Below are 288,358 nucleotides of genomic sequence, written 5' to 3'. Positions count from 1 at the left end.
TTAAGGCCACCTGATCTAATGTTTCATTTAAGCTTAGTGTTTCCTTATTGATTTTCTGTATGGTTGATCTGTCCATTGAGGTAAGTGTGGTGTTAAAGTCCTGTACTATTATTATGTTACTGTCAGTTTCTTTCTTTATGTTCGTTAATATATGCTTTATGTATTTAGATGGTCCTATGTTGTGTGCCTAGATATTTTCAATTGTTATATCTTATTACTAGGTTGATCACTTAATCATTATACAATGTCCTTCTTTGTTTCTTGTTACAGTCTTTGTTTTATTGTCTATTTTATCTGATACAAGTATTGCTACTCCAGATTTCTTTTGTTTCCATTTGCATTGAATACATTTTTTCATTCCTCATTTTCAGTCTGTATGTATCTTTAGATGTGAAATGAGTCTCTTGTAGGCAGCATATATATGGGTCTTTTTTTGTATCTACTCAGTGCCATTCTATGTCTTTTGAGTGGAACATTCAGTCTATTACAATTAAAGTAATTATTGATAGTTATGAACTTATTGCCACTTTGTTAATTGTTTCCTGGTTGTTTTGTGGGTTTTTTTATCCTATGGTTTCTATATGAACACATATATTCTGTGGCTAGGGAATACAGATCTATTGGATAAAAGGAGTATCACATTGTATACTTTGCATACTTTAATAATCTTTTAAGTGATATTACCCAAGTTCACAGTTAACTACTGTTTCTTTGTTTCTATCATACTGGATAAATATATCAGCATTGAAAATTGCCCCAGTGCAATATCACTTCATGTATCATTCTAGACAGAAGAATACTGGGAAGCTTCCCGAGTTGCCATTATAACCAGTGTTACTAAAATCAAGTCAAATGTCTACCTGTGCCATTTTCCACTATAAGTTGGATGAAAGTGGTAAATTGTCAAGAGCATTAGTGTGTGTAAGGAATGCTTATTTGTTGGTAGTTTTCCTGTCTGGATCAAGGATGAGCATAAGTATCAAGGTTACTGAGATCCTGCTGAGTGGCCTTCTAATAAGACAACACTCTCAGAACTGGCTTAATTTTTAACCTCCTCAATAATCGCACAATACTCTTACCATGTGTCTTGCATTTTTAAATCAGAGGTACTTTTACATTATAAGATATTTATAAAGTCTTTATTGGATGGAATACAACTTTAGAATTTTCCATTTGAGATAACTGCTGTGTCACTTATTTGCATAGTTCAGTACAGAGGATTATAGGCAATTTGCAAAAAGTAAAAAACTCAGAGAGGAAACAAGTGGATAAATGAAATGGCAAGGGTGACAATGGATGAAGCAACTGTGATGTTTGTGGCAAGGAAAGCCTATATGATTAATTAAAATGGAACCAATGTTATGCTTTATTTTTAATTAATTTAATTCATTGTATGATCTGATCTATTTTCTTTGTGATGTTTTGCTGCAGGTCAAAAACTAGAACAAGTTACTGTTCTTTCAAGTGAACAAGTTATTTTCAGGGAAGAAAAGTGAGCAGCTACTCTGGTACATTTGAAATTCTTATGTGTTTTATGACTAGTGATGTCAGTAGTCAATGTGAGATCGTTCAGAGACTCAAGGAAGAATATTTTTATGATAGATATAGTTTTTCTTGTGAATGTCTCTACATGGTTCAAGGAATTCTCATTATTGTTTCTTCCCTTTTTAAAACGTTTTTTAAAAGTAACCTGAATAATTTTGGAGAATCATTGCTGTAATTCCTTTTTTCACTATTTTGTATTGAATGACAATAATCTTGTAGTTAAATACAAGTGTGCTAAACATTGATATTTTTAATCTATATCTGGAACATTCAGAACATAGATGCTTCTACTTATATTTGTACTGTAATTATACTACATATAATTTTGCTACACTAATTACTCTTCAAATTTTTAGTTGATTAAGTTTTTTCTGTGTTTTCCCAATAGATTTTATCTAATTTGATTAGAACAATCCAGGGTCACTTTTTTCCAGTTATATATGTAAGAATTCCATTATTCAGGTACTAAATAGAATGTCTACTCTACCATGTACTGTTCTTTATTCATAGTGCAGTAGATAAGCCTGAAGGAAATAAGCCTGGCTGTGGAAATGCTTATTTGTTGGGAGGTTGCTTATCTGGATCAATGATGAGCACAACTGTCTGAGGATGCTGAAGGACTCATTCCAGATGTCAATCTGAGGTCCATATGAATGCCCCTCTAATAAGACAAATAAGACTCTCAGAGCCTGGCTCTATTTGGTGACCCCTGAGTAACAACATAATGCCACTGTTAGCATGCTTTTTTCTTTTTCACAGAAAAGGGCATTAGTGTCCTATCTTATAAGGCAGTATGTACCTTTATGATCAGTGATCCATTTTGCTTTATTTTGGTCACTTTGAACAGAGTCATAAATATGACTATATATACATGTATATGGGAAATATGTTCTTGTGTAATGAATTAGAAAATGAAAAGGATTGAATTAAGACGGGGACAAGCAACTGTGATGGGTACTGAACGTCTCAGTAATGTTGAACTAAAAGAAGGGAACACTGCATGTGTACAGTAAATAATGGTAATGGTACCAAATTTTAGTTCTTTGTTATATTTACTACTGAATATTTTCTAAGACTCTACTTTTCTTTTTGTTATGTTTTGCTGAAATAGAAGGACTGGAATCAGGTCTTCCAATTCAGAGGACAGGGGTGAGTAGCTATTTGAAATTCATATTTCATATGCTCTGTGCCAGGTCCTGAGGTCTCTCTGTTTATCTTTTTAGAGACTTATTTGAGAATATTTTGATGATGTGTGCTTTTTCTCTTTGAGACCCTCACTAAAGTCACTTACATTATTGAATCTTTATAATTTCTTCTTTCATTTTAACTCTTTTCTGCTTTGATGGAAAAATGTAGAATTTTAATTTTTGGTAATTTCATAGTGGATCAAAAAATTATTGTAGTAAAATCAGAATCTTCCAAAATATTATCAGATTTTCCTCATCTGTTTTATTGTTGGGATTTCAGGACACAGACTCAATTATTCATAGGCATTTGTGGTCACACTGCATTACATTTTTGTTTCTACTTTAATCTTTGTGGATTGGCATAAATTCGTTGTTTCTCATTTTTGCAACATGGAAAGTTGTATGTGAAATTTTGTTAGATCTCTTTAAGACCATGAAGTTCTTATACAATAAACATTGCCATATTCTTTTGAAACCCAAAATAGTTCAGTTTTCAATACTGTGTTGGGCTAAAAAGAAAAGGTATTATGTTAGAGATATCAAATGGAGAAATATGAAATATCATATATGGCATCATTATTTCTGAAAGTTGAAATATGCATCACTAAAAAGAGTGGTCTATATATTTCCTGGCAAGCTATGTTGAAGATTTTGTGTTACCTGGTACTTTGAGATTAATGCCCTAAGGACAGGTAAACATTTTTCTTGACAAAGTTCTGTCACAGATTCTATCAAGAAGTACTTATGTTTGTATTTATTATGTATTGTTTATTTATATTTATTCTATAGAACCATAGAAGATAATTCTAAAGAGTTGATAATAACTAAAAAAAATAGTCATAGATCAAAAAAGGAAATTGGTTTAGCCAGATATTGAAATGAACTCTAGAACCTCGATCATTAACAAACTTTTGAGCAAGCATATGAATAGCAGGAAAAATGGGACATGTTTTTACTTTTAAAAATGTCTTCTCGCAAACCCTTATTTGCATATTTGTTACTATTAGTAGATTCACAGAGCCATGAAGTCAGGGATACTGTCTCAATCCAAAGAGTATAACACTATATTGATGCACAATATATATTCAGTAAATTGCCCATATTATTACTCTACAATAGTACAGGATTCAGACACAGAAGCAGAATAGGACTGGCATAATAGAACCCTTCCTTATGACCAGCTTCAACCTCTTCTCCCCAAATGCTGCTCCTTCTGAAAAATGTACTTTATTTTTATGTTTTTTTTAAGTTTATAAAAATGAACTGTATAATTTTTTTCTCTTTGTGACTACATATTTGCACAAGATTCTTACTAATCAGATGAACATTTTATTTGAAACATCAAATTCATTGCTGTGTGTTAGTAATATGTCCTTATTTTGTAAGTCTTTATTTTTTAGGTATTTTATTTTTAAAATAGCAGTATGTCTTTTAGATTTAGCATTTTGTGTTATCTCTAATTCTTGATTAATCTTGCCAGGAGGGTTTCAATAATACTAACTATTTCAAATTACTAATATTTGTTAATATTTCCTATTGCCTGTCTGCTTTCTATTTTGGTGTTTTTCTGCCCTTAATCTCATTAATTTTTCTTTACTCTTCTGGAGCTTGATTCAATCTCCTTGATCTAGCTCTTGTGATATATAATCTATTGATTTTCAGCCTTCTTCAATTCTCATATATTGCTTTTTACTCTAAACTTCTTTATAAGTCACAAGAGCATAAGTTTGGCATTCTTCATCCTTCTTATTACTCACATAAATGTATTTTCTAATTTCATATTGATTTATTTTTGAATTATGGATTATTTAGAAGGACATTGCTTAATTTCCAAACAGCTGGACTTTTTCTATCAATTTTTATTACTGATTTCTAACTTGATTCCATATGATAAAAAATACTTTGAATATATTTTATTACTTTGGAATAATTTTGTATCTCTGTAATGGCCCAGAGGGTGGCAGAATTTAGTGAATATTCCATTTTCACTGATTATTACATTAGCATGTAATTATATCATTGTGGATGCAGTGTTCTATCTTGCCAGTTATTTCCATTTTGAAATTGCCACATCCATATCTGATGTGTATTTACTAACCTATGATCTGAAAATGAGTTAGTCATTGAAAGTCATGTAGGAGATTGTCATGGAAATAAGGCACCTGGGTTGTTTTTGGAATGCTTGTAATATTTGTATTACAACCTGTGTGTGTGTTGATTAGTTGCTGTGTTGTTTGGATGGCAAATTAATTAAGCTGTACAATTATACTGCATGCTCTTTTCTACACATATATTTTAGTAGAAAGTTTAAAATATCCCATCAAAATAGACCAAATCTTAGCTAATAAATTTCCTAGAAATATTGTCTACCAAATAATGTGTTATTTGGGGACTAACAATTGATGTCTTTAGGATAAGTCAAGAAGTTCTCTTTTAAACACAGATATTTCAGTAAATCAAACATTGCAGTAACGTTAAATACTCACAGCCATGCCATGACAGCCTTTCAATTCCAATCACTTGAATACTATTATTAATTTCAAAACAAAATTTGTATACTAAGGTTCAGATGTTCTGAAAAAGCTATTGTTTAGATAAATCATACAAGATTTTATTTATAATAATAAATTCTGATAATTAATTTAAGATGACAATGAGAGGGCAAAATTGATTACACTGTATTTAAAAGAGTGTTAACATGAAGAAATTACTCAGGATAGCTTCCTAGTAGGAATTTTTAAGATTCTGATACTATATGTGTCTCTTTCCAGAGAACTTGAGAAGATTTATATTTGATATATGGATTTTTCTTTTCATTTCTTTGTCCTTTGTGCTGGCAATTCATGCTTGAGAATGAATAAATAAGAAAATAAATATAAAGCTATAAGTTATGGTGTCATGTTAAAGTAGTAGATTAATGATACAGAATACAAAGAATTTTAATCTAGTGGTAAATCTTGAAAATTATTATCATTTCATTGAAAGTCTAATAACTACTGAAACACTCTTATTTTGCACCAACCACCCTATAAACATTGTGTGGTTTATTCAGATGAGAGCCTAGATGTATGTTAATGTATGTATGAGTGTGTTTGTGAACTTGACACAGAGAAACAAGAACATATGGTTGCCAGTGTGCTTTGTATATATAAGGTTAGGGTCATGTCAACTCAAACTTACATATCAAACATGGCTTACCTAACTCTGGGGTGTGCCCACAAATCAAGAATTTCCAATAAACATAGGTTAAAGTCTCCTTGCCCTCAATATTCACAGGTTATCTTGTCAGTATTTTCTAAGTATACTATTTGTGTGAAGATAAATCCAAGGTCATTTCTCCAGGCCAGCTTTAGTTATGTGTTAAACTTATTATTTACTTACAAAAAATGCTAATTAGATTGAGAGACTGTGGCAAAGTGGGCATGATTGAATAGAGATTGGAGTGTAAGTTAGTGACACTCTTGGTATGGCTAAGCAGGTCTAACAAAAATGGAAAAGCACATATGGCAGGAAAGCATTAATATGATTCCATCTAGAGAGTTTGGCTAAATTTTTGCAGATTAGAAATATGGGTGTTGTCCCTAAATAGAAAAAGTAAAAGTTTTAAAAAAATATTACTGGAGAGAGAAAATTAATGAAAAAATTGTAAGTGCAGATCAAGTAAAAATATAGTTAGATCGAGTGATACAATCAGTAGATCAGCACTTGGCAATAACAGTATTGTTCCAATGTGAACCAATATTGCTTAGGAGAGTGAGAAAAGATAAAGTTGCTAACAGCAAGCTTATATGGGATGTTGTTGTGGTGTTGATTGCCTTTTGCTCCAATAATCTAAGTGATAAATATTTAAAATTGATTTCTGCCACATTATTTATTCTGTTCTAATTTTTGCATGTGTCAACATTACCGTATTCCAAACTGTGCTATCCCCATAGAGAGAAGTGGTTCTGCAGAAGTTTATGCAGTTTCCAAATTGCTAGCTTCAATAAACTAAAGCTGAAACATTTACTAAAGCTGAAGCATTTACTGTCTTGTTAATACAAATAATAACTCTGTAGGAATGTAACCCAGTTATAGAAATGCTAATTTGTCAAGAGCTACCTTACCAAGATCAATGGCAAGCACACTTGTCTGGGAATTCTAGATTATTTCCAGACATTAATCAGAGGTTCCAGCTGGATGTCTATTCATAGGAAGAGAACACTTTAAAAATTGGACCAATATGGTGACCTCCTCAGTAATTTTACGATGCCTCTATGCACGTGCTTTTCCATTCTCTTATCAAATTGCACTGTCATAATACCTTCATTAGGCAGACTTCATGCTTAGAGTTTCACATTAAACAGAGGTCTGGTGTTTCATATATTTTAAACTATTTGTTGTTAACTGTGAACAAATATTGAAATAAAAGTTTAAATATAGAAACATATAAATAACTTAAAAAGTGGTCGTGACTATAGATTATGAGTGTTATCAGTAATATTGGGAAATCATAAGGGAATATAGAACATTTAGATGTTACATAATGGCAATGAGACCAAATTTTATTTTATTATGATTATCATTTATACATTTTCTCAATTAATATTTAGTTTTTCTGACTTTTTTTTTTTTGCATAGAATTGCTACAACTAGTATCAGCACATAAGAGAATAGAAATAAGCAGCTCCATCCATGTGCCTTTTGGAATTCTTCATGTGCTGGGAGGACCATAAATTGTGTCTTAATAAAGTTAAAACAATTAAATTAATATAAACCATGTTAATTTAATTCCACAATGTGATGGAATTAGAAATCAATAAAGAATATCTCTTGAAAATCCTCCAAATAATTAGAAATTGAAATTAGCATTTCTAACATATTCATTTTTCAAAGAAAATTATACAGCATTTTGAAATGGAAAAGATTAAAACATAGCATATCAAAATGTGTGGGATGCACCTAAAGCTGTATTTAGGGGGAAATTTATAGCACTAAAATGCCTATATTAGAAAAGAAGAAAGATCTCAAACCAATGACTTTATTTTCCACCTTAAGACATTTTAAAAATAGCAAACTAAATCCAGAGAAAGAGAAAGAAAGGCAATCATACAGATAAGAGCAAAATCAATAAAATAGAAAATAAATATATATATAAAGAAAAATAAATGAAATTGAAAACTGGTCAATTGAGAAGAAGAATAACATTGACAAAATTATACCCAGATTAAGGGGGGGTGGGGGAAGACGCAAATACCATTATCTGGAAATGTGAGAAAGGGGCATCATTAGAGATTCTATGGATTACTAAAATGTTAATAAGTGGAATTTATGAAAAACGTATGCCAATAAATTTGACAAACCCAAGTTCATGTACCCAATTCACAGTGAGGATAAACAAATCAAAATATCGGAGCTTGGAGCAGAGAAAATTTTAATGCAAGGGCCATGCAAGGAGAAAGAAGTGGCTCATGCTCAAAAGACCCCAATTCTCAGATGGGTTTTAGGGAGGGATTTTAAAAAGCAGGGTGAGGGAGAGGAGTCACAGTGTGTGTGATCAGCTTGTGCACAATCCTCCGATTGGTTGATGAAGAGGTAACAGTGTGGTTACATTATCACAAGGGTTAACATTATCACACAAGGGTTAACATTATCAATCCTCAGACTTTACTGTCTGGGGGCTACGTGCTCATGGTCATCAAGTTGTTAATTTCTTCCACTTGTGGAGGTCTTAGCATCAGTAAAACAACTCAGTAAATGTGCATCACATACTGTTTAGGTACTTCAGAGAGGAACTAAAGATTCTGAGACTGCCATATGGCTGATTTACTGTTTAAATTGTTACCATTTCTCCTAGCCCAACTGCTACTTTTGTCACTACATGTTCACATCCTTTCAATCATTAATTCTTGAGCCAGACCTTTGTGACTCATGGGAGGCCTTGGGAGACTACAGCTTTTCTACAAACAACAGGCAGTCAGAGGACATGAGGAGAGGGCCCTGTTCTGGGAAGGGACCATAGAATCCTGCTTAGTTAAAAAATGAAATGGAAAAATTTATTGAAGGATACAAACTACCAAAATTCAATCATGAAGAAATAGATAATCTGAATAACCCTCCTTCAGTGAAATAATAACTTGTAATTAAAATATTTTCCACAAAGAAAACTCCAGGCCATATAGCTTCACATGAAATAAAAAATAATTCTACACAATTGTCTATAAAATTTAAAAGAAGGGAACACTTCTACTCATTCTATATGAACAACTTTAACTTGATTTTTTAAAAAATGCAATTTAAAAAATACACAAAAATATTCCTCATGAGCATAAATGCAAAAAGTCTAATCAAAACTGTAGTAAATGAAATCCAACAATATATAGAAATATTGCATGACCAAGTAGGGTTTATCCAAGGACTGCAAGGATGTTTTAACCTTTAAAAATCAATCAATGTAGGAAAAGCACTTCTGGAAAGTCAGAGTAAAAAAACCTTCAAAAAATCTCCTGGGCTTCCCTGGTAGCGCAGTGGTTGAGAGTCCGCCTGCCGATGCAGGGGACATGGGTTCATGCCCCAGTCTGGAAAGATCCCACATGCCGCGGAGCGGCTGGGCCCGTGAGCCATGGCCACTGAGCCTGCGCATCCGGAGCCTGTTGCTCCGCAACGGGAGAGGCCACAACAGTGAGAGGCCCACATACCGCAGAAAAACAAACAAAAAAAAATCTGCTCCTCTATAAAATTAACAAGAACCATGACCAAAAACGGTCAGAATTAATTTTGCAGAACTTTGGAAATTAACCAAAGGCATATAGAGTGTCAAAAAACATTTATTCAAGAAAACTGGCTGACTTTCACTAGGAACAGCAAGTTTTATAGCATTTTAATGTTCCAACTTCCAATACCTCTCTCCCTAGCACTGTGGCAGGCTTGAAAATAGTAGGCTAACAGCCATCAAGGGAGGAAGAACAGGTTTGGAGATCCCCCAAAAGTCCTGTCCTCAGAGAATTGTTACCAGTTGACCTCTCTAAGGTCCCTGAAAAAGCCCCATTTACAGGACTTGTATTTTTTTTGGACTAAAAGCTCACTCAGTGGGGTAAACCCAATTCCAGAACATTAGTTAAAAGGAATCCATGGAAATTTCTGTGTATGACATGTCCCTGAAGTGTTGATATGAACTGGGTCAAAGAGACTGGCCAAAAAACTAAAAAAGGGAATCTTGGGAATGAGATATTCAAAGTATGTTTTGAAAAACTCTGAATATTCTTTTTTGATCTAGAAAGCTACATACATGTGCAGAGCTGCATGCCAGGAAACACCTGAGAAGGACCTAATCAATTGCCTCTGGCTTTCTTTGAGGCTCTATGCAATCAAAAGGTGAAGGCTAAGGAAGAGGTGTAAACTATCTGAACACTAAATGTAAGTCCCAACACACACACACACACACACACACACACACACACACAGCCTCTTAGCAAAGGGCAAGAGACATATTGATTAGAGGCATTGTAGGTAATATTGATCTAATTATTAGCTGTCCACTAAGATAACCAAGCAGAAGCTTCAGTGTCCACATATTGCTGGGAATACAGACTTTACAGAATTAGTCCAGGAAAATCATTTTTAAGACAAACAGCAATAACAACAAACAACTACAGCAATAAACTTTTGGAATTGAGGATATCTGGTTTCCAGAATTGCCACATTATATATAAAATGTCCAGTTTTTAATGACAAAAGAATTACAAGGCATGCAAAGAAACAAGAAAGCATGGCACATACACAGGAAAGAAGTCAATAGAAAGTATCCTTGACGAAGGCCAAATGTTGGACTTAATGGACACAGACATTAAATTAGCTATTAAAAATCTATTCAAAGAACTAAAGTAAAGCATGTCTAAAGAATTAAAGGGAAGTATAAGAATTATATCTTACCAAATACAGAATACTAATAAAGAGATAGAAATTATAAGAAAGGATCACCTGAAAATTCTGGACTTTAAAATAACTAAAATTGAAATTACACAAGAAGGGTTTCAACAGCAGATCTGAGTGAACAGAAGAAAGAGTGAATGAACCTGAAGATAACTTAGTGGAGATTATCCAGTGTGAGGAACACAAGGAAAAATAATGAAGTGACTAAGCTACAGAAAACTGTGAGACATCATCAAACATACCAATGTACTTATAAATTGAAGCCCTAGAAGGAGAAGATAGAAAGAGAAATATTTGAAAACATAATAGCTAAAAACTTTCCAAACTTGATGAAAACATTAATCTACACATCCAAGAAGATCAACAAATTCCAAGTAAGATAAACTCAACGAGATCCAGACCCAGATGCATCATAGTCATACTGTTGAAAGATAAACACAGAGAAAAATGGCTCAACATGTACACGTGATCCTCAGTAAGCTTAAAAACTAACTTCGAATAAGCCATGTGGACCAGAAGGCAATGTGATGACATACTCAAAATGATGGAAGAAAAAATTCTCAACGAAGAATTCTATAGCCACAAAATCCATCATTTAAAAGGGGAGAAATTAAGCCACTCCCAGATTAAAAAAAGAGAGACAGAATTTCTTGCTATGAGATCTGTTCAACAAGAAATGTTAAAGGGATTCCTTCCATCTGAAATAGAAAGACACAGGAGAGTAACCCAAATCCACATGAAGAAATAAAGAGCACTTTAACTAGTTACCTTAGCTGAAACTACATATGTAAGTATAAAAATAAATATGTTTTGTTTGTAATATTTTTCTTCTCCTATTTGATTAAAAAAAAATTTCAATTATAAATTTGTGCTGATGGTCTTGTAATTTATATATTTGTAACTTATATGACAAAAATAACACAAAATAAGGGGAGGAAATGAAGCTATATTGATGTTAAAAATATCTATTTAACCAAAAAAAATAAAGAATAAAGGACAAATTCAGGGGGAAAAACACATAAGACATATAGAAAATTAATAGCAAATTGGCTGTCATAAATCCTACCTTATAAGTAATTATATTAAATGTAAAATGAATAAACATTCCAATCAAAAGGCAGAGATTTCCAAATTGGGGGGAAAACCATGATTAATTATATTCTGTGTACAAGAGGTATACTTTAGAGTCAAAGCACAAATAGATTGAAAGTAAAAGGGTTAAAAAAAAGATATATCATGTAAACTGTACCTAAAGTAAAGCTGGAGCAGCTCAGACAAAATATTCTTTAACAAAAGTTATTGTTAAAAACAAAGAGCATTTTAAAAGGATCAATCTATAAGACATACAATTATTAACATATATACTGAACAACAAAGCACAAAATCACAAAGCAAAAACTGCTAGAATTAAAAGAAAAAAATAGATGATTCAACTATTAAAGTTAGAGACCTCAAAACCCAATTTTCAATAATAAACAGAACAGAGTAATGCCAGCAAGATGGCAGAATAGGAAGTCCCCTGCTTGTATCCTCACTCAGGAATGGTAACTTGGCAGCCATTTACAGACAAAAGTGACTTTGTGGGAGCTTTGGGACTGAGGTTGGAAATTGTGAAACACCAATAGGGTTCAAGATCAAGGAGGATCACATTGAGAAAACAAGCCAATGCCCAGGAAGCTGACTTGCCAACTATAGACCCAACTGCAGAACCCAAAACATCTCCATGCCTCAATGGGCTCAGCTACAGCCCCATATGGTTTTGGTCCTGCCATCATAACCATATATCATGGTACCCAGGAAACATCACACATGATTTTGCCTCAGGCAATAAGCCCACAGACCTTGGTCCTGCCTGTGGACCCTGAAATGACCCATGACCCAGCTCTAGCCCTGTCAGCCATTGTCTTCAAGCAGTACTGCCGGCCTAGGGATCTGGCAGGGGACACACCAATTATTGTCCCCAAACATACTGAAAAGTCCTATAATTCAGCTCCAGCCCCTTCTAGCTGCAGTCTGTGAGAAGTCCTGCCATTCCAGGGAATAAGTTGGAAACATACCCATCTGTACTTTGGGAGATCGGGAAACAGCCCTGTAACTCAACTCCAGCTCCCCTGCACCCAGCCAGCCACTTCCCATGAGCAGTCCTACCTGCCCAGGGACCCACTGGAAAATTCACCTGTCGTGTCTCTGGAGGGAGGCCAGTGAACTTTAGTCAGACAATAGACCCTGAAGCAGCCTTGTGGCTCAGATCCAGATCCTTCTAGCCACATTCTCCAAGCAGTCCAGCTAGCCCAGTGACCTACCAGAGGACATGCCAGTTAGTGTCCCATGGTGGCAGGCCAACCAACCTTAATCCACAACAGATCTTGAAACAACTTTGTGAATCAGCTCAAGCCCCTCCCTGCCATAATCCACAAGCAATCCTGTCCACCCAGAGATCCACCAGAAGACCCATCTATGCCCTCAAAAGTAAGCCCACCATGGTCTGAAATGGCCCTGTAAGTTGAGTCCCATTCTTATCAGATATGGTCAGGGAGTAGTCCTACCTGCCCAGGGACCTGATAAGAGACACCTCATCATGCCTCCAGAGTCAGGCATACAAACTTCAATTCCAGCTGTGGATCATGATGCAGCCCTTGGACTCAGTTCCAAACCCTCTCAGTCATGGTCCAATGCCAGTCCTGCCTACCCAGGGACTAACCCAGTTACATGGTTGAAGCTCTCCAAAGAACCTCTTGGGAACCATCCCTGTCCATACACTTGGTAACAGATTCACCATCTGTAGATCCAACTGTGGACCCTTTTCCCAGTTCTAGACCTTATGAAAAAGGTCCTGGAGACAGTCCCATCTTCCAGGGACAAGACAGGAGCTATGCCTGCCAGAGCACCTTGTAACAGGCCCACCAGCTACAAACACTACTGCAGACCCAGCAATACATGACCTGGCTCTAACCTAATTTACCTACAATTCCCTGGGTAATCCCATAAGTACAAGGAATCTACAGAATTTATTTCCCTGCCAAAAACATTCTGGAAAAACTGAAAAAGTGTTTTCTCCTTCCAATGCACACCCCAATGCAGGCTACACAAACCATGAAGACTCAAACAAAAGAAACTAATAAAGTTCCAGTAACAGATTCCAAAGAAGTGTATATTTATAAATTGCTTGACAAAGAATTCAAAATAATCATCAAAGCTCAGTGAGTTACATCAGAGTAGAAAACAAAAAATCAAGAAAGTAATGCATGAACAAAATAATAAGTTTAATAAAGAAACAAAAATCACACATGCACATGCACACACACAATTTTGGAGTAAAGAATACAATGATAGAACTGAAAAATTCAACAGAGAGCTTCAACAGGAGCCTTGATTATGTAAAACCAGAATAAAACAAATCAGCAAACTCAAAGGGAGATCATTTGGAATTAGACAATGAAAAGAACAAGAACAAAAAGAACAAAAAAGAATGAAGAAAGACTACGTGAATTATGGGATGTCAACAAACAAATAAATATTTACCTTGTCAGAGTCCCTGAAGAGGAAGAAAGGGAGAAAGAAGCAGAAAGATTTCTTAAAGAAATAATACCTGAATACTTCCAAAATCTGGAATAGATATGGACATGAAGGTATGTGAAATTCAAAGGAACCGAAGCAAAATAAAGATGAGCCTGAGATATATTAAAATCAAATAGTTAAAAGTCAAAAACAGGGACTTCCCTGGTGGCGCAGTGGTTAAGAATCTGCCTTCCAATGCAGGGGACATGGGTTCAATCCCTAGTCTGGGAAGATCCCACATGCTACAGAGCAACAAAGCCCGTGCATCACAACTACTGAGCCTGTGTTCTAGAGCCCATGAGTCACAACTACTGAGCCCAAGTGCCACAACTACTGAAGCCTGCGTAACTAGAGCCCGTGCTCTGCAATAAGAGAAGCCATCACAATGAGAAGCATGTGCACCACAACAAAGAGTAGCCCCCACTCGCTGCAACAAGAGAAAGCCTACATGCAGCAATGAAGACCCAATGCATCCAAAAATAAAATAAACAAATTTCTTTTTAAGACAAAGGGAAAATTTTGAAAGCAGCAAGACTAAAGTGACTTATTACATATAAAGGAACCCCTATAAGGTGATCAGCTAATTTCTCAGCAGAAACCCCAGGAGAGAGTGGGGTGATATATTCAAAGTGTTTAAAGAAAAAAACTGGCAAACAAAAATACCACACTCAGCAAAACTTTTCTTCAGAAATGAAAAAGAGGTAAAGACAATCCCTAACCAAAAAAAAAGCTGAGTTTATCACCTCTAGACGTGGCTTAGAAGAAAAGCTAGAAGAGAGTTCTTCAGACTGAAAGGAACAGACACTAAGAAACAATATAAAAACATATGAAAGTATAAAACTGACTGGTAAATGTAAATATACAGTCAAATTCAGAATACTCCAATACTGTAATGTTGGTGCATAAACAAATTTTAACTCCAGTATAAAAGTTAAAAGACAATAGGATTAAAAATAACTATAGCTACAATAATTTGTTAATGGATGCACAATGTAAAAAGATGCAAAGTGTGACTTCAACAACATAAAATGAGGGGGAGGGGACTAAAAGCATAGAGTATTTTGCACACATAATTTATATGAAACTGAAGGTCAGATGTTATCAGCTTAAAATAGATTGTTACAATTATGAGCTGTTTTATGTAAGCCTCATGGTAACTACAAGGAAAAGTTTCTAATAGTTACACAAAAATAAAGAGGAAGAAATAAAAGCACACCATTACAAAAACAAAACAAAACCAAAATAAAACAAACAAAAAAACACCAAATCATGAAGGAAGACGGAATGAGAAGGAGAAAGGAGCAAGGGAACTACAAAACAGAAAACAACAAAATGGCAGGAGTAAGTTCTCACCTACCAATAATTACTTTAAATGCAAATAGTCTGAATTTTCCAATAAAAAGACAGTGGTTAAATTAATTTTTTTAATCCAACAATATGTTGTCTGTAAAAAAAACTCACCTTAGCTTTAAGGACACACATAGGCTAAAAGTGAAGGAATGGAAAAAGAAATTCCATACAAATTGTAACCGAAAGAGAGGAGGAGTGGCTATACTTATATCAGATAAAATAAACCTTCAGTCAATATTGGTCAGAGACAAAGGTCACTATATAATAATAAAGGGGCAATTCATCAGGAGAATATAATAATTGTAAATATATATGCAACCAACTTTGGAACACCTATATATTTAAACAAATATTAACAGAAAAATAGACAGCAATACAATAATAGTAAGGGGACTTTAATATCTCACCTTCAACAGTGAATATATCATGTGTACAGAAAATCAATAAGGAAACGGAACACTTGAACACACTATAAGCCAAACATACAGCATAATTTCATCCAACAGCACCAAAATTCTTCTCAAGTGCACATGGAACATTCTCCAGAATAGATCATAAGTTGTGCAATAAAGGAAGTCTTAACAAATTTAAAAATATTGAGATCATATCAAGCTTCTTTTCCAACCACAATGGCATGAAATTAGAAGTCAATAACTGGAGAAAATGTTTAAAATTCACAAATATTGGAAATTAAATAACAAACTGCTGAACAACCAAATGGTTAAAGAAAAAATCAAAAGGGAAATTTAAAACATATTGAGACAAAAAAAAAAAAGGAAACTCAACAAATTAAACTTTATGGGATGAAACAAAACCAGTTCTAAGAGGGAAGTTTATAGCAAAAAAACACTCACATTAATTAAAAATCTAAATAAAGAACCTAAATTTGCTCCTCAAATAAATAGAAAAGAAGAACATCTAAGCCCAAAGTCAACAGAAGAAAGGAAATAATAAAGATTAGAGCAAAAATAAATAAATAAATAAAATAGATATTAGAAAGACAATAGAAAAAAATCAACAAAATTAGTAGTTAGTTTTCTGAAAAGATAAAATATTTGAGAAACCTTTAGCTAAACTAATCAAGAAGAAAAAAGAGGACTCAAATAATAAAATCATAAATGAGAAAGGAGATACTACAACTGATACCACAGAAATATAAAGTAATATGAGACCAATATGAACAATTATATGTCACATTTTGAATAACCTGGAAGAAATGAATAAATTCCTAGGAACATACAATCTATCAAGACAGAATCAAGAAAAAATAGAAAATTTTAACAGAACAATAATGAGTAAAGATATTGAATCAGTAATCAAAAATCTTCCAAAACAGAAAAGCCCAGAACCAGGTGATTTCACGAGTGAATCTCATCAAACATTTAGAGAAGAATTAATTCCAATTCTTCTCAAACTCTACTAAAAAATAAAGAGGAGGGAAGATTTCCACACTAATCTTATGAAGTCAGCATTACCCTCATGAGAAAGCCAGATAAGGACACTACAAGAAAAAAAATATATTGACCAGTATCCCTGATGAATATAGATAAAAAAAGCCTCAACAAAATCTAGCAAAATAAATTCAACAGCACATTAAAATTATTATACACCATGATCAAGTGAGATTTATACCTGGGATGCAAGGATGGTTCAACATACACAAACCAATAAATGTAGTATATCACATCAACAAAATGAAACATAAAAATTATATGATCATCTCAATAGATGCATAAAAAGCGTTTGACAAAATTCAACATCTATTCATGATAGTAACTGTAAAGAAATTAGAAAACAGGTACCTCAACATAATATTGAGCCATATGTGACAATATTACAGCTAACATCATACTTGATGGTAAAAAGCTGAAAGTTTTCCCTCTTAGATTAGGAACAAGACAAGGATGCCAACTCTCACCACTTCTAGTCAACATAGTACTGGAAGTTCTAGCCAGAGCAAATAGGCAAGAAAAGGGAATAAAATTTATCCAAATTAGAAAGAGAGAAATTAAATTGTCTCTCTTTGCAGATGACATGATCTTATATAGAAAATCTTAAAGACTCCACCCAGAAATTGTTAGAACTAATAAACAAGTTCAATAAAGTTGAAGAATACAATATTAATGTACAAAAATCAGTTGTATTTCTACACACTAACAATGAATTATTTGAAAAATAAATTAAGAAAGTAGTGTTTACAACAGCATCAACAACAATAAAATATTCAGAAAAAATTTATCCAAGAAGGTGAAAGATCTGTACAATAAAAACTAAAATATTGGTGAAAGAAATTGAATAAGATGCAAATAAATGGAAAGATATCCATGTTCACAGATTGGAATAATTAATATTGTTATAATGTCTATTACTATTCAAGGCAATCTACAGATTCAATGCAATTATTATCAAAATTTCAACGGCATTTTCCACATAAATAGAAAAAACAATCATAAAATTTGCATAGAACCACAAAAGACCACAAATAACAAAAGTGAACTTAAGAAAGAGCAACAAAGCTGAAGACATCACACTTCCTGATGTCACATTATATTACAAAGCTGTAGTAATCAAAATAGTATGGCACTAGCATAAAAACAGACACATAGACTAGTGGATCAGAATCGATAGTGCAGAAATAAACTCACACATATATGATCAACCAACATATGACTGGGGCACCAAGAATAGACAATGAAGAACGGGCTGTCTCTTTAATAACTGCTGTTGCAAAAATTAGATATCTACATGCAAAACAATAAAATTTCTTATAACATATTTTTTAAAACCTCAAAATGAACTAAAAACTGAAACATAAGGCTTGAAACCATTGGTATTGGTGGGAATGTGAATTGGTACAGCCATTATGAAAATAGTGTGGAAGTTCCTTAAAAATTAAAAATAGGACCATCATAAAATTCAGCAATCCCACTACTGGGTATATATCCAAAAGAACTGAAATCAGGGTCTCAGAGAGATATCTGCACTCCCATGTTCATTGTAGCATATTAACAATAGCCAAGATATGGAAACAACCAACTAAAGTTGGTTCATCAGATAAACTGTTCATGAATAAAGAAAAAAAATATATATATATGTATACACATACATACATATATAAGAATAGTATTCAGCCATAAAAGGAAAGAGCACCCTGTCATTTGTGACAACATGAATAAACCTGGAGGACATTATGCTACATGAAATAGGTGAGAAAGTGAAAAACAAATACTGTATAATCTTACTTATATGTGGAATCTAAAACATCAAACTCATAGAACCAGAGAATGGCATTGGTGGTTACCAGTGCTAGTGGGTAGAAAGTGGGCAGATGTTGTTCAAAGGGTACTAGCTTTACTTATAAGATGACTAAATTCTGTGAATCTAAGTCACAACATGGTGACTTAGTTTTTACTGTATTGCATGCTTGAAACTTGCTAGGAGAGTTGATCTTAAGTGTACTTACCACACACACAAAAAGTAAAAATATGTAGTGATGGATGCATTAATTAACTTAATTGTGGTAATCATTTCACAGTGTATACTTATATCAAACCATCCTGTTGTAAACCTTAAATATACAACAATTTTATTTGTCAATTATGCTTCCACAAATCCTGAAAAAAAATGATAGATCAACTAGACAAATGAAGAAAAAAATAGAAAACATAACAACATCTACCAGACATCTGTAGAATACACCACCCCAAAATAGTACAATACACATTCTTCTCAAGTGCACATGGAACATTCTCCAGAATAAGCATATGTTAGGCCATATAACCCACCTCAATAATTTTTTTAAAAATTGAAATCATACAACTCATATTCTATGACCACAAAGATATATTATATTATAAACCAATAACAGAAGAAAACTTTGGAAAAGTCACAATGATGTGAAAATTAAACAATACACTCTTAAAAACCCAATGAGGTAAGGAACAAATCACAGGAGAAATTAGAAATATCTTGAGATGAATAAAATTGAAGAAACAACATACCAAAATTTTGTGGATGTACTAAAGCAGTACTTAAAGGGAAATTTATAACAATAAGTGCTTATATTTAAAAAGAGGAAATAAATCAATAAGCTAACTTTCTACCATAAGAAACAATAAAAGAGAAAATTTAGCCCAAAATAAGTAGAAGAAAGAAATAATAAAAATTAGCATGTTAGTAAAGAAATAGTGAAAAGAAAACAATAGAGAAAATTAATGAAACTAAAGTTGGTTCTTTGTAAATATCAATCAAATTATCATACAATTAGCTAGACTGAACAAGAAAGAAAGAGGGAAGATTCAAGTTACTGAAATCAGAAATAAAAGTAAGGACATAACTACTCACCTTACAGAAATAAAAATTATATAAGGGGGAGGGAGTCAAGATGGCAGAGGAGTAGGAGCATATGGAGTTCATCTCTCGCTACAAATGCATCAAGAATACATCTACAAATGGAACAGTTCTCAAAGAGTGCCTGCTGAACACTAGCATAGGACCTCAGACACCTAAAAGGACAAGAAAGATCCCCATGTAACCATGTATGATGAAAGAAAGAAGAAGGGAAAAGGAAGAGGAGAGGAAGCAGGACGAGACTTGCACCCTTGGGGTGGGGGAGCCTGAAGGAGAGGAAAGGTTCCTGTATCTGGAGAAGACCCTCACTAGTGGGGAGATTATCTGGGACAGAAGGGGAGCATTGGGGTCTCAGAGGAGAGGGCAGAAACTGGTCTGTGGCAGGCAGGACAGAGTGAGACTTACACAGATGGTCCATGGCACAGCCTTGCATGCCCCAGCCTGAGACATGTGTCTGCTGATGCACACGGGAGCTGGGTGTTGGAACATGGGGTTTGGAGAGCAGACCCAGGAAGAAGATTGCTGTTGGCTGTGAGGAGACAGCCTAAGGGGATGTGAGTGAGGAATTCCACAACTGGGAAGGCTCATGGAGGAAGACCAGACTGCATAGAAATGAAGGGCCATTGTTGAGTGATGTGCAAAGGTCAGGGATGCCATTGCAGCCTCTATCCTCAAGCACCAGCCCTGCTTCCCCAGGCACTAGGGAGGGCTGCTGCCAGAGTGGGTTCATGTGCCCCTGACTGTTGCCTCCTTTGTCCCCACTCTGCCTGGGTGGCCTGCTCTCCCCAGTCGCCACCTCATCCCCCTCCCACCTGATGAACCTGCAGTCCTGATCACCACCCCAGCACTCTCCCACCTAGGTGAGCTCGTGTTCCCCAATTGTCACTCTGGCCCCCTCCTGCCTGAGAGGGCTTCTGTACCCTGATCGCCACTCCAGCCATGGGTGGGTGTATGTGCTCTGGCAGTCTCAAGAACAGATGCAGGTGGATGGCCCACACACAGAGGTGGGGCTGAAACAACAGCTGAGCCCCAGGGGCTGTGTGACTAAGGAAGAAGAGCTGAAATCTCTCCTCATGGCTGCATGAACTGTGGATTTACACTTCCACTGGTGGCTTTGTAAATTCAATGCCTGTGGAACATTCAAATGGACAAGTGCTCCTGCAGCTGAGATGGGTCTGGCTTTAGCAGCTGTGGGCTTTGTGGGCACATACCTGTGGGTGTTGGGCCAGGCCAGAGTCTGAGCTGCCTCTCTCCCAGTGAGAGTGCTCCAATCCCACCTACCTCACACGACAGATCAGAAACATAGCTAAGAAACACATTTGGGGGCTTCTACTTCAACAACTAGGGAGCAGACCCTGCCCATGATAGGGCAGCGAGGGACAACCACAGAGCAAAGGGGAGGCCCTACTCTATATCCAGGGCAGGCTGTGGTCACCAGAACACCAGTCAAACCCACTATCAAGGGGATAATGGCCAGCATACACTGAGGAAAGGTGACAGTGATCCACATTAAAAACAGCCCTCATACTCAAAACAATAACAAATTATATGTATATATATATATATATATATATATATATATATATATATATATCCCACTCAGGCTAAACAGTGATGTTCCCACATAAAAATAGCTCTCCAAGACAGCCTGAGGGTTTAGCTTCAAGAGAAAGAGCTCCCAGCACATATAACTTGAAGGCCAGTGGGGCTTTAGTGCAGGAGCCCCATAGGGCTAGGGAAAATGGAGACTCCACCCTTGGAAGGTGCACACAAGGTCTCACATACACTGGGATCCAGCACAAAGCAGTACATCCATAGAAACCTGGGCTAACTAGGTGTGTTAGAGGGTCTCCTGGGGAGGTGGGGGTTGAATGTAGCTCACTGTGAGGACAAGGACACTGGTAGCAGAGACCCCAGGGAATATTAATCAGAGTGAGCTCTCCTGGAGGTCCCTATTTAAGCACCAAGAGCCGGTTCCACCCCACAGCCTGCAGGCTCCATTGCTGGAACATCTCAGGCCAACAACCAACAAGACAGGAACACAGACCACCTATCAGTAGACAGGCTGCCTAAAATGGTACTAAGTTCACAGCCAGCCCAAAACATATCCCTTGACACAGACCTGCCCACAAGATGGTGGCAGGAAGACCCATTGGAGGGCAGGCAGGAAGCCTGCACAAGCCCCTGGACCAACCTAACCCACCAGAGGACAGACACCAGAAGCAAGAGAAACTATGATCCTGCAGCCTGTGGAAAGGAGACCACAAACACAGTAAGTTAGACAAAATGAGATGAGAGAGAAATATTGCAAATGAAAGAGCAAGGTAAAAACCTACAAGAACAACTAAATGAAGAAGAGATAGGCAATCTAGCATAGTAATGATAGGAAAAAGAATCCAAAATCCTGGAAAAAGAATAGAGGCACAGACCAAGAAGATACAAGAAATGTTTAATAAAGAAATAGAAGATTTAAAGAACAAACAGAGATGAACAACACAACTGCAATGAAAAATACACTATAAGGAATCAATAGCAGAATAACAGAGGCAGAAGACAGAATAAGTGACCTGAAAGAGAGTGGTGAAATCACTGTCACATAACAGAATAAAGAAAAAAGAATGAAAAGATATGTGGACAGTCTCAGAGACCTCTGGGACACCATTAAACACATCAACATTCACAGTACAGGGGTCCCCAAAGAAGAGGAAGCAAAAAGGCCTGAGAAAATATTTGAAGAGATTATAGTCAAAAACTTCCCTAATATGAGAATAGAAATAGTCACCCAAGTCCAGGAAGTGCAGAAAGACCCATACAGGATAAACCCAAGGAGGGACATGCAGAGACACATATTAATCAAACTAACAAAAAGTAAATACAAAGAAAAAACATTAAAATCAAGAGGGAAAAGCAAAAAATAACATACAAGGGAATCCCCATAAGGTTATCAGCTGATATTTTAGAAGAAACTCTGCAGGTCAGAAGGGAGTGGCACAATATATTTAGAGTAATGAAAGGGAAAAACCTACAACCAAGAATACACTATCCAGTGACGCTTTCATTTAGATTTGACAGAGAAATCAAAAGCTTTACAGAAAAGCAAAAAATAAGAGAATTCAACACCAAACCAGGTTTGAATCAAATGCTAAACTTCTCTATGGGGGTGGGGGGGAAGAGGCCACAACTAGAAACGAGAAAATTACCAATGCAAAAGCTCACTGGTAAAGGCAAACATACAGTACAAGTAGGAAATCATCACACACAAATATGATATTAAAACAAACAATTGTGAGAAGAGGAGAGTACAAGTGTAGGAAATGGGAACCGCACTTGAAATTAAGAGAACAGCACCTTAAAACAACTTTGCATATATAGACTCCTATGTTAAAACCTCATGGTAACTGCAAACCAAAAAAACTACAATAGATACACACACACAAAAGAAAAAGCAACCCAAACACAACACTAAAAATGGTCACCGCACCACAAGAGAAGAGAACAAAAGAGAAAGGGAAGAAAAAAGACCTACAAAAACAACCCCAAAACAATTGAATGGCAATAGGAACATAGGAACATATATATTGATAATTAACTTAAATGTAAATGGACAAAATGTTCCAATCAAAAGACAGAGAGTGGCTGAATGGATACAAAAACAAGACCCGTATATATGCTGTCTACAAGAGACCCACTTCAGACCTAGGGACACATACAGACTAAGTGAGGGGATGGAAAAACATATCTGTGCAAATGGAAATCAAAAGAAAGCTGGAGAAGCAATATTCGTATCAGACAAAATAGACTTTAAAATAAAGACTGTTACAAGAGACAAGGAAGGACACTACATAATGATCAAGGGATCAATCCAAGAATATACAACAATTGTAAATATATATTCACCCAACATAGGAGCACCTCAATATATAACAGAAATACTAACAACCATAAAAGGAGAAATTAACAGTAACACAGTAATAGTGAGGAATTTTAATATCCCATTTACACCAATGGGCAGATCATCCAGACAGAAAATAAATAAGGAAACACAAGCCTTAAATGACACATTAGACCAGATAGACTTAACTGATATTTCTGGGACATTCCATCCGAAAGCAGAAGAATACACTTTCTTCTCAAGTGCACATGGACCATACTCCAGGGTAGATCATATCTTGGGCCAAAAATGGAGCCTCGGTAAATTTAAGAAAATTGAAGTCATATCAATCATCTTTTATAACCACAATGCTATGAGATTAGAAATTAATTACAGGAAAAAAATGTGAAAAACACAAACACATGGAGGCTAAACAATATGTTACTAAACCACCAACAGATCACTGAAGAAATCAAAGAGGAAATTTAAAAAATTATCTAGAGACAAATGACAATGAAAACACAATGATCCAAAACCTATGGGACACAGCAAAATCTGTTCTAAGAAAGAAATTTATACCAATACAATCTTACCTCTGGAAACAAGAAAAATCACAAATAAACAACTTAACCTTACACCTAAACCAACTAGAGAAAAAAGAACAAACAAAACCCAAAGTTAGTAGAAGGAAAGAAATCATAAAGATCAGAACAGAAATAAATGATATAGAGACAAAGAAAACAATAGCAAAGATCAATGAAACTAAAAGCTGGTTCTTTGAGAATGTAAATAAAATTGATAAACCTTAGCCAGACTCATTAAGAAAAAGGGGGAGGGCTTCCCTGGTGGCACAGTGGTTAAGAATCTGCCTGCCAATGCAGGGGACACGGGTTTGAGCCCTGGTCTGGGAAGATCCCACATGCCACAGAGCAACTAGGCCCATGCTCCACAACTACTGAGCCTGTGCTCTAGAGTCCGCAAGCCACAACTACTGAGTCCGTGTGCCTAGAGCCTGTGCTCGCAACAAGAGAAGCCATCGCAATGAGAAGCTCGCACACCACAATGAAGAGTAGCTCCCACTCATTGCAGATAAAAGAAAGCCCATGTACAGCAATGAAGACCCAACGCAGCCAAAAATAAATAATTTTTTTAAAAAAAGAAAAAGCAGGAAAGGATTCAAATCAATAAAATTAGGAAGGAGAAAGGAGAAGTTACAACTGACACCACAGAAATACAGAGGATCATAAGAGACTACTACAAGCAAATATATATCAATAAAATGGGTAACCTAGAAGAAATAGACAAATTCTTAGAAAGGTACAACCTTCCAAGACTGAATCAGGAAGAAATAGAAAATATAAACAGACCAATCACAAGTAATGAAATTGAAACTGTGATTTTAAAACTCCCAACAAACAAAAGTCCAGGAACACATAGCTTCACAGGCAAATTCTATCAAACTTTTAGAGAAGAGTTAACACCTATCCTTTTGAAACTCTTCCAAAAAATTGCAGAGGAAGGAACACTCCCAAGCCCATTCTATGAGGCCACCATCACCCCGATATGAAAACCAGACAAAAGTACCACAGAAAAGAAAATTACAGGCCAATATCACTGAGGAACATAGATGCAAAAATCCTCAACAAAATACTAGCAAATCAAATTCAACAGCACATTAAAAGGATCATACACCATGATCAAGTGGGATGTATCCCAAGGATGCAAGGATTCTTCAGTATACACAAATCAATCACTGCGATGCACCACATTAACAAATTGAAGAATAAAAACTATATGATCATCTCAATAAATGCAGAAAATAATTTGACAAAATTCAACACCCATTTATGATAATAACTCTCCAGAAAGTGGGCATAGAGGGAACCTACCTCGACATAATAAAGGCCATATATTACAAACCCATAGCAAACATCATTCTCAATGGTAAAAAACTGAAAGCATTTCCTGTAAGATCAGGAACAAGACAAGGATGTCCACCTTAACCAATTTTACTCAACATAATTTTGGAAGTCCTAGCCATGGCAATCAGAGAAGAAAACGAAATAAAAGGAATCCAAATTGGAAAAGAACAAGTAAAACTTCATATGACATACTATACATAGAAAATCCTAAAGATGCTACCAGAAGACTACTAGAGCTCATCAATGAATTTGGTAAAGTTGCAGGATACAAAATTAATACACAGAAATCTCTTGCATTCCTGTACACTAACAATGTAAGATCAGAAAGAGAAATTAAGGAAACAGTTCTATTTACCACCGCATCAAAAAGAATAAAATACCTAGGAATAAACCTACCTAAGGAGGCAAAAGACCTGTACTCAGAAAACTATAAGATACTGATGAAAGAAATCAAAGATGACACAAACAGATGGAGATACACCATGTTCTTGGATTGGAAGAAACAGTATTGTCAAAATGACTATACTACCCAAGGTAATTTATAGATTCAATGCAATCCCTATCAAATTACCAATAGCATTTTTCACAGAATTAGAACCAAAAAATTTACAATTTGTATGGAAACACAAAGGACCCCAAATAGCCAAAGCAATCTTGAGAAAGAAAAACAGAGCTGGAAGAATAAGGCTCCCTGACTTCAGACTATACTGCAAATCTAAAGTAATTGAAACAGTATGGTTCTGACACAAAAACAGAAATATGGATCAATAGAACAGGATGGAAAGCCCAGATACAAACCTATACACCTATGGTCAATTAATCTATGACAAAGGAGGCAAGAATATACAATGGAGAAAAGACAGTCTCTTCAATAAGTTCTGTTGGAAAAACTGGACAGCTACATGTAAAAGAATGAAATTAGAACACTGCCTAACACCATACAGAAAAGTAAACTCAAAATGGATTAAAGACCTAACTGTAAACCTGGATACTATAAAAGCATTAGAGGAAAACATAGGCAGAACACGCTCTGACATAAATTACAGCAATTGATCCACTTCCTAGAGTAATGAAAATAAAAACAAAAATAAACAAGTGGGACCTAATTAAACTTGAAGGCTTTTGCACATCAAAGGAAACCATAAACAAAATGAAAAGACAACCCTCAGAATGGGAGAAAATATTTGTAAATGAAGCAACCGTCAAGGGATTAATCTCCAAAATATACAACAGCTTATGCAGCTTGATATCAAAAAAATAACTCAATCAAAAAATGGGCAGAAGATCTAAATAGACATTTTTCCAAAGAAGATATACAGATGGCCAAAAAAGCACATGAAAGATGATGAACATCATTAATTATTAGAGAAATGCAAATCAAAACTACAATAAGGTATCACGTCACACCAGTCAGAATGACCATCATCAAAAAATCTACAAAAAATAAATGCCAAGGAGGATGTGGAGAAAAGAGAATCCTCCTAAACTGTTGGTAGGAATGTAAATTGATACAGCTGCTATGGAGAACAGTATGGATGTTCCTTAAAAAACTAAAAATAGAGCTACCATATGATCCAGCAATCCCACTCCTGGGCATATATCTGGGGAAAACCATAATTTGAAGGATTATACACCCCAATGATTATTGCAGCACTATTTATAATAGCCAGAACATGAAGGCAACCTAAATGTCCATCAAGAGATGAATGGATAAAGAAGATGTGGAATATATATACAATGGAATATTACTCAGTCATAAAAAATAATGAAATAATGCCATTTGCAGCAACATGGATGGACCTAGAGATTGCCATACTGAGTAAAGTAAGTCAGATAGAGTAAGATAAATGTCATATGATATCTCTTATATGTGGAACTTGAAAAATGTTACAAATGAACTTATTTACAAAACAAATAAAGTCACAGATGTAGAAAACAAACTTATGGTTACCCGGAGGAAAGTTGGGGGGGGTATAAATTGGGAGATTGGGATTAACACACACTACTATATATAAAAGACATAACTAATAAGAACCTACTGTATAGCACAGGGAACTCTACTCAATATTTTTTAATGACCTATATAGGAAAATAATCTAAAAAAGAGTGGATATATGTATACGTATAACTGATTCACTTTGCTGTACACCTGAAACTAAAGCAACATTGTAAATCAACTATACTCCAATAAAATTTTTAAAGTATATAAGGATATTGTTGAGCAATGTTAAAACATTAGATAATTTATGAGAAGGACAACTTTCTTTTTTTTAACATCTGTATTGGGGTATAATTGCTTTACAATGCTGTGTTAGTTTCTGCTTTATAACAAAGTGAATCAGTTATACATATATATATGTTCCCATATCTCTTCCCTCTTACGTCTCCCTCCCTCCCACCCTCCCTATCCCACCCCTCCAGGAGGTCACAAAGCACCGAGCCGATATCCCTGTGCCATGCGGCTGCTTCCCACTAGCTATCTACCTTACGTTTGTTAGTGTATATATGTCCATGCCTCTCTCTCGCCCTGTCACAGCTCACCCTTCCCACTCCCCATGTTCTCAAGTCCGTTCTCCAGTAGGTCTGCATCTTTATTCCTGTCTTATCCCTACGTTCTTCATGACATTTTCTTTTTCTTAAATTCCGTATATATGTGTTAGCATACGGTATTTGTCTTTTTCTTTCTGACTTCACTCTGTATGACAGACTCTAGGTCTATCCACCTCATTACAAATAGCTCAATTTCGTTTCTTTTTATGGCTGAGTAATATTCCATTGTATATATGTGCCACATCTTCTTTATCCATTCATCCGATGATGGACACTTAGGTTGTTTCCATGTCCTGGCTATTGTAAACAGAGCTGCAATGAACATTTTGGTACATGACTCTTTTTGAATTTTGGTTTTCTCAGGGTATATGCCCAGTAGTGGGATTGCTGGGTCATATGGTAGTTCTATTTGTAGTTTTTTAAGGAACCTCCATACTGTTCTCCATAGTGGCTGAACCAATTCACATTCCCACCAGCAGTGCAAGAGTGTTCCCTTTTCTCCACAAGAGAGGGACAAATTTCTTGAGAGGCACACACTGGCAAAACTCAAGCAATAGAAAAATCAGAATAGATAATTTACAATTCAAGAGATTGAATCCTAACAGACGTTTAAAGAAATAACACTAATCCTTTACACACTCTTTTAAGTGAAAGAGGAGGAAGAAACAATTCACAGCTATGTGGTCCATTCAATGAGGCCCATAACACCCTGATACCAGAACCAGACAAAGACATCACAAGGAAAGAATACTACAGACTATGCTTTCTGCTCTGATGTATAATGAGATTAGAAGTCATTACTACCACCTACATGGGAAATAGTATGAACAAACTAAAGTGAATAACTGTTTTAAACTAATCAGAGAATTGAGGTCAGAAGGCAAACAAACAGGCAAAAGCTCAAGAGATAGGCAAATACAGAGAATCAGCTTGCTGGGAGTAGAAACTGCTGAAGACAGCAACTGATAGAAACATTTAAAGGATAATTGATGAATTGCTGGAGTATGGACTCGGTAGAGACTTAAAAACTACTGAAAGCCCAGTCTTAGAAGAGATCCACATTTCTGTGAGCTTTTCCTAGAGAAGCCTAAAGAGATTCTCACATTTAAGATGCAGAAAAATGCCCTCATGCTTCAGTCATGTTTAAGGAAAAGCAACCATTTAAAAATGTGCCTACAAGGAAAGCAGCCATTTTGATAAAGTCTCAGAGCATTCTGTTCCCCAGGGAAGTGGTCTGCCCTCTGAGGAAACTACTTCACCTGAGCCTTTTCTGAACTAGGAGAAATGCAACTGGATGACATGAGCCCCCTCTGGCCTCCACTTATCACATAAGGGAAGAAAAGTATAGTCTAAGTCACTCTTCTGAAAGTCATAGCCCAGAGGGATTTAATCATAAGGTTATAGAACACTCATACCTAATACCATACTACGACATCAACAGGTCTTTAGTTTAATAGCAGTGGATTACTACTGAGAGAGATGGAAGACACAGACTCTACTCAAGAAGAAATTTCTAGAAAAACCCCAAAACAATATGGGAACAAAATTACTAGAGGAGATTGAAGCTTCTTACACCTATAGCTACAGAACTCGTTAAACATAGCATAACCCCTAATCAGATAAATAGGAAACCTCACACAAGGGCCTATTATCTCAGATCCTATTATTCAATGTATCATGTTTTGTTTCAACAAAAACTACAAGGCATGCTAAAGACAGGAAAAAACGCAGTCTGAAGAGACAAAGCAAGCATCAGAATGATACTCAGATATGGCAGAAATTAGAAATTATCAGATCATGACTTTTAAATGGACTATGATTAATATAAAAAGTCTTCTAACATAAGAATTAGGCATACTATTGAATTATGTTTTTTAATCCTCTCTGCCAATCTCTTTCTCTTATACTGAGGTGAAATTTACATAACATAAAAATAACGTACAATTCGGTGACATTTAGCAATAGACAATGTCATGCAACATTAACTCTTCCGAGTTCCTAAAAATTTTCATCACTCCAAAAAGAAAACCACATACGCATTAAAGAGTTTATTCCAATTGCTCCTTCCTCCAGCCTCTGACAACCACGAACCTGCTTTCTGTCTCTATGGATTCGCCTATTCTGAATATTTTACATAAATGGAATCACAATAAGTGACCTTTGTGTCTAACTTTATTAACTTAGCATTATGTTTTTTATGTTCATTTATGTAGTAGCATCTATTAGTACTTTATTTCTTTGTATGACTCAAAAATATGCCATTCAATGGCTACATGACATTTTGTTTATCCATTTACCATTTGATGGGCTTTGGGGCTGTGTCCACCTACTGGGTATTGTGAATACTACTGTTAGAAAAATTGTGTACAAGTTATGTTTGAATCTCTCTTTCTCTCTCTCTTGGTCTATATCTATTAGTGTAATTGCTGTGTTATATGGTAATTCTATGTTTAGCTTATTGAAGAATTGCAAAACTGTTTTCCACAGTGGCTGCATCATTTTACATTCCCACCAGTAATGGACAAGTGTTCCAATTTCTTCATATTTTCACCAGTACTTGTTACTTTCCAGTTTTATTTAAATTATAGCCATCTAGTTGGTGTGAAGTGGTATCTCATTGTGATTTTGACTTGCATTTTACTAATGACAAATGATGCTGAGCATCTTTTAATGTACTTGTTGGTCATTTGTATATCTTATTTGCAGAAATGTCTATTCAAGTCCTTTGCCCATATAAAAAGTTAGGTTGTTTGTCTTTTTGTGTTGAATTTTAAGTTTTTTTTAATATTTTCTGAAAATTAAACCCTTATTAGATCTATGATTTGCAAATTTTTTCTCCCATTCTATGGAATGTCTTTTCACTTTTGTTATAGTGTCCTTTGATGCACAATTATTAATTTTGATGAGTCAATTTCTTTTTTCTTTTGTTGCTTGTGCTTCTGTCCAATTCAATGTCATGAAGAATTTTCCCTGTTTTCTTCTGAGAGTTTTACAGTTTTAGCTCATACATTTAGGTTGATAATCCATTTTGAGTTAATTGTTGCATATTCTGTAAAGAAGGGAGTTCAACCTTATCTTTTATATGTGGCATCATTTCCTGAAGAGACTATTTACAGTACTGAATGGTCTGGCACTCTTGTCAAAAATCAACTGACAATAGGTATATTGGATTATCTCAGACTCTAAATTCTATTCCATTGATAATATGTCTATTTTTATGCCAGTACCACACTATTTTATTTACTGTAGCTTTATTGTAAGTTTTGAAAATGGGAAGTGTGTATCCTCCACCTTTGTTTTACATTTTCTAGGTTTTTTTTTCCTATTTGGGGTCTTTTGTGATCCCATATGAATTCCAAGATTGGCATTCCAATTTATGCAAAAAATTGTAGTTGGGATTTTCATATCAATTACATCAAATCTGTAAATCACTTTGGATAGTATTGCCATTTAAACAATATTAAGTCTTCCAATGCATGAACATGGATATCTTTGTCTTTATTTAGGTCTTATTTACTTTTTTTCAGCAATATTTAGTAATATTCTACGTACAAGTCTTGTACCTCCTGGAATAAATTTATTCCTAGGTATTTTATCCTGTTTGGTACTATTTAAATCAAATTGTTCTATTAATTTTACTTTCAGATTATTTATTGCAGGTGTATAAATACAACTGATACATTGTGTGTTGATCTACTTATTTGCAACTTTGCTGAATTCATTTATTATCTCTAAAGGTTTTTTTAAGATTATTTAGGGTTTTCTATATATATTTATGCCATCTGTGAATAGAGGCACTTTTCCTTCTTAATTTTCAATGTGGATATTTAATTTCTTTTCCTTGCCTAAAACTTCCAATATAAAATAGAATAGAAGTGGTAAAAGCAGCCATACTTGTCTTGTTTCTAATGTTAAGGGAGTAACTTTCAGTCTTTCACAATTGAATATAATGTTGGTTGTGGGTTTTTGTTAAATATCCTTTAATACGTTAAGTAAGTTTCTTTCCATCCCTAGTTTGTTGAGTGTTTTTACAAGAAAAGGGGTTTGATACTGTGAGATTATTTTCTGTATCAAGTGAGATTATCATGTATTTTTCCTTTATTTTATTAATGTGCTATATTACATGATTGATTTTCATATGTTGATCCACCTTCACAAACCTGGGATAAATTCCATTTGGTTATGATATACACAAGTCTCAGGTTCTGTTCATTTTATTCACACTTTTCTTTTTCTGCCTCTCAAACTGGATAATGTCAATTGATCTATTTTTTCAAGTTTACTTGTTTCTTCTGGTGTTCAGATGTGCTTGAATCCCTCTAGTGAGTTTTTTTGTTTCATTTATTGTACATTTCATCTCCAGAATTCCTATTTAGTTCCTTTTCATAATATTCATGGCTTTATTGATATTCTCTATTTGGAGAGACATAATTTTCTTGGTTTCCTTTAATTATTTGTGTGTAATTTTCTTTAGCTCTTTGAGCATATTTAAGACAATTGATTAAAAGTATTTTTCTACTAAGTCTAATGGCTGGGCTTTTTCAAAGATAATTTCTATTATTTTCTTCTGTGAATGGCCCATGTAATATTTTGTTTGAAAACTGGACATTTCTAGTATTTAATATGTTCATTCTGGAAATCAGATGATCTCTCCACCTTAGTACTTACTGATTTTTGTGTGTTGTTTGCTTGTTTAGTGGTTTTCCTAAACCATTTTTGAAAAACCATATTATTTGTCATTTGTGGCTACTGAATTCTGTGTTAACCTCATGGTAAGCTAGTGTTTTTTAAATTTTCTCAAATTATTGGAGCAAAGAAGAAATTAAATTAAATTTTAAAAGAAAATAAGAAAAAAGGGAGGAAAAATAAAAGATCTTTACAAAAACTCTCCCAGTTTTGGCTCTGTGTGTGGGATTTTCTCCAAAATATAGCCAGGCTATTTACAGCTCTGCCTTAGCCTTCACTTCCTATTTGTGTGGTATCTGAAGGGGTAAAATCTTAGCATCTTCTCAGGTCTTTTCTGGGCATGATTCTTCCCTTGTGTACGTGCATGGCCTTTTCAATTTTTTGGTATATGCAGGAGCTTTTAAAAGGCCTCATTTTCCATATATCTCTTTTCCTAATCTCTTCCTTTCCACCATATTCAGTCTGCTTATCGTTTGTCCCAACTGTTGTTTCTTGCCCTCAGATTGCTGCAGCAAGTACTGTGTCTTTAAATGTTTTCAGCACAAACTATCTGGAAGCTTCCCCAGCCATGGGTCTACTCTGAGTTGGGTAAAACAAAGGCAAGTCCATGCACTGTACTTTCAGGGAGGCACAAGACAAACCAAAGCTCACAACCACAATTCTTTGAAAATAAGGTCTGAATTGGTTTCTGTGGCCCTAATAACCTGCATTAGGAGATTGGGGCTGCCCTCCTCATGGTTGCTTGTATGAGTTTGCTAGGGCTACATAATAAAATGCTACAGATTGGGTGACCTAAATAGCAGGAATTTATATTTTCTCAGAGTTCTGGAGGCTACAAGTCAAAGATCAAGATATCAGCCTCTTTGGTTTATTCTGAGGCTGGTATCCATATAAGAAAGCCATATCCTTTGGCTTCCATATAGCCATCTTCTTTCTGTGTCCTCAAACTGCTTTTTCTTTGTGCATGCACATCCCTGGTGTGCCCAAATTTCATCTTCTTATAAAGATACCAGTCAGATTAGATTAGGCTCAACTCATATGACCTCATTTAACCTAATTGCATCTTTAAAGACCTTATTTACAAATACAGTCACATTCTGAAATAATGGGGATTAGAACTTCAACACATTAACTTTGAGGGTACACAATTCACTCTATAACATTCCACTCTCTGGATCCCCTAAGTTCATCTTCTTCTAACATGTAAATATATTCATTCCATCCCAAAGAGACTCAAAAGTTTTAACTCATTTCAGAATCAACTCTAATTTCCAACTCTCATCTAAATATCATCTAAATCAGGTATGGGTGAGACTTTATGTATAATTCATCCTGAGGCAAAATTTCTCTTCAGCTGTGAACCTGTGAAACCAGGCAAGTTATCTGCATACAAAATACAAACAGGGATAGAATAGACATTCCTTTTCCAAATGGAAGATATCAGAAAGAAGGAATCATGAGTCCCAAGAAGTCCACAACCTATCAGGGAAAATTCCATTATATTTTAAGACTCAAGAATAGTCCTCCTTTTCTCAGTGTTCTGACTTCCTGCACTATCAGGGTGATGGTTCTGGGCCCTCGATGGCAGCCATGTTGATCACTGAATTACCTTTTGGATCATTTTCCCCTTTTCTTGAAGGAAAAATCATGTTCACAGGTAAATAAGTCTATTGTCATATCCTGTAGAATCCCAGAAGTCCAAAAGCTTTCCCTCATTTTGCTCCATCTCTACCTCCTTTAGTCCAACCTGGAAGTGTTTTTGCTGTTAAAACACATCTCAATTCTTGGCTTCAGCTGAGATGGATTGTTCGTCAGTGAGTCATACCTGTAAGTCTCTTTATGGAGTTTTTTTCCAGCCACACTTTGGTGTTCTCTTCAGAACATGCTTTCTTATATTTTGAAATATGGATAGGCTGATAATTTTCCAAATTTTCAAGTTCTGGTTTCTTTTTGCTTAACAATTTCTTCAATTTTTCCGTCTCTTCTCACATTTTCCTATAAACAGCAAAGAGAAACTGAAGTATAGTGTCAACAATTTGTTTAGAAATCTCCTCAGTTATGTGATGATCCAAGATCATCACATACAATTTCTACTTTCAATAAGACACTAGAACACAATTCAGTTAACTTCTTTGCCATTTTGTAGCAAAGATCAACTTTCCTCCAGTCACCAATAACATGTTATTCATTTCTATTTGAGACGTTAACACAATCACATTTAACACCCACATTCCTACTAACAGTCTCTTCAAGAAAGTCTAGTTTTTTTCTAACACGTACCTCAAAATTCTTCCAGCCTCTACCCATAATCCAGTTTAAAAGCCACTTACACATTTTTGGGTTTTGTTACATTTCATGGCACCAAAATTTGTATTATTATGTTAGAACTGCCATAACAAAATGCCACAAACTGGGTAGCTTAACAGGAATTAATTTTCTCACAATTCTGGAGGCTTGAAGTTCAAGCTCAAGGTGTTAGTAGGTTTGGTTTCTTCTGAGAACTCTCTTTTTGGCTTGCAGATTGTCCCTTTACTGAATTGTCATATGGCCATTTCTCTGTGCATGCACTTCCCTGGTGTCTCTTTTTTTTTTTTTTTTTTTAAATTTATTTATTCATTTATTTATTTTTGGCTCTGTTGGGTCTTCGTTTCTGTGCGAGGGCTTTCTCTAGTTGTGGCAAGCGGGGGCCACTCTTCATCGCGGTGCGCGGGCCTCTCACTGTCGCGGCCTCTCTTGCTGCGGAGCACAGGCTCCAGACGCGCAGAGCTCAGTATTTGTAGCTCACGGGCCCAGCTGCTCCGTGGCACATGGGATCTTCCCAGACCAGGGCTTGAACCCGTGTCTCCTGCATTGGCAGGCAGACTCTCAACCACTGCGCCACCAGGGAAGCCCGGTGTCTCTTTTATGTGTCCAAATTTCCTCTTCTTATATGGATACCAGTCAGACTGGATTAGGTGCTACCCATATTACTTTATTTAACCTTAATTACCTCTTTGAGGGCTATATGCAAATAGAGTTACATTCTGAGGAACTGAACTGAAATTCAACATATTTGGGAGGGACACAATTCAGTCCATAATTCTACTACAGATCTGGCATGTGGTGAGATGGTAGGTAGGCAGTTAAAAATGCCATAATACTCTTACCCCAAAGCACCTGCTCCTTCCTTCAACAAGCTTTCCCTTGGCTTTTGTGAGTTTTTTTCACTAAAATCCAGAATTCTAGTCAAGTTGATTATGACAATTTTTAATTTAAAATTTTTATTATTTTATTTTATTTTTGCAGTACACAGGCCTCTCACTGTTGTGGCCTCTCCCGTTGTGGAGCACAGGCTCTGGACGTGCAGGCTCAGCGGTCATGGCTCACGGGCCCAGCCGCTCCGCGGCATGTGGGATCTTCCCAGACCAGGGCACGAACCTGTGTCCTCTGCATCAGCAGGCAGACTCTCCACCACTGCGTCACCAGGGAAGCCCTAAAATTTTTATTTTTTAGATCAGTTTTAGGCTCACAGAAAATCTAAGTGGAAAATACAGAGATTTCTCAAACATCCCCTGTTCCCACACATGCACACCTTCCCTACTATCTTACATCTTTCACCAGAGCAGTACATTTTTTACAATGTACTATAAAGACAATGTACAATGTACTAAAAGGTTTATAAGATAAACCTATATCAACAAATCATTATTATGCAAAGTCCAGTTTATATTAGGGTTTGGCCTTGGAATTGTATATTCTATGGGCTTTGTCAAACATATAATGACATGTATCCATCATTGTAGTATCTTACAGGATGATTTTACTGTCCTAAAAATTCTCTACTTTCTGCCTATTCATCACTTCCTCCCTACTAATCCCTGTCAACTACTAATCTTTTTTACTATCTCCATAGTTTTGCCTTTTCCAAAATACCATATAGTTGGAATATAACAGTAGAGAGCTTTTTCACATTGCATTTAATTTTCCTCCATGTTTTTTCATGGCTTGACAAATAATTTTCTTTACTGCTGAATAATAGTCCACTGTCTGTGGGCACCACAGTTTATAAATTCACCTACTGAAGCACATATTGGTTGTTCCAAATTTGGCAGTTATGAATAAAGCTTCTATAAACATCTGTGTAGACAGAAGTTTTCAATTTATTTGGTTAAATACCAAAAATCACAATACATGGATTGTATGTTAAGTGTATGTTTAGTGTTATAAGAAATTGCCAAACTGTCTTCCAAACTGACTGTAGCATTTTGCATTTCCTCCAGCAATGACTGAGTTTCCTATTGCTCCATATCATCACCAATGCCAATCTCATCTGCTATTGTCTATGTTCTGGAATTTGGCCATTCTAGTGGGTTTGTAGTGGTATCTCATTGTTTTAATTTGCATTTCCCTGATGACAATAATGTGGAGCATCTTTCCATATGCTTTTTTGCCATGTGTATGTCTTCTTTGGTGAGGTGTTTTTTAAGGTCTTTGGCCCATTTTTTAAAAAACATCTTTATTGGAGTATAATTGCTTTACAATATTGTGTTAGTTTCAGCTGTATAACAAAGTGAATCAGCTATATGTATACATATATCCCCATATCCCCTTCCTCTAGTGTTTCCCTCCTACCCTCCCTATCCCACCCCTCTAGGTGGCCACAAAGCACTGAGCTGGCCCATTTTTAAAATCAGTTGTTTATTTTCTTATTGTTGAATTTTAAGAGTTCTTTGTATATTTTGGATAAGAGTTCTTTACCAGAGGTGTCTTTTGGAATACCATCTCCCAGTCTATGGACTGTTTCCTCATTCTCTTGACATTTTCTTTCTGAGAACAGAAGTTTTTAATTTTAATGAAGCCCACTTTATCAATTGTCTTTTTCATGAATTATATCCCTAGTGTCTTAAAAGTCTGCCATATTCAAGGTCATCTAGGTTTTCTCCTATGTTACCTCCTATTCTGGGCTTTTTTTCTTTACATATAAATAACAGAATTATTTTTTAATATCCTTAAAAGAACGTTAATATTCAGATTAAAATTACATTGAATCTATAGATTAAGTTGGGAAGAACTGATGTATTGACAATATTGAGTCTTCCTATCAATGAACATGAAATCTCTCTCCATTTATTTAGTTCTTCTTTGATATCTTTCATCAGAGCTTCATAGTTTTCTTCATATAGATCTTCTACACATTTTATTAGATTTATACCTAAGTATTTAATATGGGGGAATGTTAATGTAAATGTAATGTATTCTTTTTTTTAACATCTTTATTGGAGTATAATTGCTTTACAATGGTGTGTCAGTTTCTGCTTTATAATAACGTGAATCAGTTATACATATACATATGTTCCCATATCTCTTCCCTCTTGCGTCTCCCTCCCTCCCACCCTCCCTATCCCACCCCTCCAGGAGGTCACAAAGCACTGAGCTGATCTCCCTGTGCTATGTGGCTGCTTCCCACTAGCTATCTATTTTACGTTTGGTAGTGTATATATGGCCATGCCACTCTCTCACTTTGTCACAGCTTACCCTTCCCCCTCGCCATATCCTCAAGTCCATTCTCTAGTAGGTGTGTGTCTTTATTCAAATTCCACATGTCTATTGCTGGTATGTTGGAAAAAATTGACTTTTGTATATTAATCTTGTATTCTGCAACGTTTCTATAAACGAGGAAAAAATTTTTTTCAATTCTTTCAGATTTTCTACAAAGACAATTACGTCACCTGTGAACAAAGGCAGTTTTATTTCTTCCCTCACAACCTGTATAACTTTTATTTCCTTGTTTTGTTGTTGCATTATGTAGAACATCCTGTATGATGTTGAAGAGCAGTGGTGAAAGACCACATCCTTGTTTGTACCTGATCTTAGTGAGAAAGCTTTGAGTTTATCATCATTAAGTATGATGCTAGCTGTAAGGTTTTTTGTAGATATTTTTTATAAAGTTGAGAAAGTTCCCCTCTATCCCTAGTTTTTTGAGAGTTTTTGTCATGAATGAGCATTGGATTTTTTATCAAATGCATTTTATGCATCAATACATCTGTTGATATGATCATGAGACTTTTCTTTTGTCTGTTGATTTGATGGAATACATTAACTAATTTTTGAAAGTTGAACTAGCCTTGCATATGTGGGATAAATCCCACTTGGCTGTGATGTATAAGTTCTTTTTTAAAATTAATTAATTTATTTATTTATGGCTGCATTGGGTCTTAGTTACTGCACACAGGCTTTCTTTAGTCACAGCGAGCAGGGGCTACTCTTCAATGCAGTGTGAAGACTTCTCATTTTGGTGGCTTCTCTTTGTTGTGGAGCAGGGTCTCTAGACTCGTGGCTTCATTAGTTGTGGCTCGTGGGCTTAGTTGCTCTGTGGCATGTGGGATCATCCCGAACCAGGGCTCGAACCCATGTCCCCTGAATTGGCAGGTGGATTATTAACCACTGGTCCACCAAGGAAGTCCCTGTGATGTATAATTTCTTTTACACATTTTTGGATTTAACTTGTGAATATTTTGTTGAGGATTTTTGCATGTATCTTCATGAGAGACATTCTTCTGTAATTTCCTTCTTTACAATGCCTTTCTCTGGTTTTGGTACTAGGATAATGCTGGCCACACACAGTAAATTAGGAACTATTTCTTCTGCTTGTAGCTTCTGAACAAAATTGTAGAGAACCTGGTGAATTCTACCAACCATTTAAGAAATTGTTTATTTCTCTTTCACTTTTGAAGGATAATTTCACAGGGTACAGAAATCTAGTTTGGGATTTTTTCCTCAATGTTTTAAATATTTCACTCCACTGTTTTGCTCCGGACGTGCAGGCTCAGTGGCCATGGCTCACGGGCCTAGCCGCTCCGCAGTATGTGGGATCTTCCTGGACTGGGGCACGAACCTGTGTCGCCTGCATCGGCAGGTGGAGTCTCAACCACTGCACCACCAGGGAAGCCCTCAGGACTTTTTTTAATCTTCAATTTTTTTGTAGTTTGAAAATGATATGCCTACCTGTGCTGTTGTTTTTGTTATTTACCATTTGGTATTCTCTAAGCTTCCCAGATCTGTGGATTTGTGCATGACATTAATTTGGGGATATCCTTAGTCATTATTGTTTCAAATATGTTTCTGTCCCTTTTCTTTCCTTCTTATTCCTACTAAGTGTATGTTACACATTTTGTAGTTGTCCTATAGTCCTTGGATATTCTGTTATGTTTTTAAAAACCATTTTTCTGTCTTTCACTGTGGAAAGTTTTTCATATTCTCAAAATTAGAGATTATTTCCTCAGCCATGTCCTGCCTACTAATGAGGTGTTCTTCATTTGTTACAGTGTTTATCTCTAATATTTCCTTTTAAAAGTTCCTTAGAATTTCCACCTCTTACTTACATTATCTGTTTTTGCATGTTATCTTCTTTTTCTATTAAAGTCTTTAGAATGTTAATCACAGGTTTTTAAAAATTCCTCATCTGATAATTCCAACATTTCTGTCACAGCTGACTCTGGTTCTGATGCCTAGTCTCTTCAGATTGTACTTATGCCTTTTAGTGTGGCTTGTAATTTATTCTTGAAAGATGAACCTGATGTACTGGGTAAAAGGAATTGCACTAAACAGGCCTGTAGTAATGTGGTGGTGCAGTGTGTTAGGAGGAAAAGTATTCTATACTTCTCTGATTAGGTCTCAGTCATTTGGTGAGCCAGTGCCCCTGGACTGTCAACTTCACAGATGCTCCTCAGTTTTTTTCTCCATTAAGTGGAACAGGAGAGCTAGAGAAGGCTGGAGTTGGATATTTCCCTTTCCCAATGTAGGTAAAATAGTTTCTCCTATTGGCAGGCCTTACTAAGAAGAGCAGAATGCTCTGGCCAATTTCAAAATGGTTTATTTCTCCCTTCCTCTGCTTAAAAATATGAGGGGATTTTTTTCTCTGATATATACTATGAGAATGAGGTTGAGCTCCTGGAGAGAAAACTGACAAAAGTATTGGTTCCACTGAAGATTTGAACTCGCAAAATTGTCCACTCTGAACCTCCTTCAGTTCATCAATTACAGTTCAGGTTTTCCTAGCTCAGCACTGGTTCCCACAGAGGTTTCTGCTCATGGATTTCTGCTGTAGTAAATTGTGATTTTCTGTATCTGCCTGTATATCTTTCCAATTTTTCAGGCAGTGGTCTGCCTTGTGGTTTCTCTTCTCTGATGGATCTAAGAATAATTGTTGATTTTTCAGTTTTTTCAGCATTTTACTTGTTGTTAGCAATGGTGGTTTCTAAGCTCCTTACAGGCAAGTTTTTGTTAGCTTGTTAGTTTCTTCTTTGAAGGGTTGTTAGCTTGTTAGTTTCTTCTTTGAAGGGCCGGAGCCCTGTATTTCTCTACTTTGCAATTTTTGATGATGTTGCTCCTTTGTCTTTTAATTGGTATTTGAGACCATTTACACTTGAGGAAATTATTTTATGGCTTACATGTGCCACTTTATTTGTTTCCTATTTATTTTCTGTTTCCCTTTTCTGGCCTTCCTATGGATCCTTGAACATATTTTTTTAAGGAACAATCTGATTTATCTATGAGTGTCTTTGAGTTTTTATAGTTGTTTTTTGTAGTTTTACCCCTCCTTGGGCATAACAGTATAAACATATACCATGTCATAATCTTCTGATATTGGCATTTGCCACTTCAAGTGATAACCTTACTTCCATTTAGGTTCCTTTACCATCCACACTTTTAAAATACACATATCTGAAGTATTTCCTCTACCTATTTTAAGAACCAAATCAGATAGTATTATAATTTTTATTTCCACCATCAAACATGTTTAAATATCTCATGAAAAGGATAATCTATTATATTTTTACTCTTGTATTCACCCATTCCAATGTTCTCCTTTTCTTTCTTAAGTTCTAAGATATCTTTTATTCTTTCCTTTATGTTTAGAGAACTTCCTTTAAACTTTCTTTACTGATAGGTTTGTTAGAGAAATTCTCTTTTGTTTTCCTTCATCTGAGAATGTGTTTATTTTCTCTTTACCCTGAAAGATTGTTTTGCTGGGTTAAAAAAAAAAGTAGTTGATGATTATTGTCTTTTAGTACCTGAAAAATTAACATTTTTCTACATTAACATTTGCTACTTCCTTTGGTCTTTATGTTTTCAAGTGATAAATGCACTGTCATTTGAATCTATTTTCTTTCCTTAACACACTTAAATGTGTCATTTCTCTCTAGCTTCTTTCAAGATTTTTTCTTTTTCTTTAACTTTCAGAGTTTGATTATGATGTGTTTTGGCATGGATTTCTTTGGGTTTATTTTATTTGGGTTTGTTTAGCTTCCTAAATCTATAGGTTAATGTGTTTTTCTAATTTGGGAGAATTCTAAGCCATTATTCTTTTTCATATTTTTCAGTTCCACTCTCTTCTCTCTTCTGATACTCCAATGTTTTGAATGCTAGTTCTTTTGTTATTGCCCACAGGTCCACAAGACTACTTTTTTTTTTTTTTTTAGTCTTTTTGTTTGTTTGTTTATTGTTCAGATTAGATTGGGCAAATTCTTTTTATCTGCCCTCAAGTTCATTAAATCTTTCCTCTGTCATCACCACTCTATTATTCGATCCCATCTATCAGTTTTTTAATTTGGCTATGTATTATTCCTTTCTAAAGTTTGCATTTTGTTCTCTTTTATAAATCCTATTGTTTGGCTGAGATTTTCTATTTTTTATTTGTTTTAAAAGAATTCATGATTGCTTGTTGTAACATTTTCATGACAGCTGCTTTAAAATTGTCAGATAATTTCAACATCTCATCCATGGTGGTGTTAACACTTGTAGACTCTTTTCTCATTCAAGTTGGGGTTTTCCTAGTTCTTGGTATGATTAGCGACTTTCAACTTTATCCTGAACCGTTTAGATATTATATTTTGTGACTCTGGATCCTATTTAATCTTTTTTTATTAGGCAGTTCCTTTGTTTATGTGTAGTTCAAGGTCTTGGTGAGGGTGTATTGTAGGCTTTCTATTGCCCATTCCTCCTACACATACACCTTTTCAGCAAAAGTGGAGTGATGACTCACACTGCTATGGTGTGTGAGAAGTTCAGCTTCCCTCTTAGCCCTGTTGACACCCCAGCAAAAGTAAGGTGCCAACTCACACCACTTTTTTGTCTCCAAGTGGGGGTGAAATGTCACTTCCCCACTGGACCCTGCTGACATCCCACTGAGGAAAAAATATGCCCTGTTCATTCTCACTTGATGTCAGGTGATAGTAGAATCTCAGATGTCCAATGGGCCCATTGTTATCAAGGTTCACTTTATATGGGGTAGAGTGAAAAGTGGTGACTAGCCTTGCCTCACAGTATCTTATTAAGTCTCATTCTACATGGTGTCTCAGCTTGCTACTGAACTCCATTGACACTACCATGTGTGGGGGGTGGGAACTTGGGAACGTGGCATCACTGTTTCCTCCTTGTAAGTAATGGAAGTTCAGCTCTCTGTTCAGTCTTGCTTACACTACTCTAGCTGGGGAATTGACGTACACTGCATGCTTCCACCATATAGAGGGTGGAAGATCAGCACAGTAATACCACCCTGCCAGGTAATCAAAGTCTTATCACCTATTCCATGGTGCAGGGAAATGTAATGGAATAACAATTCCCCATTCAGAGAAGGGGTCTACAGTTATTCCATTGGTATGTGGCTGAAGTAAGATGGATACTGCCAAAGAGTCTGTTCTTAGGTTCTTTGTCTAATAGGAACAGATTTTTTTCCCTTATGTCTGTGCCTATTGGCAGTTCAAGTTGGAGGTTTGAAGCAGTGCCCTAACTAGAATATATGGGAAGTATTAAAGAAACACGGGGACCTCACTACAACATTCCTCAAGTCTCAAGTTTCCTAGGTAGTCCACCTTCTTCCTTCCACACAGTAGGACTGTTGGAGTCCTCCTCTGCTTGTTTGTTATGTTATGTCTAGGGAGTTTTGATTGAAAGGGGGAGAATCTGAGAATAAGGGGGATACTCTCTTTTGGCCTTAATCAGAAATCTCTTACTACTTTATTGGCTTAAAATTTATCTCCCTTCCATATGTCAATTGCCTGAACTCAAGAAATTGTGATCACATTCTACTGAAATGATTCATTGTGATTTAGCAAAAAGTTTTGAGGTTTTATGTAAAAGCCAACTGGACATTATTTTGGCCTTCCTGGTGTGACTTCCTTCACTGCTGTGTGTCATTGACTTTTTGACTCAACTTTGTAATAAAGCTCATGGATGTTTTACAATCTTCTAAGAAATTCATACATCACCTCCATTCAGAGGTGTCCATCAAAACAGGGAACAACACAGTATGTTCAAACATCATGCTGCAGGCCTCCCAGAGCCCCCAAAGTCCCCACAGACACATTCAGTAGCATACCATATTGCATAGATTGAGAAATTTACAGTTCCTGAATTTTTCCTTGGCAAATCTAAGCATTATTTTTAAATCTTGGTCTCCTTCCTCCAGTTGTTCTAGACACTCTATGTATTTCACTCCAGAAGAGCAGCACACTTGCTTGGAGAAATTTCTCCAGCCTGTGATGGTCTTTTTACTTCAAGTCAAGGTGAACTAATGATCAGTGTCTCTGGCATAAAACTATCCAGCAGGACAGTACTTTATGCCTTCAGTAAATCCATTCCTCTAGAAACTATGGCACAGTTTAGAGTATTGTGGTTTCAGATAAATTCAGTATGCCAGTTGAAAGAAAATCATGGTCCTAAATAATTCGGCAAGGAGGAAAATACTTTAAGATTAGTTCTGATCATAGGTAAAGAGAACAAAATTTTCTTTTACAGAGAAATTGTTTCTTGAGTAATGAAGAAACTTTATTTAAAAATTCATACCGAATCCCTCCATCTCTTTGATGGTATACAGTTTTTCCAAAGTTGTGCGCATGTTCTCTTCCCAATTTTCTCTTTTTAGTTCATCATATGATTGGATAACGTGTGGAAATATGTAGAATTTTCACCTTACGTAGATAGTGAATGTTCCATTATTTTGAAATCTGTCATAGAGTACCTCTTCATATAGATATTGAGATTTTTTTCCCCCTCATACTATTATGATTAATGTAGGTATAAAATACTGATTAATATTATGATCTTTTTCTACAGTGGCATGATTGAGCCTGAGGACAATTCTATAATTTCTGGCCAATGGACACAATTTTCTTGAGTTTTCACACTGAGGCTACAGTCCAGTCAGAGATGCTCAGTACAAGGATATATGTACATATATTTCTCATTGAAGTCTTCCTTGGCTCCCACTACATAAATTTGGAAGCACAGCATTTCCTCTCCCTTATCCTGGTTTATTTTCCCTCAGAGATTTTGTCACAATCTGATATGCCATTTGATAACTATCTTGCCAGATTATAAGCATATAAGTTTATAAGGTTATCACCTTATAAACACATAAGCTTTATGAGTAAAGGTTTTGTCCTTTTTTTATAAAACTGCTCTTTCAATGGTGTGTTTTTGGCCATCTTTTTTCATGTTCACCTCTATTCTAAGAAGAAAAAAGAAGTTACTTTTGAGAAAACTGTCTGAGATGTGACTTCTTTGCTCTAATACTGCCTATTTTCACAAACACTGCATTTGCTGTAAATGTAGTAAGAAGCACCTTTGTACTGAGCACAACATAATAATTGAGATGACGTTCAAACACACTGCTAGATTCATCTCAACCTGCTCTAACAAGAAAGTTCATTTGATACAAATGTGTGTTTCTGAGCTATTTTGCTCATGTAAAACTTAGAATCATGTCACTTTTTCTCTAATGGCTAAAGAGACCTTTCTCTCTAGCAAGAAATGTCTGATTCTGAGCTTCATTTCATTTTGGGCTTTTTGTTGTTGTTATTTGGGGGTTTTTAGTGGATTTCTTTGTTCGTTTATTTTTGGTGCACATACACTTCTTGTTTCATCCAAATTTCTTCTATTAGCAATAAAAATATACTTGTCAGAAAAACATATGATATCGAGATCATTTACAATTATGTTAATTTAAATACTACTTTGACTCATTTTTCTCTAGCTCAAAGTAAGAACTTTGAGCTAGAGAACTTATGAGGACAATGTATAATTCTGAGTTCATTTTCATAAATACTGCTTAGATTCATCTTGATTTCTTCTTACAGTAAGAAAGCAAATATGAGATTATTGTGTTTAATTTAATTTTCAATATAAAACTTAAAAAAATATTTATAATTGGCAAGTATTAGAAGGAAGGGGAACAAAGGGGAGAAGGAACAAGAGAATCTTGGAGAATAGACAAAGAGCAGAAGCAGAAAATAAAAGGAGAGGGAAGAAATTCTGCAGCCACCATGTATTAGATGAGGTAAAAGAAGGGAGTAAAATCTTGGGGAATCAAATAGTGTCATAATGGGAAGATGAGAGAGAAAAGGAAGGGAAATCTTAAAGAATCAGAAGATTTCAAAAGGGAAAAAATAGTGAAGACTGGCAGTGATTAGAAGACAAGTGAAGGGTGACAAAGAGGGAAAAAATCATGGAGAATTTTCCAGAGTGAGAATGAGAAAAAGGGATGATAAAATCTTATAAAAGTGCCATGCACAAGTAAGGGTAGAAAAGGGAAGAAGTAGGAAGGGAAATTTGGAGACGACATTGGGAAAACGGGGGAAGAAATTCTTGTAGAATTGGCTTGCTCTAGAAAAAGGAAATGGGTGAAGAATACTAGAGATAATCATGTAAAATTGGCAGGTACCAAATACAGAAGTAGAGTAGAGGGAAAGAAGGTAGAGAAAATTTGGGAGAATCACAGATGTAAGAAGTGGTGAGGATGTGAGAGAAAATGCTGATACATTGGCAGATGTCAGAATGGGGAATTGGGGATGGAAAAGAAGAGAATATCCGGGGCTTCCCTGGTGGCGCAGTGGTTGAGAGTCCGCCTGCCGATGCAGGGGACATGGGTTCGTGCCCCGGTCTGGGAAGATCCCACATGCCGCGAAGCGGCTAGGCCCGTGAGCCATGCCCGCTGAGCCTGCGCGTCCGGAGCCTGTGCTCCGCAACGGGAGACGCCACAACAGTGAGAGACCCACGTACCGCAAGACAACAACAACAAAAAAAAAAACAAGAAGAGAATATCCAAGGTACAGATCCAAAATTCAGGTTGAAGGTCCAAAGTCAAGATCCAAGAACAAGTACAGGTCCAAGGTCCAGGTTCCTGTCTGAAGTCCAGATCAAAGTTCCAATTCAAATCCATGTGAAAGTTCTAGATCCAACGTCCAAATTAAGGTACAATGTCCAGGTCCGAGGACATGACCAGGGCCAAGATCAAGAACCATAATGCAAATATAAGGACCAGGTCCAGGTCTGAGGTCTAGTTCCAACATCATTATCTAGATCTGAAGTCCAAGAACAATGTCCAAGTTAAGGTCAGGTTCAAGTTCTGCTCTTTCATCTACTCTCTTTTATCCAATTATTTCATTAGGATGAATTCATGTATGCTGAATTGCTAGTTCACTCCCTAAAGCTTTACTTACATACGGTCAAAGTGCACATTTCTTAGGGCAAACCAAGATCACTCCAGAGCACAGTCATCGTGACACTTCTATGAAGGACTGAACAAAAAATCTCTGGTGATATACTTTCATCTAAGGGTAAACTTAGGATACTAGTGGAGCAGCTGGACTGTGTGTTCTCCAAAAAAATCCTCCTTAACTATCACTTTCCAAAATTAAGATTTAGAAATGCAAGCAATAAATAATGTAATGTAATGCTGCTGGCAAAAGTAGTAGTAGTAGTAGTAGTAGCAGAAGCAGCAGCATTAGAAGAAAGAGAGGGAGAGGGAGGAGGAGAAGGAGAACGAGAAGAAGGAGGAGGGGGGAGAGGAAAAACAGCTCTTCTTTGTTGCTAATCAAGGGTGAAGTTTTTTGCTTTCCCGTTCACTGGGGCAGAAGGTAGATTCAAGCAAATAGTTTCTTATAAAAAGTTAAAGGGCTTAAATGGATGGCCATCTGACAGAGGTGGAAGAATTATAGTTTTCATTTTGCATTTGCAGAGAATTAAATTTGCCTTTCCCTCAACTAGTCTGAATGAATGAGATTGGTCAGTTGTGACAGCATCTAACATTTATAGAATGCTCTTCAGTTCACAGAGCACATTCCCACCCCAGTGACACTGCCTTGGTCCTCAGCTTCATCATCTCCCACTGGGATTATTACATCAGCATTCTTTCTGGTCTCCTGTGTCTAGTCCCATGGAGATTAACTGACAGGATCTGATGGAGTCTCTGGACAATTTCTCAGAAAACAGTGTTTATGCACAGTCACAGGAAACTTACCTTAGAATTTCAAGAATTTCCCCCTTCCTCTGCATCCCTGATTCTATCCCTTCATTCCTGCTGCAGTCTTACATGCTCTTGCCAGGGTGACCAATGAAACCCTCTGTGATTCTTAATTGCTTCCAAATAAAATCTGAATCCCACAGAATATGTGAACTTATCATCTGCCTCTGCTTACCTATCATATACTATACCTCCTGACATACACCATCCTCTCCAGGCCCTTTAACCCACTGACCTTCCAAGATCATCTATGAGCATCTCTGCCTAGAGTAACTTCTCTCCAACTCCTCCCTACTCTCTCAAAACTAGGGCAGATGTTGCTTTCCTGGGGCATCCACTACTGGAGGCAGATTTGAACACCACTTTTATGTTTTCATTGCCTCATATAAACACACTTGATGGGTCACTTTGCCACATTCAAGTGTGCAATTATAAACTGGCACATTTTTCCTCAACTTCACTTTAGGCTCCTTGAAAGCAAATACAATATTTATGTCCCCAGTGTCTAGTACAATGTGGCTGTAGTAAGAGATCAATGAATACTTGCTAAAAATTTATTTGCTGAATAAAATGGATTTTATGGATGATATATGTTAAGTTAAAGTAACTTTATAGAAGCCATGACAATCTGAAGGGTAGATCTGGAATTAAAATCTAAGTACAATTCTTAATCCACTGCCCATGTCCATATGACGTTCATGTGCCATTATCTTGCAAGTGTTTCTCAAAGCCATACTGAGGATATAATCCTCAGGGCTAAGGGCTCTGGTTACACTGGGGTGAGAGAGAGCTGAGAAAAAGGCATATCATTTCCAAGGAGAGCTACCAGTCCTCTTCCCCTGCTTTCATGCTTCCCACTGCCAAGAGAGAGATGTCACTGAAGGACCTAGGCAGGGGGATTGACAATATTCTCATACACCTGCAGACACTGAACTTGCCCCCAAAAGTGATTTAATCAACCAGGTTCTGGGAGAATGGAATTCAGAGATGGAAATCAAGCTGAGCTCTGTAAATACTGATGGATTGTTAATGCCACTCACCTCTTTTGCTAGTGTCCAAGGAAAAGATTAACCATCTACTGCAAGAACTTCTAAATTGAGCAGACCTTTGTATTTGCCTATTTACAGGCAAAAGAGCTCTCAGTTAAGATGCAGACCTCATTGTGCTAAGTACATAAACATAAAATTGCTAGGTGGGGTCAGTATTCAAACAACTTCTCTAATGGGAATGCAGATAATCTTTAATGGTGGCTTAATCAAACTCACCTATAATTGACTATAGCATGAGTTTCTGGTGCCTTTGGCTCAAGGATCATCTCAGTCTAGCACACCTATAGGACTCAGTACTGTAGCATGGTCCCTTTGTGGGGAACAAATACAGTCTAGAAAGAATCCATTCTTGATGCCATGTGGCAGCAGGTCCACAGCTTCTGGGTGAAATGAGTGTGAGGAGTAGAGACTGCTGCCTCTGCTATGGTCTGTGCCTCTTCATGATCCCTAAACAAACTTACTTTGTTGGATATAGGTGTGTGCCAGGAGAAAAGCAGACAATCCACTTTCATAGCCTTAGCCAGGGGAATGGGGTAGGCTATTTAGGTCTGCTCACTGCCCTGGACATAGTGATTTGTCTAGGGATAGGCACATGACACAACGTTGAGCATTCAGTGTCTTCGCTGGGATTTTTTTCCACCCAAAAAATCCATCAGGGGAGAAACTCTCTTTCTCCTGGGGTAAATCTTGAGCTGCTGGCTGTCCTACTCACCATGTGGAAAAAAACCCAGAGGGATAAACTTCTGAAGACCTCATGAAAGCCCTGCATGCAGCTGTGCCAAAGGCCAAGCTATACCTCAACATTTTTCTTTAAATTGAGGCATAATTGACATATCATAAACTACACATATTTAACACTGAACACATCCATCACTCCACTATTTTCACAACTTTTCTTCCACAACTTCTTTTCTTCCACTAAGTTTCCTCTTTCTTCCCCTCCCCAGGAAACCACTGCCACTTTCTGTCACTATATATTAGTGAAGAATTTTATATAATTGGAATCTCACAGTATGTACTTTTTGATTTGGCTTTTTTCACTCAGCATATTTATTTTGAGATTCATCCATGTTGTTATGAGAATCAGCAGTTCATTCCTTTTTATGAATAGATATACCACAATTTATTTATTCATTCACCTGTTAATGGACATTTGGATTGTTTCAATTTGGAGTTATACAAGTTAAGCTGCTATGTACATTCATGTACAAGTCTTTGTAAGGACATCTGATTTCATTTTTCTTAGGTAAATACGTAGGAGTGGGAATGGCTGGATTATGTATATGGTAGGTGTATGTGTAAATTTTTTAAGAATCTGGCAAACTGTTTTCTGAAATTATATCATTTTACATTTCCATCAGCAGTGTATGAGAGAACTAGTTTCTCTACAACCTTGCCAATATTTGATATGGTCAGTCTTTTTATTTTTAGTATTCCAATAAGTGTGCAGTGGTATTCAATTGCGCATTAATGTGCTTTTCCTGAATGATTAATAATTTTGAGTATTTTAAATGTACTTATTTGCCATTCATATATATTCTTTGGTGAAGTGTTTTTTCATCTTTTGCCAAGTTTTTAATTGGGTTGTGTTTTCTTATGGTGGAGATTTAATAGTTTTTAAATATGTTCTTGATAGAAGTCCTTTATTAGATATGTGATACACAAATATTTTCTTCTAGTTTACTAGAAGAAACTAGTGTCTTTTCACTCTCTTGCTGTCTTCAAAGGGCAGAAGTTCTTAATTTTTATTAATTCCAACTTATCAAAATTTTTCTTTTGTGCAATGGAGTTTTGTGTCGTGTTTAAGTCTCTGCTTAGCCCCAGGTCATAAATATTTCTTCTAGGAATTTTATGTTTTATATTTAGATCAGTGATCCATTTTTTTTCTTAATTTTTGTACATAGTACAAGGTACAGATGAAAGTTCTTCTTCTTCTTTCTCCTTCCCCTTCTCCTCCTCCTTCTTCTTTTTTGGCATGTAGATATCCAATAGTTCCAATACAATTTGTTGAAAAGATTAACCTTTCTTCACTGAAGTATACCTTTGATTCCTTGCTTAAAATCAACTGTCAATATTTGTTTACATCTATATCTAGATTATCTATTCCATTTTGTTATATTTATGTCAAAAGCACATTCTTGATTACTGTAGCTTTATAAGTAGTCTCAAAGCCGGTTTTAGTCCACTCACTTTTTTCTTATTTTTAGTTATTTTGGCTCTTCTAAGTCCATTGCATTTCCTTACGAATTTTAGGAGCACCTTATTGATATCTACGAAAAACTTCTTGCAATTTTGTTTGGGATTTCATTGAATCTCTAGATCAGTTTGAGGAGAATTGAAACTAAAAATATTGAGTCTTTCAACTCATAAACAAGGCATATCTCCCCATGTATTTAGCTGTTCTTAAATTTCTTCCGTGATGATTTTAGTTTTTTTTTTTTTTTGCGGTACGCGAGCCTCTCACTGTTGTGGCCTCTCCCATTGTGGAGCACAGGCTCCGGACGCGCAGGCTCAGCGGCCATGGCTCATGCGCCCAGCTGCTCCGCAGCATGCGGGATCCTCCCGGACTGGGGCACGAACCCGTGTCCCCTGCACTGGCAGGCGGACTCTCAACCACTGCGCCACCAGGGAAGCCCGATTTTAGTTTTTGTTATAGATGTTTTTCACACCTTTTGTTCAGATTTATCACTAAGTATTCCAGATTTTTGATGGTAAATTGTAGCTTGTATTTCAACTTGTGATTGTTCACTGCTGGTATATAATACATAATTTTTTATTATATTGATCTTGTATCCTGAAAACTTGCTGAACTCATTTATTAGTTCTAATAGCAATTTTGTAGATTCCATCAGATTACCTACAGAGATGATCATATCATCTGTGAATAATGGCATTGTTATTTCTTCCTTTCTTACCTAAATGACTTGTTTTGATTTCTTTATTTGACTGGCCAGAACCTCTAGTACAAATGCTAAATCAAAATTGAGAGACTGGACTTATTTGCTTTATTCTCAGTCTCAGGGGGAAATAATTCAATCTTTCACTAGTAAGTACGATGTTAGCTGTGGATTTTTATAGATAACCATTATCAGGTTGAGGAAGTTCCATTCTATTCCTAGCTTACTGAGGATTGAAAGTGGATTTTGTTAAAATGCTTTCTCTGTGCTTATTGAAATGAATATGTGGGTTCCTTTTTAGTATATTAATATGGTGAATAACATTGATTGACATTCAAATGGTAAACTAAACTTGCTTTCCTGGGATAAACTTCACTTGGTCTTGATACATTACCTTTTTAATATATTATTGGGTACAATTTGATAGACTTTTGCTAAGAATTTTTGTATCTATATTCATGAGGGTTATAGTTCTATAATTTTCTCTCTTTTAAAAACTATCTGTCTGGATTTTCTACAAGGGTAACACTGGACTCAATAATTTGAAAAATATTCTACTGTCTTCAATTTTCTGGAAGATTTTGTGTAGAATCTGTATTATTTCTTCCTTAAATGTTGAGTAGAATTCAGGAAGGAAGACATCTGGGTCTGAAGTTTTCTTTGTGGATAAGTTTCCAACTACATATTCAATTACTTTAATAGACACAGGGCTCTTCACATTTATCTATTTCTTCTTGGGTGAGTTTGATCATTTCATCTAAGTTGTCAAATTCATTGACAAAATGTTCACAATATTCACTTGTTCTCCTTTCAGCATCAGTAGAATCTGAAGTGAGGTCAACACTTTTAGTCTTTAAAATGGCAATTTTGTCTTCTCCATTTTTTTTGACCTGATCAATCTGGCTTGAAGTTTGTCAATTTTATTGATTTTTATATTGATTTTACTCTATTATTTTGTTTTACATTTCACTGATTTCTGCTTTGCTCTTTATTATTTCCTTTCTTCTGCTTATTTTGGGTTTAACTTGTTTGTTGAGTTGGAAGCTGATGTCATTCACTTGAGATCTTTCTTCTTTTCTAATATAGATGCTAGTGTTATAAATTTTGCCCTAATTATTACTTTGGTGAAATTCAACAATATTTTTTTATTGAAGTATAATTGCTTTAAAATGTTCTGTTAATTTCTGCTGTAGAACAAAGTGAATCAGCTGTATGTATACATATGTCCCCTCCCTCCTGGACCTCCCTCCTGCCCCCTACCCCATCACACTCATCTAGGTCATCATAGAGCACCAAACTGAGTTCTCTGCACTATACAGCAGGTTCTCACTAGCTATCTGTTTTACACATGGTAGTGTATATATGTCAATCCTAATCTCCCAATTCATCCCACCATCCCCTTCCTCCCCTGTGTCCACATGCCTTTTCTCTACAACTGCATCTCTATTCCTGCCCTGGAAATAGGTTCATCTGTACTATTTTTCTATATTGCACATATATGTGTTAATATACTATATTTGTTTTCCTCTTTCTGACATACTTCACTCTGTATGACAGACTCTAGGTCTATCCACATCTCTACAAATGACGCAGTTTCATTCCTTTTTATGGCTGAGTAATATTCCATTGTATATATGTACCACATCTTCTTTATCCATTCATCTGTCAATGGACATTTAGGTTGTTTCCATGTCCTGGCTATTGTAAATAGTGCTTCAATGAATATTGGGGTACATGTGTCTTTTTGAATTATGGTTTTCTCAAGATATATGCCCAGTAGTGGGATTGCTGGGTCATATGGTAGTTCTGTTTTTAGTTTTTTGAGGAACTTCCATGTTCTCCACAGTGGCTGTATCAATTGCCATTCCCAACAACAGTGTAAGAGGGTTCCCTTTTCTCCACACCCTCTCCAACATTTATCATTTGTAGATTTTTTGACAATGGCCATTCTGACTGGTGTGAGGTGATACCTCATTGTAGTTCTGATTTGCATTTCTCTAATAATTAGTGATGCTGAGCATTGTTTCATGTGCCTCTTGGCCATCTCTATGTCTTCTTAGGAGAAATGTCTATTTAGTTCTTCTGCTCATTTTTTGATTGGGTTGTTCTTTTTTTTGATATTGAGTTTTGTGAGCTGTTTGTATATTTTGGATATTAACCCATTGTCAGCCACATCATTTGCAAAGCATGGAGCTGAGCTCCCTGTACTATATAGCAGCTTCCCACTAGCTATTTTACACATGGTAGTGTATATATGTCAATGCACTCATTGTCCACACCTCATTGTGATTTTGATTTGCATTTCTCTAATAATTAGTGATGTTGAGCATCTTTTCATGTGTTTGTTGGCCATCTGTATGTCTTCTTTGGAGAAATGTCTATTTAGGTTTTCCATCCATTTTGATAGAAAGCCCAGAGTTAAACCCACACACCTACAGTCACTTTATCTTTGACAAAGGAGGTAAGAATATACAATGGAGAAGAGACAACCTCTTCAATAAGTGGTGCTGGGAAAACTGGACTGCTACATGTAAAAGAATGAAAATAGAACACTTCCTAACACCATACACCAAAATAAACTCAAAATGGATTAAAGATCTAAATGTAAGGCCAGACACTATAAAACTCTTAGAAGAAACATAGGTAGAACACTCTGATATAAATCGCAGCAAGATCTTTTTTGACTCACCTCCCAGAGTAATGAAAATAAAAACAAAAATAAATAAATGGGACCTAATTAAACTTATAAGGTTTTGCACAGCAAAGGAAACCATAAGCAAGACAAAAAGACAATGCTCAGAATGGGAGAAAATATTTGCAAACAAAAGATTAATCTCCAAAATATACAAGCAGCTCATGCAGCTCAATATCAAAAAAAGGTACATTTTTACATGTTGTGTTTTCATTTTTCTTTAGTTCAAAATTTTTCTTAATTTCATTTTGGATTTTTGTGTATGTGTGTATTTGGTAACTAATTTCAAATATCCATGATTTTCCAGAGATTTTTCTGTTATTGATTTCTAATTTAATTCCATTGTGGTCTGGAAACATGCTTTGTATGCCTTCAGAATTAATTTTATTACTGTGGTAAAAAGTCACATACATAAACTGAACTTTTAATTTTTTTTTTGCCACACTGCGTGGCTTGTGGGATCTTAGCTCCCTGACCAGGGATTGAACCCGCACCCTTGGCAGTGAGAGCGCAGAGTCTTAACCACTGGACTGCCAGGTAATTACCAAAATGGACCATTTTAAAGTGTACAATTCACAATTCAGTGGCATTTAGTACATTCACAATTTTTTACAACTATTATTTTTATCTAGTTCCCAAATATTTTTTTTAATGTAAAAGGAAACCCCATACCCATTAAGCAGTCAATCTTCATTCCTCTTTCTCACAGCCCGACAACCAGTAATCTGCTTTCTGTCTCCATAGATCTACCAATTCATATAAATGGAATCATATAAAATGTGGCCTATTGCATATGGCTTCTTTCAGTTAGTATAATGTTTCTGAGGTTCTTCCATGTTGTAGCACGTATCAGTACTTCATTCCTTTTTATGATTGAATACTATTACATTGCATGGATATACCACATATTGTTTAACCATTTATTAATTGATAAACATTTGTGTTTTTCCCACATTTTGACTATTGTGAATAGTGCTGCTATGAACATTAGTGTACAAGTTTTTGTTTAAAACTTCAATTCGTTTGGGCATATATCTATTAGAGGAATTGTTGGGTCAAATGGTAATTCTATATTTAGTTTATTTTGGAACTACCAAACTGTTTTCCACAGTGCTTGCATCATTTTATATTCCCACTTGCAATGGATGAGTGTTGCAATTTCTCCACATTCTCACAAACGTTTGTTAATTTCTTTTTTTTTAATTATAACCATTTTGTGGGTGTGAAGTGTTATCTCATGGTTTTGATTTGTATTTCCCTAGTGAATAATGATGGTGAGCATTTATTCAGGCATTTGGTGGCCACTGTACCCATTAATTGGATAAATGTCTATTTATGTACTTTTCCCATTATTTAACTGAGTTGTCTTTATTGTAGAATTGTTAAGAGTTCTTTAGATAGTCTGAATAGACATTTTTATATTTGTCCACGTATCTACTCTTACCAGAGATTTTTATATCTTTATGTGGCTTTGAATTATTTGCATCCTTTTATTTCAACCTGATGGACTGCCTTTAGCCATTTCTTATAGAGCTGGTCTCATGATAATTAACCCTTTCAGCTTTTGTTTACTTGCAAATGTCTTAATTTGTCCTTCAGTTTTTTGATGGACAGTTTTGCTGGATATAGAAATCTTGGTTGACAGGTTTTTGTTTTTTTGTTTTCCCCTTCAGCCTTTTTTTTTTTTTTTTTAATGTGGTACGCTGGCCTCTCACTGCTGTGGCCTCTCCCGTTGTGGAGCACAGCCTCTGGACGTGCAGGCTCAGCGGCCATGGCTCACGGGCCCAGCCGCTCCAGAGCATGTGGGATACTCCCGGGCCAGAGCACAAACCCATGTCCCCTGCATTGGCAGGTGGACCCTCAACCACTGCGCCACCAGGGAAGCCCCACCCTTTCAGCCTTTTAAATATATAATTCCACTGCTTTCTGGCCACCAAAATTTCTGTTGAATTAATTCAACTGATAATTTTATTGAAGCTCCCTTGTCTTTGTCTTTTCACAGTTAGATTATAATGTGTCTTGGCATAAGTCTCTTTCAACTTATCCTACAGAGTTTGTTAGGAGTCTTAGATTTGTAGTCATGTCGTTCAACAAATTTGGGTAGTTTTCAACCTTATTTCTTAAATCTTCCTCTCTTTTCCATAGGGGACTCCCATAATGCCTATATTGGTTTATTTAATGATGGCTCACAAGTATTTAAGGCTCTGTTCACTTTTCTTTAATCTTTCTTCTTTCTGCCTGACAGACTTGACTCATTTCAATTGTCCTGCCTTCAAGTTTGCCAATTTTTCTTTTGCCTTATTAAATCTGCTGTTGAACCCCTCTGGTAAATTTTTCAATTCAGATATTGTATTTTTCAGATCCAGAATTTCTTTTTGGTCCCTCTTTATAATTATATCTCTCTGTAGGTATTCTTTGTTCATATATAATTTCCTGATTTCCTTTAGTTTGTGTGTGTGTTTTCCTTTAGCTATTTGAGCATATTTAAGACAGTTCCTTTAAAGTCTTTACCTAGTAAGTCCAGTGTCTGTGCTTCTTCAGAGGTGGATTCTGCCAATTTCTTTTCTTTTTTTTAATTGGCCATGTTTCTTTGTATGCCTTGTAAGTTCTCTTTGTTGAAAATTTGCTTTTGTAAAAACAGTCAGCTTTCCCAGTCTTTGTAGACTGTTTCTGTGCCAGAGCAGTCCTTCACTGATTAGTTGGGCATGTTCTGAACCTAGGGATCAGCTGAGATAAAAGCTTAAGGTCTTTTTAGAGCATGCACCTTGCTCATGCCTGTTTATGACTTTCTCAATTCTCATGTCTTAATATCTCAAAGAGTCTCACCCCGGCTTCTCCCCAGGACTTTAAATGGTGTGTTGTATGTCTCCATCCATAATCTCTTGCTCTGGATGTCTGCACAGCTGTAGTATCATTGCAACTTTCATGACCAGTGGCTGCCAATTTTCCCCATCTGAGAGTTCAGTTAGTTGAGACAGACAGCAGTCCTTCAGGAAGCCCCCAGGCAGGTTAGAAAGCTGCAAAGAGGTCTGTTCTGCTCCCTCTGGTTTAAAGGAGGGAATTGGGAACTGAACTTTCACCTTATCAAAGCAAGACCACACCACATGAGGGAGTCAGTGGTGCATGTGGGAGTAAAACAGCAATAAAACTTTCTACCATTTTGAATGTGATTTTTTCCTTGGTTGAGCATTTGCATGTTTGCTATAGACTTTTGTCTGCTTTCCAGAGCTCGTACAAAGTTATTTTAGCCAGTTTCTGGTTCTTTTCTTACATCTCCATGGGAGAAAAACAGTTTAGAGTTTCCTTGGTCACCATTTTGCTGAAATCACTATTCTGTATTCAACCTTAAATATATTGATACTTATTTTATGGCCCAGAATATGATCTATCTTGGTGAACATCCCATTCACTAGAAAATTATGTGTATTCTGCTGCTATTGTGTGGAGTGTTCTAGAAATGTCACTTAAGTCAAGGTGGTTAATAGTGGTGTTCAAGTCTTCTATAACCTTGCTGATTTTCTGTCCATTTATTCTATCAATAATAGAAAGAGATGTATTAAAATTTCTGACTTTAATTGGGGATTTATCTGTTGTTTTTTTTAACATCTTTATTGGAGCATAATTGCTTTACAATGGTGTGTTAGTTTCTGATGTATATCAAAGTGAATCAGCTATATGTACACATATATCCCCATATGCCCTCCCTCTTGTGTCTCCCTTCCACCCTCCCTATCCCACCCCTCTAGGTGGTCACAAAGCACGGAGCTGATCTGTTTTTATTTGTATTTCTATCAATTTTTACTTTAAGCATTTTGAAGGCCTGTTAGGTACATAAATACTTCAGATTGTTATGTCCTCTTATTAAATTGACTCCTTTATGATTATGAAGTAAAACTTTATTATTCCTTCCTGTGTGTGTATATATATATATATATATATTTTAAAAATCCAATCTGATATTCTCTAACTTTTTACTGCAGTTTTTATATGATTTACACTTAATATGATTATTGTTATGGCTAATATTAAGTCTATCATCTCGTTATCTGGTTTGTATTTGTCTCATCTTTTTTTTTTTTTCTTTCCCTTTTCTGCCTTCTTTTGGGTTGAGTATTGTATTCATTTCCTAGAGCTATGTAAAAAAGTAGTACAAGCCAGGTTTCTTAAAATAATAGAAATTTTTGTCTCACAGTTTTGGAGCCTAGTCATCTGAAATCAAGGTGCCAGCAGGGTCATGTTCTCTCTGAAACCTGTAGGAGAGAATCCTTCTTGCCTCTTCTACCTTCTGATATTTTTCAGCAATCCTTGGGTTCTTTAGCTTTTAGATTCATTTCTTCAATCTCTGCCTCCATCATCACATGGCCATCTTCTCCCTGTGTGTGCTGTTCTCATCCTCTAATAAGGACACCAGTCATATTGAATTAGGTCTCATCCTAATGATCTCACCTTCAGTTGATTACATCTGCAAAGATCTTATTTCCTAATAAGGTCATATTCACAGGTATCAGGGGTTAGGACTTCAACATACTTTTTGGGGGGACACAATTCAACCCATAACAAGTGTTTTATACTCTATTTTATCTCCTTTGTTGGCTTACTAATTACAATTTTGTTTTATTAATTTAGTGGTTGCCTTAGGGTTTATTATATACCTCTTTATTACAGTGTACCTACAAGTGATATTATACCTATCACAATGTATAGTTTAAAAGCCTTATAATACTTGATAATACTTTTTAAATTAAAAGTTATATACTTTTATAAAACATGTATAATTAAAGGCAGTAGCATTTCAGGTACAGAAGTGTTCTCAGCTTCAATGGTTGTTTACAGCTGGCATCTGTTCCAATTGGTTGGTGCCACATTGTTAAATATTTGAAGATTATCCCTGGATGGGCTCTGTTGACTATAAAACAAACTAGCACTTCTAATCTGTAGGGGATCAAACTAGGGGAAACAACCCTGATGGAGAAGGGAAAGACAGTCAATAAACGAGAACTGGGTTAATTCAGCTCATTCACCAGTTGCAATAACACAACCAAACCATGCAAACCATTGTGATGGTAGAGGAAGAGGGACCTTCCTCTACAGTCTGCAATGGGTCAACATCATTCTCCCACAGTCACTTACCCCTACAAAGGAGTTCTGATACTTTGCTAAGAAGTAAAATTTTCTTATGTCAGTTAAAATACCGTTAGCTGAAGACTTCCAGGATGATTTAATGAAATGGCTCAGCCATGTGATTTAAAATCTGGGTTTTGTCCCATCACACAACCATCCATGGGTCAGCATCATCTCAAGGCTGGGTGTGCGTGTTGGTAGAAAGGCATGACAGCACCTGGCGTTAATAGCAACTGGAACAACATGCTTCCTTGTTTAGGCAGCTTGTTGCTTCTTAAAACCCACATAAGAGAAGCATGCTCTTTTCCTCAAGCTATAGTAAACATTCTGTCATAGTGGCTTTGGTTGGACCCAATCCAAGCCAGTCAACTGTGGTAAGACAGGTGGCATTATTCTGATTGGCTTAGATGGACCTATCTACCCCTGTGGCTGGGTCTGCCCTCCAAACTGAATGATAGCCATTCAGTTGGAGAAACATGGCCTGGATATTTGGGAGGCAACCTGAATTCATGAAAACTCATTTAGATTTATATAATATTTTCTAATTTAGAAATCACTTTTATAGAATTTAATTTTACTAATAAAAATACCACTTTTACCCTAAATGTAAGTAAAGGATAAGCTCCAGAAAGGTGTGGGAGCTATCAAAGCTTTGTGATTTTACACAGCAGGGTTTGGCAAAGCAGTAACTCTTAAGGGGAACAAACACAGAGGAAGTCTAAGGTTTAGAGACGGTTTGGTATGCTGAAGGAAGGCTCAGCACTGTTTCAGGAATACAACGTTTACATAAAAGAGGTTGGGGTCTGCTGCTCTTGAGGAGAGTTGAGGATAGACTGGGAAACAGGAGTAAAAGGGATAGGAGGAAGAGGAAGAGGACAGATGATTTACATACTACATGGGCAACAATCAACGGACCCCTAAGGAGAGGAAGATAATAGTTGTTAAAAGGTCAGTTGCTAAAAAAAAGAAACCATAACAAGTAACATTCTGAGTTGCAAAGTGGCTGGGTCACTAACACACTAAATTCCTGGTAGAACAAACGCAGCAGTTTATTTGAAGGTGCTTAGGTAAATGGAGCTACAGCTTGAGGAATAAGGGAGCCAGGATTAGGAATCTGGGACATCTGCAGGCTGGCAGAAGCACCTTCTAGCAGGCTCTGTGAGCCACCCTGTTGTCACCCTCTCTGAATCTAGAGAAGGTCTACAATTAGGGCTACATTTCTTGAGCTCAGGATCCAGGGACAGTCTGTCAACAGCTGATGCACCCTCAGCAAATGTATCCTCATTTATTACCTTCTCTTCTTCCTCCTCCTCTACCTCCCACCTCCCCACCGCCCCCCTTTTTAACTTTTGGGAGGCCTCATCTTTGAATAAAATTCTTATATAACACAATTAAAGAAAGGGCCCAACTTTAACCAATTGACCAACTCTATCCTTGAGATATTCATACAATAAAACTATAAAAAGTTCTTTTTTCAACCACCTACATAAAAGTTCTCCTATTAGATTATACTTCTAAATTTCATATCTCTGTTGTTAATCTTATTAAATACTTCCCCATTACCACCTGCCAGGGAGATATTGCCAATTCAGGTCCTATCACTCAGAGACGGTAGATGGCGTTTAAGTCTCCTTCCCCTTGGAATGGGGACAGTTCTCAGGTAGAAGTTGGGCCTGCGCTCAACAGGTCAGTGAAGAAGCCTCCCAGGACCTCTGTCCTTGGAAGAAGAACTTGCCCTTGATTATCCACAGTCCTTAACAACAAACACTGGAGCCTGGAATAGAACCCTCTGGTCATAGTGCCCACACGTCACTAAGCTCCTTCACAGGTCTGCTGACAGAACACTGGCTGCCAGGTCTCCAAGTGGGCAGAGAAATGTCAGAGCCCCAGACCAAACTGGGCATCTCCTGGAAAAGCCACCAACAGAGTGACCATCAGAGCTTGTTAGCACCAAAAATCAGGGACATAGGTGCTATTCCATATCAGGAGAGAACATAAAGCTTATGGAAACAGAGAAGTCCTACTCATTTCTGTCCTTCAACTGGAAAGAAGAGAATTTGCTGAAAAAGAAACTCAGTTTTCTGGACTCCATGAAGAAATATGAAGCTAATGCCTGGCTAATGGAGCAGAAAGCCTTTTATAAATGATGCCACTTGAAGCTCTGAAAGTCAGAGCTGGTGCATGCTTGGTTGCTAGGCAACAAGGACTTGGTCAAACAGCTAACCTCCAAGAATATGTTGTGTAACTACATGACCAACTTGGTGGATGAGAGTGAGGCAGCAGTGAAGGCAATAATCCAGAACAGGAGAGAGGGGGAGAAGAACTAGATGCTCTTCAGACTTAGCCTGGACAAGGACAGACTCTACCCACCCACAGCTTCCAGAGCAACCTTAAAGGCAGACTCTAAAGATAAGAATGGGAGGGCAACTGTAAAAATAAGGGGGTCTCCCTCCAGAGGGGAGGGCAAACCAGCTCTGGTTTTATCTTTAGAGTCTTTGGATAATCCAGAGCAGGGAGAAAAACAGAGAAAGCTTCCTGTGGACAGCAGGCCACCATTCAGGGGAGAAGTGATCCTTAGAGACTCCCCTAGCAGGCCCTTCAGCACTGTGCAGAGTCATTTCCAAGATCCAGCCATTGGCAGGAAATTGAAAGGCAAGCTTCTTAAATACATAGTCTATGGCAACAGAAGTGGGGATCACCTCAAGAAGAAAAGGTCAAGACCCCAGAACAGCCCACATGGCCCAGAGGATGTGCAAATGGACTGGGCACTGCTAACCCAGATCCAAGTCAGCCTAAGGTAGGAGTTTCTCATGAGTGAAAGAGTCAAGTATCTGGAGGACAGAATCCAAAGTCTACCACAGCCCACATGTTTTCTCTTTCAAGGTTATTCTTCTAACAGCCCCTGGGAGAAAGGAAGTGAAGGAGTACTGCATGCTCCAGGAATCAGAACACAGGGTGCAGGAAGAGGGCAGAAAATCATTCCTGAAGAGATTGGAAAACAAACCGGAAGCAATCCCATCACCGAGAACACCTTTTTTCCTAAGGCACCCTTCCCCTTTCCACCCCTTTATCATTCAGCAACTACTTCTTAATACTTACCAAGAAAAATCTTACCCCTGACCTCAAGACTGCTCCGGAACTCAGGGAGAAAATGCTTTTCCTCTTCTATAAAAACATGACAACCAAGGCAGGATTTAACAGTAAGAAAGTGGACCTGGGTCACGACTCGCCCTGCAGCCCTTCAAATGGAGACACGGAGACAAGCAGCGAGCACGAGCAGCAGAGGCAGAGCAGGCTGGGCTGGGCCCGCATCTGGAGCTTCCCACGCAAGCCTTCATATCCACATCAAGGAGGAATATCTAAGAGGAACATGATTCTGGGAAACTTTTTGCCAGTAATGCTCTTACTGTAAAAAGAGAGAGTAAAAGACAATAATTTGGGGAATGTTAGCAAATTTGTTTCTTCAGTGGCTTGGGGAGGGAACAGGAATAGGAACCTGGCTCTAATTTTTTATCTTTTTCAATAAAATCAAACCAATGAAAACTAGTCGACTTGAAAACTAGGAGAGAGCTCTCTCTTTTACTCTCCCTCTGCACCCCATCCTCAGCAGGCAAGCCCTATGGGGAGCCTCCTTACATTTAGTTAAGCAAAGAAATGCTGACTAAGCAAGCAAGTGGCCTGATGATGTGATAAGAGCACCAAATGGGAGGCAGAGGTTCTACTTTCTAGCTTCATATAAATTCATATAAATGTAATGACCAGAGTAATCTTGGGCAAAGTGCTTCACAGCTTGAGACCTAAGTTTCCTCATCTATAAAAAGAGGGTTGGAGAAGATGATTTTTTAGGTCATTTTTATCCTTACACCTCTACAATACAATTACGTTAACTTGTCACAAAAGCAGATGTTGGATGACTGCCCTTGAGCAAAATAAAACACCTTCAGTCTTTTTTCCTTCCAGTGGTCAGTCCAGTGGTTGGTTAACATGTCAGACTTTTTTCTGAGGTAATATAAGGAAGTTGAGGTCTTCGTTATCAATTAGATGATCATGAGAAGTAGCCATTTTACATTAAAATGAATAATGGTAGGGCTCTCTTTAAATGTTATTTCTTTTTATTTCCTAAATACTTAAGTCCCATGATGACAGCAACATAAGTGGAATTAATGTTATAAAGCACATGGCTAAATAATTGCAGGCTAATGTCACCTGAAATCATATCTGCCGACAGAGGCTACTCCTGTCCACTGCAGTGGTCTGCACTGTCCCAAATGACTGCATCCACTTCATGTGGATTCAGTATGAATTTTACTGATTTCCTTTATGGGTTACTTGCATAGAAGTATTGAAAGCACACAGATGGTTGTGATGAGAAACAAAAAGCCACCCTTATATAAACAATGGGATTACAAGCATGATTTTAGAGTGGGGAGTGGGGTGGGGACCTGCAGTAGAGAGAAAGAAGCTCATAAAACTAAAGTTACTCAGGAAAACATGATTGTTTACTCACCATCTTCTTAGGAATATATGGAAAACTGGTTTCCCTCTTACTGCTTTCCAAAACCAGCTACATTTATAAAAGCAGTATAAGGTTGTCCTATCCCTGAACAGTGGAACATGTGAGGAGCACCTGAATGCCAGAAAAGCTCCATCCAGGACCCCCTCTTCACATGCAGGAACAGCTCTTACACTACTTTTACTGGTAGCTTCTGTGGAGATCTGGAAGTCCAGTTGACAAATCAGGCCCTTTGGTTTTACAAGCATAATTTCATTCATACAAGCATAATTTCATTCACTCACAAATACGTTCTGAACATCGGGGTGAAAAAAACAGACACATTCCTACTCTCATGGAGTAGAATTTAAGGAAAAAGTTAGGCAATAATGAAGTAAGCAAAATAATACACTGTGAAAGGCACTTTGGAATTATGAATATTTTAGGGACTATAGTTTAAATTTGAAAAATATTTCAGTCCTTTTAACAATACATATTGAAGGCAAATGGCATTTTCTTTGGGTCTGGGTACAGGATGCAAGCACATGGGGGCAATTCTGAAATGCATTTTTAGGTAATAGGCTAACTTCCATTTGACAGGCCAAAGTATACACTGTAGTTGTGGTGAGCTGGGATTCTCCTGCTCAATCTCAGCTTGAAGCACTGGAGGTTATTTTCCTGCCCTTGGTGATTATCTCCAGAGCAAGGCTGCCTTCTTAGTTGCCTCAAGAAACCGATTTGATCTCACTACTGTGAACTTTCTGACCCACTGGTAAGTGGGCCGAACCCAGCAGTGTTAGGCAGTGATCAGTCCTGAAACCTGGACATTTGCTGTAATTGATGATTTTCAAGTTAATATGTATCACATTTCAAAAGTTTTGAAATATTTTCACATAGCTGATATATTTCCTGGGATGACCTTCTTAAAAACTGCGGTAAGAATTGAGGTGGGGGAGGGTATCAGCCAGAAGTGTACAAGGGACAGAAGGGAAGAGGATGGGAAGGGGTTTCTGAGGCAACCTGGTTGCTCTGTAGCTCTACAAAGCTTGTTTACATTCTGCTCTAGGCACTGGGGGCACAGCCATGATTAAGACAAGGTTCCTGGGCTTCCCTGGTGGTGCAGTGGTTGAGAGTCCGCCTGCCGATGCAGGGGACTTGGGTCCGTGCCCCAGTCTGGGAAGATCCCACATGCCGCGGAGCGGCTGGGCCCGTGAGCCATGGCTGATAAGCCTGTGCTTCTGGAGGCTGTGCTCCGCAATGGGAGAGGCCACAACAGTGAGAGGCCCACGTACCAAAAAAAAAAAAAAAAAACAAACAAGGTCCCTGCCCTCATCAGGCTTGGTTTCTAGTGGAACACAGATAAAAATGAGCAAATAAGTGAACTGCTTTTCATTTTCCTTTCCTTGTATAACCCTCAAATGCTAGCATTTCCCAGGGATTCTGTCCATGTTCTTTCTTCCTTCCTTTATTCCCTTTCCCTGGTGATTACCTAAGGGCTCATCTATACTGAAGAACCATACACTTTAATCTTGTGTAGGCTTTTCTTTAAACCCTTATTTTTTTTTAACTGCCTCTGAACAGCTCCACTTGTGTATCTCTCAGACACTTCAACTGAAACATAATCCAAGAGTATTAATGTTCCCTCCAAAACCTGCTTCTCTTCCCTGTAGACCCCACACCACCACTACCAACCCATTAACCCAAACCAGAAATGTGGGAGTTATCTTTGACTACTCTCTCCCAGGAATATCTAATCAGTCACCCAGTCCCAGTTCCTAATATATCTTAGACTGTTCCCTCCCTTCTATCCTCAGGCTCTTATATACCATTCTAGAATTATGGCAGTTGTCTCCTAACTACAAAGACCGTGTGGCACTTATGCTCCTCCAGTCCATGTTATAATACATATAAAATGCAAAATGAACTATCTTTGTATTATAGTATCTGCAAAATAAAAGTCCAAAGTCCTTGGTAAAGTCTACAAGGTCTTTCATGATCTGACCTGTCTTCCTTTCCAATCCTGTCTTGATCCCTTTGAGCCCTACCTACACTCAGGCATACTGAACACCCTCCACTTGTCTGCCTAGTATACACCCACCCATCCGTTAAGATTCAGCTAATCCTTCACATCCTAATTGAAAATTGTTTGGACCTGAATTCTCTGTCCGAACTGTATTTCTACATACTTCTATTACGCTTTGTGGTTTATATGTATGTCTGGCCCACTAGATTCTGTCTCCCCATAAAAGATTCCTTGATTGAACAAAGCAGCTCTGAAATCAATCTGAAACCTCAGCAAACCTGTAACATGATTAGCATTCAACTGGTATTTGCCAGGTAAATGTTAGTGAACAGAAAAAACTTCACACTTCATTTGGAATAGGACTAGAGGTAGGTTTGAAATCTCCCTTAGATATCTTTCCTTAGCACCATCCTAAGTGTGCCTAAGTCCTTTCTATAGGTCTGACTTACTACATAATGAGGAACCTGTGTGTCAGGAAGGAAGGGGGATGGTGCAGCAGAACACAATGTTTTTCTTTTTGCAAGTCTGCTCTCTGGCTCTGGATTTGTTTTTCTAGGAATGAATTCTCAGGTCATGTAGTTTTTCTGGTTACTTTCAGGTAATAAACAAAGCATCTATTTTTCTGGGTATGAAATCCACACTAGTGAAACGTCAAAAGGCCACTCTCTCCCCTAACTGAAGACATAACTCTTGCTCAGGGCTTCTTCTGGGTGGGAAGTCTGAAGATAGGCTCTTCCTCACTTTACCTTCTTTCTCACTCAAAAGCTATGTCTGGCCCTTCTGGAAGGGAGGGAATTAGAGAAAAGAATCCTGCCTTATCCAGTTGGTGCAACTGTAATAGGATACTGAGCCTTCAGGCAGAGGTCGGGGTTAATGTCTATCTTTCATGAAGCAGACTCTCCAGGGAACCCCAACTGAAACATCTGGCTTGGTTGGTAGCTTCCTTCTCCTCACACAGCTTCTACATCTGATGGTACTCAGATGTTGGATGCCTTGCTCCAGAGCAGGAAGCCCACTTGTGCAGGGTAATTTTGAAGACAGCTCGTGACCAGTCTCTTACAATGACCCCACGTGGCCTATAGGAAACACACACTTCAGCCTCATCATTGGTAAATGTGCCCTTTATTCGGCAATATTCTGAACAAAATACAAACAAACCAAACCCAGCAGCATATTAGAAGGTTTGTGTACCATGGACCTGTAGGATAACCCCATGAATGCAGGGTTGGTACAACATACCAAAATCCATCAATGTGATAAAGGGCAAAACCCACATGACCATCTTAACAGAAGCAGAAGAAGCATCTGACAAAATCTAATATCCTTTCTTGAGAAAAAACACTCAACAAACTAGAAAGGGAAGGAAAATTTCCTCAACTTGAAGCAGCTATGAAAAACCTACCGTTAGCATCACACTCAATGGTGAAAGATTAAATGCTTTCCTCATAAAATCAGGACTAAGATAAAGATATCTGTTCTTGCCACTTCCATTCAATATTGTACTAGAGGTGCTAGCCAGGGCACTTAGAAAAGAAAGAAATAAAAAGAACCCAGAGTGAAAGGGAAGAAGTCAAACTATTTCTATTTGGCAGATGCATGATCTTGTATATAGAAAATCCAAAAGAACAAAAAGAATAAAACACTTAGGAAAATATTTAACCAAAGAGACCAAGACTTGTACACTGAAATCTATGAAACATCAATGAAAAAATTAAAGACCTTAATAAATGCAAAGACATCCATATTCATGAATTGAATACCTTTATATTGTCAAATTAGCGATATTCCCCATATTTATTTACAGATTCAACACAATCCTTATCAAAATCCTAGCTGCCTGTTTTGTAGAAACTGATAAGCTGACCCCAGAATTCACATGGAACTGCAAGGCACCCATAATAGCCAAAATGACCTTGAAAAAGAACAAAGTTAGAAGATTCACACATCCCAAATTCAAACTTACTACAAAGCTACAGTAATCAAGACAATGTAGTACTGGCATAAGGACTGACATATAGGTCAATGGAATGAAATTGAGAGTCCAGAAATAAAGTCTTATATTTACGGTCAATTATTTCTCCATAAGGGTGCCAACACTATTCACAGGGAAGTAAGTCTTTCAACAACTGGTGCCTGGACAATTGGATATCCACATGCCAAAAAATGAAGCTAGACTCCTACAAGGCACCATATGCAAAAATGTATTAAAGATCTAAATATAGGAGCTAAAACTACAAGACACATATGATTCTTTAAGATATGACACCAAAAGCACAAGCAACAAAAGAAAAAACAGATAATTTGGACATCACCAAAATTAAAGTCTTTTGTACTTCAAAGAACACCATCAATAAAGTGAAAATACTATCCAAAGGATGGGATAAAATATTTGCAAATAACTTATCTGGTAAGGGACTTGCATCAAAATTAAACAACTCAATAATAAAAAGACAACTCAATCAAAAAATGGGGAAATGTTCTGAATAAACATGTCTCTAAAGATGATAAAACAGCCAAAAGCACATGAAAAGATGCTCAACATCATTAGTCATTAGGAAAATGCAAATCAAAACTGAGATATCGCTTCACTCCCACTAGGACGGCTGGAATCAAAGTCAGATAATATGTGTTGGCCAGGATGTGGAGGAATAAGAACTCAAGTTGCTGGTGGGAATGTAAAATAGTGCAGCCACGTTGGAAAACAGTTGGCAGTTCCTTGAAAGGATTGGGCATATGACCCAGGAATTCACTCCTGTGTACATAGCCAAAAGAAATGAAAGCTTATGTCCACATAAAAACTTGTACACAATGTTCATGGTTGTAGTACTTATAATAGCCAAACAGTGAAAACTACACAAATATCTACCAAATGAACAAAAATATGGTATAGCAATACAATATTATTCAGCTATAAAAAGAAATGAAGTGCTGAAACATACTGTAACATAGATGCACCTTGAAAACATTGTTCTAAGTGAAAAAAGCTAGACACAAAAGGCCACATGTTGTATGATTCTATTGATATGGAATATCCAAAATTGGCAAATCTATAGACAAAAAGTAGGTAAGTAGATTAGTGGTTAGCACTTGGAGAGCGGGGAGAGACAGTCACTTTTAATGGGTACAAGTTTTCTTTTTTTGCAGTGATGAAGATGCTCTGGAATTATATGTGATGCTTGCACAATCTTGTGAATATTCTAAGAGCCACTAATTATATACCTTAAAGGGGTGAATTTTATTATGTGAATTATCTTAATTAAAAAAACAAAGATGAGGGAAAACACCCCTCCTCCTTTTTGAGGTAGATGAGGGTCAACTCCTGCAAAAGAAATCACTACAAGCACCTCCAGCCTCTCAATGGATTCCCTCTTCTGTCTTGCAACAGGTTGCCTAGCATCTGTATCTCAACTTCACTGAGTCTTGGATATGATAATCCAAGCTGAAGGAAGGGCAGGGCCAGGACTGAGACCCAGTCATCCAACTCTGAAGGTTGTGCCCTCAATCTGTGCACTATTTACGAGACACATGCCCATCACATTTTCTATGGTTTCCTGGAGACTGGAAGATAGGATAATTATTCCCGATCCTGTTCAGCTGAACATAAGAATCCTGACTTAAGGGTCAATTTGTAGCAATGGTTATAAGGTTCTGGCAAAACAGGTATTCATCATGGTGAGTGCTTCATTTAGTATAAAAAACACAGTATTTAGCAAAGAATAGCTCCTTGATGTGAGGGTTTGGCAACAGCAGGATGGTGTAAGACACCCGCTCCCATCTCCACTGGGAGAGGAGTGTAGCCACAGAGGCTGCCTGCACAGAGGCTCCTGGTTGCCAGAGCACATCCATAAAGCAGGAAAATCTTGCCTTCAAGGACTTTGTTCTTTTCATCCTTCCCCTCTTAGTAACCTACAGTTTCACAGGCTGAAATGACAGAGCCGGTTATTCTGGGGAGCCACTTCCTCCAAGAGCAAGTTCTTTAGCCACTAAATATTCAAATATTTAAAATAAAAACCTTTTTGGGGGAGGAGGGAGAGGAGACTGAGGCCATCTTTAGTGGAAAAAAGAGAAGCTTCATTGAACATTCTATGGCACGCTGAGTCATTTTCAATCATTCATCAGGTAGTGATTGACAAGCTAGTGGAAAAATAGAGCTAATCCTTTAACAAAGTTATTATGCAACTACTACATGGCAGAGGCACAAAGATAAACAATCTTCCCCATGAATCTGCCCACATCAGGTAATGATTATGGGAAAAAAAGAAAAATCCCAGTGATTCCTCACTGTTCGACGTGCCCAACCATGCATGTACTACCATGGAAGTTTGGGTTGCTGTTAGGTTACAGAGGTACTCTGGGGGTTGATGAAGTCTTTATGGGTGAGGCGCTTTTAAAATTTTGGCCTTCAAGGTTACTTGAGAAATATGAAATAATTAAGCACAGCATGCTAAGATGTGGGTGGGGATGCAGGGAGACATGCCTGTAACTGATGGTAAATAAGATGTGGGTGGGGACGCAGGGAGAGATGCCTGTAACTGATGGCAAAATTGGAAAAGGAGGTGGGGCTGAGCCTATGGAGGGTTTTGGATGCAGGCTTGCAGATTTATTCAAAGGGGAACAAGTTTTGAAGCAAAGGATATTTAAATTAGCAAAATTGTGTTTTGGCAGAACAAAAAAGAATGCAAGAGGACGTTAGTCAGGCAGATGAGTTAGGAAGCTACTAACAGCATCCAGGTGAGTCAGAGGATCAGGGGCTGAAAGGAAGTATGTTGAAGGATGGAGGGGGAAAGAAATGATACAAGCAGTGACAACTGAGGGATGAGGGATTCTGCGTTGAAAATGATGCTTTTAAGGAAGAAACAATAAATGGTAGGTACAGACATAAGAGTTTCATTTTTAAGTGCATTGATTTTGAGGTACCAGAAAGATATTCTGGGGATAGAGACTGAGCAGAACACATGGATTTGAGGAAGAATCTTTTTGAGTGGTGGAGGAATAACAGACAGAATTGGGCAGGTACAGACCAGAACTTTACAATTATAGTAGTATCCATCCAACTGAAAAAAGGACAGCAGATGAACCAAGTTCAGGGTGCTGCCAAGGTTACTGGAGTTCTCACTGGCAAGTAGGAGGCTATGAGTACCTTTCAGGAGAGCATTTTTAGTGGCACAGCAATAGTTTAGCAGCATTTCTCACAGGGACACATCTGCACCAAAATCTTCCTACAGTGGTTAACAAAAGTCAACTACTGGATTTGAATAGGGGAAAAGAAAAAGTCTTGAGACTCTGCACTAGTAACACTCTCTAGCCTCCCCAGGAAATTATACACTAACATTGTGGGTAAAAGACAACAAGAGAGAGAGCCAGAGGAAGCTGTGCTTTGAATTCTCTGGCGGCTCAGGGAAGGGGTAGGGAGGGTAAAGATGATCCTTAGAAGCCAGTGGAAGGTCAAAAAAGAAATTTAAGGTAAACAGGTAAGGGGAGCATGACTACAGAGAGCAGCCTTGGGAAGACACTCCTTCTAATGACAGTTTGAATGAAATTCTTGAGAAAACCCCTTAAAGGGGCCTGAAATCCCAGCACAGTCATGGTATTATGGGAACAGGGAGTCATGTTGCCAGGTTACAATCATGTCTTTTCTAATAAGATGGACCTGTGCCAATGGGGAAATGAATACCATCAGCAAGTTCTGTTTGAAGCCTCATTTCGTGGATCTCCCTGCTTAGGTATGTATCCCAAAATAAAGCTAGGGAAGTTGTCATTGGATTTTATCACAAAACTAAGCACAGCCCAGGAAAGTATATAGGGGAGGAAATCCAACTCAATTTGCTGAAGCAGCCGGGCTCCAGAAAAGTTTGGCTACAGGCCGTGTTTTTTTTTTAATCACACAACTAAGCACAGCCCAGGAAAGTATATAGGGGAGGAAATCCAACTCAATTTGCTGAAGCGGCCAGGCTCCAGAAAAGTCTGGCTACAGGCCGTGCTTTTATTGTATGTTTGAAATACTCAGTAACAATGATATATAAGAGAAAGTTTGTATTTTATTTGGAAAACCAATTACTTTAGTTTATGGTTCTTTATTTCCTCCAGAGCTTCCTGCTGATCCAGGCAAAAGAGTACTTTATAACATGACATCTGGGGTAGATATCTACTACAGTTAAAATTTCTATTTTTTTTCCTCTTCCTAAAGATATTGTTCCATGACATTTTGTAAACAGTAGTGAAAAGGAGGCAATGATAAAAAGTGGTAACATGCCCAGGATAATTAGTTACTAAGCAAGTGAGAGCAATTAGTCTAGACAACCAATGAATTTTTCTCTTAACATATTTTCAAGGGTAGGTTTATTTTCAACTGTTAAAAGTCTATTTGATGTGAATTCTATGTCTGATAACCTATACTCAATTACTATTCAAAAACTTCACACAGATATTATTACAACTGTAGAACTTCAATACTGTAGTGATAATAAAACTTGAGAACCAAAGAACACAAATTTCTTCATGAATTTATTATACAAAACGCCCCCAGAGTATTTGATTTCTCTTATTCTCACTTTCATTATACACAAGAAGCACAGGAATGAGAGGCCTTTTAAGATGACTGTAGTAGCATGAGGGTCCCTTGCATCAAGGTAGTGTACATACCTTAACAGTGTTCTAAAGGCTGGCCCAGAAAAACCCCATGTTACTTTATCACAATATGGAAAGCAATGTCTTCTTTTTCCACTAAATTATGGTGAAAAATGTCACTTTTATTTAGCATTATGGTACATAACAGTTAAGTCTCAATTACTAAAAGAATTAAAATAATTCTTAAAGACATCCTCTTTCCCCCTCCAATGATTTGAAAGCTGTATTTTTCCTGCCAATTTCAAACAAATCATCAAATTGATCTGTCATAGTTAAAACAATCATCGAGGCACAAGCTCAGCACATTAGCTGTAACTTGCAGTAAAAGGATATATCAATATGTCTCTTCTCAGTTAAAAATACATAATCCTTTTATTTTATATTGCAATAAAAGAAATTAACAACACAGACACAGAAGACTAGAAAGGGGAAGAAACTACTTACTTCTGAATGTCCAGTAATTTAAACCAACCTGTACTTTTCCATAGTACATGAAAGTATTATTTAACACTTACTTTTTGAAATAAACTTTAATCTTTGGGGACAGACAATGTAAATAGGACTAAAGAGTAATAGTTCCATTCACTTCCAGGTCTCTGCTTACTGTATGATTAGGCAAAACAAGGCACAGTAGCCATCCTTTCCATTATGTTCCAACATTGATCATGTGCCTTGATAAAATGGCTGATTAGATAAGATGATGGCAACATGAAGGGAAGACTTTGGATTGTCTATTTAAAATGCGGGTAATAAGCAATTAATAAAAAATTTATTTTAAGTGCACTTTCACATGCTTTATGTTTATAATAAACAACAAACTTCCTACCTTTCTTGCAAAGGGTCTGACTACCATTTCTTTTGGCCAAATGCACTTTTCCCCAGTAAACTTAAAACAACAACAACAACAACAACAACAGTGACGACAACAACAAATCCCTGTCCTTCCATATACTAAGAAAGAGGATTGGCTACTGAAACAGTTCATTGCAAGACACATGAAGACGACATACTGTGGCATGAGTTGTTTTTAATTCGTTGTGCTGTTACTAAAGTAAAGTTCTGAGGGCTGCAGTTAAACATTCCAAGTTCTCCCTTCCATCTTTATTGATTTTAAGATTTTGCACAGAAAACTCTTTGGGGACTAGAACAGCAGCAACTGCATCACACTGTTTTCAAGACTTCAAGTTTCAAAAGCAAATTGTTTAAAAAAAAATACAGCTCCTGATTTGAGTTAGATACAGGGACAAAAAAAATAGCACATACTTGAAGGTTACATGGTCTACAAATGGTGGCAATATTTTCCTTGGGAGAGTAGTTTGTTGGTATATATTTTTTAAATATGCAAAAAGGCTCAACCTCAAGCAGTAATAAACACAAGCAAAAGTGATTTAACCCTTAAAATAAATATTCAGAAAAACCTCTCTGTACATACAAGTGAAAGAAAAAGTAACACTTTCACGCAAAAAAATAAAATAAAATAATAATAATAATAAAGGATTTGTTCATATAAGTAGCTGAAATCTGCTGTTCCAGCCCACATATCCCCAATAAAGAAGGGAGGCACAGACATAGTTGACTACTGTGGTTCACTATTTTACAGCCTTTTTGTACTGGGTCACTATCACCACCAATTTTATCCCTCTTGTTATATTTATTAAAATTTAAAATTTTTTTCTCCCCACCCCCCTTTTTTTGTTTTTTACAGCATGCCAAATCCTTTGGCATAAGTGATGGCCTTCAACAATCTCTCTTTAAGTTTTTCTTTGCTTGAATATTCCGGAAGTAAAAGGACATTAAAGCAAGTATGAGATGTAGGTAACCTATATAGAGAGAAAGGGGAAAAATAGGAAAATAAGTCATGGGAAATACGCTCAGTATTAAATGATCCTACTTTAGATGGTATATATGTTGAGATGGTTTGCAATGCAGACTATACATTAATACAAGTCATGGATAATCTTTCTGCTCTTGCCATACAACTACCAAACTGCAGTTTGTCTCTATCTCATAAATTACTCAATGCTAATAATGATGATGGTTGATGATAACATATTGCATCCACAAAATTATTACTACATACCAGATATTGTTTTAGGTACTTAACCCTGAGAGCTCATTTAACTAAATTTTCTCACAATAAACCTACAGACTGGGTGTCAGTTTCCCCACTGTAGAGTTGAAGTCACTGAGAAGTTAAGTAACTTACTCAAAGGTGGAGGTAATATATTCAAACCTCGTTTCCAAAATTTCAAAGTCTGGGCTCTTTAATGCTTATTAGAAATATTCTTGTATGACTATGTAATTGATTTGATAACCAATAAACTTACATTAATACCAAATAATACAGACAATACCAAATAATATCAAATAATGTAGAAAACTAATAGAAATGTTTCTATACATTCAAGCTATTAAATATACTACTGCTCACATACGGTCACTATGCACCAAATGTTAACTTACACGACGGAGAGGAAACACAATGTAAGGACTATGAAATTCGTCATTCTAGCATAATATAGGGCTGAATAGACAATCTCCTGAGCCTCAACTTTACTATTCTAAATAGATGACATAATATGGCTTCCAATTAAAAAATTCTCAACCAAAAACTAATCACACCAATTTTTAAAATTTCAAATCAAGTGAACTCCATAATAATTTTTAACCTGGCCAGTGTTTAAAAATTTTCTCAAACATTAACAGCAAAATATTCTCTGAACTAATGTTTCATGTGATTTGGAGATTTCTATATAAAATTGCAAAAGTGCTCAGAAGCTTCTGGATACGTCACACATGTGTAATGTGGAATGCAAGGTTTTCAGTATACAGTCACAATTTAATAATTACCTTTCTGTGTCTGGGCCATTTTTGGCTATAATCATCTTTAATTTTCCTAGTCCGCCCACAGGTGCCCTGTCTGTGCCCGTTGTAAACTGCAAGAAGAGTCTTTTCTGCTCATCTGTAAATGAATGAACGATTTCCCAGAACTCCCTAATAAGAAAATATAAAATACTGATTTTAGTTTGGCATTCATTATAATGAGCACTAATGTAAGTTTATGATTTGCATTAAAACCATAATAGGCGATAACCTGGAATATCAAGTACCCTGAAGATTCTTTTCTGTTCATCTAGGACCTAGGAATTCCACTACGCAAATTTATCTTAAGGAAACAGTTTTTAAAAATATAAAAGCTTTTGTTCATCACTACATTATCTACAACAGCAATAACTGGTAAACCTAAGTGTCCAACAAAAGGAAATAATTATGTAAACTGTAAATATATAATCAGTAACAAACAAAAGACAAAATGTGTGTACTGTGAAAACTTAACTCCGGAGGTCTTTGGGTGTGTGTGTGTATTTTATTTACCCCTCCTTCTTTATTTTCTTTGTCTATGTGTGTGCATGTGTGTATACAATGTATTTACCCCTCCTTTATTTTCTTTGTCTGCTCATATCTTACACAACTTTGGGGGAGAAGGTGATACAGATAAGAGACAAAAGAAAAGGAAAAGAAAAAAATAAAAACAACCCACACACCTAAAAGTACTAATAAAAAAGTATACAATTATTATATAATCAATATCAATAGTGTGTGCTGGGGAAGGGGAGATGGGGTATTATTCTGATATATCTGTCATCTGCAGTTATTTTAAGAGAATAATTTAATCCCTGGCATTCCTAAAACCTATGTGATAAAAGTCATGTTATAATGATGCTTGTTAAACTTACTCTAAAAACAAAATGCAAGCAAATTAAGAGCAATCCTGGCATGCTTATTTGAATAATCCATAAATTTAACATACACACTACTTCTCAGATAAAAATTTTTAAGATTTTGGAAAACAAAAACATTTTTAATTGGCGAAAGAATGCATTTTTTGAATTTAATTTTTATTTTATATTGGAGTATAGTTGATTTACAATGTTGTGTTAGTTTCAGGTGTACAGCAAAGTGATTCAGTTATACATATATCCATTCTTTTTCAGATTCTTTTCCCATATAGGTTATTACAAAATACTGAGCTCCCTGTGCTACAGAGTAGGTCCTTGTTGATTATCTATTTTATATACAGTAGTGTGTATATGTTAATCCCAAACTCCTAATTTATCCCTCCTCCCACCTGTCCCCTTTGGTAACCTTTAAGTTGGTTTTAGAAGTCTGAGTCTGTTTCTGTTTTGTAAATAAGTGCACTTGTATCATTTTGTTTTAGATTCCACATATAAGTGATATCATATGGTATTTGTCTTTCTCTATCTGATTTACCTCACTTAGTATGATCATCTACATGTCCACCCATGTTGCTGCAAATGGCATTATTTCATTCTTTTTTATGGCTAAGTAATATCCATTGTACATATGTACCACACCTTCTTTATCCATTCCTTTGCTGATGAACATTTAGGTTGCTTCCACATCTTGGCTATTGTAAATAGTGCTGCAATGAACACTGGGGTGCATGTATCCTTTTGAATTATCCTTTTCTCCAGATATATGCCCAGGAGTGGGATTGCTGGATCATATGGTACCTCTATTTTTAATTTTTAAGGAACTTCCATACTGTTCTCCATAGTGGCTATATCAATTTACATTCCTACCAACAGTGTGGAAGGATTCCCTTTTCTCCACACCCTCTCCAGCACTTATTTTTTGTAGATTTTTTGATGATGGCCATTCTGACCGGTGTGAGGTGATACCTCATTGCAGTTTCTATTTGCATTTCTCTAATAATTAGCGATGTTGAGCATTTTTTCATGTGCTTTTTGGTCATCTGTATGTCTTCTTCGAAGGAATGTCTATTTAGATCTTCTGCCCATTTTCTGATTAGCTTGTTTTTTGATATTCAGCTGCCTGAGCTGTTTGCATATTTTGGAGATTAATCCCTTGTTGGTCACTTCATTTGCAAATATATTCTTCCATTCTGTGGGTTGTCTTTTTGTTTTGTTTATGGTTTCATTTGCTGTGCAAAAAGCTTTTAAGTTTCATTAGTTTGTTTATTTTTGTTTTTATTTTCATTATTTCAGAAAGATATTGCTGCAATTTATGTCACAGAGTTTTCTGCCTATGTTTTCCTCTAAGAGTTTTATAATATAATCTTACATTTAGGTCTTTAATCCATTTTGAATTTATTTTTGTGTACAGTGTTAGAGAATGTTCTAATTTCATTCTTTTCCATATAGTTGTCCAGTTTTCCCAGCACCACTTACTAAAGAGACTGTCTTTTCTCCACTGTATATTCTTGCCTCCTCTGTCATAGACTAATTGACCATAGGTGTATGGGTTTGTATTTGAGCTTTCTATCCTGTTCCATTGATCTACATTTCTACTTTTGTGCCCATACTAAACTGTTTTGATTACTGTAGCTTTGTAGTATAGTCTGAAGTCAGGGAACCTGATTCCTCCAGCTCCATTTTTCTTTCTCAGGATTGCTGTGGCTATTTGGGGGTCTTTTCTGTTTCTGTACAAATTTTAAAAATTTTGTTCTAGAAAATGCCATTGATAATTTGATAGGAATTGGATTATCTGTAGGTTACCTTGGGTAGTATAGTCATTTTGACAATACTGAATCTTTCAATCCAAGAACATGGTATATCTTTCCATCTGTTTGTGTCGTCTTCGATTTCTTTCATCAGCATCCTATAGTTTTCGGAGCACAGGTCTTTTTTCTCCTCAGGTAGGTTTATTCCTAGGTATTTTATTCTTTTTGATGCGATGGTAAATGGGATTGTTTCCTTAATTTCCCTTTCTGATCTTTCATTGTTAGTGTATAGAAATGCAAGAGATTTCTGTATATTAATTTTGTATTCTGCAACTTTACCGAATTTATTGATAAGCTCTAGTTTTCTGAAGAATGCATTTTAATATTTATTTGAAAGTTCTTTCCAGAAACTTGGCAGAGAATGTCATACTTCCTACATCCATAATTACAATTCTAGTTTTTGATATTCTAGTATTCTAGAATACAACTTCTATTACCAAAATGCTAGTATTTTTGTTGGTGCAATGCCATTATTTCTAACATAGCTTAGCAGCTTTATTAGAATTCTTGGCTCTCTCCACTTCCCTTCCCTGACACTCTAATATCCTCCCCACCCTTCAGTTCTTGCAAACCCCCCATTCACCTAGAGAAAAGAATTTTAAAAAAACTACACAAGAGGAAATTGGACATGGAATGTATAGGCACATCTCTCAGGAAGGAGAGAAATCATACCACAGTTTAGGTCATTCCTTTTGGGTGGCTGGCAAGAAAAAGCAAGTCTGCTGTAACCCAGAGCCCTTTGTCAGGGCAGAAAAGCTTCCTCACCCTTCAGGAGTGTTCTAAAGCCATACTGAATCAGCCACACCTGAAGAGGCAGACCAACGGGTGCCCTTGAGTAGAGGAGACAAACCCTGAAGGAAACAGCAGACCAGCAGTGGTCACTGTGAAAAGTTTAGCTGTTTTTTTGGTTCTTTCTAAAAAATTAGAACTTAAAATATTAGGGTTACTACTATCAGTTTATATAATGAAAACACTTACTGAGCAAAATTCTTCTTTTCCTATAAGTGTTATGTTCTACATTAAAACTGTGAACTAAGAATGCAACTATTTAGAAAACTGAAAATGAAAAAAAGAAGCTTTTGTGTTTCTACATTAAAGTGGTAGCTGTATGGATTGCATCCCACTCACATCTTCTAAAACCTATCCAGTACATAAAGGAGACAAATTCCAATAAAAACACCCATAATCTATGCCTAAGTTAACTAGAAAAACAGAGTGGAAAACTCAAACTGACATGTAAACTGGAGTTTATATACACCTGAGTCCACACCAGCAGAGTCCAGCAGGAGCTATGTGGAAGAATGGGGTGTGCAGAATTACATGGGCTAGGGTTCACCCCAAAAGGGCAGAGCCCCACCCCAAGAGTGAACTACTAAGGGCAGATAAGAGCACTGGCAAGAGGAAAGTATCTTGGACCAAATATGGCAGTCTCAGGAAGACATCATGCCTGAAAGGGATAGGGGGCACCCTGGAAAGCAGAGGTGTCCCCTAAAAGTAGCTTCTGGTTGTAAAAGGATGAAAGCAGCTGACAAAAATTGGCCCTAGTCAGGTAGAAGGCACTGGGCCACATAAACACACATGGAACTCAGTGAGAGATGGACAAATCTGAAATAGAAATTAGAAGTCTCTAAAATACTCAAGAAATATGCAAAATAAACTTGGAAATAAAGCTAATTTATGTGGTGACTAGAGGAGAAACAATATGAGTAAAATTTCTACTATGGACATAGGAGGTCAGAAACAGAAGAGCAAAAACAAAAAGTATTTTAAAAAAAACTAAAGAAATACAAAGTATTTAACTGCATAAACATAATAGTTTTCATTTGCAAAACACCCCTGTAAGCAAAGTCAAATGACAAACTAGGAAAAAATATCTGCTAATTTATTCAAGTGCTGATGTCCCTAATACAAATATAAAGTTTCTAAAAATCAAAATGACTGAGCAGCAAAATGAGCAGAACTATATAAATTACTAATAGCTCTTAAATATAAGAAAAGATGCCCAACCTCCCTCATTCATAATGAGAAAACCACAAATTATAACTACACTGAAATGCCATTTCTCAACTAACAGACAGGTAAACAGCTGAGTTTAACAACACAATGGGTTTGGGAAAATTGTAAGAAATGAGATACTCATATATTACTGGTGGGAGTGCAAAATGTCACAATTTCTGTGAAGGAGAATTTGGCAGTATTTAACAAAATTATATATGTATCTACCATTTGGTTCAACAATCCCACTTTTAGCACCAATTCCCAATTTAATGATGTCTCTACATATGTATGGAATAATCTGTATGTAAGATGATTCACTGTGACTTTCTCCTAACAGGGTTGGAAATAACCAACATGTCTGTCTACACAATACGACAGTGTTCAGACAAATGTTTTTTTTTTAAACTGCTAAAGTAAAAAACGTAATAGGACCCAGGGTCTCCTAACAAAACAGCCATAATGTCCAGCATACAATCCAAAATCACCTGTCAAACCAAGAACCAGGAAAATCACACGAAAGAAAGAGAATCAACCAATGTCAACACTGTGATGAATAAGATACTGGAATTAACTGACAAAGATTTTAATGAGGTCGTCATAAAAATGATTCTACAAGCAATTACAAGTTCTAGTGTTTCAAAACTGAAACATCAGAAACTCTCAGCAAAAATTATAAGTTATAATAAAAAAGAGCCAAATGGAAATTATAGAACTAAAAAACAGAGTAAGAGAAAAATACGAGATGGGCTCAATAGTAGAGTCAAGATGACCAAGGATAAAAATCTGAACAAAAGAGAAAATAGACTGAAAAAAGATAAATAGAGCCTCAGGTACATGTGAACAATGACGAATGACTGAACGTTGGTATCATGAGAGGCATAGAAAAAAAGGAAAAAGAGGGATTTCTCTGGTGGTACAGTGGGTAAGACTCCATACTCTCAATACAAGGGGCCTGGGTTTGATCCCTGGTCAGAAAACTAGATCTCGCATGCATGTTGCAACTAAGAGTTCACAAGCCGCAACTAAAGATCCCACATCCACGATGAAGATCCCGCACGCCACAACTAAGAGTCGGTGCAGCCAAAATAAATAAATAAAGGAATATTTAAAAAAAAAAAAGGAAAAACAGAGTGGTACTGAAAAAGTATTTCAAGAAATCATGCCTGAAAACATCCCGTGTTTGGAAAAAGACACAAACCCAGACTTAAGAAGCTAAGAAACCCCAAATAGCACAAACAAAACTGTTCTTCAGAAAGGGGAAGTCACCCTCAGGCAAAGGAAAACTAAAAGAATTTGTCATTAGCAGATCTGCCTTTGAAGACTAGCTAAAGGAAGTGATAAAAGATGGACTATGAGGCAAACAGAAGAATAGAAATAGAAGAAATACAGGTACATACAACAGACTACCATCCTCCTCATGAATTTTATAAATCATATGTGATGACTGCTACAAAAATTATAACAGCAGTAATATTCAAGACAACGATATTTAAAGGTGGGGTTTCCATACTTCACAGGAAGAGATTTTGATAGCAATACCACATATGTACAATGTAATACCAACAGCAACCATGAAGAACACTATACTAAGCAACATACACAAAAAAAAGAACACTAAAATCATGAAATCCTTAAAAATGTTCAAATAACTAAGTATCCCACAGAAGGCAAAAAGATATCAACAAGGAACCATAAAGAAGAAAGAAACAGAAAACAAATAAAATGGCAGACTTGAGCCCTAACATATCAATAATTACCTTGAATACAAATGGCCTAAATATACCAATTAAAGGCAAAGATTGACAGACATGACTCAGCTATTTTTAAGAAATTCATTTCAAATTCAGCAACATAGGCTGAAAAGTAAAAAGACATTAAAAGATATATCATGCAAACAAAAAGCAAAGCAATACAAAACCAGGAATGGTTACAGTCATATCAGATTCAGATCAAAGAAAATTACAAGACATAAAGAGAGACCTTACATAATGAGGGGGGGGTGGGGTGGGGAGTCAAATTAGAAGTATGGGATTAACAGATACAAACTACTATACATAAAATAGATAAGCAACAAGCATTTACTGTACAGCACAGGGAATTATACCCAATCTTATAATAACCTATAATGAAATATATAATCTGCAAAAAAAAAATCACTATGTTGTACACCTGAAACTAACACAACACTGCAATACTGCAAATCAACTATAATTCAAAAAAAATTTTTTTAAGCATTCACATATGATCTTAAGATATGTATCAAGCAGCAATTATGTTATTATAAAAGATAGAAATAAAATTAAGACCTTAACTTAAAAAGTAATTTCTCCATAAGGAGGAGCACAAGATATCTTCAACTATTCTAAGGGAAACATTAAGATGCTACACAGTCATAACTATCTGTGATCAATAATATCACTAACAGAGATGCTGCTGTGATAATACTCACAAGTGAGGTTATCCTTTCATCATGTTATCTCAACCCTTTTATGGGTCACCTTTGAACTTCAAGTAAATAGCAGAACCGTGGTTGCTAAAAGTAAAAAAAGCTCACGACTGCTGCTAGAAATGACCAAGGGTGTGCTAAATAGAGGAATTATCAGTAACCTCCCACAAACCAGAATGAATAATAAAATAACAGAACAAAAGAAAACAAGAGAACATAAAATAACATATTATTTATTTCTAGATACAACTGATATTCATTATGGTTTTCACACACTTGAGTCTTAGAGTAATAACCTTCAGAGACAACCTCCAGGAATGCCTTCCCACCTCACTCCACCAGTGACTGCCAGAAGGGCATCTTTGTCCCCTTAAACCCACCTTAGCAGGAGAGGAAGAAGCCTATGTCTTTCAGGACTGGACAGTAGTAAAGAAAAGAAGACAATAGCATTTGCTTGGAAGCAGTTAAGACTGGGAATCTCTGCTTCTTTCTGTGAGAATTTGGAGGCTTCAGATGTACAATAACAATTCTAGTATGTACCTTGCCATGTTGTAAGGATTAAAACAAAGAATGTACCATTTCACACAAAAGATGCTTCATATAGGGTAGGTAAGTAACATTTCACAGAGTTCAAAAGAAAGGAGAAATACTCGGAAGTGATAGTTCTATTTTCCTCATCATGTAACTGGCAGTAAGCACATTCTAACCAGAATTACTAGGAATATTAGATACTTTATACCCCCAATGCAGAAAAAAACATGCCACTTACATAAAACACATCAGTCAGGAAATAAACCACAAGATTAACAATAAGAACTGGTGATTGATTATATTACAAATATACCTCCAATTTTATAGATTGAGAATTTGTGAGTTTGCTTATTTGGGAAGTAAAACCTGGAGACAAAGGTCTAAAAGCATAAAGCACACATCCCTTTGGTGAATTAAATCTTCCTTTTAAGAATTAAGCACTTACCTAATCACAACAGAGTCCCTGGTATAGCCACCGTCATATTCTGTAGTTTCTTCTAGTGCTTGGAAATCTAGATTCTGCAAATTCGAGAAAACATGTCTTAACATCTACACCACACCATTACAAACAATTAATCAATAGAAGATATTTTTGCAAACCCTTGCTTTCTTACCCGGCTTCCACATATAAGCAATTCAATTTCCTCTGGTCTGAATAAGTACTTTAAAGGAGATTCATTGGTCACCATATGAAAACCTCTCCGAAAAGCCTTGAACTGTTTTTCTACTGATTTATTGAGAATGTAGTCAGAATAGAGATTGACAAATTCCTGCAGAAAATATTAACCACAAGAGCATCTTATAATATGCAGTACAACAAAACACAACGAGCTACAGGGCTGCGTAACTTTTTTGTTTTTATTTTCCCAAAGAAAAAACATTCAAGAATATTTTTTAAAATTCAAACTTTACACACACAAAGGAAAATACCTTTAACAATTTCACAGCTCTCTATTATAGTCAATACTGAACTGTAAAAAGGCCATGCACAAATAAGTTGATACAATTTTAAAGTTCTCTCAATTAGGTAGGCAAACAAAGAGACATTTAAACCATTTATACATCAATTTATAAAAATTAACATTTTTAATAAAGTGCAATGTACTGGATATGTATAAGCAAACAAGGAAGTCTCATGTTTTCTATTCTAGAATATTTGGGGAGCTGCCTACTGTATCCAGTTCAACAAAAATATTGGTGTTTTAATTGATGCACAAGCTACTATACCAAATCATAAATGGAAAATATACTTTTGTATCCTAACTTAGTGAATATAATATTTTATCAAAAATTATATTAACATTAACACACACTTACTAAAGGTTTTATATATATCGTAATTTCCCTGTTATGTTCTGGGTTATTCCCCTTTGTTTCCAGATGCATACTTTTCTAGTCAACAGAAAACACAAAACTGATTTCTTTAATACTTTTCAGATGTATACTTAAGGCACATATATGTGTGAGTACATTAAATGCAATTATCATCTGTTTGGTTATAAGGACCTTAATTACAAGGTCCCTGTTTCCCTCCCCTCTACAGCTTAATATGAGAAACACCCCACTTCATGCTTTATACCACAGCCACACTGAGCCATTCACTACCTCCTATGCATGCCTTCTTTCTCTAAAAGGGGCTTAATGCCCAACCATGTGCTCTCATACAGCTTACAGCCAAAATTTAGGAAACTGTGGTTATTTCCTTTATAATAACTTGGTTACTTGATTTCTTGGGTCTCTGTATGGATATTAGATACTCCTTTAAAAACTAGAAGCATATATGATTTAAAATTCTGTTAATAAAGAGAAAAGACAAGGATGACATAAAAACATTTATTACCTTCCTGTTTTCATTTGTAATTGGAATTTTATCACCATTTTCCTTTAGATCATACATCATTGGATTACCAAAAAGATCCGTCTGAGATATCTGGAAAGTGATCATCATATCATCTTCCACATTCCCTTCATACTCCAGTAAGTCTTTTAAACTCTGATATAGAACCTAACAATCAGAAATGGAAAATTAAGGCTACCACAGAACTACAAAATACAACAGTTTGTATCACTCTTCTTGGGAAAAGATTAAAAAAAAAAAGCCTTTAACAATAAAAATTAAAGCATAGATAGTATTCCTGCCCCAATAGTTTATATGTAGAAACTAAAGAAAGACTGTCAGTCATTGGTGATGTCCCATTCTCTGCTGAGAAACCCCACACCAGCTACTTAGCAATGGATCTCACACTGTGCTCTTATGAGAACCTTAGAGGTGTGTCTCAAGGTTAAAGAGCGGCTGTAGCCACTTACTCAGCGCAGCTCTGATTTAACTGGGCAATTTCATGATTTCATTAAAAACAAACGAACAAAAAATTAAAAACACTTTCCTACAGAATCAATCTTTACAAAGCCAGCTTGCTGACAGAAATATGTAAAAAAGTTCCCCTTCGAGTTTTTAAGTGTTTATGGTACTTCAGACAGATTAAAGCAACTTTATCTTACTAGGTATAGATATTAACAAAGGTTCCAAATGAAAGCTTTAAAATTTTTATATAAATGAAACTCTGTATTTGCTTTTAAATAAAATCTAAAAGAGAGAAGAAAAAATGACCAAAGACTTACAGGGTGAGAGTCTCCCAGGTCAAGAAAAGTTCCTTTTTTCCCCATTAGCTTCCTGTAGACAACCATGGGAAAATGTACATCCAGTATACAGTTATTGTAAATAGCCAGACCCAGTACTATGCCAATCAGAGTGAACTGACCCTCAGTTTCAAAAGAAGATGGATTAAACCAAAACAATTTTGTAGATTCATCATATGTGAACATACCTATAAGAAATGATTTTTAAAAATACATTACTTTCACATTTTATTAAAGACTGATGAACAAAATTTATACATATAAAATATAAAAATATACAATTATACATGTAAGCTTATGTGCACTACGTATAGAAATATTTTTTCTCTTACATTAGCACTTGAGAAAACAAAGTTCAAATACATATGAATGTTATAAATTGTGGCAAATGGTAGCATATATTTTTAAGAAGCCAAAGAAATAAAGTAATAAGGCATTTTGGTGGCATTTTCTAAGAAGTTAGGGAAAATGTTCATTAAATTCAAGTTCTCTAATCTTCTACTAACACAAATGAAAAGTTAATCTGCATTCACACTTTATCTACTCAATCGTTGAAAAATAAATGCAAAAGGAAAAAAGGCTAATCATACTTTGAAAATGTTTCACTTATAAAAACATATTCAATCCATACATACCGTTTTAAAAAACAATTTTGAATTTCATTAAGTAAAAGTCTGTGTTTTCCCCAAATTGTACAACGGTTCCGTTTAGTTTTTCCAGCACCTTTCTAACAAAGATGCCAAGTACTTAAACTCAGGTAAACTTGATAAACTTAGATTATGCCCCAAAATCAAACCCATTTAATACACACATTAACTGTGAGCCAATAAGTAAAATAAAAGTAATTTGTATTTGTAGTCTTCTTTCAGTTTCACATGGTCTTCACTATTTTAAACGCAAGTTTGGAAACCTTTTTGATAGCACTCATTTAAAAATAGGAATCTGAATAGCCATTACCAAGGTAGATTTATCTCCTTCCCTTTAAAGAAATATCTAAGATAAAAGTTAAATGATATTTTAATTGAATTAACAATTTCATTTTACTAAAATGTTTTTCACTTGCTACTGTGAAACTGAATGAAAATATTTTAAGAATTAGGTCTGGAAAAGAGGGGGAAGTTCCAATAGAACAAACTTTAGAAATCAATAGAGCATATAAATCAATTTATAAGTTTTTTAAAAGTTCTGAAAATGTTTCTTCATTTTCACATGCAGTTTAAGTTAAATATAAAGGGAAATTTAAAACGTCCCCTTGATCATAAGAACATGAATTAAACTAAGACATTTTTCTAATGCAATTTAGTGTTCATGAAATAACATTTTATAAATTATCCAATTCATACTTGAATTTCACAGTTTACATCCAACTTTTTTTACAGGCCTAAGTTACAACATCTACTGAAGTGCTTAAAAACTTCATTTAATTATAAATATGGTATTAACAGGGTCAGAACAGTTAAAAATAATTACAATTAATAACTTTGATGAAATATCACAAATGCATGTCCTTGGTCTCAAGGGCAATAAATTACAAATTAATCAGAATGTAAATTACATAGGTCACTACTCTCATCTTTCTGTGTGAAAGATAATAATATCTTTCAAGGAGACACCATTTGGGGCACATTTATTTTCAGGTCCCTGGAAGAAAAGCTTCATCAAGTGTGGCTCTTCTAAAATATTCCTTTTTGATATTTCTATTGTCATCATTTTAATTGTTTTACTATCAAGTGGATCTGTTTAATGTATGGTTTTTCTTAAAAGTATTTCTGCATATAATGTAAATATACTTTATAGTTAATGTTTAACTTTTTTAGATACATCAGAACCTACAGCTAAAGTTTACCAAATTTATGAAGCTCATAAATTTTCTGTCTCAAAAAGGGCATGGTTCTATGTGTCTAGGTTTACTTTGAATGAATTACATACAAAATGGCATAGCTTTCTGATTAACAAACATTAGCTAAAATACAAAGTCTTAACTATTATATTTATGTCATGAACTCAAAATGTCTATTTTCATTTGCAAGTAGACTAAGAACAATTACAGAAAAGTCAATTCACTGTACATACTGAGAATCAATAGACTTTAACGGTTCAATTCTCAAAGCTTAAGGGAAATGATCTGTAGTACTCTCTGCCACATTCTTCACAATTATGATGGTAGCTTTTGAGAAATTCTTTTCCTATAACTGTCATGCAATCAATTTTAAAAGTAAGCAAACCCAGTAATCAAGTAGTTATACTGTAGAAATTGAATCAGATCACAACTATACAATAGTATACTACCTAAGAAGCTGTTATCTTTTTCCTGTTCTACTTTGCCAAGTTTGTCTATTACTTTGTCTATCAGTGAAACCCAAATTCTTCACTTTTAGACTATTATAGATCAGTTTTTCCCAAACTGTGTTCAATGAAAACTCTTCTGGGAAGCAAATACTATTAGATACAGGATGGAAGAAGGGTTCTGGAGTTCAAAAAGTTTGGGAAAACATTACAATATTAAGCCCAAGAGATCCTGTAGCAAATAAACCAAATTAATTTGATATCAGCCAGTGTTTCCAAACTTTGAGCATGATACACTTGTGAGACATTCTCAACAGTCTTCAGACCATTATTCTATGAAACTCTTGTCTCAGAAATGCTATGGGTCAGACTTCCCCGGTGGTCCAGTGGTTAAGAATCCACCTTCCAGGGGCCTCCCTGGCGGCACAGTGGTTAAAAATCCACCTGTCAATGCAGGGGACATGGGTTCACTCCCTGGTCTGGGAAGATCCCACATGCCGCGGAGCAACTAAGTCCGTGTGCCACAACTACTGAGCCTGCATGCTGCAACTACTGAAGCCCACGCACCTAGAGCCCATGCTCCGCAACAAGAGAAGCCACTGTAATGAGAAGCCTGTGCACCGCAACAAAGAGTAGCCCCCGCTCGCCCCAACTAGAGGAAAGCCCATGCGCAGCAATGAAGACATAATGTGGCCAAAAAATAAAAAATAAAGTATCTGTTTAAGTTATCTAAATAAGAACTTGAATAAACGAGTGATGCAGGACCAATCCCCAAAGCCCACAAATTCAGTCATTATCTGTGACTCTAGGTAATCCATACCAAAATCTCCTTCTGCTGCTCTTCATAACTGAAAATATTTATAAACCTAGGTAAATAAATTCTTAATTCAAAAAGATATGACACAATGATCACATCACTAAAATATTTACCAATATCTGGATTGAAGATTTCCTCCACAACCAGCTGAAAAAATTCTTTGGAAACACCTCCCTCATCAACTCCTTGTTCTCCTTCGAATTCCACATACAACTGTTTCTTCAAGTCTGCAGGATTTTCCATAGCGATCATCTCTAGCTAGTGAGTGAAAAGATAAAGTGAAAAGGTGAATGCCAGTATTAGGATGAAAGAAAATAAAAATAAGGTGTAGGGGTAGGGAGCAAATGAAAGATATTGTTTTGATATATTTTAAATGGAAACAGGAAGCAAACTGGTAAAAAGCCAGTGAAGGCAAAGATTCAGTCTCAAAGATAATGGAAAAATAGGACAGAAGAAAAACTGGCATAGAATTCTAAAGGGTTACTTTCTAACTACTGATCTGTTATGAAATTAACATACAGTAGAAAATTAGAATTAGGTTTTCTGTTAATTATGTATATAACAAACCTGGGCAGTAAGATAAGGACATGGAAAAAAGTCAAGATAACAAAAATGCCTGAAGTAACTACTCAAATTATTTCAGGAGAAACAACTTTTGACTTCAAAACTGTTCACTTGTAGTTCTTTATGTTTACTAGAATAGAAACTCAAGAATTAAGTCTTAATATCTATTAAACCATAAATAAAACAATTTCAATTAAGAAAAATACATTTAGGGAAGCAGTTTATGGTCTCCTAATAGCACCTTAGGTACAAATTACCATTTTAATGGATTAGAACATATTTTATATCCACTTTTTTTGAAAGCAGATGAGACATACACTTGCCTATATCCTTCCTTACTCTTAACTTCTTACTAACAGTTATCAAACCCCAGTTTCAACATTTCTTCAACTATAAATCTTTACCAAATACTTTTTGTATCTATAGAATAATATAATGATTGCTCTCAGTTATTGAGATTAATCATAAAATCAACACTGTATTCTAATGTGAAATATTTATACTGTAATTTGTCTTATGTCTGAAATTTACTAACAGCATGCCTGACTGATCATCCACCTTATTTGCTAAAGTGACTTTAAATCTGCCAAAACAGAACATATTTAAGGGTGCTCAGGTTTTTGCAACTATTCCAATTAGAATCTTTAAAATGGTTTTGAGCAATGCAAACATCATCAGAGTAAGTGTACTATAGTCAGTCCTAAAGTAATTATTTTAAGTAACAGCACTATTTTGTACATTCTAGTGTGTCTATAAAAAATAAAATAAAATCTCACAAATTCATGATTCAGGTCAGCTGCCCTAGATCAATGTTTTTCAAGCTGCCAACTGCAATTCATTAGTGGGTAGTCCAATCCATTTAATGAAAACCAAATAAGGGAAAAAATCAGAATGCATTCCACAAAGTACTGGCACCTACTGTTCTGTGAAACTTTTGCTTCAATTATATGTACAGGCAGATATGCACATGAGTACTGGAATGCTATGTAAAATATCTCTTACTAGGGGCTGCAATCAAAAACATTTGAACAAAGCCAAAATGATCTCCTGGATATCTTCGACTTTTGGATTCTATGATTCTGTGAATTTAGAATCTTTAGCTTTAAGGAATGTCTATCCCGTACAACAGTGGTATCTACCATTTGCAAAATCATTTTTATGCCAAGTTGTATTAAGATAATTTATCTTTGAGACAGTGCCGTTGTGGAAAGATTGAGTCAAATACTCTGTATTAGGCCCAACTGTCACTTAACATAATTTTTAACCTTTAAATTTTAGCAAGGAACTCAGCTGAGCCTGTTTCCTCATCTGCAAAGGGGGAAAAAAATTAGGATGGTATTCTTCACACTGCAAAGTTGTGAAGGCTTAATAAGAATGTATGAGAAAGAGTTCTAGAGTGGGTGATATTAAGATAACACATCATATTGTTACCTTTTAAAACACCTCTGCTCTTTGAACAAAAAATTCTCAATTTGATTTTATAGCCTAGTCTCAAATTTTGAAAATAACTTAGGGGAAAAAAAATAGTTCCAGTTGGAAACCTGTTTCAAGTCACTGGCTATAAAGAATTCCATGGACTAAGTCAGAATTATCATCTTAGCTCAAATGTGGTTTACCCATCAGGCCAATATCCCGTATTGCCATGAAACGCATCGCTAATTTCCTTCTCCCAGTTTCCACCTGCCTAGGTGTTACAGAAATGTACATCAATGTTTATGTATACCCTTACAACACAAAGACAAACATGCTTCTATCAGGTACAGCTATCTCAAGGTGGAAAAAAATAATTATCTGTTATTTAATTATGTGTCCTGTATCTCTTCCTCACTAACATTTGTAACTGAGAGCTGACTCTGTGTCAATGTGACTGATACTTTTTAAAGGATTTGGTGTAGTTTCTAAAGAATTCAGAGGCCCCGTGTTCTAGTCTTAGCTCCACACAAGACACTTCGTATCACAAGTGAAGCAAATTTATCTTCAGTCTTAATAAAATATTACATGTCTGTCCATTCCCACCAATCTTCACTCCATTCCACACCTTGAATGCCAAAAGAATTTAATGCAATATGTTCTATTATTATGATAATTATAAACAAGTCACTTTATCTCTCTTTTAGTTTCATCTGTAAAATGAGCATAAAAATATATCAATAAGTTAATGTATGCAAAGCACAGATGAATTCCCTGCACAACAATTCTTTATAAATACTAGCTCTTGGGCTTCCCTGGTGGCGCAGTGGTTCAGAGTCCGCCTGCCGATGCAGGGGACTCGGTTTCGTGCCCTGGTCCGGGAAGATCCCACATGCTGCGGAGCGGCTGGGCCCGTGAGCCATGGCCGTTGAGCCTGCGCGTCCAGAGCCTGTGCTCCACAACGGGAGAGGCCACAACAATGAAAAGCCCACATACCACACACACAAAAAAATACTAGCTCTTATTATTACGTTTGTTTTATTGGCTCTCAAATTTTTTTCAGGCTTGGCTGAAAATTTAATGACTCAGCCTGTAACAGAACAAAATATTCCGGTATTAACAACAAAACAATATATAGCACTTAATATGCCAGGACACTTTACACGTATCAACTCATTTAATCTTCATAAGAATCTTATCAGGTCGGTAATATTATTAACCCTATTTTACAGATGCATACCCTGAAGTAATGAGATTCATAAACTTGCTCAAGTCAGTCAGTAAATGGTAGAACAGAAATTCTAGTCCGGGCACCAAGCTCTTTACTATGCTTTACTGCCTCTCCTCAATGACTAGCAACAATCTTTTTTAAAATATTGAGTGATTTTCTTTGTTATGCTCTTCTGTATGTTTCAATCTTTTTTTTTTTTACAATAAATATATATTATTTTTAGAATCAGGATCTATTCAAATGTAAATATTCACAAAAAGAATGGCTTGAAAAATAGACTGCAACTGAATTCCGTGGGTGAAAATTTCCCATTATTATTTATTTTAGATTATCATTCTCAGATATACTACATGGTTCTCTAAAATATGGTATAATTTATGACATCAGTAGCCTATCTTTTATAAAAATTACTTTTGTGGTAACAAACACATAACAAAATTTAGCAATAATTATTTTGACAAAGGCCATTATTAATGGACTGCATTTATTTTTATTTTTCTTAAAAACAAGCACTTCTAATTCATTTTTCAATTAGAGAAGACTTAAGAATTAAATAGTAAAGGTATATCACTTTATGTAATAGACACATACCATTTAAAATTGAATTTTTTTAATCAAAAGCTATCTTGAAGGCAGGAGAATATTTGGAAATTGGAAGAATATGTCAATGAACAGTCTGAAAAAGGAGAATTTGCATGCATCCTTTAATTAAATTCATTTAGTACACAGACCTGGATTTTTACATATAGGTTTTCTTAAAGTAGAGTACACGTTGTATTAATTTAATATGGAGACTGGCAAAAGACAGATTATGTCAAATGTATCCTGATTCATAGTCGAAAAAAAAATTCCTAATGGTATGGATATTTAAGTAGAAGTAGCAGTATTCAGATAAAACAGACCTAATACTTAAGAATGCTTAGGATCCATAAGAATGGCTGGCTTAAACTACTTCAGTCAACTTACTAGAATCTACGTTTAAACACTTTGCTAGTGAGTACATTAAAACTACTGACTGGAATGAGATTTTTAGATTACCTGGGTATATTTAGTTTTTTCATTTCTCTGTAAAGAGATGAGGAAAAGTTGTTTATCTTAAATATAAAGTTTAGATGTCTGGGTAACAGCCAAATCATATAATCACATCTGCCTGTGAGACCAGGAACCCTGAGTTCTACTTCCAATTCTGTTATTAATTTCTGTAGGTCAGAATCTGAGTTTCATTTTCCTCGCATGTAACAACTAAGAAGTTTGACAAGTTTCATTGTTTTAAATTATTTTACGATGAATCTATGTAGATCTATTTCACTCTCGTTCTAATTAAAGGACAAAAATCAGGTATGAAGTTCTTCAATTCAATTAGAATAAATCTTAAGAAACTATAATGGCCATTGCATTAAGCACAATATAGTGAATGTAGATGATACAATTAAACATACCTAAAGGAGCACAGAATAATCTTACTCCTAAAGCACTGTAGGTCAATTGACAAGTAAAAGAATCAAGTTTTGTTTCAATAATAACTAAGGATGTCTATCAAGGAAAATGCTGGGGACTGGATTAGACAGTATTGGTAAAGCAGAGCCCAGAATAAAATGAGTGAGTGATTTTTAGAAGAGATTGAGCATAACCTCTTGGCAGTAGGGCTTGCATTTGTACCTATCACCTTTAATATGTTCTAGTTCTTATTTTTGGACTTTCCTATCCAGTTCTACATCACAGCCATTTCTTTTGGTCTTTAGATCTCTACTCAAAATTCTAGGACTCCCTGACTAATCTGAACCAAGTCTCATATCACCCCTTACCCCTATGCCTACAATCCTCATCACTCTCTTAAAGCCTGCCAGTTCCTAAACATGTAATTGTATATAAAAATGGCCTCAATAAATATGTATATATAAACTTGTACAAACAGCCATCTCCCAAATATTGGTTTCCAGTCTGGCTTTATCAGAATACCTGGGGTTACTAACAGAAATATATATTCCTAGGCTATACACGAGAGCTCCTAATCTGAATCTCTAGAGGGTAGAACTTTGGATTTTTTTTTTTTTTTTAAACAAATCTCTCATTCAGATACGAAGGCAGTTTGGTGCACCTCACAGACAGCAATACTGTCTTCCAAAATACTCATACCCTCAACTCAATTTCCTAACATAAAAGGTAATTTAAAAAAAATTTTAATTCTTCTTACCTTGAAGATGTTTTGTCTAAGAAAAAAATGACAAATTATCTAAAAGATAATTTAAAAGAACACACAAATAGATAAATGTTATTAGCAAAATACCGTAAAAACCTCATCACATTAGGATCGTTCTCATTCAAATGAAAGCTGAGTTCTGAGCCCGTTTATCACTGTACTATTTCCTACGGAACAACAAAAAGTAGTGAAAATAAGTCCTAGGGAGAAATATTCCAGTAATTTAAGGGTGTAGGGGTATTTTTTTTTTTTTGGTATGCGGGTCTCTCACTGCTGTGGCCTCTCCCGTTGCGGAGCACAGGCTCCGGACGCGCAAGCCCATTGGCCATGGCTCATGGGCCCAGCCACTCCACGGCATGTGGGATCTTCCCGGACCGGGGCACGAACCCGTGTCCCCTGCATTGGCAGGCGGACTCTCAACCACTGCGCCACCAGTGAAGCCCCTGTAGGGGTAGTTCTTAAACGATTCTGATATATATTTGTGGAAAGACAACTTATATATTACATTTCATTGATTTTTAAAATTTGCTTTTGTTTTCATATTTTAACGTCTCTGAAATCAGGATATAACATAAAATTGACAGCGTCTCAAAACTAAATTGGCAGCATTTGTTCTTTTTAGCTGTATTAAAATAACAGTGTGTCCTACAACCAGTGAAGATATCTTAGGTTTGATAAAATATTGTAAATACTAATACTCTTACTGTCATCAAAAACAGTTCCTCTAAAAACTCCAGTTAGGAAACAATTTGCTACTCTGGTTTGAATTATATGGTACATGAAAGCAAGGAATATATTTTTCTTTAAATAAAAAAAATCTATAATCATTAAGTTACTACCGCTCCCTCCAAGCTAGTCAGTCTTACAATTAATAACTGAAAAATAAGACCCAATAGAAATACTCAAGAGTGCCATATTTTCCAGGAAATAGTCACTATTTTCCAGGCCTCATTTATAAACTAACGAGTAGATGAGCTCCAAGGCTCCCTTTAGCTCTTAAAGTCTAAGACCCTATAACCTTGATTATTTAATTATTAATATTGAGCACACCACAAAGTTTCTCATTTCCTCTTCTCTTCCTGACCCTACTCTGTAGTTCAAAATTAGCAGGTCATAAGAAAGTGGTCAATAGGTTTATTTTGTTTGTCAAATTGTTATATAAAAAGATGAGGCTTAAAAAAGGCAAAGTAGGGCTTCCCTGGTGGCACAGTGGTTGAGAGTCCGCCTGCCGATGCAGGGGACATGGGTTCGTGCCCCAGTCCGGGAAGATCCCACATGCCGCGGAGTGGCTGGGCCCGTGAGCCATGGCCGCTGAGCCTGTGCGTCCAGAGCCTGTGCTCCGCAACGGGAGAGGCCACAACAGTGAGAGGTCCGCGTACAGCAAAAAAAAAAAAAGGCAAAGTAGATCTTACTGGGGAATAATATGTTGAAAATCCATCAGTACCTCTCAGAGTGTACCTGAGAGGATCACCTTAAACTACTTTTTGTTACTAAAACACTATAACTTTATCATGATCATCACCTGCTATGAATGTTTCCCAAAAAATTGGCAGATTATCAATTTGACTTCCAAGACCTATTTTGATGCTTTTTATTTTTTAACCTTTTCACACTGTGTTATTAAAGAAGGAAAGGGGAAGGAGGGAGGGAGGGAGTGGGGAGGGAGGGGGGGAGGGAGGGGGGGGGAGGGAGGGAGTGGGGAGGGAGGAAGGGAGGGACGAGATGGGAGGAAGAAAGTTAGCAGTAAAATCTGCTTAATGTGTACCCCTAAGAAGCTCCTCAGTGGTCATGATTCATCTTTACATCTCTATTGCTTAGCAAAGGGCCTCACACAAAGGGTTTCTGAAGTGGTAATATTCAAGTACAGATATTATCTAGTGAATCCTAGTTTATAATAGGTAACTTGATAATATTTAGCTTTGACATAATTAAGCTGAACTCACTAAAAAAACAATTTGTTAGCATAATTTAAAAGCTCACAGTTAACTTTACCCTAACACTTGCTCAAAGGACATCCTTATAAACTAAAATGGTTGTTTCCTCAAAATTCTAGAGGATAATTTTTAAAATAGAATAAAGTAAGTATACAATAAGCACCTAAAGTTTCGTAAGTTCTTAGTCTTGCTTTACTGGGGGGGGGGAATGGGATGGTGTGGGGGAAGACAGTAAGGCTCAGTAGATTTCTGAGAAGGCAGCTAAGAAAGGTAGACATTTTTTTAAAATTCTGGATTGAATGTCACAGAGAGTAATTTCATTGCTTTTAAAGGCCAAGTACAGCTTTTGGAAACAGATGAAAAGATCCTAAACCCAAGAAGACAAAGATAAAACGTGTAGTTTGGGGATTTGTAGTTCTGCTCTAACAATGGAAATTCATAGATACACCTCAACGTGCTTTCCATAAAATATCATCACACCCTTATACAATACCCTATCATTCTGCTAAACTATGGAAAATAAGTTGCTGGCTATGTGATGATCAGTTATTAAGTATATTAAGTCAGTAGTTATTCATGTAACTCAAAACTACTAAAGTAAAATTAAAAGGGCACCAGAAAGCAAGCAAGCAATGATAATTACTCTAAGCAACTACTGCCCCTTTCTGTCTCTGGTGAAAAACTGCCTGAGTTGCTTAAATAATGAAGAATCCTTTTTCAACATTAGAGACCTATTTGGTATTAAAAAAAAAAAAAAAAAAGGTAACAAAGAAAAGAAGCACAGAACTTCTGCAACTTTTAAATTTCTAAGATGTCAAACAACTTTTTCCACTGGTTTAGTTTTATAAATTCTCAGATTTAGATAAATCCATTCTAAAACTAAAATATATTTTGAAATAAATTTCATTACTTTCTAGTTATCTGTGTCATGGGTTCTTTTCCTTTATTAGTATAGAAGACTGACTATATCTTAATTTTAGTTGCCATTAAATTTTACTTGAAGTTGATGAAAAAGAACTAGCAATGCCAGGTACATCTAATATTATAAATACAATAAAATCCTGTGATAAAGAACCCTATAACAAATGTAAATGTTGGTACAATGTGATTGGCAATTGGTTTCTGTCTTCTAAAAAGGCTTACATTCTTAAATGGGGGCACTAAAATTCTTATTTTCTGTGGAGGGAAGGAGTGAACAAAAAGCAACCCATCTGGAGAAACAGGGAACTAGAAGGTGGGTACGTGTGTTCTCAGTATTCTCCCAGTTCAATCTCCCTGGATTGGGTTGATAATACAGACACCACTAATTACAAAATTCCTGGAATAGTTGCTGTTTTCCCAGAAGTTCCAACCAACTCCAAGGCCTGGTGTAGTCCATATGTATATTTAAGTAGGAAGAAACTACTACAGTCAGGCAGTGCCAAACAGGGACCTTCTGAGTGACCCCGCAGGAACTCCTACCAGCAGCATGCACCACCTGCCCAGGTCACTTCATTAACCTCACAATAATGCAATACTCAACCTCACATGATGGCATTTTTAGACACCACTTATTATTTCATGGTGTGGTTTTATTCTACCATTTCTCCCTATTAAGACTTACATTCATACTTATTATTGGGTATCTCCACAACCCCCTAGTTTCTGTGCTCTGCAACATCCACTTCTCTTCTGAATGACAAAACTTTGGGGGTTAGTTGTCAAGATTTAGAAAATTTATTCTTTTTCAAAGAGAGTGATCATGACACAAGACAACCAATATTTTGTGGAACATTTATGAACTTGGACAGGAGCAACAAAAATATAGTACTTACATTTACAATAAAAAAGTCCATGTGTTCCTATACTATATAATCATATACATACATTTTCCCCCCAAAGAGTCACTTATAAAATAAATTCACTGAACTGTATCACAGTCTCCCCATCATTAGGTATTCAATCTAGTACTAATTTTTAAACAGTAGCCCAACTTACCCGGACGAGGGCATCATCTATGATATGGTCACGTCTGACTTTGAGTCTCAAATATGGATTCAACTGCTGTCCTTGAACTAAGCTGTAGAGAACAGTGATTCTTCGTTCACTGTACATGCGAATTCTATTGTCATAATACAATCCCAAATTCTTTGTGACAGCATTCAATATAAAGGGACATGTCATAAAAGAGAATTTGTTCTCTGTTTCTACTTTGAAAAAAGTATAATCTTTATCCATTTCTAGAACATCATTCAGTGGTTCATTAATAAACTCTTCAAAAGGGATAAGTGGTTTTCGACAATCCAGAGTTTTAACAGCAAGTTCAGTTTCTAGTGGGTCCACTCGAGGACCTTTCTTGTTCCTTCTTTCTTCTCCCAATAGCTCCTGAAGTGTCAATTCACTGGACTCAGGAATGGGCTCTTCATCATCTTCTTCATTATGATTTGTGTCCACTTCCCCTCCCACTACATTTGCATAGTAAACCATTTTCAAGCACTTGGAAGCAGCAACAATAGCATCATCATCGTTCACTAGATTTCGATTGTTAAAGTCAGTGCTTATGACTTTGTATGTAATAAGCTGTTGAAACGTTTCCATCATTCTCCGAATCTGGTCTGCGCTGTATTTAGACCACAGTCTGACCAGTTTTCCTTGGGCTGCAAGGGGTAGCTTACTCATTGCTTTGCAAAACAGTGGCAAAGCCATTTCCAGATATTCAGGACTGTGGAGATTTCTATTCTCCATGACAATAATGAATAAATTCAGATAATTAGGATCTCGGGAGTATACATTGTGATATGTCAAGTCACATTCCACATTAGGTGACAAATACACAAGTGCATTGAGAAAGGCAGTTTCTATTTTTTCATTAGAGAGCAATCTGGTGTAGACCCTTCTAATGGCCTCAATATCCACAGACACATCGTCAGGACCTAATTTTTGTAAGTTGTTATCTCCTTGTGAGCCATCACTTATCCTTGAGGAAGATGCTTCTGAATCTTCTTCCATAGCTGCAGCAGAACATGCAGCTTTTTCCTTTTCATCTTCATCTTTGTCTTCATCCTTTCCTTGAAGAGATTTCAGTTCTTCCTTGGTGTGTTGTTTGACTTTCCGAAAGCTTTGTACCAATGCCTCAGCACTAGAAAAAACTCTTCCAATAACACGAATTAAAGGGGAATAATCCTCCCTCTCTCTACATAATTCTAGAATTTCATATACCGTCTCTTCTGTTAGGTAAGTCACATCTAGAAAATTAGGAAAAAAGAGAACATTTATTTTCATAATATATATGTATGTTTGCTTTCTTTTAATAAGTTCTAGTGAAAAATAAAATTGCCAAACATTTTGCAATAAATACCATTTATGATTTACAACTCTTTTAAAAAGTATCTTAATACTTAGGTTCAACCAACAAAATATGCTTACCTATTTTTTTCAATGTACTACTAATACTAACAACTTTACTCATTCTTTTATATTCTATATGTATTCTTATATATAGCTTTTAATGAGCTCAAGCTCATTTTCACAGTGATGGTATACATTAACGTGCAGTTTTAACTGTAAATATGAACCAAGATATCATGTGCCGACTCATCACAATATACCTCTTACAACTTAGCTTTACTTTAGAGCAGAAACACCACTATTTTTCTGAGAGGTTTCTTCCTTATTTCACTACTCTGTTTCAAAAGACTAGGAAGGCAAGGTTTTAATAAAGATTTCTTCAGAGTTCTCTTTTGGAAACAGCCCTTGTCCTAAAACCAGACTAGTTCCTTTCTGAGTCTTCCTTTCTGAGTCTTAGTTTTTTTTCAGGGTGGCCATTCTGTGGGTGACTGAGAAGGATTAATATATCATTTCCCATAAGCTCTGAAGTTGACAGACACTGCCATCTGCAGCCAGGTTGGAATAAATCTTACACAGTGAAAGGAAATAGTTACAATGCAGTGAAAACAATAGGGTGGGAAGAAGGCAACTTATGAGCAGACAAGCGAAACAGACTACTATGTAGTCACCAAAATCTGTTTCCTCTCGTTCCTGGGCACAGAGTTGGACACATTCTCCAGCTTTCCCAGCTTTTTGAGATAAGTGCTACTTTCACGCTAATGCTTTCCTCCTTCTGGCTAATGGGATGATGCTTCCAGGATGGTTCTGAAAATCGTGTGTTAAAGATAGTGCCATTACAGCTGCAACTCTGAATGACTGCATGAACCAGAACTCTCTGCCAATCTAAAATATTATGGCTGTTAGATGAGCTAGAAACAAATTTCCACTGTTTATAATAAGCTAGTATTCTTTCTGGGGTCTACTTAATATTGTATTCTAGCTGATCCTTACAAGTAGAGAAGCCTTTCATTTTCCTCATCTTGCTTTCAGAGTCTTTAAAGTACAAGTAATGACCATCTCCCCCCTAAACTGATATATTACCACTGTTTTTACAGCTTGTAGTATTCAAATCCATGGGAGTTTTATTATAATTTTCTATTATATCCATTCTTCCCCATAAAGAAATAACATCATAAAAGGCAAAAATGACAGCAGGCCCTGAAAGGCCAGACTGAATATCAACTTACTACACATTTTCAGAGTTACCGTAATGTTAACAAATTAAAATTCTAATGAAATCACAGAAGAAACAAAGAAGAAAATACTTCAAGGACTTTTTGAGATAAAAATCTCTGGAGCCATGGACAGTTGCAGGGGTGAAAGAGTTTGTTGCAGTTTGCTGGAATTCATTTTACTTCCTTCTCATATCTGTCTTTAAATACAGTGGCTTAGGCCTCCACTGTCAGCTTTTGCCATTAGACTTTTTACATTTGCTATTATTCGCTTTCAGACAAAACCAGATAAACCTACAGCTCCCATTCTCTTTAACAACAAAATTTAAATCTATACATATACTCCCTTGAGAGGAACAGAGTAAGTTTGGAGGTTACAGAATGCATGGGTGCTTAAGGTGAGTGCCACTGCATGAAATACATTAGAAAAAGAAAGAAAAACTCCATGTGTTCCTTCTCTTACACTTTTCTTACTCGAGAAAATACAAGCACACACACAAAAATGAATTTTAACATGCTGTTTCCTAAAACTGCAAGTTCTCATCTTACTCAAATGTTGATTTATTTTGTGAAGTTTAATATGAGCGTTCATAATGTTTGACTTTTTTCAAAGTTGTTACTGAGTACAATGACTGGAGTGAAAAACAATGTAAAACATTCAAACTCGAAAGAGTAGTAAATCCCAATGGTTGGGAATATCATACAATAGGCAATGGGTTGGTTCAACAACTTATATCATAAAACTCCCTGGCACTTACCATGAGTTTCAATTAAAAAAAAAAAAAGAAAAAAGAAGAAAAAAACTAACAATTTTAAAATGAAAATTAGCTTAGCTATAATGTACTCACCTTCATGATGTTATCAAAAAAACCAAACCCACCCTACATTCTCTCACTTATTTTCTCAGAAAAGCCTATATAATTACAAAATTTCACCTACCAAAGCTGAGAAATATAACCCGATGACACTATTTTTTGTTATGACTTGCATGAATATTAGATTACTAGATATAAAATAAAATGTTTTCAACAGTCAACAATTTATTGCATGCAATAAACAGAAGCATAAACAATTGTATTTTAAATGAAAATACAGAAGTAAAAATATTTCAACCCTGTAGTCAAATAACTACATTAATAATAGAAGTGAAAACAGCCTTTAAACAGAAGATAACCAAATTTCACTTTATAAATCAATTCTAATAGCAAAGAAAACAATGAATGCTCTGGGCAGAGACGATTCAAAAACCCTGAAAGGGGGGTGGCTGGGAGTGCGCACGCGCGTGAACATGTGTGCGTGTGCGCCTTGTGTGTGATCCCTAATGACTATAAAACATGTCTGGCATTACTCAAAGTACTCAAATGTTTGACAGGTAAGACTAACCGATTACCAAAAGGATATGAAACCTCTAATGACCGACCACAAGATCTCATTCTCAACTAACAGAAAGCTGGGTAACGCTGGGTAATACCCCAAGACTTTTGTGTCCTGATTAATAGCAGTTTAGTTTACATGGCTATATCAACTTAAATTTTCTAATGCAATTACTTCTAACTCCAAAGCAAGTGCTATCATTGTTCTGTATCTGAAATGTGATCCTCTGAAACTGCTCTCTTAACCTCCAGCTCTCTAATATATCTGGGCAGACACTTTAGGCTGGCTAACTCCAAATCTATTCACCACCTTTACCCCAACATGCCATTGTGATAGAAACTGAAAACTAAACACTAGTATTCCAATCCTCACTTGCATTGGGGGCGGTATGTGACACAGGTCTGCCAGTGACCTAAGTGGAAGCCTACTGGTGGACTTCTCAGGATTTGTTTTCCTGATAAATGAGACAAATATGACTAACTCATACTTTGAGTAGAAAAAAAAATCATTTATTCTTATTAGCAGATGTACAAAATAAGCTAATATAATTTTCAAATTACCCAAGCAAAGACTATAAAGGTCTCTACAAATTATAAAACTGTACTTCAAATTAAAAAAAAAATAGTGTTTACTAATATTTTGAGACCACTTTTCATACAGGCCAGTAAAAGTTATCGAACTGTGGAAGAAATAAAAATGTAGCACCCCAAATAAAGAGGTTTTGTCATTTTGAATTAACTATTTAGATATGTTATTTTACAGGAAAGAGAACAAATGATATATTTTGTCTGTTAACTCTAAGAAGATGTACTGGTAAAACAATATTACTGACAAAAGTCTTAATCCCTTTCATCAAAAGAGTGACAGCCTTGTCATCAAATACTTAAGCAGAGGATAATTTTAGAGTCATGTAGATAATCCTATCTTCATTGTGTCAAATGGACCCTTATACTTGTAATGAACACATATAAAATTTCTTAATATGATTCCTACTTCTGCTTTTATACTTGCTTCATAGTAAAAGATAATACAAAATGCAAATGGTCAGTGAATGAGCAGCTTCCAAAAACTGAACCACAAAAATACCAAATTTTATCACACCATGAATCTAATCTTTGGTCCTTGCTACCAGACTGTCAACACCTTCTTTTATGGGCCATAACTCTTTAAGAACGAATCCTTAAGGTTTGTTCTATTCAGGATATTTAGGCATCTTCTGCTAAACTTCAGTAACCTCTTCCTGAAGTGTGTGAAACTGCTAACTGGGAGCTTATTTCACACTATTTTAATTGGAAAAAATTATAATATGTTCTTATGAGACCAGGTCCAAAAAACAAAAACAAAAAACACCTAATTTCTTAAAATGTAACCAAAACATAGTAACTATCTATTATAAATAACTATCCAGTTAGGACATAGGACACTCTGTTTCCTAATCATCAAATAATAAAGTTGTTAACAAAGAGTTGCCTTGCATGTAGTAAATATGGCTTATCTTACGGATAAGCAGCGTTCTAGACCCACGCACCCTGTGTTGGCATGACATGCTCTTCAGAACATCTTCAAGTGATTCTGACATTCTACTAATTCTACATAAAATATACCAATACTTTATTCCCATGGTGTTTTGTTTAAAATGTTAAACTGAGTTTTTCAGACATAAATGTAAATTAGTTAAAAAACACTGCATTTTGAAATATAAACATTCATTAACGTTTGGGTATCAATAAAAGGAGGTATTCTACTGAGAAAACAATAAATGAGACATTTTTGTATGACATACCTGTATATTTTATGATATATGTATATTTGAAAAATACTCAATCTATAAAATTTTAAACTTAAATTCTTATGCAAAAAGAGAGTTTGGGGCAGACTATTCAACACCTGAAACTTTGTAACTGGAGCTAACATATATAATTAACACTCAAAATAAAAGTACTAGTGCAGTTAATATATTTATAATTCCTAGTAAAAATATACTATAGTAAATACAGATGTTGCAGGAAAAAGGGGGCGGGGGGAAAGAGTGTAGTATATTGGAAGAAAGTACAATGAACTGCTAAATTATATAAACTTGAGCTTAAACAGTACACAAAGACTGAGGATAATCACCCAATAAGTACCTCTAAAATGAACCACATAGCCAAAAAGAAGATGGGTACATCCATCCTGCACTATAACCCCCATATGGCTTGCTGCCTTCAACTGTGGCAGCACATCCTACATTCACAGTAACGGTTGTTCTTATGGGGCACACTTGCTGGGGAAATGTGTATAATGCAACTTCCACATTAACATATTGACAACGTTCACTTATTTATCTGGTGTGTGAGCTAATTCATGGAATAGAAATATTCATGCAGTAAAGCTGTAATAAAGTTATGAAAACAGCTTTATTATGAAAACAGAGTAGAAGCTATTAACACAATTCCATTTCACTAATTAATTTAAACTTGATTCAAATGACGTTACTGAAAACTTTAGAGGTAGTATCTAACTTCTATATATCCTAAACAAAAAGCTTCCTCTTTTAAAATACAATTACCTCTGGTAGGACTGTCAGTCATTCAAAAATCTGATTAACTTGTTTCTAATACCGATTTGCCTTCACTGGGAGAAAGAAAGCTTGAAGTTTATTAAAAGGAGAAAAAGTTTTAAAAGTATTGAAATACAGGATCATTTAGAAAGAAAAATAAGGCTTGGGTAAGACTACCATTGTTACGTAATGATTCTTGGCAGTATGAGCGTGCCAAACGCCTGGGAGAAGGTGAGCAGGATACAGGAAATTAGAAAGAAAAATTGATTATTTCTCAGGTAACTATTAACATTTTGCCTTGCCTTCAGAAACAGAAAAAGACCACTGATCAGTCTGCTACTTTCACTGTACAGTGCTCGGGTTCCAAAACGCATGCCTGATATTTAGTCCAGCTATTCCAACATCTAAATGACTTTGTGGCCTAGTTTAGGTTATTAAACTACTACTTAATACATTTTTCCTAGTGGAAAATATTTAAAATTTCTAATCAATCCATTAGCAAAGGAACTTTGGGGAATATAATCTTCTTCTAATTAAAGATCATCGGAACAGTAAAACAGAGTGAAATCATTAACTCAACTATTAGTTCTGTCCTCTATCACAATAAAAAATCGATTCCACCGTACTATCATGTCCTAAGGTCAAAAATGAGACAAAAAAAGCAAACAGCAACACCTCACACATTTTGAAAATCTCCAATGTGGTTTTCAGTCCAAAATTCTCAATTAAAAATAGAACGTCTTACCTTTAAAATCATCTCTTGCTCCTTGTCCATCCTTCTTGTTCATTTTCATGTCAGAGCAGTTGTTAGGGGCACCTTTAGAGTTTTCAAGGTAAGCTGAGCTTGCTCCTTTCTTGGAGGGATGAGGGTCACAGAGTTTTGCATTAATCTTATAAAGCTCAAGGGCTTTAATAGCTGCTGCATTGTTATCCATACGACGAAAAGTTGGACAGGAAGCACAAAACTCATTCGTGCAGGCCTCATTTCCACAGCCCTCAGTTAACTGGTGGTAGTAGCGTTCTATTAGATGTTTTGCAGCTGCTCGCTTCCTGTACCAAACATTCACACAATAAGCACAGTGATTAGTAGAGCTCTCAGGTACAAAGCTCAACAGATCATCAACAAGGTAGAAGTTAGTCAAGCACTGAAGTAATAAACAAGCGTATTAAGATGAGGTATAGAAAATGGAGATACACTATTTACACAAAACTTTTAACTGGTGAAATATTTGATACTTATTTCCTAAGACATATGATAAAGAATATCAATGCTTGTCAAAAATCATTGTTTTAATAGAATATGCTTTCCTTTGGTTTGGGGCGCAGTGGAGGGGCGCTTGTTTGATGTGCTTCAATTGTTTAGCACCACAGCTGAAAATCACAAGTTTTATGACTAAGAGTTTTAGTAGTCTATCACTTTAAAAATTAACATTAAGAAAATGAGAGTCTATTTAAAGTATCAATCCAGCTTTCCTTTATATAATCACCATTTTGTTTCAGCAGCCTGTAAATACTTGACTTATAGTTAACATAGAACTTCTATGTGGAACAAAGAAGGACCCCCCCCCCCATTATCTACTATACGGAAGGTTTAAAAAGAAATTTATAAATAAAATATCCAAACCTTGTGTTATATTACAAGAAAGTGGCTCAAAACATACAATTTTGAACCCAAAAGGTATCAGTAAACTTCCTCATTAATACCATGTCATAGGAACATGGAATATTTTAAATTCCTTTTAGAGCAAAATCTTATGTTACTCTTACTCTGTGAACATGAAGTATGCGAATTAATGTTCCATTATGGCTGTTCTAGCAGACCTAGCAAGGCTATTGAAGAAGGGGTTATTTCATCAAGCAAGAAGCTGGACTAATTTCTATCTCTATGGCTTATTCCAACTCTTAAGATCTATACTTCTACTATTGATGGTATGAGATCACCATAACTTGAGTAGTCGACTGGATCCAAAAAAACATAATTCACAGCTATTCCTTTTGTTTCCAAATAGACACGCAGGAATAAAAATTACAAATAATCAAAACTATTTAAAAAATAATTTATCTAATTTAATTCTCAAAATGTTCCTACAATGATCTCACAAACATGTAGGACTAAATGGCAAATGGTATTAGAATTTACATCTTGTTAATCGTGAGGTACATCTTGTTAATCATGAGATACATCTTGTTAATCATGAGAAACTGAACAACTAACAAGAAGACAAATAAGAGACACACTAGTAAGTCCAATTTTGTCTCAAAAGTAGGACTTTGTCTCTAAACTATCAAGGTAACTGACAAACAGTAATAACTCAAACACATTCAATTCATTCTGGTGCTGTTTTTCATATGTTCCATGCAAATTTACCACTCAATGCATGCGAACAGAGAAAAAAGAAAAACCCACAAAACGCACTTAGATATTTTATTATATGTAGCTATAAACAATTCCACTCCTGAAAATTAAAACATATTATTTCAGATATATCACTGTGCAAAATACTAAAGTGACAACATGTAAAGAAAGAGAAGTATAGAATTTATAAGGTTTATACCATACACTGCTATTCTTCTTCCAAAACGCTATAGCCTTCCCTAGTGAGAATGTAAATAAGTATGTATTTCCTTTCTGGAAGAAAATTATGAACATTTATCAAAAGTCTTAAAAATGAATCAGAGGATGAACCATATGAATCAAACATCCCATTTTGGGTGAAAATAATCAGACAATTTTGTTTCCACAAAACCTGGAAAAAAAACTGTCATGCCCAAAAACAGATTACTAAAATGAACTGATAACCATTCACACAATGGAATAAACAAAAATTATCAAGATCTGAATTTGGCATAGATCACTAATTGATCTTTTAATTGTAAAAGTCTGTTACAAAGTACTGTCATATGAAGCCATTTTTATTTCAAAGTGTTAACAGTCATTTCCCTGAATAATGTGATTGAATCAGTTTTTTAAATTATTCTATCATTTTGCTTGCAATTTATTTTTTCTATAACATGCTACTTGTATATTAAAATTAATGAATATGAAAAGGGAAAATGTTAGTGGTTTCAAAACTTCATACACATGATTCGAATGGCCTCAAGGTTTACTAAATTGTCCGTATGAGTTTTTAAAGATTAGTTTCAAAAATCAAAATACAGGGCTTCCCTGGTGGCGCAGTGGTTGAGAGTCCACCTGCCGATGCAGGGGACATGGGTTCGTGCCCCAGTCCGGGAAGATCCCACATGCCGCGGAGCGGCTAGGCCCGTGAGCCATGGGCGCTGAGCCTGCGCATCCAGAGCCTGTGCTCTGCCACGGGACAGCCACAACAGTGAGGGGCCCGCGTACCGCAAAAAAAAAAAAAAAAAAAAAAAAAAATCAAAATACCAAAACAGTTTAGCTATTTTTCTTATTGTCCTAAAAAAACAAACAAACCAAAAAATACCGGTCATACACATGCTTCTGAATGTAATACATAAACAAGTGTGAACATTAAAAACAGAACAAGACTGAGAAATCAGAAAACCGGCTTTAAGAATCAAAGTAGCTATACTATCTGAACAACTCTGGGCCTCAGTTTCCCATCTTTAAGACTCCTTTCAGTTCTAAATCTGTTAATAGGGAGGTGAGCAAGGAACTATAATTTGTTGAATGCCTGGTAACATACTAGACACACTGCAAGGGACTTTCACATAGATTATCTCATCTGAATCCCATGACTTTGAGGATGATCTTCAGGCCACAGCCAAAAAAGGAGACAGAACTGAAAGAGTCAAATCACGTATCCAAGGTCGCACAAAGGAAAGTGCAGAACTAGGATGAGAGGAGGAGTCCAGAGGTCTTCCGGCTTCAGAGTGTAAGTCGTTTCTACTATATTGTCTTACAGGTGATACATTTCAAAATAATTCTTAACAATAGTAGTACTAAAAACTTTTATGGAAAAAAAATCCCATAAATAATGTGTAATTGAAAAAAGTAAAATGCCTTCTGAAAAATCATAATTTGAATCTCAAATTTATGCACATCTGGTATCACACAAGAACACAGTTTCTTGAAGAACAGGTAGCACTATATTCTGTAAATTTAATATATTTGTAATTTGTTGAAGACCTACGTGCTAGGCTTACAGATGTTCTTGCTTTAGACGACAATAAACCCTAGAAGTTAAAAGTTCACACTCTGAGGCCAGATTGCCCAAGTTCACATGCTGGCTCTGCCACTTAATAACTATGTCACCTTGAATGAGTTTACTTAACTTCCTGTGTCTCAGTTTCCTCATCTTAAAAATGATGGCATACAGAAGAATTATTATGGCTGTGAGAGAATTAAATGAGTTAATATATAAAAAGTGCTTAGAACACTGCATGGCACATAGTAAGCACCATTAACTTATGGCACATAGTTAGCCACCATTATTGTTACAATTTTTATTAGCATTCTCACAAGTCTATGATTAGCTATATTAACCTGCATTCTGCTGATGCTCAGAGCTGTTACCTAACAAGTTACATATCTAGTAAGAGATCTGAACCCAGGTTTGACTCAAAACTTGGGCTTTTAATACCACTAAGGGTAGATTTAATATAAAAGTAGGCCCCTCTATTTGATCTGCTTTGCTGCCCCAAGACTTAGAAACGGCAGCTAGACTGATGAAACAGGACTGAAAGGAGGCCAAGACAGAACCTCCATGTTATTAGTGGAATCAACCACACCAAGTATTTTTCTTCTTTCCTCACTTCAGTGACACCTTGAATTACCTGTATATAATTCTGTATCCCCATCTAATTTAGAGCACATAAAAAAGCTCTACATTGGGAATATGTACACTAATAATGACATTTTGGTAAATAACCTGTACAAGGTTAATCCCTATACATCAAGTTGCCAAATCATAGCTTATGGACCAAATCTAGCATGCCACCTATTTTTTTATAGCTTGTTTGGTTTTTAAATTTTAAATGGTTGAAAAAGTCAGTAAAAGAATAACATTTTGTGACATGTAAAAATTACACGAAATTCAAATTTTAGCATCCACAAAGTCTTACTAGAACACAGCCAAGCGCATTCATTTACATATTGTCTACTGCTGTTTCCACATTACAACAGCAGAGTTGAGTAGTTTTAACAGAGACTGTACAGCCTGCAGAGCCTAAAATAAATACCACCTGGCCTTTACAGAAAAAAATTCCCAACTCTTAATTTAGAGACTGGGCTTTCTGCCCTCCAGTGACACTTCCATCCAATCACATGGCCTCCTACTCTTTCTTTTCCCTCAGCAAATCATTTTATGCAGTAAAATGTATAACTCCCTCAAGTATGACTTCAAAAAACAAAGGAGAGAGGGAAAAAGAAAGATAAAGAAGAGATGAGGAGAGAAAAAGAAGAAGAAAGTGAAAACAGAAAAAAGGAAAGAAATGAAGAGACATCTTTTCCCAATGGGGTCCCCTTTAGTGACACCTTATCTGTCATTCAAAACTACCCCAAGAGGGGCTATGGCTAACTTTCTATAATTTCCTCACATCTCACTGCCTTTTCTTCTATGTAAAAAACAAACCAAGTATTATACTTTATAATATACTGATTTTTTATAAAGGGATTTTTTCTTATCAAGTGACATTTAGTGATAGCACTCAACGCTCTTGAGATTACTTACACATTGAAAACAGGTAATACTTTCCACTGACTTCTTTTACTTCTATGACTGAATCAGTGAGACAGTCCTACAAATAAATGTTCTGTGGAATAATATAGAGAGCCAGAGTTACTCTAGAAAACTTGGCGGAAATCTTTTAAAAATGGTTTCACCTTAGGGGGAAGTGTACTGATGTCAGCAATTAACTTTGAAATGTATGGGGGGGGAGATGGATTGATAAATAGAAGGGTGGACATATGATAAAGCACTGTAAATATTAAAGGTAGAATGTAGATGACAGGCATATGGCATCAACTGTGCAATTCTTTCAATTTACCTGCATGTTTGGAAGTTTTCAAAGTAAAACACTAGGGGAAAATACTGTTGCCGTATTGTAACTTTTTAGACAGAAGATCAAATGGCAGAGGAAATGGTTTCAGCCATCAGGGGAGGAAAAGGAAAACCAATGTCAACATCATCAATGGTACTAACACCACATTTGCCGACTCTGTTTTTGGAACAGTCCGGTACTTAACAAAAACAAACAAACAAAACCCTATAATAATAATGATAAATACAAGAGTTAAACTCTGACCACATTATACACAGCAACTTAATTTGCCTGTCAAGGAAACAAATACTAGGAAAGTATGTTTAATGTTCCTATACCAATGGCAAACCACTGGAATCAGAACCACTGAAACAGCTGCCAACAATATAAGAGATGTTAGTGGAAAATGATCTTAAATTGAACTTATTAGGAAGTTGGAAAATAAACAATGAATATAAGAACAAAGAAAATGAAGAAATAAAAATAGTAACTGTCAGGGGACTTCCCTGGCAGTCGAGTGACTAAGACCCCAAGCTCCCAACGCAGAGGGCACAGGTTTGATCCCTAGTCGGGGAACTAAAGATCTCACATGTTGCATGGCGTGGCCAAAAAAAAAGCAACTGTCAGAAAGTGAAGATGTATCAGTAAACAGTGAGCAAACAAGACTGTAATTATAATACAAAACGACAGAACTTAAAAGAAATATTAACTGTGACGTGCAACATAAGAACTATTGGTGGAGAAAGTACAGAATAATGAAAGGAGATTAAAAGGCAAAGATCAAAAGAACATGTGAACGTTAAGTAGAGGGGCTTTAATTGAAAATGAAGTCAAATGAAGATGTGAGGAATCAAGAAGCCAGAGGTAAAACAGAAAAGGGCCCAAGGCTTATATAATCAGTCTATAAAGCTAATAACCACTGCTTACTAGCCTCAAAGAAAGTAGAACACCTTTGTTCCTTCTAGGATGTAGCCTTTGTAAATCCTCCACCCCTTCCCCAAAGTTTTATTTAACATAAAAAAATTTTAAGAACGACCAATGTTATCCTAGATAGTATTAGGCCTTACAGAAATAGATCCGACCAAAAAAACATCTGTGACACAGCCATGATCAGGTTTATGGCTGGGTCTATTACAATGGATTTGAGTGAATTATTAGATTATTTCAATTGTGAACTCATTATTACCATGATCCAAGCAACAAGCCATTAACTATAGAATAAGATACAGTTTTCACAAAAAAAGTTTTTATTTAAATTGGTATTTTTTTTACTGTTAGAAATATGTTTACTGTAATAATAACTCCTGAGTATTCTTTTATTGAGGCTTATAATCTCAATGCCTAGAGAGTTTATTATACAGTAAACACAACTGTACAACTAAATATTTATACAAAATTACTCACCTTAAAAAAACATTTTGTTTTTTAAAACAGTGTGACATTTTAGAGTGAAGAATAAACAAAATACAAAATATATCCATCCACCTCCCTCCAATTAAGATCCTAAAGGGAAAGGAATACAAAGTACACGTTGGCATTAGTGTAGAGCAACTACTAATTCTCTGTGATGATCATGAAATATGGTCTTTGATTTTTATTTCTGATTCAAAGACAATCAAAACAAAACTTGTACCTTGACTAATTATACACTTGAGTGTCTACCATGGATCAGGCAATATGCTGTAAATTCTGTGATAAAGATCTGGTTGGCGGACTATTCTGCATTCTAGATAGCTGGATCACTCTTATAAAATAATCTTTTCTAGGAGGTTAGGGAGCTGAGAAAACCTTGGAGTTATTAAAAAACTTAATAGCTTTTATAAATATTGTTGAGAAACACCTAGAGTTCTTTCAGTGTTAGGGTGAGAAAATTCTTAAGACTTAACTTTGAATTTATACTAAAGATTATTCAATACACATCAAAGTTAGCTTTGTACAGGTGATAAATGAGCCTACAGGTGCATTCCTATCAACTGAACTGTAGAATTACTACATTTATCTGAACAAAGATAAAAAAAAACTAACCAGCCAACCAGAAAGGACAGCAGGATGGAGAAAAAAGCAGCACCAGAACTGATTCCCCGACAGAAACTGACTTACATGTGATCCCAAAACCTTTTAGGAAACCTCCAAAACCAATTAGAAAGTTGCAGTACCTCAAGCAAGCTCAAAGCCTAAACCAGCCAGAAATGTGTAAGAAAAGTTGTTTCATATCAATTGCCTCAACCCCTCCTCAAACTGGCACAGTTCACAATAGTGATGAAAAGCCCAACTTGCAGCATCACCCTTGGGAACAGAAAAAAAAAAAGAGAAGAATTATGTCCAACATTCTCAAGGGGGCTGCCCAAAGAACTACTTTCTGTCTTGCCTAACTCAAAACTGATGGAACTAGCATACACTGGATGCCTAGGGAAAACAAAATACAGTTCTCTGGCTTGCTCAGAGAACCTTAAGTGCTACAGAAAGACACAAAAGAAGGCAAAATACTATAAGCTCTTGAAAAAAAACCAATAAACCTCTTCAATTGGGAAATTACAAGCACAAGTCCAGAGAAGATGCACTCCCTAAAAGGTTTTAGAGGTACCAAGAATCTCTAGCTAGGCTGAATGATGGTGATCTTCCCCTCTATGAAGCCAGACCATAAAGACTGGGAGAGAAGCTGTTTTCCAAATGCAAAATCCACATCAATAACAACAAAAAAAAATAAGGCACATAAAAAAACAGGGAATCAAGACCCAGTCAAATGAACAAAATAAAGTTCTAGAAAATGACCTAAAGAAACAGAGCTGTGCGAATTAAATGACAAAAAATTCAGCCTAATTGCTTTAAAGAAACTCACAGTACTAGAAGAGAACGCAGAGAAAAATAGATGAAATCATGATGCATGAACAAATGAGAATATCAAAAAATATATATATAAAGAACCAAAGATTCTAGAGTTGAAGAATACAAGAAATGAACTGAAAAATTCTCAAGAGGTAATGGCAGATTTGATCAAGCAAAAGAAAAGAATCAATGAACCTGATGGGTGGGTCTTTGAAATTCTTGAGTCAGAAGAAAAAAAGAAAAGAAAAGAAAAAGAAAAATGAAGAAAGCCTAAATGAAGAAAGCCTTATGGGACATCATCAAGATGACTAATATATGCATTACGGGGAATACCAGCAAGAGAAGAGAGAATGAAGCAGACAGCTTATTTGAAAAAATAATGGCCAAATGCCTTCCAAATATGAGGAAGAAAAAAATGGTATCTAATTTTAAGAGGCTCAAAGGACTCCAACTAGGATGAACCCAAGGAGGCCCACACTAAGATGCATTATAATCAAACTGTCCATAGCCAAAGGTAAAGAAAAATCTTGAAAGCAACAAAACGGAAAATACTGGTCATGTACAAGGAAGCTACCACTAGACTATCAGCAGATTTCTCAGCAGAAACCTTCCACGCCAGAAAGGAGTGGGATGACGTGTTCACAGTGCTGGAAAAAAATGCCTTCCAACCAAAGCACTATTTATTATCTGGCAAACTGACTTTAAAAATGAAGGAGATATAAAGACCTCCTAGCATAAACAAAACCTGAGATAGTTCACCACCACTAAACCCACCTTACAAAAAATGCAAAAGGGAGTCCTACAACTTGAAACAAAAGGACACAAAACACAACACAAAAGCATATGAAAGTATAAAGCTTTCTGGTAAAGGTAAATTTATAGACAAATACAGAATTCTGTAATATTATAATGGTGGTGAGAGTAAATCACTTTTAATTCAGGTAGAGAGTTAAAATATAAAAACATTTTAAAAACTCAACTATATGTCAATGGATATGAAATATAAAAAGGTGTGATTTGTGTCATCAACAAAAATGGGAGAGATGTAAAGAAGTAAAGTTTTTGTACGCAAATGAAACTGTTATCAGTTTAAAATACTTCATTACAACTGTAAGATTTTATGTAATTGCCATGGTAACCACAAAGAAAATACCTATAGAAGATGCGCAAAAGAAAGGAAGGAATCAAAGCATGTCACTACAAAAAAGAAAAATTAACAAAACACAAAGGAAGGCATCTCAGAGAAAAAGAGGGGAAAAAATAACTACAATATATACAAAAAAACAATTAACAAAATGGCAATAGTAAGTCGTTCCCTATCAGTACTTACTTTAAATGTTAATGGATTAAACTCCCAATCTAAAGACATAGATTGGCTAAATGGATTTAAAAAAGAAAAGACTCAACTATATGTTGTCTACAAAAGAGTTACTTTAGATACAAGGACATACACAAGCAGAAAGTGAAAGAACAGAAGAAACATCCTATGCAAATATAACCGAAAGAGGGAAGAGATACATATGATCAGAAAATAAAGAAAATATTTATATATAAGAAAATAAAGTCAAAAACTGTCATAAGAAACAAAGGACACATTATATAATAATACAAGGGTCAATTCACCAGAAAGACACTACGATTATAAATATATATGCAGAGCACTGAAACATACTAAGCAAACATTAGCAGCATCAAAGGGAGAAATAGACAGTAACACAATTACAGTAGGACATTTCAGTACCTCACTTTCAATAGCAGATATATCAACCAGACGGAAAATCACTTGGGAAACAGAGGACTTGAACATCATAATAGACCAAATGGACCTAATAGACAAATAAATGACACTCCACACAACAACAGCAGAATCTACATTTTCTCAGTTGCACATAAAACATTTTCCAGGAAAGAGCACGAGTCATAACAAAATTTAAGAAGACGGAGATCATACCAAGTATCTTTCCCAACCACAATGGAATGAAGTTAAAAATCAAAATCAAAAGGAAAACTTGAATATCCACAAATTTATGGAAATTAAACAACATAGTCTTGAACAACCAATGGGTCAAAGAAGAAATCAGAAGAAAAATTAGAAAATATCTTGAGACAAACAACAATGAAACACAACATACCAAAATGTATGGGATGCAGCAGAAGCAGTACTGGAGAAGTTTATAGTGGTAAACAGCCACATTAAAAAAGAAAAAAGATCTCGAATCAACAACTAACTTTAGACCTCAAGGAACCAGAAAAACAGACTAACTCAGAAGAAAGGAAACAAAGATTACAGAGAAATGAAATAGAGCATAGACAAATGAAAAAATAATCAATGACAGTAAGAGTTGTTTTTGGAGAATTTCAAGAAAATCAACAAATCATTTGCCAGACCAAGAAAAAAGAGAAATGACTCAAATAACAGAATCAGAAATGAAAGAAGATAAATTATAATTGATGCCACAAAAATAAAAAGAATCATAAGAGACTACTAACAACAAGTATACACCAACAAATTGAATAACCTAGGAAAAAAATGAATATATTTCTACAAAAGCCCAGGATAAGATAGCTTCACTGGAGAATTCTACCAAAGATTTAAAGAAGAATTAACACCAATCCTTCTCAAACTCTTCCCAAAAAATGAAGAGAAGGATACATACACTTCCAAACTTACCTATGAGGCCAGCATTACCCTGATACTGAAATGAGACAGAACTAGGAGACAAGAAAAATACAGGCCAATATCCCTGATGAATATGGATGCAAAAATCAATAAATTACTAGCAAGTAGAATTTGACAACACCTGAAAAGGATTATACACCATTGCCAGGTGGGATTTATTCCTGGAATGCAAGGATGCTTCATCATATGAAAATCAATCAATGTCATACACCAAATTACCAAACTGAAGGACAAAAATAACAAGATCATCTCAACTGATGCAGAAAAAGCATTTGACAAACACCCTTTCATAACAAAAAGTCAAACTAGACACAAAAGGAAATTATCTCAACATAATAAAGCATACAAGCAAAGCCCAGTCAATATCATACCCAATGGTGTAAAACTGAAAACCTTCCCTCTAACATCAGGAACAAGGGAAGGATGCACACTCTCACCGTTTCTTTTCAACACAGTACTGGCAATCCTAGTCAGAGCATTCAGGCAAGAAAAACAAATGAAGGCATCCAAATAGGAAAGGAAGAAACAAAATTATCTTTGTTCATAGATGACATGAATATGCAGAAAACCATAAAGATCCCACACAAAAAAATGTTAGAATAAATGAATTCAGTAAAGTTGCAGGATACAAAAATCAACTTGCAAAAATCAGTTGTGCTTCTATAAACGAAAAATGAACAATCTGAAAAGGAAATTAAGAAAATATTCCCATTTGCAACGGCATCAAAAATAAAATACTTACGAACAGACTTACCCAAGGAGGCAAAAGACTTTTACAGTGAAACTGACAAAAAATTTCTGAAAGAAGCTAAAGACACAAACAAATGGAAAGACAGCCTGTGTTCATGGACTCAACGACTTAGTTAATGTTGTTAAAAGGTCCATACTACCCAAAGCAATCTACAGATTCAATTCAATCCCTATTGAAATCCCAATGGCATTTTCTCAGAAAAAGAAATCCTAAAATTCATATGGAATCTCAAAGGACCCCAAATAGCAAAACTAATCTTGAGAAAGAAAAACAATGCCAGAGGCCTCACAATTCCTGATTTCAAAACATCTTTACAAAGCTACAGTAATTAAAACAGTATGGTACTGGTATAAAGATAAGTCATACAGACCAATGGAACACAACAGAGAATACAGAAATAAACTCTTACACATACAGTCAAATGATCTTCAACAAAGGTGCCATGGGTACACATGGGAAAGAACAGTCTCTTCAACAAATGGTGCTGAGAAAACTGAATATCCTCAAGCAAAGAATGAAGTTGGACCCTTAACTTATACTATACAATATATAAGTTAATTCAAGATGGATTAAAGACCTAAATATATGACCTGAATATATGAAACTCCTAGAAGAAAACATAGTGGGATAGCTTCAGGACACTGGATTTGGGTAATGAATTCTTTGATATGACACCAAAAGCATATGCAATGAAAGCAAAAATAGCCAAATGGGACTATATCAAACTTAAAAATAAGAAATATCAAAGGAAACAATCAATAGAGTGAAAAGGCAACCTATGGAATACAATCTATTCAATCTTCTGGGCTCAACAGTCTATGTCAGGAGTACAGGAACCAGAGGGTTGAGGCTGGAAGATAGCAGAGGGGCCAAGGGACATCTCTTAAAGACAAGGAAGGACAGATGGGATGAGAGAAAGCAAGTAAGAAAGCACACAAAGTCTGAAACCAGAGGTGGGTGTTTTAATTAAAGGTTTCAGGGGTAAAACAGTTCAGACCTACCTGCCTATGGGAATGGGAAGGAGCAGGAAGCAGAGGTGAAGGTTTTTGAAGATAAAATGGGTAGGGAACTGAGATGTTGTTAGAGGTTACCCATGTAAACAAAGACAGCAGGGGATCTGCAGCAGAGTACAAAAGTATGAGTTCTTCAAAGACTGAGAAAGGCTTGGGAGATAACTAGATAATGAAGAGAGAAGATGACACAGCCAGAAAAGCACAGCCTCAAAGGAACAGGGATTCTTATACTGAGAAAATAACAGAAACAGTCCAGAAGCATTAGTGGAAAAAACAAGTAACAGTGTGTAGGGAACAAAGTCAAGGCTTACAGCACCCTGTATCCAGTAATGTAGAGACTGTTCTCACCAAGTCACCACTTTTCACTCCTTATTTTACTTAACCTTGCTGAGAAATGTAGGCCTTTTGGAAATTGTTGACTGTGGGCTTTCAGGACACTATTTCCTGATTTCCTCCTTTCTCTCTGGCTGTTCTTCAGATACTTCCCTTCCTAATCTAGAAATGCTTATTATACTCCCCAGGGACCAGCCATTAGACACTTTTTCTTTTGTATTTCTCTTCGGACAGTTTCATCTTTCAAGGCTTTAGAAACACCTGATGACTTCCAAATGTCTCCTTCAGTATAGTTCAAACTCTGCTTGAGAAACTAGTACTATTCCAGCTCCTATGGCTATTTCTATATGGGCTCTTTCTTCAAGGAACTTACTGTTTAAAGGGGAAAAAAGCCAGAAGATTTTAACATCATAGGGACTCAAGAGGTATGGCAATATAAAGAGAGGCAATTTAACCAAGATGAATCACAAAGGATGACTAGGAACTGACAACACAAAGGGTGGGAAGACTGATTCAGATAAGAGGGAAATGAGTGAGTGAAGGCAGAAGAGCCTAAGAACATGGTCTTATGACAACTGGAAGCAGTTCAACAGTAAAAAGTTCAAAGAAGGACTCAAAAAATATGAAGAGGCAGGGAGAAGCCACATTATGGGAGACTTTATAAGATATGATAAGAAATTCAGATTTCAGCCAGCAGAGGAGTAATCTTACAAAGGCTAATAACTTTCTCCACATAAAAATTCATGCACATATACTCCATCTGGCAATAAGTTTCAGAATGTTCACACACTATTCATAAACCACTAGATAAGAACACTTGCAGCAGGAGTCACTAAAGGGTTTTAAGCAGGTCAGTGACTAAGTCAAATCTGCCTTTATGATAATTCCATTTTCTAAACTGGGACCAAAGTTGGCAAAACTGGAGACAGGCAATCGAGTTAAGTGATGACTACTATTATAGACCAGGCAAAGAATGAAGAAGTAGCAGGAAAGAAGAGGAAACTGATGCAAGAAACATTTAAAAGATGCAGTATGTAGGGGCAAATGAGTTGGAACAGCTAATACCTAGGTTTCTAAGATGGACACCTGGGTAGAAGGTAGAGCTACAAGCTGAAATGGTAACAATAAACATTCATTAACATACAGTGAGTGGTTTTTGTAAATTATGTCCTTTAATCTTCACAAATTATCCTAGGAGCGAGGATTGTAAACTATTCCCACTAACATTTCTTAAACTTTTTTAAGGACACGTAAGATATAATGAATAAAATACAAAATTCACACTGATTCTAAAAACTGCTTCATTGGAGTACTTCAACAAAACAGCAGAATTTTGCTCATTCTGCCTTCTGAGAAGACTCAGTCAGAGGCAGTTCATCTATTCATCCATTCCTACCATGAACCAGAAGCATGTTTCCTTGTATTCAAAACAGAATATATAGGTTTCTACAATGCTTTGTGGTAGAAAAGTGGACAGACTATGACTCATGCCACTTCTATGCCTAACACCTTTCATTAGTTCCCATGTCTATCAGGAGAAAACCAGGGACTTTTCAGTAGTGCCAAGGCCTTTCACTATATGGTTCTAGCTTTCTAATTCCAGCTACATTTTTCACCACTTCTCTCGTCTCGTAACTCTGTATTCCAGCATAACAGTTCAGAGGATTTGTTCTGCTGTCTTCCTTGGCTCCAGGTCTTAAAAAAGTTTTTCTTCCTGCCTAGAATACTATGATCTCAATATTTATAACTAATCATCCTCAAAGATTCAGCTTAGCTATCATTTCCAGGATCACGACTGCTGCTCCCACAGTAACCTGTACCTACTCTCAGTACACCTTATAATAACTGCCTATTAATTACATGGTAGGTAAGCTCCCTGAGACACATGATCCGATAATTTTTTTATTAATAAATTAATAAATAACCCAGTGAATTTCAGAGCCTCAATGAGGAGTCTTCAATTTCTCTCCTGATATTGTCTAGATAACAGTGTCAATTAACTCTACCTTTTTCTAGTACTTAACCATAAAGGGAAACAGATGTCAGGATACCTCCCAGTTTCTTAGGTATATCAGATGCACACAAAAGAATATGCAAAGGCTCAGTCTGAAGAAGAACGTGCTATCAGAACCCATAGGAGAGAAACCTGAAAACAGAAGAGCTATCTTTATTTGGTTGAAGAGATTTGTACCTTTTACTTCAGAATGTATTTCAAGATGTTACTTAATCCATAAATGTTTTTATACACATGTAAGTATATCTGAGTTGAAAGTCGTATAGAAATATTTTCTCCCACTCCCCACTGAAAACAGCATCCAAGCTATATCTCAACTTCTGATTTCTGGTTCCACAAGTAAGGAGCTAGGAAATCACTTCTCCAATCCAATAACAAGTAAAAAGCTAAAGAGACTAAAAAATCCACAACTCTTCTTGAATCCCTAAGGGAGGGAGAACATAAACTGCAAACTGTTGTCCCTAATACTGAATAGACAAACACAGTTTTACTGAAGCAGAGATCCACAAGCAGGAATCTGTGACAGGACATGAGACTGAGCATAGGTAAGTCTAGAGGGGGGCCCAGTCACAGGGGAGACCCCACAGTTCTTATGAGACTTACCCCAAGAAGCTCAAGCAGGTTCTCAAAGCAAATACTGGGGATAATCCTCTCGTGCTTCCAGCAGGGATAGGAGGAAAGGAACCATTTTGAGACACACCAGAGCCCTCTATTCTTCTTACCAAGGCCTGTCCTCAAGCAAACTAGTTTACCAGAGCCTACCCTGATGGGATATTATCAAATGCTTCCTTTCCCCTTATATCTCACTATCACATTACTAAAGCCCTATTTATAGCAATTCCTTCACTTGGGAAATCATGTCCAGCTATTAAGAAAAAATTACAAAGCATACTAAAAGGCAAAAAACACTATTTGCAACCACAGAGCAAGCATAAGAACTAGAAATGGTAGGGATGTTGGAATTAACACACCAGAAATTTAAACCAACTAAGGGCTAGTTAATATACAATTTACTAGTTTTAATGAATAAAGTGGACAGCATGTAGGAACAGATGAACAATGTAAACAGAGAGATGGATATCCTAAGAAAGAACTAAAACAAACCTAGAGATCAAAAACATTGAAACAGAATTCAAAAATGTCTTTTATGGGCTTAATAGTAGACTGGAAACAACTTTTCTCGGTAGACTAAGACTCTGAACTTGAAGATATATCAATACAATCACCAAAAACTGAAAAGCAAACAGAGCAAAGACTAACAAACACAAAACTGACTATCTAAGGACTGTGGGACAACTATAAAAAGTGTAGCATACACATACAGGGGATACCAGAAAAAGAAAAGACCATCAGAAATACTTGAAACAATGACTGAGAATGTCCCCAAATTAATATCAGACACCAAACAACAGATCCAGGAAGCTCAGAAAACACCAAGCAGGATAAATGTCCCCCAAAAAACCCTACACTTAGGCATATCATTTTCAGACTATAGATAATCAAAGGTAAAGAAAAAATTCTGAAAGAAGTCAGAGGAAGGAAACTCCTTACCTACAGAAGATCAAAAATAAGAATTACATCTGACTTCTCCTCAGAAACTATAAAAGGAGAGTGAAATGAAATATATAGCGTATTAAGGGGAAAAAAAGAAAGAAAACAAACACCAACTTAGGGCTTCCCTGGTGGCGCAGTGGTTGAGAGTCCGCCTGCCGATGCAGGGGACGCGGGTTCGTGCCCCGGTCTGGGAAGATCCCACATGCCGTGGAGCGGTTAGGCCATGTAGGCCCGTGAGCCATGGCCACTGAGCCTGCGTGTCCGGAGCCTGTGCTCCGCAATGGGAGAGGCCACAAGAGTGAGAGGCCTGCGTACCTCAAAAAAAACAAAAAAAAACCCCACCAACTTAGAATTCTGTACCCTGTGAAATTCTTCTTCAAAAGTGAGGAAGAAATAAAGACTCAGACAGATAAAAATTCAGGGAATTTGTTGTCAGTAGACCAGCCTTCTTGTTAAAAGAAGTTCTCTAGAGAGAAGGAAAATGATACAGGATAAGAACCTCAAATTTACATAAAGAAGGAAGAGCAATGAAAAAGAAATAAGTGGAAAGTAAAGTAAAGCCTTTTATTTTTCTTTATCTTAACTGACCTATCAGGTAACAGTTTGTTCAAAATAATACCACCATGTATTTGGTTACGAATACTTATGTGTGTGTACATATATGTGTGTGTACATATATGCTCATATATCTGTATATATATGCTTATATATGTATTTATGTGTATGTATGCTATTATCCAAGTGAAATGTATGACAGCAATGATACAAAGAATAGGAGGGAGGAATTAGGGTTATTTTGTTATTACAAGGTACTCACACTCCCTGTAATGTGATATAGCATTATTTGAAAGTGGACTAAGAGTAGATGTAAATGCAAACTCTATGACATCCACTAAAAAAAGTAAAAATGTAGGATAACTGATATGCTAACAAAGGAGAGAAAATGGAATCATATAATATGCTCAAGTAAAAACCACAAAAGGCAGAAAAAGAATAGAAGACAAAAATAGGAAAAAAAGCAAAGGCAACAAATAGAAAATAGTAACAAACATGTTAGATATTAAACCAACTGTATCAATAATCAGTTTAAACATTAATGGTCTAAATGCACCAATTAAAAGAGATGTCAGAGTGGATCAAAAAATAAGACCCAACTATATGTTTTCTACACTTCAAATATAAAGACACATATAAATTTTAAAAGATAGAAAAAATATATGCCATACTAACAATAATCAAAAGAAAGCAGGAGTAGCTATATTAACTTCAGCCAGAGGGCTTCCCTGGTGGTGCAGTGGTTAAGAATCCACCTGCCGATGCAGGGGACACGGGCTCAATCCCTGGTCTGGGAAGATCCCACATGCTGCGGAGCCACTAAGCCCGTGTGCCGCAACTACTGAGCTTGTTCTCTAGAGCCCGCAAGCCACAACTACTGAGCCCGCGTACTGCAACTACTGAAGCCTGTGTGCCTAGAGCCTGTGCTCTGCAACAAGAGAAGCCACCACAATGAGAAGCATGTGCACTGCAACGAAGAGCAGCCCCCACTCACTGCAACTAGAGAAAAGACCATGCACAGCAACGAAGACACAATGCAGCCAAAAATAAAATAAAATAAATAATTTCAGCCAGAGCAGATTTCAAAGCAAAGTAGTTATCAGGGTTAAAAAAAGGGCATTACATAATGCGAAATGGGTCAGTTCTCCAAGAAGATATTATAATCCTTCATGTGTATGCACCTAACAACAGAGCATCAAATTACATGAGGCAGAAAGTGATAGAACTGCAAGGAAAAACAGATGAATCCACTACCATAGTTGGAGACTTCAATACCTCTCTATCAGGAATGGGCAGATCTAGCAGGCAGAAAATCATTAAGGACACAGATGACTCTATAGCACCATCAATCAACTGGATATAATCGACATCTCTGGACTACTTCATCCAACAACAGATTACACATTCTTCTCAAACTCACATGGAACATTCGCCAAGACAGACCACATTCTGGGCCAAAAAAACACACCTTAACACATTTAAAAGAACAGAAATCATACAATGTCTACATTCAGACTACAACGGAATTAAACTAGAAATCAGTAACAGAAATATAACTGGAAAATCTCAAAATATGTGGAGATTAAACAACACATTTCTAAGTAACACAAGTCAAAGAAAAAAATCACAAGAGAAACTAAAAAATATTTTGAAATAAACACAACTCATCAAAATTTGTGAGATGCAGTGAAAGCAGTGCTTTACAGGGGACTCATAACATTAAATGCATTTATTAGGAAAGAAGATCTTAAAAAAAAAAAACAATCATCTAAACTCCCACCTTAGTAAACTAGAATAAAGAGCAAATTAAATCCAAAGTAAGCAGAAGAAATAAGAAAAGTTAGAGCAGAAATCAATGAAATTGAAAAAAGGAAATCCACAGAGAAAAACCAAAATCTGGTTCTTTGAAAAGATCAATAATAAAACTGGTAATCCTCTAACCAGGCTAATTAAGGAAAAGAGAAGGCACACAAATTATTAATATCAGAAATGAAAGAGGGCACATTGCTACAAATCACATGGACATTAAAAAAACAATAAAGGAGTACTATGAGCAATTCTATGCCCAGAAATGTGATAACCTAGATGCAATGGACCAATTCCTTGAAAGACAGTCTGTCAAAACTCACAAGAAACAGACAACCTGAGTAGGCCTATATCTATTAAAGATATTAAATCAATTAAAAAATAACCTTCCAGGGTTTCCCTGGTGGCGCAGTGGTTGAGAGTCCGCCTGCCGATGCAGGGGACGCGGGTTCGTGTCGCGGTCCGGGAAGATCACATGCCGCGGAGTGGCTGGGCCCGTAAGCCATGGCCGCTGAGCCTGTGCGTCCGGAGCCTGTGCTCCGCAATGGGAGAGGCCACAACAGTGAGAGGCCCGCATAGCGCAAAAAAAAATAAATAAAATAACCTTCCAAAACAGAAAGCACCACTACCAGAAGGGTTTAACAAAAATTTAAGGAAGAAACTATACCAATTCTCTACAATCTCTTTCAGAGGACACAAGTTATATCACCATAGTCTACTCTGATAAAAGGCTTACTTCTCCTATGATATAATGCATGTACAGTACTGAGCACTATGGCTTGTCGTATGGTAAGTGCTCAAGAAGAAGTTATTACCCAAGTTCTGTAGGCTGTGTACATGTATCAGTTTATTTATATTTAACTGATCCCAGAATATTCTTCCTACATTTCTACAAGGGAATTGAAAAGGTAGAAATAAACATTTCACATAAATGTAGTCATTTCACTCTTTCACATAATAAATACTTACTACCTCTTGTATGCCCGGCACTCTCATTAGGCTTCCATGCTACTGACAGTATTAAGTGAGCCAGACAACAAAGAAATCAATAGGAAACCAGTCAGATGACATTAAATCTCATGAAGATAAATACAGCACAGGAAGGGGCACAGGGAAGACAGAGCATGACCATTCTTTGAAGAAAGTTGGCCAAGGAAGGCCTCTCTGATAAGGTATCATTTAAGAGCTCTAAAGCAAGTAAGAAAGGAGGCCATGTGGATATCACAGAGAAGGGTCACAGAAAACAGGCACAAGTCTTAAGAACACCAAAACATTAAGGGCAAGAGCATAAAGCCATAGACAAAAATGGTCAAGAGAAAATGGAAAGGTCACAGAAGTGAAAGGAAGTTCATACAGGGCCTTGTAGATCCTTTGATTTTACTCTGAGAGAGACGGGAAGCCTTTGAAAGGTTCTGAGTATAAGCAACATGGTTTAACTTCGACCTTAAAAAAGATCACTCTGGCTGCTACACAGAAAATACCTTGGTAAGGGGTAAGTATGGAAGCAGCAAGACTACTGGGAAACAACTTCATTCTTTTGGTAAATGATGGCTTTAATCAGAGTGGTTGAGGTGGAAATGGTGTTTAAAAAAAAAAAAGTTGTTGAAGTATCAATCAATTTTAAAGGTGGAGTCAATAGGATTTGCTGATGCGAGTAAGACAAAGAGAAAACAAGGATGCTTCCAAAACAAAACTTTGGATGAACTGGAAGAAAAAAAGAGTTGCCACTGATTAAAATGGCAAAAAGATTACAAGAGAAGCAGATTTGAGAGGATGAAAATCAAGAGCTCTATTTTGTTTTGGACTTAAGTGTGAGAATCAGGCATCCAATTATTAGATATATACGTCTACAGTTCAGAAGGTAAGTCGGAGTTGGAGATGAAAATATGCAAGTTGTCATAGTATATATGTTAAAGTTCTTACCTAGAGAGAACAGATAATGATGGCCTGAGAACTAGGTCCTTGGTCATTATCCAACATTTAGAAAAAATAGGCTTTCCAAACACTGAATCATAAATCACTCGATACATTTACCCTTGGTTCCATTTACTGTATTAGTTATAGACCTGAAAACATAGCCTAAGTGTTAGAGATAGGGTTGGGGAGTAACTACCAAAGATAAGAAATCTGAAGTTACTAGAAACTGCTTTGAAATCATTAAGAAAATTAAAGAGTCTAAATTAATATGTGCAAAAAGACTACTACATGGTATATATAAATTTAAACAAAATCCAAGTACATAATACATATATAATTGAATAAAAAGATCTGGGTTATTGTGTTAGTTCTATTTCTAGGCTAAACTATAAATTAGCATGCAGCTCTTAAAAACTTTTACTATGTTTTTCTGCATTCTAGGAAATGGATGACACTAGGAATTCCTAAAAACAGGCATATTCTTTAATTTTATATAAATTACTATTTTAAATGTACTCAAGGTGTTCCCTAGTTAAAGGATGTCAAATGCAAATGCATCTCAAAGTGCTAAAAAAAAATCATGCTTTAATAAATTTAAGATGTTGCCATTAATAAAACACACTAGCTAATTCTTAGGTAAAAACAAGATTCCTTCATCACCTATTTTGTAAATCAAGACCCACAAGATTAAGGTAGAACAAATCTTACTAAACTACTGCCTGGTTACAATTTCTACAGGTATAGGAATTTGAGAAACTATATCAACTCACATTCTTGCCATCCTTGGTTTTTACTACAAAATGCAAGCCTCCATCTTTCCTTTTCCATTCTTTACTCTTGATTCATCCATCTAACCTCCTCCATCAAGATTTCTAGAAATACATTTATGATATAGGCTGTCACCTATCTTCAACTGCTTTATATAATAGTTCCTCAATCTCTTAGCTTTCACTAAAACCTGATTTACCCCCAAAGGCTTTTCTTACGTTGCAATCCTTTTAGGTGAGGGTTCCATAGACAACTCAAACCCCTAAGTGCACCACTTTTATTCTAATTGCTTATATTAAAAATAATGCCCATCCCCCCAAACAAAACAAAGCACAGCACAAACACAACTTATTCTTTGAAACTCATGTTATCTACCTGAAATCCTTCTTCCTTCCCTCTCTGGTCTGGTAAATTATACCCATATACTAAAGGCTCTATTTTTCCCGAGTTATATTGCTGGCATTGTGACTTCAATGTCTGTGTGCATGATCTATCCCAACACTCTAGCCCCCAAAATATTTGACTTTCTTAACTTGAGGGTCCCTCACCTCCTCTCAATTTCAGCCAATCACCACCTTAGGCTCTGATCATTATCATCTATCTTTGTAAGAGTTTCACTTATACTGAACTATCTCTTTGACCCATCAGGCTTTTTGTAACCAACCCAACATCTTCACCTGGCATCACAACCTTTCCAACAGTGGCCATCGCCAATGACATATAAGTTCAACTACTCCAATGTTAACACTCTACACACATGCCACTTCCCATATGCTCTAATAGCCAACCCTGAAATACCATGCATCTTCTTCTAGCTATTAAAGAAAAGTCTTTAAACTGCAAGTATGCAGTAAGCTAACCTTAGCTGGCCACTCAGTAGCATGAGACTCTCAATAATATCTGGTCCACTTCTTTACCCATTTCCCCCAATAACTTTCCAAGTTTTCAGTCTTCTCAAAATCCCCTAACCAAACTCCGTGTTCCACGAGAACTACTTGAAAATATTTCTTAAAAAGTTACATAGTCAGGACTTCCCTGGTTGTGCAGTGGTTAAGAATCCTCCTGCTAATGCAGGGGACATGGGTTCAAGCCCTGGTCCAGGAAGATCCCACATGCTGCAAACAACTAAGCCTGTGTGCCACAACTACTGAGCCTGCCCTCTAGAGCCCACAAGCCACAACTACTGAGCCCGCATGCCACAACTACTGAAGACCACGTGCCTAGAGCCCGTGCTGTGCAACAAGAGAAGTCACCACAATGCAAAGCCCGCGCACCGCAATGAAGAGTAGCCCCTGATCGCCGCAACTAGAGAAAGCCCACAGGCAGCAAACGAAGACCCAACACAGCCATAAATAGATAGATAGATAGATAGATAAATTTATTACAAAAAAAAGTTACAGGGTCACAAAACTACCAAGAAATATCACCTTACTCCCATTAGGATGGCTACTATGAAAAAAACAGATAATTACAAATGTTGATGAGAATGTGGAGAAATTATAACCTTTGTGCATTATTAGGTCAGAATGCTAATTTGGTGCAGCCACTGTAGAAAACAGTACAGAGGTTCCTCAGAAAATTAAAAATAGGACTACCAAATGATCCAGCAATCCCACTTCTGGGTATATACCCAAAGAAATAAAAGCAGGGTCTCAAAGAGCTATTTGTACATTGCAGCATTATTCACAATAGCTAAAACATAAGCAACCTGTGTCTATCAACAGATGAATGGATAAACAAAATACGTTACATACATACAACAGATTATTCAGCCTTAAAAAGGAAGAAAATTCTGACATATGCTACAACAGGGATGAACCCTGACATCATGCTACGTAAGTAAAATAAGCCAATCACAAAAAGACAAATACTGTGGGCGCTCACAGTAAATGAGGTAGAGTCGTTAAAATCATAAAGACGGAAAGTAGAATGGTGGTTGCCAGGGGCTAGGGAGAAGGGTGAATGGGGAGTGACTGTTTAACAGGTACATTTTCAGTTTTGCAAGATGAAAAGAGTTATGCAGATGATGGTGGCAATGACTGCACGACAATATGGATGTACTTAATACCACTAAATTGTATACTTAAAAATAGTAAAGATGACAAATTTTGTTATGTGCATTTTACCACAAAAAAAATTTTTTAAAGGTTACATGGACACATAAATTTGAGAAATACATTTTATAGTCCCTTCTTGGAGATGCACAATGTACATGAGCATTTCAAAGGATTTCCACTGTTTTCAGTAGAGAAATCTGCTGTTTAAGTCTGCATGTCCCAAGCTTAATCCACAACCACTTTTTCAAGAAGCACACAGTGGTGTAGCTGACCTAATTTACTAAGAAAATTGACAATTCAGACACAAATGACTTTGACTTCCCCATTCTTACCTACCAATACATTTAACATCACATATCCATTTTTACCTCCTTCTTCTAGTTTCATAAGATCTGGGTCTTTGCTCTTATTCAAGAGAAATCCCTACACCTATATTCTTCATTCCAACCCTTACTATCTTAAAAACCTTGCTTCAACAATTACCACTTCTCATATTATCTTAAACTTCTTATATTCTCACAACTAATCACTGAAGTCTTACCTACTTCACCTTCTATTTTTCTTTCATCCAGAAAACTTTATCTTGAATTCCTAATATACCACTGCCCTTATTTAGGCCCTCATTGACTGAAGCCCTGGTCAACGTACCACCACATGATTTCTCCTCAATCCTGCTTCCCTGTTGGCAAAGTTATTAAAAATATACACCTAACAAGGTTACTACCCCTACTTAGCAAATTCTTTACTGACTCCCAAATACCTATGAGAGACAGGCCAAGGTCCTTTACATAGTATGCAAGCACCTAGTCCTTTCTTTCAAGTCTCATCTCCTTCAATTTCCTACATTTCAGTCAGTCTATGATCTAAAAATCCTCAACTGCCTACTGTTCCCTACATTCACTATGCTGCTTTGTAACTCTGCTCCTGCTTCTGCCTAGAATGTGCTACCTAACTCCCAGTCACACTTCAAGACTTAACTTAGCCTTCCCTGATCACCCCTATTTCCCTGCCATCTGGATTAGGTCCCTATTGCATCAGGGTACTTGAGTACCCTGGTACTTCTTTATGTTCATGTTCCATCCTGGGTATCCTTCTACCACAATGATTGAAATGATTTGCTTCTGGGTCTTTTACACTGAGTAGACTAAATTTATGTAGGTTAATTTAGCTTAACTAATCTTATGCATCTCTGTATCCACAAAACAGCACCCAATATCTTATACACAGCAGGCACTTAATAAATGATTGTTAAGCTGAACTCTTCCCCATCTATTTCCCCAAAACTGCTAGGTGAGGAAAAATATGTAAGAATCCAGGGGCATGCAATTATCTATCCAGAAGTAGAAATCTAGTAGCATGTTACCAAGATTTAGAGGTATTTATTTGGTAGGGAAAATATTAGACATGTGTTTTCCTATCTTCCAATTTACTTTTTAAAGCATTATACTCTCTTTAACTGGAAATTATTTTCAAATAATGTGATACCATTAAAGCAATCTAGTGCAACTTAAAAGACACCACAGCCTCAACCAAGTTATACTTACATTCGGCTAGCTTCAATGTCGTCAGACTGAGGTTCTCCTGATGATCTGTAAAATGCAATTCAGTAAAGTTAAGCAAAATATTCCATATTTCAAAAAGGGGCAAACATTTTATTTTGGAAGACAAATTTGAAAACAAGATTTAATGGTTAACAGTTTTAAAAGTTCAACATGTGAAAAAGTGATCAAATCAGATTGCCATACAACACATTTATTGTAAGGGCTAGACTAATAAAAACTCAGTTCTCTTTTTTTTTTTAAGGAAAGGAAACTGTAAACACTATATTTAGATACCAACATACAAACCAGTGTAATAAATCATAATTATTCACAAAGTCAAATATTTATAATAAAAACCCACAACTATGAAACCTTCTACAGCCAAGTACTGGTTATCCACAATATCAAAAGTATTCACTGGTATTAACAGTCCCAAACTTTAGATGAGGGATCAGCAAACTACTGCCTGGGATGACAAACTAAGGCCTGGGTTGGCCGCCTATTTTTGTAAAGTTGTACTGGCACAGAATCACGCTCATTTATTTACGGCTGCTTTTACATTACAAAAGCAGAGCTGAGAAACTCTGTCAGAGACATGAGGCTCACAAAGCCTAAAATATTTATTACCTAGCCCTTTAAGAAAAAGTTTGCCAACCTCTGCTGTAGATAATTCAAATTTCAATCTAATACCCTTTTGAATTTTGAGACACTTAAGTCTGTTTTACCATTCTAACCATGATTACCTTATTTCAACAATGAAAGTAGCTTTCCCTGAAAATACACTGGCAGGATGTACTACCTGTCAAAATTGTACCATCCTAGGGTATTAAAATTTTGCTGTGGATAACTGTGAATTGACTTCAGTTATAAATAGTTGCCACTTATTTTCTTTTTTTTTTTTTTTAATATACTGCTGCTATTTTAAGTAGAAATACTGAAAATTCTAAGACACTAAGAAGCCTTTTATTTTCATTTTGGGGCATGAACCAATTTTGCCTACCCCATCATGCTGTTAAAAATAAATTCCTGTTACTCTATTCACTTTTACAACCAGCATCAGTCAATATATATTGTATTAAGGTGAATCAACATAATACTGATTTCTAACACTTTTAATTCACAAAACAGGTAAAATATTTTTTAGAGGTCAAAAGCTATATTTGCAAACTGACATTACAAGGACTTGATTTGTAAATTTATAACTGACTTGAGACTTCAAATTCTAAACAACTTTTAACATGAGAATCTTAAAATCAGAGCCACCAGAAAAGAAAAGAATCTGTTTTCCATATTTCTTAGATTTTAAAAAACTCACTTCTTTATCAGACTTTCAAAATTACCCCTCACTGCAGTGGTCCAAGGACAAGAATGCAAAAAATAAAAATAAAAAATAAAAAAAAATCCAGCAGCTCAAATATTTATTTTAGATCTTCTTTGCAGTATGTTTACATTTTCAATTTTGCACAAAATGATATTAGAACTAAAAACTGGGGCATGCTGGAGGTGGCAGTGACTTGGCAGTGACACAAATGCAAAAATTTCACTCCACCCTCTCCCCCAGGGAGCAAGCAAATCACCTTTGTGACACACCTGGTCTCCACCAGCCTTGTGGGTTAGTACCCCAAGATTGCTTCCAAACTTGTATCTCTCAGACAGAAGAGCTAAAAAGTGATGATAACCCCATGTACCAGCTGACTCATTTTTGAAAGTGCGACCCTCCAGCATCAGATGTCATACTGTAAGGAGGCAGAGCAGGCTTGCAAAACAAAAAATAAACCTGCTGGCACTAAGGGAAGAGAGGCAGATTAGAAGCTTTCATACATGTAGGCGGCAAAACTTTCAAAATTAACAGGGGAAGAGAGAGAGGGGAAAAACTGAGGACACAATGACAGGGAAATTAAACTACTACTGCAAAAAGGTAAGATACAAGCAAGAGGAAAAACAAATCCAAGTCTCAGAAGCACAATTTTTAACTGCTGCAAAGTTTTGAGATTCTGAAATGGGATAGAGGTTAAATACATCAAATGGTAACTACATTCTATTTTCCAAAGTCTATTCTCTAAACAAGAGGATATGTAAACATTAGCACCAAAATGTCATGAAATTACTGTAAATAAACTAGATCACTTAACATTAACATATATTAACGTGAGCTACCAAAAACCACTTTAAGTCAAATCAAGTAATTTAAATCAATTCAGTCAACAAGAAGAACAAAAGAATAAGGACTGAAGATTATTACCTTAATACGATCTATCCTAGGTCTCTTAAACAGAGTTAGCATAATTGTTTTTTACTCAAAACAAAAACTGTTTTTTAATCAGAGAAAGGTGAATATACACTGAACAAATAGAAGCACCTTTTACCTTACAGTGAGCAATAACAGTACCTGCCTGAATAAATTTCTAGTCATTCTGCTTATTGTATTCTGTCTGTTTTATTCTAAATATTCTAAATAATTAGGATATTATTTATTCTAAATACTTTACTAATTTTCTAAATAATTTACTAAAGAATATCCTAAAATTAGGATCCAAACTCTCAAAATTATAAAATACCTAAGATCTAACAATAGTTTCCAAGCTTCAATTTAGCCCCTGAAGAGTCTCTTTATTCTTTACTCTCAAGTTCTTGGAAGTAAGGATCTGGTACATATTTTAATTTTAACAAATTGAGGACATATAACCAAAGGAGAAAAAAACCCAAAAAGTATTGACTTAGGTTAACCTAAAGTTTGTCAGAATAACAAATCAGTAAAGAGATTTCTATGAGGTCCAGCTTCTCTAGCCTGCAAGCCCTTCTACTGTAACTCTCTAGGAGAGACAAGTATACTAGATTTATTAAAACTCTCACCACATAAAAAGCACACTTTAAAATGCATATTAAGACTTTTTTCATAGTTTTTTTTAATGTTCATAATAAAATGTTTATTTAAAAACTAGAAACTTTATAGAAATACTTTCCTGTTTATTCATATAGATAGGTCTGGGGAAAGGGCACAAAGTATTTTAGGAAGGAGATTAAATGGAGAAACAGGTCAACTCTTAGGTCCACTATTCTTAGCAGGCAGTATTCCTGCCAACTGTACATTTTCTTCATTTTTTTTACAGCACGTATTTTACAATGACAGCCTTTTAAAGGCTGTAAAATAACATTTAAAATTACCTTTTACAAGCTGTGGCCATTCGGTGACATCAGGGTGATCACAGCTCTGAGTCACTGATTAAAAACAGGTTGTCACACCAGTCTAGCTGCTAACTTGATCTGAGCGTAGGTTTAATAACTCTAATAAATTAAACAAATCTTTAGTTAGAACACTTTAATATATAAACCCAATTCATTGTTCAAAAATAATCTTCAAAGGTTCAAATTAGGTGCCAATGCAACAACCATCAGAAGAGTAATTATAGAAATGCTTTTTAAGGACTATTTTCCAGCATTTTTTTTTTCCTTAAATGATTTCTTCACTTGAGAAAATATAATAATCTCCTGTACTTTTATGAAGTGTTACAGTTTACAAAGCACTTTGGTCAACGGCATCTTAAGTCTAAAGATAATTTGGGCTCTACCTATTCAGAGCAGATACTATAGAAAGAATTTAAAAGAAGAAAAAGAAAAAACCAAGCAGCCTTAGAGTGATTAATTGACTTGCCCAAGATTTTAGTATTAGCATTGAAGCCAGGACTAGGATTAAAAACCCAGATATACTGACTGCCTATCCAGAGTTAGTATTCTGTGATTTCATTTAGTTTTGCTATAGAGTCTCATGATTTAAATATATGAACAAAGATTTAAAATATGGATTGACACCCCACCATTACAATAATTTAAATGGGACTAACAGTAGTACAGTTTTTCAGGTAGTCAAATGCTTAATGGAACAGTTATACACCCACACTCACACAGATACACACACTCACACACACACACACACCCAGTCTATTCCTACTTATTCCATATTAAAATAGGATAATCTAACATTAGCCAAAACTCCTTGGGTATTTCATGAAAACATGTTCTCCACATCAGCCATAAACCCACTAATATTCAATTTCATGAGAGAGAATGGCAAAATATGAAAACATTTCCTCCTCCTTCAACCTAGTATCTTTTGATCCTCTGACTTGGCCTTAGCTGAACTTTCCTGATTCCTGATTATCATGGTTCACATTTATCAGGCATCCTAATCACACTGTAGTTTCAGGCAAAGATACACATCCAAAATATCCCAGAATCAAGAGCTCATGTCCTGCAACTAGTTTTTCCCCTGATGATTTCCCTACCAAACTATATATCCAGGCCAAATCTGAAAAGTGAACTGAGGAAAGATGAGAAAATTAGGAAAGAAAAAAGAAGATCCTTGATAGTTAACACTTTCCAAGTGACAACAGACAACCACAGAAGGTGGTTTACAGCACGGATCCAGAGCCCTATATAAAATAGCAAGTTATCTGAGAACCCTAAGAGAAGGGATGAAACATCAATGCTTGAGCCCATAACTCTGCAGCCTATGAACTTGGGCTTCAAATTCAGATAAGGGTTCGAGTTTGCCTAAGAATACATTAACTTCAGGGGACTCCAACACAGGCATACTTCATTTCATTGTGCTTCACAGATATTGTGTTTTTTACAAACTGAAGGTTTGTAGCAGCCCTGCATCAAGCATGTCTATTGGTGCCATCTTTCCAACTGCATTTGCTCTCTTCATGTCTCTATGTCACATTTCGGTAATTCCTGCAATATTTCAAACTTTTTCATCATTATTATATTTGTTATGGTGATCTGTGATCAGTAACTTTTGATGTTACTACAACAACTTGCTGAAGGCTCACATGATGGTTAGCATATTTTAGCAGTAAAGTTATTTTGTAATTAAGGTATGTACATTACTTTTTTAGACATAATGCTATGGCACACTTAATAGACTGTAGTATAGTGTAGACATAATTTTTATATGCACTGGAAAGCCAAAAAATTCACCTGATTACCTTTATCTGCCTTACTGCGGTGGTCTAGGACTAAACCTGAAATACCTGAGGTATGCCTATAACTGGGATTTCTAATCCCTGGAAGATATATTCAAATTTCCCAGATTTTCCTATCATAGTTGCATGTTTTCTAATAAAAACCTAGCATATTCCTGAGGTCATATGGGAAAGAGGTAAGGCGCCCCTGAAATGAACAGTGTTTCCTGTGGGGTCCTCATAAGACTAATAGTGTATGTGGATTTAAAAGATGCAAGTCTAACTTTCCAACCTGTAAACATAAAAATGAGAAAGTCAAAATACCTTTTAACTGATTAATTAACTAACTGAGATGAATTAATTCGTTAAAGAGCTACGTGTATTGTGAAAATTACTGAGGCAAGTCCTCTCTTCTAGACCTCCGTTTTCATGAGGTCCAGTGCTCCACAGAGCAGAGGTTCCAGAGTCAGTCTGGATTCAAGTCCCTGTTTGGTCACTTACTAGATGGAAAATCTTGGGCAAGTTACTTAACCTCTCCAAGCCTAAGTATCCTGATATGCAGAACTAAGATAACAGTAGTATCTATTTCAGAGGGCTGTCATGAGGATGAACAAACATATATATTGTTCACAACAGTGTCTGGCACATAGTAAGAGCCCAACAAATGGAAGCTATTATTAACTCATAGCCTAAACAGCCAAACTTACCCTCTCAACCTTCTTATGCAATTATTTTACTTCTCATAGCATACTAACCTCTTCTAAAATTCTTCAGAATCCCACCTGGATTCCTCATACAGTCTACCTGGTAGCATAGTGATTTAGCACCTAGCACATGCTTTAAAAATGGCAGACACCCAAATTTGCTGAACACATTTGTCATTATTCTAACCATGGCATTAAGATATACATGCAATTTTGAATTCCAAAAAATAAAACGGGAACATACCATATTTCGCCAAACTTCTGAGGAGCTGGTGAATTCTAAAATCAGGCTCTTACAGATTTTTAACCTAAAATATAAAACACCTCACTCAATTCTTTTTACACAGACAACTGGATGGACAACTTTCATAGAAAAATTTTTTTCTAAAATTTATTATAAAAGCAAATTCATTTGTAATACTTATGAATGTCCAGAAACATATTAAGAGACAAATGCCCCTAATGCTGTTGCCAGGATGCATGGAAAGGTGGTTAGGCAGGCCCTGTGGTCTGAGTGCTTTCAGCTGGCAGAACCATGATACCCATTTTCATCCAAAGAACTTACTGCTTGTCGTTTCTTTACTCTTCCCTCCCTCCAAAATGGCTGAAAATATATGAAAACTCTTTAACTACATGCCTCCAATTCCTTCAGATACCTACAGCAATTAAGCTTTTAATTAAATTCCCTATGCTGAGGACCTGCTGTATTAGGTACATATATGGGCATCTGCCCAACTACCTCCTGAGTAGCAGCATTTGGCAGGTCCCTTGACCTGTAAGTCTTAGGTGTCAGGTTGTTGTAATAGAGAAAATATTTTTAAAGTATGAAGGACAATGCCGCCTGGAGCATAACAGGGTCTCAGTGTATGGTAGCAAATATTATTTCTTAAATCAAACATTTCATATATCTATCAGAACTTAACTTATCAAAAACCAAATTCTGAAGCTTAAAGCATGCATCCAAATAATCACCGTAAATTCTTAACTCATCTGTATATTATCAGAGCATTCCTCAGTTGAACAGGAACTAAAGTCTTTTAATACATTTCCTCTTATTGCATATAAAGAAACCAAGTCCTCCACCAAATAAGGAAACCCACCCAGCATCCTACAGGTTGATGGCAGAAAATGAATATACTATATTGCATATAAATATTTCTTTTAAATTAACCAAGTGTTAAGAGGACTGAGTCTCAAACTCTGTTCTATAATACAATCACCTAAGGAACCTGTAAAAAATGCAGATACTGGGCTTCCCTGGTAGCGCAGTGGTTGAGAGTCCGCCTGCCGATGCAGCGGACACGGGTTCATGGCCCGGTCCGGGAAGATCCCACATGCCGCAGAGCGGCTGGGCCCATAAGCCATGGCCGCTGAGCCTGCGTGTCTGGAGCCCGTGCTCCGCAACGGGAGAGGCCCACGTACCGCAAAAAAAAAAAAAAACAAAAAATGCAGATACTTACTTGATCTCAACCTCCAGAGACTGTGATTCAGTACATAAAATGGGGGTGTGTGAATCTGTATTTTTAACATACATTTCAGGTGATATGCATACCCCAATTTGAGAAACTTTGCCTTAGAAGATTAGGAACACATAATCACAGAATGTACCAAATCTATGAAGATATAGGATAAGTAACAGAAACTGTAAGCACCAGAAATGTTACCTGCACTCTTGGCAAATTTAACCATTAGCACTCTTACACCAGACCTAGTGCCTTTATTTTATTTATATACGCATTCCTTTCCAACAGAGGGCTCAGTCTAATAATCTAATAAGAAAGGAATCAAATAATAAGAAATGCCTATACCAATCTACATCCACCTGTCCCTGTAACGTTTTCACTTATCCTTAAAATAGTCCATCTGCCTGCTCTCTTTCTCTCTCCCTCTCTACACAGGTGCATACATATTATTATTACATCTGTCATGTCCTTTATCTCCTCTCCAACAGCCTATTTCCTTCACCTCCTTGTAACCCTCGGTCAAACTTAATTTCAGACTACCTTTTCTATCACTTTTTTATTGTGTCCACTCAGCAATCTTGTTCTCCTTTATGCCATGTTTATGGTGTCTTAAATTTATGGGAAAGCTACTTGTTGAAACTCATTAAGTTTTGTACGTTTGTAAATTTCACAACAAAAGACTGTTCCAATAACTTTCCTGTGTAAATTTTCCTGTCTTTAGGCTCTACCTCATTCTAGTCCATTCTGCAGTTACACTAAAATTTCAGAACACTGCTTTCATACAGTACTTTCAACATAATTCCCTCAACTCCATGAACTCTTTACAGTACCATTTCCTTACTCTCCTTCCTTTAACTGCCAGAAAGGCCTGAAAACCGTTAGCTCAGATGCAACATACAAAACCTTCCACATACTGAAACTTTTCTTATAAAAGTCATCATCATTCTTATATGTCCCAAATCCTGTGGCCTCTTAATCCTACTTTTTCTCTGCAGCATTTCACACTGCTAACCATTTCTCACCCCTCCTGGACTTCCATAATGCTGTACCTGCCTGTGTTCTTCTACCTCTGACAGGAACTAAGTCTTCTGCTAGTTCATCTTCCTACCCCTCAATCATAGCCACTCTCCAAGTTTCTATCAATAGCCCCTTTTCGTAGGTTAAGAATTAATTTTCTGTGCAATGTCATCATCCATTCCTATAGCACCTCTCTATACTTAGGATCCCTAACTCTACATCTTTAAGCCTTCATCTCTTGAGTCATAAGCCTGCTACTCTCAATTACCAATAGTACACATGCACTTGGTTGTTTCATTAGCATCTAAAATCAAGCTCAATTATTCCCAAAAAACGTACTCCACCCTGAATGTGCCTAATCTTGTTGTCCTACTAGTTACAGAATGAAAAAAATTGGTGCCATTCTTTATTTTCTCCCCCTCATTTTTATTTAGCCTAACCAATGTATGGTTTGATACTAAAGGTCATTCAAAGAATGTCTACTAGTTAAAACTAATACAATGTTATATGTCAATTATAACTCAGTTTAAAAATATGTTTGAGTGTCTACTAAGTGGATGAAGACATAGTGGTAAAGAAACTAGACAATCTTGTATCCCCATGTAATGGGGGAAATGCGCACAATAAAAACCACAATAAACTAGGTAACTGCAATGCATAGTTAAGTGTTGTGAAGAAGAAACCAGGATATGGTTAAGTGTACATATACAGTATTCTGACTTAGTCTGGGGAAAAAGGAAATACGTTCTTCATGAAGTAACATATAAACTGAGCTTTGAGGCATGAGCAAGGTTTATCCCAGACATATTAAGAAAAACCATGGAAGGTATAACAGTACCACTACCAGTCCAGTCACCCATTAGAAAATTCTGAGTCATATTCTAAAGAGAAGGCCCCTCTCTTTGCAGTACAACAAACCGTTCACCCAGTGCTATCAATTCTACCTCAGAAATTCCCCCACACTCCAACATTGCCCCCAATTATTCCTTTGTTGGCTTTGTTCCAGAGTAACATTTCCTATGAAACTATACAAAATTTGGCCAAAACCTGCCAGTCCAGCCTCTTCTCTCAGACTAGACCACACTTGTAGAGAACACATATATCATTCATTTTTATTTTTACACTTCCAGTGCTTGAAAATGTTCACAAAATATACTTCACAGGATAAACATCTTATGAAGAGGAAAGATTTCTTTTACATGACTTGCTTTAGAGGTCATTTAACTAGTGAATACAAGATTAAAAACAAGTTGTCTGATTGTAAAGGCCATGCTCCTTCCCTTGTACACTTCTAATTTATACCCAAATCCTGTAATTTTTTTCTTTGAAATATCACTTGCATCCTTTTTGCCCCATGCATAGTCATGTTATAGATGCTCATTACTTCACCTAGTTCTACTTTTTCCTCTATCCTTGACTCTGCCACTAGAATTATCTTCCTAAACACCCAAATTTGGCCATATCACTCTCATACTCAAAATCTATACTTTCCCAATGCCCACAGGATAAATTTCAAACTATCATATGAAGTCCCTGCCACCGGCTTCCACCCATTCATACAAGCCTTACTGCCCACTCTATGACATCATTACCAAGTACTTGATCTAGTCCCATCATTGGATTACTGGCTATCACATACTGGCCATCTGTATTTCTAATTTCAATGCTTCTGTTTCTCACGACACTTCACTCAGAAATACTTCTCTCTCCTTTGCTAACTTCCACCCCCCCACCCACCTATTATGCCCTGTTTAAAAAAACTCTACTCATTTTAAAGGCTGTATCGAAATGTTAAGGAAGATGGCGGAAGAGTAAGACGCGGAGATCGCCTTCCTCCCCACGGATACACCAGAAATACATCCACACGTGGAACAACTCCTACAGAACTCCTACTGAAGGCTGGCAGAAGACCTCAGACCTCCCAAAAGGCAAGAAACTCCCCACGTAACTGGGTAGGGCAAAAGAAAAAACAGAGACAAAAGAATAAGGACGGCACCTGCACCAGTGGGAGGGAGCTGTGAAGGAGGAAAAGTTTCCACACACTAGGAAGCCCCTCCGCGGGCGGAGACTGCGGGAGGCAGAGGGGGGAGTTTCGGGACCGCGGAGTAGTGCACAGCGACGGGTGCGGAGGGCAAAGCGGGGAGATTCCTGCACAGACGATCGGTGCTGACCGGCACTCACCAGCCCGAGTGGCTTGTCTGCTCACCCGCCAGGGCGGGCGGGGCTGCGAGCTGAGGCTCGGGTTTTGGTTTTGGACGGAGCTCAGGGAGAGGACTGGGGTTGGCGGCTTGAACATAGCCTGAAGGGGTTAGTGCACCACGACTAGCCGGGAGGGAGTTCGGGGAAAAGCCTGCACCGGCCGAGGAGGCAAGAGACTTTTTCTTCCCTCTTTGTTTCCAGGTGCGCGAGGAGAGGGGTTTAAGAGCGCTGCTTAAAGGAACTCCAGAGACGGGCGCGAGCCGCGGCTAAAAGCGCGAACCCCAGAGACGGGCGCGAGCCGCGGCTGAGGGCGCGAGCCCCCGAGACGGGCGCGAGCCGCGGCTGAAAGCGCAAACCCCAGAGACGGGCGCGAACCGCGGCTAAAACCGCGGACCCCAGAGACCGGCGGGAGACGCTAAGGCTGCTGCTGCCGCCACCAAGGGGCCTGTGTGCGAGCACAGGTCACTCTCCACACCCCTCTTCCGCGGAGCCTGTGCAGCCCGCCACTGCCAGGTTCCCGGGATCCAGGGACAACTTCCCCGGGAGTACGCACGGCGGGTCTCAGGCTGGTGCAACATCACGCCGGCCTCTGCCGCAACGTCATGCTGCCTCTGCAGCCGCAGGCCCGCCCCGCACGTAGTGCCCCTCCTACCCCCATCCCCCAACCCCCGGCCTGAGTGAGCCGGAGGCCCCGAATCAGCGGCTCCTTTAACCCCGTCCTGTCTGAGCGAAAAAACAGACGCCCTCCAGCGACCTACACGCAGAGGCAGGGCCAAATCCAAAGCTGAGCTCCTGTGAGCTGTGAGAACAAAGAAGAGAAAGGGAAATCTCTCCCAGCAGCCACAGAAGCAGCGGATTAAAGCTCCACAATCAACTTGATATACCCTGCATCTGTGGAATACCTGAATAGACAAGGAATGATCCCAAATTGAAGAGGTGGAATTTAGGAGCGAGATCTATGATTTTTTCCCTTTTCCTCTTTTTGTGAATGTGTACGTGTATGCTTCTGTGTGAGATCTTGTCTGTATACTCTTGCTTCCACCATTTGTCCTAGGGCTCTATCCGTCCATGACTTTTTTTTAAAAATTCTTTTTCTTAATAATTAAGTTTAATTGTAATAACTTTATTATACTTTACCTTCGTTCTTTCTTTCTTTCCTTCCTTCCTTCCCTCCTTTAGACAACGAATCACCCCAAATTGAGGAGGTGGTCTCAGGGAGCAGGATTTATGATTTTTCCCCCTTTACCTCTTTTTGTGAAGGTGTATGTGTATGCTTCTGTGTAAGATTTTCTCTGTATAGCTTTGCTTCCAACATTGGTCCTAAGGTTCTATCCGTCCCTTTTTTTTTTTTTCTAAATATTTTTTAATTCAATAACTATATTATACTTTATTTTATTTTTACTGTATCATCTTTCTTTCTGTCTTTTTTCCTTCTTTCCCTCCTTCCTTCCTTCCTCCCTCCCTCCCTCCCTCCTTTCCTTCTTTGCTTCTTTCTTCCTTCCTTCCTTTCCTCCTTTCCTTCTTTCTTTACTCATACTTCTACTAATTCTCCCTACTTTTTCTCCCTTTTATTCTGAGCTGTGTGGATGAAAGGCTCTTGGTGCTCCAGCCAGGAGTCAGGGCTCTGCCTCTGAGGTAGGAGAGCCAACTTCAGGACACTGGTCAACAAGAGACCTCCCAGCTCCACATAATATTAAACGGTGGAAATATCCCAGAGACCTCCATCTTAACACCAGCACCCAGCTTCACTCAACGACCAGCAAGCCACAGTGCTGGACAACCTATGCCAAACAACTAGCAAAACAGGAACACAACCCCACCCATTAGCAGAGAGGCTGCCTAAAATCATAATAAGGCCACAGACACCCCAAAACACACCACCAGACGTGAACCTGCCCACTAGAGAGACAAGATCCAGCCTCATCCAGCACAACACAGGCACTAGTCCCCTCCACCAGGAAGCCTACACAACCCACTGAAACAACCTTAGCCACTGGAGACAGACATCAAAAACAACGGGAACTACGAAAGTGCAGCCTGCAAAAAGGAGACCCCAAACACAGTAAGATAAGCAAAATGAGAAGACAGAAAAACACACAGCAGATGAAGGAGCAAGATAAAAACCCACCAGACCTAACAAATGAAGAGGAAATAGGCAATCTACCTGAAAAAGAATTCAGAATAATGATAGTAAGGATGATCCGAAATCTTGGAAGTAGAATGGACAAAATGCAAGAAACAGTTAACAAGGACCTACAAGAACTAAAGATGAAACAAGCAACGATGAACAATGCAATAAATGAAATTAAAATCACTCTAGATAGGATCAATAGCAGAATAACTGAGGGAGAAGAACGGATAAGTGACCTGGAAGATAAAGTAGTGGAAATAACTACTGCAGAGCAGAATAAAGAAAAAAGAATGAAAAGAACTGAGGACAGTCTCAGAGACCTCTGGGACAACATGAAACGCACCAACATTCGAATTATAGGGGTTCCAGAAGAAGAAGAAAGAAAGAAAGGGACTGAGAAAATATTTGAAGAGATTATAGTTGAAAACTTCCCTAATATGGGAAAGGAAATAGTTAATCAAGTCCAGGAAGCACAGAGGGTCCCATACAGGATAAATACAAGGAGAAACACGCCAAGACACATATTAATCAAACTGTCAAAAATTAAATACAAAGAAAGCATATTAAAAGCAGCAAGGGAAAAACAACAAATAACACACAAGGGAATCCCCATAAGGTTAACAGCTGATCTCTCAGCAGAAACCCTACAAGCCAGAAGGGAGTGGCAGGACATACTGAAAGTGATGAAGGAGAATAGCCTGCAACCAAGACTACTCTACCCAGCAAGGATCTCATTCACATTTGATGGAGAAATTAAAACCTTTACAGACAAGCAAAAGCTGAGAGAGTTCAGCACCACCAAACCAGCTTTACAACAAATGCTAAAGGAACTTCTCTAGACACGAAACACAAGAGAAGGAAATGACCTATAGTAGCGAACCCAAAACAATATATAAAATGGAAATAGGAACATACATATCGATAATTACCTTAAATGTAAATGGACTAAATGCTCCCACCAAAAGACACAGATTGGCTGAATGGATACAAAAACAAGACCCTTATATATGCTATCTACAAGAGACCCACTTCAGAACTAGAGACACATACAGACTGAAAGTAAGGGGATGGAAAAAGATATTCCATGCAAATGGAAACCAAAAGAAAGCTGGAGTAGCAATTCTCATATCAGACAAAATAGACTTTAAAATAAGGACTATTAAAAGGGACAAAGAAGGACACTACATAATGATCAAGGGATCGATCCAAGAAGAAGATATAACAATTGTAAATATTTATGCACCCAACATAGGAGCACCTCAATACATAAGGCAAATACTAACAACCATAAAAGGGGAGATCAACAGTAACACATTCATAGTAGGGGACTTTAACACCCCACTTTCACCCATGGACAGATCATCCAAAATGAAAATAAATAAGGAAACACAAGCTTTAAATGATACATTAAACAAGATGGACTTAATTGATATTTATAGGACACTCCATCGAAAAACAACAGAATACACATTTTTCTCAAGTGCTCATGGAACATTCTCCAGGATAGATCATATCTTGGGTCACAAATCAAGCCTTGGTAAATTTAAGAAAACTGAAATTGTATCAAGTATCTTTTCCGACCACAACGCCATGAGACTAGATATCAATTACAGGAAAAGATCTTTAAAAAATACAAACACATGGAGGCTAAACAATACACTACTTAATAATGAAGTGATCACAGAAGAAATCAAAGAGGAAATAAAAAAATACCTAGAAACAAATGACAATGGAGACACAACGACCCAAAACCTATGGGATGCAGCAAAAGCAGTTCTAAGGGGGAAGTTTATAGCAATACAAGCCCACCTTAAGAAGCAGGAAACATCTCGAATAAACAACCTAACCTTGCACCTCGAGCAATTAGAGAAAGAAGAACAAAAAAACCCCAAAGCTAGCAGAAGGAAAGAAATCATAAAAATCAGATCAGAAATAAATGAAAAAGAAATGAAGGAAACGATAGCAAAGATCAATAAAACTAAAAGTTGTTTCTTTGAGAAGATAAACAAAATAGATAAACCACTAGCCAGACTCCTCAAGAAAAAGAGGGAGAAGACTCAAATCAATAGAATTAGAAATGAGAAAGGAGAAGTAACAACTGACACTGCAGAAATAAAAAAAATCATGAGAGATTACTACAAGCAACTCTATGCCAATAAAATGGACAATCTGGAAGAAATGGACAAATTCTTAGAAATGCACAATGTGCCAAGACTGAATCAGGAAGAAATAGAAAATATGAACAGACCAATCACAAGCACTGAAATTGAAACTGTGATCAAAAACCTTCCAACAAACAAAAGCCCAGGACCAGATGGCTTCACAGGTGAATTCTATCAAACGTTTAGAGAAGAGCTAACACCTATCCTTCTCAAACTCTTCCAAAATATAGCAGAGGGAGGAACACTCCCAAATTCCTTCTACGAAGCCACCATCACCTTGATACCGAAACCAGGCAAGGATGTCACAAAGAAAGAAAACTACAGGCCAATATCACTGATGAACATAGATGCAAAAATCCTCAACAAAATACTAGCAAACAGAATCCAACAGCACATTAAAAGGATCATACACCATGATCAAGTGGGGTTTATTCCAGGAATGCAAGGATTCTTCAATATACACAAATCTATCAATGTGATAAACCATATTAACAAATTGAAGGAGAAAAACCATATGATCATCTCAATAGATGCAGAGAAAGCTTTCGACAAAATTCAACACCCATTTATGATAAAAACCCTCCAGAAAGTAGGCATAGAGGGAACTTTCCTAAACATAATAAAAGCCATATATGACAAGCCCACAGTAAACATCATCCTCAATGGTGAAAAACTGAAAGCATTTCCACTAAGATCAGGAACAAGACAAGGTTGCCCACTCTCACCACTCTTATTCAACATAGTTTTGGAAGTTTTAGCCACAGCAATCAGAGGAGAAAAGGAAATAAAAGGAATCCAAATCGGAAAAGAAGAAGTAAAGCTGTCACTGTTTGCAGATGACATGATACTATACATAGAGAATCCTAAAGATGCTACCAGAAAACTACTAGAGCTAATCAATGAATTTGGTAAAGTAGCAGGATACAAAATTAATGCACAGAAATCTCTGGCATTCCTATATACTAATGATGAAAAATCTGAAAGTGAAATCAAGAAAACACTCCCATTTACCATTGCAACAAAAAGAATAAAATATCTAGGAATAAACCTACCTAAGGATACGAAAGACCTGTATGCAGAAAATTATAAGACACTGATGAAAGAAATTAAAGATGATACAAATAGATGGAGAGATATACCATGTTCTTGGATGGGAAGAATCAACATTGTGAAAATGACTCTACTACCCAAAGCAATCTACAGATTCAATGCAATCCCTATCAAACTACCACTGGCATTTTTCACAGAACTAGAACAAAAAATTTCGCAATTTGTATGGAAACACAAAAGACCCCGAATAGCCAAAGCAATCTTGAGAACGAAAAAAGGAGCTGGAGGAATAAGGCTCCCTGACTTCAGACTATATTACAAAGCAACAGTAATCAAGACAGTATGGTACTGGCACAAAAACAGAAAGATAGATCAGTGGAACAGGATAGAAAGCCCAGAGATAAACCCACGCACATATGGACACCTTATCTTTGATAAAGGAGGCAGGAATGTACAGTGGAGAAAGGACAGCCTCTTCAATAAATGGTGCTGGGAAAACTGGACAGGTACATGTAAAAGTATGAGATTAGATCACTCCCTAACACCATACACAAAAATAAGCTCAAAATGGATTAAAGACCTAAATGTAAGGCCAGAAACTATCAAACTCTTAGAAGAAAACATAGGAAGAACACTCTATGACATAAATCACAGCAAGATCCTTTCTGACCCACCTCCTAGAGTAATGGAAATAAAAACAAAAATAAACAAATGGGACCTAATGAAACTTCAAAGCTTTTGCACAGCAAAGGAAACCATAACCAAGACCAAAAGACAACCCTCAGAATGGGAGAAAACATTTGCAAATGAAGCAACTGACAAAGGATTAATCTCCAAAATTTACAAGCAGCTCATGCAGCTCAATAACAAAAATACAAACAACCCCATCCAAAAATGGGCAGAAGACCTAAATAGACATTTCTCCAAAGAAGATATACAGAATGCCAACAAACACATGAAAGAATGCTCAACATCATTAATCATTAGAGAAATGCAAATCAAAACTACAATGAGATATCATCTCACACCAGTCAGAATGGCCATCATCAAAAAATCAAGAAACAATAAATGCTGGAGAGGGTGTGGAGAAAAGGGGACACTCTTGCACTGCTGGTGGGAATGTGAATTGGTTCAGCCACTGTGGAGAACAGTATGGAGGTTCCTTAAAAAACTACAAATAGAATTACCATATGACCCAGCAATCCCACTACTTGGCATATACCCTGAGAAAACCAAAATTCAAAAAGAGTCATGTACCAAAATGTTCATTGCAGCTCTATTTACAATAGCCAGGACATGGAAACAACCTAAGCTCCCATCATCGGATGAATGGATAAAGAAGATGTGGCACATATACACAATGGAATATTACTCAGCCTTAAAAAGAAATGAAATTGAGCTATTTGTAATGAGATGGATAGACCTAGAGTCTGTCATACAGAGTGAAGTGAGTCAGAAAGAAAAAGACAAATACCGTATGCTAACACATATATATGGAATTTAAGGGGAAAAAATGTCATGAAGAACCTAGGGGTAAGATAGGAATAAAGACGCAGACCTACTGGAGAACGGACTTGAGGGTATGGGGAGGGGGAGGGGTGAGTTTTGACAGGGCGAGAGAGAGTCATGGACATATACACACTAACAAACGTAGTAAGGTAGATAGCTGGGGGTAAGCAGCCGCAAGGCACAGGGATATTAGCTCGGTGCTTTGTGACAGCCTGGAAGGGTGGGATGGGGAGAGTGGGAGGGAGGGAGACGCAAGAGGGAAGACATATGGGAACATATGTATATGTATAGCTGATTCACTTTGTTATAAAGCAGAAACTAACACACCATTGTAAAGCAATTATACCCCAATAAAGATGTTAAAAATAAATAAATAAATAAATAAATAAATAAAATGTTAAAACTAATAGTAGCAAAAAAAAAAATAAATAAATAAAGGCTGTATCTCACAGAGTTCTCTAAGCTCTTCTGTAAATAACCACTGTCTTGTCTGGGAACTATATGTTCCTAATACTATAAAATAATTTCTTAATTTCCACCCTAAATTTATTATTTTATACATTATAGCTATCTGAATACGTTTCTCAGTGCCTCTAGCTATAAGCTGGTAGAAGGTAGTGCTCATCTCATCCATATGTTTATTTTCATAGTAATGGGGATTGTTTTCTTGACACCACACCTCCCTCTACAAGGAAAAAAAAAGGAATGAGGATCATGGCCTGACAAAGGATTCTAAACTAGCTCCAAATGCAATTCATGGATGCACAAACAAGGGTATCCTTTAATTCCAAATTAACACAAATTTAACCCAATGCCAATCTAACAGAAGTTTATTTTGAAGGTCAAACATGTAAGAATAACCATGAAACTTTCATTTTTCTCAAAGAAGAAGAATGCCTCTCTCCCAAGAACTTGTTCTACCAGGGACTAAAGCATAAAATATTTTAGTATAATTAAAATCAATACAACCCCTTCAAAAAACTTTGACAGTATCTATTTAAACTAAATCATTTAGTTTAGTCATTTACCCTATGACTTAAAAATTCCACTAAGTACACATCAAACAGAAATGAGTACATATGTTCACTAGAAGACGTTCAGTGGAATATTGACAGTAACAATATGCTTAGTAGCCCCAAACCAAAAATGACTAAAATGTCCATCAACAGCAAAATGAAAAACAAAATATAGTTGGCCCTTAAACAACCCAGGTTTGAATCATGCAGGTCTACTTCTACGTGGATTTTTTTTTTCAGTAAATACATTAATACAGTACCACACTATCTGCAATTGGTTGAATTCACAGATACAGAAATGTAAAGTTCTCAAGGCCTACTGTAAAGTTATATATGCAGATTTTCGACTATGCAGGGGATGGGTACCTCCAGCCCCTTACCTAGTTCAAGGGTCAAGTGTACTATACAGAAATTATAAGCAACTGACTACAGCCAACAATGTAGATGAATCTCACAAATATGTTATTTGAGAGAAGCCAGACACAACTAAATGTGACTGTTTCTAATTACATAAAATATAAAAACAGGAAAATCTAATCTATGCTAGTAGAAGTCAGGATAGTGGTTACTCTTGGGGAAAGAGAGGTAGTGACAAAGAGAGCACAAGGGGCTTCAGAAGAGCTGATCTTGTTTCTTGATCTGAATGCTGGCTAAACGTGTGTGCTCAGTGTGTGAAAGTTAAACAAGCTACGTGCACATTTATACACTTTTGTATGTGTACTAATACTTCAATCAAAAGTTTATTTTAAAAAGCACAGTACAGTATGAGCATTAGCTAAATGTTTAAATGGAACAGAAAGTCAAGTCCAGAGAAAGATCCAAAAGTATATAAGAGTTGCTTCTAGTCAAAAACAAGAAAACTGGACAACACATGAAACAGCTGTTTTCAGACCTTGGATAACAGGCAGTGTGAGACTGATCCATGAGAACGAACAGAAATGAGGTGAACCCTTCCAATGCTTGAATTTCTTCATGGAGGAGGCTTTCCAACCTGAGTCAATGGAAGGGAAACCCAGTCAGAGGACAGCAGTCTCACTGAGGTAAGAAGCAAGAGGTCAGAGTTGAGGCTGAAGTGGGTGGAATTTTTAATAAGACAGACTGCCACAGAGGGGAGCTATGCAGAGGTAAGTCCAGAAATCTGTCACTTGGGGGTCCTTTCGAGTCTGCCACTATACACAAAACTGCATGAATAAAGGGAAAGACTATATGAAGCTGGGGAAAGAAGAGCTGTGAGCTGAAATATCCCCAGTGCTCATACAGGACTAGGAGATCCCTAAGTTTCTCCCAACCAGAATGAAGAAAATATGCTGACACTGGGGACATTTAGTAGAGAACTAAGAAGGGCCATGCATTTGTAGTAGCTACCAGCCTTAAAGTAAAGCCTTCTCTTAGATACACCCTAATAGAGCCTTGAAGGGATCAAGCTGACCAGTGAGTTACTTAGCTTGCTGGCAAAACAAAGTTTAACACTTTAAAAGACAACAAAATTCAGCCACTCAACAATAGACTATAACAATGTTCAGTATCCAATAGGAAAGTACTAAATATGTAAGCAGGAAAAGACGGCCCATAACCAACAGAAAAACCAATCAATAGACCCTGAAATGAAAGAATTGATAGAATCAGTAGACAAGAACTTTCAAACAGCTATTATAAATATGCTCAAGGATTCAAAGGAATACATGAAAACAAATCAGATGGAACTTCTAGAAATACAAAAAGTAAATAAATATATACATATTTATATAAATATATAAAATATCTGAAAGTATTTGACCCTGCAGGGGAAAAAAAAAAAGGACAGTGAAATACAAGACAAAGTAAACTAAAGCACAGAGACCAAAAAAACTAAAAATGTTAATGACCTGAAGATAATATCAAATAGTCTAACACCATACATATAACCAGAGTAACCCTGGAAAAGAGTGTAGAAGGAAGAGAGCTAACTTTAAAAAAATACATGTGAAGAAATAATGACTGACACTTTTCCAAATTTGATGAAAACATAAACACAGACCAAAAAAACAAAACCAAAAACTCAATAAATCCTAAGCAGGATAATCACAAAGAAAACCAGCAATGAAGAGAGCAGAGGTAAATAAAAAGACTTTAAGTACAGGGGAAGAAAGATAAGTATAACCACAGACTTCTCATCAGAAACAAATGCTGAAAAAAAAAATTTGTCAACCTAGACATATTTATCACTTGATATATCACTTATATATCAAGTGATAAATATCCTTCAAAATATGAAGATAAACCTCTATACATCTACCAGAATGGCTACATCAAAAAGACTGACAGTCCCAAATGCTGACAAGAATGTAGAGCAACTGGAAACTCTCATATAATTGTTGGTAAGAGTATAAAACAACCAATTTGGGAAAAAGATCTGGCAACTATCCTAGAACCCAAACTGCACTCCTAGGTATTTACCCAAGAGCAAAGAAACCATACATATCTACATAAAGTCTTTCATACAGCTGTTCACTGAAGGCTTTTCACAACAGCTAGAAACTGAAAATAGCCCAGGTGTCCCTTAAGAGAAGAATGTAGTTACAAACTACTGACACATGCAGTACCATAGATGAATTTCATAAACATTATGCTAAGGGAAACCTTATACAAATAAGTACCATGATTTATATTTATATGGAATTCTAGAGCAAGCTAAACTAATCTATGTTAAAGTGATCACAACAATGATTGACTTAGGGGTGTGGGTAATGTGGGGGCAGGAAATGGCTAGGAAGGGGTACAGATTCCATAACTTGATAGGACTTTGTGTTGCAAAGATGTAAGCATTTGTCAAAACACATGGAATGGTATATGTGGCAGACTGTATTTTCTAAAGATGGCCAGCCACAATATAATCCATCCCACATGCTCTTCTTACAAGGTTAACATTGGCATTCTCCCATCAGCTGGTAGGGTCTATGTGACTTCTTGAATTTGAGCAGCCTCGGTGACTTTCAATCAAGAAAGTACGGTGGAAGTGTGTGCTCTTTTATAAGCTAGACTTTTGATGCTAGGTTATAAAAATGCCATGCACTTCTGCCTTGGTCTCTTGAGATACTACTCACTCTTGGAACGTAGCCACTCTACAGTGATGAAGCCAGCCACTTGGCAATGAAGCCAAGCAACCATATACAAAAGCAACATCTAAGTGTCCTAGACCAGAGCTCCTGACAGCCAGCATCAATATCCAGATGTGTGAGCAAGCCTTTAGATGATAACAGCCTCAACTTATTAGGTTACCTCAACTCCAGCTCACATGCTTGAAGTCAAGACAAGCTATCCTTACCAGTCTCTGCCAAAAGTACAGATTCAAAAGCAAAAGAAATGACTGCTGATGTTTGCGGTACAATGAGTTTGGAGTGATCTGTTAGGGAGCAATAGATAACCAGAACAATATACTAAATTCAGTTAACAATACTGAATTTAAATAATACTAAATTTCTAAGTTTTAGTTGACTATATATGATGACTATATATGATGAAGTTAAGGATGAGATATTCTACTATATATGATGAAGTTAAGGATGAGATGTTCTAACATCCACAACCTACTTTGAAAAGCATCAAAAAAATAAGACAAATTAATAGATGGATAGATATAAGACAGTAAATATAGTAAAGTGTTAATTGTGGAATTACATTCTGCAATTATTTCACATCCATGTAAGTCTGAAAATTTTCCTAATAAAATGTTGAAGAGTGAAATAAAGTCATTTTCATACAAATAGAAGCTGAAATATATTTTTGGCCAATAGACCTGGTGCTTTAGAAATTTTTTAATTCTTCAAGTAGAATGAAAACAACACCACATAGAAACTTAGGTCCATGAAAAAAGTCCACACAAATCTACACAAAGGAAAAGAAATGAAAATGGAAAATATGGGCAAAACATCAAAGAATGCTGCTTTTCATTTTTAAATTTCTTTATAAAACAACTGACTGTTTAAAGAAATAATCAGAAATTCTATTCGGGAATTAATGGAAGACTACAATGGCAAAAAGGTAAATGAATTTATAACGTATTAGAATTCTTACATTATACTCTAAGAGGTCTAATTTTGAAGGCAGACTGAAATAAACTAAGGTGCATACTGTAAATACTAGTGCAACCACTGGAAAAAAAACAGAGGTTAGGTATAAGCTAATACTGGAGATAAAACAGACTTCCGAAAAAATGCTCAATCCAAAAGAAATCAGGAAAGGAAGAAAAAAAGAAGGTAGTATAAATGGTACAACTAGAAAATAAATAGTAACCTGGTAGTGTTACTATTGAAAATTACAATAAATATAAGTGGACTGAACGCTCAAATTAAAAAGCAGAGACTGTAAAAAATCCAAAAAATGCAACTATACACTATCTAAAAGACTTATTAAATATAATGGCATATAAGTTGAAAGTAAAGAGACAGCAAAAGATATAATATGCAAACACGAATCCTAAGAAAGGAGAAGTAGCTATATTAATACCAGACAAAGCAGACTTTAGGACAAGGAACATTACCGGAGAACAGAGACATTTCTTAATGATAAACAATCAATTCATCAAGGAGATCTTCCAGTCCTAAATGTGAATGCATCTAATAACAGAACTTGAGAATACATGAAGCACGGGGACTTCCCTGGTGGCACAGTGGTTAAGAATCAGCCTGCCAATGCAGGGGACATGGGTTTGATCCCTGGTCCGGGAAGATCCCACATGCCATGGAGCAACTAAGCCCATGAGCCACAACTACTGAGCCTGAGCTCTAGAGCCCACAAGCCACAACTACTGAGCCTGCGTGCCACAACTACCGCATCCCGCACGCTCTAGGGGCCCACATACTGCAACCACGGAGCCCGTGTGCTGCAACCACTGAAGCCTGCCTAGAGCCCGTGCTCTGCAACAAGAGAAGCCACCGCAATGAGAAGCCCGCATGCCACAACAAAGGGTAGCCCCCACTCGCCGTGACTAGAGAAAGTCCACGCACAGCAACAAAGACCCAACGCAGCCAAAAAATTAAAGAATAAAGAAAATACATGGAAGCAAAAATGAAGAGAAGTGAAAGAAAAGATAGTGGGTTCACAACTATAGTTAAAGATTTCAACACTCCTCTCGTTAATTAATAAAGTATCCCCCCCCAAAAAAATCAGTAATGATACAGAATACATGCCTATCTAAAAAAGGACCTGTATCCTGAAAAGAAAAAGAATGTGCAAAATATTTGGATACTCACAAAAGAAGACATACATGTGACCGATTAATACATGAAAACATCAACAACATTAGTCATCACGGAAATGTAAATGAAAACCACAATGACACTGCACACCCATTATCTGGCAATTATTTTTTAAAAATAAAAACAACATATTAGCAAGGTATTAGCAAAGATGTGGAGAAATTGGGACCCTTGTGGGAAGGTAAAACAGTACAGCTGCTATGGAAAATGGTATATTGGTTTTCAAAAAAATTAAACACAAAATTACTAGATATATTACATTCCTAGATATATACCCAAAAGAACTGAAAGCAGGGACTTGAAGAGATCTATTTTTAACACCCATGTTTATAGCAGCACTATTCACAATAGTCAAAGGAAGGAAGCAACTCAAGTCTCCATCAATGAAAGAATGATTAAACAAAATGTGGTATATACACATAATAGAATATTATTCAGCTTTAAAAAGGAAATTCTGATATATGATGTAACATGGGTGAACCTTGAGGACATTACGCTAAGTGAAATAAGCCAAAAGGAAAAGGACAAACATCACATGGATTCCACTTACATGAGCACCTAAAAAAGTCAAATTCGGGGCTTCCCTGGTGGCGCAGTGGTTGAGAATCTGCCTGCTAATGCAGGGGACACGGGTTCGTGCCCCGGTCTGGGAAGATCCCACATGCCGTGGAGCAACTAGGCCCGTGAGCCACAACTACTGAGCCTGCGCGTCTGGAGCCTGTGCTCCGCAACAAGAGAGGCCGCAACAGTGAGAGGCCCGCGCACCGTGATGAAGAGCGGCCCCTGCTTGCCACAACTAGAGAAAGCCCTCGCACAGAAACGAAGACCCAACACAGCCAAAAGTAAATAAATAAATAAAATTAAAAAAAAAAAAAGTAACTGTACCATTTAAAAAAAAAAAAAAAAAAAAAAAAAGTCAAATTCGTAGTCAGAAAGTAGAATAGGGGCTGGAGGGAGGAGGAAGAAATTGGGGGGTTACTGTTTAATGGGGATGGAGTTTCAGTTTGGGATGATGAGCAAGTTTCAAAAATGGGTTAAGAATGATGGTTGCACAATGTGAGTATAATTTATGCCACTGAACTGTACAGTTAAAATGGTTAAGATGGTAAATTTTATGTTATGCATATTTTACTACAATTAAAGAAAAAGAAACTGCAGTGGGATACCACTACACATCCATGAGAATGTCTGCAATTTATTTTAGAGTATCAAATGCTGACAAGGATTTGGAAGAAATGGAACTCTCATACGTTGCTGGTAAGAATGCAAAATGGTATAACCATTGGGAAAATAGTTCATCAATTCCTTATAAATTTAAACATAAAACTACCACACACTTCCCTGGTGACGTAGTGGTTAAGAATCTACCTGCCGGACTTCCCTGGTGGTGCAGTGGTTGAGAGAGTCCGCCTGCTGATGCAAGGGACACAGGTTCATGCCCTGGTCCGGGAGGATCCCACATGCCGCGGACCGACTGGGTCCGTGAGCCACGGCCGCTGAGCCTGCGCATCCGGAGCCTGTGCTCCGCAACAGGAGAGGCCACAACAGTGAGAAGACTGCGTACCGCAAAAAAGAAAAAATAAATAACCTACCTACCAATGCAGGGGACATGGGTTTGATCCCTGGTCCAGGAAGATCCTACATGCCACGGAGCAAATAAGCCCATGCACCACAACTACTGAGCCTGCGCTCTAGAGCTCGTGAGCCACAACTACTGAGCTCGCGTGCCACAACCACTGAAGCCCGTGCACCTAGAGCCTGTGCCCCGTAACAAGAGAAGCCACCACAACGAAAAGTAGCCCCTACTCGCCGCAGCTAGAGAAAGCCCGCGCACAGCAATGAAGACCCAATGCAGCCAAAAAAAAGTTAAACAGATGAATAAATAAATTTTAAAAATAAAAAAAAGGTGCACTTTACTGGATTTAAATTCAGTACTTCAATAAACATGATTTTTTTCTTAGTTTATGAAAACAATATATAAAAAGATGGTATTTTAAATCAGTGGGGAAAGGATCCCTTAGGTGGTCTAGAGCAGGGGTCCCCAACCCCCGGACCAGTACTGGTCTGCAGCCTGTTAGGAACAGGGCCACACAACAGGAGGTGAGCGGCAGGCGAGCAAGGGAAGAAGCTTCATCTGCAGCTCCCCATCGCTCACGTTACCGCCTAAACCATCCGACCCACCCCCACCCCCTGTCCGTGGAAAAACTGTCTTCCACAAAACCGGTCCCTGGTGCCTAAAAGGTTGGGAACCGCTGGTCTAGAGAATTAGCTGCCCAAGTGGGGATATTTAGATATTAGAACTTAGAAAAGTTAGATATTTTCACACAACAGCCAAACATATGCCAAATGCAATCCAAATCTAAACCTAAATCATACAATATTCAAAAAAATGCTGAATGTATTCAGATCTAAATCTATAAATCTAAACCTATAAAGTAACCTCATAGAAGTGCTAGAAAATATGAGATTTCTGTATTATCTTTGTAAGCATGGTGAAACTCAGAAGCCATAGATAGATTTACCTATATCAAAAAATTCTTATTTCATGACTAGATACTATATAATAAGCAATGAGGTAAATCAGCAGTCCTACACAATGTGCTGGGAATGAAACTTGATTAAAAAGTTTTTAAAGAGTAATTGACAGTATCTATCAAATCTTTAAGCTGACATAGCCTCATGGTCTAACAGTCATTTTATAGAAATCTACCTTACAGAAATAATATGTACCATTATTTGTAATATCAAAAATTGAAAACAGGGCTTCCCTGGTGGCGCAGTGGTTGAGAGTCCGCCTGCCGATGCAGGGGACACGCGTTCGTGCCCCGGTACGGGAAGATACGACATGCCGCGGAGCGGCTAGGCCCGTGAGCCATGGCCGCTGAGCCTGCGCATCCGGAACCTATGCTCCGCAACAGGAGAGGCCACAACAGTGAGAGGCCCGTGTACCGGAAAAAAAAAAAAAAAAAAAATTTTAAACAACTTAAATTCCACAATAAAGAGTTTCAAAATATATTATGAACTCTGAGTTAGTTTCCTAGTTCAGTTCTAAAGGCTGATATAAGTCAAAAGACTGATAGTCTTCTATCAAGTTTACTTCAGGACATATGTTCCACATCTAACATTCTTTTCCTTTCTTGAGTTTTTTCTTTTGTTTCCCTTTCCACCAAGCTGATACGGTAAAATTACCTGTAGTTACGTGGGCTGTGATACCACACGTAGATTTAATGCAGTAACTAAAAAGTACTGTTCAACTCCATACTTTCAGTTGTTCTAGCCAAAACCTCAGTGTCATCTTTTACTCCTCCCTTTATTTCACACTTATATCTGACCTATTACCAAATCCTACAGACTATAATTTCAACACGTATCAATAATTCAGCCACTTCTCACCAACCTGATAGGCCTCACCTTGTCCAACCGACCGTCATCACCTCCTATCTGTACTGCTGTAATAGCCTGCCAACTGGTCTCTTGATTCTGCCCTTCTCTTTCAATCTACGATCAACATGGCAGCCAGAGTGATCTTGCTAAAACCTAAGTCAGAACTTTCCACTCTGCTCAAAAACCTTCAATGGCTTCCCATCTCACTCAAAGGTAAACGTCAAACTCTTTATTATGACCAAATGATCTGTATCCTACATTCCCTTTCTGACTCGATTTCCATCATTAACTTTTCTACAGCCCCACATGCCACCTCACTGTTCCTCAAACACATCAGGCACTCTCCCACTTCAGTGTTTCCTTACTCACTACACCCTTTGCCTGAAATGCTCTTCCCCCAGTCATCCACATGGCTAGCTCTCGCATCTCCTTCAGTTCTTTACTCAAGTTATCATCTCAGTGAGGTTTTCTCTGGCCACACTAAAATTTGCACTCATCCCCTGCACTCTCAAATACTTCATACCCCACTTCATTTTTCTCCTTTGAAGTACTATGCAACATACGATATATTCTACATATCTTGTTTTTGATGTTTATGATCTCTCTTTCCCTACTAAGTATAAGTTCCATGAAAACAGGAGTTTTGGTGGATTTTGTACACTGCTGTCTCCACTAGCACCTAGAAAAATGCCTATGACATAGTAGGTGCTCAATAAATATTTGCTAAATGAATGAGGTAGATGCACATGTAACCACTCACATGGAAAAGATTTCTATAACAAATAGTTAAGAGGGGAAAAAAACAAGTTGTACAGAATACAAGTTCAGGACAAAAATCTATATACACAAGCAATGAATAATCTGAAAATAAAATTAAGAAAAATTCCATAAGCAATAACATCAAAAAGAATGAATCTTAGGAATATATAAAATACATTTCTTTTGAACAGAAGAAGTGTTAAGACCTGTACAACGAAAACTACAAAACACAAAAAAAAATTAAAGACCTAAACAAACAGAAAGACATCCCATGTTCATGGATCAAAAGACATAATACTAAGGTAGCAATACTCCTCAAATAGACCTACATATTCAACACAAATCTTACCAAAATCCCACCTGCCCTTTTTGCAGAAATTGACAAGCTAACCCTAAAACTCACACAGAAATTCAAGGAACCCAGACAGCCAAAAAAAGAAGAGCCAAGTTTGAATATTCACATTTTCCAATTTCAAAACTTACTACAAATCTACAGTAACCAAGAATGTGTATTAATGGCTGAAGAACAGACATACAGATTAATGGAAGAGAACTGAGAGTCCAGAAATAAATTCTTACATTTATGGCCAGTTGATTTTCAACAAGGGTACCAAGACAATTCAATGGGAAAGAACAGTCTTTTTCAGCAAATGTTTCTGAGACAGCTGGATATCTATATGTAAAAATAATAAAGTTGGACCCCTAAACATGTAACACCATATGCAAAAATTAACTCAAAACAGATGACAAACATAAATGTAAGAGCTAAAACTACAATACTCTTAGAAGCAAACAGGTATAAATCTATATGACTGGTCAGACAATGGTTTCTTATTGTGTTGGCCAAAAAGTTCATTCGGGTTTTTCTGTAAGATGTATGGAAAAACCTGAACAAACTTTTTGGCCAATACAATAAATAACACCAAAGACAACAAAAGAAAAACAAACAGGACTTCACCAAAATTTATAACTTGTGTGCCTCAGAGGAGACAATCATGAAAGTGAAATAACAACCTTTTGGGGGAAAATACTTGGAAATCATGTATCTGATAAGGGACTTGTATCCAGAACATATAAAAACGCTTAAAAGTCAACAATAAAAATAAAAATGACCCAATTTTAAAACAGCAAAGGATCTAAATAGACCTCTGAAGATGGACAATTAGGGCATGAAATGATGATCATTAGTCATTTAGCAAATGCAAATCAAAATCACAAAGATACCTTCACGTCCACAAGATGACTAAAATAAAAGGGACAGACAATTGGTTTGTCAAGGAAGTAATTAGAAAGAACCCTCATATACTGCTGATGTAACTGTAAAATAGTGCAGCCACTTTGGAAAAAAAGTTTGGCAGTTCCTCAAAATGTTAAACACAGTTAGTTAGCTAAGACCCAACAGTTTCACTCCTAGGTACTTACCCAAGAGAATGAATTTATATGTCCACACAAAAGAGCTTATATATGAATGTTCGTAACATGATTCATAATAACCAAAAAATAGAAACAATCCAAAGTTATCAACTGATTACTGAATAAACAGTATGTGTATACTCATACAATGTAATATGAACCTCCAAAATATCATTTAAGTACAGGAAGACATACACAAAAGGACATATATTTTATGATTCCATTTATATGAAACGTCCAGAATAGGCAACCCATAAAGTAAGGAAACAGATTAGTGGTTGCCACTCTTCAGGGGCTGAAGAAGGAAAGAATGGTGAATGACTGCTAACAGGTACAGGGTTTCTCTTGGGGATGACGAAAATGTTCTAAAATTAGATAATGGTGATGGTTGCCAATTGAATATACTAAAACCCACTCTAAATGGTGGATTTTATGGTATGTGAATTATATCTCAATAAAGTTGGAAATTATAAAAAGTGTATGGAATGATTTTTTATAAACCACCCCAAAAAAGAAAAAAACTACAAGTATCTGTTACACAGATGTATTTGTTTGGTATTCACCAGATGTTTTTATGTTTTTCTACATTTAAATTGAACAACAGTTAAGTTTTGGAATTGGCTAAGAAAGGAAAACTTCCACTTCTTTTTATACTTTAAAAATACGTATTTTTTTCTGTATTTCCTGATTCTCAAAAATAATTAATTCTACACACCAATATTTGAGGGGTGGGGCAACCAACCATGACATATAAAAGGCTCTCTGGAAATATGAAAGTTCTAGGATTTCTGGTTTTATGATTTACAGGAATAACCTAACATTTAAAATTGAGGCCATGCTGGCAAATCTCGGTGTATGGTCAGTTTATATACAGGAGTAAAATTTTAGGATCACAATCACTGTGCATTAGAAAAGAACGGAACTCTCTAATGTGACCCTTGGCCCTCCCCTCTCTCTGGGTTCTGTGAACATTTTCAAAAGTAAACAAACTATGCTTATTTACCTGTCTGGAAAACTATAAAAGGTAAACCCATGATCTGTCAACATTAAAATGCTATCTTTCCCCAGTGTTTACTTAAGTGTTTATTATGTGACTTACTAGCAGTGAGAGAATCTTATCTCAGTGTAAATCCCAAGTGTCATCTATGGAAAGCCTTTAAAAATTCCAAATTACCAGAATTATTTCAATTTCCTGACTTTAATTATAAATCACTTATTACAATCAACAATTCCATGATCTGAAAACAAAAGCAATGTGCCACACACATAGTCCCAATGACTTATTATTCTGAAATTTTCCTCTGGGTTCTTTCTGCACAATAGTTAAATTGAGTTCAATCTTACGTAGAACTTAACCTAAAATTAAACACAGAATTACATTAGTATCCAGCGCACACACAAAAAATATTTATAATGCAATATACTAAAATAACTAAAGGTAGGTGAGTTTTCCTAGAAATAATCATGAACACTATTTTATGTTTAATTTATTACATTTCATCTATCAAATGTAGCATCTAAAGTCATAAAATCTGAATTAAGGATAAAAGACCATTAGCTTCTAATTTAACTTCAAAATGCTTTTAAGAATTCACAACATATGGGCTTCCCTGCTAGCGCAGTGGTTGAGAGTCTGCCTGCCGATGCAGGGGACATGGGTTCGTGCCCTGGTCCGGGAAGATCCCACATGCCACGGAGCGGCTGGGCCTGTGAGCCATGGCCGCTGAGGCTGTGCGTCCGGAGCCTGTGCTCGGCAATGGGAGAGGCCACAGCAGTGAGAGGCCCGCATACCGCAAAAAAAAAAAAAAAATTCACAACATATAATTTTAAGTGAACTAGACTGCATCTGTTAAAAGACAGAAAATTGTTTTTCTAAAGACCATCCATACTCGAAGGACATAAATATTAAACATTGAGAACATTTAATTTTCTATTAATGTCTAGTAAAATACTTAAGTGTAGCCTAATTACAAATTTTCTTTTGAGCAGTTACCAACTGGAGTAATATTTCTCTAACTGGAAAAAAAATGCAATTCTGATCAATCAGTAATCATCCAACACTGACAAATGCCTGAAACTGCACATGAAAAAAAAATGAGACCGACATTTATTTTTCTCATTGAATCTTCAATTCAAAAGTAATTATTTAATGTCAGTTGAGCTAAGCACTTATTCAGGAAACACAGAATTCAATAATCATACCATACAAGAAAGCCCTAATACTAGTAAGTACAAAGAGATTCTAAAAGGAAGGCTTCCTTGAGTAATATTTAGGCTGAACCCTACAGGATGGATAAAATTTGTTGGCTAACTGTGTTCTAGGCAGATGAAATGCACTGGGCAAAAGGTTTGCAACAAGGAGCCTGGATAGTTCAAAAAACTGAAAAAAAGGCCAATATTGTTAGGTGGTTCCAAACAAAGGAGAGTGTGAATTAAATCTTAGGAGGCAGAGAGAATCCAGGTCAGATGGGACCTTGTAGACCAATTAAGGATTCTGCATTTTATTCTAAAAGCCACAGAAAGCCAAAGAATAATTTTAAACAGAAAGTAACAAAGTTAGACTTGTATTTTTAAAAGTTCACTGGAAAAGAGAATTGTTGTTTATAATAATCTAAAAGAATTATAAACTAATAAAACTGATGGAGTTCACCCAAGTTAATGGATACAAAATTAACACCAGCAATGATCAAATGTAACAGAAAAAAGATCCTATTTACAGTGCAAAAAAATATGTATAGATCAAATATCTAGGAATAAATTTAACAAGGTATGTATAAAAGGAATTTAGGAAGAAAACTGTAAAATACAGAATAAATGGCAAGATAAACTATGTCAATTCTCAAGTTAATTGATGTATTCAATGCAATTCCAATTAATACCCGCAAAGAAACTTGATACACTGCTTTTAAATTATTATGGAAGAGTGAAAGTGTAAGAATAAAAGTTCTGAAAATGAATAAAGGAGTAGGCTTTGACTCACACTTCAAAGCTTAACATAAAGCTATTTGAAATAAAACAATGTACTACCAGTGTTTAAAAAAAAAAATTAAAATCAAACCCATGGGCTTCCCTGGTGGCGCAGTGGTTGGGAGTCTGCCTGCCGATGCAGGGGACGCGGGTTCGTGTCCCGGTCTGGGAGGATCCCACGTGCCGCGGAGCGGCTGGGCCCGTGAGCCATGGCCGCTGAGCCTGCACGTCCGGAGCCTGTGCTCCACAACGGGAGAGACCACAACAGTGAGAGGCCCGCGTATCGCAAAAAAAAAAAAAAAAAAAAAAAAAAATCAAACCCAAGCATTTGGCAGATGATACAGGTGATATTTAAAAAATTTAATGGGGAAAAGATTCAATACTTAATGTTGGGACAACTCGTTTTTTATTTTAAAAAAAAAAGATTCCTAATTGCCTCCCAGATGGACCTAAATGCAAAAAAATAAACAACAACAAAAACCTCTCAACTATTTGCAGACAATATTAAAAGGGATTTCTTCAATAAAAAACAGAAATCATAAAAGAAAAGACTCGTGAGCTTCACTTCAAAAATTGAGATATATCCCAAAAGAGAATATCACAAAGGACAATAAGTAGGGTTTCATATTTTATTCTTATTCTGATAACTTTCCCGGCTGCATCATAAAGAATGTTGGATGAGATGATCTCCAAGATCCTTTACAACATAAACGTTGTATAACACGTTGTCTCTTATTTTCTTTTAAACCATTTCTTTATGAAACATTTAAAACATACAGAAAATAATAAAATTCATATCCATATATCCACCACCCAGAATAATCAAGGAAATGCTAAAATGAGAGTAATATTTTGCTAAAATTTCACACCCATCAAATTTGCAAAAGTTTAAAAATCTGACAATCTCAAGTATGGGCTAGGATGCTGGAAAAAGAAATGTCCGTACACTGCTGATAAAGTATATACTGGCATAACCGGGCTTCCCTGGTGGCGCAGTGGTTGAGAGTCCACCTGCTGATGCAGGGGACACCGGTTCGTGCCCCGGGCCGGGAAGATCCCACATGCCGCGGAGCAGCTGGGCCCGTGAGCTATGGCCGCTTAGCCTGCGCGTCCGGAGCCTGTGCTCCACAACGGGTGAGGCCACAACAGTGAGAGGCCCACGTAAAGCAAAAAAAAAAAAAAAAAAAGTATATACTGACATAACCATTTTAGAGAAGAATTTAGCAACATCCAGTAAAGTTATTCACAATCTATTTCCCAGCAGTTTCACTTCCATGAATCTTCCCAAAGAAATATGTGCACAAAGAAATGTGTCAACATGATCACTGCAGCATCGTTTATAATAGCGAAAAAGGAAAAAACTCAAAATATCCATTAGTAGTGGGACACATATATTTGATATTATCATACAATGGAGTACTATACAGCAGTTAAACTAAACTAGAGCTACATGCATCAACATACATATCCCAAAAAATAGTTTAAAAAAAAAAAGCTGATGAAAGATATGTACAGTAACAATACCATTTTGTAAAAATTTTAACACACAAAATCCAACACCATATATAGCATTTACAGATACAAGTACACATATACAGTAAAAGTATAAACAAGGATATGAAATTCAAGAACCTCGGGATAGTTATTACCTTGGGTAAAGAGAGAAGGTAATAGGACTTGGGGGTGAGGTGGCTACAAATGCATATGTAAGACTGCATCTGGTTCGCTAAGGATCAAAAGGCATAATTTATAGTTCTGAGTGATGGGTAAATAAGTACCTGATATATTATTTACTGTTTTAAATGTTTTTTTAATTAAAATATATACATATATTTTTAAAAAAGTGAGCATATAATATCCAAGCCGAAAATTACTCTGGAGATCTTCTAATCCAAACTACTTCCTTTATAAAAGAACTAAGGAAAGATATCAGAATAAGAACACAAATTAAATACTATTGTAGTCATCGCCATTTTAAACACATACTACGTAGCTAAAAAAGCACTTAAGGGGATTAGACCTTGTTCGCTGGAGAGAAAACCTTGGTAGGCTGAATAGCCATCAGCCCCAACTTCTCAAAACCTGGTGTCAGCTAGTAATATGGAATGGGCATGTGTGAGAACATGCGCGCACACGCGCACACACGCACACACACACACACACACACACACACACACACTCTCTCTCTCTCTCTCTCTCTCTCTCTCTCTCTCTCTCCTAGGAGTGCCTTGTCAAATTCAGCACAGGAATAGGCAGTAAAGTGGGTCTCTGGCCCACTATCCAGGCTGACCCCTAGTCCATCTTTACTTAAAATTACTTGAAGTTCTGAGGCCTAGAGGATTGTTCCAGATCATACTTCATTATATCCTGATCATAGTTCATTAGCCCACAGCACATATCTAAAAGTAGTCCTGAACTAACTAAAAAGTAGCTCATTCATCCAGCACTTATAAATACCTAAAACAGCACACGGAAAAAAAAAAAAAGAGAGAGAGACAGCAAATATTTAGTGTTCACACAGAATCTTCAATCCAGGAGTAAATAGTTTAATTTCAGCTGAGTTAAGTGACCTATCAATATTTTACAACTTGGATCCATCTATTTTTAAGTTCACCCCTCCCTACCCTTCATCTACCCAAAACATGTAAGAGGAATTTTGAGGAGGGAGGAGACTGACTCAGATACTGAGTTAAATGAAACCCTAAGATTTTACTTTTTATTTTGAAGATAATATGAAATATAGTACACTGGGTAATAATTAAATTTAAAGAAATAGATGATTTTAAATGCAGAAATCTAGTTTTATGTATATGAAAGTCTAATGTTTGTTCAGCTTTTCTAGTATATTATACTTAAGTGTTCTCATGTCAACATTAAAGTCAACTTTTAAGAAGCAGTTCCACCCATTTACAGGGCAGAAATAGAGACAGATGTAGAGAACAAACGTATGGACACCAAGGGGGGAAAGTGGCGGGGGCGGCGGTGGTGGTGGTGGGATGAATTGGGAGATTGGGATTGACATATATACACTAATATGCACAAAATAGATAACTAATAAGAACCTGCTCTATAAAAAGTAAAATAAAATTCAAAAAAAAGCAGTTCCATTTTATCAAGCACAATGTACCCCTCCGTTAGCTACCAAATTTTATCGATTTAATTTCCTATTTTCCTCCTCTGTTCTTTAAACATGTTTGATATGTGTCCTAGTCCATTTAGGCTGCTTATATAACAAAATACCATAGACTGGGTGGTGTATAAACAACAAAAATTTCTCACAGTTCTGGAGCCCAGGAAGTCCAAAATCAAGGCACCGGCAGATGTGATGCCTGGCGAGAATCACCTTCCTGCTTCATAGATGGCCATCCTCTGGCTAGATCCTCACAGTGGCAGAAGGGAGGGAGGGAATTCTTTGGAGTCTTTTAAAGGGCATTAATTCCATCATGAGGGCTCCATTCTCATGACCTAATCAACTCGCAAAGGCCCTACCATCTAATGCCATCACAATGGGGGGTCAGGATTTCAACATATGAATTTGGGGGTTGGGGGGGACATAAACATTCTATAACAATGTTACAGACATAGCAAAATGTGTAAGAAATTGAATATGAATGAAGCAGCTTAACTAATTAGGGAAGGTTTTCATTTCTTAGGAGCTCTAAATTTGGATTATCTTAAACAGCATAGTTTTCTATCACCAACATGGAATATGGCACATTATCAGCTCACTTCAGAAAACTAGAAAAAATGTTACCTAAATATTCTTTGTGTGAAATGGGATTTATCAATTAGTATACATGTCACATACAATAGGTGTTCAAAAGACAGGTATTTTTTAAGTCTCAAAACAAAAACTTTATTTAGCAAAGGTAAATATTTAGTATCCTTATTCATGGCACACTGTAAGGTTATCAATATTGGCAAACAGAAACACAAGGCACAATAAGCAGAATTCCTAAGAAAAAAGTACTAAGGTAATTAATAAGCTGGAAATAACCCAAATTTCTCCCTGTGACCCATTAGCTTTATATAGAAAACACTGCTGGGCATCTCATCCTTTCCCTTCCAAAAATCAGGATTATGCTTTACATATGATAAAAGATAGGAAAGTATTTGTTGTATGAAGAAATTCCTGTAGTGGTATCTGCAGTGCTAGAGCTATCATCTGAGAAGAAAATAAAGAACATCCCTTTTAGAAAGGGTGCTAAAGAGTGCAAGTGACAAAATGTGACATTTGTCCATACTGAGTGGTACATACATGGTTGTTGTATTATTCTTTCTACTGTTTGTATATTTAATTTGTAAGGAAAATTCAGAATTTACGCTGCATCACAAAGAATATAAAAATAACTGAGTTAGCATATTGGCTACAGCTCACAAGGGCAATTAATCCTAAGACTATTTCTCACATTCAAGGAGACTGCTGAGGTAGACGTCTATTAGAGACTTGAAATGGATAAGCCATTCTTTTTGATACAAGGAGACACAAGTCAACAAATGAAAAGAATATGTGTAAAGTACTGGTAGCATCTTCATTCAGCCCCTAGCTATGTAATTTGTGTGTAGCACTACTTGTCTCAAATGTGAAAAGGAACATTCTGAATTACTGAAAGTATGAAAAATGGACACCTATTAAGACCTAAAAAAGAGCTACAAGCCTGCATACCACAAAGAGACAGGTCAAAAAAAAAAAAAGTTTCATGTTTTATTTCTGCAACATAAAGAGATCTGTGCTTGACTAACCTCATCTCTTCCCAAAGGGTACAGAAGATCAACTTCTGGAACACAATCAACTGTTAAAGAGTCACCACAGTAGTCTCCACACTGGCAAGCCAAGAGTTTCATTGAAAGAAGATTTTTATCCTACTTGGGTTAAGTGTTCAGGGCTCGTACACCACCTCCTTGCTTTATTTGCAGCACAGATGTTGACTTTAATTAATGAAGTCTTACTTAGGATTCTCTTCCACAATCCACATATGACATCTTATGTGAGATTCCAGAAGATTTCCTAAAATTGAACTTCAGGAATAATTTAATCTAGTAAGGTTCTAAGTCTCCAAAACCTCTTTTCCTTTCAGGTCAACCCTATGATTCACTTGCCTTTATCACATTAACAGGAGAGGTCAAAAGTAAAGCAAATTACAGAAGTGATTTGACTTTGGACTAATAATACTGAATAATGCATCACTAACTATGAAGATCTACTGTTTATTTCAAATGTAGTTACCAAATATAAAATAAATTCATATACTAAGTATTTCCAAAAATAATATTTCTATGGAAAAGTTAAAAATGTTAGTAGAGAAAAGCATGAAAATACACTAAGGTTCCAACGGTCTGTCCACCACTAACCAACGTGTTTTCTTGGGCAAGTCACTAAATCAGTTATAAGGTCACTTTATAGAGTACCATTAATTTACTTTTTCAAGAATGATCTCATTTGAAAATCATTCCTCAGAAACAAAGCAAGTATCACCTTTACTTGACAGAAGGAACAGAGTCAAGGCTTAGAAAGCTAAATGGCCTACTCATGCCCAGCTAGGAAGCTAGAGAAGAAGGATGAACCCACAATCTTCTGACACCAAAGTTAGTGTTTCTTCCTCCACATCAATGGTTCTCCATGGCTTTCGTTCACAGAACCTGTTGAGACTCTAAAGCACTTAAATTTTTACATATAATTTTAGGGCGTTCACAGTCCCAAGGCTTAGAATCAAACCGTAATAACTGTCAGCTAAATCTCATGTGCAAACAACAGTAAAAAAAAAAAAAAAAGTACTAGCCTTATTTCACTTTCAGATAGACCTTATACTTAATGATCTTTTTTTTAACTTACTATCCATAATGGTATTTATGTTAAAGATAACAGATAACTCAGATCAAAGCACTGTGACAATTTTGAGATTAAATGAAAAGTTGGCAAAGAAATTTATCATGTATTTGTAAGTAATCTCATTAAAAAACTATTTATAGGGACTTCCCTGGTGGCCCAGTGGTTAAGACTCCGCACTTCCACTGCAGGGGGCGTGGGTTCGATCCCTAGAACTAAGATCTCGCACGTTGCATGGTGCAGCCAAAAAAAAAAAGGAAAAAGGAAAAACCTATTTATGTAGCATCTTTAAGTATTTCAAACATCTCATGTTTTGGACATAGGATATAGGCTTGTAGATTAACACTATTTCCACTTACTGTAATTTTACTTTATTTTCTTTATTAGAAGAAAAAGCCCCACTTCCTCCAGTAACTGCTATGGTCAGAAAAGGCATCTTGTTGAAGGTTGCCTTCTACTAATATCATAGAAAATACTCACTTAACTGCAATAAGGTGGGTGGGCATTCTCAAAGCAAAGTAACACGCCTCCTAACAGGTAAGACAGAACATGTACCATTATGTGCAGAGTCCTGACCTGGAGTCCGGAGGCTCAAAATGTGCCCTGGCTCTGCCACCTGGTGACTTTAAGAAAACCATCTTAAAGCTCTGCACTTCAATTTCCTCATGTGTAAAACAGGAATAGCCCTACTCAGGCTCACAACTTCTGTGAATTTATAACCAGAAGACAGAATGATGACTGTCCCAGAAAAATAGCGGAGTATTTACAGGCAACTTGCCAAAGTAAATTTTTTTTTTTATACATATACATACACACAAACACTAACACACTATGTGCCAGACACTGGGTGGAGGATTGGGACCAAGATATGAAGTATCTAACATGTGCCAGACAGTGTATAAAGGAAGCAGTAAAACAATATTCTTTAGAACAGGAGCTGGGAGTAGGAGGTGTTGAGTCCATAGAACTGCCTGAGGAGTGGAAGGGCACCAGGAGAATGCGGCTCCATTATTTGACAGGGTTTCACAAAAAGTGTTATATGGAGAAAGTCACTAGACTATACACTTCCAAAAGACAGAGACATGAGTCTTGTCTTTATAGCCCCTACACCAAGCTCAGCTCAGAGTAGCCACAGTAGATACCTAATAAATGTTAGCTGATAACTAAGTCATCCATACTCTGGTAACACACTCTCTGGTAAACACTAGAAGTCCTTGTCCTTAAAAAGTGAGTTCAAAGCCAGTAAGCAAAATAACAATGTAAAGGATAATATGTTAGAGTCCACTGTCTATAAGGTGCTTTGAGAACATTCAGAAAAACTGGGTAGGAAGACTTCAAAGGATAATACTTATTAAGTGCCTATGTGTTAGGCATTGCACATGCTTTAATCCTCACAACTCTGAGTTAGTCTCACCACCCCATTTTACAGATGACAAAACTTGCGGCTCGAGATTAACTAACTTGCCAAGGGTCAGACAACCAGGGTAAGCCAGAATTAAAAGCAGGATCTAACTCCAAAGCTAGTTCCACTATACATACCATAATGTCTTTGGTTTTTATACTTTACCTTTACATTTGCAGTGGGGAGAGAGCAGGGACTATCAAAATCAGCCAAAATTTTGTCATCCTGAATCACTATGAAAAGAGCATCTAAAACTTTACCCAAGTATTTTACTTGAAAAATCACTTCTGAAAATTAGTCTTCACTCATAAAAATCATAAAACTTATTTTTTAACAGCTGCATATGTATACTTAATGTCATGTTTCTACATTTTGACCTATACAACTACAGGTCTAAACAAAAGGGCAAAACATGACTGAAGAACATGACCAGTAATCATTTAAGAAAACAGACACTTACTTTAAGTGTTTGGGCTGAAAAACTTAGGTATGATCCATAGTTTTATATTATTCCACTGACTGCATATTGAGAGAAACAGCAAATTATTCCAAATATTTTTTTAAGGGGAGAGAGGATTGTTTTTGGAGGGGAGAGAGGAGGAGTCATTTAGAAGTGATCTATGGTTTAAGGAATAAAACATTAAATGTTACGTGTCAAAGACACTGTAGGTACCCAACAAATCTTGTTAAATGGACTGGGCAAGTTGGATGAGAATGTGTCTTCCTCTCGCTTCTGACTACTTACTTAAGAAGCTTTTTTTTAAGCCATGAAAAAAAGTGTAAATTTAAGAGATATGAAATACAAGCAGCATATAAAACCTGTGAAAATGAATCAGAACATTGTAATCTGTGTCTCTGTGTAAACTCCTCAGTAACCCAGCAATGTCAGAAGATGGTGTACATGCTACTCAGCACATTAATGCTACTTAGTAAATACTGACACAATAAGACTTTCATAGTTTACGTTCTAATTTTTAAATTTTTTTAAAACTGTTTTTGGTTTGCTATTTAAAGCATTCCGTTAGTGCCACAGGAGTTTAAGTCTTTTTTTTTTTTAATATTTATTTATTTGGCTACGCCAGGTTACAGCTGCGGCATGTGGGATCTTTTAGCTGTGGCATTCGGGCTCTTAGTTGTGGCATGCGGGATCTAGTGCCCTGACCAGGGGTCAAACCCCGGCCCCCTGCATTTCGAGCCCAGCGTCTTAACCACTGGCCAACCAGGGAAGTCCTGAGATCATTATTTCTTCAAGCTACTTCTTGTTATTGTTTTGTCATGATTAATAATTTCTTTAATGGGCTTCTGGTCATTCTTTGGATTTAGCAGCACCATCATTAATATTGTATTTTTTCATTAAAAATGTGATAATCAGTTCAGATTTACAAGCAGGGTCTAATTCCAAAGTTATTTCCACTTCTTTCTATCTTCCTAAACTCTAAACTTTTTTACATGCTTTACAAAATAATCTCTTAAGTAAGGGTACTTACTCGTCAGAGGTGTAAGATAAACACTTCTCAGCCCTCTTGTCCAAATCACTTGACAACATTTACTGGGTATCTCAAGTGTCTTTCACAAGTAACTTTTTAACAGTTGTACTTCTGAACTTTAGGTCGTTTCCATTTCAATCCCCCTTCTCCCCCTGACCCCAGACAAAATTCTGGGGTAATCTGCTGCTTCTCTCAATATGACAGATAGTGGAATGATCTGAAATTATGGGTCATACCTGTATTCCTTTCTGATTGATGGAGGGTAACTTCGGACTGTAAATCCCATATGCCATTAGCTGACATTTTCGACGGCACCCTAGCCACTTAATAAATATAATAACAGACTTTGTAATGTTTCTTTTTTAACATATCCACAGAACGTTTTAAAAAATTCGGAAACTAAATTATCTTTCAAGGATTCTAAGATTAACCAACCAGCGTCGTATTAAAATTATTTTTAACAATTTTATGGATCAAAACATCTGTCGCATTAAATTCTGACTTTACCAACAAAATCCTCCATACCATGACGAGTCCTTTTCATTTTCTCAACTGTAAAAAAAAAAAAAGGGCCAACTGTTTGCAGGTCTGCATTTAATAGTCTCCAGCAAACCCAGTAGCTCACGTTTAATTTCAGAATCTCGATGAGTAATCTGTGAACACAACCCTTGGGCTTGATTTAACACTTCATCCGCCCTCCCTCCCCACCAGTCCACCCCCAAAACCCCAACCCACCAAAGCACACGTCTAAATATTTCTTCACCAAGAAGGCCAAAACCTCGAAAACAGCAAGGAAGAGCTCCCCTTGGAAGGAAAAGGCCCGCCGTTCCCAGCCTGAGGCCCAGGCCGGCCCTGCTAGCCCCACTCCAAGAAGGGCCACCTCTCGATCGCCAGCACGCCCCGCCCCGGGCCCGCTCGTGTCCCCTCGGGCGACAAAACCCTCCCTCCCTGCGGCGCCCAGCCAGGACTGACAGTCACGGCAGGAGCAGCAACAGCCGCTGCTAGCAGAGGCCTACTTCTGGCACCGGCCTCTCCAGACCGCGCGCGCCCCCAGACACTCGCCCCGGCGGGGGTGGGGGCGTCCCTACCCTCGCCGGAGCCTGCCCCGAAGGGGGACTTGGGCGGCCGAGGGGACGATGGGAGGTGCCACCCGGCCGCCCCGGCCCAGGCCCGGTCCTCAGCCACACTGACCTGTCGTCGCCCCCGCGCCTGGGCTGCGGCCCCCGCAGCAGCAGCAGCAGCAGCAGCCGCTTCACTGGTCGTCGCAGCCCTCACCCGCCGCCTCCGCCCGCCACCGCCTCGTTCCCTTTCGCTGCCGCCACCGCCGGCGCTCATGCGGGACCCGCGCTTCCTTCTCCGGAGACCGAGACCGGGAAAGGAGGCGCAGGGGCCGCAGAAAACCCCGCGCTCGTCGCCAGCCGCCGCTCCGCCGCTGCCTGTCCGCACCGGGGGGCTACGCGGCCCGCCTGGCCGCGGCTAGGTGCGAGGTGGTCCGAGTACAGCCCCGAAGTAGAGCCGAGAGGCGCCGCCGCCCGCGGCCGTGAGCGCCGGGTCGGCAGAGGTGAAGCGCAAGTCGGCGCGGCGGCTGATGGCGGGCGCCCGAGCCGGCGGAAGGCTACGCGGAGGCGGGGTGCGCGAGCAAGAGAAGGGCGGTGTGTCGAGGTTCCGGCGAAGGCGAGTCGGGCTCTATCGTCTCCTACAGTCACCCCGATCCCAGCGCCACCATCTTGGGAAAAACGCGGATCTCGCGGCCGCAGCGTAAGCGGGGAGGACTGGCTGGGCGGGCCGAGTATCCCGGCAGGCAGCGCGCGCCACCCGGCCGGGAGAGGGCTCCAGGCCTGGACGCACGGACGCGGGGCGGGGCCGGTGTGCGGGCGGGAGGGCGCCGCGCTCTGCCCCGCCCTCCACCGCCAGCTCCGCTCCCCTCCTGCTTGCCGTCGTCGCCAGCGCAGGGGCTGTTGGGAAGGGGAAGTAGCTAGCGCCTCCTCGGAGTCCCACCAGGTTGGTCGCCATATTGGCACTGGGAAGAGGGGGCGATGCCTCTTTTGAGCCACCGTGGTCTGTGGCCCGACAGAAAGCAGGCGGTACACTCCGGAAACGCCCTGGAGCCCTTTGGAGTGTTGGCGAGTCCCGTGGTCAACCCAACCGAGGAACGTGCCTGAACTTGGACGATCCCGATTTTGTTGGGGAATGAATCGGCTCCGAAATTGCGCCAAGGGGGCTTTGAAAGCTGCTAGCCCCGCGGTGGGGCAGAACACTCCATATTCTAGGTCTCCGATCCCAACCCCTTTACGCCCTGAGCTGCTTTGTAAACATTGCAGAGGTAGCCCAAGAGTGCGGACCAGCTTTCAGGGGACCAAGGTCATCTGCTTAGGACTTTTGCCAACACACGATGTGTCACTAGTTTACATGAAGGTGAAAGCCTGTCTCCTGCAATTTTGACCTTCAGTAGGTTGTCGATAAAGAGAAAGTGGCCCCTTAGTTGACCCCAGCTGGATACAGGCTAATTCTGATCCGTATGACGACTGAATCCATTTAAAGCCGTGCGCCTTCACATTTAGCACCAAGGTCACCATCTTTTTTAAAAGGATTTTTTATGGCTCTGCAACACTTACTAGCAAAGCTGCAATGGGGTCACTAACAATTCATATTCTTAAGGTTTGCGGCTTTTGGTGCATAGAATACTGTATGAGATCCTATTCATCTAGTATTCAAACTTTTTATATCAACAGTAGTACATGGCAGTGAATTTAGCTGTCATTCTTAGAACATCTTATATATATATATGTATATATATAATATAATATATATATATGTATACTGCTTCCCAACAACAAAAAATAAGCTAGTGGAATTTAAATTATTCTAGGACAACATGATAAATGACAGTATTAAAGCATGCCCAATTTTAACTCAGTTCCTTATTCTTTTTTCATTTTCTTCCATTACAGATTCTCATTTGGAAACTTTGCAGTTATGTTTTATGGGAGAGATTAGTTAAAATCAGTCTCTTAAGGGTTTATCTTTGCATATTATCAAAATAGGCAAGTGTAAATCTTTAAAGACTTCATTAAAGTAAAATATTGCTACAATATCTAGCATATGAAGATTCTTTTAGCAATTCTACTTCCTCTTACGTAAAAATTGTCTGAATAATGTAATTTTTTTTGGTAATAACCTGGTATATCAAATGTGGCAGAAAACCATGAGTTCCAAGAAAATTAAAGGCAAGAGAAATAAACCTCTTAATTAAATGTCAGTTAAATGCCAGTTCTTTACTAAGATCAAAGAGGATCCCAATTCCTCCTTGAAATCTGGAGAAATTACCCATAGCCCTTTTAGCTTGTTAATATTAAATAGGCATTCTTATGTGTGATGCTAGTGTCAGACTTGTTTCAAGAACCCACTGTGCTGTTTGCCTTGTCCATGTTCAAATTTCAAAATGTTTGCTGGTAAAAATTACCAGTATGGAACATTGTCAGGAATCCTTAGAATACTAATAGTGTTCCATCTCCATATATATCAGTTTTTATGAATAATTTTTTTTCCCAAGTCAAACCCATATTTTTCTTCAGGTACATTTTCCCAGAAAAACAACTTAGTAGCTACCAAGTTAAGTAGTAAATTTGTTAGGCTATTGTAGGCAAAATGAGACCCAGTAGTTTCTAAGTTTCTCATTTCAGGTATAAAGTGAAAGGAGCAGTTTAATTTTTTTAGCATAGTGCATTAATTCCTTTAACAAACTTTGAACTTCTACTATTTACCCAGAACTGTGCCAGGCTTTGGAAAACAATAAAAGATCAACAATCCCTATCCTTGCCCTCAAGAACTCACAGTCCAAGAGGAAATCACCAGTAAAATGAAATTTATTTCGGAGTAACCCAACAGTTTTTATAGAACAGTGTTCCCCAAATTGCTGATGAAGTTGGTTTTTCAACAGGGCTGTTTGGTTGCTCAAGATTTCTTTTTGATGTGAGTCACAACAGATGAATCAAAATGCAAAAACACAATTTTTTATTACCTAGCATGCCCCTGGGATCAGGAAGAAGCTGAAAGAATGGGGAAAAAATGGTTGGATATGGTGGGATAAAAGTTACTGTTGCTATATTTAGGTTGCATCAAAATGTTACACACTCAACTATTGAAAAAGACTAGGCTTTCAGTATATGAGTAGCTCTCAGTATTTAAGAAATACTGTTGTAGCAAAATTAATTTCATGAAAAACATTGCCTGGCATATGACAAGTGCTCAGTAAATGTTAGTGCTTAGTAATAGCTGTAGTGATATTAGCATTATCTGTATCATTGTTTATCATTACGGACTTCAGGCATTAACTCCTTCACACCTTCACCCTTATTCCTACAGATTACCCAAATCTGTACTCCCCCTGATCTCCTGTCCTAAAGTATGAGCCATCTTTCTTCCTTTCTACAGCTAATATATATATTATATATATATATATATATATGGGGAGAGGTGCCACTCAAGACTTAATCCCTCAGTCATTCCCTCTCCTGTTCATTAATTCTCCTATTAACTTTGTCCTTTCTGTTTGGAAAAGCTACCAGATTGCCATTTTCTTCAACTACTGAAATTTAGCATGTGCTCCCATTTTACTAGCAACATATACATTGCTAGTATTAATGTCAGTAATGGCATAATGATCAAATTTAAAAGTTGCTTCTCAATTTTCATGGTATATGACCACTTTGCAGCCTTCCACACTGCTAACCACTACCTACTGGAAACTGCTCCCTTGGTTTCCATCACCCTGAATTCTCCATCTTCTGTGTCTTGGACCACTCTTTGCCAAGTCTTCTTTATAGAATGCTTATCCTCTCTGCTTTTGGTTCTCTTCACCTGCCATTATTACAGTCTCTCACAGAACTGTTTATGTATACTCTTTCTCTATCACTTATATAAGTCAGGAATGAAATCTGAATCTTGAACACTGACCTCACTCAGAAACTTGAGACATGTATCTTCAGCCCCTTATTGAAAATTTGTATTGAATATCCTACAGGCACCTCAAATTCATCCACGTCTGAAATCGAACTGCTGACTGTGTCCCATTCTTCATCATTAGCTGAGATGTGGATAATTGTGGAGAGAAGCAGATTTTGGAAGAATAAGCAGGAATTGGTTTTTGCAACTGTTAAATTTGAGATGCCTATATCTCTGTAGTACAGACTGATTGCTAGTTGGCCCCTAATATGCACTCTACTCTACTCTTCATACATGATAATGGAATATCTAGCCAGATACACAGTTGCCTGAAATAAACTCTCTAAGTGTGGCCATGTCACTAAGTTCTGACTAGTGAGATCTGAGCAGAAATGATGTGAGCAACTTCCAGATCATATTCTAAAAGGAATGAGATGCTTCTTTCCCTTTGTCCCTTTCTGATGATTGGAATGTGGGGTTGTGAGCTAGAGCAATAAGATGTGTCCCTGAGGACTTCCTGAGTCACAGTTTGTATACCAGTGAACTTTGGTGTGAGACAGCTACTAACTTCTATAATCTGCCATGGTTATTCTAGATACCTTTCACTGCAGCTGACCCTGTATCCTAATATCCAAATGAAGAAATCAAGGAAGCAGGTGGACGTAGGCATCTGGAGTTAGGGGTGAATGAAACCAAATCATCCTACATTCTTTGACTTGATTGATGACTCTACCATCTATGGCAGTCCCCAATCATAATGTTAGTAATCCTAGATTTCTTCCTCTTCCTCACTCTCCTGACATTTAGGAGGCAAAGTTACATATTCCTTAAAGAATTGATTTTAGAATTAGGTAGCATAGCAAAGTGGTTAAAAGCATAGGTTAACAACTGCAAAAATGCTGGGCAAAATCATAAACTCCTCTGTGATTTGGTTTTCTCATCTGTAAAATTGGGTTGTTGTAAGGATTACAAGTTAGTATATATAAAAGCACTTAGAGTAATGCTGGGTACGTAGTACAAGCTCAGTAAAGGTGAGCTTTTTTTTTAATCCCATGCAAATTCCAGTTCTGCCGCTTACCAGATATAGAAACTTCAATTAAATATTCAATTAATCTTTCTGTTTCCTCATCAGTGAAGCAGGAAAAATAATAGTACTGACCTCATCCGGCTACTGTGGAGAGTGAACAGGGACAATATATGTGAAGTGTTTAGTGCCTGGCATATGGGAAGCATCCAATAAATGGGAATAGGCACTACTATTACTATTAATAGCTGTTATTGTCATTATTATTATAACATCCATTTCCTTCTATATAATCCCACTGCTGCTACCATAATTTAGATCCTTAGTGTTTCTTACTTGAACCAGAATATAAGCTCCAGAAGGGCAGGGCCATTTTATCTTACTCATTATTGTATCCCCAACACCCAACACAATGCTTGTCCAATACTTTCCTACTGAAGCATCTCATCATGGAATGTTTTTCAAAGAAACAAATGTGAATCTTATTGCTCCCTTGCTTGAATATAGCAGTGGCTCTTCATAGCTTTCTGGAAAATGTTCAAACTCCAAGAATAAGGCCCACTGGAGGTGGGCTCTGCCTCCCAGCCCCGTTTCCTTCCACTCCCCTCATGGATCCCTTCCTGGAGCAGTACTTTACAGTCATTTGGAGCCCTTTTGCCTGCAATTCGTTCTGTCTTTTAAACAATTTCAAGCACCTCCTCTGAGAAGCCTCTCTAATCTTTCCAGGCAGGGTTGTTGCTCATGCCACTTCTTCCTATCATGTCACTTTTCACATACTGTTGGTTTATGTGCTGTGCTTACAATTCTGTCTCCCCTTAAGTTCCTTGAGAGAGGAGAGTGCCTTTGGTTTGCTTTCTGTTCCCAGTATATATCTCCGTAGCTAAAACCTGGCAAGTCCTCAAAAAGTATTTGAATGAATGAGCTAATATATGGTAAAGTAGTGTATCTTTGGATGTTTCACTTTTCAACTGTGCCAAGCAGAGATACAAGGTGCAGAAGTGCCTGCCTATACAATTTAGTGGGGGCAGAAAAATCAGGCAAATAAATTTGTTTTGATAAATTATCAAAGTAATATATTTTAACTTGTGAACTCCAGCAACTAAGTAAGCAACAATATATGTCTTTTAATCTTTTGGGACCTTAGTATTATTATGTATAAAATTAAGATAGCAAGATAACCTACAAAATTCTCTTAAATCTACAACTTATTCAACCACTAAATTTCACTAATTGCACATATATCCAAGACTACTTAAGAAGTCATTCAAGGGCTTCCCTGGTGGCGCAGTGGTTGAGAGTCCGCCTGCCAGGGCACGGGACACGGGTTCGTGCCCCGGTCCGGGAAGATCCCACATGCCGCGGAAAGGCTGGGCCCGTAAGCCATGGCCGCTGAGCCTGCGCGTCCAGAGCCTGTGCTTCGCAACAGGAGAGGCCACAACAGTGAGAGACAGGCGTACCGAAAAAAAAAAAAAAAAAAGTCACTCAGGCAAAACCCTGCAAGTCATTAAATCATGCTTTTACTATGGTCATTTCAGTCTTTGTGCCTGCCTTACCCAGCTGGAGAGTAGATGGAAAAGAGGAGTTTTATTGAACAGCGGTTGCTGCTTTCACACTGAATTCTTGCGTCTAATACCATTTTTAAGACATATCATACTGATCCTAACAGAAATTCTAACAATTTTTTAAATCTAAGGAAGTGCGTTGTTTAAATAAAATCTTGGTTAGTAAAAATAGTGTAGACAACTATACTTACTGTTTTTCTTTGGGATACCTCAACTAAAGAAAATATCTAGCAAGGGAAGAATCGTGAATATAGTTTGCAATTGATAAGCAATTTATTCTTACTCAACACAAGAGAATAAAAAATTATCAAAATGATAAAATTTACTATTGGAATTTTTTGGTATTCCTTGAAACAAAGCTTGCCTTCTTTTTGTTGTTTTTATTTTTTCGTTGTGACAGTAAACCATCATTATAATATAAAAAGACAAAGGTTTTTAAAAATTCTAACGCTGATATTATTCTTGACATAAAATATTTTATATTGCTTCTTTTTTAGTTCCTGCTAAGCATGATAGTGATTGCATCTATATTTCAGTACTTAACGCAAAGTTCCTGAAAATGAATTCATTTCCACAAATTGCATTTCTGAACCAATTAAGTGCTAGTTGCTTAAATAAATTGTACTAATACTGACAACAACCTTTGCTATTATGCATTTCATGGATTAGGAAATTGAGCTTAAAATAAGTAACTTGCCCATGTCCCACACCTAAAACCTAGTAGAGCTAGGGTGTAAATCCGTGGGCGGGTGGTGGGGGTGGTGGGGGTGGTGTGTGTGTGTTGCAGCTTTCCCAGAAAACAAAGATAAGTTTTTTCAATTGCAAAAATATGTTTCCTTGAAATGTTTTCTCAATTTTCCAGTCATCACTTTTATTCATTGCTTCCTAAAAGTGTTATAAGAACAATATTCTCCTTTAGCAGTTGTTGTTAAGCTAGTTTGGTGGTGCTGAACTCTCTCAGCTTTTGCTTGTCTGTAAAGGTTTTAATTTCTCCATCAAATCTGAATGAGATCCTGGCTGGGTAGAGTAATCTTGGTTGCAGGTTTTTCTCCTTCATCACTTCAAATATGTCCTGCCACTCCCTTCTGGCTTGCAGAGTTTCTGCTGAGAGATCAGCTGTTAACCTTATGGGGATTCCCTTCTGTTTTATTTGTTGTTTTTCCCTTGCTGCTTTTAATATGTTTTCTTTGTATTTAATTTTTGACAGTTTGATTAATATGTGTTTTGGCGTATTTCTCCTTGTATTTATCCTGTATGGGACTCTCTGTGCTTCCTGGACTTGATTGACTATTTCCTTTCCCATATTAGGGAAGTTTTCAACTATAATGTCTTCAAATATTTTCTGTCCCTTTCTTTTTCTCTTCTTCTTCTGGAACCCCTATAATTCGAATGTTGGTGCATTTAATGTTGTCCCAGAGGGCTCTGAGACTGTCCTCAGTTCTTTTCATTCTTTTTTCCTCATTTTGCTCTGCAGCAGTTATTTCCACTATATTATCTTCCAGGTCACTTATCCGTTCTTCTGCCTCAGTTATTCTGCTATTGATCTCATCTAGAGTATTTTTAATTTCATTTATTGTGTTGTTCATCGTTGTTTGTTTCATCTTTAGTTCTTCTAGGTCCTTGTTAAACGTTTCTTGCATTTTGTCCATTCTATTTCCAAGATTTTGGATCATCTTTACTATCATTATCCTGAATTCTTTATCAGGTAGACTGCCTATTTGCTCTTCATTTGTTAGGTCTGGTGGGTTTTCATCTTGCTCCCTCATCTGAGGTGTGTTTTTCTGTCTTCTCATTTTGCTTATCTTACTGTGTTTGGGGTCTCCTTTTTGCAGGCTGCAGATTCGTAGTTCCCATTGTTTTTGATGTCTGTCCCCAGTGGCTAAGGTTGGTTCAGTGGCTTGTGTAGGCTTCCTGGTGGAGGGGACTAGTGCCTGTGTTCTGGTGGATCAGGCTTGGTCTTCTCTTTCTGGTGGGCAGGTCCACGTCTGGTGGTGTGTGTTGGGGTATCTGTGGACTTATTATGATTTTAGGCAGCCTCTCTGCTAATGGGTAGGGTTGTGTTCCTGTCTTGCTAGTTGTTTGGCAAGAAACACGAAGGAAAAGACCTACAATAATGAATCCAAAACAATTAAGAAAATGGGAATAGGAACATATATATTGATAATTACCTTAAATGTAAATGGACTAAATGCTCCCACCAAAAGACACAGATTGGCTGAATGGATACAAAAACAAGACCCATATACTTGCTGTCTACAAGAGACCCAATTCAGACCTAGAGACACATACAGACTGAAAGTAAGGGGATGGAAAAAGGTATTTCATGCAAATGGAAACCAAAAGAAAGCTGGAGTAGCAATTCTCATATCAGAGAAAATAGACTTTAAAATAAAGACTATTAGAAGAGACAAAGAAGGACACTACATAATGATCAAGAGATCGATCCAAGAAGAAGATATAACAATTCTAAATGTTTATGCACCCAACATAGGAGCACCTCAATATATAAGGCACATACTAACAGCCATAAAAGGGGAAATCAACAGTAACACATTCATAGTAGGGTACTTTAACACCCCACTTTCACCAATGGACAGATCATCCAAAATGAAAATAAATAAGGAAACACAAGCTTTAAATGATACATTAAACAACAATGACTTAAATAATTTTTATAGGACATGCCATCCAAAAAAAAACAGAATACACATTTTTCTCAAGTGCTCATGGAACATTCTCCAGGGTAGATCATATCTTGGGTCACAAGTCAAGCCTTGGTAAATTTAAGAAAATTGAATGTTTCAAGTATCTTTTCCGACCACAACGCTACGAGACTAGATATCAATTACAGGAAAAGATCTGTAAAAAATACAAACACATGGAGGCTAAACAATACACTACTTAAAAATGAAGTGTTCACTGGAGAAATCAAAGAGGAAATTTAAAAATACCTAAAAACGAATGACAACGGAGACACGACGACCCAAAATCTATGGGATACAGAAGAAGCAGTTCTAAGAGGGAAGTTTATAGCAATACAGTCCTACCTTAAGAAACAGGAAACATCTCGAATAAACAACCTAACCTTGCACCTCAAGCAATTAGAGAAAGAAGAACAAAAAACCCCCACAGTTAGCAGAAGGAAAGAAATCATAAAAATCAGATCAGAAATAAGTGAAAAAGAAATGAAGGAAATGATAACAAAGATCAACAAAACTAAAAACTGATTCTTTGAGAAGATAAACAAAATTGATTAACCATTAGCCAGACTCATCAAGAAAAAGAGGGAGAAGACTCAAATCAATAGAATTAGAAATGAAACAGGAGAAGTAACAACTGACACTGCAGAAATACAAACGATCATGAGAGATTACTACAAGCAACTGTATGCCAATAAAATGGACAACCTGGAAGAAATGGACAAATTCTTAGAAATGCACAACCTGCCAAGACTGAATCAGGAAGAAATAGAAAATATGAACAGACCAATAACAAGCACAGAAATTGAAACTGTGATTAAAAATCTTCCAAGAATGTCTTCCCTGGTGGTGCAGTGGTTGAGAGTCTGCCTGCCGATGCAGGGGACACGGGTTTGTGCCCCAGTCTGGAAAGATCCCACGTGCTGCAGAGCGGCTGGGCCCGTGACCCATGGCCACTGAGCCTGTGCATCCAGAGCCTGTGCTTCACAACGGGAGAGGCCACAACAGTGAGAGGCCCGCGTATCACAAAAAAAGAAGAAAAAAATCTTCCAACAAACAAAACTCCAGGACCAAATGGCTTCACAGCCGAATTCTATCAAACATATAGAGAAGAGCTCACACCTATCCTTGTCAAACTCTTCCAAAATATAGCAGGGGGAGGAACACTCCCAAACTCATTTCACGAGGCCACCATCACCTTGATACCAACACCAGACAAGGGTGTCACAAAGAAAGAAAAGTACAGGCCAATATCACTGATGAACATAGATGCAAAAATCCGCAAAAAAATACTAGCAAACAGAATCCAACAGCACATTAAAAGGATCATACACCATGATCAAGTGGGGTTTATTCCAGGAATGCAAGGATTCTTCAATACACGCAAAACAATTAATGTGATAAACCATATTGACAAATTGAAGGAGAAAAAGCATATGATCATCTCAATAGATGCAGAGAAGGCTTTCAACAAAATTCAACACCCATTTATGATAAAAACCCTGCAGAAAGTAGGCACAGAGGGAACTTTCCTCAACATGATAAAGGCCATATACGACAAACCCACAGACAACATCGTCCTCAATGGTGAAAAACTGAAAGCATTTCCACTAAGATCAGGAACAAGACAAGGTTGCCCACTCTCACCACTCTTATTCAATATAGTTTTGGAAGTTTTAGCCACAGCAATCAGAGAAGAAAAGGAAATAAAAGGAATCCAAATCGGAAAAGAAGTAAAGCTGTCTCTGTTTGCAGATGACCTGATACTATACATAGAGAATGCTAAAGATGCTACCAGAAAACTACTAGAGCTTATCAATGAATTTGGTGAAGTAGCAGGATACAAAATTAGTGAACAGAAATCTCTGGCATTCCTATACACTAATGATGAAAAATCTGAAAGTGAAATCAAGAAAACTCTCCCATTTACCATTGCAACAAAAAGAATAAAATATATAGGAATAAACCTACCCAAGGAGGCAGAAGACCTGTATGCAGAAAATTATGACACTGATGAAAGAAATTAAAGATGATACAAATAGATGGAGAGATATACCATGCTCTTGGATTGGAAACATCAACATTGTGAAAATGACTCTACTCCCCAAAGCAATCTACAGATTCAATGCAATCCCTATCAAACTACCATTGGCATTTTTTACAGAACTAGAACAAAAAATTTCACAATTTGTATGGAAACACAAAAGACCCCGAATAGCCACAGCAATCTTGAGAATGAAAAATGGAGCTGGATGCTTCGGTCTCCCTGACTTCAGACTATACTACAAAGCTACAGTAATCAAGACAGTATGGTAGTGGCACAAAAACAGAAAGATAGATCAATGCAACAGGATAGAAAGCCCAGAGATAAACCCACCCATATATGGTCACCTTATCTTTGATAAAGGAGGCAGGAATGTATAGTGGAGAAAGGACAGCCTCTTCAATAAGTGGTGCTGAGAAAACTGGACAGGTACATGTAAAAGTATGAGATCTGATCACTCCCTAACACCATACACAAAAATAAGCTCAAAATGGATTAAAGACCTAAATGTAAGGCCAGAAACTATCAAACTCTTAGAGGAAAACATAGGCAGAATACTCTATGACATAAATCACAGCAAGATCCTTTCTGACCCACCTCCCAGAGAAATGGAAATAAAAACAAAAATAAATGGGACCTAATGAAACTTCAAAGCTTTTGCACAACAAAGGAAACCGTAAACAAGACCAAAAGACAACCCTCAGAATGGGAGAAAATATTTGCAAATGAAGCAGCTGACAAAGGATTCATCTCCAAAATTTACAAGCAGCTCATGCAGCTCAATAACAAAAAAACAAACAACCCAATCCAAAAATGGGCAGAAGACCTAAATAGACATTTCTCCAAAGAAGATATACAGACTGCCAACAAACACATGAAAGAATGCTCAACTTCATTAATCATTAGAGAAATGCAAATTAAAACTACACTGAGATATCATCTCACACCAGTCAGAATGGCCATCATCAAAAAATCTAGAAACAATAAAAGCTGGAGAGGGTGTGGAGAAAAGGGAACCCTCTTGCAGTGTTCAGTGGGAATGTAAATTGATACAGCCACTGTGGAGAACAGTATGGAGGTTCCTTAAAAAACTACAAATAGAACTACCATATGACCCAGCAATCCCACTACTGGGCATATACTCTGAGAAAACCATAATTCAAAAAGAGTCACGTACCGGGGATGAGGGGAAGGTGGCGGAAGAGTAAGACGTGGAGATCACCTTCCTCCCCATGGACACACCAGAAATACATCTACACATGCAACAACTCCTACAGAACACTTACTGAACGCTGGCAGAAGACCTCAGACCTCCCAAAAGGCAAGAAATTCCCCACGTACCTGGGTAGGGCAAAAGAAAATAAAAAACAGAGACAAAAGAATAGGGACGGGACCTGCACCAGTGGGAGGGAGCTGTGAAAGAGGAAAGGTTTCCACATACTAGGAAGCCCCTTCGTGGGCAGAGACTGTGGGTGGTGGAGGAGGGGGAGTTTCGGAGCCGCAGAAGAGAGTGCAGCAACAGGGGTGCGGAGGGCAAAGCGGAGAGATTCCCACACAGAGGATCAGTGCTGACCGGCACTCACCAGCCCGAGAGGCTTGTCTGCTCACGCACCCGGGTGCACGGGGCTGCGAGCTGAGGCTCGGGCTTTGGTCCAAGCGCAGGCAGAGGACTGGTGGAGTGAACACAGCCTGCAGGGGTTAGTGCGTCACGGATAGCCAGGAGGGAGTCCATGAAAAGGTCTGGAGCTGCCGAAGAAGCAAGAGACTTTTTCTTCCCTCTTTGTTTCCTGGTGTGCGAGGAGAGGGTTTTAAGAGCACCGCTTAAAGGAGCTCCAGAGACGGGCGCGAGCCGCGGCTAAAAGCGCGGACCCCAGAGACGGGCAGGAGATGCTAAAGCTGCTGCTGCCGCCACCAAGAAGCCTGTGTGCGAGCACAGATCACTATCCACACCTCCCTTCTGGGGAGCCTGTGCAGCCCGCCACTGCCAGGTTCCCGGAATCCAGGGACAACTTCCTCGGGAGACCCCATGGCGAGCCTCAGGCTGATGCAACGTCACGCCGGCCTCTGCCACCGCAGGCTCGCCCCACACTCCGTGCCCCTCCCTCCCCACGGCCTGAGTAGCCAGAGCCCCCGAAACAGCGGCTCCTTTAACCCCGTCCTGTCTGAGCGAAAAACAGATGCCCTCTGGCGACCTACACGCAGAGGCGGGGCCATATCCAAAGCTGAGGCCCTGGGAGCTGTGAGAACAAAGAAGAGAAAGGGAAATCTCTCCCAGCAGCCTCAGAAGCAGCAGATTAAAGCTCCACAATCAACTTGATGTACCCTGCAACTGTGGAATACAAGAATAGACAACGAATCATCCCAAATTGAGGAGGTGGACTTTGAGGGCAAGATTTATGATTTTTTCCCCTTTTCCTCTTTTTGTGAGTGTGTATGTCTATGCTTCTGTGTGAGATTTTGTCTGTATAGCTTTGCTTCCACCATTTATCCTAGGGTTCTATCCATCCGTTTTCTTTTTTTAATTTTTTTTTAATAATTTTAATTTTAATAACTTTATTTTATTTTACTTTATCTTCTTTCTTTCTTTCTTCCTTTCATCTTTCTTTCTTTCTTTCTTTCCTTCCTTCCTTCCTTCCCTCCTTTAGACAACGAATCATTCCAAATTGAGGAGGTGGACTTTGAGAGCAAGATTTATGATTTTTTCCCCTTTTCCTCATTTTGTGAGTGTGGATGTGTATGTTTCTGTATGAGATTTTGTCTGTATAGCTTTGCTTCCACAATTTGTCCTAAGGTTCTGTCTGTCCGTTTTTTTTTCTTAATAATTATTTCTTAATTTAATAAATTTATTTTATTTTATTTTACTTTATCTTCTTTCTTTCTGTTGTTTTTCCTTCCTTGCCTCCTTGCTTCCTTCCTCCCACCATCCCTCCCTCCTTCACTCCCTCCCTCCCTCCCTTCCTTCTTTCCTTCTTTCCTTTTTTCTGTCTCTTTCTTTCTTCCTTCCTTCCTTCCATCCTTATTCCCTTTCTTTTCTTCCTTTCTTCCTACTTCTACTAATTCTTTCTCTCTACTTTTTCTCCCTTTTCTCCTGAGCCGTGTGGATGAAAGGCTCTTGGTGCTGCAACCAGGAGTCAGTGCTGTCCCTCTGAGGTGGGAGAGCCAACTTCAGGACACTGGTCAACAAGAGACCTCCCAGCTCCACATAATATCAAACAGCGAAAATCTCCCAGAGATCTTCACCTCAATGCCAGCACCCAGCTTCACTCAACGACCAGCAAGCTACAGTGCTGGACACCCTAGCCAAACAACTAGCAAAACAGGAACACAACCCTACCCATTAGCAGAGAGGCTGCCTAAAATCAAAACAAGTCCACAGACACCCCAAAACACACCACCAGACATGGACCTGCCCACCAGAAAGACAAAATCCAGCCTCATCCACCAGAAAACAGGCACTAGTCCCCTCCACCAGGAAACCTACACAACCCACTGAAACAACCTTAGCCACTGGGAACAGACACCAAAAACAATGGGAACTACGAACCTGCAACCTGCAAAAAGGAGACCCCAAACAGTAAGATAAGCAAAATGAGAAGACAGAAAAACACACCACAGATGAAGGAGCAAGATAAAAACCCACCAGACCTAACAAATGAAGAGAAAATAGGCAGTCTACCTGAAAAAGAATTCAGAATAATGATAGTAAAGATAATCCAAAATCTTGGAAATAGAATGGACAAAATGCAAGAAACATTTAACAAGGACCAGAAGAACTAAAGATGAAACAAACAATGATGAACAACACAATAAATGAAATTAAAAATACTCTAGAAGGGACCAATAGCAGAATAACTGAGGCAGAAGAACAGATAAGTGACCTAGAAGATAAAATAGTGGAAATAACTACTGCAGAGCAAAATGAAGAAAAAAGAATGAAAAGAACTGAGGACAGTCTCAGAGCCCTCTGGGACAACATTAAATGCACCAACATTCGAATTATAGGGGTTCCAGAAGAAGAAGAGAAAAAGAAAGGGACAGAAAATATTTGAAGACATTATAGTTGAAAACTTCCCTAATATGGGAAAGGAAATAGTCAATCAAGTCCAGGAAGCACAGAGAGTCCCATACAGGATAAATCCAAGAGAAATACGCCAAAACACATATTAATCAAACTGTCAAAAATTAAATACAAAGAAAGCATATTAAAAGCAGCAAGGGAAAAAACAACAACTAACACACAAAGGAATCCCCATAAGGTTAACAGCTGATCTCTCAGCAGAAACTCTGCAAGCCAGAAGGGAGTGTCACGACATACTGAAAGTGATGAAGGAGAAAAACCTGCAACCAAGATTACTCTACCCAGCCAGGATCTCATTCAGATTTGATGGAGAAATTAAAACCTTTACAGACAAGCAAAAGCTGAGAGAGTTCAGCACCACCAAACCAGCTTTACAACAAATGTAAAGGAACTTCTGTAGGCAAGAAACACAACAGAAGGAAAAGACCTATAATAACAAACCCAAAACAATTTAGAAAATGGGAATAGGAACATACATACTAATAATTACCTTAAATGTAAATGGATTAATGCTCCCACCAAAAGACACAGATTGGCTGAATGGGTACAAAAACAAGACCCATATATATGCTGTCTACAAGAGACCCACTTCAGATCTAGAGAAACATACAGACTGAAAGTAAGGGGATGGAAAAAGATATTCCATGCAAATGGAAACCAAAAGAAAGCTGAAGTAGCAATTCTCATATCAGAGAAAATAGACTTTAAAATAAAGTCTATTAGGAGAGACAAACAAGGACACTACATAATGATCAAGGGATCGATCCAAGAAGAAGATATAACAATTGTAAATATTTATGCACCCAACATAGGAGCACTTCAATACCTAAGGCAAATACTAATTGCCATAAAAGGGGAAATCGACAGTAGCACATTCATAGTAGGGGATTTTAACACCCCACTTTCACCAATGGACGGATCATCCAAAATGGAAATAAATAAGGAAACACAAGCTTTAAATGATACATTAAACAACATGGACTTAATTGATATTTATAGGACACTCCATCCAAAAACAACAGAATACACATTTCTCTCAAGTGCTTATGGAACATTCTCCAGGGTAGATCATATCTTGGGTCACAAGTCAAGCCTTGGTAAATTTAAGAAAATTGAAATTGTTTCAAGTATCTTTACTGACCACAACGCTATAAGACTAGATATCAATTACAGGAAAAAATCTGTAAAAAATACAAACACATGGAGGCTAAACAATACATTACTTAATAACGAAGTGATCACTGAAGAAATCAAAGAGCAAATTAGAAAATACCTAGAAACAAATGACAATGGAGACACGATGACCCGAAACCTATGAGATGCAGCAAAAGCAGTTCTAAGAGGGAAATTTATAGCAATACAATCCCACCTTAAGAAACAGGACACATCTTGAATAAACAACCTAACCTTGCACCTAAAGCAATTAGAGAAAGAAGAACAAAAAAACCCCAAAATTAGCAGAAGGAAAGAAATCATAAAAATCAGATCAGAAATAAGTGAAAAAGAAATGAAAGAAACAATAGCAAAGATCAATAAAACTTAAAGCGGGTTCTTTGAGAAGATAAAATTGATAAACCATATGCCAGACTCATCGAGAAAAAAAGGGAGAAAACTCAAATCAATAGAATTAGAAATGAAACAGGAGAAGTAACAACTGACACTGCAGAAATACAAACAATCTTGAGAGATTACTACAAGCAACTGTATGCCAATAAAATGGACAACCTGGAAGAAATGGACAAATTCTTAGAAATGCGCAATCTGCCAAGACTGAATCAGGAAGAAATAGAAAATATGAACAGACCAATCACAAGCACTGAAATTGAAACTGTGATTAAAAATCTTCCAACAAACAAAAGCCCAGGACCAGATGGCTTCACAGGCGAATTCTATCAAACATTTAGAGAAGAGTCAACACCTATCCTTCTCAAACTCTTCCAAAGCATAGCAGAGGGAGGAACACTCCCAAACTCCTTCTACGAGGCCACCATCACCTTGATACCAAAACCAGACAATGATGTCACAAAGGAAAAAACTACAGGTCAATATCACTGATGAACATAGATGCAAAAATCCTCAACAAAATACTAGCAAACAGAATCCATCAGCACATTAAAAGAATCATACACCATCATCAAGTGGGGTTTATACCAGGAATGCAAGGAATCTTTAATATATGCAAATCAATCCATGTGATAAACCATATTAACAAATTAAAGGAGAAAAACCACATCATCATCTCAATAGATGCAGAGAAAGCTTTTGACAAAATTCAACACCTATTTATGATAAAAACCCTGCAGAAAGTAGGCATACAGGGAACTTTCCTCAACATAATAAAGGTCATATATGACAAACCCACAGACAACATCATCCTCAATGATGAAAAACTGAAAGCATTTCCACTAAGATCAGGAACAAGACAAGATTGCCCACTCTCACCACTCTTATTCAACATAGTTTTGGAGGTTTTAGCCAAAGCAATCAGAGAAGAAAAGGAAATAAAAGGAATCCAAATCGGAAAAGAAGTAAAGCTGTCACTGTTTGCAGATGACATGATACTATACATAGAGAATCCTAAAGATGCTACCAGAAAACTACTAGAGCTAATCAATGAATTCGGTAAAGTTTCAGGATACAAAATTAATGCACAGAAATCTCTGGCTTTCCTATACACTAATGAAGAAATATCTGAAAGTGAAATGAAGAAAACACTCCCATTTACCATCACAACAAAAAGAATAAAATATCTAGGAATAAACCTACCTAAGGAGGCAGAAGACCTGTATGCAGAAAATTATAAGACACTGATGAAAGAAATTAAAGATGATACAAATAGATGGAGAGATATACCATGCTCTTGGATTGGAAGCATCAACATTGTGAAAATGACTCTACTCTCCAAAGCAATCTACAGATTCAATGCAATCCCTATCAAACTACCACTGGCATTTTTCACAGAACTAGAACAGAAAAGTTCACAATTTGTATGGAAACACAAAAGACCCCGAATAGCCAAAGCAATCTTGAGAATGAAAAATGGAGCTGGATGCTTCGGTCTCCCTGACTTCAGACTATACTACAAAGCTACAGTAATCAAGACAATATGGTAGTGATACAAAACAGAAAGATAGATCAATGCAACAGGATAGAAAGCACAGAGATAAACCCACGCACATATGGTCACCTTATCTTTGATAAAGGAGGCAGGAATGTACAGTGGAAAAAGGACAGCCTCTTTAATAAGTGGTGCTGGGAAAACTGGACAGGTACATGTAAAAGTATGAGATCTGGTCACTCCCTAACACCATACACAAAAATAAGCCCAGAATGGATTAAAGACTTAAATGTAAGGCCAGAAACTATCAAACTCTTAGAGGAAAACATAGGCAGAGCACTCTATGACATAAATCACAGCAAGATCCTTTTTGACCCAACTCCTAGAGCAATGGAAATAAAAACAAAAATAAGCAAATGGGACCTAATGAAACTTCAAAGCCTTTGCACAGCAAAGGAAACCATAAACAAGACCAAAAGACAACCCTCAGAATGGGGGAAAATATTTGCAAATGAAGCAACTGACAAAGGATTAATTTACAAGCAGCTCCTGCAACTCAATAACAAAAAACAAACAACCCAATCCCAAAATGGGCAGAAGACCTAAATAGACATTTCTCCAAAGAAGATATACAGACTGCCAGCAAACACATGAAAGAATGCTCAACTTCATTAATCATTAGAGAAATGCAAATTAAAACTACACTGAGATATCATCTCACACCAGTCAGAATGGCCATCATCAAAAAATCTAGAAACAATAAATGCTGGAGAGGGTGTGGAGAAAAGGGAACCCTCTTGCACTGCTGGTGGGAATGTGAATTGGTTCAGCCACTGTGGAGAACACTATGGAGGTTCCTTAAAAAACTACAAATATGGGCTTCCTTGGTAGCGCAGTGGTGAGAGTCTGCCTGCTGATGCAGGGGATGCGGGTTCGTGCCCTGGTCCGGGAAGATCCCACATGCCGCGGAGCTGCTAGGCCCGTGAGCCGTGGCCACTGAGCCCGTGCTTCCGGAGCCTGTGCTCCGCAACGGGAGAAGCCACAACAGTAAGAGGCCCACGTACCGCAAAAAAAAAAAAAAAAAAACACTACAAACAGAACTACCATATGACCCAGCAATCCCACTACTGGGAATATACCCTGAGAAAACCATAATTCAAAAAGAGTCATGTACCAAAATGTTCATTGCAGCTCTATTTACAATAGCCCAGAGTTGGAAACAACCTAAGTGCCCATCATCGGATGAATGGATAAAGAAGATGTGGCACATATATACAATGGAATATTACTCAGCCATAAGAAGAAATTAAATTGAGCTATTTTTAATGAGGTGGATAGACCTAGAGTCTGTCATACAGAGGGAAGTAAGTCAGAAAGAGAAAGACTAATACCGTATGCTAACACATATATATGGAATTTAAGAAAAAGAAATGTCGTGAAGAACCTAGGGGTAAGACAGGAATAAAGACACAGACCTACTAGAGAATGGACTTGAGGATATGGGGAGGGGGATGGGTAAGATGTGACAAAGCGAGAGAGAGTCATGGACATATTTACACTACCAAACGTAAGGTAGATAGCTAGTGGGAAGCAGCTGAATAGCACAGGGAGATCAGCTCGGTGCTTTGTGACCGCTTGGAGGGGTGGGATAGGGAGGGTATATGTATAACTGATTCACTTTGTTATAAAGCAGAAACTAACACACCATTGTAAAGCAATTATACTCCAATAAAGATGTAAAAAAAGAAAAAAAAGAACAATATTCTCAAATTGTTACCTGAACAGAAAGCCCCTTTTCCATACTCTTCAGTTCAAAATCAGGCTTCTGAGAGCCTCAGCCAGCCAGCACTGCCACCACTCCCTTCCAGTACTCAGTCCTAATTGTGTGATTTGGGGCCAGCTGCTTATCTTCTTTAAGCCTCAATTTCTTCATCTATAAAGGGGATGATATTGTGATGATTAAAGAGACAATGTGCTGCTAATGACTTGGCTCAGTGCCTAGCACAATATAAATGCTCAATAAATGTTTATGAATAAATACGTGAATGGATGAAATTGTCTCAATTTGGGATTGCCCCAGAAACAGATCTTGAGAAAATGATTTGGGTACAAGTAGTTTATTTGGGAACTGATCCCCCCAAGGAAACATTAGTAGGGAAGTAAGGAAGTAAGTTAGGGAAGGGAGACAACCAAGAAAGGGTGGATTATGAATCAAGCATCCGGTATGGGCAACTAGTATGTATATGTTGTAATTAGTAAGTAATCTGAGTGGTGATACTTTGAGAATTGAGTAAATATTTCAGTATTTTACCCACTAGTTTTAGCATCCATGGGTGATCATTGCCTAACTCAGCTTTACACTGGTGATTGTACAATGATAAATTTTCCTCCATTCCTTCTAGGTTTATTAGTCGTGTTCTTCAGAAAAGAAGAAATTTTCCGCCTAACCACCACTTTTCTTTAGTATTAATATGGATTCATAGCTTCCCTTTTTATCCATATGGCATAATACATTACATCATTATTCTTTTTGGTGCTCAAATTGTCCCAGATTTGTCCAGTTGGGGCCCCTCAAGCCAACTGTGTATCCTTTTGACATGTCCCTATCCGCCTGAGCATTTCTTTGATTTTGGCACAATATAATGTTCAGATTTATTCTGCCCCATTTCAGTCATTTCTCAGAAACCTGGTTCCTTTTAGTAAATCTGGGCACTAGTCATTGCATCTAACTTGTCACTTCTTCAATGGCCATACTTATGGAGTATATACATATACATATATATATATATATATATTCATAATGATATTTCATATCAAATGCTGGATTCTTTTGCATTTCCTCTCATTCCATATTTATTTCTCTTCTCCCACAGTGAGAACCCAATATATTTATCACAGGCTCTATCTTACAATACACACAAATTACCAATACCACTATCAACAACAAATCTACTAAGTTCAAGATTTCTTTGCAATTCTTTTAGTCCTTAAACTAAATTCCCATAAAGATGTTCAGAGTATTATGTTCAGAAGTTTCTTGAATTAATTCTTATTAGTTTGATACATAATTAGATTTTTTTGTTTCTGTCTGTAAGGAATTTTAGGGCTTGATTCTTTCATCTACATTAGTTTAATTTTAGTTTTTGAATTTTAGTTTTTGAATGTAAAACATTTTGATGTTTCAAATATGAAAACTACATAAAAGATATACCTGGAGATGTTTCACTCTAATTCCCACTCCTTCAACCCCATTCCCACCCACTCTCTATAAGTAGCCACTTTTATTTTTTTAAGGTTATCCTTCCTGAGTTTCCTTTTACAGAAATAAACCCACAAACACACACATCTTTATATGTATATGTAATATATATTATATATCCTTATAATTATTCTCCCTTTTTCCTTTATATTTACTAAGTTTATCTCTTTTGGTATTTAAGAAACATAAATTATGACAGAAAACTTTACACTCATACTTTATATAATCCCCTTAGGATCCTTTATTGAGATTTCTACTATTTGATTCAACAGCTATGCAATATCCTTTGAATTCTACCTATTGTCTATGTAATAATAAATGAGCATATTTTTCTTTCCCTGTTCTCTCTCCCCTCCCTTCTTATTTTAAAAAGGGTATTAGTTCTACTTTGTAACAACATACTTTTACAAACTATTCTTACACCTAATCAACAGTTTGTTTTAGGGTTAGAGCTATAATTAAATACATTTAACTCTTATAATCAGTCCTTTTACTGATGTTTCTTCAGTCATATCTTGGTTTAATAAAGGCTGTCTTTTAGTAAATTCCTCAGGAAGAGATCAGGCATACAGTATTCCCTGAGTTTGTTTATGTTTAAAACTGTTTTCCTACAGCTTTGATATTCAAAGCACAGCTTGGTTGGCTCTAAAAAATTCCTTGGTTCACATTTTATCTTTGATCTTCATGTATATGTTGCTCCACTCCTTCTTAGCTTTTGTTGCTTTTTAAGAAATCTGATGGCAACTGGATTTTCTGTCCTTTGTCTGGTCTTTTAGCGTAGAGTCCAGATTTTTCTTTATTTTTAATGTCTAAAGGTTTTACTAAGATATGATTTGGAGATGACCAGTTTTCCAAATTCACAGTGAGGCCCTTTTCAACATACAGATTCAGATCTTTTATTTCCATAATATTTTTTTGAAATGTAGTCATAGGATCAGATAGGACTAGCAACAGTTCATCGCAACAGTGGAAGTGATACATCCAAGATCAGTCTTAAGCAGATCCAAACATCACAAATAAGCTGAAAGAACATCTGTCTCTCACCCCCATGTTATTCACCACTGTTGCACTGTTCCCACTCCCTGAGCTCACACCTTTGACCCAGTAAAGTATTCCCTATAGCCAGCTAACAAAGAAGAAAAAGACCTGAGCTTGATTCACTACGGGTCAACTTGTGGTGTTGGTATGATCAGAAAATGAAAAACAGTGGTGCAGGGTAGTGGAAAGCCTCTCAGTGGGTAGAGCTTTTGGTGGTACGTCATCCATTTTGGGAGAGAGAGATACACCTGGACTCGTGGGAAATAGCAAATGACTTAGCTGATTGCAGGGGCTATAGACAAAATTGTTCTAAATAACAAGAGACTAAGAGCATTCCCTCTAAATTAAGACAAGGATTTTCACTCTCATTATTTCTCTTCAATATTTTCCTGGAGGTCCTAGCCAGTGAAATAAGGCAAGATGAAGATATAGAAAGCATACAAATTAGAAAGGAAGAAGTAAAACTATTATTATTCATAGATGACAAAATTATATACTCTGCTATAATAAAGAGAATCCAAATGAATCTGTAAGTCTACCTTTAGAATTAGTAAGGAATTTAGCAAGATTGTTTGAAACAAAACCAATATATAAAAATCAATTTTTTTCTATATGTTAGCAACAAGAAACTAGAAAATGAAAAATTTTGAAAACATTATTGATTATAGCATTGAAAAAGCAACAAATACTTAGTAATAAGTGTAATAAGTGATATACTACTCCTTAACATAGAAAATTACAAAACATTGCCGGGAGAAATTAAAGATCTAAATAAATAGAAATTTATTCCATCTTTATAGATTAATTGACTAGTTTTAAGACGTCAATTATCTTTAAATCAACGTACAGATTCAATACAAATGTGATTTTAAAATCTCAGCATTTTGTGGAAATTAGCAAACTGATTTTTAAATTCACGTAGAATAAAATATTTAGAATAAATTTTTTTTTTTTCGGTATGTGGGCCTCTCACTGTTGTGACCTCTCCCGTTGCGGAGCTCCGGATGCACAGGCTCAGCGGCCATGGCTCACGGGCCCAGCAACTCCGCAGCATGTGGGATCCTCCCGGACCGGAGCACGAACCCGCGTCCGCTGCATCGGCAGATGAACTGTCAATCACTGCGCCACCAGGGAAGCCCTAGGATAAATTCAACAAAAGGAGTGCAAGACATGTACACTGAAAACTACAAAGCATTGCTAAAAGAAATTAAACAAGAACTAAATAAAGGGAGAGATATATCATGTTCATGGATTGGAAGATTCAATCTTCTTAAGATGTCAAGTCTCTCTCAAATTAATCTATGGATGCAATGAAACTTTTTTTTTTGTAGAATTAACAAGATTATTCTCAAATTTATATGGAACTAATAGCAAAATAATTTCTTGAAAAATGGTTCTTCTGTTTGTTTTTTTTTTTGTATACTACCTGATTTTGAATTTTATGATAAAGCTAAAGTAAACAAGACAGTTTGGTATTAATATAAGGATAGATTTATAGATGGATGAATCAGAATAGAGAGTCCAGAAATAAATTCACTTTTATGGTCAACTGATTTTCAACAAAAGTGCCTGAGCAATTCAGTGGGGAAAGCATAGTCTTTTAAACTAATGGGATTCTGGGGCAATTGGATATTCATAGGCAAAATATGAACTTATACTCTTACCTTATACCATATACAAAAATTAACTCAAAATGAATCATAGACCTAAATGTAAGAATTAAAACTATAAAACTTCTAGAAGAAAACATAGGAGAAAAATTTTTGTCCCCAGCATGGGTAAAGGTTTCTTGGATATGACAACACCAAAAGCACAATCCATAAAAGAACACAACAAATTGAACATCATCAAAATTAAAAAGTTTTTTTAATCAAAATACACTATTAATAAAATGAAAAGCCACAGACTGGAGACAATATTTGAAAATTATCTATCTAATAGAAGATATATTCAGAACATATAAAGAACTCTTACAAATCAAAAATAAGAGGACAAGGAGACTTTCTTGGTGGTTCAGTGGTTAAGACTCTGCGCTTCCAATGTAGGGGGCACGGGTTTGATCCCTGGTCAGGGAACTAAGATCCCACATGCCGTGGTGCAGCCAAAAAATAAAAAAAAATAAATAAATAATAATAAGAGGACAGACAATCCAATTTGAAATTGACCAAATATTTGAATAGCCCTTTCACCAAATATCATATTAAAATTGCTAATTAACACAAGGTATTCAACATCATTAGTTACTAGGGAAATTCAAATTAAAACCACAAAAAGGTACCACTTCATGCCCACTAGGATGACTACAATCACAAAGGCTGATAATATAAGGCTGTTGTCCAGAATGTGGAAAAATTTCTGGTGGGTATATAAAATGGTGCAGTCACTTTGGAAAGCAGTTTGGAACTTTCTTGAAAAGTTAATCATGTGCTTGTCATATAACCCAGCAATTCTTCTCCTAATTTTCTATCCACAAGGAATGAAAACATACATACTCACCAAGACTTGTATAGCATTATTCATAATAGCAAAAACTGGAAGCAGTGCAAATCTCCCCCAGTTGGTATATCTGTACAACAGAATGCTAATCAACAATAAAAAGGATCAAACTACTGATACATACGACATGGATGAATGTCAAAACATTATGCTAAAGTGGAAGGAGGCAGACAGAAAACACTGTATATTCCATTTATATAAATTATATAGAATTCCATTTATACAAAATTTCTAGAAAAGGCAAAACTGAAGAGACAGAAAGATGATCAAAGGCTGCCTAGGACTGGGAGTGAGAGCAGAGGTTGGTTGCAAACGGACATGAGAGAACCTCATGGAGTGATGGAATTGTTTTAAAATTATACTGTGGTGATGTTTGCAGAACTGTATACATTTACTAAAAATTGTTTAACTGACACTTATGAGTGAATTTCACGTATGTAAATTATACTTCATTAAAGAGACATGAAAACATAAAATATTTGACAATCATTAGATTATTTTTACTAGTAGGCAAGGCCCTTGTATTTTTTTTAAAGATTTTGTTTAATGTGGACCACTTTTAAAGTCTTTATTAAATTTGTTACAATATTGCTTCTGTTTTATGTTTTGTTTTTTTGGCCACGAGGCATGTGGTATCTTAGCTCCCCAATCAGGGATTGAACCCGCACCCCCTGCTTTGGAAGATGAAGTCTTAACAACTGGACTGCCAGGGAAGTCCCAAGGTCATTGTATGTTAAAAGTTGCTTCTCTCTCTCTCTTTTTCTCTCTCCCTCTGTGTCTCATTCCATGTGCCAGGATATATACGTTCACTTGGGGATCCCCTGGGGTCCCAGCCATTGTACTCTGTATATTTGCTTGCTTATTGCCTGACCAAACTGGTCACAGGAGTTTAAATATAAAGGACAATAGGTAGTCTAAGCTTCATGCTTTAATATAGCATTTGTTGGAATCTATACTGAGAGTTATTAGGAATACGTTGGTGTGTTAATAAAGACACACTATGATTCTATTTTAGTTAGGATTCCATTGTTGATTACCACAGTGGGAAAATAGTATTCAGGCAAGGGAAATTGGTAAGACAGGATTTGGGCATGCCTGGGTTCCTAAGAGATATAGTATGAGAAAACACCATAATATCTTTCTTAGCCACAATGTTGGGCTGAGAAGATACATGCATAGGGACTGGCATTTGGAAACAAGTACCAAGAGGAGAAGTTGAGACTGCTAGTGGCACCAGCAGGTACATAATTAGGGTTGGATTAGTAAGAAAGAACCTTCATTTTGAGAGTAGAGTGAGACTGTACCTCAATGGTTCATGGCCTCAGCCTAGAGCTATCTTTATTTGGAGATTATATATATATATATATATATATATATATATATATATATACACACACACACACACACAAATATCACATTTTCTTAATCCAATCATCAGTTGATGGGCGCTTGGGTTGCTCATTGTTTTACATGTGGCTGTCCAGTTTTCCCAGCACCATTGAAGAGACTGTCTTTGCTCCATTGTATATTCTTGCTTCCTTTGTCATAGATTAATTGACAATAGGTGTGTGAGTTTATTTCTGGGCTCTCTGTTCTGTTCCATTGTGTCTTTTTTGGTGCCAATACCATACTGTTTTGATTACTGTAGCTTTGTAGTATAGTCTGAAGTCTGGGAAGTTTCTTCTGTTTTTCTCAAGGTTGCTTTGACAGGCAAAGCCCCCTCACCTGCCTGCTTTTATCCCTCACTAGCATCCGATATTAACATATCTACTTCTTGACTTCACTTTGCCTCTTGCTGAATCCTTCTGCTCAAAAAAAAAAAAAAAAGATTGCTTAGACAATTCAAAGTCTTTCGTGGTTCAAAATAAATTTTAGAATTATTTGTTCTAGTTCTGTGAAAAATGTCATTTTGATAGGGATTACATTAAATCTGTAGATTGCTTTGGGTAGTATGTTCATTTTAACAATATTAATCCTTCCAATCCAAGAGCACCAGATATCTTTCCATTTCTGTTAACCCTTTTGAAATTGCCCTTCATCTCTTTGAAACTCTATCCATTTGTTTTTCAATCTCTCTTCTTCATATTAGATGATTACTACTGATTTATCTTCAGATTCACTGATTCTTTACTCTGTCATCTCCATTCTGCTATTAAACCCATGTAGTTAATTTATTTCAGATACTGTACTTTTTCAGTTCTAAAGTTTTCTTTTTTAAAGAAAAATTAAATTTTAAAAATTCATTGCAAGTGTATTTTCCTTTACTTCACTGAGCAAAGATACAACAGCTGTTTTTAAATTCTTGTTTGATAATATCTGGGTCATCTCTGGTTGGCATCTGTCAACTTCTTTTCCCCTGAGGCTAAGTCATATTTTCCTGGTACTTCATGTATCAAATAGTTTTGTATTATATCCTGGGCATCAGGAAGACTTATGTTATGCAGACTCTGGTTCATGTTATATTGTTCTGAATAGTGCAGGCATTTAACTTGGCTATACTCAAACTGAAAGCTGTCATAGCTGATGTGGGGAGCATGTGCACACTGTTTTCAGTTTGCTTCATCCATTCATGTTTCAGTGATCAGCAAGAAAGTTTGGCTGAGTTTAAACATGGAATTTGCGGTTTGCCTTCTCTCTCTTCTTTATGGGGTTCCCCCTTATTCTCTGATGACCCTTATTACTTTGGTCTCCTTTTATTGGTTCCTCTCTCCAGAAGATAGCAACCTTTCTATCAAATGTTATCTGCCCCACATTGTCATCTCCCTAACTGTGGCTGCCCTCGGGGCAAAGCTGGAAAACATGGGAACTCTCTCCCTTCATGTCACTTGTTCCCAATTTCAGCTCTTTCCCCAACTCTATTTGTTCAGTCTCTAGAGCCCTCAGGCATTTTGGTATTGTTGTTATTGTTCAGAGTTCATAGCTATTATTTGCAGGAAGCTTAATTTACCAGGCTTTTGATCTTATATCAGTTGCTTCCAATTTCTGATAGAGTGCAGCTGTGCACGGCCAACTTTATGGCTTGGTAGATTAAATAATAGTCCACCATGGAAATTTCAGTTCATGAAGTCACTTGATGTCCCCTTATCACGCGTTTAGTCTCTTTCAGAACCAAGTAGCAAGCTAATTGGAAAATTTCAGAATAGGATAAATATCATTTACTGCCTACTCAAGAGTCACCATGGTTTACAGTTCCTGACTGAGAACATGCATCTTCCCAAGGTGATAAATGTTGGGAAAGGTCTTCCTTTTTAAATGAAATCTCACTTATCTACTCTATTATCGCTATGTCTTACCCAGGCATCTTTGGTATCTGCCACTCCCAGGTTTCCAGTGTCTCTCAGTAAGATGTCATCAATGTAGCAGACAAGGATGATTTCCTGTAGAACGACAAGATAAGCAAATCCTCTGCAGGTTGTTCTGGCACAGAGTTGTAGAGGTTACTCCTGCCAGACACAATGAATTCCTTCAGATGTTTTCTGGTCATTGAGACACAGAACTTATCATCTTGCAGATTCATCACTATGTACCAGTAACCAAGAACTGTATTTATTTGCTCTGGTAAAGAAAATATACCTGGGATAGCAACTGTAATTGTAATCACAATTTGATTGACATTATAGTAATCTGCTGTCATTCTTCAAGACCTATTTTGTTGCAGGAAGGGGGACCCCTTCTGGGGCCCGAGAGTGGGCACTTGTCTAACACTCAGAAATGAATTGTCCAAGGAGACACATGTGCTGACAAAGCAAGAGACTTTGTTGGGAAGGGGAACCCAGGTGGAGAGCAGCAGGGTAAGGGAACCCAGGAGGACTGCTGTGCCACGTGGCTTGCAGTCTCAGGTTTTGTGGTGATGGGATTAGTTTCCGGGTTGTCTCTGGCCAATCATTCTGAGTCAGGGTCCTTCCTGGTGGCCTGCACATCACTCAGCCAAGATGGATTTCAGCAAGAAGGATTCTGGGAGGTTGGTAGGACTTATGGACTGGCCTCTTCTCTCTTCTTTTGACCTTTCCTGAATTCTTACCATTGGTGGTGGCTTCTTATTTCCACGTTCCTTACCAGGACCTTCTGTCACAAGATAACTCATGCAAACGGTTACTGTGGGCCTGGCCAGGGTAGGCAGTTTCAGTCAGTAGTTCCCCTAACAATTTGATCTCCGGAGATGTGATAGGAATCACCAACTACTATATATTTCAAGCCTTTGAATGTGATGTGATCTTTGAAATTTTCACAGGCATGTGTTTTTCTGTTTTTTTAGAGAGGCAGCTCCATAGTTTCCTTTGGTCTTTCATCCAATAATATGCTTTGCTCCACTGACTAGGGAGCCAGTTGAGGATTCTGTCAATTGCTAAGGTTAGTCCAATAACACTCTCAAGATCTAGGAAAATAATTTTAGCTTGTTTTCATGGTCCTCTGAGACTTAGACACAGGCTCAAAGTCTTTTTTTTTTTTTTTGACCTTAGTGTTACCTATCTGTTTAGTGAACCACAGAATTAATTCCAAGTGTCCACAGAAGACCTGGGTTTTTCTCTTTCTTCAGCACACAATTGGCCTTGTAATTGTCTGCTACTCAGACTGGGAAATGTTAGGAGGAATATTTACCATTTGTACTCGTGATATTTTCAGAAATTGCTTCCTCAAGCAATTCAGGGGGCTCCGGGTCTGTGAAATAACTACAACTTGGGACTTGGTGAAGGATTTTGAATCCTCATGGTATTTGTTCCCCAGCTAAGAATTCCTTTTGCAATATGGATCAAGTTAAATTGCTTCATGGATTGCTCCTATATTTTTCTTTTATGTACCTTGTGATTGATTGCCCAACACCAAAGACCCCCTGTAGGGTAAGCCTTGCTAATTATCATTCTGGCCTTGTTGCATATTGTAGCTCCACACTCACCTTGTCTCTGGCAGTGAGTTGCTGCTACTCTGCCTCTGCTTTATCATTTTGCTATAATAAGTATCTGAGGGCTTCCTTGGTGGTGCAGTGGTTGAGAGTCCGCCTGCCGATGCAGGGGACACGGGTTCGTGCCCCGGTCCAGGAAGATCCCACATGACGCGGAGCGGCTGGGACCGTGAGCCACGGCCGCTGAGCCTGCGCGTCCGGAGCCTGTGCTCCACAACGGGAGAGGCCACAACAGTGAGAGGCCCGCGTACCGAAAAAAAAAAAAAGAAATAAGTATCTGAGTGAAAGCAGAGAATTAATGAAGTCAGAAATTCAAGCACTGTAGTACTGGACTAACTTACTAAAATATTTGGGAATGGGGGAGTTTAACACCATAGATTGGGATTCAGTAGGTCTTAGATGAATCTCAGGAACCTGAATTTTTGCCAGATCTTTAGGTGATTTCAATGGTAATTATCCAGACATCCCCCCACCACTCATCCCCCCAACCATAACCCACTTCAGAGAACAACTGTCATTAATCATTAATGGCTGCCCCCAATTCTTTTGAACTCCCTGCGGTCATTTTGATATGCTCTGACATTTTGAATTCTACCTCCCAAAGTGGAATTGAAACAATCTTACATTCCCCAGTCTTCTGTCTTTCTGTTCAGGGGGACTTAGGCTGTACATATTAGATAGTGGTAGCCTTCCATGTGCAGCAAAAATAGTCTTGTCTGAGACAGCATCTCCATTAGCAGGCCATCTCTATGATATAGTTCTGAGAAATGTTCTCAGAAACCTAACCTAGAGGCAGTCCCTTCTGACTGTACTGTGATCTTTGTGATATTTCTTTATAAATCTTTAACTGCTGGGCAGGAATGGGTTAACTCAATAAGCCTGGGTAGTTCAAACACTGCACATTCTAAAGAAGGGCCTGCCTTCAAGACTAACCCTTGACTGGAACCCTGGGAAATAATCTTTGAGCCCTTGTAAGACTCTGTCTTGTAAGGCATTACATGTCTACATGACTGACCCTGAATAAAAAATCTGAACACCAAGGCTTGGGTGAGCTTCTCTGGTTGGCAATATTTCATATGTGTTGTTGCACATCGTTGCTGGGGGAATTAAGCACATCCCCATGTGAATACATGGGAGAGGACACCTGGAAGTTTGTGCCTGGTTTCTCCTGGACTTTGTCTCATTTCCTTTTTTCTTTGCTGATTTTAATCTGTATTCTTTTGCTACAATAAACTGTAGCCATGAATATAACAGCTTTTCTGAGTCCTGTGAGTCTTTGTAGCAAATCATCGAGCCTGAGGGTAGTTTAGGGAAGCTCTGACACACCTGCCTAAACTGGTTACAGTGGATTCTGTTGTCTTCAATCAAGAACTATTACTGACACAGAACTGATCCAGAAAGATCCTCAAAGAAATAGAGATCTGGGACTAGTGTCTGAAATGGTTGGCTGAAGGCAATAAGAACACTAGGTAGTGTTAGAGAATGGGACAGTAGTCCACAGCAGCTAGTAACCAAGTAGTTACTTAAATGATAGCCTGTAGTCAACTGGACTAAAGTGGGTATTGAAAAAAAGACTTTGATGAACCAAGAGATTCTTTGTCCATATCATTAAGAAGGCTCCTAGATGACATTTACAAAGTCCAACTTAAGAGAAGAATTCTTACATAAAAGAGCTAGAATAGAAATCTGAATGGTTTGGCCTACATGGATATTTAACAGAGGCTAATTGGTCAGAAAGTACCAAGGACTGAAATAGTTGTGCAGTCCACTATGCCTTTTTTGATAAGTACAATGCTAGTTCTGGTTAAGCAAAGCTTGACTGATGCCATCTGAATAGAGACAACATACTTCCTAGAAAGACACCATGGTCCCTCAATCAGAATGGGGACTTGTGAGCACCAGCTGCATCATTTCTCAGTGGTTCCAGTAGGTCCACAAGCCATCCTGAGATTAATTCTCCAGATTCTGAATGTCAGTTGTAATAAGCATGCTTGTCATCTGGCAGGATTCTCACATCAGCTTCCTGACCCATGGAGTGAGGGGCTATTGTGGTATAAACATATGCACCTACCCTGTACTCAAAACATAAACCCAAAGTAGTGCCATTTTACAATGGGAATGTTGGTGATTAGTGTTACCACCCAAAACTTGAAGGATACAGAAGTGTTGATTTTTACTACCTCTCCCATTTAACTTGCCTGTATGTCCTGTGCAAAAATCAGATGGATATTGGGGAGTCACCGTGTCATTATAATAGGTCTAATCAGATGGTGATTTCAATTGCAGTTGCCATTCCTAAAATGGTTATCTGCCTCCCTCCCTTCTCTCTCTCCTACCTCATTTTTTCCTCCATTCCTTCTCTCACGTTTTAAAATTTTATGTTGTAGAATATATCATACTTACAGAGAACTGTATAAACTCTATACGCACTGTTTCATCAGTGATAATAAAGTGTATCCCCATGTAAACACTACCCAAGATAGTATATGAACTAGTGCTAGAAACTTAGAAGTTTCCCACATGCCCTTCTCTAATGGTAAACCTTCCCTCTAACCTAGAGGGAATCATTATGCTGACTTAAGTGACAATCATGCCTTTGCTTTTCTTTATAGGTTTGTTATCCATATATGTACCTCCAGGGAACATAGTATTTTGAACACTACATAAATAAAATCATACTATATATTTTGCTTTGTGATTTCTTTCTTTACCTTAATATATTAGTGTTCTATTGCATTGTAACTAATTACCACAAACTTAGTGACTTAAAAACACACATTTATTATCTCATAGTTTTCATGGGTCAGATCATCTGAGTTAGTTGAGTCATCTGCTCAGGGTTTCACCAGGCTGAAATGTAGGTGTCAACCAGGGCTGCAGTCTCATCTGAAATTCAGAATCCTCTTTCAAGCTCACTGGTTATTGGCAGAATCCAGTTTATTGCAGTTATAGGACTGAGGTTCCCATTTTTTTTACTAGCTGCCAACTGGAAACAACTCTCAGTTTTTACATCCCTGCCATGTGGGTCCCTCCTTTCACAACATGACAGCTCATTTCTTCAAGGCCAGCAGGAGAATTTCTCACCAGTCTGCTACAGTGGAGTCATATTACATACCATAATAAAGGGAGTGACTGTCCCATCATATTCACAAGTCCCATCAACACTCAAGTGGAGGGGACTATTGTGTGTATACTAGGGCTTTGGAATCTTGGGGCTATCTTAGAATTCTGCCTACTGCACTAAACATGATATTTATACTTCATTTATTTTAATTGCTGTGTTATCCCATTATATCTATATTATTCATTTACCATTCTACTGTTGATTTACAATTGTGTTATTGTCTAGATTTTTATTATGACAAACAAGTTACCATGAACATTTTTATTTACGGGTCTTGTTACAAACTTCTTGTGCAAGAGTTTCTCTATGGTAAGTAACCAGGAGTAGAATTGCTTGTTCATAGGTTATGTATGTGTCCAACATCACTAGGTGATGGCATACTGTTTTCAACGTCATTTACCAATTTATACTTCCTCCAGCAAAGCATGAAAATACTCACTAGTCTACAGCCTTTCCAATTCTTGTTTTATTCAGACTTTAAATTTTTTGCCAAGTTGGCAGGGTAGTAATTTTATATCATTATGACTTTGCTTTGCATTCCTGTGATTGCTAATGAAATTAAGCATATTTTTGTATGTTTATTGACTATCTGCTTTTTCTGAAAATAATCTCCTAACTGGAAGGGCTATGATGAAAGAGTGGTTGTTGGGCTTCTTTGGGTTTTGGAGGCAACATATGCCACATTTGAGCATGCTGCTCCAAAAACTATTTACTAAGGAATCAATTAGGCTGCCAGCTCTTCGTGATCTTGAGCAAGAGAAGGCTCTCCAGCTGGAGGCTTCAAGAAAGCATCTCTGCCATCTAGCCGTTAAGAGGCAATGGATCCAGTTAAACTTGAGGTGCCTGTGATTGACTAGATACTACATGGAGTCTGTGGCAAGTCACAATTAGAGAATCACTGCAAAGAGCCCAGGGTTTTGAAACAAAGCTAAGTTTTCTTTGGTAATTATTCTCCCTTTCAGAAAGAGCTCTTCTCTTGTAATTGAGCTTAGGTAGATGGGACATCATATGTCCATGCTGAGTGGCCTTCCTGTACTGCAGGTTATCTGGCCCACTAAACAATAAAGTTCCACCAGATGGGTGGTCTACAGGACAATGAATTCAAGCAGCTATGAGGGTTTGGTAAGTTGCTTGAGCAGCTGGCTCACATTCCCATTAGGCCAATTCTTGACCCATTGCCACCTCTCATTCAACTTTCACCTATGGACTTATGGAAGGTTTTACCATTACCAGTTGATCTGAGCCTAGTATACAGTTGGTCTGCATGAGATGCTCTCACCAGCCAGAAATGATTGATCATTGCATTGTTTTATCTCTATTTCAGAGAATCTCTGAAGATTAGTGGGAAATAAATCTTTCAGATGGGAAGAAGCTTGAGTGGCTCACTGAGTTGTTCCTCTACTTATAGAGTCAACTGCAGTGGCTAAAGGATAGCTAGATGGTCAGGGACTTGTAAGGAACAACATGGATATATCAGTGACAAGATGGTTTGGTTTGAGGGTGGAACTCTAAGAATGTGCCTGCATTGTGAGCATATCAGTGTCCCCTGTGAATGCCACCAAAAAGACCCCTTGTGCAGTGTGTCAGTCAGGGTCCAATCAGGAGAAAATCCACTTAATAATTGGAACAGGGAAAGTTTAGTGTAAAGAATTATTAACTATATAGGGGATTGGAGTACTGAGGAATTGGCTAATTAGAAGTAAAAAGAACACTAAAGTATACATGGATAGTGGATAAAGAGAAGATCTGCTGACCCTGGGCTGACGAAGAGCCCAGAGCCTGAGGATGCAGACCTTGTTGGAGATGGCATGGCCATGGCTCACTGTAGAGCAGAGAAGCTGCTGTGGTGTTGTGCGGATGGTACCTTCTGCTCTTCAGGAAAGGTGTCTCACCAGAGGCACCACCTAATGGAGAGTGATGCTAATGGAAGTTGCTGGGTGGCTGACTACAAAGCACTGCAGAAACTGGACAATGGAAAAGTTGCCCACATTACAGGAGCCCACTGAGTCAGCACTAGAACACTTTCCTCCTGAAATATCTCTTCAGTACCCTTTACTGAAAAAGCTCAATATATACCAGCTGGCAAAATAAATAAATAAATAAAAGGAAGAGAAAAGAGAGAAAATTTAAAGGGTCCAGATCCATTTTCACAGAGCAGGCAAAAAAGAGTAAATTTGGAGATGAGAGGCAATAAATCGTAGGCCTAGGAGAAGTTGTCAACGACCTGGTGAACACAGCAAACTATTCTGTAGAAGTCAGTCTTCTCTCCTCAGCCACCTCAAGTGCTTCCTCAATGGACTCATGAACAATCAGCCAATGTGGCAAGGGTGGACGTTGTGCATGGACCCAACAACATGAAATTATCTTCACCAGGGCTGTCTGGCTATAGTTAGTAATGAGTGCCTAATCTGTCAACAGCAAAGAACAACTGAACAAATTTGAGCCCTACAAAAAGGCAAAAGCCACCTGATGGCAATAAAATATATTTGGCCTATTCCATCATGGAGAGGAAAATGAATAGTGGATTAGATACCCACTTTTGAAAGGAAATTGGAAATCCTTTATCCCAGCTCCAGTTTGAAAAATTACAGAAAATGTCCCTGATTGTCCTAATTTGGATCACAAACCCATATCCTGGTTTAATCACTGGGGCCTATGAAGTACCATGATTGGCCTACATCATGTCTTATGTCTGTGACTAAGAGAATAAGATCTTTATGAAAATGAAAGCTGCCATTCAGACCACATGGATAGAATCATGGAAGATGTGTTAGTTTGCTCAGGCTGCCATAACAAAGTACTAAAGACTGGTTGGCTTAAACAGCAGAAATGTATTGTCTCATAGTTCTGGAGACTAGAAGTTCCAGATCAGGTTGTCATCAGGTTTGGTTTCTGCCAAGACCTCTCTCTGTGGTTTGCCAATGGTCATCCTCTTGTTGTGTGTTCACAAGGTCTTTCCTCCATGCACATGCATCCCTGGTGTCTCTCTGTCCAAATTTCCTCTTCTTATGAGGACAGCAGTCATAATGGATTAGTGCCTCATTTTAACTTAATCACCTCTTTAAAGGTTCTATCACCAAGTAAATTTATATTCTGAGATCCTGGGTGTTAGGGCTTCAACATATGCATGGCAGGTGGGGGTGGGGAGAGGCACACAATTCAGCCCATAACAGAAAAGGAGTGATTTCCCAAAGAGGAAAATTATTTTAGATTATTTGTGACCACTTGAACAATTATCTTGCACCAAGGTGGGAGGGGCACAACTTAGAAGCAGGGAGAACCAGAAGCTGAAATTCAAATGTCACTGGACTCTGTCTCTTACCTACTTCTCTCAGTAGGCTGACTCCAAAATTTTCTACTTGCTTCATGTAGGTATTACATTCAAGAGGCAGGCAAATTTATTTTTATTTTTATCACTCTCTCTCTCCTTGCATTTTTTAATGTAGGGTTGTTTCTTCTCTGTCCCTGGATGAAATTTATGGAAGATTCAATGACTTCTTGGGTCCTTCTTGGGTAAGAAAATATTCCTTGATCACTCCAGTTCCTCCAAAGTCTGTTTAATAATTAAAATGTCTAATCCAAGGTAGTAATCAGAAATGCCAAACTTTATTTCTGTGGCATATTCTCCTCCTCTACTGTTGAACTTCTACTGATCCTCCTCTACTGTTCCTCCTTCCATCTCTCAAATCTGTTTTTACTTCACTCAGACAAAAGGAGCAGGGAATTCTTACCTGACTAGTTATGAGATGGCATGAGTGTTTCCTGAGATACGTGGATTTTTTTAACTGACTATCTCAGGGATGTTTCAGTGGGTTGCCTTGAGACTGTTGATCCACATCATTGAGGATCTCTCCCCTGTAGGTCCCTTGATATAGGAAAATAGATCTTCTGTGACTGATTGTTTTTTAGTTTCTGAGATTTTGGAATTTTGCTCTGCTGTTGAGTTCCTAACATATTGGTGGCTCTCTTGGACAGGATCTAAGATAACTCCACAACAGCTCTTTCTCAGGTATGACCCATCTCTAATCCCTGGGAAATATTTATCCATTCTTTTCCCTGAGAAATATAGGCCTGAAGGTTGTCCAACCCAGTCACACTTTCTTGTCACACAGAGTGACTAGCTAACAATTTTCCCTTTTAAGATTTTTAGGTGTGAATCAGTGTATTAGTTTCCTAGGGCTATCATGACAAAGTACCATAAGCTGAGTGGCTTAAAACAACAAAAATTTATTTTCTCATGGTTCTGGAGGTTAGAAGTCTGAAATCAAGGTGTTGATTGGGCTGTGCTCTCTCTGAAGTCTCCAAGGGAAGACCCTTCCTTGAGTCTTTGAGGTTCTGGTAGCCCCAGGTGTTCCTTGGCTGGTGACAGCATAATTCAGTCTCTGCCTCTGTCTTCACATGGCCTCCTCCTATGTGTCTCTGTCTTCAGTTGGTCATCTTCTTATAAGGACAGCAGTCATATTGGACCAAGGGACCACTCTACTCTGGTATCCCGTCATTTTAACAATGACATCTAAAATGATCCTATTTTCAAATAAGGTCACACTCCAAGGTACTGGGATTAGGACTTCAACATATCTTTTTGGAGGGGACAAAACTCAATGCATAACAATTAGCATTGTGTTGGTCACTCTGTGAGACTGTGAGGAGATGCACTAAGCTCAACTCTTGACTGATGATGAAGTGGGATACAATACTCTGTAGCCTACCAACAACTCTCTCCCAAAATTCCTCTAGTAATCTCCAATCTTTTTCACAGTCTCCCCAAATTCTTTTATAGTGGAAGAGTGTATTCTTGAAGGCATCAGAGGGCTGAGAAGTATCTGGGAATAAACAGAAATCTAGAGAGGTAAAATTGGCATTTGGAACTTCTTACCAGGGAGGCTTTTATACCAGAAGAAATGGTTGAAAATAAGCATCACTTTTTAAAAACTTGTAAGCCTGGGAGACAAAAGTTAGAATCCAGGGCCTATCATGGATGGAGTCACCATGCTTTGAGATGAGACCCTGAAGGATGGAACCTTACATGTAAGGGCAAACATAAGTAAACCAAGATATTCCATAAAATTGCAAACCTGAAATTTAATTAAGTTGACCAAGGATTATTAGTATACTCAGGAAGGATTTAAATATAAGTGGCAAATCTAAATGGATGATGAATTAATAAAGAAATAAAATCTAGTGGGGTTTAAAAATATGTATAGAATTAAAATACATGACAACAATACCTATAGGTTTGGGGAGGGTTAATGGAGTTAAAGTGTTCTACAATCCCTGTAGAGTCCAGAAAGATGACCAAAAAAAAAAATGTTACAAGGCAAGGATGCAGGATTATTTCCATCATGACTACTTATAGAATAGTAGAAAAAAAACACTTCAAAATTTAGAGTGAAAATTGCAATGTAAAACCAATCAATTAAATATAAGAGAAAAAGAGAAAACAGAAGCAGAAAAGATGGAAAAAAAAGATGGGAGAACAAAAATAATTTTGTTGGTAAATACATTAAATGAAAATAGACCAAATGTTTCAGAAAAGGGGAAAAAATGGTCACACTGAATAAAATAAAACCCAACTTATGCTATTATCTTAAATATAAGGATACAGATAAAAAGAAATAAGAGAAAGTTAAAGGAAGGAAAACATACACACTAATGAAAAGAAAGCTAATATTACCATATTAATATGAGATAAAATAAACTTTAAGGCAAAATACTAAATAGAGATAAACAGGGATACATCATGACAATAAAATTTCAAGTTACCCAGAGGGTAGAATTGATCTAAATATTTATGTATCTAATAATAGAGCTTCAAAGTATGTAAAGGACAAATCCTCAGAGTGGAACATGTTAATATAATCCTCTCAGTAACTCATGAAACAAGTACACCAAAAATTGATAAGCATATAGAAGATTTGAATAACACAATTAGCAAATCCAACCTAATTGACATATATATTGGTTTTCCTCACAGGACAGTTGTTGATTTATGAGGCAATGTATGCGACCGGAAACTTGAGCCTGAAAGGCAGAATGGAGTCTCCCATGGTCTCATGGTGCTAAATTCCGTTAGAGAGAGAGGCCTGCAATAAACAGATAATTGGTCTAGATTTTGAACCTCATGACATTGGCCAGATTTTGACCCTGCACAGGGTAAAATAATAGCTAAGTTCAAAACCTACGAAGGGCAAAATTTCCAGGTTTGAGGAGATGGAAAATTTTACAGTCTCTTAATCAAAAGGCTGGGAGGACCATCTATGATTAATAGATTTTTTTTAAAAAGTAAGAGATGAAAAGACCAAAAAATTGAAGATTTTCAACAGAGAATTGAAACTATAGAAGGAATACTTTCAACAGAGACCTGAAACTCTAAAATATATATACATTTCTAGAAATGAATATTCTAGAAATGAATAATACCATGTCTAAAATTAAGAACTCATTGGATGGATTTAACAGCAAACCAGACATAGCAGAAGACAGGAACAATGCAGTTGAAAATAAGTCAATAAAATGTATCCAAACTAAAGTGCACAGAGAAAAGAAGAATGGAAATAAAGAGCATAAAATATATGTGAAATAAGTAATCAAATAATCTAAACAGTCAACTAATTACTGTACATTTAATGTGAATTCCAGCAGAAAAGAAGAGAAAAAAAATGAAGCAGAATGAATATTTGAAAATAGACTAGCAACAATTTCTTCAAACTGTTGAAAGCTATCAACACACAGATTGAAGATTGGTGAACCTTAAGCAGAATAAATAAAAATAAAAATATATGACAACAATAGCACAATAAACAAGAACATTAAATAGATTAAAAATGCTACAAAGTTTTTGCATTGCTCAGGTGGTAAAAATAACTAACTTAAGGTAAACTGTAGTAAGTGAGGGATTCATATTGAATCTCTAGGTAACTACTAAAATTTTCGAGAATAGCTAATAGAGATGAATAATCGAATAACAAAAAAATGTTTAACTAATACAAAAGAAGCCTGCTAAGAAAAAATATGAAACAAAGAACAGATAGTATAAACAGAAATAAATAGCAATATTGGAGACTTAGATCCATTTATTTTATTTGTTGCATCATGTATGAATAACTAAATATTCTAACTGAAGACAGAGATTGTCACACTGGACACAAAACCAAGACTTGAGTATGTGCTATCTATAAGAGAAGAAGTTTAAATATAAGGACACAGGTAAATGGAAAGTAAAAGGATAGAAAAAATTATATCATGTAAACAGTAGCCAAGAGAAAACTGGTTATTTGTATATAATATCAAATTAATAGACTTTAAGGCAAAAAAAAATCACTAGAAGCAAAGAGAAATATTTCATAACAATAAAAATATCAACTAAACAGATAGTCATTCTAAAATTTTCTGTACTTAATGTTTCACATATGTGTACCTAATAACTCGAAAATATACAATGCAAAACTTAACAGAGCTAAAAGAAGAAACAGCTAAAATCATGTAATAGCAGTTGGTGATTTTGATACATATCTCTAAGTATTAGAACAGCAGTCAAAAAATCAGCAAGGATATAAAATATTTGAACAACATAATTAATCAAATTTACCTATGTAAAATACCATGCTTAACAGCTGCATATCAATTTTCTTTTTATTGGAGACTTAGATCCATTTTTTTTGTTAGTTGGAACAATGACCAAAATATACCATATACTGGTCCCTCAATCAAAGTCTCAGAAAAAAAAAAATAAATGAAAAGATTTAAGGTGTGCTCTCTGACCACTTTGAATTTAAACTGGAAGTAAAGAACAGAAAGATAAATAGACAAATCCTTAATAGTTTAGCAATTAAACAACTTGCATCTAATTAACCCATGATTAAAAGGATAAATTATAGTGAATATTTAAAAAATAGTCTAAACTGAATGGTAACATGTAGGTCATATCAAAGCCAGTTAAATGCAGCTAAAGCAATGCTTAGTGGGAGATTAATGGCTTTAAATACAATGAAATTTAATAATCAATGATCTGGGCTTCCCTGGTGACGCAGTGGTTGAGAGTCCACCTGCCGATGCAGGGGACACGAGTTCGTGCCCCGGTCTGGGAAGATCCCACATGTCGTGGAGTGGCTGGGCCTGTGAGCCATGGCCACTGAGCCTGCGTGTCCGGAGCCTGTGCTCCGCAGCGGGAGAGGCCACAACAGTGAGAGGCCTGTGTACCGCAAAAAAAAAAAAAAAAAAAAATCAATGATCTGAGCCAGGAGCCAACACAATTTTTCTGTAAAGGCCCAGATAGTAAGTGTTTCAGGCTTTTGGGTCATATGGTCTTGGTCTCAACTACTCGTCTCTGCCATTGTAGAGTAAGAACATTCATAGACATTAAGGAAATAGGTGGTTGACCAACAGGCCAGGTTGGCCCACAGGCCATAGTTTGCAGGCTAATATGAAAAAGAACTATGAATAATGCACACTTTTTAGATCTAGTGATCTAAAGCAGTTTATCTGATCAACCCTAAGGACTAGGGCAAAAAAATGAACAAAATCACCTCATAGCATATACAAGGAAATCATGGAAAACTTCCATTGCCTCCTCAGAAAGGTCTCCCCTGGCTTGTAAAAATTGAAATCATATTCCCCTACACACACTTTTACTTCTACCTCTTTTCCCTGGTACATTTTTTTCAAGTCTAACTACTACTTTAAATTACATCTATACATAATTTTTATTATTTATTATTTGCCTTTTATCTTCCCATCTCAATTGCAAGTTCTATAAAGGCTGAAATTTTGTCTCTTCCACATGTTGTATCTTTAGCACAGCCAGAAGACTGCCTGGCATCGGGTAGGTACTCATAACTATCAGTCGAGTCTGTGAATAAATGGGGAAGAGCACTTTAAGTTAGAAAGTCCTAAAAGCCCCAGAAGTGACATTAAGTTATGTGAATGAATGAAGAATAACTCAGTCACTTTCAATCATTCTGTAAGAAATGTGGCCTCAGAAGTGGGACATGATAAGTAAACCCTGGCAGATTTTTTTTTCTTTCTTTATGTATGTATTTTTTTTATTCGAGTATAGTTGCTTTACACTGCACAGGGAACTCTACTTGGTGTTCTGGTAACCGTGGCAGATTTTTGACTGCTCACTTCAAACCTGCACTGTCCTTTATACAAAGAAAGGAGGATTCGAATTCCCTTTCCAGTCAGGAGGACATTCACTGAGAATTGCTGATATAGCCCAAACACAGTATCCTCAGCTCCCGCATCGGCATAAACAGGCAAGATCCCTGGACAGGAAAGGCCAGTATGAAATGATAGACAGACTTGACATAACCCTCTCTCTTTCCTAAAGGAGACATTTATGGAGATAATTTCCTTGCATTTCTTTATACTTTAGCTACCCAAGTTTGAATTCCTAAACACTGTAGTTTAGTTTTCTTGTTTTTTGAACTTCGTATAAATGGAATTGGAATCCTATCTTCTTTCACTCAAAACTATGTCCGTGAAATTCATTCATGTTGTGTCATGGGTCTGTAGTTTATTTCTATTGTCATACACTGCAAATATACTACATTTTGCTAATCCACTCTACTGTTGATGGGCATCTGAGTTCTTTCTTATTTTTGGATATAATGAATATGCTGCTAGGAAGATTCTTGCAGTGGTTGTAAACTGCTTCTGCTTGAATCATGACCAAAGGACTCTTCTGCCACAAACAGTGTCCCAGGTTCTCCAGGCTTGCTTATTACCATCCAGTTTTATGATCTTCAATAGCTATTTGACTGACTATATTCTTCCATAGACAGCATAATTCATCAACACAAAATAAGCTTTATTTTCCTTATTCTTCTATTAATATGTTTGCCCACTAGAGAATATTTTGATAATTAAGGAGATTTAAGATTCTTGAAGTCCTTTGAGCCCCTTGGGAGACATGCACTAAATTCACTCCCTGCTTACTTATACTAATGGGATCCAAGTGTAAGACAGATACATGATATCAACACATTAAAATCTCATTTCAGTCATACAGTTCAGTCATACAGTATATTCTCCTCCAACTTTCTCAATAAAGCTTCTGAGAGCAAAATTAATAGTAAGAACTAGCAATGACTGAATTGTAGACATCTGTAAGATTCACCTGGATAGTTTGCTGACATTCAGCTTCCCAGGCTCTACTCAGAGTCTGGATCAGCAAGTCTGAGGTAGAGCCCAGAAAACACACTTTTAACAAGTACCCAGAAGAGACATCAGTGCAAGTGTTCTTTGGACCCTGCTGTGGCAGAGCTGTCAATAAACAAAAACAGGAGGAGAAAACCATAGAAGACCAAAAAGATGTAGGAAGATTACAAGAAAACCAACTGTACTTCTTGCTGGTCACAGTGGTGAAGTCCTGACCGTGTGAAGTGATTAGTACCCAGGATTCTCCACTCTGGACACATCTCCCTCCCACACCAGGGCTGAGGCAAGTTAGGGTTTTACCTTCCACATTGCCTAGTAGATGAGCTAAAACTTTAATGTTACATGTACTTACACCAAAAGAAGAAGTCATTTGAGGAACACAATTATTTCAAAACTAAAAATAACATACTCAATTATAGATTGTGTCAGATGTAGAAATATTAAAAGAGGACAAATGAATCAAATTATCCCAATAAACATACTCAGTGAGACAAAAAACAAAACTGGCAATGTGAAACAAGAAAAAAAAGTCTGAAAATAAGCAGAAATATTAGGTAACAAAAATAATACTTACAATAAAGAATACATTCAATGGGATGTGTCTGAGGAATGAGTTAATGAGTGAGGAGACAGACTGAGGAAATCTCTTGGAAGAATAGACAAAAAAAATTTTTTTTAATATATGAAGGAGAGAAATAGAAGTGCCAATATCCAAGTAATAGGAGTCCCAGAAAGAGAAAATATAAATGGAGATGAGGAAATAATTGAAGGAATAATGGAGATTAAATTTTCCCAAATTAAATAAAGATGAAAGACCTCTGTTTCAAAGGCCTCATAGAGTGCCCTCAAAGAGAGGTAAAGAAAAGCTGACATGAAGGTACCTTATAGTAAAACATAAGATATCAAAAGTAAAGAGAAATTAGAGGGCTTCACAGACAAAACAAATCACAGACGAGCCCAAGAATCAGATTGACATTAGATTTATTTTTCACTACCAACTAGTTGAAAGAAGACAATGAAGTAGGATATTCAACATATTGAAGGGAAACAAGTTAGGATCTAGAATTTTATATCCAAATAAACTGTCATTCAAACTTGGAGACATGATAAGATATTCTCTGAATAGAAGGTCTTAGAAGGTTTGCCAAACAAAGATCTGCATTGGAAACTAGTGTGAAGTATTTGTATAAGTGGAGAGAAAAGTCTAGGAGATGCTATAGGAGATATATGAGGGAACAAGAGATTTCATACCTTGGTAATATTTGTTTTTAAAAATAAGATCAAAGAGAAAAAAAATACCGTAATATCTGTGAATTTTAAATCTAGGTATTACCAACATAAGGAGTGAAGAGTCTGGAATATTTAAAAGTGTGTTAAAATTCTTTCTTTTGGGGGGTGGAGGAGATGTAAACATCAATATCCCCCCAAAAAAGTGAGACATTAAAATAATGGAAAATGTGAGAGAGAACTAAAATAATACACTGAGACTGTAAAAATAGGTTTTGTTAGATCAGATTCCCCCAAAGCACACTCTGATATGAGAATTGATCTGGACAGAACACGACATTGTCTGCTACAAATGTCCAAATTGATCAATAATGTCAATAAATATAAGTGAAATAAACCTACAGTGAAAACTACATGGATGTGTAAAAGCTGAAAATATAAGAATGGAAAAAAGACACAATTGTATAGTGACCCTCTCCAACTCCACTAATATTTATGGTCTTAAACCCTATTCTTATATTATTAGATAAGAAAGGTCACTACATAATGGTAAAAACTTCAGCGCACCAGGTTGCTATCTCAGTTTTAAACATATATGCACCTGATAAAACAGCTTCAAAATATTTCAAGCTGATAATTCAATAATGTAGAATAGCAGGTTAAATAGTTAAGTCGAAAGGCCAGCATAGTATGCATACAATTTATAAAACATGTTTATAGCAGAATTTCTCCAGGTCCTTAAGGTATTTAAATCATTAAAGCTATTGTAGAGCGGGTAGAATGGTCCCTGGAAAAAATTGTTTCTAGGTCCAAAATAATTGGGTATTAAATTATTTTCTTCATGATATGAAATTATTATATAAATGTAAGCAGTAGGAATTAAGAAGCCCAGATTGTTGCATGGAGAAGGGGTGTGAGGAAAGTGATAATAATCATGACAATTTATAGGGGTTTTCCTGGTGGTGCAGTGATTAGGAATCCGCCTGCCAATGCAGGGGACATGGGTTTGAGCTCTGGTCCAGAAAGATCCCACATGCCGTGGAGCAACAAAGTCCATGCGCCACAACTACGGAGCCTGTGCTCTAGAGCCCACAAGCCTCAACTACTGAAGCCCGTGTGCCTAGAGCCCGCACACCGCAACGAAGAGTAGTCCACGCTCGCTGCAACTACAGAAAGCCCACTCACAGAAACGGAGACCCAATGCAGCCAAAAATAAAATAAAATAAATATATTTAAAAAATAATCATCATCATGACAGTTTAAAAGGAGAGCCTGGAGTCAGGACTACTCAGGGAATGATACTGGAGCAAACAGATGTGGTTCCAAATTAGAGAGGAAGCCTGAGGTTAGAAGAAGAGATACAACAAGTGTTTTTGATGGAAGAACTGCCAACACGGGTGGCTGATGGCATATTTGGACAAAAAGGAGGGAGAGAGTTCAAGGTCCCATCAAAGCTTTGCACTGACTGACAAAGAGCATGAGAATGCCATTGGCAGAAGCTGCCATCTTGGGAGGCCCTGACTGGTGAGCACTGAGATCCCATGTGATAACTCTGTTCACGCAGCCTCATGGAGATGGTACCAGGGAGACATGTGTTGATTATAAACTATGAATTATTATTCTTTGGACCACCGGAGGGAGGGAGGAAGGAGAGAGCATCTCCACAGGGCATGGTGTGCATGGTGGGGCAGATGCCAGCATCTTTGATAGGGTCATGAGTGGCATAGGACAGGAGCACCTGCTGTCAGCAGGGGACAGCACAGTTACTTTGCGTGTACAGGTGGAGAATTGGGAAAAAGAGAATAACTGGGGCATGGATTCCAGGACACTGGTTTTATAAGGCTTAAACATTTTCTCCAATCTTAAATATCCCAATAGGGAAAAAAAGTAAGCATAAAGTTTATATAATGTAAAATGTGAGGGTTGTGCCAGTGGAAAAGGTCTTGAAGAAGTCAGTGAAGCTTAACGTATTGTCCACATTAGTTTTGGGGACTGAAATCCTATAGTACTGAAAGTTAATTTATATTACTTTAGATTGCCAGCTAAGACCTGGGATATTTTGTATTATGTGGAATGTCACTTAAACCATGGTCTAGAATCAGATCTGAGTCCCCAGCATGTATTTTAGGAAGTAGCAGGTGAAGCCATTGAGTTTGGCACGTTGCTGAAAACTGTGCCCGGGGAATAAACCCTGACATCACCCAGCCATCTTAGCTTACTAAGAATGCATCACACTTCCTTGATCCACTGCCAAAGAACACAGCCAACCTCTGGCACAGAAACCAGGAGAGAAGACTGGGTGTCTAATGTTCTCTCCACCCTCAGAAATAATCCCAAAATAATTCCACTGGACCCAGCATGAAGCAGCTCACAAAGCAGACAGGACCAGCCTGCAGGAAGGGTGTGTCTGCTGGCACTTTCTCTGAGCTGTTTTCTCAGGCCTGGCTGTGGTGGCTGGTATTGATGATTATGCTTTTTCTTAGATGAGGAACAGGTTACAGCAGCCTGGCCACTGGAGGATTTTTAAATAGAGGTTAAGAGATTAGTGATATATTATGACTCTCACACTAAAATCTGTAGTGGAATTGCTGGAAACAGAAACCACTCTCCAGTGCCCCATATCCTGAGTGATACAGTGCCCAGTGACTTGTGAAGGTCAGGTCAGTACAGATCACACAGTGTGTCTAAATCAGTGACAGTGTCAAACAGCACATGGAATCAGTAGATCTCAGAGAAGGGAACTGAATCAAGGCAATAAGACTGCCCTCAAAGGCATCACTGCCCCGAAGGGCATCACAGTGATGGCTCGGCAGGGTCACCCTTGCCTGAGGACCTCATTGTAGAGGCCATGCCCACCAGCGGCAGCTTCTGTAGCACAGAGCAATTGGAGTTCTTTCCGATCAGAATCCTGAAAGTCATCCTGGTGTCTGCTCTGGAGTCAGCAGATGAGTCTATCAGGGCATGTTAGAAGATGTTGATGTAATTAAAGAAACTTATTTTAGAAACTCTAAGAAAGCAGTTAGCTAAGTTTTATTTTGTTTTGTTTTTAAGAAGATGTTGGGGGTAGGAGTTTAGTAATTTATTTATTTATTTTTGCTGTGTTGGGTCTTCGTTTCTGTGCAAGGGCTTTCTCTAGTTGTGGCAAGCGGGGACCACTCTTCATCACGGTGTGCGGGCCTCTGACTATCGCGGCCTCTCTTGTTACGGAGCACAGGCTCCAGATGCGCAGGCTCAGTAGTTGTGGCTTACGGGCCTAGTTGCTCCGTGGCATATGGGATCCTCCCAGACCAGGGCTCGAACCCGTGTCCCCTGCATTAGCAGGCAGATTCTCAACCACTGCGCCACCAGGAAAGCCCAGTTAGCTAAATTTAACATCTACCTGAGTACACAAAATTCCCCAGCAACATGCACCTTCTCAGAGCACTTATTGAAAAGAACTGTCCAGGATATGACTTGAACATGTAATAATAAATGGAAGAGTAAAGAGAAAAGATGTGCTCAAAGAAAATAAAATAGACTTTGGAACAAAATTCTTTATCCTCAATGAGGATTATCAGGAAAATTTTAGGTTGGAAAAGGTAGATTTATGTGGGTATGTGTTTAGACTGTGTCATGTAATATTTAGTTATCAGAACATTTTTTATATTCTTATTTTTAGAAAAATACATTTTGAAGCATAAGTGTTAAAAATGCCACAAACATTGAAATAATCGTCCAATTTTAGGACAAATTTTGTAAATGTTATAAATGATTATCGTTAATTTTTAGATGTTTATTATAAAAATAATTTATCTGATTAGAAAAGCAGTAAAGGCTTATATTATTATGCTTTTCTGATTATAAAAGTAAAACAGGGGGCTTCCCTGGTGGTGCAGTGGTTGAGAATCTGCCTGCCAATGCAGGGGACATGGGTTCGAGCCCTAGTCTGGGAAGATCCCACATGCCACGGAGCAACTAGGCCTGTGAGCCACAACTACTGACCCTGCGTGTCTGGAGCTTGTGCTCCGCAACAAGAGAGGTGGCGACAGTGAGAGGCCTGTGCACCGCGATGAAGAGAAGTAAGAAAATATCTTCAAAGAGATCTACTTCCCTAATATAGAGAAAATAATGTATTTGAGCATTCACACATTCAACAAGTATTTATTGATCCTCTACTGTGTGCTAGATGCGCTCTTAGATGCTGGGGTACAAACTTTAAAAGACACCATTCTCATCTTTCAGAAGTGTGCCTCCTACAGAGGATACAGGCTGGAACTGGCCATGCTGTGAGAGCAGAGAGGAAGATCAGAAGAGCGAGAGGTGAGAGAAGCTTCTTGGGGCAGAGAGAATTTGAAACAAGTTACAAAGAAGTGGCATGATAGGGAGGAGACAGCCCCATCAGGCAGAGGGAACAGCATGTGAAAAGGCACGGAGGTGCAAGAGAATCTGGCGAGTCCAAGCAGTCATTTTCTCTGGCTGGAGGAGGGACACTAGCATTTGATGAGGCTGGAGAAGTGAATCAGAGAGCAAGCTTGTGACGGGCACTGTGTGCTCAAGAGCATGAACCTGATTTCAGATGCAAAGGGAACTTTCTAACAGATGACTCAGATGACATAGCCATCCTCCAACATAGAGAACATAGGTTTGCTCTAGGCTTTGTTCCTAATCCCATTGACTAATCTGGGTTTTGTAATATGTGAGCTGCGGTAGCCTCTGTGTCCAACCCAATTCAAGGCAGTACCATTGCACCCTACAGTTAGCATCTTTCCACCAAAAGAAACCTTAACACAGAAAGCAAGCCAGAAAAACACAATGTCTCAATGTTCAGCCTCAGGCTGAACATCCAAGGAACCATACCTGTTCCACCTGAAGAGAAGACGATGATGGGAGAGATATCATTAATAGGAAATGGGACTACTCAGAGTTAAAAAAATAAGATGATAATGAACTAGTACTGGGACAGAAATTCCTGGATTCTTTCCAAATCTTAATCACTCTTTAATCTGTTTAAACTATCTCCTGAATCATAGGTTAATTTTGTGGCTAAATAATAACAGCTGATATTTACTGAGCATTTTCTGAGTGCCAGGTGCTGGCCAAGTTTCCATGAGATACTCGTGCCTGAGCAAATGCTCGCCCCATTGTAACTCTATAAAAGAAGGTAAAGGGGCTCAGTGCAAGAGTAAGAACAGTTTATTCTATTAATGTGGGGAGGTTTAGGAAAATTAGGAGATGAAAGTGATCCCAGTGAAATGACACCTGCAGGGGATGGTGTGAATTTAATTTTGTCTATGTATGAAAGGCACATCAAAGAACAAATTTGTTTATCTCTGGGAGGTGGGAGACAAGCAATGTTTATCCCTTCTTTAGACCTTTCTTCTAGGATGAAAACAAATTATTTTTAACATAAAATTGTTACTTTTATAAGAGGACAATTTTATCTGGCTGAATTGGAGCCCAGAACTATAAATGAAAAAAAATCTCCGTTATTTCTATAACTGCCCCTTAAACTATTGAACTCTAGGTATTTATTTGTATCCATTGCTATGCACGAGAGTTTTTGTTCTATTAGAGGGGAGTTCTTGATTGAGTCAGTGGACAGAGGCTGGATTTGAGTTTTTGCAGCAGGAGGAGGGACACAAGAAGTGGACAGAGCAACTTTCCATGGAAGACTCAGTAGAGATGAGAGGTCAGAAGTGGACAGAACTACCAAAGGAAAACTTTGGTTGGGTCTGCCATAGGGAGAACTGTTTATGGGCCTGAGAGACTGAAGGTGGCACAACAGTGGGAGGAACCCACTCTCCCCTCTGCAAGAGCCAAGCGATTGTCTGGCATCAAAGCATCCTGAGACCACAGGCTTGGTGTGGGCATTGTCGGATGATAGGCAAGGCTGGGGTGAGAAGGTCAGAGTGAGATCCCTTTGGGCAGGTGTCTGGACAAGTGGAAGCTGCAGCTGAAGACCAGGGCAGGTACAGCTCCTGTGGGGGTGAGAATGAGGTTCCTCTCAGGACCCAGAATAACAGGGCAAACCTTGAGGCCAACTCATTTCAAGCCCTCAAGGGTGGCCTTGTTTTGTGATCAAAGGCTGATGGAGGTTCAGTGAGAGGTTATGTTACTAACACCTGAAAGATGATGTATTTATGACTGATCAAGGAATTCTACAACCATTGGAATTCAGCCTAAAGTTTGGCACAGTTTTTAGTTTGTTATATGGTCCTGCTAAGTACCACAGCTGGCAAAGCAGCTGGTGGTTGCTGGGGTCCTTGTGAAGGAAATTGGCAGATGGGCCAACTGCCTGGCTGGCCCAAGATGACTTAAGGAGAGGCAGGCTTGCAGCATCAGGAAAACACCTCCCTGTTAAAGACAAGGTCATGACCATTTGCTACAGCCCATTCAAACCAAGGGCAGGTGCATTAAAGTGAAGCATAAATTGATTGAAACGTTTGTCACGTGAATAAGAACTTCCTGATGTGACTGGGGAAGGCTGACTGTGTTTGAATGCAGATCAGGCCAGAGGTCAACGTGATGCCCACGGTTTTGGTGAGACATCTGAAGACCTGTCATCTTGATGTGGCCATAGGTGGCTTCCTCAGGACAGGTGCTAAAGTCAATGACCAAATCAACAAAAAGACTGCTCTCCTGAGAAAGAGTTTATTTACTGAGAGAGTACTGTTTTCAGATCCCCCTTCCCCAGGACAGAATTAATAAAATTTCAGAAAAAACATGTTCAACCAACGTTTTAACAACTGAATGGATTCAGTAGCCATTACACTATTTCTAGACCCAGGAAAGGACTACATTTAAAACAATCTTTGTATCCCGTTTCAGGGTTTATTGGCGTGATATGCAGATGAAATATAGCTGCTGATAAAAAAAAGAGAGATTTACTGTTCAATCAATGCAGGTAGACGTCACGTTGGCCTGACGACACTAGGCTCCTCCCACAGATGTGGTGACCTGCAGCCCAGATGTGCGGACCACCCTGGGGTGGTCTCCAGCGTGCTCCCAATTGTGTTCTCCACACCAGTGGCCCCTGGATCGCCCCAGGGTAGATCCTGTCAAATAACACTGACTGCAGCATTAGAAGCCTCCTCAGACATTCACAGTGGGCCCTGAGAAGTCCTCAGGTTAAGAAGTGTTTTTAAACCTTATTTAGCCAGAAATGCTCAGAGTTTCTGTTTTTGTTTTTCCCCTGGAAACGCCTCATAGCAAGGAACACTCCACTTTCTGGTAGGGACTTAAGAATCCCTTTCCCATTGTTTTCTGAGACACACTGTCATTTCCCTCTGGAACTAAACACAGAGTGTAATTATTTCTCTTTCTGTCTTTTTGATGTGATTGTTCGTCCTCCAGGACACAGACCAGGGCTAACTGATCGTCATGTTATTGCAGCATCTCGTCCAGGGCTTAGCCAACAACTGTCACAGCAGGAAGCCGCCTTTTCGAGGTCTAGTGTCCACCTGGCTGGGGGGATGGGTTTGGCCAAGGAGACGGGACTTGGCCTTTGACTTTCTGCGGATGAGGACAGGCCTTTCCAGCTGCTAAATTGTAAGGTCTATGACAAAAATAGCTACTACACGATTTCCTGATAGCTATGCTGTTTGAGGGGTTCATATGGGAGGATGGGGACACCTCGGTCCTGCGAACCCCCTTCCACTGGGACAGAGTTATGCATCAAGCATGGAGAATTGGGGTTCCTCTGGGCCCTGTGTTTCAGGGTTCAATCTCCTGTTGTTGGTGGACAGGAATTGCGCTGGAAGGCAGCTCCTGGGGAAGGAGGCAGCCTACACATCACTCTGTCTTTAATCAGCTAGACAAATTGAAAAAAATGAAGAAAAAGAAGAAAATTCATTCACCTTTTTCTAAAGTTTATTAATCTTCAATTGATTCAATTAATCTTCAATTAATCTTAATTTTATTATAAACTATTTTGGAATTTCATGAAATTTTTATTTTAAACTGAATTTTTAAAAATTTTGAAATAACTGTAGAATCATAGGAAACTGCAAAAAATAGTACAGAGAGGCCCTCTCACCCAGTTTCACCCAGTGGTAAGAGCTTGTATGAATAGACACAATATAACAATCAGGATAAGATGATGATGTTTCCTGCCTCATTCCTGAGGTGGGTAATTTGTATCTCTTCTCTCTTTATTTCTGTCAGTTTTGCCAGAAGTATGTCATCATTGAAGTGTTCAAAGAACAAACTTTTTGTTGGATTGATTTTCTCTATTGCTTTTCTGTGTTCAATTCCATTGATTTCTGCTCTATTTCTTTTTTCCTGCTTGCTTTAGGTTTACTTTGTTTTTCATTTTCTAATTTCTTGAGGTGGGAGCTTACTATTATTGATTTGAGAACTTTTCTTCTTAGTTCACTTAGTGCCATAAATTTCCCTCAGCAACACCTTAGCTGCATCCCACAAATTGTGATGTTGTATTTTTATTTTAATTCAGCCCTATGCATTTTAAAGATTTCCTCTGTGTCTTCCATTTCCATCCATGGATTATTTAGAAGTGCGTTGTTTAATTTCCAAGTTTGGGGAGATTTTTCTCATATCTTTCTGTTTATTGACTTCTAGTTTGGTTTCTTTATGGTCAGAGAATATACTCTACATGATTTTGATTCTTTTAAATTTGTTGAGGTTTGTTTCATGATCCAGGATATATCGATACATTCACCCCTCCATATTCACAGGCTCTGCATCTGCAAATTCAACCAACCATGGATCAAAAATATGCGAGAAAAAGAAAAAAATTCCAGAAAGTTCCAAAAAGTAAAACTTGAATTTGTCATGTAGGCTGACAACTATTCACATAGCATTTACATTTTATTGGGTATTATAAGTAATCTAGAGATGATTTAAATTATATGGGAGTCTGCTGTAGGTTATATGCAAACGCTTCACAATTTTATATAAGGGACTTGAGCATCCTTGGATACTGGTATCTGTTGTTTGGGGGCAGGGCATCCGGAACCAATCCCCCATTTATAGCAAGGAGTGACTATAGTCTACCTTGATGGATGTTCCACCATGATAAATCCATCTAAGTTGAAAATATCACAAGTTGAAAATGCACTTAATACATCTAATCTGCTGAACATTATACCTTGTCCTAGCCCAGCTTAAATGTGCTCAGAACACTTACATTAGCTTACAGTTGGGCAAAATCATCCAAAACAAATCCTATTGTAAAGTGCTGAATATCTCATGTAATTTATTGAATACTGTACCAAAAGTAAAAACCAGAATTATTATTAAGTATAGGTTGTTTATCTTCATGATTGCATGGCTGACTAGGAGGTGTGGCTCACTGCCACGACCCAGCATCATGGGAGAGTATTGTACTGCACGTCACTAGCCCCGGAAAAGGTCAATATTCAAAATGCAAAGTACAGTTTCTACCAAATGTGTATAGCTTCTGCACCATGGTAAAGTCAAAAAATTGTAAGTCAAAACATTATAAGTCAGGGACCATCTGTATCCTATCCATATTGACTGTTATGTTGTTATTGATCATTATGTTCTATAGATATCTATTAGGTCCCATTGGCTGATGGTGTTGTTCATTTCTTATATATTCTTAATAATTTTCTGTCTGGTAGTTCTATTATTAATGTTATAACCTTTGGTGTTGTTTCCTCATTACAACTGCTCTTGATATTCCACTTAACTTGATTTTACCACATACACATTTTGTGTAGGGCTAGAGCTGCATACTAGAATTATCTGGGAGCTTTAAAAATGCTGATGTCAGGCTTCCCTGGTGGCACAGTGGTTGAGAGTCTGCCTGCCATTGCAGGGGACACGGGTTCGTGCCCCGGTCCCCGTAGATCCCACATGCCGCAGAGCGGCTGGGCCCGTGAGCCATGGCCGCTGAGCCTGCGCGTCCAGAGCCTGTGCTCAGCAATGGGAGAGGCCACAACAGTGAGAGGCCCACGTACCGCAAGAAAAAAAAATGCTGATGCCTGGGTCACATTCCAGACTGATTAATCAGAATCTCTAGGGGCGAGTCCTGGGCATCAAGCTTTTTAAAAAGCTCCCCAGGTGACTCTATTGTGCAGCTATGGTTGAGGACTGCTCGATAAAGCAGCAGTGTCCACAATGTGATGCAACTCACACCTCCCAGGTAACCCACCTGGGTAGAGACGCAATGTCAAATGTAGTGTCTGGAGTAGCCCAGTGAGCTGAGATGGTGGATATGGTCTGTTACTGCAGTGTCCAATGTAATAGCATGAGCCACTTGTAGCTACTGAGCAGTTGAAATGTGGTGAGTGAGACTGAAGAACTGAAGTTTTAATTTTATTTTAAGTAGCTTAAATTTAAATAGCCACATGTGGCTAGTGGCTACCATATTGGACAGGCAGCTCTGGATTCATAAGACATTTTCTGTCTTATTTTACCAGAAAAATAAATGTTTTTTTGCCTCAAATTTCCAGTGATAAATGATTCTAAGTGGAAATCTTCTCAGTTAAAAGGTATTTTTTTCAAACTGAATAGTACTTTATCAGCAAAACACATGAATTAAAGTTATTTCTCTCTGTGAAGTAAAACCTTAGGAAACAGTTCAAAGCACCTCTTTGATGGCAAAATTGTACTGATGGAAAATATTTGTAAATGATGCTGCTAACGAACAACACTTGTATCAGAAAATAAACTTACATTTTCTTTCACGTACTTATGCGTTACCTGTGGCTTTTAAAGCAGACTCCCAATACCCCAGTGGGTACTATTAATCTCTCCATTTAGTAAGGCTTTTAGTTTCCAGGAGCACAATTATAACAGTAAAAACATTCAAATCCAAATGTGTTGGATCCAAAGGATGCTTGCAATTACACTGCAAGCAGTAGTCAAGGTGCTGTGGTAAAATGCATGCATCTGGGCTTTTCAGTGCTTGCAGCATTATGGATGTGTTTATAAAGCGAGCCAGCCCATGAATTCTTCACCAGGGAGTAATTCCTCAGACAGTGACTTACCATGGCTAGGTTGGGCAATAATGGCTTGATGATAAGTCTGAAATGTAGATATTTTACACACCAAATATAAGACAACAGGAAAACAACCTATTTTTAATTTTGAAGCATTTACTCATACTCTGGTTATATTTATTTTTTTAATTTTTTGATTGGGTTGTTTGTATTTTTAATATTGAGCTGCATGAGCTGTTTATATATTTTGGAGATTAATCCTTTGTCCACTGATTTGTTTGCAAATATTTTCTTCCATTCTGAGGGCTGTCTTTTCATCTTGTTTGTAGTTTCCTTTGCTTTGCAAAAGCTTTAAGTTTTGTTAGGTCCCATTTGTTTATTTTTGTTTTTATTTCCATTACTCTAGGAGGTGGATCAAAAAAGATCTTGCTGTGATTTACGTCAGAGTGTTCTTCCTATGTTTTCCTCTAAGAGTTTTATAGATTCCAGTCTTACATTTAGGTCTCTAATCCATTTTGAGTTTATTTTTGTGTATGGTGTTAGGGAGTGTTCTAATTTCATTCTTTTACATGTAGCTGTCCAGTTTTCCCAGCACCACTTATTGAAGAGATGGTCTTTTCTCCATTGTATATTCTTGCCTCCTTTATCAAAAATAAAGTGACCATATGTGCGTGGGTTTATCTCTGGGCTTTCTATCCTGTTCCATTGATCTATATTTCTGTTTTTGTGCCAGTACCATATTGTCTTGATTACTCTAGCTTTGTAGTATAGTCTGAAGTCAGGGAGCCTGATTCCTCCAGCTCTGTTTTTTTCCCTCAAGACTGCTTTGGCTATTCAGGGTCTTTTGTGTCTCCATAAACATTTTAAGAGTTTTTGTTCTAGTTCTGTAAAAAATGACATTGGTAATTTGATAGGGATTGCATTGAATCTGTAGATTGCTTTGAGTAGTATAGTCAGTTTCACAATATTGATTCTTCCAATCCAAGAACATGGTATATCTCTCCATCTGTTTGTATCATCTTTAATTTCTTTCATCAGTGTCTTATAGTTTTCTGTATACAGGTCTTTTGTCTCCCTAGGTAGTTTTATTCTTTGTGTTCCAATGGTAAATGAGAGTGTTTCCTTAATTTCTCTTTCAGATTTTTCATCATTAGTGTATAGGAATGCAAGAGACTTCTGTGCATTAATTTTGCATCCTGCAACTTTACCAAATTCATTGATTAGCTCTAGTAATTTTCAGGTGGCATCTTTAGGATTCTCTATGTATAGTATCATGTCATCTGCAAACAGTGACAGTTTTACTTCTTCTTTTCCCGTTTGTATTCTTTTTATTTCTTTTTCTTCTCTGATTGCTGTGGTTAGGACTTCCAAAACTATGTTGAATAATAGTGGCAAGAGTGGACATCCTTGTCTTTTTCCTGATCTTAGAGGAAATGCTTTTCACCATTAATCTCTGGTTATTTTTAAATGCTAACTTTTTAGTGATGGAATAAAACTAGAAAGAGAAGGAGTGCTGTCATAAGTTCATCAAGAAAAAGGACACAGGGACTACCCTGGTGGCACAGTGGTTAAAAATCCGCCTGCCAGTGCAGGGGACACGGGTTCAAGCCCTGGTCAAGGAAGATCCCACATGCTGCGGAAAAAATAAGCCCATGTGCCACAACTACTGAAGCCCGTGTGTCTAGAGCCCATTCTCCACAACAAGAGAACCTCAACGAAGAGTAGTCCCCACTCGCTGCATCTAGAGAAAGCCCAAGCACAGCAACGAAGACCCAATACAGCCAAAAGAAAAAAAGGACTACAAGTGTTCAGTTATGCAAAATAAATAAGTTCTGGAGATTCACTAAATAGCATGGTGCCTATAGCTAGCAATAGCATGTTGTACACTTAAACTCTGCTAGGAGAGTAGATCTTATGTTAAATGTTGTTACCACAAAAACTTATAATAATATTAAAGGCATGGGAAGAAACATTGGGAAGTGATGGATATGTTTATGGCCTTGACTGTGGTGATGGTTTCACAGGTGTATCCTTATCCCCAAGGTCATCCAGTTGTATACAGTAAATACGTATAGCTTTTTATATGTCAATTATACTTCAATAAAGTGGCTTAAAGACAAAATAAAATAAAATTCAGAAAAGGGCTATAACTAAAATTATTGCTTTGATTCTTCCTTCTAAAAACATTTCTGAGAAACAGAAATTATAAAATATAGTATAGCCTGTCAGTATGAGAATTGGATATAATTTTTCCATATTTTGTCTTTTAATAGAGAACCAAAAACAGTGCCTATAAACTTGGCAGAAAATGTTGAAAAAAGATTCTAGATGGAAAGATTATGAATTCTTTCTTTCCACAGCTGCTTTCAGCTCTAGGAACTGAGAGCTGTAATTTTCACTCAGGCCTATCTAAATCCTGAGAAAACTATAACCAATCCTAAGTCTGTATAAAGAGGCTCTTCACTAGTTGGTTAAATATGAAATCAGTCTGCAGCCAAAAAGTTTGATGTATACATTGAGAGGAATGCCCAGACAAGTGGGGAGAGAAGCCCTCTGTGCACTAGCCAAGTCCTAGTTTTCCTCCGTTCCAGTGGAACTTACCTGGTTCTCTCCAGCTCCCACCTTTCCCCCCACAGCTGCAGTTGCACTTTTCTCTGCTCCTAAAGGTGCAGAAATCCAGCTCCAAACTCTGAACTGGCCATAGAGTCCTGGTGCCGGGCTGATGGCATGGAGGAGCTGGACAGAACCATGGAAGACCTCATATGATTTTATGATAACAAGCTAGATAACAGGGTGAAAAGTGTTTTTTTAGCATCTTTATTGGAGTATAATTGCTTTAAAATGGTGTGTTAGTTTCTGCTGTATAACAAAGTGAATCAGCTATACATAAACATATATCCCCATATCTCCTCTCTCTTGCATCTCCCTCCAACCCTCCCTATCCCACCCCTCTAGGTGGACACAAATCACTGAGCTGATCTCCCTGTGCTATGTGGCTGCTTCCCACTACCTATCTATTTTACATTTGGTAGTGTATATATGTCCATGCCACTCTCTCACTTCGTCCCTTCCCCCTCCCCGTGTCCTCAAGTCGATTCTCTACATCTGTGTCTTTATTGCTGTCCTGCCCACAAACAGATGGAGAGATATACCATGTTCTTAGATTGGAAGAATCAACATTGTGAAAATGATTATACTACCCAAAGCAATCTACAGATTCAATGCAATCCCTATCAAACCACCAATGACATTTTTCACAGAAATAGAACAAAAACTTTCACAATTTGTATGGAAACACAAGACCCCGAATAGCCAAGGCAATCTTGAGAAAGAAAAATGGAGCTGGAGGACTCAAACTCCCTGACTTCAGATTATACACAATGCTACAGTAATCAAGACAGTACAGTACTGGCACAAAAACAGAAATATAGATCAATGGAACAGGATAGAAAGCCCAGAGATAAACCCATGCACCTATGGTCACCTTATCTTTGATAAAGGAGGCAAGAATATACAATGGAGAAAAGACAGCCTCTTCAGTAAGTGGTGCTGGGAAAACTGAATAGCTACATGTAAAGGAATGAAATTAGAACACTCCCTAACACCATACACAAAAATAAACTCAAAATGGATTAGAGACCTAAATGTAAGGCCAGACACTATACAACTCTTAGAGGAAAACATAGCAAGAACATTTTACGACATAAATCACAGCAAGATCCTTTTTGACCCACCTCCTAGAGTAATAAAAACAAAAATAAACAAATGCGACCTAATGTAACTTCAAAGCTTTACAGCAAAGGAAACCATAAACAAGATGAAAAGACAACCCTTAGAATGGGAGAAAATATTTGCAAATGAAGCGACTGACAAAGGATTAATCTCCAAAATATACAAGAAGCTCATACAGCTCAATATCAAAAAAACAAACATCCCAATCCAAAAATGGGCAGAAGACCTAAATAGACATTTCTCCAAAGAAGATATACAGATTGGCAACAAACACATGAAAGGATGTTCAACATCACTAATCATTAGAGAATTGCAAATCAAAACTACAATGAGGTATCACCTCACACCAGTCAGAATGGCCATCATCAAAAACTCTACAAATAAATGCTGGAGAGGGTGTGGAGAAAAGGGAACCCTTTTGCACTGTTGGTGGGAATGTAAATTGATACAGCCACTATGGAGAACAGTATGGAGGTTCCTTAAAAAACTACAAATAGAACTACCATATGACCCAGCAATCCCACTACTGGGCATATACCCTGAGAAAACCAAAATTCAAAAAGAGTCATGTACCAAAATGTTCATTGCAGCTCTATTTACAATAGCCCGGAGATGGAAACAACCTAAGCGCCCATCATCGGATGAATGGATAAAGAAGATGTGGCACATATATACAATGGAATACTACTCAGCCATAAAAGGAAACAAAACTGAGTTATTTGTAGTGAGGTGGATGGACCGAGAGACTGTCATACAGAGTGAAGTAAGTCAGAAAGAGAAAAACAAATACTGGATGCTAACACATATATATGGAATCTGAAAAAAAAAATTGTTCTGAGAAGTATTTCTAAGTGAGTAGTTGTATGGTATTTTCATCCCGTTGTTTCAAAGCTTTTAAAACATATGCTCTTCTGTCTTCAATTACCCTAAATCTGTAGCTCCAGCCCACATCCCTCTCTTAAGCTCCTGATACATATTTACAACTTGCGTTCGTGCTTCAAAGCCTGCTCAACACATCTAAACCCCGATTCATGACACTTCCCATTCAAACCTATTCTTGTCCTTAATTCCCAGTGTTGATTACTGACTCCATCATCTATCTTGCACCCAAACTGGGGATCTTAGAATCATTTATGACTTTTGTTTCTTTTACATTCTCCTCAGATTCATTAGATATTGGGAGTTGCCCAGGGGGTTTTATTTTTAACTAGCCCCTCAGGGGATCCTCCCACAGAGTTTGGTGGACTTCTTTGAGAAACACTTCCTGCTCCCAGGAGAGGAAACATCCATTCTGCATTCTTTTTATTTTTACTGACTCATTCCTTTGTCTGTAAGTACGCTCAAGTTTTCCCCACTAAAAAGAGAATCCTTGCTCAAACATTTTGCTCTGTATTCTTTTATAGCCAAAATCTATTGAAAAAATAAGCCCATGTTGTTTGTCTCTTCAGTTCTCCTTCACTCTTCAGTTCTCTGCAATCCAGTGTCTGTTCCCACCACGTCACATATACCCTTGATACGCTTAAAACAAAATCCGCCAACCAACCCAAACCCAAACCCCCTAATGAAGCCCCCAGAGCCCTGCATGACTCAGCCTGCCACCTCCCCTCATGCAGCTCTGTCCCATTTCCCATCATTTGCTGCCCTACAGCCCTGGGCTTTGTTATAGTTTCTTGATGTGCAGAGCTCTTTCCTGCCTCAGGGCCTTTGCACTGCTGCTGTCTGGACTATGATGCTCTCTCCCTGCTTCTTCCTCCCAGCTTGTCACTTCGATATCAGAGTGAGGCCTTGCCTGACCATCTGATTTAAAGTAAGGTTCCCTTTAATTCTCCTTTTTTTCAGCTCAGCTCCTGTTCTTTTCCTTGAGAGTGCATTTCCTAGTTTATATATATTTTACTTGTTTATCTATACTGTCTGTTTCTAGACTATGAACTTCAAAAGGGTAGGGGCTACATTAGTGTTGATTATCACTGTACCTTGCCCGGTTCCTAGAACACAGTAGTTGCCTTACTTGTAGAAAGAGCAAATGAATTATGCTGTTTTCTCAGAGGCCACCAAGGACCCCATCATTTCCAGGTTCTGTGCCTGGATGCATAAGTGAGCTAGCAGAAAATCCATGACTCAGCAACACCCCCACCCTCTCAACCCCCCACCCCCGCCCAGTTGGAAAAGCCTTTGGGAGTTTTGTTTTTAATGATTTCACTCTAAAAAAAAAAAAAAAGTCCCAAAGTCTGGTTTCTTCCTCTGTACAGAAAGATGGTACTGCTGATGCTACTCTGTGATTACAGGATAACCTCAATAAATCTTTTGAAATCTTGGTTTGCTTGTTTTTGCAGAACGAATGAATGAATGAAACCAACGGAGCACTGCAGCACCCACCAGGTGCCATCCTCCCATGTGGAGCTGTGATTCCCATGGTCCCCTTAGAAGTGAAGAGTTGCTGGGTTTGAGGGCTTTGAAGCTCAGCATCCCTGCATGTGCCACCCTGGCTCCCAAGTGCAGTGCCTACAATGTTCTCATTTTTCTGCATTTACCTTTCCTTCTTTGGGGATGTAAATCTGCTAGCAATACAAATAGCCAACCAGGTAATAACATATGCAATGTATATTATCAGTGTTCCTAACAATGTTAAATGTTGATGGGACTTAACTGCTATTTTGAAGGGAGCCCTTAAAAAGCTTTTTTTTTTTTTAAAAAGCTGAGCCTACCTAGATCCCTAAAGTGCATGCACACACACATCCTACAACAAAAACTTTAATAGATCATTAGAACTGCCCTTCAAGATGCTTTCTTAGCAGATGAGACACTCTGGGTGAGACTGGACACTTTGTTGTTTCCTTTATTATTCAGGAATGTTTTGAAATGTAATACAAATAAAACAGAAATAAGACATATAATTATTCAAAAGAGGAAAGTAAATGACCACTATTGCTAAATAACAGGGCTGGAAAACGCATAAGAATCACTTGCCTAGAACTAGTTTAGTAGAGTGGCTGGATGTGAAATAAAACAAATATTAAAAATCATTATAACATGGCTTACTTACTATATGCTTATAGATAGCATTCTATTATGCTGAACAGATAGAGGAGCTCAAAGCTTACACAAGTCAATTCCTTGTAAGTCTTTGATATTTCTTGCAATTTCCAGTATCACTGGCAACTTAATCCAGGCCCTTCGTATATTTTATCTGAATTATTGGAAGTGAACTATTCTCATTACTAAGACTTAATAGCTGATCAAATGAGGACAAAGGATCATTCATAAATGTACTTAACATCACTGCTCTGTATTAGGCCCTGTGCTAGATGCCTGGACTGGAGTGACAAAGACCCAGTGCTACCCCAGGGACACACAGGGGAAGGTGTGCCGAAACTCCCAGATTTGTTGATGGGAACAGAAGTAGGATTCACAGAGTAAGAAAGAGTTTTGGGGAAAGGTAGTGAGTTCAGACTTGGACACCAAGGACTTGCATTTCCAAAGAGCAATCCAGAGGGTGATGTCCAATAAACAACTGGGAACGAGGGACTGGATCAGAGACAGAGGCCAGAGTCTGAGATGGACTCCAGAGCCAGGCTCAAAGCCGTCACTGAAGTTCTGTTAGTTGGTGCTATTTCCCTAAGGAAATTCACACAGAAAAGGGGGAAATTCCTGAGAACAGAACTTGAATAGAGCTTATGAGTTGGGGGCTTCAGGAAGAAATAAAACAGTGGAGAAGAAGCCAAGGTCATTAGAAAAGTTGTGAGGGCCAATAAAGTGCCCAGGAAACAGGGCCAGGGCGAGTTCCATGAAGGCTCGGGCACAAGGACACATCAGTAGCAGGTAAGGCAGCAAGGCCAGAGAATGGCTTTGATGTTGTGATGAGAGATGCTAGAGACAGTTGTTCATCAGAGGGAGGAGGGGAAAAGTCTCTGCCAAGGGCTAAGGAGTCAAGGCTCGAAGGGTGGAGGCTGCAAGAGCTCTGGTCTGGGCGATGTTGGTGGTGGATAGAAGGGAGGATGTGGGAGTAAGTGAGACTGATGATGCTGGGAGATGATGGGTGATTCTCCACATGGAGGCTGTACTGCAGTGGAAAGCAAGGAGAAAGATTGGTAGAGATAAGCAGACATGAGATGAGATAGAAGAGAAAAGAGGGAAGGCTTTCCCTGGGTGTCCTCGATCACTTTACAAAACTGGGAGGACAGGTAATTTGATAGAAGTGGAAGGGGCAGAGGTGTCACTGAGGGTATTGAAGGTAGTGACACATGCTTGGAGCAGTCACTTTAGACAATGTATAAAAAAGTTAAGAAAAGAAGAACAAAGCTGTGCAGTTCCTCTGAGTGCCAAATTATAGTCAGCACACATTCCGAGAATCAAAACAGCAGAGCTCTGTGACTTCCTCCAGAAATTCTTGGGCAAGAAAAGGATGGTAGGCTGGAAAAGCAGCAATTGTAGGATCCAAAGAGTCTAGTGATTTAAAATGACCTAGGCTGGGGAGATAAGTGGTGGCAGAAAGAGCAAGAAAAACCAGGGGGGAACAAGAAAGGTTTTAAGGACAGGAGACTAGGAGACTAAGACCTCTATATCCTTGGAAGGAGATATGCCATTTCAAGGGCCAGTGATGCTTCCCCTTCCCCCTTACCTGCTTGTCCCTTCCTCCTCACAGGTGCTGGTAGCGAGCAGGTTGTAGCCAGAATCAGCCTAGAGAAGTGCATATTCCTGGTGGTGGTTTCCCTGGGATGCCTGCGTCTCCCTTGCCTTATATCAATGTCTGTACTGCAGGAGAGGTTACTGCCCTAATTAAGGGGCAGGGATTGAATAAACCATATCCATAATGGCTGTCAATGTTAATAAACTACCAAATGCATAAAGGCAATTAATAACAATCCTATCCTGCTGGGGATACAGTCTTGCACCATAGTTACATATACACCAAGTCACTGATCTAACCTGTTAGACTTATGGAGAATTTAAGTGGCCTGAGGGGAAACCTGTGCCTTCTGCTTGTCCTGAAAATACAGACGGTTATAATTAATCATAAAGATGTAGCTGAACAAACAGTGTTGGTCCTTCTGTTGTTTCCTGCCGCCAGGAAAGGAGCCAGCAGCCCTGAAAGACCTGTAAAAGCAACTCTGTTGCCTGGTGCAGCTTTGCCTTTAAATCCTATTCTCAACCCTGCCTCCCTGCTGTCTTGGCTTTCCTCTCTCTGTTCTTTCCCCCTCTTTTGGCTTTCCAAATTTGGGCTTAGTCAGTGCTGTGGTGGTAATACCGCAGCTCTTAAGGAGCCAACTTATGCTGACTCAGAACCAAAGGGCCAGATCAGCACTGTACCTAGAACTGAGGACAGAAAAGGGACCAAACCCTTGGGCCAGGCCTGCTTCCTAGAGTGCTTCTCTTTGTTCAATCTCCTACAGATGCCTGAGTGGAGAGGGCAGGGACAATTAGATAGGTGTGAACTCCCAAGGGGAAAAATACTGTTTCATTAAGAAGGGAAGATTGCAGGCTTTACTGCGGGGGAGGAAGGGGGAAGATGGGGAGTGCGAGAGCACATGCGCACATGTGTTTTAAAACAACTGAACGTACAAATTACTTTTAATTGAAAATTTGATATAATTATAGATTCACATGCAAATCATTATAAGAAATAATACAGAGAGACCCCCCCATATACATTTTCCCAGTTTTCCCCAATGATAATATTTTGCAAAATTATATCACAGCCAGGATATTGACATTGATAAAATCCACCATCTAGTTCAGAGTCCCTGGTTTTACTTGTACTCATTTATGTGTGTGTGTTTAGTTCTATACAGTTTGACTACTGTACGTGTACGTTTATAGGTTTGTGTGTCCACCGCCACAGTCAAGATACAGAATGCCTTATCATCACTAAAATCCCCTATGTTGTCCTTTTATAACCACATTCACCACCACCTCTTTCTCCACTCCTATGCCGCCCCCTAACCCTTGGCAACCACTGCTCTCCATTTCTAAACTTACGTCATTTCCAAACTATTATGTAGGGACTTCCCTGGTGGTCCAATGGGTAAGACTCCAAGCTCCCAATGCAGGGAGCCCGGGTTCGATCCATGGTCAGGGAAATGGATCCCGCATGCATGCCGCAACTAAGAAGTCTGCATGCTGCAACTAAAGATCCCACATGCTGCAAACTAAGATCCCACATGCTGCAACTAAGACCCAGCGCAGCCTAAATATATAAATAAATATTTTTAAAAAACTATTCTGTAAATGGAATCATACAGTATGTAACATGTGAGATTTTTTTCAGCATGCATAATTCTCTTGAGATCCATGCAAGTCATTGTGAACATACATAATTTGTTCTTTTTAATTGTTGAATAGTTATCCAGGGTATGGATAAACCAGTTTCTTTAATCATTCACCCATTCAAGCTACCTAGGTTATATTTGAAGTGAGTCTCTTCCAGACAACATATAAAGGGGTTATGTGATTTTTATTTGTTCTGCCAATTTCTGTCTATCACTGTTATTTAAACCATTTATATTGAAGGTAAATATATGTTGATGCTTGAGTCAGCCATTTTATTATTAGTTTTATGTTTGTTTCTCTGGTTCTTTTTCCTTTATTTCTCTCTTCTTGCCTTCCTGGGGTTACTTGAACAATTTTTTTTATTCCACCTTGATTTATTTATAATATTTTTGAGTATATTTCTTTGTATAGTTTTTTTTTTAGTGGTCGTTCTGGGTATTATAATAGAAATATGTGACTTATGAGAGTCTACCAGTAACAACATTTTACTTTGTGTTAACTGTGGAGTTTCACGTCCATCTAGATCTCTTTACTTTCTCCTCTTTTAAATTTCATTGGTTTGAATATCAGGTGGTATTAACATTTTTGTTTCAGTTATCAAACATGATTGATGATTTATAAAACACATGAGGAGAAGAATAGTTCATTGTGTGTACACATTTCTGTTATTTCTGTTGTTCCTTCCTTCCTGATGCTCCAAGATTTTCTTTCATCCATTCCTTTCTGTTTCATGAATTACTTCAGTCAGTCTTAAAGGATAGGTTTGCTTATCAACAAATTCTATTAGTTTTCTTTCACCTGAGAATGTCTTTATTTTCCTTTCATTCCTGAAGATAGTGTTCCCAGTCATAATTTGTGGTTGAATTGTTTTCCTTTCAATGCTTGAAAAATGTTGTGCCCTTTCTTCTGGCTCCACTGTTTCAGGAGAACTCTACTGTCATTTGTATCATTTTCCCCTCCAGATAATAACACATCGTTTCTCTTTAGCTTATTTCAAGATTCTTTTTTCTCTGTCTTCTGCATGGGTTTCTTTCAGTTGATCCTGTTTGGGATCCACTCAGCTTCTTGAATCCAGGTTTGTGTGTGTCACCAAATTTGGAAAATTTTTAGTTATTACTTCTTCATATGCTCTTTCAGCTCCACTCTCTTTCTCCTCTTTTTCTGGTACTCCAATGACAGAAATGTTCATTTGTTTGTTTTAATAGTCCCTTAGGTCTCTGAGACTCGGTTCATTTTTTGAAGTCTATTTTTCTCTGTTGTTTAGATTGGTTGTTGAAATTGGGCAAATTATTTCCTCAAGTTCTATCCTCTGTCATCACCATGCTACAGTTGAGCCCATCCAGTGAGTTTTTCAAAATTTTCTGCTGTTATATTTTTCAGTGCTCTGATTTTCCTTTGGTTCTTTTTTTGTAATTCTGTTTATCTGCTGAGCTTTTGTAATTGTTTTTGCTATTGATTGTTGAAGCATTTTTATAACAGCTATTGCACTGCTGGTGGAAATTTAAATTGATACAGCCACTATGGAGAACAGTATGGAGGTTCCTTAAAAAACTACAAATAGAACTACCATACGACCCAGCAATCCCACTACTGGGCATATACCTGAGAAAACCATAATTCAAAAAGAGTCATGTACCAAAATGTTCATTGCAGCTCTATTTACAATAGCCAGGACATGGAAGCAACCTAAGGTCCATCATCAGATGAATGGACAAAGAAGATGTGGCACATATATACAATGGAATATTACTCAGCCATAAAAGGAAATGAAATTGAGTTATTTGTAGTGAGGTGGATGGACCTAGAGTCTGTCCTACAGAGTGAAGTAAGTCAGAAAGAGAAAAACAAATACTGTATGCTAACACACATATATGGAATCTAAAAAAAAGATCATGAAGAACCTAGGGGTAAGACAGGAATAAAGACACAGACCAACTAGAGAATGGACTTGAGGATATGGGGAGGGGAAGGGTAAGCTGTGACGAAGTGAGAGAGTGACATGGACATATATACACTACCAAATGTAAAATAAATAGCTAGTGGGAAGCAGCCACACAGCACAGGGAGATCAGCTCAGTGCTTTGTGACCACCTAGAGGGGTGGGATAGGGAGGGTGGGAGGGAGGGAGACACAAGAGGGAAGAGATATGGGAACGTGTGTATGTGTATAGCTGATTAACTTTGTTATAGAGCAGAAACTAACGCACCATTGTAAAGCAATTATACTCCAATAAAGATGTTAAAATAAATAAATAAATAAAATAAAATTTGGTCTTAAAAAAAAGAATGTGAGGGGGAAGTTAATTCAGTTTAAACTAAAAAAAAATTTTTTTTAATTAAAAAAATTAAAAAAAATAAAATCCTTATTGGATAATTTCAGCATCTTAATTCATCTTAGTGTTAATGTCAGTTCATTGTCATTTCTAACTCAAGTTGTGATTTTCCTAGTTCTTGGCATGACAGGTGATTTTTTTATTGTACCCTGGACATTTTGTCTATAGTGTTAGGAGAATCAGGGTCCTATTTAAACCTTTAATTTTAGCAGGCAGTCACCCTGTTTAGGTTTAGCACTCAAGTTCTGGCTTATTTTTCCAGGCTGTGATTCCAAATCAGTTATATTTTAATCTTTGGTCTCCTGATTTATCTGCTGGTGCTGGGAGTCCCTCTCCGTCTTAGTGCTGTCTGAGGGAGTGGAACAGGATTCCCCAAGTTGGACTACCAAGTGTCTTGGAAGAGCAGGTGGTCTCAGGTATATGGGGACAAAGGAGCTTCCTGAGCTGGGCCACTTGCCATGGTGGCAGCCCTCTTCTGGTTCTGCCCACACACCAGGTATGTGGGTGAGTCTCTGCAGAGTGGGGTCTCTTGTTTGTATTTTCACTGGGCTGTAAACCTGTGGGGAAATCCACGTCTGGCTGTAGTTATGCAGCTGTAGCCTCAGTGTGTGTGGCACAGGACAGACTGTGTGATGGTGTGTGTGGTAGGCTGGCTGTGTATTGTTCCCCAACACGCAGGGCCTCTTTGAGATTCAGCTTATTCCTGTGACTCACCTGCTTAATGAGAAGCAAGCAGGAATGATGAATGTCACTTACAGGCGGAAGCTTTGAGAGCCAGGAGGGGCTCGCTTCGTACTCTTCCCTGTCATGATCACTGACAATGTTTCAGATGGCAGCTCTTCCATCAGCCCACGTCCCAGAGTGGGGATGATGACAGCTTAGAGCAGAGCCCCTGCAGGGCTGGGAGGACATGTGATGTGAGTGATGTAAATGAGCAGGAACCTTTGTGTGTGAACTGTGCAGATCTGGGGCATTGTTTGTCACCACCACATCACCTGGCTTATTCTGCAGTGAATTTTGCTTAAAGAAAAAATTGAGAGAAGAGGCAAATCTTGATAGCCCTGGAGGGTATTAGAAATGCATAAAACCATACATCTTAAATATTACATAAATTAAACATTTTATAATTTAGCTTCTGTTCCTTAGTTTACAATAACAAATGGGATTTTACTGTAGAGGAATGAGAATCCATAAATTTGGTGAGGCAACATCTGTCTATATTAGAGTCCCTGAGAGGTCTATGAAGACATTTGCAATATAGTGTGTTTTCCAGTCAGAGAATGGAGGGCAGGACTGTTTTCCAAGAAAGCTTTATTTCTGTCTCCACCTGCTATGGTCTAAATGTGTCCTCCCGCCACCAAATTTATATATTAAACCCTAAAGCCCAACGTGATAGTATTAAGTGGGGACTTTTGGGAGGTGACAAGGTCATGAGGGCTCTGCATTATGACATTAATGCCCTTATAAAAGAGGCCCAAGAGAACTCCCTTTCCACTATGTGAGGACATAGCAAGAAGTTGGCATCTGCGACACCAGAACCTGACTGTGCTGGCACCCTGATCTTAGACTTCCAGCCTCCAAAACTCCAGAAATTTCTGTTGTTTATAAGCCACCCCATCTCTGGTATTTCGTTATAGCAGCCCAAGTGGACTAAGATACTACTCCCAGGATGGACTCCAGCATTGACTTTGTGGCTCTGTGCTTATCCCCCAACTTTTTCCACCCATAGCATTTGCATTTCTTTGTCATTCTTCTGCAAAATTCTGTCTCCATCTCATAGCTTGTTTTGGGATCTCCACAGGTCAGTGACAGGATCAGTTCAGCTTGTACCAGACCACAAGTACAGCCTCCAGGTATGAACACGGCCATAGGTAGGGAAACTGAATACCATCTTAGAGGAGAGAAATCAAGTTTTCTCTAGGAACCCTTAGGTAAACCCACAGCATTTATGTTATTACTAGGTGGTGTTTATTAGGTTAAGCTGGCCTTGAGATATTCTGTAATGCTCCTAATGTAATTTGTACGGAGGAAAGGATAGCCTGTTTTCTTTTATGAGGATGCAGAAATACTTTCTGTCAAATTGTGACAAAGGAAACTGCACCTTTTTACAATATTGAATTGGTGAAAGTGAAATCACTTCAAAATGAAATTAGATGACACTTGGACCTCTGAATCAGGGAACCACAGCTACCTTGGCCTATTAAGCCCCTGGAGCAAACTCCCCATTCATGGTTGAACCCAAAATGCTGTTTTTCCACACATGGAGCATCAAACCCGTTATCTTTTCTATCTGTATTCTACAGCTGCTGCCACTTCCGCTTTGTTTTTGAGGTTTCTGTCTCCTCTAAGTCTAGCAATGGAATAAATTCCTTTTTCTGCATCTACTAGTCCTTTTCTGCTGTTCTGATCAAAGCATATTGTAGACTTTTAAATTTTAAGAAGTTTATTATCCTTTAGGTGGAAATAAAGAGAAATAAAGTGAAAAATACAATGATGTGGGCAAAGTTCAACAGGTAAATAGACTCACAATGTCCCTATAGTTCTTATTTGGCATGCACAAAATGGAAATAGAAGCAGACACGTCAGTCCCTTTACTCCATTCCCTGGCCAGACTATTGCTCTTTTAGTCCTGAAGGAGAAGCCTGATTCCTTCCTCAGCTCACTTATCTCCATCCATGTGTCCATTTCCTTTGTGAATGGTGAACATTTGAGAGCAAGTGCTATTTCTTTCCCACATTTAAATCTCTAGGACTTAATCCAGTGCCCAGCAAATACTAGCTGCTCAACAAACAGTTATTAAGTAAACTACATGCTCTTTGTGGGTCTATTCTCCTGCAATTTAATGAATTAAAAATTTTTTTCTGGAGTGGTAGAGTGAGGAATTCTGCAAATGTACCTCTCCAAAGAAGCGATGAACACACTGACAAAAACTGTCAAAATCAACCATTAAAAGAACTCTTGAAATTAACCAGAGCCCTGCATTAGTCTGAAGAGGGTTTACTCAGGAAAAACTGCTGACAATGTGTAAGAACAGGAGGGTTTTAGGCTTTGTTAAGTAATCTAAAACCATCTCCCTCTATGCAGCTGGGCAGTAAACTTGAAAACCAGCAGCCTTACAACCACAGTAGCTGTCAAAGGCAATAACCTTGTAGCCACTGGAGGAGAGACACCAGGTTTGGAACTCCTTAAAAAGTCCCATCCTCAGAGTAGTATCACTATTTGGTTTGTCTCACAGTGTCCTGGAAAACCCCATTTTTCAGGGTATTATTGTCATTTGACCTGACTTGGAGCTCTGCTCCATGGGAAAGTCTTATTCCCAGGGCATTTGTCAGAAACAAACAGCAGCAAGTATTTAACATTGCAGCTGCCCAACACTGCAGAACAAGTTGGGACAAAAAGAACCTGGCCAGAGCTTAAAAGGAAGATCAAGGTCAGGAAAATGAAGATGTCACAGGGGTCTTAAAAACTCTGTTCTAGGGGATCTAAAATGTACGCACATGTGTAAGCATGTGTGCGTGCTCAGGAAAGACCTTGAGACCTTTAAGTGAAGGCTAAGGAAGAGTTGTAAACTGCCAGACATTGAAAGAAGGCATTCCCCAACACACACACACACACACACACACATACACACACACACGCGCGTGCACACACACACAAATGCAACACTTTGCAGATGATATTCCTTGCCTACTACAAGGAATGCAGAATTTACAGAATTATTCCATGAAGTCACTAAATTAACAAACAGCAACAACAAAGAGCAAAAGCAAAAAACAACAAAAAAAAACCTTGGGGTATGGGAGGGGAGAATAGGATTTCTAGATTTACCACATTACATGTTATTTTAAATGATCAATTTTCAACAAAAAGTTACAAAGTCATTCAAAGAGGTAAGAAAGTATGACACATACATGACTAAGGCAGTCAATAGAAACTGTCTCTGAGGAAACCCCAATACTGGACTTACTAGACAAAAACGTTAAATCACAGATATGCTCAAAAAACTGAAAGAAGCATGTTTAAAGAATGAAAGGAAAGTATGAGAACAATGCTTCACCAAGTCTCAAATTTCTATCTCAATAAAGAGACAGAAATTATAAAAACAAAGGACCAAATTGAATTCTATAGCTAAAAATACATAAATTAAATGAAAAAATTCGTTAGAGAAATCCAACTTCAGGTTTAAGGTGGCAGAAGAAAGAATCAATGAACTTGAAGGACAAGACAGGGCAACTGAAATTATTTGGTCTGAGAAAAAGAAAGATAAGAGAATAGAAAAAAAAATGAACAGAGTTGCAGAAATCTATGGGACACCATCTAGGATACCGACATGTCCACAATAGGAGTCCCAGGTGAAGGGAACAGAGAGAAAAGGGTAGAAGAATTATCTGAAGAAATAATGGCCAAAAACTCACAAATTTTAATGAAAAGCACTTATGGACACATCCAAAAATATCAAATTAGATAAATGGAAATAAACTGATACATATACATATCACAGTCAAGCTGTTAAAACATAAAGAGAAAATTTTGGAGAGAGAGAAAAATGATTCATCATATACAAGTGATCCTCAATAAGATTAATGACAGACTCTCCATAAGAAACCAAGGCCTTGAAGTGATATATTCAAAGTGCTGAAAGAAAAGGAATGTCAATCAAGAATTCTATATACAGCAAAAGTATTTTTCAAAAACAAGGGAGAAATTAAGGGAACCATGGATAAATACTGAGAGAGTTCATCACTTATCAGAGCTGCTCTACAAGAAATAAGAAAGGAGTCTTTCAGTTAAAATTAAAAAACACTTGAGAGTAACTTGAATTCACATGAGTTTGTAACACTCCTTTTCCTGTCTAATTTAAAAGACAACTTCATGAAGCAACAGTTCTAAAACTGTACTGATGAGCTTATAATGTATAAATATAATTTATATGATAATAATGCAAAAAAAGAGAGAATGGGGCTATAATGGAGCAAACCTTTTGCATACTATTGAAATTAGGTTGATATTAGTCTGAATGAGATTGTTTTAAGTAATCAGGTTATTAACCACTCAAAAATAACTAAAAAATCTGCAGTAAAAGGAACAAGGAAATTTAAATGGCACACTAGAAAATGCATATTAATATAAAAGAAGGTAGTAATGAAAGAGTACAGGAACAAAAACCACATAAAACATATAGAAAACAAATAGCAAAATGGCAGACATAAACCTTACCTTTTCAGTAATTACATTAAATAAAAATGAATTAAACACTCTAAGAACAAAAGGCAGAGTCTAGAAGAAAAATTTAAAAACATAATCTAACCTGTCTACAAGAGAAACTTTAGACTAAAAATTCTAACAGATTGAAGATGAAAACTTGGAAAAATGTATACAATGCAAGCAGTAATCAAAATAGTGCTGGAGTGTTTATACCAACAGACAAAATAGACTTTAAGACAAAACTTGTTACTAAAGGCAAAGAAGGATATTTAATGTTGACACAGTGTTAATTCCTCAAGAAGACACAACAAAATTACCTATATATGCAAATATATAACAGATCACAATAAAAAAAACCTTAAAGTATATGAAGCAAAACTGACAGAATAGAATGAAGAAACAGATAATCCAACAATAGTTGGAGACTTCTTTTGAAGTATCACATTCAATAATGGTAAGAACAAGTAGGGAGAAGATCAACAAGAAAATAGAACACTTGAACAACACTGTGAAACAAATAGACCTAATGTACAAACCATTAGGTAGACTGAGCAAGAGAAAAGATAGAAGACACAAGTTTTAAAATACAGAAACAAACTTACAGTAATAAAAAGCATTATGAGGGAATACTGTGAAAACTGTATGCCAATAAATTAAATAAACTAGGTGAAGTGGACAAATTCCTAGAAAGATACAAACTACCAAAACTGATTCAAGAAGAAATAGAAAATGTGAATAGACCTATTAAAAAGTAAAAAGATTGAACTAGTAATTTAAAAACTTTCTACAAGGAAAATTCCAGGCCTGGATGGCTTCACTGGTGAATTCTACCAAACATGCAAAGAATAATACTTTTTTTTCACTAACTCTTCAAAAAATAAATAAATAAAAAGAACGCAACCTTTTCCATTCATTCTACAAGGACAATTATTACCCAGATACTAAAACCAAACAAAGACATCACAAGAATATTGACACAAAAATCCTCCAAAACTACTATCAGTTTGGAGCCACAAATATATAAAAAGGATTATACACCATGACCAAGTGAGATTTTTTTTCCCAAGAATGTAATGTTGGCTTAAAATTTAAAAATCAATCAATATAATATACCACTTAATAGAATAAAGGACAAAAGCCACATGATCATTTGAATAGACACAGAAAAAGTGTTTGACAAAATCCAACAGCCTTTCTTGAGAAAGCATTCAACAAAGAAAAGAATGCATATTCCTCTAACTAACCAAGCGACCTATGAAAAACCCACAGCTACCATCATATTTAATGGTGAAAGATGGAATGCCTTCCGCCTAAGATCATGCACAAGACAAGGATGTTTACTCTCACCATTTCTCTTCCACATTGTATTGGAGGTTAGAGCCTCAGCAATTAGTCAAGAAAGCGACACATATGACCCAGCAATTCCACTCCTGCGTGTATATCTGAAAAAAAACAAAACCACAAATTCAAAAAGATATGTGCACCACAGTGTTCAAAGCAGTTTTATTTTTTTAAAATTTTTATTGGAGTAGAGTTGACATACAATGTTGTGTTAGTTTCAGGTGTACAGCAAAGCGAATCAGTTATACATATACATATATCCACTCTTTTTTAGATTCTTTTCTCATATAGGCCATTACAGAGTATTGAGTAGAGTTCCCTGTGTTATACAGAAGGTTATTATTTACCTATTTTATATATAGTGGTGTATATATGTCAGTCCCCATAGCAGCTTTATTTACAATTGTCAAGATGTGGAAGCAAGCTAAGTGTTCCTCAACATATGAATGGATAAAGAAGATGTGGTATATGTACACAATGGAATACTACAGAGCCATAAAAAATAATGAAATTTTGCCATTTGCAACAACATAGAAAGACTTGGAGGGTATTATACCAAGTAAAATAAGACAGAGAAAGACAAATACTGTATGACATCACAGTATTTGTGATATGTGGAAGCTAAAAAATATAACAAACTAGTAAATATAATAAAAAAGAAACAGATTCACAGATATAGAGAACAAACTAGTGGTTACCAGTGGGGAGAGGGAAGTGGGGAGGGGCAATATAGGAGTAGGGGATTAAGAGATACAAACTATTATGTATAAAATAAGCCACAAGGATTGTAGCTTATTGTACAACACGGAGAATATAGCCAATATTTTATAATTACTAAAAATGGAGTATAACCTTTAAAAATTGTGTATCACTATATTGTACACCTGTAACTTACATAATATTGTACATCAGCTATATTTCAGTAAAAAAAATAGCATGCAAGTTATCTTGTAATTAAAAAAAAAAAGAAAGAAATGTGTTCAGAGTAGACAGGACAAAGTAAAATAATTTCCATTCACAGATAAATCCTAAACTAATTTGAACTTCGTGAAAATAAAACTTTTATGTTTCATGCTTCAAAGGATACAATCAAGAAAGTGAAAAGACTACCCACAGAATGAGAAAATATATTTGCAAATCATGTCTGGTAAGGGTCTTGTGTCCAGAATATATAAAGAAATCTTACAGTCCACAGTAAATAGCCTATCCAATTTTTTTAAATGGAGAAAGGATTTGAATAGACATTTCTCCAAAGAAGATACACACATTGCCAATAAAAACATGAAATGATTCTCAACAGCATTAGTCATTATTCATTAGGGAAATGCAAATCAAATCCACAGTGAGATACATATTTGTGCTCACTAGGTTGCCTAAAATAAAAAAAGAAAACAATAACAAGTATTGGCAAGGATGAGGAGAAATTGGAATCCTCATACATTGTTGGCATAATTTAAAATAGTACAGAAAACAATTTGGTAGCTCCTCAAGATGTTAATCATAGTTTCTGTATGACCTGCCAATTCTACTCTCAGATATATACACAAGAAAAATTACAAATGAAAAAATAAAAACATATGTTCACATAAAACTTTACACAAAACAGCATTATTCATAATAATCAAAAGTTAGAAACAACCCACATGTATATCAAGTGATGAATAGATAAACAAAATGAGGTATATCGACACAATGGAAATTACCCAACATTAAAAAGGAATGAAGTTGGGACTTCCCTGGTGGTCCAGCGGTTAGGAATCTGCCTTCCAATGCAGGGGGCGCGGGTTCAATCCCTGGTCAGGCAACTAAGATCCCACATGCCACCGGGCAACTAAGCCTGCGCGCTGTAGCCTAGAGCCTGCGTGCCACACCTAGAGAGAAGCCGGCACGCTGCAACAAAGAGCCCGTGCACCGCAGTGAAAGATCCCACATGCTGCAACTAAGACCTGATACAGCCAAATAAATAAATATTTTTCTTAAAAAAGGAACCTAACTCACCATTTAAAAAAATTAAAAAATAAAAAGGAATGAAGTAATAATACATGCTCTTTTCTGTGCCTCCACCTCCACTCAGACCCTAAGAATGACATATTCAATGAGTGTGTAGCTCTTATGAAAATGAGAAGAGCCTCCCAGCATTTTTGATGACTAAGGGCCCCTCTGCCTGTTGAAACAGAGGGAGGGAATACTATTATATTAGGTAACCAAACACAAATGAATGTTTAAATTAAATGTCCTGACACTTAGGGGTGAGGCTGGAGGGGAGCAGGTCCCACAGCCTGCATGGTGGCATCACCATGTACCAGCCTCTTCTTCATTCCCTTTCCTGGCTGATGGCATCTGATCTGAGAGAAGAGAAACAGTGCCTAGAGTCTTGTGGGACTGAGAGACTTTGCGGTCTCTTTGTATTTTTCTAAACCTTCAAACTCCAAGATGTCTTAGGTCCCTTGTAGTTCATTGCAATTCTCTTCTTGCATGTGACCTGCCATGATATATCTATTATTTCTTCAGATTCAGCAAAACCATGGGCAATTACACTCCCTTACCCTCAGGATTACTCAGATGTCCAGTTAGGCAGAGCCTTCTGGTTTCCTTCTAGGAACGGTTTTCTCTTCTGGGAAACAGTCTTCCTGCTTTCTCTCCAGAGTAGTTCATTTGATGGCCACACAATCTGTGTTCATGTCTCCCACTGACTTCACACAACAGGTGATCCTGGAGCTGTGTGTGTGGCTACCCTGGCTCTTCTGGTCTTGGCAGCTGGCTCTTTCCCATTGTCTGGGGCTAGGGAAGACCCTAGACCTTGGAGCTACCCAGATGGTGGATGAATTTCCCACTACCTCAGACAATATGGAAATGTGGTATTCGTGCCCACTTTAGTTTATGGACAGATTCAGACTCACTGAATTTGACTTCTTGGTTGTAAGAAACAGAAATTTTCTTGGGGAAGCTGAGTAAAAAAGGTGAGTCCTTTTATGTCCTAAGTAAATAAGGGTGCACAGCTGGAGACCAGGCTTGCACTGACCCAAGAACAGGAAAATCATCCTGAATCTGTCTTGCATCTCTTTCTTTCTGATTTATTCATTAAAAAAAATCACTGGAGACCAATTTTTGTTTTGACCCTTCACAAGGAGGAAAGATAGTCTATTAGGGGATACAGACTTTCTCTGACCCAGTTCCTAGGGTGGAGATTCTTAGTCATTCAGTTTAGTCAGTGCCCACCCTTTGTGTGGATTAGGCTGTCCAAAGACTACTTCTGTACATTTAGGACAATCTGAGGCAGGGGAGATTTGTGAACTGAGTCAACCATAATTACACTGTTTTTTTGAGAGAAAGACAACATTTAAAAAACAGCATGGGACTTCCATGTAAGGAGTTTAGAAGTCACCAGTCCATTCTAACAGCAAGAAAACAGCTGAACAAATTTAAAAAAAAATCAACAACTCTTTTCAGATCCATCAGAGAAGTGAGGTCACCAATTCTGTACCCTGCAAAATTATCCTTCAAAGGTGCAGGAGAAATAGAGACTTTCTCAGACAAACAAAAATTGAAGGAATTTGTTGCCAGTAGACAAGGTGAGCAAGAAATGTTGAAAGAAGTTCTTTAGAGATAAGGAAAATGAAATAGGTCAGAAACTTGGAATTACATAAAGAAAGGAAGAGCATCAGAAGGAATAAATAAAAATAAAAAACTTTACTTTTCTTATTCTTAATTGATCTAACAGTTAACAGTTGTTCAAAAATAATAATAACAATATATTAGACTATTAATAATATTATGAACAATACATGTTTATGTATGTTTATGTATATGTTTCTATATATGCTTATGTATGTAGTGCAATGAATGACAGCAATAATACAAGGAACTAGAGGGAGAAAGTGTGATTATTTTGTTATTATAAGGTACTTGCACTGCCCATGAAGTAGTATAGTGTTATTTGAAAGTGGATTTGGATTAGTTGCAAATGTATATTGCAAACTCTAGAGTAACAAATTAAAAAGTAGAAAATAAGCATAATTGATAAGTGAAGAAGGAGAGAAAATGGAATCATATAAAATGCTCAATTAAAACCACAGAAGGCAGACAGAGTGTGGAAGACAAATATAAGAACAAAAAACATTGGTAACAAATAGAAAATAGTAATAACTATGGTAGATATTCAACCAACTATGTCAATAATTGCTTTAAACTTCACTGGTCTAAATATACCAACTAAAGACAGTGCTCATTACAGTGGATCAAAAACCAAGACCCAGTTATGTATGGTCTACAAAAAATCTACTTTAGTGAGTTCCCTGGTGGTCTAGTGGTTAGGATTCAGCACTTTCACTGCTGTGGCCTGGTTCAATCCCTGGTCAGGGAACAGATCCCACAGGCCATGTGGCACAGCCAAAAAAAAAATCTACCTTAAGTATAAAGTCGTATATAGATTAAAAGTAAAGAGATGAAGAAATATATACCATGCTAACACTAATCAAAAAAAGCATGAATAGCTATATTAATTTCAAATGGATTAGACTTCAAAGCAAGGAAAGTTATCAGAGATAAAGAGGGGCATTACATAGTGATATGTCCAAAGAGACATAACAACTCTTTTTTTAATATAAATTTATTTATTTTATTTTATTTATTTATTGTTTCTGGCTGCATTCGGTCTTCATTGCTTCATGTGGGCTTTTCTCTTGTTGTGGCGAGTGGGGGCTACTCTTCGTTGCAGTTAGTGGGCTTCTCACTGTGGTGGCTTCTCTTGTTGTGGAGCATGGGCTCTAGGCACGCAGACTTCAGTAGTTGTGGCATGTGGGCGCAGTAGTTGGGGTTCGTGGGCTTTAGAGCGTAGGCTCAGTAGTTGTGGCACATGAGCTTAGCTGCTTCACGGCATGTGGGATCTTCCTGGACCAGGGATGGAACCCGTGTCCCCTGCACTGGCAGGCGGATTCTCAACCACTGCGCTACCAGGAAAGCCCAACACAACAACCCTTAATGTGTATGCACCTAACAACAGAGCACCCAAATACTAGAAGCAAAAACTGATAGAACCGCAGGACTAGTAAAGGAATCCACAATTATAGTTGTATACTGTAATATCCTTCTATCGGAAATGGACAGATTCAACAGGCAGAGATCAGTAAGGAAATAATTGCATTCAACAGTACCATTAGTTAACTGGATATGGTTGACATCTATAGAATACTTCATCCAATAACAGCAGATTAGACAGACTTCTCAAGCTCAAATGGAACATTCACCAATATAGAACACACTTTGGGCCGAAACACACCTTAATACATTTAAAGAATAGAAATCATACAACGTCTGCTTTCAGACCATAAAGGAATTAAACTAGAAATCATTAACAGATAGTAGCTGCAAAATCCTCAAATACATAGAGATTAAACAACACACTTCTAAACAACACATAGGTCAAAGGAGAAGTCGCAAGAGAAATTAAAATAATTATTTTTAAGGAAATGAAAATGAAAATACAACTTATCAAAATTTCTGGAATGCAGTGAAAATAGTGCTTAGAGGAAATTTTATGGCATTTAATGCATATATTAAAAAAGAGAAAGACCTAAAATCAGTCATCTGAGATTCCACCTTTGGAAGTTAGAAAAGAAGTGCAAATTAAATCTCAAGTAAACAGAAGAAAAGAAATAATGTTACAGCTGATTTACCTCGAGCTAGCAGTTCTCGATGCATCCCACAGCCATCACTGTGCTTCCCTCCAAAATTTAAAATATCCAGGAGGCTCTGTGTGTTCCCTGAGGTGGCTACCCCAGGACACAGTCTGTTAATGCTGGGAAACAGGTGTAGGAGGTCCTTTTTCCTCTACATGATGATATTAGATATGGAGAAAATCGTGGATAGGAATAGAGGAAAGGAAAACAAGGCCAGGGTGGGGGGGGGACACAAATAGAATTTTAAAAAGAGCTAAAGAAATGTATTTTTTATGCAGTACCACACACATAAGCTTATATTTTTTTTACAAGGTATTCAATTGAATACAATTGAGATAAATTGCATTATCTACTTGACTTTTCTATAACTCAAATAATAAGTGAAGTGTAATACCAAAGAGAGAGAGAGACACTGCTTTCTAACATAAATACTTTCTCATTTGAAAACTAGTAATGCTCACAAGTGTAACAAACTCCAAGAATCAGGTGATTCTTTAACAATTGTTAGCAACCTGTGGGTTCCATTTATTTTTTCCTTCAAGAATGTTGGTGTGTGGAAAACAAGCTATTTTCAACCATTCATTTAAGTCTAGCTAAATTCAACAGACAAGGGGAATTAGGATTACCTCTAATTCTTCTAATAAAAACAAAACACAAAAGCAGTTGTTATTGATAATTTGTAATAAGTAACATGTTATTAATGGGCTGTTGGTTGATTTTATCTAGTAGCGATTAGGTAGGTGTGTTTTGTTGTCGTTGTTTGTTTGTTTTAATTCCATGTTACTTCAGGAAGGATGGGTGGATAACTTGGTTTTTGATGAGGACAGAAAGATTTTACATTTCATTTCACTGGTAATCCTTTTCTGAACTTTGGACTTCTAGGTGCTTATTTAAAAAAATATGTTGCTACTGCCATCTGTTGGATGGAATGTAAGAGCTAATTAGACACAGGGACCTTTTAAACAACCAAATATCTGTCCTTTCCTTTTAACTTCAGCTTGCCTCCCAAAGGAAAGATTCTTCCTTTACTCTGTAGATGTGAGGCATGGCTGCTGACTCCCAGCCCTGGAGCCTAATTTATTTTGGGAATATCTTCTATTGTGGTGGGATGCTTTCTCTTCAGAAGTTTAAATTCTTTCTGCTGAAAAGAGAGTGTGAGGTTTTTATCTTCTCAGTAAGAAGGCAGGCTTGTGGAGGAGGGATTGCTGTGTGTGAGTATTTTTAGGGACAACCATATTTTTAACACAGGGTAGTAGAACCTACGCTGGACTAATGGCAAAGGAATCAGTCAAAGTTCCATTGTTAGATTGTCCTGCATTTTTGAAGCCAGTGATTTTACTTATCTGGCTTCAGTTTTCTCAGCCATAAGATGAGATGGCTGCACTAGAACTGAGAAAATGTTACAAACTCAAGATCCACGTGGTTCTCTCTATGGAGTCACATTCAAAGAATGACGGTCACAACAGCAAATACAAATAAGAAGAAATGCCAATCTGCATCTCTTGAAAAGCATGAAAAAAGAACCAATCTACCAATACATGGGAAACACATCTTACTCCATGCCCCTTTTCTCTCCTCCTCAAATCTTATTTTCCTATTTTGCACATGCTCTGATGGCCCACCATTCTTCTGTCATCACTACTCCCCACACTTTCTCCAAGCATGGCTGTTTTCTCTCTCCTTCCAATTCTCACTCTTGTTCAGCCTCTTTCTTAGTCCCTACCTTCTCATCTAGCCCCTCAGATCCCATATTTCTCTTCCCATTCTCAGATTCTGAATGACAAAGTTCCAAGAACCAGTCTTGGAGAAATAGCCTCTTCTCTGAGGTGGGGACAGGTGGAGAAGCTGAATGAGGTGAAACACATTTCATATAGGTCTTGGGAGAAAGGAGCGGTTGGAAACTCATACACATCACCAAGCACCCACCCACCAAAAGCCTTCAACCCTGTGCATGATATGACCACAGCACCAATAGAATTACCTGGTTAAAAACTGCATGATAGAATTTGTTTCCCTTGGATTGGAGATTTATGAATGCAGAGGCTATTTTATTCCTCCCTCTTGCATTGCTGAAGAAAGAAAGATTGGGGTCATTATAGAATTCATTCCTAATTTTCTTTCCTGAAATTTGATGTCCAGAAAACCAAGAGTTTATTCAATTTCTCCTGTTCTCCTCCCTTCACTCAATTAGTTATTCCATTCATTTATACCAGATTGGGGAAGGGGACCATTTAGGAGAAATTCCTTTAAGGTTTCTTCTCTGAGGATGAAGTCTTGCTTGAGACTTCAGTGGGCATTGCCAGAATGAGAGCCTGAGAGCGAGACTGTACTTCCCTCAGGGCAAATTCTCCAAAAGAGCAATCTCGAGGTTGTCCTCAAAACCTTCCTTGGGGTAGGTGGGCTCTCATGGCCCTTTACTGCCACTCATCAGCTCTCTGCCCACCCTCCTCTTCTGGGTGTGCTGAGATTTGCTATGGAGGAAGGGAGTGCAGTCAGCCTGCACTCAAACTTTCACAGAAATGAAAAACAGTTTCTCCTTACAAAAAGTTTGGAGAGCTACCTAGACTTGTCTCTTACCAGTGCTGCCGGTGAAGAGAGGGTTCAGAGGACTCCAGGCGGTGGCGATGGAAGGGAATGGCCAGTGGTGTAACCAGCATGAGGCCCACCCCGAGGAGGTCTGCAGAAGAGAGATCTTGTTTGTCATCCACGGAGAGTAACAGCAAGTTCTGCATTTGGTGATGATGATTCACTCATTTCCTCAGTAGAGGTTCGGGAGGATCATAGCCGGAATTTGAAAAAGTCATTTCTATATCTGGCGACAAAGTGACTCTGAGTGATCAGCATGTGCTGTTTCGTCATCTTTGGTAATATCACCAACATCACTGTACTGAGAAAACTGTAAAATGGAGCTGTCACATTGAAAAAGAAATTATCCAAACAAAACTCCAAACTATTATCACAAAGCTCTGCCACCACCAGCCTCCTTAGGTTAAGTGTACAGGCAATATATACATATATATATATATACGCGCACAAACACGTATATGTTTATTTGTATGCATGTGTATGTATATATATATGTATGTGCATGTATGTATATGTGTATGTATGTATGTATGTGTATATATATATATATATATATGTTTTTTTCTGAGAGCTCATGCTTTGGATGACATAATAAAGCAATGAGCAATGCCCTATTCCCAGCCTCCAGACCTAGTGCACGTCTCCAAACACTGGCTGGGTGGGGAGGATGCTTCAAGGATGTCCCATATGTCAACAATGTGCTCTCCAGCTTTGCTTGAGGAAGAGGATGAACGTTTCTTTGACAATTTGACAGCATAGAAAATGAGCCTGCCAGGAACCGAGTCCATCCACTCCAAGTCATATTGCCTCTGCTGGTGTCAGAGCATCTCTGTCACTCACAGTCATGGCGTAGAACACATCACTAGTGCAAATGCTCACCAGGTCCTTCCCCTGAGATGGATGGCTCTAAATCCATGCCCAGAGGAGTGTGGCTTTTTTGTTTCTAGTATCTTCTGTACTGGAAGAGCAGTTATTGAGGGCTAGTCTGTGGAGATGATCATCTTCCAGTATATGGAGGCAGTTCTACACTGTTAGAGCTTAAGAAGCCAGAAGGGTCCTTGAGGCTGTGCTGCCCTCTAGTGCCGTCCCTGTGCAAAGATGCCTGGTTTGTAGGAACTGACGGCACTAGCATGTGGTGCCTGGATGGACCTGGGCACTGTGGGTGCAGAGTAGTCACCCCATCCATGGATCTACTCTGTTAGGGGATATCTTGGCAGGAGATGGGGGACAACCTGAAGTATTCAGGCACTCCAGTGCCTTTAAAACACTATTATGGGATGGAATATAATATAATATTTTAATATGGGCAGAGGGAGGTAGGGTTTTAGCAGATTAAATGAGGATTTTGACTTGAAGTCTATGGAATTCTCTTTTGAGTATGTATTTTTACTGAGGTATATAACATTATATGAAACTGGTATGACACAACAGTATATTAGTTTCAGTATCATGGTTTGAATACTTTGCAAAATGATGACCACAATACGCTTAGTTAACATCCATCATCATACATAGTTACAAAAATTTTTTTCCTTGTGGTGAGAGCTTTTAAGACCTACTCTCTTAGCAACTTTCAAATATGCAAAACTGTATTATTAACTGTAGTCACCATGCTGTGCATTACATCCTCATGACATTTATTTTATAGCTGGAAGTTTATATCTTTTGACCTCCTTCCCCCACCCACTCACCCTGCCTCTGGCAACCACCAATCTGTTCTCTGTATCCATGAGGTTTTTTGTTTTGTTTTGTTTTAGATTCCATACATAAGTGAGATCATATGGTATTTGTCTTTCTCTGACTTTTTCCACTTAGCATAACGCCCTCAATATCCTCCATGTTGTTGGAAGTGGAAGGATTTCTTTCTTTCTCACGGTTGAATAATACCTATATCTCTATCTATCTATCTATCTATCTATCTATCTATCTATCTATCTATCCATCCCACATTTTCTTCATCCCTTCAGCCTTTGATGGACACTTAGGTTGTTTCTATATCTTGACTATTGCAAATAATGCTACAATGAACATGGAGGGATGAATATATCTTTTAAAATCAGTGTTTTTGTTATGTAGAATTGAAATTGCTGGATCATATGGTAGGTTTTTTTTGTTTGTTTTTTTGCGGTACACGGGCACCTCACTGTTGTGGCCTCTCCCGTTGCGGAGCACAGGCTCCGGACGCGCAGGCTCAGCGGCCATGGCTCACGGGCCTAGCCACTCCGCGGCATGTGGGATGTTCCCAGACCGGGGCACGAACCCGTGTTCCCTCCATCGGCAGGTGGACTCTCAACCACTGTGCCACCAGGGAAGCCCCATATGGTAGTTTTATATTTAATTTTTTGAGGAACCTCCACAGTTTTTTCCATAGTGGTCTCACAAATGTACATTCCCACCAACAGTGCACAAGGGTTCCCTTTATTCTACATCCTCGCCAACACTTGTTATTTTCTGTCCTTTTGGTAATAGCCATTCTAACAGGTGTGAGATGACATCTCATTTTGGTTTTGATTTGCATTTCCCTGATAATTAGTGATGTTGAGCATCTTTCCATGTGTCTATTGTCCATCTGTATGTCTTCTTTGGAAAAATATCTATTCATATCTTCCACCCATTTTTAAATTGTTTGTTTTTTTGCTATTTGAATTGTATGACTTCTTTATACATTTTGGATATTTATCCCTTAACATATACATGATATGCAAATACTTTCTCCCATTCAGGAGGTTGTCTTTTCGTTTTGTTTCCTTTATTGTGCAGAATCTTTTTAGGCTGATGTGGTCCCACTTGTTTATTTTGGCTTTTGTTGCCTTTGCTTTCGTTGTCAAATTCAAAAACTCTTCACCAAGATTGATGTCAAGGAGCTTACTGCCTATGTTTTCTTCTGGGAGTTTTATGGTTTCAGGTCTTACATTCAAGTCCTTAATCCATTTTGATTTAATGTTTATGTATGGTGTGAGATAGTGGTTCAGTCTCATTCTTTTGCAGGTAGCTGTCCAGTTTTATTTTAACATCATTTATTGAAGAAGCTGTCTTCTCCCCATTGTATATTCTTCGCTCCTTTGTCTTAAATTAATTGACCATATATATGTGGATTTATTTCTGGGCTCTCTATTCTACTTATGGAATCCTCTTTTAGATTATATCTCATTGTAATATTTTTTAAACTACAATTATCAGATTTATCTATTAAAATTGCCTATAGATTAACTTTGAGTTTATCAGAAGTCCATATTTTCCTACTTTGACAAGGCCTGGTGACCACTCTAAGAACAGAGATACAGTCATCACCAGCAAGTCATCACCAGTAAGACAGAAGCTGAGACATGAATGATAGTCACTGCAGGAACGTGATAGCTGCCATTCATGGAGCCTTTCTAATTGTTGTGCTGAGTGCACATGGTTATCACATTTATATCCCAATGCAATTCATGGGACTGGGATTCCCATCCCTATTTTCAGAAAGAAAATTGAGACCCAAGAGAGGCTCACACAGCAGAATCAGGTTTGGATTCAGGTACTGTGATCCCAAAGCTTTGCTCTATGATGGGGAGTTCTGCTTCTTCTAGGAGTTCTAGCAAGCAGCCTATAGATTTCCCTCTATGGTGAGTGAGAGCTCCTACTTTATGGTACTAAATCGATGACAGGCTCCAAATCCTTTTGGCAGATGTAGCTGTATCTATAAATGTAGTTTCTGACCTCATGAAACTTACAAACTTGTTTGTCTAATGGTAGAGACACAACACTGATGTAAAATAATAGCTATTTATTAATCATTTACTATTACTCAATAAACAATATTGCTCTATTATACCATAACTGATTTCTTTTATTTGTATGTCTGAAATCAAATAAATATATTTCCCTGAATCCTGAGAGATAACAACTTAAGTAGATAACTTTCCTTATTAACTTATCCATCATTCATTCATACATCCAGCAAATATTTGTTGATTTTGACTTAGTCTCAGGTACCTTTGCTAAAGATTAAAGGTGATACAGAGATATTAAAAATCAAGCATTGCTTCTTCTCCAAAGGTGTTCAAAGTCTAACTGGGGGAGAACATCTACACAGAGCGTTGCAATTGGCCCTCTGTATCCACAGGTTCCTCATTCATGAATTCAACCAACCACAGATCAAAAATGTCTAAAAAAAAATTCCAGAAAGCAAAACTTGCATATGCTGTATGCCAGCAACTACTAACACAGAATGTATATTGTATTTACAACAATTAGATAGTATTTACACTGTATTAGGTATTATCAATAATCTAGAGATGATTTAAAGTATATGGGAGGGACTTCCCTGGTGGTGCAGTAGTTAAGAATCCACCTGCCAGTGCAGGGGACACAGGTTTGATTCCTGGTCTGGGAAGATCCCACATGCCACAGAGCAACTAAGCCCGTGTGCCACAAATACTGAGCCTGTGCTCTACAGTCTGTGAGCCACAACTAATGAGCCTGTGTGCCACAACTACAGAAGCCTGGGTGCCTAGAGAATGTGCTCCACAACAAGAGAAGCCACTGCAAAGAGAAGCCCACTCACTGCAACAAAGAGTAGCCCCCGCTCGTCACAACTAGAGAAAGCCCGCCCACAACAAAGAAGACTCAACGCAGCCAAAAATTTTAAAAAATAAAATAAAATAATATAAAGTACATGGGAGGGACTTCCCTGGAGGTCCAGTGGTTAAGACTCTGTACTTCCACTACAGGGAGCGAGGGTTAGACCCCTGCTTGAGGAACTAAGATCCCGTTTGCCAGGTGGCACGGCCAAAATAAATAAATAAATTATAGGGGAGGGTGTGAGTAGGTTATATGCAAATACTATGCCATTTGATATAAGGGTCCTGAGCATCTGTGGATTTTGATATGAAAGAGAGCTCTTGGAACCAATCCCCCAGGAATACCGAGGGATGACTGTATAACATAAGGGAGAGTAAGCAAGTGTTGTGGAAGAATTTGTGAGAGAATGAGCTCTCCCTGGGGAATCACAGAGGTCTTGATAAATGGGCAGTGTTGATGAGCTGGTGGAGAGAACATTCCAGATGAACAAAGGAAGCTTGGACTTGTGTGGGATTTGGGGATGTTTGTGGAGGGGAAGAGCTGGAGCAAGGTTAAAGAGGCAAGCTAAGGCCAGGTCATAGAAGGCTCAAGCACCAGGGTAGATGGCTTAGGATGAATTCAGTAGGAGTGTGGCCCATGAAAGCTTTTATAGCAAAGGAAATCCATGACACGGGGTTAGTGGGAGAAGCATGCTCTTTAGAGTCAGACAGATCCAGGCTAGAGTATTTTTAGTGGTGTCCACTGATAAGTTGCTCTCTGAGCCTCAGTTACCATGTCTATAACTTGAAGGAAATGATGCCCGCTTTGCGGTCTTATTTGGAGAACTCAGTGCAATCACGTGTGCAGAGTGTCCATTGTGGGGGCCTGACCCATGGGGACACTCTGTAGACGGAGCATTCTGATGGGGTTAGGAGACTAGCACTCTGGGAAGCCTCATTGTCAAAGTGGGTGGTGGAGGTTGGCAGCCTGGTTAAGAGAACTACAATGGTCCTGGAGGCTCTTGAGGCCTGCAGGCATTGGCAGTGGAAACGGAACCCAAGCAGGGACAGATCTGAGAAACAAGGAAGGATAGATGGAAACTGAAGTTTGATGGGAGGTGTGGTTGTAGGGTGAGGGGGCTGTGGAAGCAGATGTGACCAAAAAGGATTCTGGGGCTGCCTTCCCAGCAGCACTCAGCTCAAGGAAGTCACAGGGGGGCCATGAGCCTAGAAGAGTCCTTCTGTGGAGCTGGACTTTTTCTTTGAAGCCAGACAAAATTCCGGGAGTTCTTATTTTCACACAAGCTTCTGACATCTGATGTCAGATTTATAGCTTGAGATGGCAAAGGATTTTTGGTTTTCCTTAGGGCTCGAACCACACAGGGCTGCTTGGCTTCTTCCCATGAAGGCAGGTTGGCCAGAAAACTATCCTTTGTTTTGCTTTGAATGGAAGTCATGCTACTTTGTGGCTCTTTACATTTACTTTACCCCAAAATCAGAGCTTCATCTTGGCACACAGCGGTGGTGGAAGCAGTGTTGGAAAGACAGCCCTCAGCAGGCATACTTTCCACTTTTGGCTATTAGTCCTCAGTTTCAAACATTTTTATCCCTGGTGGAACTCTTTAAAACCATGCTTGAAAAACAATTAGGGAACAAAATTCACTCATGATGACTGAACTGTGAGGAGATGGGTGCTTGTAACCACTTCCTCCAGAGAAACCAAGCGGGCATCTACCATGTGAAAACTGTATCACAAAGGAAGACGAAAGTTGAAACTAGGCTAATGAATCTGATAAAGGAAGAATTGTTTTAATTATTGGTTCATTCATTGTCTTAATTAAATTGTGATGTTGCAGAATAACACCGCTATGGACATCAAGTATGCGCCTCTATTCTGGGGGTTTCACAAGGGGCCTTTGGGTGTTCTGGTGACGAGAAGGCCATGATGAAAAGACTCAGAAATTCATGCTTCTTAAACCGGAAACCGCTTTGTGGGCTTCCAGACCCCATGTAAACACTTCTGTAGTTTCACCAGCAGATGTCACTGTTTACACATAAAATGGAAACAGGGGTGGGTACCAGGAAGGAAGTTAGGACTAACACTGATAAGGACCTCAGAGAGGTGGGAGACCAGACGCCACCACAGGGCTATTGAGATGGATTAGAAGATCCTGGTCTGTTTAGGAAAACGTGACCTTACTCAAACTGGGTTATCATTGGCCACCTGCCTCCCAAGTGTGAATACCCAAGAGTGTTTAAATATTGCAAAGGGTCTGCATTGGAAAACAGTTAAGGTTCCTTCCAAAGCTGAGTTCCTTTGAATATTCTCAAAGTGCTCTGAGGCTAAAGATATCTTGGCTTTAATGAAGACCCCGATTAAAATGTTGGTTCCTGTCTTGCCCAAACCTGAGGATATAGGGTATAAAATCAATGGGCAAACATTGGTCCTGTTTTTGAGATGCAGCAATGGCAGCAGCAGCTGATATTTCAGAGGCTTTCAGAGGATAACAGTTTGAGTTTTCCCCCTGGATTCAGATGCTATTTTTGCTGCTTGCTAGCTGACAGTGAGTGCTTATATACTGGGAGGTACTAACACAACAGAGGTTTCATGACAAAATGGTTCCAAGAACAAAAACTACTTCAGAGGGACAAGCACGTCTGTTGAATTTGGCATCCAGTAGGGAGAAAGAGAGAAAACTGAAAAGAAGCTATTGGTTACCAGATCTTAAGTTTAAGTTGATTGCAAAATCAGATGAGATGCCATTCATGAAAGTACCTTGTGTTCTGCTGCACATGCACTCTATTGACTAAGGCATTATAATTTAGCAGCACTAAGTGAGAGCTCCAAAAATATCCCTTTGGACCTTCTTTATAAACATAAAGAAGTCCATGGCAGCATCTGTCATGTGGTATATGTATTGTGGGGGAAATTGTACACTGTTAGTCATGCAGGATTTATCTGCAAAGGTCTCCTTGCCTTTTGACCATGATGACGATGATAATGATGACTGTGATAATTGTTTCCTAATTGCTTCACCTAGCAGATAAGCCATCAGTCCCTACATGCTAAGAGCTGCCCTGGTTTGGGTTGCATGGGTGCATGATGTGCCAGTCCTTCTATTACATGCAGCCTCATCCATAAGGCTCATCCCACCTCTCAGAATGCTGAGTCACAGATCCAACTGCTTCTGGTCTGAGGATTTCTTTAACACCCCCATCATACCCTAGATATTGATTGCATGAAACTTGCCTTACAGAAGAGATTGGGCATGGCAATTCCCTTGGAGCCCAGTACTGGAGGACCTAGGGACACACAATGTAGGAAAACTCACATTTAGGAAAGTGTCAATCCATTCTACCTGGCTCTAGTCCTTGCTACTATTAATATAAAGAGGTAAATTTTATTGATCAGACATTGTGCTTTACATACATTAATCTTTATTGTGAGATAGACATTATTATCCCCACTCCCAATTATACAGAAGAGAACACTGAGGCTAAGAGAAGTTAAACAAACTACCTAACAGCACACACTAATAAGTGACAGAGCCAAGACTTGAAGGAAGATCATTTTTCTCTGAAGTCCTTATACTTAAGCCCTAACAGTATACTAACAGTATAGGAACAGTTCATATTCACAACATGGCTTTGGGTCATTATTCAGGTTTGCTGATTTCTACCAGGGCTGTAGAATCCTCTCCCCCAGTCCCTTCCCCTTCCTACCTGCAATAGCTTTATTGAGCAAAGGTATCCATCTTCAACTGCTGAAAGGGAGGCCCTTGGTAGGTATTCAATAGATGCTTGTTGAATGAATGCATGCCTGCACGTTTTCTGTGGGTCACCAGAGTCTTCACCCAGTTGGAAGCTCATGAGTGAGGCATGAGTGAGGCATGTGTGGCTCTTGATGTGCAGATAAATCCCCCAAGCAGTATGGATCACCACTTCGAAGGCTCATTGCTCTCCATTGAGTTAAAGTAGCCAAGTTTCATGTCCTCAGGAGCCAGTTCATTTTATTAAATTGCATTTGTTAAATGCATTTATTATGTTATGCATTTATTAAAATGTTAGTAAAATGTTATGCATTTATTAAAATGCATAACAGCATTATGTTAGTTCAGGTGTACTGCATAGTGATTTGATTTGACATTTACATACATTATGAAATAATCACCACCATAAGTCTAGTAACCATCTTTCCCCATATAGAGTTATTACAATATCATTGACCATATGCTTTATGCTGTGTATTACATCCCTGTGGCTTATTTTATAACTAGACATTTGTACCTCTTAATCCCCATCACCTATTTCACCCCCCACTTCCAATTCCTTTCCCTTTTGAATCACACATTTGTTCTCTGTATCTGAGTCTGTTTTTGTTTTGATTCATTTGCTTGTTTATTTTGTTTATTCAATTCCACATATAAATGAAATCATACAAAATTTGTCTTTCTCCATCTGACTTATTTCACTTAGCATAATATCTCTAGATCCATCCATGTTGTCACAGATAGAAAGATCTCATTTTTTTAAAAAAAATATTTATTTATTATTTTTGGCTGTGCCAGGTCTTAGTTGTGGCATGAAGGATCTTTCATTGCGGCACATGGGCTCTTCATTCCAGCACACAGGCTTCTCTCTAGTTGTGGTGCGCAGGCTCCCGATCATGCAGGCTCAATAGTTGCAGTGCATGGGCTCTCTAGTTGGGGTGCACGGGGTCCAGAGCATGTGGGCTCAGCAGTTGTGGTGCACAGGCTTAGTTGTCCCGTGGCACTTGGGATCTTAGCTCCTTGACCAGGGATCAACCCAGCATCCCCTGCATTGGAAGGTGGATTCATAACCACTGGACCACCAGGAAAGTCTCTCACTTATATTTTTAGGGCTGAGTAATACTCCATTGTATATGTATACCACATCTTCTTTATCCATTCCTCTGTTGATGGACATTTAGATTGCTTCCATATCTTGGCCATTGTAAATAATGCTGCTATGAACATAGGGGTGCACGTATCTTTTTAAATAGGTTTTTGTTTTCTTTGGGTAAATACCCAGAAGTGAAATTGCTGGATCATATGGCAGCTCTATTTTTAATATCCATACTATTTTCCATAGTGGCTGCACCAATTTACATTCCCACCAACAGTGAACAAGGGTTCCCTTTTCTCCACATCCTCACCAACATTTGTTGTTTCTTGTCTTTTTGATGATAGCCATTCTGAGGTAATATCTTATTGTGGTCTTGATTTGCACTTTCCTGATGATTAGTGATGTTGAGCATCTTTGCATGTGCCTCTCAACCATCTGTATGTCTTCTTTGGAAAAAGGTCTATTTATGTCCTCTGCCAATTTTAAAATACAGTTGTTTGGGTTTCTGATGTTGAATTGCATGAATTCTTTGTATAGTTTTGATATTAACCCCTTGTTAGTTATATCTTTTGCAAATATCTTCTCCCATTGAGTAGGTGGCCTTTTCATTTTGTTAATAGTTTCCTTCGCAGTGCAAAACTTTTTAGTTTGGTGTAATCCCATTTGTTTATTTTTACTTTTGTTTCCCTTGCCTGAAGAGACATACTTAAAAAAATATTGCTAAGACTGATGTCAAGGAACATGCTGCCTGTGTTTTCTTCTAGGAGTTTTAAGGTGTCTCATCTTACATTTAAGTCTTTGAAGCATTTTTTAGTTTCTTTTTGTATATGGTGTGAGAATGTAGCCCAGTTTGAGTCTTTTGCATGTAGCTGTACAGTTTTCCCAACACCAATTATTGAAAAGGCTGTCTTTTCCTCATTATGTATTCTTGCCTCCTTTGTCATAGATTAATTGACCATATAAATGTGAGTTCATTTCTGGGCTCTCTATTCTGTTCCATTGATCTCTGTGTCTGTTTTTGTGCCAGAACCATACTGTTTTGATTAGTGTAACTTCATTGCATATTTCAAAATCAGGAAATGTGACAGCTTTGATCTTCTTTCTCAAGATTGCTTTGGATATTCAGGGTCTTTTGTGTTTCCACAAAAATTTTAGAATTATTGATTCTGGTGAAAAAAATGTCATTGGTATTTTGATAGAGATTGCATTGAATCTGTAGATGGCCTTAGGTATTGTGGTCATTTTAACAATGTTAATTCTTCCATTCCATGAGTATGGTATATCTTTCCATTTGTTTGTGTTGTCTTCAATTTCTTTCATCTGTGTCTTTACCCTCCTTGTTTAGATTTTATTCATTCTCATTTTGATAGTTTGTTATCAGTGTATTGAAACACAACAGATTTCTGTATATTAATTGTGTATCCTGTAACTTTACTGAATTCACTTATTAGTTCTCATAGTTTTTTGGTGGTATCTTTAGGATTTTCTATGTATGGTATCATGTCATTTGCAAATAGTGATAGTGTTACTTATTTCTTTCCAGTTTGGATTCCTTTTATTTCTTTTTCTTGTCTGATTGCTGTAGGTAGGACTTCCAATACTATGTTGAATAAAAGTGATGAGAGTGGGCATCTACATCTTATTCCTAATCTTAGAGGAAACGTTTTCATCTTTTTGCCATTGAGTATGATGTTGCCTGTGGGTTTGTTATATGTGGCTTTTATTATGTTGAGGTATGTTCCCTCTATACTCACTTTGTTGAGAGTTTTTATCATAAATGTGTGTTGAATTTTGTCAGCTTTTTTTTGCATCTATTGAGGTGATTGTATGAGTTTTATTCTTCACTTTATTAATGTGGTGTATCACATTGATTGACTTGCAAGTATTGAACCACCTTGCATCCCTGGGATAAATCCCACTTGATCATGATATAAGATCTTTTTGATGTATTGTTGAATTTGGTTTGCTATTACTTTGTTGAGGATTTTTGTATCTACATTCATCAGTGATATTGATGTCAAAATCTCGGCCTCTGTGTACCAGTGCCAAATCAAATCTTGGAGACAGGGTTTTGGGTGAAGTAGAAAAGAATATCTTTATTGCTTTGCAAGGCAAAGGGGAACATGGCAGGTTCCTGCCCTTGAAACCTATGTGTCTCAACCCAGGGAGTTTGGTTAGGAGTTTTATGACAGTGATTCAAGGGTGGGGTTGCTGATAAGATTAGGGTGTGTGCAGGGCCTGCACTCCTCTAATTAGTCTCAGGTTATCTTTTTGATGAGCTTCTCTTATTCCTTTAATTTTGCCTCAGATGGTTTCTTGGCTGCTCCTCCCTTGATTAATAACTGTTCTTATCTGCCCTTTGGAACTCAGGGAACGTCATGGAGGCTGGGGTCTGTTTCCTACAAATAAGAAAACAGGGAATAGAAAGGCTTCCATGCCCAGGAGCCCCACATGGTCCTGCTTGCTTTCAATATTGGCCTGAAATTCTCTGGGTTTTTTTGTGGTGTATTCATCTCATTTTGGTATCAGGACAATGCCAGCTTCATAGAATGAGTTCAGAAGCATTCTTTTCTCTTCAATTTTTTGGAATATTTTGAGAAGTATAGGCATTAATTCTTTAAATGTTTGGCATGACTCACTTGTGAAGCCATTGGGTTCTGGACTTTTGTTTGTTGGGAGTTTTCTAAATTACTGATTCAATTTCATTACTGGTAATTTGTCTGTTCATATTTTCTGTTTCTTCCTGATTCAGTTTTGTCAGATCCTATGTTTATAGGGGTTTATCCATTTATTCTAGGTTGTCCATTTTATTGGTGTATAACTGCTTGTCGTAATCTCTTACGATCCTTTATATGTCTGTGGTGTCTGTTATTACATCTCCTCCTTCATTTCTGATTTTATTTAATTGGGCCATCTCTCCTTTTTTCTTGATGAGTCTGGCTAAAGTTTTATTAATTTTGTTTATCTTTTCAAAGAACCAACTCTTAGTTTCATTGATCTTTTCTATCGTTTTTAGTCCATATTTTATTTCTGCTCTTGCCTTTATTATTTCTTTTCTTCTACTAGTTTTAGATTTTGTTTGTTCTTTTATTCTAGTTCTTTTAGGCAGAAAGTTATATGTTTTAATTGAGATTTTTCTTATTTCCTGAGGTAGGTTTTTATCACTATAAACTCTCCTGTTAGAACTACTTTTGCTACATACCATAGATTTTGGATCATTGTGTTTCCATTTTCATTTCTCTTCGGGTATTTTAAAATTTCCTCTTTGATTTCTTCAGTGACTCATTGGGTGTTTAATAGCATATTATTTAGACTCCACATGTTTGTGTTTTTTAATAGTTTTTTTCTTGTAGTTTAATTCTAGTGTCATACTGCTGTGGTCAGAAAAGATGTTGATATGATTTTAATCTTCTTAAACTTATTAAGACTTATTTTGTGGCCTAACGTGATCTATCCTGAAGAATGTTCCATGTGCACTTGAAAATAATGTACATTCTGCTGTTTGTGGCTGAAATACTCTGTCTATATATCTATTAATTCCATTTGATCCAATAGGCTTGTGTTTCCTTATTGACTTTCTGTCTGGGTGATCTATTCATTTATGTATGTGGGGTCCCCTACTATTATTATATTACTGTTAACTTCTCCTTTTATGTTTCTTAATATTAGCTTTATGTATTTAGGTATTCCTTTGTTGAGTGAATATATGATTACAATTGTTTTGTCTTCTTGTTTGATTGATTCATTTATCAATATGTAGTGTTCATCTTTGTCTCTTGTTGCAGTCTTTGTTTTAAAGTCTATTTTGTCTGATATAAGTATTGCCACTGCAGCTTTTTTTGTATTTCCACTGGCATGGAATACCTTTTTCCATCCTCTCACTGTCAGTCTGTCTGTGTCTTTAGATCTGAAGTGAGTCTCTTGTAGGCAGCATAGATTTGAATCTTTTTTTTTTTTGTGGTACACGGGCCTCTCACTGCTGTGGCCTCTCCCGTTGCGGACCACAGGCTCCGGACATGCAGGCTCAGCAGCCATGGCTCACAGGCCTAGCCGCTCCGCAGCATGTGGGATCTTCCCAGACCGGAGCACAAACCTGTGTCCCCTGCATCGGCAGGCAGATTCTCAACCACTGCATCACCAGGGAAGCTCTGAATCTTTTAAAAATTCATTTAGCTACTCTATGTCTTTTGACTGGAGCATTTAGTCCATTTACACTTAAATAAATTATTGACAGGTATGTACTTATTGCCATTTTGTTAATTGCTTTCTCATTGGTGTAGTTATTTTTGTTCCTTTCTTCTTTTGCTCTCTCCCCTTGTGGTTCGATGACTTCCTGTAATGTTATGTTTGGATTCCTTTCTCTTTATTTTGTGTGTATCTATTATAGGTTTTTGGTTTGTGGTTATCATGAGGTTCACGTGTAACAGCATAAACATATATATGATAATTTTGAGTTGATGATCTTTTCAGTTTGAATGCATTCTGACAACCTTACATTTTTACTCCAACCCTTCCTCCCCCCCAATTTAATGTTTTTGACATCATATTGTACATCTTTTTGTTTTGTGGATATAGATGATTTTCCTACTATTGTCTTTTAGTCTTCCTACTAGCTTTTTATTTTTACTGTATGTTTTCTTAATTTTCATATTTCTGGTTGTAGGCTTTTCTTTTCTGCTTAGAAAAGTCCCTTTAACATTTCTTGTAGATTCAATTTAGTGGTACTGAACTCATTTAGCTTTTGCTTGTCTGTTAAGCTCTTTTTCTTCTTCAAATTTGAATGATAACCTTGCTAGGTAGAGTATTCTTTTTGTAGGTTTTTTTCCTTTCATCACTTTGAATATATCATGCCACTCTCCTCTTGCCTGCAAAGTTTCTGCTGAGAAGTCATGTGATAGTCTTAGGGGGAGTTCCTTTGTATGTAACTAGTTGCTTTTCTCTTGCTGCTTTTGAGATTCTCTCTTTATCTTTAATTTTTGTCATTTTACTTTTTTTTTTTTTTGCGGTACGCGGGCCTCTCACTGTTGTGGCCTCTCCCGTTGCAGAGCAACAGGCTCCGGATGCGCAGGCTCAGCGGCCATGGCTCATGGGCACAGCCGCTCTGCGGCATGTGGGATCTTCCCAGACCGGGGCACGAACCCGTGTTCCCTGCATTGGCAGGTGGACTCCCAACCACTGTGCCACCAGGGAAGCCCTGTCATTTTAATTTTAATGTGTCTTGATGTGGACTTCTTTGGTTCATCTCTTTATTTTTTTTATTAATTTATTTTTTTGGCCATCACCTGGCATATGAGATCTTAGTTCCCCAACCAGGGATTAAATTAGCACCCCCTGAAGTGGAAACATGGAGTCTTAACCACTGGACCACCAGGGAAGTCCCTGGTTCATATTTTTGGGACTCTCTGTGCTTCCTGGACTTGTATGTCTGTTTCCTTCCCCAGGTTAAAAAAGTTTTTAACTATTATTTCTTCAAATAAGTTCTGCCTCTTTTTCTTTCTCTTGTCCTTCTAGGATCCCTGTAATGTGAGTGTTAGTATGCTTGATGTTGTTCCAGAAGTCTTTTTTCTGTTCATCTTGGGTGAGTTCTACTACTGTGTCTTCCCATTTTCTGATCTGTTCTTCTGTATCATCTAATCTGCTGTTGATGCCTTCTAGTGTATTTTTATATCATTTATTGTATTCTTTAGCTCTGTTTGGGTCTTCTTTCTTTTTTCTACTTTTTACTTTCTTACTTTTCTTACTTTCTTTACTTTTACTTTTTTACTTTCTATTTTCTACTTTTTACTTTTACTTTTTATTCTCACGGTGTTCATCTGTTTTTCTCCTGAGTTTGTTCTTTTTTTTTTTTTTTTTTTGCAGTATGCAGGCCTCTCACTGTTGTGGCCTCTCCCGTTGTGGAGCACAGGCTCAGCAGCCATGGCTCATGGGCCTAGCCACTCCACAGCATGTGGTATCTTCCCGGACCGGGGCATGAACCCATGTCCCCTGCATCGGCAGGCGGACTCTCAACCACTGCACCACCAGGGAAGCCCTGTTGAGCATCTTTATGATCATTATCTTGAACCCTTAACAGGCAGATTTCTTATCTCCACTTAATTTAGTTCTTTTTTCTGAGGTTTTATCTCTTCATTTTGCCCAGTTCTCTGTGTTTATTTCTAGGTGTTAGGTTGGCCAGTTATGTTTCCCAATTTTGGAGAGATGACTTATGTAGGAAATATCCTATGGGATCCAGTAGCATGCTCCTCTCTGGTCACCAAACTATATGTTCTAGGGTGCTCCCTATGTGGGCTGCATGCCCCCTTCTGTTGTGGGAGGGCTGACTACTATGGGCACACTAGTAGGTAAGGCTTGGTACTCGCCTGATTGGCAGTGAGGCTATGTGTCATGTGGTAGCTGCAGGCCTACTGAAGAGTGCAATAGACTTCCCATGTAGTTGGCTGTGTGGCCCAGGATGGCACAGGGCATTTGCTGACCTGCTGGTGAACAAGACTGTGTCTCCACATGTCTGTCTGCTTGATCTGGTAGGGGCACATGGGCTGGTGCCAACGTGCTGGAGGGTGGGTCTGGGTTCTCTGTGTGGTTTCTTATATGCCCAAGGGGATTGGGGCTGGTGCAGCCTGCTGGTGGGCAGATAAGCCCCTGGCACTTGAGGGAAGATTACTAAATGATGCTTGCCAGTGATGGTATTATTATGGAAAAATGAGCTCCCCAAAACGGCTGCTGCCAGCATCTCCATCCCCAGGAGGTTCTCCAAGATCAGCAGGTAGGTCTGACCCAGGCTCCTTTCAAACTACTGCCTCTGTTCTGGGACTTGGACTGTGTGAGAATTTGCATGTGCTCTTTAAGAGCAGAGGATCTGTTCCCTATAGCCTTGTCACTCTCCCAAATATAAGTCCCGCTGGTTTTCAAAGCCAGATGTTCTGGGTGCTAATCTTCCCCATGCAGGACCCCTGGGCTAGAGAGCCTGATGTGGGGCTTGGACCCCTTGCTCTTTGGGCAGGACCTCTACTATTGTGATATTCCTCCAATTTGTGGGTCACTGACCCAGGGGTGTGGGTCCTGATGATATGTGTCTCCACCCCTCCTACTCATCTTGTTACGGTTCCTTCTTTATATCTTTAGTTGTGGAAATTTTTTTTCTGCTAACCATCAGATTGTTCTCATGGATAGTTGCTTTATACATAGTTGTAATTTTGGTATACTTGTGGAGAGGAGGTAGTTCAACGTCTTCCTACTCCACCTTTGAAAACAAGCTGGGATGCATTGTTAAGAGCAGATGTTCCCTCCAATCCCTTATCCTTGCTGCATTTATATCATGGGAATTCATAGCCAGAAGCCTTCAACTTGCACCCCTCTACCCATTCCAGGGTTTCACTACAACTACCTGTAACCTCCAAACTTCCCTCTACTAATTAGGTGCCCAGCATACTTGCTCACCCCGTCAGACCTCTGGGAAAGTGACTTCTTATCCAACGTGGAAAGTCTTGTTTTTGATATAGTTCACTTCCTGAATTCTATGAGGAAGGAGTCTTTCTTTTTAAGAAACCATTTCCTTGAAGGTCACAGATATGTCTTTTCCTATTTGAATGTTAACACCCTTCTCACAGGCAGGTAAGGAGAAGTCCCTAATCTGATCCTGTCTCAGAGGAGCAGTACTCAGCTTGTGATCAGGGAGTAATGTGAGTGGATTGATGGTCATCTTCATTTCCATGGTTACCAGACCCTGCTGTTGGGAAAGGTTCACTGCTCCTCCATCCTGTGGTAGTTAATGCTTTGCTAGTATAATCATCTCTTGGTATATGCAGAGGATTGGTTCCAGAACCCCCCACGGATACCAAAATCCATGAATGCTCAAGTCCCTTACAGTTGGTGCTCCGTATCTGTGGCTTCTGCAACTGCAGATATGGAAGGCTGACTATATTTAGTCAGTGTCAGCTAACACCTACAGGATGAAAAGATTATGTCAACTTTCTCCACAAAATGCTCATAATTCTCTAGTAATACTATACCTCCAGGTTTTTGCTGGGAGCAGCACTAAGGACAATAAAGACTTCCTAAAATTATGCATTTGATGTTATAATTGTTCACTATTAGGCATATTTTCTATCTATCTTGGAAGAAACATATTCTTCCTTCTGTAAAGAAGTGAGATGATCAGCCTCTTCTGCTCAGAGAGTGAGGAACAGCTTATTTGCTCTGGATCTTAGTTTCCATGTTCTTATCGCAGGATGGCAATCTCATGCCCATGGGTTCTTGTGACAACTGATGATGGAGCAGTAAGGGTGATGATTGAAAAACTGGGCCTTCAAGTTAGACAGACGTGGGTTGAAATTCAGCTCTAATCCTACATTTTCTACTGATGCACTCTCTGAACCTGACAAGTGCCTGAATAGATCTGTACCTTAGTTTGTTCAACTGCAGAATGGGAAGAATAACACCTACCTCTCAGGGTGGAGTAAAAAGTGAGACATGTCAAGCCCACTGGGGGTGCCTGGTTAGTAGTCATATGCGTTAGCACCAATTTTCTGGTTTTCCCATTGAGTGGGTATGGGGAAGGGTGCAGAATGCAAATGACAGAGTCCCACAGTAAATCTGCAGTTGGCATAATTAGTGAAAATGCAAATTAAATATTTGACCAGCGATAAGAAGTTTATGAGCATGAATACCACAGCTCTGATCACATAGCCTATGTGTGTAGTAAGAGGCAGCATTTCTTTTGTTTAAAACCCTGTGTACTCAATTTGCATTCAAAGGAAGGTTGTGGAATCATCCAGGCCCACTGCAAACAAGAAATTGGGATGCCAGCAAGGCCAATGTTTTTGAGAGAATGTTGGGCTATTAATCATAAAATAGCAAAACAGGGCACTTTTATTTATAGCAAACTGTTGTTAGGGAGATAATAAGAACCCCTTTCAAAACTCTCATTTTTTTTTCTCCCACAGAGGAGTACTTGGCTTATACAACGATTTTTTAGATGAAACAAAAACTCCATACATGCATGAGCCCTGAGTGTTTGTGGTTTTTAGACCTTGCCATCAACCAGCCCCTGCAGGATGGGGAGGTGTGGAGCAACCCTGTGAAGGGAGGCCAGGGTGTAGCTAGCTCCCTTTAATAGTGACTGGGTATGTAAAGCCCCGTTAGGTTGGAAATGAATGAGTAGCCCCGGGAAAGCTCAGATGACCTTTTGCACCTTCCTCTGCTGGATGACCGAGAAGTCCCAGTTTACCTCCTGTGTGCTAGGAGGGGCCAGTGACCATCATTAAATTAGATGTCCCTTTCCTGGTCCCTCTAGAGTTAGATGCTGCCTCCTTCCAGGAAGTTTGTGGGGGGATGTCAGCTCATGAAAGTTCACCTGTGCTCAGTCCCTTGAAGTACAAGGTCTGAGCTTTTTCAGTTTCTGGATAGAGCAGACACTTAAATATTTGTGGAATTCATGAACGACTTTATGCATGCCTTTGGACCTGTACTCTAGCAAATAGAAGATGTGGTAGGCTGAAAAATGCACCCCCCCCCCCCGCAAAGATACCCACATCCTAATCCTTGGAACTTGTACATATTGGCTTTTTGGAAAAAGGGTCTTTGGAGATGCAATCAAGAGATGAGAAAATGGGCTTCCCTGGTGGTGCAGTGGTTGAGAGTCCGCCTGCCGATGCAGGGGACACGGGTTCGGGAAGATTCCACATGCCGCGGAGCAGCTAGGCCCGTGAGCCATGGCCGCTGAGCCTGTGCGTCCGGAGCCTGTGCTCTGCAACGGGAGAGGCCACAACAGTGAGAGGCCCGTGTACCGCCAAAAAAAAAAAAAAAAAGAGATGAGAAGATTATCTTAGATTATGGAGTCGACCCCAAGTTCAGTTGCATGTGCTTTTATAAGAGAGGAAACATAGGGAGATTTAACTACAGACAGAAGAGGAGAAGGTGATGTGGAAAGGGAGGCAGGCATTGGAGTAACGCAGCAGCCGCAAGCTAAGGATTGCCGACAGCCACCAGAAACTGGGAGAGAGTTTCCTTAGTGCCCTGGGAGGGAAGGTGACCTGCTGACACCTTGGTTTCAGACTAGTGAAACCGATTTTGTATTTCTGGCCTCCAGGACTGTGAGGAATAAATTTCTGCTGTTGTAAGCCACCAAGTGTGTGGTAGTTTGTTAGAGCAGCCACAGAAAACAAATACAGAAGACATAGCCATTTCCTCACCAACAACCAAACTCTGCCTTGTTACAATGTCAGGTACAAGCTTGTGTCCTACACAGATGCTACTGGGGTGATAACTACATTCTATTCACATTCTGCTAACTAAGAAGAGAATCTTTAAAAATAGTTTTCAAAATTATTATAAAAGTAAAATACATTCATCAGAAAAAAGAGGCCAAACACTACAGTAAAGTACAAAGTAAGTGTGTCCTCTACTCATTTCCCAGAGGGCAGTCCTCTAGCTGTATTTGTATTCCTCTCTAAATTATTATGAATAGAAGTGTATTTACATCTACTCATTTAGACACAAACCAGATCATTCATTCACATCACACAGTCCCTTTTTGTTCATTAAAAATTAAATTTTGGGCTTCCTTGGTGGTGCAGTGGTTGAGAGTCCTCCTGCCGATGCAGGGGACACGGGTTCGTGCCCCGGTCCGGAAGGATCCCACATGCCATGGAGCAGCTGGGCCCATGAGCCATGGCCGCTGAGCCTGTGCATCTGGAGCCTGTGCTCCGCAACGGGAGAGGCCACAACAGTGAGAGGCCAGCGTACCGCAAAAAAAAAAAAAAAAACAAACAAAAATTAAATTAAATTTTGGGAGATCTTTCCATATGTATATATAGGTATTTCCTCATTCTTTTTAAACAACTGTGTAAACATTTTGTTGTATGAATCTATCACAATTGATTTACTTGGTCCAAAATGGCAAATTATTAAGGTAACTGAATATGCTTCTGTTTTGACAAGGACAGGACACTTTAAACTGTACTTATAAGAGCATAGAATATCTTTCTTTCCCTAAACCATGGCAGACTATTGTGATTGTGATCAAAAGGCAGCATGGTTAATGAAGAGGTCTGGGTTCCTTGCAGTAACCGTGGAATTGGGGAGCAGTCTGGGATTTGCCCTCTGTTTTTACTCCTAAACTCTCTGTGCAGCGGACAAACACCCCAGCAATTTGTTCATTCATTTCTTCATGCAACCAGTGGGTTTCAGAGCCTTCTATGTTCCCAGAGTTGTGCCAGCATTCTGCAGCAGATAAAGATGAGTAATATAAAACATTCTGCCTCCAAGTAGCTTGTTGCCAAACAACAGGAGCCCTGTGGCACTCTGTTTGAGCACAAGTGCGGGAAGTGGGGTAGTGAGAGATGAACCGAGAAAGGTCAGGTGGGGCTAAGCCCACCTGTAGCTTATTTATTTTATATATAGTAGTTTCTACATCTTAATCCCATACCCCTATCATGCCCCTCCCCCCTTCCCTCTCCCCAGTGGTAACCACTAGTTTGTTCTCTATATCTTGAAAGTATTTTAAAGTGTGTTTGTGTGTTTTAATCAAAAGATCTAGCAAGAAGAGGGCTGAAGAGCTATAGGCTGGTCTATTTTTAACCACAAGATCAAAGGTGGAGCAAAGAAAGCTGATGAGACAGGTTTTCCTCCACACCAGGAGAACAGGCCCAGGTGGGCTCTCAGGGGTTGCAAATACAGGTGGGGGTGGGGCCTGGGCTCCTCTCCCTCCCCCTAAGGGCACTGGGAACAGCTTCCTCTTTGAGGCTGGCAGAGGTAGGCATCTGTGCTCCTGGGCATTGCCCTTGGCCCTGAGATGAGTTCTGAGTGGGCTCCGCCCTCCCCCAGCCAACCCAGTACCCTCCTGGGGCCCCTCTGGAGCCCCTTCTCGGTGCTGCACCTGTAGGGTGGGCACAGCTGCGGTGGCAGCACCGCAGTCATTATGGGAAGAATATGCTAATGACAGATGCCTGTGATGAATTTGCCTTTTCTGTCGCCCATCAAGCCCAAGCTGCACTTGTTGGAAAGGATAATTAAATCGGAATCAAATGCTTGCCGTCAATATTGAACTCGGAGCGCTACATAACAATACAGGAAGTAATGGGTCCAACTGTAAATGCCCACCTTTGCTGGAGACCCTGGCTGGGCTCGGGGTGTGTGCTCAAATGAGCTTCTCGGTAAACAATCAAGGGCTCAGTGGCGCGGGTCATGTTTATGAGCTTGTTAATGCTCGTGCATTTAGGGTAATGCTATTTGTTCCCCTAAGACTGGACAAAACCTGACTCAGAAAGTGTGGGATCCAGAGCGACTAGGCCAGGCCAATACGGGGATTTGTCACGGGCACCTACCCACCCTGGGCCTCCTATTTGCTCAGGCTTGGCCCGGGGTGGGGGAGGGGGGCGCTGCACGTGAGTTTCTGCCTCCCTGCAGCTTCTCACCTGCTCTGGCAAAGCGGTGGTTGTGATGGTGACCCGGCGGGGTAAGTGCCCATGACAAATCCTGCCAGATGCCTCTTCCTCATGTGATGTGCTCGCCCTGATGCATCTTGCAGTACCGGAAAGCGAAAAGTGCGTGGGTGTCAAGTGGCTATTTCTCTGGGGTCCAAACGGTAGTTTTCTCTAAGGACTTTCTTTGGGGAAAATTTTGTAAGGAGAAGTCAACGTGTCCCACCACGCCTTGCTCCTAAATGCCAGGTGCTGCCACCGTCCTAACGCCTGGGACCCGGGTGAGGACGGTAACTGGTACAGTCCCTTGTTTGTTAGCAATGGCCAGGGAAACCCAGAGAGTGAAATGCAGCGCAAGGGGGCTCACGTGTGAGACAGAGAACCAGGACCTGCCCGTCCGCCCCTCACACACGGGAGTCAGACAGCTTTCCTCAGTGTCCCTAGGAGTTGAGTCGCTCCTGCTCCATTTCATTTATATTTAGAGATGGGGAAAAGGGGCTTCTCCAGACCACCTCCTTCTACACATCTGTCTGTTAAGAGGGAATGCATTTATTATATATAGGATGGATAAACAACGAGGTCCTACTGGATAGCATAGGGAAATATATTCAATATCCTGTGATAAACCATAATGGAAAAGAATATGAAAAAGAATGTGTATAGGGACTTCCCTGGTGGTCCAGTGGTTAAGACTTCACCTTCCAATGCAGGGGGTGTGGGTTTGATCCCTGGTGGGGGAGCTAAGATCCCACAAGGCTTGTAGCCAAAAAACCAAAACATAAAACAGAAGCAATATTGTAACAAATTCAAAAGACTTAAAAAAAAATAAAAAGCAGTGGCGTGTGTTTTAAAAAAACAAAAGAATGTGTATACATGTATAACTGAATCATTTTGCTGTACAGCAGAAATTAACACAACATTGTAAATCAACTATACTTCAATAAAATAAATTTTAAAAGAGCAAATGCATTTAATTGTAGCCTTCTTTAACGCTAAAGATCTCCCCCCATTTCCTATGCATCCAGTTTATTTATAGAAGATAATTCAACAATGTTAATGAATTCAACAAACATTTATGAGTCATATCATGTGCCCGGCAGTCTTCTCAGTGCAGGGGATGCAGAGCTGAATAGGACAGGGGTGAACAGCATGCAACTTTGCCTGGGGAAGGTATGCAGCCTCCGTGATTAATACAACTTGTGGTCATGTGTCCTAAACACTATGAATCTAGGCTAATGAGGAGACTTCTAATGTCTTACTTCCCTGGGCAGACTCAGCGACCTCTTTAGGTATCTTAAATATTTTACTGGAGAAATACAGTGACCTCTTTCAAAGGGGTCCTCACAGATGCAGCAAAGCCTGTCATTTGAGGTGTAAGGAGCCAGGGACTGATTACTTATTCATCAACAGTCCCACTGTCTCTGCCTGGCCCAGCAAACACTTGGAGACCAAATATTTACTTTTCCATCTCCATGTCAACTGCCTTCCTCCCCTTTGAAGTTCCAAACATCTACACCCCCTCCCCAAATCCTCTTTTGTCTTTAATTGAAGATGGTATTTAAGGTGAGGGCTTCAGTCATTTGGGCAAGTTACTTAGTTTTCCTGGGTCTCTCCAATGTATACATGTTATTAAACTTTTGTTTGATATTCTCCTGTTAATCTGTCTCATGTCAGTTTAACAAAAGAACCTTGAAGGGTCAAGGACATGAATCCCATTCATGAGGTCTCCACCTCATGATCCGATTATCCCAAAAGGCCCTATCTCCTAACACCATCATATTGGGGTTAGAATTTTAACATATGAATTTGAGGGGGACGCAGACATTCAGTCCATAACAATTTTCTTGTTCATCTCTGAAGTATCTGAATGTAACACAACTGGAATATTTTTCTAGGTTGGTCTTTTTTGCCATAAACACTTCACTCTTCAATATAAAGAGAACTGTGCAATCCCTTAAAATCCCTTAAAATCACTAGAATAGAATAGATGGTTAAGTGATATTACTGCCTTTCAACCTTCTGAATTAGAACCTGTTAAATAACAGCTAACTGGAATATGTCACTTCTGTTATTTTTCTCTTGTGAAATTCACTGACACTGAGTCTGCTTCTCACATTAAACTTATTAGTATTTTATAATTTATAAGATGTAACAAATTATTGGGTGAGAAATTGGGAACACACCTCTTTGATTTGGAAGAACTCATTTCACACCCAGCTAGATGAGTTTACTCTTAGAGATTATAATGAGCAGGTGTCAACAAAGTTACCCGTTAATGGGCAAATATTATTCACTACAGACGGGAACTGTGTCCCAGGTATGTTATTCACAAGGTAGTGGCTGAACTTGGAATCAGAGGTAGTACGATCACAAACAAAAGAAAAAAATATTTTCCTAATTTTCTATTCTAAAATCAGCTGACAGTAGGAGAATTCCAGGTGGTTCATACAGCATTCTACCACCAGGCGTCCATGGTCAATTGCATTTAGACTTTGAGGGAGGCCTACTTTAGCCTACGAATGTGAAACAGCCCTGTGCTGGAGTTACTGTTAAGGGGTGAATATAGCCCCAGCTTGCTGCGGACAGTTCGAGCTGCCAGCTTTATTTCCCAGGATAAAGCTGATAAAATTATCTGTGATTCTAACAGCTTTTCAGATTTCAAAAGATTAAATTCTGTGTACTTGGGCCAGTAACAGCTTTAAAAACTCTCTGATCCTGAGTGGGTTCCTGGTTTATTTTTGGCTTTGATCTTACTTCAAAAGTATAGATTTAAGTATTTTAAAAAATAGAATGGGGCTTCCCTGGTGGCGCAGTGTTTGAGGGTCTGCCTGCTGATGCAGGGGACGCGGGTTCGTGCTCCGCTCCGGGAAGATCCCACATGCCGCCGAGCGGCTGGGCCCGTGAGCCATGGCCGCTGAGCCTGCGCGTCCGGAGCCTGTGCTCCCCAATGGGAGAAGCCACAACAGTGAGAGGCCCGCGTACAAAAAAAAAAAAAAAAAAAAAAATAGAATGAATAAAGAGGTGGGACTTGCCAATGAGAATTCAAAGCAGGGGACTTGGTGGGAAATGAGTTTGGAGCAGAAATTTACCATTCATTCCTTCTCAGTTCAGTGTTTAATGGTGGCCTGGGGATCACCTAGGAAAGACTGGAAGATGTTTCTAAAACTTTGCCTTGTAAAAGTTGTTTCTCTTCCACGTTCAGATTTTTCAACTCTGTACAAGCAGAGACGTAGGACATTGCACAGGAAAATACCAATGAGTTGCCAAGATCTCAGCTCTTATAAAAGTCAGTAAAGATTCCTTTTTTAAAGTTGCTCTCCAACTAAACCGTCTCTGATATTCTTTGTGATTCTTCCATCTTAGGGTCCAGGCAGAGAGAAGGTGAAAATAATCTTCTTAGGCTTTTATGAAAACAAAGCACTCAGTACCCAATCTAATCTCTCATTTACTTTTCTCCCCAAACTGGCACAATACTCTATGTTTCTGTTAACTCTAAGGGGACAATATTTTCAATTGGTTATACTTTTCTTACAGCAGAGAGTAGAGTTATAGAAGGAATATCTGTTCTCTTAGAATCAAGAGTTTTTGTAAGTTCAAAAGAGACTTTTTATAAGTCCTCTACTAACTTTATACATAAAACTACAGGAGGGCTTCCCTGGTGGTGCAGTGGTTGAGAGTCCGCCTGCCGATGCAGGGGACACGGGTTCATGCCCGGGTCCGGGAGGATCCCGCATGCTGCGGAGCAGCTAGGCCCGTGAGCCATGGCCACTGAGCCTGCGCGTCCGGAGCCTGTGCTTCGCAACGGGAGAGGCCACAACAGGGAGAGGCCCGCGTACCGCAAAAGAAAAAAAAAAAAAAAAACTACAGGAGCTGCTGTAGGACAACCAGAAGCAGCCTCAGCCTCTGCATTTTAGGAATCAGCACTTTCATTGAGAGCAAATGAAACATGCAGAATACAGTCAGACAGTTAAGATAAACTGCTAGGGAGACAAAGGAGGGATGCAGACAGGGGTTCTGAGGGAGCCCACCAGAAGTGAAGACACTGACAGAGGGATTAAATCCACCCTAAATATGAAAATACTTTAAAAAGTAGCTGCAGGAAATACATCAGAACAGATGTAGGAAAGGAATCACAAAGTACCTACCATTTAATGGGTCAGGCAAATGACTTAAAAAGATAGACTCAGTTTAATGGAGAATACATGATTAAAAGGATAGTCTTCCAAACATATAGCTACTGGGGGAGATTAAAAGAAAAAAGAAGAAAGAAGGGCATCTTGGCACTTAAACAATGAGGGAGGAAAGAAATAAAAGGGAAAAAATAGCTTTGCCTGCAAGACAACAGATAATCACAATATCTGAGGACTTGTAAACCCTCCACCACCTAGAAACAAGGAGTCAAAGAAACAAAAACCCTATTAAAGTACTCAGCCTTTGCTAGACAGAAAAAACGTGCCACTAAGCTAGAAATCTTGTAAGACACCTCAATATCAAAAAAAATGGGCAAGAAGAAAATTAAATCCATAGAGAACTATGGATTTGCAGAAAATCAGGAAATAAATTTTTACAGAAATTTGTCCTCAGAAAAGAATCATAAAGGGCTTCCCTGGTGGCGCAGTGGTTGAGAATCTGCCTGATAATGCAGGGGACATGGGTTTGAGTCCTGGTCTGGGAGGATCCCACATGCCGTGGAGCAACTAGGCCCGTGAGCCACAACTACTGAGCCTGTGCGTCTGGAGCCTGTGCTCTGCAACAAGAGAGGCTGCGATAGTGCGAGGCCCATGCACTGCGATGAAGAGTGGCCCGCACTTGCCACAACTAGAGAAAGCCCTTGCACAGAAACGAAGACCCAACACAGCAAAAATAAATAAATAAATAAATTTCTAAAACTCCTACCCCCACATCTTCTTAAAAAAAAAAAGAAAGAAACATAAAGCAGAAGAAAACTGTAAATCTACATTCCAACTCAGAAACTAAGGACATAAATAGACAATAAACAAGGAGAATTTTTTTTAAAGTTGATTGAATTCAGGAAAGAAATGGAATAAAAATACAAAATTATCTCAGAAATGAAAAATAAATTACAAGATACTCATGAAAGAACAGACTCAAATGAAAATTTAATAGGGACAACAGAGAAAAGCAGGAATACAGCACATACAAAGAAAATGGCATAAAGAAAGAACTGAAATGGATGGGAGAAAAAGTAGTGGAAATGGAAAACAGGCAAAGAAGAAATAACATTCCTATCAGTGAAGTCCCTGAAGCAGGAAGAACAAATCAACAGAGCAGAGCTATATTTAAGCTATAACCCAAGAAATATTTCCAGAATTATAAAAAGACCTGAATCCATGCATTGAAAAGACTGGCTACCTCAGAAAATTACAACAGAATGATCAACTCTGAGGCATTTTCTAGTAAAACTATTAGATTTCAAATATAAAGATAAAATCCTCAAGATCTGCAGGCAAAAAGGAAAAATAATTTTAAAGAGCAAAAAAATTAGTCTGGCAACAAACTTTTCAAGACCAACCTACAAAACCAGGTAATAATGGAGCAGTATTTTTTAAAAACTTAATGAAAGAAAGTATGAGTCTAGGGGGACCTTGAAGATGGCGGAAGAGTAAGACGCGGAGATCGCCTTCCTCCCCATGGATACACCAGAAATACATCTACACGTGGAACAACTACAGAACACCTACTGAAGGCTGGCAGAAGACCTCAGACCTCCCAAAAGGCAAGAAACTCCCCACGTACCTGGGTAGGGCAAAAGAAAAAAAGAAAAAACAGAGACAAAAGAATAAGGACGGCACCTGCACCAGTGGGAGGGAGCTGTGAAGGAGGAAAAGTTTCCACACATTAGGAAGCCCCTCCGCGGGCGGAGACTGCGGGAGGCGGAGGGGGGAGCTTCTGGACCGCGGAGTAGTGCACAGCGATGGGTGCGGAGGGCAAAGCGAGGAGATTCCTGCACAGACGATCGGTGCCGACTGGCACTCACCAACCCGAGAGGCTTGTCTGCTCACCCGCCGGGGCGGGTGGGGCTGCGAGCTGAGGCCCGGGTTTTGGTTTTGGATGGAGCGCAGGGAGAGGACTGGGGTTGGCGGCTTGAACATAGCCTGAAGGGGTTAGTGCACCACGACTAGCCGGGAGGGAGTTCGGGGAAAAGCCTGCACCGGCCGAAGAGGCAAGATACTTTTTCTTCCCTCTTTGTTTCCTGGTGCGCGAGGAGAGGGGTTTAAGAGCGCTGCTTAAAGGAACTCCAGAGACGGGCGCGAGCTGCGGCTAAAAGCGCGGACCCCAGAGACGGGCGGGAGACACTAAGGCTGCTGCTGCCGCCACCAAGGGGCCTGTGTGCGAGCACAGGTCACTCTCCACACCCCTCTTCCGCGGAGCCTGTGCAGCCCGCCACTGCCAGGTTCCAGGGATCCAGGGACAACTTCCCCGGGAGAACGCACGGCGGGCCTCAAGCTGCTGCAACGTCACGCCGCCTCTGACGCCGCAGGCCCGCCCCGTACGCAGTGCCCCTCCTTCCCCCCCACAATCCCCGGCCCGAGTGAGCCGAAGCCGCCGAATCAGCGGCTCCTTTAACCCCGTCCTGTCTGAGCAAAAAACAGACGCCCTCCAGCGACCTACGCGCAGAGACAGGGCCAAATCCAAAGCTGAGCTCCTGTGAGCTGTGAGAACAAAGAAGAGAAAGGGAAATCTCTCCCAGCAGCCTCAGAAGCAGCGGATTAAAGCTCCACAATCAACTTGATATACCCTGCATCTGCGGAATAACTGAATAGACAAGGAATGATCCCAAATTGAAGAGGGGGAATTTAGGAGCGAGATCTGTGATTTTTTTCCCTTTTCCTCTTTTTGTGAATGTGTACGTGTATGCTTCTGTGTGAGATCTTGTCTGTATACTCTTGCTTCCACCATTTGTCCTAGGGCTCTATCCGTCCATGGTTTAAAAAAAATTTTTTTTTCTTAATAATTAATTTTAATTGTAATAACTTTATTATACTTTACCTTCGTTCTTTCTTTCTTTCTTTCCTTCCTTCCTTCCTTTAGACAATGAATCACCCCAAATTGAGGAGGTGGTCTCTGAGAGCAAGATTTATGATTTTTCCCCCTTTACCTCTTTTTGTGAAGGTGTATGTGTATGCTTCTGTGTAAGATTTTCTCTGTATAGCTTTGCTTCCAACATTTGTCCTAAGGTTCTATCCATCCCTTTTTTTTTCTAAATATTTTTTAATTCAATAACTATATTATACTTTATTTTATTTTTACTGTATCTTCTTTCTTTCTGTCTTTTTTCCTTCTTTCCCTCCTTCCTTCCTTCCTTCCTCCCTCCCTCCCTCCCTCCTTTCTTTCCTTCTTTGCTTCTTCCTTCCTTCCTTTCCTCCTTTCCTTCTTTCATTCCTCATACTTCTACTAATTCTCTCTACTTTTTCTCCCTTTTATTCTGAGCTGTGTGGATGAAAGGCTCTTGGTACTCCAGCCAGGAGTCAGGGCTCTGCCTCTGAGGTAGGAGAGCCAACTTCAGGACACTGGTCAACAAGAGACCTCCCAGCTCCACATAATATTAAATGGCGGAAATCTCCCAGAGACCTCCATCTTAACACCAGCACCCAGCTTCACTCAACGACCAGCAAGCCACAGTGCTGGACAACCTATGCCAAACAACTAGCAAAACAGGAACACAACCCCACCCATTAGCAGAGAGGCTGCCAAAAATCATAATAAGGCCACAGACACCCCAAAACACACCACCAGACGTGAACCTGCCCACTAGAGAGACAAGATCCAGCCGCATCCAGCACAACACAGGCACTAGTCCCCTCCACCAGGAAGCGTACACAACCCACTGAAACAACCTTAGCCACTGGAGACAGACATCAAAAACAACGGGAACTACGAACGTGCAGCCTGCAAAAAGGAGACCCCAAACACAGTAAGATAAGCAAAATGAGAAGACAGAAAAACACACAGCAGATGAAGGAGCAAGATAAAAATGCACCAGACCTAACAAATGAAGAGGAAATAGGCAGTCTACCTGAAAAAGAATTCAGAATAATGATAGTAAGGATGATCCGAAATCTTGGAAGTAGAATGGACAAAGTGCAAGAAACAGTTAACAAGGACCTAGAAGAAATAAAGATGAAACAAGCAATGATGAACAATGCAATAAATGAAATTAAAAGTACTCTAGATGGGGTCAATAGCAGAATAACTGAGGCAGAAGAACGGATAAGTGACCTGGAAGATAAAGTAGTGGAAATAAGTGCAGAGCAGAATAAAGAAAAAGGAATGAAAAGAACTGAGGACAGTCTCAGAGACCTCTGGGACAACATTAAATGCACCAACATTCGAATTATAGTGGTTCCAGAAGAAGAAGAGAAAAAGAAAGTAGTTGAAAACTTCCCTAATATGGGAAAGGAAATAGTTAATCAAGTCCAGGAAGCACAGAGAGTCCCATACAGGATAAATACAAGGAGAAATACGCCAAGACACATATTAATCAAACTGTCAAAAATTAAATACAAAGAAAGCATATTAAAAGCAGCAAGGGAAAAACAACAAATAACACACAAGGGAATCCCCATAAGGTTAACAGCTGATCTCTCAGCAGAAACCCTACAAGCCAGAAGGGAGTGGCAGGACATACTGAAAGTGATGAAGGAGAAAAACCTGCAACAAAGACTACTCTACCCAGCAAGGATCTCTTTCAGATTTGATGGAGAAATTAAAACTTTTACAGACAAGCAAAAGCTGAGAGAGTTCAGCACCACCAAACCAGCTTACAACAAAAGCTAAAGGAACTTCTCTAGACAAGAAACACAAGAGAAGGAAAAGACCTATAATAACAAACCCAAAACAATATAGAAAATGGCAATAGGAACATACATATCGATAATTACCGTAAATGTAAATGGACTAAATGCTCCCACCAAAAGACACAGATTGGCTGAATGGATACAAAAACAAGACCCTTATATATGCTGTCTACAAGAGACCCACTTCAGACCTAGAGACACATACAGACTAAAAGTAAGGGGATGGAAAAAGATATTCCATGCAAATGGAAACCAAAAGAAAGCTGGAGTAGCAATTCTCATATCAGACAAAATAGACTTTAAAATAAGGACTATTAAAAGAGACAAAGAAGGACACTACATAATGATCAAGGGATCGATCCAAGAAGAAGATATAACAATTGTAAATATTTATGCACCCAACATAGGAGCACCTCAATACATAAGGCAAATACTAAGAACCATAAAAGGGGAGATCGACAGTAACACATTCGTAGTAGGGGACTTTAACACCCCACTTTCACCAATGGACAGATCATCCAAAATGAAAATAAATAAGGAAACACAAGCTTTAAATGATACATTAAACAAGATGGACTTAATTGATATTTATAGGACACTCCATCCAAACACAAAAAAAGACACTTTTTTGTCAAGTGCTCATGGAACATTCTACAGGATAGATCATATCTTGGGTCACAAATCAAGCCTTGGTAAATTTAAGAAAATTGAAATTGTATCAAGTATCTTTTCTGACCACAATGCCATGAGACTAGATATCAATTACAGGAAAAGATCTTTAAAAAATACAAACACATGGAGGCTAAACAATACACTACTTAATAATGAAGTGATCACTGAAGTAATCAAAGAGGAAATAAAAGAATACCTAGAAACAAATGACAATGGAGACACAACGACCCAAAACCTATGGGATGCAGCAAAAGCAGTTCTAAGGGGGAAGTTTATAGCAATACAAGCCCACCTTAAGAAGCAGGAAACATCTCGAATAAACAACCTAACCTTGCACCTCGAGCAATTAGAGAAAGAAGAACAAAAAAACCCCAAAGCTAGCAGAAGGAAAGAAATCATAAAAATCAGATCAGAAATAAATGAAAAAGAAATGAAGGAAACGATAGCAAAGATCAATAAAACTAAAAGTTGTTTCTTTGAGAAGATAAACAAAATAGATAAACCACTAGCCAGACTCCTCAAGAAAAAGAGGGAGAAGACTCAAATCAATAGAATTAGAAATGAGAAAGGAGAAGTAACAACTGACACTGCAGAAATAAAAAAAATCATGAGAGATTACTACAAGCAACTCTATGCCAATAAAATGGACAATCTGGAAGAAATGGACAAATTCTTAGAAATGCACAATGTGCCAAGACTGAATCAGGAAGAAATAGAAAATATGAACAGACCAATCACAAGCACCGAAATTGAAACTGTGATTAATAATCTTCCAACAAACAAAAGCCCAGGACCAGATGGCTTCACAGGTGAATTCTATCAAAAGTTTAGAGAAGAGCTAACACCTATCTTTCTCGAACTCTTCCAAAATATAGCAGAGGGAGGAACACTCCCAAATTCCTTCTACGAGGCCACCATCACCTTGATACCAAAACCAGACAATGATGTCACAAAGAAAGAAAACTACAGGCCAATATCACTGATGAACATAGATGCAAAAATCCTCAACAAAATACTAGCAAACAGAATCCAACAGCACATTAAAAGGATCATACACCATGATCAAGTGTGGTTTATCCCAGGAATGCAAGGATTCTTCAATATACGCAAATCTATCAATGTGATAAACCATATTAACAAGTTGAAGGAGAAAAACCATATGATCATCTCAATAGATGCAGAGAAAGCTTTTGACAAAATTCAACACCCATTTCTGATAAAAACCCTCCAGAAAGTAGGCGTAGAGGGAACTTTCCTCAACATAATAAAGGCCATATATGACAAGCCCACAGCAAACATCATCCTCAATGGTGAAAAACTGAAAGCATTTCCACTAAGATCAGGAACAAGACAAGGTTGCCCACTCTCACCACTCTTATTCAACATAGTTTTGGAAGTTTTAGCCACAGCAATCAGAGAAGAAAAGGGAATAAAAGGAATCCAAATCAGAAAAGAAGAAGTAAAGCTGTCACTGCTTGCAGATGACATGATACTATACATAGAGAATCCTAAAGATGCTACCAGAAAACTACTAGAGCTAATCAATGAATTTGGTAAAGTACCAGGATACAAAATTAATGCACAGAAATCTCTGGCATTCCTATATACTAATGATGAAAAATATGAAAGTGAAATCAAGAAAACACTCTCATTTACCATTGCAACAAAAAGAATAAAATATCTAGGAATAAACCTACCTAAGGAGAAGAAAGACCTGTATGCAGAAAATTATAAGACACTGATGAAAGGAATTA

The 288,358-nt window shown here is 37.8% G+C and overlaps 1 protein-coding gene and 1 non-coding gene across 7 annotated transcripts; one reads left to right on the top strand and one right to left on the bottom strand.

Annotated features, from left to right (window-relative positions):
- Positions 1-2,125: 2,125 nt before the first annotated feature.
- LOC116750282 lies at positions 2,126-2,192 on the top strand. The gene has a single exon (XR_004348978.1). It is a non-coding gene; the product is annotated as a small nucleolar RNA SNORD109A (small nucleolar RNA).
- Positions 2,193-67,590: 65,398 nt separating this feature from the next.
- UBE3A (ubiquitin protein ligase E3A) lies at positions 67,591-173,427 on the bottom strand. Of its 6 annotated transcripts, none has more exons than XM_032621912.1 (14): positions 172,823-173,404; positions 136,853-136,916; positions 134,106-134,225; positions 132,531-132,726; positions 130,944-130,988; positions 105,910-106,214; positions 98,691-99,937; positions 89,488-89,632; positions 86,254-86,459; positions 85,475-85,639; positions 84,249-84,404; positions 84,080-84,153; positions 75,965-76,108; positions 67,591-74,934 (listed from the first exon to the last, which is right to left on the bottom strand). In XM_032621912.1, coding segments are annotated over exons 5-14 (2,565 nt in total). In that variant the 5' UTR covers positions 130,946-130,988; positions 132,531-132,726; positions 134,106-134,225; positions 136,853-136,916; positions 172,823-173,404; the 3' UTR covers positions 67,591-74,813. The 6 variants fall into 6 exon arrangements, with proteins under 6 accessions (XP_032477803.1, XP_032477801.1, XP_032477800.1 ...); XM_032621910.1 differs by lacking the exon at positions 132,531-132,726 and adding an exon at positions 172,157-172,183 and having other exon boundaries at positions 172,823-173,386; XM_032621909.1 differs by lacking the exon at positions 132,531-132,726 and having other exon boundaries at positions 172,823-173,427.
- Positions 173,428-288,358: the final 114,931 nt, after the last annotated feature.

The sequence above is a fragment of the Phocoena sinus genome, chromosome 2 (assembly GCF_008692025.1).
Source record: "Phocoena sinus isolate mPhoSin1 chromosome 2, mPhoSin1.pri, whole genome shotgun sequence".
Classification (NCBI taxonomy): Eukaryota; Metazoa; Chordata; class Mammalia; order Artiodactyla; family Phocoenidae; genus Phocoena; species Phocoena sinus.
Note: the sequence above shows the minus strand (reverse complement) of the source record. Positions and strands in the feature narration are given on the sequence as shown.

Bases quoted from the DNA above. Each gene is read 5' to 3' on its own strand.
- UBE3A (XM_032621909.1), bottom strand. From the start codon at position 134,125: ATGGCCACAGCTTGTAAAAG. The intron at 99,938-105,909 runs GTAAGACGTTCT...CTAATTTTCTAG, and splicing joins AGCAAGAGATGATTTTAAAG to ATGTGACTTACCTAACAGAA. The intron at 89,633-98,690 runs GTAAGTTGGGCT...TTCACTCACTAG, and splicing joins TAGATGATGCCCTCGTCCGG to CTAGAGATGATCGCTATGGA.